The 259133-nt window shown below is 41.2% G+C and overlaps 7 protein-coding genes across 12 annotated transcripts; 5 read left to right on the top strand and 2 right to left on the bottom strand.

Annotated features, from left to right (window-relative positions):
- Nucleotides 1-49980: 49980 nt before the first annotated feature.
- CGA (glycoprotein hormones, alpha polypeptide) lies at nucleotides 49981-83250 on the bottom strand. The gene is made up of 4 exons (XM_072141997.1): nucleotides 83140-83250; nucleotides 56466-56572; nucleotides 55530-55717; nucleotides 49981-51014 (listed from the first exon to the last, which is right to left on the bottom strand). Exons 2-4 carry the CDS (start codon nucleotides 56563-56565, stop codon nucleotides 50937-50939), a joined length of 366 nt encoding a protein of 121 aa, XP_071998098.1. The 5' UTR covers nucleotides 56566-56572; nucleotides 83140-83250; the 3' UTR covers nucleotides 49981-50936.
- On the top strand, nucleotides 74321-236994 carry CFAP206 (cilia and flagella associated protein 206). Of its 2 annotated transcripts, XM_072141995.1 has the most exons (13): nucleotides 74321-74324; nucleotides 203002-203126; nucleotides 205984-206067; nucleotides 206889-206979; nucleotides 208868-209056; nucleotides 215333-215491; nucleotides 216623-216831; nucleotides 219015-219134; nucleotides 220941-221139; nucleotides 221503-221643; nucleotides 223230-223423; nucleotides 234243-234386; nucleotides 236628-236994. In XM_072141995.1, the coding sequence occupies exons 2-13, from the start codon at nucleotides 203019-203021 to the stop codon at nucleotides 236859-236861; spliced, it is 1872 nt and encodes a 623-aa protein (XP_071998096.1). In that variant the 5' UTR covers nucleotides 74321-74324; nucleotides 203002-203018; the 3' UTR covers nucleotides 236862-236994. The 2 variants fall into 2 exon arrangements, with proteins under 2 accessions (XP_071998096.1, XP_071998095.1); XM_072141994.1 differs by lacking the exon at nucleotides 74321-74324 and having other exon boundaries at nucleotides 202893-203126.
- On the top strand, nucleotides 106638-146442 carry ZNF292 (zinc finger protein 292). Its single transcript, XM_072141988.1, has 8 exons — nucleotides 106638-107013; nucleotides 118057-118211; nucleotides 121628-121706; nucleotides 124954-125089; nucleotides 132087-132289; nucleotides 135348-135484; nucleotides 135851-135992; nucleotides 136624-146442. The coding sequence occupies exons 1-8, from the start codon at nucleotides 106834-106836 to the stop codon at nucleotides 143575-143577; spliced, it is 7986 nt and encodes a 2661-aa protein (XP_071998089.1). The 5' UTR covers nucleotides 106638-106833; the 3' UTR covers nucleotides 143578-146442.
- On the bottom strand, nucleotides 156612-180451 carry GJB7 (gap junction protein beta 7). 5 transcript variants are annotated; one of them, XM_072141991.1, is made up of 6 exons: nucleotides 180310-180440; nucleotides 178690-178743; nucleotides 175843-175964; nucleotides 171314-171497; nucleotides 167688-167775; nucleotides 156612-158856 (listed from the first exon to the last, which is right to left on the bottom strand). In XM_072141991.1, exon 6 carries the CDS (start codon nucleotides 158834-158836, stop codon nucleotides 158078-158080), a length of 759 nt encoding a protein of 252 aa, XP_071998092.1. In that variant the 5' UTR covers nucleotides 158837-158856; nucleotides 167688-167775; nucleotides 171314-171497; nucleotides 175843-175964; nucleotides 178690-178743; nucleotides 180310-180440; the 3' UTR covers nucleotides 156612-158077. The 5 variants fall into 5 exon arrangements, 4 of the variants coding, with proteins under 4 accessions (XP_071998092.1, XP_071998093.1, XP_071998094.1 ...); XR_011854214.1 differs by lacking the exon at nucleotides 156612-158856 and adding an exon at nucleotides 167086-167305 and having other exon boundaries at nucleotides 180310-180451; XM_072141992.1 differs by lacking the exons at nucleotides 175843-175964; nucleotides 178690-178743; nucleotides 180310-180440 and adding an exon at nucleotides 172967-173015.
- On the top strand, nucleotides 180643-183543 carry SMIM8 (small integral membrane protein 8). The gene is made up of 3 exons (XM_072141987.1): nucleotides 180643-180771; nucleotides 181229-181433; nucleotides 183040-183543. Exons 2-3 carry the CDS (start codon nucleotides 181302-181304, stop codon nucleotides 183196-183198), a joined length of 291 nt encoding a protein of 96 aa, XP_071998088.1. The 5' UTR covers nucleotides 180643-180771; nucleotides 181229-181301; the 3' UTR covers nucleotides 183199-183543.
- LOC140121875 (uncharacterized) lies at nucleotides 190464-200578 on the top strand. The gene is made up of 8 exons (XM_072141986.1): nucleotides 190464-190486; nucleotides 190665-190729; nucleotides 191475-191561; nucleotides 191645-191742; nucleotides 194760-195272; nucleotides 196400-196457; nucleotides 197331-197393; nucleotides 199949-200578. The coding sequence occupies exons 2-8, from the start codon at nucleotides 190667-190669 to the stop codon at nucleotides 200030-200032; spliced, it is 966 nt and encodes a 321-aa protein (XP_071998087.1). The 5' UTR covers nucleotides 190464-190486; nucleotides 190665-190666; the 3' UTR covers nucleotides 200033-200578.
- Nucleotides 236995-241678: 4684 nt separating the features above from the next.
- Nucleotides 241679-254304, top strand: SLC35A1 (solute carrier family 35 member A1). The gene is made up of 8 exons (XM_072141996.1): nucleotides 241679-241948; nucleotides 242566-242743; nucleotides 245875-246034; nucleotides 246156-246308; nucleotides 251432-251498; nucleotides 252054-252230; nucleotides 252806-252940; nucleotides 253698-254304. Exons 1-8 carry the CDS (start codon nucleotides 241936-241938, stop codon nucleotides 253829-253831), a joined length of 1017 nt encoding a protein of 338 aa, XP_071998097.1. The 5' UTR covers nucleotides 241679-241935; the 3' UTR covers nucleotides 253832-254304.
- The last annotated feature ends 4829 nt before the right edge of the window (nucleotides 254305-259133 follow it).

Raw genomic sequence — 259133 nt, 5'->3', positions numbered from 1 at the left:
TCTTTTTTGAGACATTTTTGGCGCATTGCAATTTTTTAGCCTTTTTGGGGAAATTTTGAAATGTCCGCGGGACATTTGTTTTTAGTCAGTAAGACACATTTATTTTATGTTGCAAATGACATTTATCATTTCAAATTGTCTCAAATTTGCAACATTTTTTGGTGCAAAAAACTCCAGACTAAACAATAGAAAATAAAAATAAGTAACAATTCCCCATTTAACACAAGGAAAAGGGAGATTGATAAATTACCAAAGAAGGAGACAGGCAAAATGACAAATGACCCCCCATAGAGTGAGAGTCAGAGATAAGAGATGATGAGATCCGTGAGATGCATGTTACATATGACATTCTCAGCTCTGCTATCTGTCATAACATACAATGTCACCCCCACTGTACCTCCCTCCAGTGGATTAAAACCTTATCTGTTTTTAGCTTGTAGCTTTACTCTCCTCACGCTGCTTGCTGGCAGAAAGCCTCTGTGTGAGCTTGTCTTGGAATGCCAGGCTTGGGGCTGGAGGCAGAGAGGAGCTCAGTGCAACATCACACAGGAAAAGAATCTGTCCAGCCCGACCCTAGACTTCTGATTTACGGTCAGATCTTGGGGCAACCAAAATTGTATACACCAGGACTGATAGAGACAGGTTGGAATTGTATCTGTGAAATGCTGTTTTTTTGTTAATAAAAGTGAATTAGAGAATGTGTTATTTTGTTATCCTGAGTATATTTAAGAATCTTGTCTTTGTGAAAATAATCCTTTAAATGATCAAATCCCTAAATTGTAATCCATGAAGATGGGATTACCTTTCACAGACAATAATATTTTTATTTTCCGAATATGGATATCAGAATATTATTAGTGCCTTGTTTTTATTTTCATACAACTGTTCGGTGCCCAAGTAGTGCTCTTGGCAAATGTCACAATGTCCTCCTAAGAACAGCAGCTGTGGTGATGCCCATAAACCTGCAGGCTAAAAAAGTAAATCATGCAGAAAATAAGTCAGCAAATCACTTGCTATTTATATGTTCTGTCTCAAAACATCAAAGTAATAATATTAACAATGATCAATATGAATTTTCACAAATGAAATTATTGCTGTAAATTATTATTACTGGATGGCAAAATTAAAAAATAAAGCCTAAAGGATATAGTGCAAAAGTGGATGAACTATGAAAAGAACACTATAAATTCAGTATTTCCTATTTATAATTATGCATTCTTTACTCAAAGTTAAAGGAAATCAAGGATTTAGTAGTTTTAACCCACTTACACGCTGAGATGTGATTCTTAAAGAAGGATATATTCTTCACACGGCGTGTGACTTATTAGTACATCGCTCGATACAAGATGGATGTTTGCTGCATATTGTGGTAACACCCGGGGTCAGTGTTAACCCACCAATAAAAAGCTGCCATGTTCGCTTAGATCCCTGTACCTCGTGACGTCATTGGGGAGAAACAATCTCCATGACAGCCTCGGGTCTTACAAAGACTGTAAAAGGCTATATAATTCCTTTCCATTTCTGGTCAGTGGCACAATGTAATAAATGGTCAGTAAAATCCCCAAAAACTGCCGTACCGTAGTACGTTAAATAATAATTAATTAAAAAAACAGTAAGTATCCTAAACATTTTAGCTATTGCCATGTCCTAAAATGTCCGATATATCAAAATATAATAATGGTCATTTTGCAACATATTAAAAAAAAATAATAAAAAATAACACACAGCTCTGTACACTTAAATATGAAAAGGAATCTTTTTTTGTACAGGAGGTTTCCATTCTTGTAAATATATGAAAACATAATAAAACCTATATAAAGTTAGTATCCCTGTGATCGTGTCTAAAAATGCATTTTTCACAAATTTCACTGCATTTGGATATTGTTTTCTGCTTCCCAGTACAGGGAATATTAAATGTCACTATAAAGTGCAATTTGTTACACAGAAAATGAACCCTCACACAGCTCTTTACTTTGAAAAATAAAAAAGTTAAAGATTTTTGAAGGTGGGGATAGAAAAATGGAAATGCAATAACAAAAAAGGGCCTGCTCGTTAAGTACCTGTCAGGGCGATTTGGGACAGTAAACCCTCCACAAGTCGGTGGATACAGCTAATTGCATTAACCCTTTAACAGCTTTGCGCTCTTTGCGCTTAACAGCTTTTGTCTTTGTGTTTCCAGTTTTTTCTCCCCACCTTTAAAAATCTATAACTTTTTAATTTGTTCCCATTTAAAGAGCTGTATGTGAGTATTTCTTCTGCATAACAAATTGTACTTCATAGTGACTGTATTTAATATCTCATGCCGTGTACTGAAAATGATATACCTCTTTTGTGCCATTTCCTGTGGGCTCTGTTTTTACTGTGCACTCAAATTACACAGGTCCTCTATTCAATGGGTCGTTTGATCACAAGGATACCAAACTTATATAGTTTTTATTGTTTTTAATACATTTTTTAAAAAATTTAAACCTTCAGTATGACAAAAAATTCTTTGTTTCACCATCTTATGACACTAATAACTTTTTCATACTTCAGTGTAAGAAGCTGTATGAGGTGTCATTTTTGTAGGACAAGCTAACATTTTCCTTGCTACTAATTTAGGGACTGTATGATGTTTTGATCACTTTTATAAAAAAATTAGCAAAATGGCGAAAAAGTAGAATTTAGGAGATTTGAGTTACAGGGTTCAACAACAGGAAAAAACATTTTATTATATTTGATCGATTGTGACTTTTAGGACTTGGTAATATCTAACAAGTTTATGATTTTATTTATTTTTTTATCAGTCCTAAGGAAACTTTTTTTCAGACCCACTTGGGTACTTTAAGGCTGCATACACATGAACATACCTGGCGAGCACACATTCGCTGCGATGGAGAGGAAGAGATGTGACCCCCTCCCCTCTCCACAATGATGCAAGGCGCACGGCGCCGTAACATCAGGAAAGATATGACATGTCCTTTCTTTTCCCTTTGTACAAAGCGGTACGGTGCCACATGTGTGCTGAGTGTGGCCATTGCCGTCTATGGGGACGTGTGTATGGCGGCAATCTTGCAGCCATATATAAGTCCCCCTGACGGTCGTGTGAATGCAGCCTAACCCTAGGTTGTTTGATCAATTCTACCACAGTGCAATACTACTATATTGCAGTAAGGAAAAAGTACAAAAGTTCATGGAGTGGCACTGCGGTAATCAGAATTGAGATCCTAAATGGGTGCAAGCTTCATGGGATCCGACTCCAAGTCCCAATACTCAAGAATCCAAGACAGGGAAGCAGCACTCTGTAATCAACAGTGATATTTATTTCACCAGTGGAGCAAATACACAACGTTTCAGCTATCTCTATGTAGCCATTTTCAAGTACTTGAAAATGGCTACATAGAGATAGCTGAAACGTTGTGTATTTGCTCCACTGGTGAAATACTGTAAATATCACTGTTGAATATGGAGTGCTGCTTCCCTGTCTTGGATTCTTGACTATATTGCAGTATGTGGAGAAATTGCTATAGATTTGTAAAATTGGTCTGGTCTTATAAATAATCTAGGCTGTCATGGCAATTGATCGTTGCTCCCTATGACGTCATGGATATCAACAATTAAAGCCAATGCACCGCCACTTTCAGACTGACGCTGGCGGGTTTGCTGATGGAATTCAAAGGGTTAACATCCTTGTTCAGTGCAGCAATAACGGGTGTTACAAGTGGGTGTTTGCTGAAATGTGCAGCAAACACCTGTCTTGTATAGACACAAGTTCTTAAAAGGCTAAGGGATGTACTATGCCACGGGACTATAGCTGTTTGGACTACAGCAGAAACGTCAAGGACAAAATGCTAAATCCCAGCACTGTGGCTAAAACTTGTATTATTTTATTAGTTCAAATAATTGCTGCTACTGTATGATGGCAGCACATATATGGTTTGAATATGAACTAATAAAATAATGAAGTTTTATTCACTGTGCCGGGATCTTGCCTTTTACAACCAATCCCCAAGAGAGGAAAAAAATGACCCCTTTGGATTGTAAGCACTGGGTGGATGAGGGTAACAACAAACAATTGAATTTCCAATAGTCGCCCGGCTTGCGACCAAAAAAGCCCTTTAATCCACCAAGGCTAGTTAAAATATAACTTTTATTATATTAGTACTTAAGAACAGTGCAGTGAAAGGATTGAAATTACAACAGGCAGAGAGCGGACATGTAGTGTTAAGGGGTTAAGGGATGCTAACCTATAGCAACCAAATATTGGATCTCAGAGGGTTTGATCACTTCCCACCTACATAGCGAGGCATAGGATGCAGGTGAATATATCCCTTTATTAAAGATAGACCAGGAGTGATAGTGATTCTATCATTTCCTAGGGCAAATTCTATCACATAGTCCCTAGAGATTAGTGCCAAGTACGACCCACTGTCTGCTGCTCAGTTAAAATTATTGAACACATGAGCTAAGCCCACCCAACATGTTTTGCCTGAACTGACGTCATCAGGGGTTTAGGGCTGACTGCGGATCTTGCCTTTTGTGCTTGACTTTTAAAAATATGCAAAGGAGCCTCAGGGGCCCTGTCAGCTGCTAATTATTCAAGTCTTCCTTTGGCGCTTATGCACGCCTCATCACTTCCCCTGCCAGAGAGCCGGTGACGTCAACAAATCCTGCCAGAAGCCAAGAATAGGACCTGCTCTGAGTTTTGTGACTAAGACAGTAGGCTTGTGCCTATGGAAACTACAGCACTTTACTTGAACCCATGTGCAGTGGGCCTTAGACAGACAGACTTTCCATCACACCTTATCCATAACTGGCCTCTCTCCAGCTCCTCTATATACTCTTTGGCATGCTGAGATCCAAACTTGCATCCCTGTCACGGGTGCTCCAGCGACCCACGTCTCAGGTCACGGGCTCACCCATGATCCACGGTGTGCCCCAGGCTTCAGAAGAATTGAAGGGCCAGCGCACCGCTAATTGGTGCTGGCCCTTTTCAGGAAATGGATAAAGGCCGGCGTCTCCCAGCATTCCCTGACGGTTCTTTGTGCTTATGTCATTGTGAAAGTCTCCCTGCGATATTCCTGTATGTTCCTGCGATATTCCTGTGTGTTCCTGCGTTCCTGTTCCTGTGTTCCTGTTCCCGTGTTCCTGTTCCCGTGTTCCTGCGTCCCTGTTGCCTTGTTCCTGTTCCAGTGTTTCTGCGTTCCTGTTCCCATGCTCCTGTGTGTTCCTGCCTTCCTGCTCTCGTGCTTCTGTGTGTTCCAGTGTTCCCATTCCCATCTGCCTGGACTTCCCGTTGCTGACCCCGGATTGGACTTGACCTTGCATCTCTGCCACCTGCCGTGACCCTGTGCCTGAACTTTACCACAAGACTGTCTCCTGCAAAGGTACCTCAACCTTGGCTGCTATGGCAGGCTAGTCCCACCTGTGGAACGACCTGGTGGCATTCCGCCGCAGCAAGACCAACCCGCTTTGCTGCGGGCTCTGGTGAAGAACAGGTGCCACTTAGATTCTGGTCCCAGGTGTAGGCTAGTACCACCTTCCGCAGTGGTCTAGAGGATCCACAGATCCCGCATCCTGACAATCCCATATTCAAAGGTGCTGTGTACTAGGCGGTATAAAGTGATTGTGATTAGCCAGTTGTGTAGAAATGCCCTGACATGTTTCATTTAAGTCAAAATGATACCCTAAAGATTCCAATGATACAGGTAAAATAAATTACATACTTTTTTCATTTATTGAGCAATTGGCTCTATATGAAATTTCTTAGTCTTAACAACATTTAACTACTTATGTTAGGGAGACATTACTTTGACCATATCTGCATAATATGGTGATGAAAAAATAACAATGTCTTCTGTGGAATAGAATTTTGTTTCTAACATACTCTCTTGGTTTGACGACTTTGACTCTGGCTTTCCCTTTTCTCTATGCTATATATTAGTCAGTATAAGGAACCTCACTTAGTTGGGGGCTATTAATATAGCAGTCATCAAGTATGCAGGGACTTACATGCTTTTGTGTACCCCTCTGGTAGGATCTGCTCTTCTTTCAGCTCCATAGCCCCTCCTTTTTAAAAGGGTTTTTAAAAATTATGTAAATGAGCCTGAGGGGCTCCAAACTCAAGTAATAGCAATGGAGCCCATATCCTTTGAGGCTCATTTTTTTGTTTAAAACAAGGGCATAAAAAGCTAAAAGAAGAGCAGATCCTGCCAATGGGAGCGCACACCAGTATGTCAGTATGCTTAGTTTACAATCCTTCATCCTGGTGGTAGATTTCCTTTAAGGCAAACTTAATCACACCAAATATTGATTCTAGTTAGATTTACCTTAACGTCACATATTAACCCCTTCCCTCCTTCCCGGGAGGTGCGTTCCCGCAAAATGCAGTATTATTACGTCAAGCCAGAAGCTGCGGGTGTCGGCTATATATTATAGCCGACACCTGCCTCTAACACCCGCGATCGGAGATTTCTCCGATCGCGGGTGTTAACCCCTAACACGCCGCGGTCGTGTGAATCGGTCCATGCTCAGTGTCTTACATTACACAGTGCAATACATCTTGTTCAAGCTTAGATGTCAGTAACTGTAAAAAAAAAAGTAAAAAAAAATAAATAAAGGTTTTTTTAAAATAAAAATAAATAATAAAAGAAAGTGAAAGTCCCCCCAAACACCACATTTCCCTGTACACAAGTAATAAAGTATAAAAAACACTAAATCATAAAAAAAACACTTATTTGGTATCGCTGCGTCCATAACAGTCTGTAAAATAAATCCTAATCATAATTGGTCCCGAACGGTGAATGTGGTAAAAAAAAAAAAAAAAAACTTGCCAAAAATTAAAACTTTTTATCAAATTGCTTTACAAAAATTGTTCTAAAAAGTGATCCGAAAAAGTTACAAGCACCAATGAAAAGAACAACTTGTCACGCAAAAAATAAGCTTACAACCGGCTCCGTCAACCAAAAAAATACTATAGTTATGCCGCTAAAAAAATGGCAATACTAAAACAAATGCAATTTTTTCTATTCTAGTTTTCCTTCAATAAAATTGGACAAATATAAAATAAACTATATAAATGAGCTATCACCGTAATCGTAGTGATCCGTTAAATAAAGATAATATATTATTGTTAAGCTACAGTGAACACCCCCCCCAAAAAAATGCTAAAAATCCAAAACAAGAATTGATGACTTTATTTTCCCCCACACGTAAAAAGTTAATAAAATTGCTTCAATAAGCTAAAAACCCACTAAAATGAAAGTTTTTTTACAGTGCATCTCATCTTGCAAAAATAAGCCCTTATTTGTCTAAATTGCTTAAAAAATAAATAAAGATTGTATAGAACGGTGCGGCGGGTAATGACTTTCCAACGCGGTGATCGGGGCAAGATGGCGGCTGTTCCTGATAGCCATCCATCCTGCCCCATGGACCAGAAGGGTTACGTCCCCCCCACATGATTGCTGCTATTGGCTCATCAATTCAGACCAGCCAATAGCAGCGAATTTACTTATGACGTCAGTAATACCGATCACCATGTCTGTAGACACGGTGATCGGGGCAGGGTGGCGGCTGTTCCTGACAGCCACCAATTTTGCCTTGCGGTCCAGAGGGGTTTTGTTGCCCCCCTCTGTCCATGTTTGCCGCTATTGGCTGGTCAATTTGGTCCAGCCAAAAGCAGCAATATTCGTCACAATGGGCTTCGCTAGGGTGAATAAGAGCAACACTTGGCGATAATTTCCCTATGAAAAACCAAGATATTGTACAAAAGTGCTGGCCGTGCACATTGTACAGATTATGCTGTACAACTCTTACGAGCAGTTCCAATGTGCAGGTCCTGCTGTATCATTTCTCCGTTTTCAAGAGGAAGATATTAGGAAACTAATATTGGGACAAGAAGGACGGAGTCCCAGTACCTCTGGATTAGATATTGCTGTGTTTTGCCAAGACAGCATCTTCCCGGTGAATTCTGCGGCTTTTAAAGGTAGGACTCAATAAAGAGTCTGTTCCAAAAGAGGCGTTAGGATGGACACGATATACTACTAAGAGACCTGCGACAACTCCAGAGTGACAAAAGATTAGTTGGTCCCCTGGTATATTCCACCTCCTTATACGCAACACATTCACAATTCATGCCCCAACCTGTTGTGAATTCATTTTGGTAAAATGAATAATTGTAACAACTGTTATGTCCCGTTGCTCCCTATACCCCTCCATTATTTCATAAGGGGCGCCACATAACGGGCACTGAACTTTCCAGAAATAATTGCAATTTGCATCTTGGACTCCATTGCACATCATATTTGAAAACCACCTATATGTTCAAAATGCTCATTTCACCACGTGTATTACACTACACCACATATTACACCTTGCTATATTCCCCAAGGGGTGTACATTCAACAATTAGGGTCACTTTTCGGGTTTTCCTCTGTTTTGGTACCACTATGGTACCACTATGGCTCTCCAAATGTATCCTGTAGCCAAAGCCCCTCTTTCCCTTCTAAGCCCTACTGTGTACCCATACAACACTTTATATGCAAAAGTGGTGCAGTTCTGTGCTTAGGAGAAATAGTTTTACACATTTATGGGGGTTGTTTCATCTTTCATCCCTTGTGGCTTACAAAAATTTGGGGTAAAAGTGACTTTTTTGAGAAAATGTTCACCTTTTTTCTATTTTGGGGCCTAATTGAATCAAACACCTGTTGAGGCAAATACACAAATTACACCTTGCTAAACTCTCCAAGGGGTGTACTTTCCAAAATGGTGTCTCTTGTTGGGGCTTTCCTCTGTGTTGGTACCATTATGGCTCTCCAAATGCATCCTGTCACATGAAAATTTTTTAGCCATATTTGCCCTCCAAAAATGAAACAACACTCTTTCCATTCCAAGTGCCCCCATGTGCCCGTACAGCAGGGTACAGTGACAAAATGGGTATTGGCATACTCAGGAGGAATTGCCCTCAACATTGTAAAATGCATTTTCTTTTTTAACCCATTGTGAAGGTGCAAATTTTAGGGTTCAATGAATCTATAGTAAGATAAAATTACATTTCTGTAATTTCACTTTAATTTATCTTTCACCCTCATGAAACGCTCATAGGCTTAACAAAGGTTGTTTTGAATATTTTGAGGGGTGTAGTTTCTAAAATTGTGTCATTTGTGGGGGTTTTCTGTCATGTGGGCCTTATAAAGTCATTTCTAACTAAATTGACCCTCCAAAAGTAGGTTTTGATGATTTTCATGAAAATCTGAAAAATTGCACCTAAAGTTATAAGCCTCTAGTCCTAACATCCTAAAAATTGGAAAAGATGTTTGAAAAATGATGCCAAGTTAAAGCAGACATATGGAAAATGTTAGTTATCAAGTTATTTTAGTGATATGAACAACTTTTCAAAAAGTAGAACATTTTGAATTTGGAAAACATTGTTTTTTTCAAAATTTTTGCCAAATTTCCATTTATTTCATAAATAAATACTAAACATATTGATTAAATTTCTCAACCAACATGAAGTACAATGTGTCACGAAAAAACAATCTCAAAATCAACTGGATATGTTAAAGCGTTCCAAAGTTATAACCACTTAAATAGACACATGTCAGATTTTAAAAAAATGGGCCGTTTCAGGAAGGTGAAAAGTAGCTTCAGCGTTAAGGGGTTAAACTATTCACATTACTATTTGAAGGCAACAAATATGTATGTGTGTGTTTGTGTGGTTTTGAGGTGTTTTTTACATTTTGGTTTATGATGCAAAATGTGAAAAGTAAAGTATTCATGAAGGAACTCAATGCTTTGCAGTTTTTACAGAATATTTAGGTATGATATAAATTCAACACATGATTTATGCTATTCTGACCTTAGAATTGTGTTTTAAATAGAAAACGATAGAATTGTGTTTAAAAAGAAAAATATAAATATATCAAAGGAGACTGCAGCAGATTTTGAGGTTAGTCTATAATCAGTCAATTATGAGATAGCGTTGAGGGGAATTAGAGCACAAAATCAATACTATGGTGCTCTTAGATGACCTGAGCCAGAAATCCCTCTAGGCATCAGTCAGGATTTCTCAGTTCTAACAATGTTAATGTATTGTTGAAAACATTCTCACAGCTTAGACCTCCAAGACAGGAGATTATGATTCTTACACAGAAATTGAGTGCAGCTGGTTTGGTAACAAGTACACTCTTTACTGTCATATCAGAGTATCTGAAACAACTACTGTCATGCTGAAGTGACAGTTCCATGAAGATGAGACATACTACAGAGATAAGTCCTTGTAATCAAATGACTATTAATAATGAAGTAGAATTAATGTTGAAAACTGATCAAACTGGTCAAACCTACAAAAATACCTCTAGCGAATTAAAGGGCCCTTACAATGAGCTAAAACCACATAGCCACACATTCCCATAACTCAAAGGACTATGCTAAAGTAAAATATCAACATTTATTTCACTTCACAAGGGAACAACAAAGGGAAAATCTGTATCATCCAATCATAGAAATGTATTATATATTTCCCTAGTGGGACAGAGGTTATAAAATACACTCATACATGCAATAAGCACGAACCTCGCAACCACTAAGATAGATAAATCACCGGGGCCAGATGGCATACACCCCCGGGTTCTGCATGAATTATGTTCGGTGATAGACAGACCGTTATTTTTAATATTTGAAGATTTACTGAGGACTGGTTATGTTCCACAGGACTGGCGCATAGCAAATGTGGTACCAATATACAAAAAAGGAAATAGTGATCCTGGAAACTACAGACTCGTGAGTCTAACTGCTGTGGTGGGGAAAATATTTGAGGGGTTTATTAGAGATGCTATCCTGGAGTATCTCACTGTGCACAACCTTATAACCCAGCGTCAGCATGGGTTTATGAGAGATCGGTCCTGTCAGACTAATCTGATTGGTTTCTACGAGGAGGTAAGTTCAAGACTGGATTTGGGAGACGCTGTGGATGTTGTATATCTGGACTTTTCAAAGGCATTTGACACCGTGCCACATAAAAGGTTGGTATATAAAATGAGACTGCTGGGAATAGGAGAAAATCTGTGTGGTCATTAATGGCACATTCGCAGATTGGGTTGATGTTACCAGTGGAGTGCCACAGGGGTCAGTATTGGGGCCACTTCTTTTTAATATTTTTTATTAATGACCTTGTAGTGGGTTTACACAGTCAAGTTTCAATATTTGCAGATGATACTAAGCTGTGTAAAGTAATAAATACTGAGGTCGATAGTTTAGCATTACAGAGGGATTTGTGGAAGCTTGAGGAGTGGGCAGAGAAATGGTTGATGAGGTTTAATGTAGATAAATGTAAAGTTATGCACTTGGGCCACGGAAACAAAAAGTATAATTATGTTCCAAACGGTCAATTACTTAGTAAAACTGAAGCTGAAAAGGACTTGGGGGTATTGGTGGATGGTAAACTTAATTTTAGTGACCAGAGCCAGGCGGCTGCTGCTAAAGCAAATAAAATTATGGGATGTATCAAGAGAGGAATAGATTCTCATGATAAAGATATAGTTTTGCCCTTATACAAATCCCTGGTCAGACCACACATGGAATATTGTGTACAGTTTTGGGCACCAGTGTATAAAAAAGATATAGTAGAGCTGGAACGGGTGCAGAGGAGAGCAACCAGGATTATTAGGGGAATGGGGGAACTAGAATACACATAAAAAATTTGGGATTATTCAGTTTAGAAAAAAGACGACTGAGGGGAGACCTCATTACAATGTACAAATACCTGAACGGACAGTACAAGGATCTCTCCAAAGATCTTTTTATACCTAGGCCTTGCACCAGGACAAGGGGGCATCCTCTACGCCTAGAGGAGAGGCGATTTTACCATCAACATAGACAAAGGTTCTTTACTGTAAGAGCAGTGAGACTGTGGAACTCTCTGCCGCAGGAGGTTGTTATGGCGGACTCTATGTACATGTTCAAGAGAGGCCTGGATGCCCTTCTGATGAGAAAAAATATTACGGGTTATGGGGATAAAACATTTATTTAATTCTTAAAGGTTGGACTTGATGGACTTGCGTCTTCTTCCAGCCTTATATACTATGATACTACTATGATACTATGAAAAATAGTCCCACCAGATATGCATAGCTGTTACTTCCACCTGACACCCTCTAAAACAGCTCGAGGGAACATGTGGGTACATCCTATGTATACACTGGGGAACCAAATACCAACGTAGAAGAGTCTTATATCCCGCCTCAACCAATGAAACATTAATAAAGACTTTGGCAAAATGGGCAAAACCCCTCAACCTTACATTATAATCCAAAGATTTACCAAGATCTGCTTCCCAGACAGACATATGAGATAGGGTCATAAATGTAGTGATACGGTCCCTTGGAAACAAGGATGTGTCCTTCGATACAGCCACCTCTGCTGGAGGGAGTTACTACATGTCCCACAGACGTCCTGTGGTAATGATTGCTGAATCCAGGTGGCCAGGCAGTACTGAATAGTACATGTCTGGCCCCTGCTAGAGTGTGGGGTGGTTGTATCAGAGGAAGCTATCTGGTTTCTAAGGAACAGAATGGCTACATTTATGATTTATGTTGTTTTATCTAATATTAAATTTTTTGCTTATATCATCAAACCTAAATAACATACAGGCGGTCCCCTACTTAAGAATACCCGACTTACAGGCGACCCCTAGTTACAAACGGACCTAAGGATGTTGGTAATTTACTGTACTGTAGCCCCAGGCTACAATAAAAAGCTATAACAATTATCAAATGTGCTGCAATTAAGTTTTATTGTTAATCCTGTTTCTTATGACAATCCAACATTTTTTAAATCCAATTGTCACAGAAACCAAAAAATTTTTTGCTGGGGTTACAATTAAAAAATATACAGTTGCATACAAATTCAACTTAAGAACAAACCTACAGAACCTATCCTGTCCGTAACCCAGGGACTGCCAGTAATATTCTCTGGGTAAAAATTGTTTCTTTTTTAAATTACTTTCTTTTGCATGATTAAATGATTTTTTTGCGGCTGTGTGTGGCTTATTTTTTTGTGAAAACACGAGTTGATTTTATTTGTGTACATTTGGGGTTCAAAAAGATTTCTAATTGCAATGAATATACATTTTTATGTGATGTATGATTAAAAACTGTCAATTTGGGCATATTTTTTTATATATTTTCATAAATGTTTTGTTGTACAGGTTAAATACTAGTAAAGTTTTGTAGATTGGGTTGTTACGTGTGTAAACTTAAAAACTTGTTTTGACTTTTTTTTTGAAGGGTGGGCAATTTTTTTGTGTTTGCTGTTTTTTGCAACATTTATTTACACTTTATTATTTTTTTATAAAATACAAAATGTCTCATTCTATGCACCTTTGACCTTCTAACCTATAAATGCTTATTGACCACAGCTTCTCAGCACTAGTAAGAAGAGGACCTTGTGTAAATTACATCAATTACATATACATGGTATAAAATTTATTAAATACATTTTACATACTTTCTTTATACTTAAAGCAAACCTGTCACTACACTAACTCCCCTCCAAGCCTACTAACTGTACCTTCTTCTGTAATATGTACATCCCCTTAAGGTATCTTTAGCATATTTCTGGGTTGCAGCATGCATTAAATATCATCTTTTATTATTTTGTATGATGCTGACAGTCAGACAACCCCAGGCAGGCAGCTCTGCCCACTCCATGCATCTAAGTTCCCAGTCCTGCCTCCTAGTTGTGATGGCATTTTCTGGCTATCTGATGATCAAGAAGGCAGAGCTGTGCCAGTTGCATGGAGTGGTTAGAGTAGGCTGTCTGCAGGAGGGGGGTTACCTTGACTGCAGGAGGCGGGGTTACTTAACTGTAGGAGGTGGGGTTGCCTGACTGACTGCATCTGATAAAAGCATAAAAGATGATTTTTCATTCATGCAGCTACCTAGAAATATGCTATAAACACCTTTAGGGGATGTACATATTACAGAAGAAGGCACCGTTTGTAAGCTTGGGGGTGGGGCTAATGTTGTGACAGGTTTGCTTTAATCAGTATAGATAACACCTAGATGAGCCTAAATAAACTTGTGCCTGCATAAATGCAAGTGTCCTAAAAATACAAAATCTTCAACAGTATGGTGTAACAATCACACTCAAGTAACAAAAATATGTATTCAAAAAATACAAAGGTCATGTGCATGTGCGTAAATAATCTGTACATATAAAATAAGGTTATCAGACAGTATTTCAACTTAGTCCTCAAACTACTTTCATCATCTATAGCAGTGATTTTCAACCTTTTTTGAGCCGCGGCACACTTTTTATACTTAGAAAATCCTGGGGCACACCACCAACCAAAGTAGCACAAAATGACACTAAAACAGTCATATTATACATATAGTTAATAATATAGATTCTAAATTTATTTTACTCACTCAGTGTGAAACCTGGGCCTGTTTCCATAAACACAAAAGGGATATCCTGGCAGGAATGGTGGAAAGACACACACAAAGTTCTTCCTCAACAGTTCTCAGTTTCTCCCTGGTTTTAGTATATAGTGCTGATTATTATGTGGCTCATATACTGCAAAATAAAGGGGTACAATGAGAAGTACTATGGCCATGAGGCCAGAATAAAGTGCCAGCTCATATACTCAGCATATGGGCTGGTACTTTAGGACTCCAGCCTCATGACTATAGTATTTCTCATTTTACATTTCTCATTGTTATATGTAGTATACTGCTGGAGTACTAAAAGTACCAGCTCATATGCTGAGTATTCTGCCAACAGTTCATATACTCAGGCAAAAGCTCAAATAGTCAGCATTATTGGTGGGCATTACCTTGGCGGTGGGCAAATGCGAGAGTCTCTCCGCTCTCAGGATGATGCGCCGGCCTCGGTGACGTCATTTGGTTGCGCGAGTTTCAAAGCTTGCGCATGTGTTATTGTACACGTCTCCTACATTGTAAGAAGCCGTGACTGCGCATCGCTGCGCATTGCCGGGAAACAAAACACAGGGGGCACCATAGTTTGGGGAACTTTCCCCGCGGCACACCCGACCATGTGTCGCGGCACACTAGTGTGCCACGGCACACTGGTTGAAAATCACTGATCTATAGTATAGTGAAAAACATTCTATATATTTAAATCATCATTTATTTAAGTATAAAAACCCCAACTTTTTTAAATGATATGATGTAATATTATGTTTTTATAAATAATTTAAAAAGAGCCATGATATATAGAAAATTTTACCCATAGTGGCTTTGGAACAATTATGCTTGATCTCCACAGATCTCACTTCTTTCTTTGCTCCTCCTACTTTTGTTTTTCTTCAGTATTTTCAAAGGGCATCTTGAAACCTTTTCTGGGCTACATATAAATTCCCTCCTCTGCACATTCTGCAGCTTTTCCTGTGCTACATATCTACATATGAGATGCTTTAATATCCTGCTCATGATTCTAAAAAGCATTAATATAATTTGAGCTTCTCATTATTGTTTGCACCTTCATATTGATGTAGGAGCAAGGTAATTTGGGGAATGTTTCAGAACTACTACATGCAGCCTGGGATTTTAACCCCTTAAGGACGCAGGGTATTTTCGCTAATTTCTCGCTCTCCATGTTCAAAAATCCATAACTTTTTCATTTTTCTGTGTACAGAGCTGTGTGAGGGCTTATTTTATGCGTAACAAATTTTAATGTCCCGTGATTTTATTTATTATTCCCTGCCATGTAGTGGGAAACCGGAAAAAAATTCCAAATGTGGAAAAATTTTTACAACTTTCACTCTGTGCTCCAAATAACACCTCTACTTTATTCTTTGGTTCACTACGATCGCGATGATACCAAATTTATATAGCTTTTATTGCGTTTTAATACATTTTCAAAAATTAAACGAATGTGTACAAAAAAGAAAAACATTTTTTTGTCATCTTCTGATGCTAATAACTTTTTCATACTTTGGGGTACAGAGCTGTGTAAGGTGTCATTTCTTGCAAAATGAACCAACGTTTTCATTGATATCATTTAGAGGACTGTGCGACATATTGATAATTTTTTATCTCATGTAAAAAGGTGCAAAAGTCGCGTTTCGAACATTTGGTCACCATTTCCCGTCTTGGAGGTCACCGCCGTCAATAACTGTTTTTATATTTTGATAGATCGGGCATTTTGGGACACAGCAATAACTAGTGTGTCTATGATTTTTTCTGTTTATTATGTTTTATATCAGTTCTAGGGAAAGGGGGGTGATTTGAACTTTTAATATTTTATTATCTTTTAAACTTTTTTTTTTCTTTTTTTTTCACTATTTCTTAGACCATCCAGGGTACATTAACCCAAATGGTCAGATGCTTCCTACCATATACTGCAATACTACTGTATCGCAGTATATGGCATTTCTGCACACTATACATTACAATGAGCCACAGGCTCATTGTAATGGATAGGCAGAAGCCATTCAGATGAAGACCCAAGGGTACCATGGCAACCGATCGCCGCCATGCCTCCAGTGCCGCTGGAGACGTTGCCGGCGGCAAAGAAAAGGTTAACGCCCGATTTAACTGCAAAAGGGGTCTCCCTAAATAAATACTCAATAAATTCACCCTAATAAATCCACCTTCAGTTCCATTTGGGTCTCCACTGTTTTGCTTTCTAATACTGATTGACATGCAGGACATCTATGGAAAGGCCAGATCAGGTAAAATTCACCCTTAATAAATCCACCTTCAGTTCCATTTGGGTCTCCACTGTTCTTTGCTTTCTAATACTGATTGACATGCAGGACATCTATGGAAAGGCCAGATCAGGTAATCACTGGCTGTAGCAGTGACTTGCCATTGCCAGTGATTGGCTGAGACATATTTGTAGCTTCTTAAGCAGGAAAAGAAGCAGACAGTTCTGTGGCAGTAAGGAAAGACACAGCCAATAATACTTATCGGTAAACCCATCCAACTGTCCCTACCTACTACCCGATCCTATGCAAGTTCCCATGAAACACAGAGACAAAACAGGACAGAACAAAACACGGGAGGAAGTTGTACAAAGAGGACTACTCAGAGCAAGACAAAAGTGAAATAGTGTCCCGGGTGCTCCCGCGATCCATGTCGCAGATCGCGGGTGCACCCATGCTCTGCTGTATGCCTGTCCCCTTCCCCCTGCCCGTACTTACCACTCCTGGCTCCTGGCTATGCTCTGGGTCCCAGCGTGTAGGCCACACTTCTCCTTCCCTGCAGGCTGCGTGCTAAGGCGCCGCACGGACCTCTCCAGATTTAAAGGGCCAGCATCCTCCTGATTGGCACTGGCTAATCTGGTTCACCCTTTATAATCCGGCACCTCCCTACCTTCATGGCCGGATCTTCAGCATTCTAACGGAACTTTCAAGGTTACCATACCTCGCTTCCCACAGCGGTTCCTGTTGAAGTGATTGCCCACCAGTGTCCCCAGATGCTCCTGGTTTCCAGACGCCTCCGTGTTCCTCCAGCGTTTCCAGACACCTCCGTGTCTCCTGTCTACAGCTTTCCCAAACACTTCCTGCTGTGCCTTCCAGGGCTCCAGTCCAACGGTGTCTTCAGTCTGTGCCAGCATTACCAGTGTTCCTCCATGTTCCTGCTGTCACCCAGGCTTGGACTGTTTCCTGCACATCCCTGTACCTTGGCTGCCACTGCGGGTCTCATACCATCTCCTGCGGTGGTCCAGAGGGTCCACTGGTCCACAGACTCCTCCCTCCGGACTCTTCCCATAGAGACTTTTAGTTCTGTTGTCTGTGTGACCCATTACAAATAGAAGGTGAGGAGGTGAGCAAGATCAGAAAAAGCAATACAGAATACACTAGTAAGACTTATAGCAAGCACAATGGAGAGGTAGAAAAAGGAAAACAATGCCTCCTTTTGCTACCTTGAAAGGCAGCCCTTTTAACACCAAGCATGACTTACAAGAAGCCTAATAGCATGATGTGGGATTAAGCCAAACCAGTGTATCTATTCCAGAAGGAACACATTCCCAACTGTAAATATCACTGTTTCGATGTGGTTGCATGTCTTTAGTACAGTGTAAAGAACTGGTTTGGCTGAGTGAGAGACTATTGACTAGGGTCAGGAAGTAAGAGTTCTCCTTATGGAGAGTTTTGTCAATTAAGGTCGCCTTATAGGCGTGTGAAGACGTAGAGCCATTGATACTCCACTAGGGGATTTTGGGTAATATTCAAATATGTTTTCCAATTACCTGGCAGGTGATCTGCAGGTGATCACCACACAACAATAAAATTGCTAGTTCTCTAACTTTTAAATTCTAAGCTGGAGTAAAATATCTGGCTGATGGATCATGATGCCTGCTGCTTGATACAGCCAAAACTTGCTAATGATGGTGGGGCCGGTATATATCATTTACATTTTAACCTCACTATAAATGTTCTACAGGTCATAAACATTGCAAGCCAACTGTTGTAGAGATGGGTAGAGATTCACTAATTATAGGATTTTTCTATTCACGCTATATTTGACAGCACTGTGTTTCAGTTTCATAAACTAAGCAAGTTCTTTTTGATATACATGAATACTGATTTGACTTATTTTAAAACTATCTGCATCTTCAGGTCCTGTAGCCATTGTCTCCTCTGGAGTTTTGTGCAGCTGAGCAGACTACACAAATTCACCCCTGGGTAGGTCACATTGGGGGTCATTTATCTTATCTCTGTTTGTTTTGTCTAGTTTTTCTGTCTGCTACTTTGGTAATTTTTCAGTCTCACTTTTTCCTTGTGTTAAATGTTTTTTTTTTCAGATCTCTTTCTGAGACGTTTGTTACAAATGTTGCAAAAATGACACATAGTGATTTCTTTCCATGTCTAAGTTTTCCTTAAGTATGGTTTAGTCTGGAGTTTTTTGCGCCAAGAAAAGTCGCAAATATTAGACAATTTGAAACGATAAATGTCATTTACACCATTCAGCACATCTGGAATAGAAGATAAATGTGTCTTACTGACAAAAAGAAACAAATTTATGGCGGACATTTCAAAATGTCCCCAAAAAGGCTAAAAAATTGCAAAGTGCCAAAAAAAATGTCTTAAAAAAGAAAGAAAAAAACAGGAAGAAAAATAAAGATAAATTACCCCCATTGTGTTGATAAATAGGCCACTGAAATTAGAGGCTAATGTTTTAATGAGAAGTCTGCAAGGAAAGTATTCTCCAAAGGGTGCGACCACATGCTTGGAGAAGGAGGAATAGCACCTTTTAATTATCTCAACGCATTATTATCCACACCTGCTTTTGGTTCCAAAAACTGCATTTGAAAAATTTAATGTGTTGATGCACCTTTAAAAGGGGGTTTCCCACAAAAGAAAATTCTCAAATTTCAATCCCCTTAATGATATTTACACAATAAAGATGATCTTTTTACACCTTACTTTACAATTTTACTGTTTTATTGCTGTTTTTGCTTCTATCACTCATTGATGTTAGTGCAAAATCCCAGAGTGTTGATGGGGACTCTCCAAGCAGACACATTATGATACATCTAGTTCTGTGAGCTCAAAATGTGGTTAGATTATCAGGGTATAAGTTTATATACACTTTCATTTACCTTCCAAACATTGTACTAGTATCTGACACATAGAAAGAGCGATGAGACAAATGAGAGATGATGAGATGCATGAGATGCCTATTACACACTGTCAGCACTGCTACATCTCTGTTCTCGCAGATATGTGGCTATCTCCCCCTTCTCCTGTATAACTTATCTGCCAGTAGCTTGCAGATCTTTTCTCCTCACAATTCGCTGTTTGCTGAAAGGAAATGACTGAGTGTCTGTGAGCTCTGTCCTGGACTGCAGGAGGTGGAACACAGAAATCCAAGAAGGCTTCCCCGACCCTAAGTCAGAAGTTACAGGGTTGTGTCTAGGGGCGACAGTGAATTAGAGAATGCGTTATTTGTTATCCTTAGTATATTTAAGAAACTTTTTTTTCTTTGTGGAAATACCGCTTTAATTTCCAATTACTTTTGCAGGCCACATTTGTAAAGAGTCTAACCCTAGGCAGTCCATAGAAGGTAGCCACTTGAGGGTATTAAACTAGTTAATAGTTTAATAGTTGTAAATTAACATAGTTAAATTACAAATATAAACTACAGGTCTTACCATAAGCCCTCACACAGCTGCATTGTCAAAACATTGCTCTAAAGTTATGGCTCCTAGAAGATGACAATGCAAAAAGTTATTTACTTCCTCAAAAGTACTTCAATATGCAAATGAAAGGGTTTTTTTTAAATGTATATTTGTTATCACTATATTTGTATTGTTTTATATTATTTAGGGTCCACAATATGTTCAGATAATTTTTTATAGAAATAACAGAATTGTCGTCCTTTCATTTATTTTTTGTAAGTTTGTCTTGTTTCGCGTCACACATTGGCATAGAGAGGGACTGCTGTGGTTGTCCTGTTTGGCTTAGGATACACAGAGTTTAGGGCTTTGTCTATTTGTTTGAAAGGCGTAGACGTTTAGACTTTATTGCAACCTGGATGTCAGTACCTGTCCAGCAACCGCACAACCACAACCAGGCTTGGCACTAGCTGTTAGACTAGGTAAGTGGTGGTGAACTCATCCTGCGATGTCCCTGTGGGCTAAGGCCCTGCCTAAAGCAGATAAACCACCCTGGCAAGGGCGAACCCACTATCAGGAACCTAACTGACGGTCCCTTAGTGACCCTACACGGTGATAGGGAAGACTTACTTTGTCTGACAGCTGCTGGATGGTGGAGAAGACAGGTAACCGGAATACAGATATTGGTCAGTGTTTACAGAACCCGCACAAGACTGAAACAGGAAGGTGGGGTCACACTAGGAGATAAACGATACTGAGGGACAAACAACAGATACTGACAGACAAGCGGAGTCAAACAAACCGAGTCAAAACCAAGATGGCGGCAAATTTACAGAATCTAATAGAAATAGAATGGTAGGTAGGCAAAGCAGAAGTCAATACACAGAATTTCAAGAAACGCAATGGCAAGAGAACAAGATACACAGGTAGACTGCAATAACCAGCACCATATGAAGGGCTGGGCAGAATATAAGGCACTAATGGACACTACCTCTAGCACTGATTGGCTCAGCTGTCCACCACTCAAACTGCAGCTGCAGGCAAAACGATTACAGAGACAAAACCAGCTTTCCCAGGATCAGAAATGGAGCTGCCAATCACAAGCAGCTCTGGGTGTGGTTTCCAGCAAGAAGCTTGAAACCAGATCCCATCGGAGCAATTTGCGAGTTCTGACACTGGATGTGTAAATATGTGCCAATAAAAAAAGATTCAAAGTTTCCCATTGGAATTTGTTCATGTTTATGGCTTAGGGCTTACTGTCCTGTCTTGTGTGTCCTTCTTCGATCAGCTTCCGTCCCATTAAATTACCTCTACGGTATATTCTTCCATCTACATCTGAAGACACCCAGACGAAATCACATGTTATTCTTCATAGAAGGTACATAGAAATCACTTACTTTATATTTGCACTTAGAATGATCTATAAATCAATATCTTTAGTCATCCATTGCAAGTCCTTACTTTTTCTTCAAGCAACATATTTCTTGAACCAAAATGTTTTGTCCAGTGAAAAGCAATATAGGACATGTTTGGACAGGGTCTGTAATACATTCGCTTACCTCTTATTGTTTGATTTATTTTTTACCAGCATTTTGATAAGGAAGCACTATGCTTATTACAAACCATCTATTATATATATTTCTTTTGTGTTGGGTCTTTTGTATCTCTATCTTTTATACTTTTGTAGCAACAGTTGAATCTGTAGATTCAATACGTAAGAAATATGTAGAAAAAATAATCTGCATCCATGACTGTGGTATTGTACTCTTTCTGTGAGCTTGTGTCTATGTCCTTGACAGCATTTGGCTAATGTACTTTCCATCCTTAATAGTACATTGTACGATTTGCTTTATAGGACTAGTTGTTCATTGCAGAGCAAGGTCGACTCCCTTGCTGTTGCTAGGATGTGGAGCTTCAATTGTTTATATCCTATTTATGTTTAAAAAGATTTACGAGTTCTGTCTCTGCAATATATATCTATCAGTCTTCAAGCTATTGTAGCCACATCAATATGGTTTATAGCTCCACTGAGCACAACATCCTTCAGTATGTCATCTCTGTTTGTTCCCGAGTCCTTATCAATTGCAGCCTAGGTAACCAGTGTGTAATGGCACATGAATAAATATGTAATTTTTGATGAGGTGTCAAAATAGAAATGACTGTTAGGGGCATTGTATGTTGTCCTACTGAGCATAAAGTCTAGTGATAAAAATAGAACATGAGCATCACTAGGTAGATAATACTTCATTCCAAAGCAAACAACCACAATCTTTTATTTTTGTTTGTGTTCCAAAAAACTAAACTAAAATTATATGGAAAGAAAGAATGTACCAGTTTAAAAAAATTAATTACTTTTTTGTTATTAAATACAATACTGAAACTAAGCAACAGGTTATACATTGGTTACCAGGCCTTAAGGTTATACATTTTTTAAAAGTGTTTAGAAAAGAGACATTTTTTTTTTCTCCATCAAAAACAAATAAACACAAAAGGCTTCTGGTAAAAGAGCTATAAGGAACATACGAAGTCCTGGTGGGAATTACAATCTCTCAATAATTATATAAAAAATCAAATAGTACCAAAAGGATTTCGTATAAAAATCCCCCCTGCAGAAAGAATTCGGTCCCCTGAGTTGGTATCCAAGTGGGAGACCCTGGCTACCGATTGCTCTCTTATTTTTATGCAACTGTTAGTAGACAAAGAAAAGAAAAAGTTAACTGAAACTGACAAAATATTAAACAAACAATTTAAGATCGTACAATAGTTTAAAGAACATCCAGACTTTGATAAAAAAAAACAACAAGAAATCATTTGCAACATAGATAGATATAAAAGTCTATTAAAGGAAAGGAAACATAACCAGTTGAGGGGTCTGATCTCGATAATACATCTAAATACAAACAAACCACCAGAGGGGGTAGAGGAGGAAGAGGAAGGGGTAGAGGGAAACGGGGGAACCGGGGTGCATCTAGTTAGGGCAGTAATAGATCAAGACAGAACACCTCAGCATGGCCCTCAAATATGGTACAGACTTTGACATCTCCGGACGGCAAAATACAATTACCTACATCCTTATTACCATACTCTGTGCCCTCTTCTCAAACTACCCCCCATATGACTTCACTAGAACACAGACCCATGTCAGGACCAATAAACACAGGCCCTTCAATATCTGTAGCAACCCCGTGTACATCTTCCCAAGAACAACATTTTTCACAGGAAGGTCTCTCCCAGATCGTGTACACTCTCAGGGAGCGTCACAATTTGGGAAAGTAGTGGATAATGAAGAACAACCTCCACAAATCATTAATCTTTCGACACATAACCTAACAGAAGCAGAAAGATTCATTCTTGAAAAAGGTTTATCATTTGTTCCAACTACAAAATTTAAATGCTTTGACTAGGTTAAGGATTTACATTTATTTGTCCGAAAAGTAAGATGGAAGAAACATTTTAAACATGTAAATACACGCAGACGCCAGGAACTTGGAATAGAAATGGAGGATCTAGAAAGCCTGGAGGATTTGGAGTTTCTAGAGAGAATAGAAAACACAGAAGAAGGTATAGGCCCGTTCACCTCTTTAAGACTAAAAAGTAGAGCGCTACCGATACAAGGAGATGTAAACAACATCAACATTTTCCTTGACTGTGTCCAAAAAGAATTGGAGCGACATCCTAGAACTCAGGAGACACATAATTATACAGCAGATGAGATGCAGGCACTACTAGACTTAGAAAGTCCTAAAACCTTAGGACCTTAGATGGTCCTAAAACCATCTGACAAGGGGGGTAATATCGTTCTAATGAACACCCCTGAATATCAGACTACGTGTTTAAAAATCTTACAGGACAGGGAATACTATGAAATCTTGAGAGAAGATCCAACTAGTAACTACAAAAATACATTGGAAATATTACTTAAACAAGCAAGGAAGGACCGTTTAATAGATGAAAAGGAGTACAAATTTTTGTTACCAGAATACCCCCAAGTGGCTACCTTCTATGGACTGCCTAAAGTCCATAAAGGGTACCCACCTCTGAAATGTAGATCCATTGTCTCCGGGGTCGACAGTCTCTCACAAAATATAAGTATCTACATCGATCAGATTTTACGAGGATTTGTGTCAGCCCTGCCGTCGTTCACTCGAGATACTACAGATCTCCTTAATAAGATAGAAGACATACAAATAGGGGAACAAATGTGGCTAGCTAGCATTGATGTGGAAGCCCTGTATAGTTCAATACCGCATACTGTAGGCTTACAGGCTGTCTCCTCCTTCCTAGATACCCGTTCGAGATTCTATATAAAACATAACCAGTTCGTCTTGGACTTAATGGAATTTATATTAACACATAACTTTTTCGTCTTTGATTCCATGTTCGACCACCAGCTCAGGGGCACGGCGATGGGGAGCCCCTGTGCTCCCACGTATGCCAATTTGCTCCTGGGCTGGTAGGAGGACAAGATCGTGTTTTCTGAAAATACTGCACAATGGTCTGAATGTATTGTTTTTTGGACACGTTATATAGACGATGTCTTCTTAATTTGGTCTGGTACATGTGAGGAGTTCACAAGCTTTATGAATCACCTCAACGTGAATGAAATCGGACTAAGGTTTACTTCAGAGATCCACAAGACAAGTATTCCCTTTTTAGACATTCTGATCAGTAGAACCGAAAAAAACACAATCTCTACGACGTTATTTCGTAAAAAAAACGGCGGGCAAAAGTCTCCTACATTGGAAGAGCTTTCAACCGCTATCCCTTCACCGGGGAATACCAAAGGGTCAATTTTTAAGGACTAGACAAAATTGTTCGTATGATGCTACTTATATTGAGGAATCAAACAAACTGAGTAGGAGATTTGCAGTACGAGGTTATCCTCGCAGCATTATCCTGAAAGCACAGGATGAGGGATACAAAACCCCTACATTACCACTACTGACCCCAAAACCTAAGAAAGAGGATCAAACCATGAGAATTATCGGTACCTTCGATATGGAACATGAGGAGATAAGACATATCTTTGAAAAATATTGGGTCCTACTGTCAACTGACCCGGACCTAAAAGATATAATCCCTGCAAGACCCACGATTACATATCGCAGAGGTAGAAATATTCGAGATAGAATTATTAAGAGCCATTTTACTCCGCCTACGGTACATAATACCTGGCTCACGAATAGACAAGTGGGTACCTTCAAATGTGGGAAATGTAAAGCCTGTAAATGGGTAAGGAGATGCTCCACTTTTCAAGCCAATTCTAGCATATTTGCTGCCTGAGGCAAATATAAAATGCTTCCCCCCCCCCCCCCCGGCTCCCTGTTAAGTAAATGCTGAAAACGTTACTAACAAGTAACATCCCTACAGACAGCTCCCTGACACTGTGTGACTGACTACAGGTTCTGGGAGTCATTAGTGGCATCTAGTACCTTATAGATGACAATCTCTTCCATCAGGAGGACTTTATTCCAGGTCCTCCAATACATGACGTATCACGGCTGAGTTCACGGTCAGATATCTTCAGCTCCGTGCAGCATCTCCACCCGGCGTCCCTAAAAATACCACAGTCACTTACAGTATAAAGTCTCCTGGATAACAACACTGTGCTCCTAAATAATATATACCCCTCACAGCAAAACTGACCGCACTCTCCCCACATATAAAACATCCCTTCATTATATATATATTTCTACTGGAATTATAGCAGGTACAGCTATATACAACACCCCCAATTTATTAATACAGACCCCCTAACATATGGTTTAAATGATGCAAAGTAATCTATTGTATCCTATAACTAATATATCCCACCCTGTTATTATGTTACATGATTTTATATACAGTGCTAACCTGACCAATGTAAATATATAGACCCCCCAGCTTAGTAATATACTGTATCTCATATACAGCCCCCCAGCTCAGTAATATACTGTATCCCATATACAGCCCCCCAGCTTAGTAATATACTGAATCCCATATACAGCCCCCCAGCTTAGTAATATACTGTATCCCATATACAGCCCCCAGCTTAGTAATATATTGTATCCCATATACAGCCCCCCAGCTTAGTAATATACTGTATCCCATATACAGCCCCCCAGCTTAGTAATATACTGTATCCCATATACAGTCCCCTCCCAGCTTAGTAATATACTGTATCCCATATACAGCCCCAGCTTAGTAATATACTGTATCCCATATACAGCTCCCAGATTAGTAATATACTGTATCCCATATACAGCCCCCTCCCAGCTTAGTAATATACTGTACCCTATATACAGCCCCCCAGCTTAGTAATATAGCGTATCCCATATACAGCCCCAGCTTAGTAATATACTGTATCCATATACAGCCCCCCAGCTTAGTAATATACTGTATCCCATATACAGCCCCCCAGCCTAGTAATATACTGTATCCCATATACAGCCCCCTCAGCTTAGTAATATACCGTACCTCATATACAGCCCCCCAGCCTAGTAATATACTATACCCCATATAGAGCCCCCCAGCTTAATAATATACTGTATCTCATATACAGCCCCCCAGTTTAGTAATATACTGTATCTCATATACAGCCCCCCAGCTTAGTAATATACTGTATCCCATATACAGCCCCCCAGCTTAGTAATATACTGTATGCCATATACAGCCCCAGCTTAGTAATAGACTGTATCCCATATACAGCCCCAGCTTAGTAATATACTGTATCCTATATACTGCCCCCCAGCTTAGTAATATACTGTGTCCCATATACAGCCCCAGCTTAGTAATATACTGAATCCCATATACAGCCCCAGCTTAGTAATATACTGTACCCTATATACTGCCTCCAAGCTTAGTAATATACTGTGTCCCATATACAGCCCCAGCTTAGTAATATACTGTTTACACCCCAGCTGAAATCTGGCCCCATATAAATATATAACCCCCTCAGAAAAAGAAGAATCTGGCCTCATATAATATATACAGCCCCCAGTATAAAATTATTCTGGCCCCATATAATATATAGAGCACCCCCTGCCCCTGTATAAATGACTCTGGCCCCGTATAATATATACTGCATCCCCCCCAGTATAAAACAATTCTGGCCCCATAAAATATATACAGTACCCCCCCCCCCCCCAGTAGAAAACAATTCTGGCCCCATAAAATATATACAGTACCTCCCCCCAGTATAAAACAATTCTGGCCCCATATAATATATACAGTACCCCCCCCCCCCCCAGTATAAAATATGATGGCCTCATATAATGTATACCGCATCCCCCCACCACAGTATACAACAATTATGGCACCATATAATATAAACAGCACCCCCCCACACACAGTATACAACAATTATGGCCCCATATAATATATACACCCCCCAGTATACAATAATTAATATAATATATAGCATTCCTCCCCCCAGTATAAAACAATTAAGGCCCCATATAATATATACAGCACCCCCCCCTCTCCACAGTATAAAACAATTATGGCCCCATATAATGTATACCGCACCCCCACCACCGTATACAACAATTATGGCCCCATATGATATAAACAGCAGCACCCCCCCCCCACAGTATAAAACAATTATGGCCCCATATAATATATATAGCATTCCACCCCCCAGTATAAAATAATTCCTCCCCCCAGTATAAAATAACCATGGCCCCCATATAATACATAGTCCCATATAATACATACAGTAACCCCCCCCCCCTCCCCAGTATAACATGAAACCTCCCCACACACTTACTAGCCGCATAGAATTAATGAGAGTCCATGAAAAATAATAAAAATCATACTCACCTGCAGGCAGCTGCTCCCTCGGCGCGCGGGTCCCGTCTTCATGTGGCTCTTCTGTGAGCTGCGGCTCCGCACAGTGACACAGGCAGCGTGACGTCATGACGCCTGTGTCACTGATTACAACGGAATGGCGCAGCAGCCGGAAAGGCGCTTCGTCGCTCCGCATATAAATCGCGCCTGTGTCTTAAAGAGAAAGGCGCGATTTATTTAGCTGGAGCATGTGGGGGACATCCTCAACACACGCAATAAGCCACTTGCAAGACATGTCACTGAAGCCCATATGGGGAACAGCAAATGTATTGATTTTCTGGTATTGGAGGTAGTGCCAACTTCCATACGCAGAGGAGACTGTGACAAGAAATTACTACAAAAAGAAACGGAATGGATTTACCGCTTAAAAACTGTATCACCTCTAGGCCTTAATGAACAATTACTGATATCCCTTTGATTTACTCCCTGGGGGGAAATGAAAAATAAACAACTAACACACCTTAAAGGTCGGGTGTTTTCCTCCCCTAAATTGCTCTCTTTTTTAAGATATTACGATATATTGATGTATTTTTGTTCTGTCCGAATGACATACCCTACTGTTTGACCTAGTGCTCGGTAGTTCCCTCTTATACCTGCCACTTCAAGTGGTAGGTTTCCTTTAAAGAATACCAACAGAGGGACTGTGAAATGATAGATATAATGTTTTTAAATAGACGTTCCCAATCACCTTTAATGCATAATTCCATTAGGGACTATGTTAACCTAGTTTAAATACATATAAGATGGTGGGTGCGCCCTCTAGGGACAGGACTGTGGATTTGCGCCCTCTGTTAAAAACGGCGCGTGCGCACAATACCTACCCAGAATGTTTGTCTGAGTTTTCCCACTCTGACGCACGCACAATAAGGGAATGCGCCAAAATTCCCTTTTTGGCGCACATGCCGTAATATATGCGCCCAAATTTCCTTTTCTGGCGCACGCGCCACTAATATCCTTTACCCTGAAGTTATTATTGTACACGGGCCGAATCGCGCTGCATTTGACTGGCGCAGGTGCGGTAATTCTGTGAGGACAGGCCACATAAAAGCACCACAGGTGATAAGAAAAGGTACGTCCATATCTAGGCTGTCTGGGCGTCATGATGGTCCTCGTACACTCAAGCTAAGTCTCCCTAAATTTGGCTGGTTATGCATTGATTGTTACAGCTCTGTGGCTTACTGTTTATTTCATCTTTCATATGATACTACTGGCTAAGGGTGATGTGCACTAATTTGCATGGTTCAGTATAAGACTTGGGCAAGTGCAATATCTCCATTGATTGATCATGCTATCTTCTACTGTATGAATTGGGTAAGCTAGGCACATGTATACCCGGTTGAACTGTATCTGTGTATCTACTGACATTGGTTGTGCATGAATTATCTATACCGACTATCATCATATAATAGTTTTGCATTTTCATGCATGACGCCACTGATTGAAGGATATGCGCATCAGCATACGGTTCAAGATGAGTCACCTATGAATTATCTGGGAAGTGCAATATATTATGAACTTTTTATGTGAAATAGGGGATGTATGCAATCTAGAATACTCCTTGTTACCATAAAATAACATAATATCGCAATTAGTTGGGCAAGTGCAATATAGATACAGTATATGTATATACCGGCTTGAGCATCTGAAATTTATCTAGAGGACAATGCATGGGGCCTACGCCCTTAAATATATCTACCAAAACAGATGAATCCTTTTGGTGACATGCTTAGTCACATTATAGGTATCCTGTCTTAATGCAAATGCGAAAAAGGTACATTGCATAAGAAAAGTAGGAACTCCTAAGACTGTAATATAACTAACCTGGTGTCTGTTGAGTATTTATATATGCATATACCATATGTGACTAGTCGGACGTCTAATTTAATTTATCATAATTATCTTCTTTGTGTACACTACCAGTTTTTGTGAGGACCCTTTTTTTGGTTCTACCTCCCCACATTTAGACCCCTGAGGAGCCGTTTTGTGAACGGCGAAACGCGTGGGATTAAGTGGATCCAGGAGTTTATGTATCCTATTGTGGTGACAATACCATAGGATACCGAAAATAGTGTATTTGAGCATTTAATGTCCTGGCATGGAGACCTTTCCATAAAAGTTAATAGGTACCAGGACTTACCATATATACTCGAGTATAAGCCTAGTTTTTCAGCACAAAAAATGTGCTGAAATCCCAAACTCGGCTTATACTCGAGTAAAAAAAATAAAGGTTTGTGGTTAAAATTAGGGGCCTCGGCTTATACTTGGGTCGGCTTATACTCGAGTATATACGGTAACTAGCGTTGTTATATATATGTTGGTTGTCTATTTGGAGACAGTCTGTCTCCTCTTTTTAAAGGGATTTATTAAAAGTTATTTTTTTAGATGTTTCTATTTTTCTGTGACTTTTTTTTTTTACAATACTGAAACTAAGCAACAGGTTATACATTGGTTACCATGCCTTAAGGTTATAAATTTTTTGAAAGTGTTTAGAAAAGAGACAATTTTTTTTTCTCCATCAAAAGCAAATAAACACAAAAGGCTTCTGGTAAAAGATTGCTGTTTCACCATGCTGGAGACAGGTAATCCCCACACCTTTGCTGTTTTGGGACTTACCATTACCATCAATGTAGCTGATGTACCTTGAATGTTTAAAGTTCAACATTTCTATGTGGGATACACATAGGGAGGACATTTGCGATCACACTATCAGTGTGGGAGACAAGAGGAAGCATTACTGTTATGGATGACAATAGGTTTTCAAGATGAGATGTGGATTAGAATATGTCATTATTATCACAGCCTGCATAGGGAATAAGGTGACTACAAAGGTGACTACAACAAGTGAAAATGTTAAATGTGAGTCACTTTATATAACCATATTATAAAATGTAAAACAAATGTTAAAATGTTAAAGTTATATCAGAATGTATTCTAGTCAGAAGACAATAGAAGGGAGTATCACTGCAGAACAGGACTATATAGAATTTGCAGTTTGTTACTATGGAGATGAATTTGTCTATAGAGACAAATGGGTAAGATAGGGTAAAAATATTCATTTGAGAACCATTGAGATGATGATTTAAAAAAAAAATTAATAATATTCAAAAAACTGTTTGCTGCTAAATACAGTACATTAGGAGAAATATGATATTGCTTAGTGTTGGTGACTGGCTACCAATAAAAGACATTCTCAAACCAATGCTTTTTAAAGTTCATATGGAGGAAGTCTGTCTGCAGGGGATGGATTGTACTTCTCCTCAGTCTACTCTGACTCAGGCCAGTCCCCAAAAGACTGGAACAAAATTGCTAATGTATGCCAAGTTGTCAAACAAACATCTCAGAGATCTGACTTCTGCTTCAATCCACTTGCATTGCCCCATGGGCACACCTGTAGATACTCTAAAATCTACACATTGCACTAGGTTGATGCCCATGGGACAAGATATGATATAAATGACGCTCCCCCTTTAGCCTCGAAAAGTCTTTTGAGATAAGGTAGGGGTGCATGTGAGTAATTTCTGAATACCACGTTAACTCACTGACATGTTAAAAGGGGTAGGGAAATTTAATTCAAGTTTTTTGTAATGTGTAAGGGGCAGGATATCAGTTATCTTACTAATAAAAATCTTTAAAGCTTTCTGCACAGCTTTCTTGAAATGTAAAGTAAAGCCGCTGGTTCAGAAAAGTGTTAAACTTCATCAGCTGCCATTCCTATCCATAAAATGGCATTAGATTGAGGGTCCTGTGACTGTCCATTACCAGTGCATGTTCTACCTTCCAAGACATTTAGATTGTATTCAGTCTCATTATTGTCACTCCTCTTTTCTGGAAACAAGAGGATTCCTGTGACGCAATCCTCTTCTCCCTTCACAATTTAACCTCCCGCTGCCCTAGTAGATTACAGGGGAGTGACAGTAAGACAAAATACAATCATAAGGTCTTGAAAGGTAGGTCTGGTTCAGGTTACAGCAAATCCTCTGTCGCCGGGTGTTTCCACTATGCACCAACCCCCTCCATGGTCTGGAACCATTCACTTCATGCCCCTCACCCGCCCACTTGCCATGGAGGTAATGTAACACATGGTATGCCCTGGCAAGGTTGCTGGTGTATGAAGAGGGCTGAGCTTTTATATTTCTCATGATATTCAAACTAGTCAATTAAGGACAAGTTTTAATGATAATTAGCAAGACCTATTATTATCTCTTATTATTTTAACAAATAATAGAATAACATCATTAAAAAAATTTGCATTTAATGGGGCTGATCCATACATAGCAGCCTAGAGGCGAAGGTGGAGCCTTCTGCCAAAACATAAAACCTGTGCCAGCCTACAGTTGCATGAAACAATGACAATGAGCGACCCTTCCCTTTCTAGCAATTTTGTTGTCATGAAACTTACTGACCATGGCATCTAAAAAGTGATCACTACTTCAGCATCCATGAGTGGTGAGGCTGCAAATGGCACTATTATGGCACAGTATGCGGTTAAATAATTGCACATAAAATCAAATTTATAATAGCCTCCCAATCCCTCTAACTTTTTATCATTCTCATAATAGCTTTCAGTATTGTTGATGATCAAAACAAATAAACATAATTCACATGGTTCTGCTTTAGCCAACACACATAGAATTTGTATGAATGTTCATAAATGGCTCATTTCTGTTCTGTACAGAAGGTTATATATGTAGTCATAAAAATTCAAAGAACAAACATAATAAATTGACGTATCCTAGCCATCTGGATTTTATACATGGGTGTTTACTTTAATGGAACTTGTAGTCAAGAACAGACACATTAAACCTTACCCCCCCCCCCCCCTCAACCCCTCCACTATGCCTTTGATGAAAAGTGCAGCGCAGGTATCCCAGCATAAATCGGCCTCCTCCCACCAGCAAAATCTCCCCAAGATTTTTCTTCCTTTGTCTGTGTTGGCTCCGCCCACTGGTGCTTGGGTTAGTGGGGTGCGTGAAATGGCGAGTAGATCTGCAGTTTCCGCACACAGTGCTCAATGCTAAGTACACCATGCAAGGAGAGGAACAGCATTCTGGTAAGGACAAGGAGAGGCTATTCAAAAGAGGGACAGGAGACATGGTTCACTAGCAGCCTGGAGAAAAAGTGAATCTTCTAGTCAGACTATGACTCGTCTGTACTCATTTGTATATCAGAAAAATGTCTGTAATTAAGGTACTGTGCCTCAGTGGCATCATTTTAGTGCCACCAAATTTAAAGAACTGTCTTTAAAGGCGTTTTAACCCTATACCAGCAGGTATTTCTGGTGTGCAGGGTAAAATTCTGGTGAAAGGTCTTCTTTAAGAGATATGGTGGGTAGAATTATTGCCTTAGCAAAATATAAATATTAGTGTTAAATGGATTCCACAAAAAGCTAAATAATTAACATTCCTAACATAAATAACATTTTATATGGTCAACTTTACTAAATAGAAATTGTTAAAAGGAACTTAAAGGACCCCTGTCATCAGGTCTCTACCACTAATTCTGTCGCCACTACCTGTTGGAGCAGCTCACAAGGATTCCATCCCAGCCTTTATCTTGTCAATTCATACATTAATCATCTTTTCTTTATTATGTAAATGAGACTGGGCACATGGTCAGAGGCAATGATGTCACCCCTGTTACCCCTCTCCTCCCCCTGCTCATGTCTGTGTGTAATGTATAGTAAAGCATTGCTAGTGTATGTGCTTTATCTGCTGACATGTTCTTTCCTCCCATACACATGTGTGAGACACAGACATTAGGTACACTTGAATATGACATATTCTGCTATCACATGGCTGCCTCTAGCTGTTGTATCACTCCTATACACACACAGGCAGCAGGGGCGTGGCTGTCAGCACCAGGAAGCACATGGAGGAGCCATTACACCATTATACCTCACATCATTATACAGGCTGTCAGTCATGTGTATAAGAGTATCTCATACACACACAGGCTGCAAGGGATGCCAGCACCAAGAAGCACATGGAGGAGCCATTACATCATTATACCTCACATCATTTTACAGGCTGTGAGTCAAGTGTATAGCATTCAGGGGGAAATTACCCACTTTGCGTGTCAAGTGTCTGGGGCAGAGCTGTGCTGGGTCACCACTTGTATTGCAATTTTACCACAAACCTTAACATTCACCATGGCTGTCTCATTATCTGCTATTGAGCTGAATTCAGGCTGTGTAAACAAGTACCGTATATACTCGAGTATAAGCCGACCCGAGTATAAGCCGAGACCCCTAATTTTACCACCAAAAACTGGGAAAACCTATTGACTCGAGTATAAGCTGAGGGTGTAGTATACAGCCAGCCCCAAGTGGTATACAGCCTGCCCCCCCTCATGTATACAGCCAGCCTGCCCCCTCATGTATACAGCCAGCCTGCTCCCTCAGGTATACAGCCAGCCTGCCCCCTCAGTTATACAGCCAGCCTGCCCCCTCAGGTATACAGCCAGCCTGCCCTCTCAGGTATACAGCCAGCCTGCCTCCTCAGGTATACAGCCAGCCTGCCCCCTCAGGTATACAGCCAGCCTGCCCCCATGTATGTTGAGCACGTTAAAACAAATAAACTTAATTCTCACCTTCCGGCGATACTCACCCCCGATCCTCTGCGGTGTAGTATACAGCCTGCCCCCCCTCATGTATACAGCCAGCCTGCCCCTTCATGTATACAATCAGCCTGCTCCCTTAGGTATACAGCCAGCCTGCCCCCTCAGGTATACAGCCAGCCTGCCCCCTCAGGTATACAGCCAGCCTGCCCTCTCAGGTATACAGCCAGCCTGCCCCCTCAGGTATACAGCCAGCCTGCCCCCTCAGGTATACAGCCAGCCTGCCCCCTCAGGTATACAGCCAGCCTGCCCCCTCAGGTATACAGCCAGCCTGCCCCCATGTATGTTGAGCACATGTTAAAAAAATAAACTTAATTCTCACCTTCTGGCGATACTCACCCCCGATCCTCTGCGGTGGCTCTCGATCCCCGGCAGCGTCTTCTGTCTTCTCTTGCCGGCGGAGGTGCGTCCATGCGATCTCCCCGGCGGCGCTCACTATGATGCGGTGGTGTCGCCGCTGATGACGTCGCACCGCCGCATCATAGTAAGCGCCGGCGGGGAGATCGCATGGACGCAACTCCGCCGGCAAAAGAAGAAAGAAGACAGCCGCAGCCGGGGATCGAGAGCCACCAACGAGGATCGGAAGCCGGCGCCGTGGATCGGTGGTGAGTATCGCCAGAAGGTGAGAGCTAAGTTTATTTATTTAATGTGCTGAACTTCGGGAGCCGCCGCCGAGTATCGGGAGCCGCCGCCGGTGGATCCGGGCACCGGAGGGTGAGTATTAACATTTATTTTTTTAAATTGACTCGTGTATAAGCCGAAGTGAGGTTTTTCAGCACATTTTTTGTGCTGAAAAACTCGGCTTATACACGAGTATATACGGTATAAGCTCTGTTTTCTTCTATACACATCTCTACACTGTTTTCTTGAATGCTTGTAAAGCCTGTCTTTTCTAATCAGTATGAATAGATATGGAATGATATAATTAAGATCTCTGATCAACCATGCTGACAGAAAGTGCTTGTTATGCCCACAGAGTTTTCTTGCTGGCAGTAAAGAGAAGTGAACCAAAAAGTGAAAAGTTTCAAGGATGTATATTCAAATGCCTGCAGGAGCCATTGTCTGTGCCAGAAAAAGCTTTCTAAAGATAACTACTAGTTACTGACATTACAAGGAATCTGCCAAGTGTATATAGTAAGCATCACATTTCTCTGCATCATGAATAAAGCCATCTCCATATTAGAAAGCATAAGAACGATTTCTAGGCTACCTAAACCAGAACCCTTGATTCATAAATGCCAACACTGGCATAAGATCATTTGATCTCTTGTATGATTTATTGCACTACTGTACTTCTACCACCCTCAGCACCTACTGATTTCCTGCAAACTTCATTTTGGGCACCACCGTAAAAATACAAGCCTCTATGGCCATTGGAAGAAATCAGTATGGCATTCGTTAAGGGATTAATAGCTTAATGAAACTGTGGTGCTCTAATGAAATGCAATCTTCATATGCTCCCTACAATATGCAAGGCTATTATTTACAAGTACATGCTTTATACAATCAAATGGTCCCCAGCCTTTGCCTTTTCCTCTCTTTCCTTCTCCATCTTGGATTTCATTGTGTATACTGCGATTTAACAAGACGAGAAGAAAAAATACTAGTGTGTAAAATTATTAAAACAAATATATATGTAAAACATTATATGTGTGATTTCCTTTTATCCAGAGGTCCCTTTTCCTACAGAGCTGCCTATGTTTGTTAAAAAAAGGTGCTTACAGAGTAAGGCTACATTCCCACAAAAATGGGGGACGTATATACGGCGACGTATATACATCCCCCATACACTTCTGTGGCCTCACGGCGCCGTACAGGAGCGGTACGGTGCTGCACACGTGAGGCACCGTACCGTTCCGTAGCCCGTGGAAAGATAGGACATGTCCTATCTTTCTAAGGAATTCGACTCAGCCCGCTGTCCTGCTATAGTATTGAATTGAAACTTATGGTATATTGGAAAATTGTAGACTTTTTCATTACACAAACAATATTAATTATTTGCTGATTCCTTTATGGAATCCCTTTATGGCCCAGCCCCATTTTTTGTAATCTGCCATGTGTTACTTTAAATAGATATATATTTAGAACACTATAACTCACAAAAGTGATTTTAAGAAAGTTTTTTTGTAACATGCTATACTTTATATCTGTGTAACTTTTGGTTGACATGTTTTGCATTTATTTTATAAAAAAAAAGTAATTTGGCAACATTCAACATTTTTTAAATTCAAAATTATTTCCTTTTCAGACAGACAGTTTTACCACCCAAATTAGTTACTAACTAACATTTCCCATATGTCAGCTTATGTTTTCATAGTTTTAAAAATGTTTTAATATTTAATTATTACTTAGATGTTGAACATCTGTTTTCCGTATTTTCAAAGAAGATTTCAGAATTTACTTTTTTGGGGATCATTTTTGTTTTAAACAAGCTTTGAACTATATAATATTAAAACACTCTATATGTCACCCCATTTCCAAATCTGGACCATTAATAAAAGCTTTTCAACCCTTTGAGAGCTTCATAGCAGTGGCGTAATTACAGCTGCTAAGTAGCCCGCGAGGACCAGGGGTCCTCGGCGCACGGGCAAGTTGCAGCTCTCTCATCTCGACTGTGCCGCTGCAGAGGATCTTCATAACAGGGGCCTTCTGCCCAATTGAGGAGGGAGTATTGATTAATATTAAGCTCCCATCTCTCTGCCCCAGGGGGGCATGCTGCTTCCTGTATTAGGCCCCTTCCACACTAGCGAGTGTGATGCGATGAACTTGCATCACACTCGCAACGCAAGCTGCCGGGAACGCACGGCCCGAACGCTGCACCGCGGGAGTGAACTCAGCATGTCAGTTCACTCCCGCGGTGCAGCGTTCGGGCCGTGCGTTCCCGGCAGCTTGCGTTGCGAGTGTGATGCGAGTTCATCGCATCACACTCGCTAGTGTGGAAGGGGCCTTACTCCCTTTCTTCCCCAGGATTAGACATGCTGCTTGCAGGTGCACGGGTCCTCCTCCTCCAGTCTCTACGCCGCCTCCAGCCACCGACAGAAGCAGATGATGATCCCCTCCAGGCTGCACATCTAGTCCCGCAGGGAGTTGCGGAGAAAACACAGGTCCAGCACTGGTTAACACAGCAGCTGCCTGGCCTGTGGAAGGTGATTAAGCCGCCGCAATCCGTGCATATAAAGTCCCCAACCCAAGCTCCCATTTTCTGGTAAGTATGCAGCTGCCTTTTCCCCTCCCTATATACATGTATAACTATATATTTTGGGAAATGGGACCCTTCAGACAAACTTGTTGTCTGGCACAAATTCACATCCAGGCAGGTTCATCCAAATAACAGTCCAAAGATGTATTTAACACAGTCCAACAAGAACTCAGCAAGATTTCTTCAGCATAAAACAAAATATAATGTCCTTAGTTTCAGAGAAGCAGTACAAAAGGAATAGTCAAATAATGGCTCTCACCGAGCTTTTCTGGCTTTTGCTCCCACTGTGTAAGTCCAGGTTCGGAACTGCACACTCTAGAACAACACACAGTAACTCTTGCCACTGTCCATTTGCTCCTTAATAATCTGAAACAAACACATGCAGCTAAAGGTTCAGGTATATAACACAGGTAATGGAGTATGGAGAGGAGCCATCAAGGCACCTTGGACCTAAAGTCTAGTCAAAAAAAAATCATGGCCCCTATAACATTGAGACCAAGAACCTTAAAGGGACATTCTGCCCACCTATTACTCTACTAAGTGATGGTTTTCAATATGTATAACCAAGGAGCACCACAGGGCACTGTACTATCTAAATCCCTGTCTACTTCATACACTATCACTCCACCTGTCACCTTCAGAAATTTTTGGATGATTCAGTCATTGTTGCCTGCATCCAGGAGGGTGACGAAGAAACCTGTAAGGAAGTCATAAACATATTTGTGGAATGGAGTGAAGGTAATAACCTCCTACTAAACATAGAAAAAACTAAAGAAATAGTCATAGATCTTTGGAGGAAAAAACAGCCCATGATCCCATAATCTTAATCAAAGGTAAAGCCTCAACCAGGTACATACAAGGATCTGAGTGTCGTAATTGATGATAAGCTAGAATGGACAGCAAACAGCGACATGGCACTCTAAAGATGTTTTACCATTGTGTACCCCGCATGTCATATGCTGTGTTTCATTCTTATTGCCGATACATATGTTTGACACCAACAGTCACAGTGCATTGTTGGTTTTCTTTGTGTAAGTTTTTTGATGTTGTAACAAAAGTTGTAATACATAAGCACTTAAAAAAACAACCAGAATGACAATGCATTACAGAATCACTAAGCAAACAGATAATCAGAGAAACAAGCAAAACGTGAAAAACACTGAAGCCAGGAAGCAAAAAAAAAAACAGTCTATGTGTCCATAAACCAAAATGGGCCAATGTGAGTTTACCCTTATCCTGCACCATATTAATCATCCAGCATCAGACACAGTGATTAACTTTTGGGGTTTTAGACCAGTACAGAGTAGAACTAGATATTTCTCTTCTATGCCAGATTAATCATTCTGTCTGACGCTGGAAGATTTCTATGGAGCAGTATAAAACTGGTGAGTCCTACTTTGCATCTCCTTTTAGATGGTATAGTTTGCTGGGCCAGAATAAGAATTTTGTGACACACAGGCTATCTTCTGGTGCACCCCCTTTTACTCAGGTAGTGCCCCTTTTCCGGACAAATCAGAAAACTGCCTAAAATGGTCTAAAACACTGAATAAATGTGGCACATGGCCACATCAGGTGCAAATTAGTCAAGTGTTCTGGCATAGACAGATTGATACATCTCCCTCCTGTGTTTTGCATTGTTTACTTGCAAAACCCTCAGGTGTACATGTATATGCCATCTGGAGTACCTCCTCACTATTGTATTTGAATTGCGTAAACTGGAAAAAGTTTTATGGTTTACATTTTTGTTCCGTACAGAAACTTTTTTCTTATAAATGGGTTGTGTTGGATTTTACAACTTATTTATATTGAAGTGAATAGAGATTAACCACAATTCCAGTCATTAAGTGCTGTTTTGGATGTATAAAAATATACCATTTTCATTCTCCCATAAAACAGCTTTTAACGTGTTATTTGTTCAGGTTTAACATTAGCAAGAAAATATTTCTTGAAAGGCAGGATAAGCTCAGAATAAAGAATAAGGTGAACAGATAAGGCAGTAGAGTCTGCTGTGAACTATGTGATTGTCTAAAGAGCCTTAGCATCAAAGTGTACACATCATGCTGCCAATATTGTAGGATTAATGTATTTGGGAAGCAGTAGAAAGCTTTGCATAAGTCTCCATAGTTACCATAGTCTGTGCCCTGTTTTTTCTTTGCCCTTAAACCATAAATATAACTGTCTTGTCATTTTAGAATGTAGTAATATATGTTTTTTTAACCATTTTTGCTCAACCCATAGATTTTATATGTCTGGGCTAACCTATATCTGTTTAACACAAAGACCAATCACAATATCTCAGGTCATGTGATTGTGAACCAAGACATGCAGTATAGTCAGAAAGGAAGAACGGAGTGCTCTGTCAGCTTCCCTGTAAAACTGCCCAAGATCAGAAAAATTCTGTTCCCCATCAATTAAGACCTCACATTTAATATTAACTATGTAATCTTATGAATATGTTCTTCTTTTGCAGTCAATCTAAGGCTAAGTTCACTGCTTGGTCCAGTAACTTCAGCTATGCCCTTCCTTTGTAAATATCAAAAAATATGGAAAAGCAGCACACTTCATTTTTCTTGCTATGAATAATTGAAGCATAAAGGAAGCTACTAGTGATAAGTGGACCCAAACTGCAAAGTTTGGGTCCGCACCAAATTTCACAGGTTTGGCATCAATAGGCCCAGAGCCCGAACATGTGCAACACCCCTGCCGATGCAAGGCAGAGGGGTTGTTGCGAATATGTCCCAATATGTAGCTCGCAACCTGTGTGGAGTCTGATCAACCCCACAGCAGGTCACTACACAACACGGGGAACACTGCAGCGGTAGATTCTGCCTGGTAAGGCAGGAGTTAATTGTTTAATGTGATGTCATTCCATCAGCCAATCACATCTGTTATCTTATTGTATTGTAAGCTGGGATGTAATTGGAGGAGTAACCACCACCTGACCAGTGGGAGTGATAAAACCCCTGGTCAGGAAACTTCTAGAGACCAGTCAGTCTAGGGAGAGCAGTTAATCAGAAGAGACTGACAAGAGTCAGTCAGTCAGATCAGTTAGTCTCTGAAGGAGTACACCAGATCAGACCAGTCTGACAGGAGTCAGTCAGACAAAGTAGTGAGACAGTAGAGCTCTGAGGAGTTAGTGAGAGTAAAGGGGTATCATCCTACCTTCAAGGGTGATATCTGAAGTGACCCAGGACATGCTGAAGCATCCTACTAGGACACAGCTATCTCCCAGCCTGCCTGTGCATCCTGGCTGGTGATCAATCCCTGTGGTTCCCTCTCCAAGTGCATCCGCAGCCTGCTACCATTGTTAAGATTTGTTGGAACTGTAAGTTGCTTTTAGACAACGTCTGCCTCTGTCTGCTTCCTGCTACTGTGGCTGTCACCATCACAGGCACCATTACACAGGGACTCATACTCCAGACCCCAATGGATTGCCCCAGGGAGAACCACTATAGCCGTCTCTCCCTCATCATTTCTTGCCAACACCACCTGCTGGAGACCTGCAAGGCTGTAGAACAGTCCTCCGGTCCCCACACCAGGAACCGTGACACTAGCGTACCTAGGCCGCAACCACCAGCCACTCCCGTATCCCGGGCCCCGGCTGTCTCCAGGCCCCAAAAGAAAAAGGCTAGGCCCCGGTGGGGGATGGTGCACATGCGCTCCTATTCGGGATCCAGGTCCTTGTTCGGGAAAAAGCAACAAGTGGCTATATTGACTGCTGAAGCAACCAATCAAGCAGCTTGCAACCAAGGGCATGTCCTCCGTAGGCATGCCAGTGATTGTCCAACTGGAAATATGACTCTGGAGTATAAGACCAGTGTCATATGTCCAAATGCCATTACACATAGCAGATAGAGATAGGGAGTGGTTACTGCTTGTCATAGGGTCAGCTAGACAGAGACATCTCAGGGCACTTAATGTATAGAGGAAGTTGCTGCTATTAGGAAATGGTGGAAATCTGAAATAATTGCCCTTATTAGGTGATTCTGAAGAGCTGTATTAGGATTCTATTAGCATTTACTGCATCATCTAGCAAGACCTTGAAGGTCCTGTCTCCATATAGTTTTCAGCTCATCATACCTTGCTTGTAAAGTTGTTCCTGTCATTGGTAGGTAGATCATAAAAGTTCTGTTGTTTGTCAATAGCATGCACTTATATGTGGAACATAAAAGTTCTTGTCACGGGTGGTCCCGCGATCCATATCGCGGGTCGCGGGCTCATCCATGCACCACTCTCTTGGCCATGCACAACTCAATGGCCCCGGCTCCTGCTCCATCCTCTTCGGCCATGCACGCGTGTTCCTGAATCCTAGGGCATGCACGCGCCGCTCTCAGGAGATTTAAAAGGCCAGCGCGCCACTCACTGGCCATTTTCAGGTATCTATTTAACCCTGCCTCTTCCTGCAAACTCTGCCGGATCTTTGTGCCTAGAGCCCTAGAGAATGTGCGTCTATGCCTTGTGCTGTTTCTGAGAATTTCCGTTGTGACCCCGGTTCCGTTTCTGACTCCGCTCCTTTGCCGCCTGCCCGGACCTGTTGCTACGTCTCCTACTCTGATCCTGTGCTGACCTCCTGCCTGTCCACGATTATGAGATTGCCTAACGCCTGTACTTCGACCTTGGCTGCCAATGCGGACAAGTCACGCCTGTGGAACGACCTGGTGGTACCACGCCGCAGCAAGTCTAACGCGTTTTGCGGTGGGCTCTGGTGAAAACCGGATGCCACTTAGACTCCGGTCCCAGGTAGTGGCTTGTTTCATCGTCCGCAGTGGTTAAGAGGATCCACAAACTCTGAGCCTGACAGTTCTGTTGTCCGTCCATATCGCACACTGGTACATAGATCATAAAAGTTCTGTTGTCTGTCAATAGCGCACACTAATACATAGATCATTAATGGTCTGTTGTCCTTAAATAGCAATCCACAAAGGTGAGAGAAATCCAGCACCACAGTAAACTGTAAAATGTGAAAAAAATCTCTCTTATTTAACAACAATTAAAATGGGCTAGTGCTGGGCCTATGCCTTTCAGTCACAGCATATACAGACTCACAAAGAAAAACTGATTAAAAGCTTTAGAAGACCAATGAAAACACTAATTGGCCCGATTCTTCATTTAAAGTACTGTTTCCATGCATTAAAGGCAAAGACCTAGTAAAATTCCTTGCCACAGATCTTAGAGAGAGTAATTGCTCATGTCATGCCCCCAATTGAAATAGCCCACTGCCTGGGAAGAGAGCAGGGAAACCATCCAGGTCACGACCGACCATTGCTAAATTCTTCCACTACTTGATTAATGAAAGCATCCTGTGGTACATTTGTAAGTACAGTATTTTTCGGACTATAAGGCGCACCGGAGTATAAGGCGCAGCATCAATAAATGCGAACCTAAAACATCTAGGTTCATATATAGGGCGCACTGGAGTATAAGGCGCACCTGATTATAAGGGTGAATGACCAGCAGGTGGCAGACCTGTGCACAGTTCAAGGCAGCTATTGTCTGTAAGTACGGTTCATATATAAGGCGCACTGGACTATAAGGCGCACCTTTGATTTCTGAGAAAATCAAAGGATTTTTAGTGCGCCTTATAGTCCGAAAAATACGGTATGAGGCCACAAAATCCCTGGATCACCTGTTGCAAGACAGAGACTGAACCATTAAGACAATGCTGCTCAATGCTGGATGACAGGACTCCATCCAGTTTACAACCTATGTGAATTCTTCCCGCTATCAGGTATTGAATGACTTCATCACAGATAATGACATCCCCCATCCTCACATCTCCATTCCCTCTAAATATTCTTACGTGGAACACCACTGGGCTTAACTGCCCCATTAAACGGAAAAAGGATTCCTGGATAGCTCAATCTATATCTGTATCATATATAAACAAATCCAGAGGTGTGGCAATTCTTCTACACAACGTCCTTACATACACCATTAACATATAAGTTTTGGATTGGGGAGGCAGGTACATATTTGGACATTTCCATACATGACAAATGGTTTTCCATCATCAATGTCTATGCACCCAGCCAACACAATGCTCCTTTTTTGTGGAATTACTCCAAGTCCTCTCAAAGTCTCTGCACACTGTGATACTGGGTCGCTATTTAAATATGACTCTAACACCTCACTTTAGACAGGTCCTCATTGACCACGCAGGATAACAGGGTGGTATGAAATATAGCGGACCATGTGCCTCAGTTCTAACTATGTGACCAGTGGCATAACAAGACTCCAGTGGGCCCCAGTGCAAATGTAGAATTAGGGCCCCATATACCTAAACACTCCCTGCTGGCCCTATCTTGCAAATTATACTTCAAAATACACTTATTTCATATATACTCTCCACAGACATAAGCATACATACATTATATATGAATAACACACATAAACACAAAAAATCTTGGGTCGCAGGCTCACCCGTGCCCTTGTGTATAGGCCAGCGCGGCGCTACATACCTTGCCCCGCTCCTGATCCCGGTCCTTGGGCTGTGCGCAGGCGTCTCCGTGTCATAGGGCGCACACACACCGGCTTCAGAAAATTTTAATGGCCAGTGCACCATTAATTGCCTCTGGCCATTTCCCAGAATTCTATATAAACCTGCAAATCTTTGCGCCGTGTGCCCTAGTGAAAGGAAAATGCCTTTTGCTGATGTTGTGATTTCCTGTTGTAACCCCGGTTATGTTTCTGACTACACTCCTCTGCTGCCTGCCTTGACCTATTGCTACATCCCCAACTCTGATCCCGTGCTGCCAGTCCTGACCTCCTGCCTGTCCCCAAACTACGATTCTGCTTGACGTCTTTGTACCTTGCCTTGGCTGCCACCGTGAAGAATGTCATACCTGTTGAACGACCTGGTGGTACCACGCTGCAGCAAGTCCAACCCATTTTGCGGCGAGCTCTAGTGAAAACCGGGTGTCACTTAGATTCCAGTCCCAGGTGTGGGCTTACCTCATCGTTCGCAGTGGTCCAGTGGGTCCACTACCCCAGAAGCCTGACACAATGTATTACATGTTCCACAAAAAACAAGCCATCAATCATCTCCGTAGACCAAAAAATAAAAGTGTTATGCCACTTGGAAGATGGCGATGTACATTTTTTTCCCCTTGTTAGGTTTTATTTTGAGAAATGTAATAAAACATAAGAAAAAATATCTAAGTATCATATTGACCCATAGAATAAAAATAAGATGTTTATTAGGCTACACAGTGAACACCAAAAAATAATAAAGTAAAAAATCTATTACATAATTGATGTTTTCAACAATAGGGGGTATCAACCCCAAAATGGTATCACTGGAAAACACACCTCATCCCGCAAAATAATTGCCCACACATACTGAAAAACAAAAATTTTATAGCCTACAAAAGGAGCGTAAATGTCTATAGGACAAAACTGGCAGCACAGGGCGCTCCTTCCCTTAAAACAAGTAAAGTCCACATGCGGGGTGTCTCTTTACTCATGAGAAAATGCATAACATATTTTAAGATGGGTTTTCTTTTTTCATCTTTTAGAAATGTGTAAATTTTGAGCTAAATGAACGTATTACTGACAAAATTAGACCATTAGGCATGTTCGGATGTTCGGGCCATATTTACTGAATTGTATATTTACAAAAAGTCGCCCGGCTTGCGACCAACAATATATTTACAAAAAGTCGCCTAGCTTGCTATATGTACTGAATGGAACCCCTGATGGCAACCTTGGGGTCTGCCAGTGCCCCAGAGCTGCGCGATCTGCTCCTTAAATCGGGTCCTGCTTCCTAGAAGGACCCAGCTGTAACACACTGAGCATGCGCAATAGCGCAGTGTGTTACATAACACAGTATAATACATCTGTATTACACTGTGTTATCGGAATAAGAGCTTGAACAAGTGTTTTAAAACAAGTTTAAAACACTTAGTATAAAAACTTTTTACTAAAAAGAATTATTTTAAATAATGTGAAAGTACCCCAAAACACCAACATTCCAAATGCATACTTAATAAAGTACAAAAAGCACAAAATCATGAAAAAACCCACATATTTGGTATCGCCGTATCCGAAACAATCTGTACAATAAATCAGTAAGATTATTGGACCCATTCTATAAACTCCATAAAAAACAAAAACTCAAAAACTTGCCAAAAATGTACAGTTTTCATAAATTCCCTTTACAAAAATGTTCAAAAAATGAATAGAAAAAAGTTATGCTAAAATGGCAACACTTAAAAAGGACAACTCAACACATAAAAAATAAGCCATTTCGAAAATCAAGAATTTTTCCAAATTTACACCAAATATCAGTTTTTTTTCATAAATAAACGCAAAACATACCACAAACATGAAGTACAAATGTCCTGAGAAAACAATATCAAAAACACTTTGATATGTTGAAGCGTTCCAAAGTTAAAACCACTTATAGTGACAAAGGGCAGATTTTAAAAAATGGGTGAAAAGTGGCTTTGGCGGTAAAACTGGCTACGTGCTTAATTCTTTGAAGCCAAAACTGCAACTTTGCAGCAAAAAGTGTTGTTAAATTACAAAATATATTATATCAAAATTCAAAATGTCTACTAAAATATGTAAAAATCCAGAATACTAAATAAAAGAAAATATATTTTCCTAAAACCAGTAAGATGTAAGGTGTTCATACATACCTTAAAGCAACAGTAACCCAAATAAAAATATATATATATACACATATGTACATAAAACAAGCTAATGAAAAAAAAAAGTCACTTTTAAATGTGCCTATGGGGCTTATTTACTAAGGGTCCGCGAATTGCACTTTCGTCAGATTTTTTACATTTTCAGGGTTTGTGTCGCTGTGACAGGTATTTAACTGGGGATTGTGTCGCATGTGATCAGATTGTGGTACAGCTGCGCTGGCTTTCATGCGACAGAAATTGGGGAGCGGGCCGTCGGGCAATACGACTGATTCGGACTGAACGCGGGATTTAAGATTCAAATTGTGTCGCAAGACATACACCGGGAAGAAGAAGGTGAACTCCGGCGGGCTTGAGCGGGGAAGCGACACATGCAGTATATCGGGTGCATGATCTTAGTGAATTGTGGCAGAGTGCATTTCAGTCGGACTATGCAATTTCAGGGATCGCGACAGGGTAGGTAAGTAAATGTTCCCAACTGTATTGGCCATGCACTAATCGAACAATCAGTAGTACCTAAGAATTTGGCTAAGAACGCCATAACATAGTTGTAAATAATGGAATATGGTGTGAAATAAAACTTTGAAAATTGCACCCAAAATTCTCACTTTAAATGTAAATATCTCTGGTTCTGGCACCTAGAAACACAATTTTAGATACATATGAAAGAGGAGATTCTTCTTTTTCAGGGTAAAAAGAAGTGAGTTTCTAGGTGTCCCAGATCCAGACTTCTAGCGCTCTGATGTTAGGACGTATCACATCCTGTGAGGCCGCTTTGACTACAATGAGGTTCGTGTTCGGGGTCAAGTCCAGTTTCCGGAACAAATTTTTTTGCAATGTTTGGACAAACTTGACAATTTGGAATTTTGACAAACCCACTCGTCACTAAAGGAGACCTATCACCAACCCCCACTGACCTCACTTCTATGGATTTCCATGGGATAATCAGGACTTTAAAAAAAAAACTCATTTTATTTTGATATAATCTGTCTCTTAATTCCTGCTGTCCTGCCCTGCGGCTAGTATGCTGTCAGAGCCCGTGTTCAGCACCACTGGTGGTGTTATCACTGACAAGAAGCTCCTCCTTTCTTCAGCCAACATGAACATCCCATCAAGAACCAAGATGAACCAAGTATGGATCTCATGCAACTTGGTTTGGCCAGTGTCTGAATAAGTCCAGCATTTCCAAAACTTCAACTTCTTAAAATTTTTAGATTTGGCATTCCTGGAACTTGAACTTGAAATTATGGCCTTTTTGTACCCAAGAAACTTCAAACTGAAATTATGATTTCTTGTTTTCTTGTAATTGAACTTGAAATAGCGACAATATGTATTCCAGATGCTTGAACTTGAAATTGTGACTTTCCATATACCTGGTACTTGACCGTGAAATTGTGCTGGAGCCTGAACTTAGAAATTTTGACAATCCATATTTTCAGAACTTGAAATTTTAACTTCTCATATCCTGGAACTTAAACTTGAAATATCAACTTTCCATAATCACAGAACTTGGACTTTTAATTTTTTGGACTTTCTATTATCATGGAACTTGAACTTCAAATTGTGAATTTCAAATGCAGTGAGAGGAAGGGTGTCTGGTTTTCCCATTGCTTCTGTGGTTTCCCACCGAAGTGGCATAATTTTTTTAAATGATTTTTACTTTGCTTATTTTTTATTATGTTATGCAATTTCATACTTTCCCTAGCTCATTGAGGTTAAAGCAACTGCCCTGTTATTCCCACCATTTTTCAGCTGTTACTACCCCTATCTTACAGGCATTTTTGGGTTTTAAAATCTGGGTCCCTATTGACTTCAGTGTGGATTGTGTTCGAAGTTCGGGTTTTGAACCAAATTTTTTTGCGAAATTCAGACAAACCCGCCAAACCCAAATTTTGACCAACCCTTTCATATCTTCAATAATTTGAAAAAAATCATACCAATCTCTTATCTAAGAGAAAATTTAAAATATGTTTACCAAAAATAAACATTACTTATAAATTCTTAGGAGATAGGTGTTGATTTAGGTGATCTAAAATAATATATCTTACTTTTTTTATACAGAGTCTATGTCAGCTTAAGCCCCAAAAGTTTTTTCATCGAACTAGATAATCTAAAATCATAAATAAATGTATTCTAGCAATATTCTTTATTTTTTTTAAAAACTCCTACTATGTTGTTATTGATCCTTTGCAGAACAATTTATTTCCATGGTAAGAAACAATTAAATAGTAGAATACAGATGGATGATAGTGTAGCTTCAGGATTTCATAAATTTTTTGTATGTTGCCATGAAAACCGGAATATTACTTACAGAGACAATTTAAAGTTTAAATAACAATGGTGAATAAAGCTGCATAATTTTTTTATTTCAGTTTCCTTGATAAAAATGGGTTTGAAACCCTCACATTGTACACCAGGTGTATCCAATTTCAGGAAATGCATCCAGCAATCAAAAAGATGATCAGTGGTTAAAAATAGTAACTTTATTTGAAGTGGCGTAAAACTGCAAATTTTTATACTTGTAGAAAAAAGTTTAAGCCAACTCCTTTTCAATAAACCTTTTACTCCTGGCTAATCTCCAAGCATGGGGTCTCACTATTAACCAATTACTACCTAGGTCATTAGATATTTTTAACCACTGATCAATCATCTTCATGATTGCTGGATAAATTTCTTAAAATGGCCATTTATTTCCATAATGCAACTAACTATACAAGTATATAACAAGTATAACAAGGCTGTATTCCTTGAAAATCTGCATTTATTAAACACAGTAAAACTGATAAAACTTCCTTCCTGGGCTTGATTGTCAACTCATTTATCTCCTCCAATGGGAAATTGACAAGGTCATGAATTATACTTTTATTTGCTGAATCTTGTCTATCAATCGATCCACATGTCTACCCCTATGTATATATCTATATGTGGCTTCTTGGACTAGCACTCTAGGGCAGTGATGGCGAACCTATGGCACGGGTGCCAGAGGTGGCACTCTGAGCCCTCTCAGTGGGCACTCAGGCTGTTGCCCCAGCACAGAATTCACCAGACAGGACTTGAGGGATCCTCCTGCAGGTCCAGGTAGCCCAGGACATGAAGCATCTGGGTCCACCTGAGACTGCAGGCAGAGAAGGTGTGGACAGGGTCAGATTATCATTGAAGCTTATCATTGAAGATTATCATTATCATTGAAGCTCCTGCTCTTGGCCCCACAATTCTTCCTGTTCAGGGAAGCTCCAATGGCAATCTGAATATTCCCACCTTCTGTCAACGATATTGGTGAAAGCTGTGGAATAACATGGATCAAGAAGATTTTAATAATTTAATGCTAGAATTGCTGTGTTGGCACTTTGTAATAAAAAAGTGGGTCTGGTTTGCATTTTGGGCACTCGGCATCTAAAATGTTCTCCATCACTGCTCTAGGGTCATTTGAATTGAGTATTTTATTAAATTGCCCAGCTTGTGCCCATCCTTTTATTCTAAGTATAATTTCCTACCACAATATAAATTTATTACGTTTCAAGTTGACAGACCAACATGTGATTAGGATCAGTGATGGAACCAGCGTAACAGAAAAACTTTGGAAAAATTGATTTTAAAACTTTGATACATACACAAAACAAGGTGATATGATTACACAGATGTTTAATGATGTACAGTTAAGACAGAATAGCATGCTTATATTAGAATAGTTTCACTAGTAAAATCTCAATTTCTCAAATGCAAAGCTGAGAACATCAGTCATCCAAAATTACACATAAATCATAATTAGAAACAAATAGAAGTAGATTTTCAGCATTTACTCTTCATACATAGACTTAGATATTCATATGGATCTTATATATGTTTCTATATTATACAAAATTGCAGATTAAATTGCTTTTATTTTTATAAAACGTTCTTCCAACTGCTGTACCAGTAATTGTCTTTTTTTCTGTCCCAAGAATATACTTTCCTTTTCCTTAGGTAAAGAAAACATTACACTTATACTACAAAATTCTTCCATGAAATACAAATCATAAAAGACAGTATAGTAATATGGTATTACAACACTATCCTTTGGTTTAATGAACTTTAAAATCTACAACATTGTATGTCTTCTTTAGACTCCGTCACATAACAGGTGTCCCATCTATATAAGTTGTCTCAAACCAGTTGATCCCTAAAGAGTTGAATGACTTGAAGAGGCGAATGACTACCACAGGTAAATGATAGACAAATGAGTTTATAACCACATGATTGCTGTGTACTCTCATTACAGAAAAGTCTATGAATCATTTTGTTTTTCTTTCAAATTTTCCAATATGCAGTTGAAGATATTGACAAGTGATGGTACTTTGCAAAAGATACATCACATGGTTATATTGCCACTTTCCCAATAAAGCCAATAAACCTAAATAAAATATGAATTCTATATTTTTTTTTATGCAGAAAGGCATTTTCAATTTTATTTTAATGCACTGACAGTAATTATAGTGAAGAACAGCACATGTACTGACGTTCATACACAGGCTTGGAACATTTTTTGATGCTAAAATAAACCAAAAGAGATATTTAAACTGAGATTTTCACTTAAGACGTAACATTTAAGATTTGTGATAGAGGCATGTACTGCAGTGACAAGCAGTATGATTCTCAATCTTCACAGTATCCATTAATGTGACCTGAAAATTAAAAAAAAGCATGTTAAAAATCTGTAATACATTGCACATACACACTAACCAAAAGAGAAGTTTAATATAGTAATATATATTTTATTTTTCTTTTGTGATTTATGCTTTTTTTTTTTTGCAATTTTGTTAAATGTAATGTTGTTCTGCGACAAATTTTATCAACTGTGCAACAGAAGAACAGCCAGACTTCTAGTATTTTTGCATCTAAAGTGCCTTGCATCAAATTTATCAAGGCGTTTTGACCTTTTTCAACTCTTTTTCCAGCTAGTCTGACTAAGGGAGTGAGCAACAAAAAAAGTGGTGTGCTTTACAGAAAAAGGGAGTGGCTGGGCTCAAAATAGTCCGTGCACTAAAAGAATGTGGTGCATACATTAGACCAACTAAAAGTAGGTCTAGAGTAGAACTTGTCAGTTTTACACAATGTGAGAATTTTCCATCACAGTGATAAATCTGGCAGATTTTTCTGAATTTTGAATAAGAAAGACTGCCCAATGAACTCTGAGGCATAGTATAGTGAGTATTTTCTTATGGAACTATATATCAGTCTGATTCGCTCCTTTGGCTCAAAAATATGCTGACTGAGAAAAAAGGTTAGAAATTAGCAACTTTCCACCTTTTATACGCAGAATAAAGTTTGTTGCTGTTTAATAATAATAATTGGTGACTGGAACGGTGAAAAGTTGGGGTTTGGCTCAACAGTCACATCAATAACACATGCAGCATCGAAATCAATGTGGCACTTACATGCACATACAAGCTGGTGACACTGCACAAAGAGAATCAACGTAGTTCCCTCCATGACGATGTGCCACATTAATTCATATGATAACACCTACAATCGGTGCAAGGGGTGTTACTGGTGGGGTTCAGATCTGAATTTGTGTTCAGGCATCGTGCCTGAGAAGAATTTTCAACTTTGGAACTTTCTGGGGTCTGCTCATAACTAATAATAATAATAATAATAGTAATAATAAAAATCTTCATACAGCAGCATAATATTCTCCAAAGCTTTATAACTCATGGAGTATGTATACACACAGAACCAAACAGTACAAAGTAATAACTTGGTCATATGTACCAATAGGGCTGAAGGACCTGCTTGTAAGAGATTACGATCTATGGGGAGGAAACGGTAACATAGGAGGTAGCTGTGCTTGTAAAATCGCCAGCCATTCTGTACGGTTTTATAACACATAAATGAGGTAATTAAAAAATAAATAATGCTGCTGCATGAACCTGTCATCAGCCATCGTATCTAGTGCTTGTGGGATTAGATACACAGAAGGAGTACACAGAGTTGGTTAGTGTAGAGTTGAAGTTACATGCAGTTAGGATATGTGATAGGTCTGACTGAATAGATGAGTTTTAAGAGCGTGTTTGAAGCTATTGTAGTTAGGTATTAGCCTAATAGTCCAGGGTAGGGCATCCCAGAAAATTGGTGCAAATTGGGATAAGTCCTGGAGACATGAGTGTGAAGGTCGAATTAAACAACATAATAACTGTGTAACTAACTTTATTGGTGATCAGAAAACTGTCTTGCTCTTTTCTATGTTTATAGGCAGTTTACATTTTATGGAGAATGGATCTGTCAAAGTGACTTTGTCCAAAATCTGTCTAAACCAGTCAGAAAAATGCTAAAATATACACTCACCGGCCACTTTATTAGGTACACCTGTCCAACTGCTCGTTAACAGCAACTCAGTGCATTTAGGCATGTAGACATGGTCAAGACAATCTCCTGCAGTTCAAACCAAGCATCACTATGTGGAAGAAAGGTGATTTGAGTGCCTTTGAACGTGGCATGGTTGTTGGTGCCAGAAGGGCTGGTCTGAGTATTTCAGAAACTGCTGATCTACTGGGATTTTCACGCACAACCATCTCTAGGGTTTACAGAGAATGGTCCGAAAAAGAAAAAACATCCAGTGAGCGGCAGTTCTGTGGGCGGAAATGCCTTGTTGATGCCAGAGGTCAGAGGAGAATGGGCAGACTGGTTCGAGCTGATAGAAAGGCAACAGTGACTCAAATCACCACCCGTTACAACCAAGGTAATCAGAAGAGCATCTCTGAACGCACAGTACGTCGAACTTTGAGGCATATGGGCTACAGCAGCAGAAGACCACTCCAGGTGCCACTCCTTTCAGCTAAGAACAGGAAACTGGGGCTACAATTTGCACAAGCTCATCGAAATTGGACAGTAGAAGATTGGTCTGATGAGTCTCGATTTCTGTTGCGACATTCGGATGGTAGGGTCAGAATTTGGCATCAACAACATGAAAGCATGGATCCATCCTGTATGTATCAACGGTTCAGGCTGCTGGTGGTGGTGTCATGGTGTGGGGAATATTTTCTTGGCACTCTTTGGGCCCCGTGGTACCAATTGAGCATCGTTGCAACGCCACAGCCTACCTGAGTATTGTTGCTGACCATGTCCATCCCTTTATGACCACAATGTACCCAACATCTGATGGCTAATTTAAGCAGGATAATGCGCCATGTCATAAAGCTGGAATCATCTCAGACTGGTTTCTTGAACATGACAATGAGTTCACTGTACTCAAATGGCCTTCACAGTCACCAGATCTCAATCCAATAGAGCATCTTTGGGATGTGGTGGAACGGGAGATTCGCATCATGGATGTGCAGCCGACAAATCTGCGGCAACTGTGTGATGCCATCATGTCAATATGGACCAAAATCTCTGAGGAATGCTTCCAGCACCTTGTTGAATCTATGCCACGAAGAATTGAGGCAGTTCTGAAGGCAAAAGGGGGTCCAACCCGTTACTAGCATGGTGTACCTAATAAAGTGGCCGGTGAGTGTACATACAATAGCGGACACTCCATTAATCCTTCCTTAAAGGTACTTGACTTTTCCAGTTGTTCCAATAAAAATAAGTAAAAGAAATTAGACTAACATTGAAAATGTTACAGAAATGCTGTTAAAGGGAACCTGTTACTACACTTTCATAAATGTGGTCTTTGTATGACCTAAGGATGTCATAGCAACAGATGGCCGCTCCCCAATGACGTTACCGGGAGCGACGATCTAAGCCAACATGGCGGTGCCCACGCTTTCCTGGGAGCCCTCTCCAAAAAGCCGACATAGGACAAACGAATATGTCAAATGTCAGAATAGAGCGTAAATGTTGAAAAACAAAGGAAAAAGGTTAACTTAACTCTTTCTCGACCAGTCAACGTAAATCCGTCTGCTGGTCATGAAGGTGTATATAGAGAGGGATCACGGATCGAGTATTGCAGTATATTGTAATTTTATTTGTAATTTGCAGTATATATGTAATTTTACTGCTGATCTCTAAAAGCTTGCCATGGCCTGCCATGGAAACCGATGCACCCTTCGATGACATCATACAGGGGCACCCACTCAGCTTTCACACCCGCACGCAGTTAGAGCTAGGTGTCAGCTGTGTTATGCAACTGACATCTGCTGTATATGGAGAGAGCTCAACCCTCGGCACCAATGACATTATATCACATTGCGGTGGGCGAAGGGGTTAAGCTTAATAATAGACTGCCACATAATTCTGTTGGGGTTTTGGTAAACAGCATTTACATGACATTTAGGATTATAATTGAAAACAATACTATAGAAAATACCTTCTACTGACAATAAATAATGTCACAGCTCATTTACACCTTCTATATACACAGTGCATGTTTAGAATATTGGGGAAAAAGTGCTCTGCCCATGTATAATGCTGGGTGTGACCGATTCATTAAGAATGTGCACCATGTCACTTTAATGCACTGGCCCGACAGAGTTCACCAACTTTTTTGTGGTGCACCTTTAACATAGGGAGTACTTCTTAAATACCTGTCTAAGCCGTTTTCACCTAAAAAAATGTGCAAAGTACATCACAAAACCGTCGCAAAGCCCTTAGTAAATGTGGCCCATTATCTATAAAGTTCCACTTTCACATACACCCTAGTTGTGACTAATTCAACAATGTCTCTCAGTTTCGTTTTCTTTGTGCCAGATTTATGATTTGTGACTTTTTTTTTAGGCACTAAATAAGTCTAAAAACTACTCCAAGATGAACCATTCCAAATGAAAGAAAACAGAATAACATGTGTCATGTAAGATAGGATAACAATAACATCATGAATCAATCACATTCAAAACTGGTCTACAACCAACGAAAGCAAACACAAGTAAAAAAAAATAAAACACATAATAAATCCCCCCACAGAGTATGCTGAAAACTATTGCTGTCTGTTCCCATGAGGTTGCTTAAAGGTATATCACTAATAATCATGGACTGAAAAGAAAAAACATTCCAAAAGAAAAAAAAAGATTAGAAAAGGAAGTAGGGACATATGTCCCTAAGTATTAAAACATGCAGCCATAAGTTCTGATTCCATGAGATGAAAACACAGTATGCACCAAAAGATGTAACACCCATGCAGACACCTGCATATACAACTCTTTTAAGAACTATAAATATGCAGTTTTTTTTGGACATAATGGACCAGTCTACAGTCTACGTACCCTATATTGTGTTTTTGCAACACAGCATTTGGCTTCAGATGTGATGTTCTTTGGCACCAGCATTGTCTTCTTTGATCTCATAGGGGTAGGGTAGGCTCTAGAGAAGCAGCATCCACTGCACTGAAATATTGGTCCTTTTCCCATCTTAGAAAAATAGGAGTTTTCCTTCAGTCTGCATTCTGGACAACCTGGTACAGAGAAATATATGGATTTGCTGAAAACGGGAGCTAAGTCTGCCTTAAATGTTCATATTACTAAATCAGTAGGGATGTAGTATGAATTAAAAATCATATCATATTCATACTCATATTAATGTTCCCTGAGTAAAGGCATTTTCTTCAAAATATCTTACAATTCAGAAGTAGCCTGGCAGAGGAACTTGAACCGAGATTCACCTTTTCACATTAATTCTTTTATTAAATTATTCTTCACTCGGCAATCTCCATCAGCTCCATAGAGATGAATGAAGCAGAACAGACACGTGCAGCAGTCTGTTCGGCTCATCTCAAGGAGCAATAAGAAGTCCGACGAAGGTACCTCAGACCCCATCGGACCGCGATTTGTGGGAATCTCATCACTCAGACCCCCAGCGATAGCAAGTTAACTTGTTTTGTGGGAATTTATTTGTTTATTAGCCACCTCCTCATTTATTGCCAATTTGCCCAATTGCCCAACATATCTCCTGCTTCTGTTAAAGTTGTAAAGAATGTTTTCCCCCCACAATACAAAACATAGCTCTTCTGCTGAATACTATGATGTTCTCTTATACAAATACATGAACAATATGACGGTTTCCTTCAAGCAGTTATACATGTCAGGAATAGAAAATTAATCTGACATTTATATTTTTCTCAAAAATCAGATGGATGATGTTTTCTTTTTGTATCCACTTACATATCACTAATTATATGACTAGTAAATTGTAGATTCCATTACCTGGAGCCAGCAGATTTTCCTCAGGAAAAGAATGCATTACATGCATACAGACTGAGAAAAACACCAAAGCAACTGCTATGTATTTTCCATAACAATCCATAATGTTCCTTAAAATAAACAATAAGTAATTAGTTTTATATCATAAAACAAAATACACAAATACATAATAAAGGCAATTGGATTTCAATCATACAAAGAATGACCCAGCTACTAAAGTTGGACTTCTTTTTTGTGAAAGAACCCTTCTCTTAATTTATCTTATTCTCAACTGATATTGACCTGTTTTTTGTATAGACCCTTTTATATAAACAAAGTTTTACTGACTTTTCTTAACTACATACAGATCCAAGACTGAGCTAAGTTGACACATCTGAACAGTCCTGAAGAAATGTTCATAAGCATAGGAAACTGATTATATGGCTTTGTAGATTAATGTATCCTTATAACAATATTTTTTTCATGAATTGATAGCTGTTGTCACATAGGACAACTTTGCCTTTTATTTGCATTATACATATTCAACACCATCCCCAGCTTAGCCGGTCACAAACAACTTTTAACCTTTTAAAGACCTTGGACTAAAATGTACCTCCAATTCAGGTGCATGTTCATGCACCAGGACATACATTTTTATACTCCACACAAATGGTCAACATGCGTAAACACATAGTGACAACATTATGACATTAGCTGTCACAGACAGTTTGTTACTTTGCTGTCATCCACTACAGCGATATTGCTATACAACCTTACACTATGCACAAGCGAACACAAATCGTCTCCAGGTTTTAAGACTGTGTACACTAGTAAGTAGGTAAGCTCTTGTTAATGAATATTATTTAGTAGTTGCCTGTGGCACCATCAGACGAACACAAAAGCCAGGGAATCTCAAAAGCCAGGGAATGCAGAGCTCTTTTCAATGAGCATTGATTTCTCATAAAATACGGATACAAATAAGATAAAAAGATGTGCATGTGCTAACCACCATCCATGCTATTGAGAGCAGCCATGTTCCTGTCCGTGGAACAAATGCCAGAATAATAAGAAGTGTAGATCTTGTGATAATAAGAGGTGTAGATCTTGTGGGTCAAATGCTGCAGCCCTACAGCGCAGTTAGAATGTCTAGGGTCTGCTATAAAATCTGCTGCAAATGGCCCTCTACAATTCATTCATCATTTAAAAAAGTCTGGACACCAGTGATCTTACCTGGAAAATTACATTTTTGGATACCATGGTGGCAAAGCAAGGGTTACAACATCAAGTGATGCCAGCAGGATAATTGCACAACAACAATTCCCATTGTTGTTCCCATTTTTGCCACCAACTGCAAAAAAGGATCATCCTCCAAAAAAATGCTGTGTCTGCTATAAAAATGCAATAAGGAAGGACACTGGTTTTCAGTGCATGACATGCCATGACCAATCAGGGCTATGCATTCAGACCCAGGTGTCAGCTTATGTCATTGTCCACGGTGGTCCATTGGGTCCAGACCCAATGTGTGGACTGGGACTCTAAGCAGACACATTATGATCCCTCTAATGCTATGTGAGATACTGTGAGCTGGCATTGTGGTTAGATTATCAGAGTCCAGTTTTATATACACATGACATTCTCTGCTCTAGTAAATCTCAGCCACATACACTAGCAGATCTACTGTGCTACCCCACCTCGCCAGGATAAAGGACTTATGTGTCTGTAGCTTGTAGCTTTACTCTCTTCACACTGTTGCGTGAGTGAGCCTTTTTTGGGATTCTAGGGTGGGGGATGGAGTGCAGAGAGGAGCTCAGTGCAGCATCAGACAGAAGAACAATGGGGCAGATTTACTTACCCGGTCCATTCGCGATCCAGCGTCGCGTTCTCTGCACTGGATTCGGGTCCGGCCGGGATTCATTAAGGTAGTTCCTCCACTGTCCACCAGGTGGCGCTGCTGCGCTGAAAAGCATCGGAACGCGCTGGAGTTCACCGGGCCGGGCTGAGTGAAGGTAAGTGCAAGCTCCGCAACAGTTTTTTTTTTTAAATGCGGCGGTTTTTCCGAATCCGTCGGGTTTTCGTTCGGCCACGCCCCCCGATTTCCGTCGCGTGCATGCCGGCGCCGATGCGCCACAATCCAATCACGTGCGCCAAAATCCCGGGGCAATTCAGGGGAAATCGGCGCAAATCGGAAATATTCGGGTAATACGTCGGGAAACCGCGAATCGGGCCCTTAGTAAATGACCTCCAATATGTCTTCCTGAACCTAAAGTCAGAAGAGTAACGGTCGGACCTGGGGCAACCGAAATTGTGTAAACCAGGAATTATTTCTGTCAAATGCTGTATTTTTGTTAATAACATTGAATTAGAGAATGTGTTATTTTTGTCTGTGTGGGAATAACCCTTTAATGCTGAAAAAAGGTTGTAAGGTCTAAATACATAATAATCCCATATATATAGACCAATAAGGGTGTAGTATCCAAAATGGAATTACATCTGGGGGATTTCTGTGATCTTTTGAATTTCTCTATTAATGGTGGATAGGGTCTAGAATTGGTTGCAGCCTGAATTGTGCCCAGAAAAGCCGAAATGCACTATTCATTGTAGGCCGCTGTGTGGCTGCTGCTTACTCTGAAAGCAGAGGGATACCATGTAATGTTGCTCTCTGTGTAGCTTCCAGGAGGACCTTGTGTCTGTGCAACTGTGTGGATGCAAAGGATATTAGTGGCAGAGGGTCTCTCTTGGTTCATATCAGTATCTCCATTACAGCATGTGACCTTATACAAACCTCTATGTCTCTCTCTCAACTTTGGGCTTTAACCGACAACTTCTCTCATGGGCTGCCAACTTCTCCAGATATTTTATCTACACAGCATTGAAACTGCGCTCAGACAAAACAGAATATACACTGTTTTACTGCTGCTTTCTACTACCAATGCCATGGTCAACCATGTAATAAAGGCTTCTAGGTTAGCTCACTGGAGGCTAGACCTAGTACAAATGCATAACTTGAAACAAACATGAGAACAAAAATGTTTCTCATACCCTGGCTTCACTGGAGAAGCAGAAGCAATCTGAATCGGAGTGCACAATGGCATCTGGCTTCAGATACATCCAACAACATCAAGATTGTATAATATAGGAAAATAAGAAAATCCAACAATAGAACGCTGCACATTGATAAGGTTGGAAGTAGTTCACACCTGTACCAGATTTTCACTAATAAGCCTAATAACAAGTTCCCATAGCACTATGCTAACTTCTAACCACATTGCTTTTCCTTTTTCCTATCCCCATAAAATGAAGTTTTTAAGCCTACCAAGCACCCTGCCTGAATGAGCAGGGTGTTCTAAGGGCATGTGCTGTTCTCACCTCATGTCTGCTTCCCCCCCCCCCCCATCCTGCAGTGCACACAAGAGGGTGATTCACCAGTCCAAGGTAGGGAGAGGAGGAAATTTCCAGCAACCATGAGGCAGATATGAAGTGGGAGACACACTACCATGCATGAATAGTCACACCCTTGGGGCACCCTGCTCCCTCAGATGCTCCCTGCTCCAGGATGCCAGACAAACTTCATTTTCTGGGGATAGGAACTGTGCATTTGTTAGCTAAAACCAGTGTGGTTACAAGTAAGTATAGTTATATGGAAAACTGTTATTAGGCTTATTGGTGAATTTGGTGACAGGTTCCCTTTAAGCATATAATAGGCTATACTGTGTATAGCAAGCATTTTCATGACTGATCACACAATCCTGTCTGTTTTATCAGAGATACTACATCTATTTGACTATACCTATATAATAAAACATCATAATTCCCGGTAACAGAGCTTATATGAACACAGCAAAGATGCAATTTTATTTAAGCCCATCTGACTCAATGTGGGAGATTCATTATGGCTTCTATGCCATTTTTCTGGCGGAAAACCCGCCATTTTCTGGCACTATGGGGGTGTCTGGGTGCAGAGTGGGCAGGAGGCAGAGGTGGGCCACCAGAAAAACAGTGGAGACTATATTTGAAAACTATAAAACAGTGGAGACAGTGGAGACTATAGTTGAAAACTAGTTTACAGGTCGGAACTAGCTGAGTTAGCGCCCATATTCAATAAGACTTCTCTTGCAACAACTTTGATCTTAGAACAGATCTTTTAATCTGTTCTACATCACTCCCATCAACTTCCTCCAGTACACATTATTTATAGGGGTATTCCAGGAATGTGCATAATTCACATAGAAATGGGTTCTTAAAATATAAGCTAACATGTAATTAGTTGTTATTTAAAATTTTGCTCCCCTTAGAACAAAAATGTTGAGGACATATATTATGATGGAGAATTAAAATTCTACTGGTCCTTTAATCAGTCCTGTGACTTTGTCCCTGAGAAGCAGGCACAGGACAGAAGATGACATGTCCACATCACATGTGCTGCACCTGCCTGGGCAGGTAATGTGATCATCACTACATTTGGCTGTATTCAGTTGGTTGCAGTGCATCCAGTATGGCCAGTGTTTTGGTGAGACATCATCTCAGTGATGTAATGTGCAGTGATGGCAGTTACACATCATTACTATGGTAACATAACGAGACAGTCTGTTAAATGATCACTGGGAGCAGAGCATAGGAAAGAGGAGGAGTTACTGATAACAGAAGGCTCATAAGACTTGTAGTTTCCAGTGGTGGATATCTTGCTGATAATACTGCCTACTTTAGAAAGCCCATAACTAGAGATGGGCGAATCGATTCTAATGATTCTAACTTCGGTTAGAATTTCAGGAAAAATTCGATTCGCCACGAAGCCGAAGTTTATGCTGATTCGCGGGAACGAAGTTGTTTTTTTACCCCTCATGTTTCTGCTAAATGGGCACGAGAACAACGTGTTACATGGGGCAGAGAACTCTGGGAAGGAGAAAGGAACACCCCCCGATGACATCTGCAGACCTGTAAGCCAATCAGCGACCGTCAGGCTTATGTGATGTCACACAGCCCTATAAAACCCAGCCATTTTCTATCTCAGCACTTCACACTTCATGTTGTAGCGTCCAGATGCTGCTATTGTACTGTGCGATTCTTGCTGCAATCCCTCGCTTTTCTCTAAGGGGGATCTCTATACCTCAAATAGCAGTTCTATTTAGTGACAAAATCGAATAGGAAGAAATCTGTTTGACTTTTATGCATCTGCAGTAGCGATTGGTGGACTAATCCCTCGCTGTTCTCTAAGGGGGTTCTATATACCCCAAATAGCAGTTCTACTTAGTGACAAAATCGAATAGGAAGAAATCTGTTTGACTTTCATGCATCTGCAGTAGCGATTGGTGGACCAATCCCTGGTTGTTCTTTAAGGGGGATCTGTATACCCCAAATAGCAGTTCTATTTAGTGACAGACGAAGGCTTTCCACAAGCCGAAACGCGCGTCGGGGTAGCAGTCATCCCCGGTCATTGGAAGCCGCACCTGTTTACTACCTGGTAAGGATTGGCTTTGAATGTGTCCACTATTGATCGATGTATTGGTACGAAAAGTTCATCGTGCCAGCTTCTTTTGCACATATATACTGAACAAACTTTAGAGCCTTACACCATACCAGCATTTCCTTAATATTTAAGATATGTATACTTCCTTTGTTATGCCCGGGTATTGACTGCCTTTTGCCGCTGTACACCACCAGTTCTAATCCTGTCTTTCAGCAATCTTCAATTTTTAAAAAACAGTTTTTTGTATATTTTGTCTGCTTAAAATAAAGATTGTGATATTTTTACTTTATAACCATTGCTCTTTTATTGCCTCATTTTCTTCCCCACTTTCTCGTGAGGGATTCAATAGGTTTGGTTAGTGACAAAATCGAATAGGAAGAAATCTGTTTGACATTCATGCATCTGCAGTAGTGAGCTGTCAGTTGTGGGTTATCTGTATAACGCGCATTGCCATACCTTTTGGGAGCACTAGTTTACAGCCAGATTTACGTGTCAAATCCATGTAGTTTATACAGTGATTTTCGCTGAAATTACACTGTTAGTTGTGGGGTATCTGTATAACGCACATTGCAATACCTTTTGGGGGCTCTAGTTTACAGCCAGATTCACGTGTCAAATCCACATAGTTTATAAACCACTATGTCAGACCGAAAGGTGGCAGGTGGAGCAGGCAGAGGTGGCAGCACAGTGAGGGGATGTCGCAGCAGGGGTGACTCTGTGAGGAAAGAACTGCCGTCATCTAGTGGCAGTGTGTTGATCAACAACCCAAAGGTTGTTGAATGGTTGACTAGGTCATCCAATTTCTCAAATATAACATCTGACAACCCCAGCCAAGAGTCCGTAGGTTCCTCTGATACAACAATTAGTTGGCATGGCCCAGGAGCAGGTCAGCGGCCCTCACCTGTCCTCAACCAGGCTCTGTCCTGTTCCTTTACCGCAGCCAGAGAGCTACTAGGTGGTCAGCGGTGTGGCAGTTTTTTGTAAAGACACCAGAGGAGCCGATCGTGGGTATATGTCGTATCTGCAGGCAGAAAGTGAAGCGTGGCCAGGGAGCTAACCTTGGCACCACGGCCCTGCGCCAACACATGCAGCGTCACCATCCAATGGCCTGGGAGAAACGGGTGTCAGATGCGGTCCATCCTACAGGCGCAGCAACAGCAGCAGCAGCACCTAGTGGCACACATGCTGTTTCAGCAAGTCAAGGCTCCAGCACCTCTGCCGCAGAAAGCTGTTTGTCTTTGACATGATCTCCCGGTCCAGATGCTCCTTCTCCTCGCTACGCATGGCGCCAGCAGTCGCTGAGCGAGGCGATTACAAAAAGACAACTCTATGCGTCCAGCCATCCTAAGGTGCAGAAGCTGACCGTGCTCTTGTTGAAGTTGTTGGTACTGCAGTCTCTCCCTTTCCAAATTGTGGACTCTGCACCCTTCAGAGAACTAATGGCTTGTGCCGAACTGAGATGGAGAGTTCCAAGCCGCAATTTTTTTTCCAAAAAGGCTGTGCCAGCCCTTCACTAATATGTACAACAGAAGGTGGGCCAGTCCTTGAGCTTATCAGTTTCTTCCAAGGTGCACAGCAGCGCGGACGTGTGGAGCTGTAATTATGGTCAGGGCCAGTATATGTCCTTTATGGCCCACTGGATGAATGTGCTTCCTGGCCAGCCACACCAACAACTTCCACAAGAGCCGGCGCTTTCTCCTCCACATTGTCAAACTGCTGCTCCTGCGCCAGTGTCCGCCTCCTCCTTCTCCACCACCACCTCAGCCTCCACAAGTGCTGCTCCATCATACCACATATGCAGGGCACAGCGGTGTCATGCAGTTCTACACCTGGTTTGCCTGGACGAACGAAGTCACACAGGGGAGGAACTGCTCCGCGTTTCGCAAGAAGAAATCAATGTGTGGCTTTCTCCGCGACAACTAAAAATTGGAACCATGGTGACAGACAATGGGAGGAACATGGTGTCCGCACTGAACCAAGGAGGGATGGTCCATGCGCCCTGCATGGTGCACGTGTTCAATCTGGTAGTCAACAAGTTCCTGAAGTCTTACACCCATCTGCAAGACATTCTAAAAATGGCCAGGACACTGTGCACGCACTTCAGCCATTCTTACAAAGCCAAGCACACCCTCCTCGAGTTGCAGTGCCAGAACGGCCTACCCCAACATAGTCTGATATGCGATGTTTCCACCCGTTGGAATTCCAGCCTCTATATGTTAGACCGCCTGTATAAACAGAGAAAAGCCATTATTTTTTTTGATGATGCAAGCGGACCGTAGTACTCCCCTGTGTAACTTTGATGTCAGCCACTGGCAGCTCATGCGTGACACCTGCCGTTTGCTCATGCCTTTTGAAGAGACCACGTTATTTGTCAGTCGTCAGGACTGCGGGATGAATAACGTCATTCCACTGCTTCATGTCCTGGAACTCATGCAGCAAAATCTGTCTGGTGAGGGCACTGGAGAAGTGGAGACTACATCTCATGGCCACATGAGTCCGGTGGGGGCTGAACTGAAGGAGGAGGAGGAGGACATTAGAGCATAAACAGAGTCTGGTGCAACTTATGGTTTTTCTACTCAGGTGACAGGAGAGGAGGAGCAGGAGCATCCGGAGGAGGTAGAAGACGAGGCAGATGACCCAGAAGCACCTTGGCAGTATAATGTGGATATGGAGGCCGGGAGTCCCTCAGAGTCACTTGCGCAGATGGCCTGCAGTATGCTGCTTTGCCTAACTAGTGACAGCCGAATAGTCAACATCCGGCATAGTGATGACTTTTGGCTCTCCACCCTCTTGGACCCTCGCTACTGGTCCAAAATGGGTGACTTTTTCCTGCTGCTGAGAGGAAGGAACAACTGGCATACTATAGAGAAATACTGAGCACACAGTTGTCCACTGCCTATGTGTGCCATTGTCCATCCTCTGTCAGGTCTGACCGGGGGATTCCTGGCAGTCAATGCTCACGTACTACTACCATGGCTGCTGTGGGGAGCCGGGGGGGTAGGAGCAGTAGCAGTTCCATCAACAGTGGCTTAAGTCTGGATTCCTAATTAAGCAATTTCCTTCACCCGCCTAGTGAGGAGAGTAGCCGCCACTAGCAGCAGCAGGACACGAAGCAGACCCTGCACCAGCAGGTGGTGGCCTACTTGGACAGCACTTTACCACCTGAGGTAGAGGATCCCATGGACTACTGGGCAGCCAAACTTGATGCGTGGCCGCAACTTGTGGAGTTTGCAGTAGAGAAGCTGTCCTGCCCGGCCAGTAGTGTGGCATCAGAGTGGGTGTTCAGTGCGGCGGGGGCCATCGTTACCCCCAGGAGAACCCGCTTGTCCACCCTTAATGTGGAGAGACTGACCTTTGTCAAGATGAATCAGGATTGGATCGGCCAGGATTTCAACTCACCAATGCCTAATGCATCAGATTAGATCAGCCATGATGCCTCCTCCAAATGTTGAGAAATGAGTCGGGGTTCTAACTAGCTGTCTCAGCTACTATTCTGATGCTGCCACCCGCCTGATGCCACACATCTGCTGCTAGTTGCACCATCTGCCTCCTACCATCTTTACCAAGGACTGGAATTGTACGCCACCTCCACACTATATCATGGTGCCACTCTGCGGGCTCCTGCTGCTTCTAATGCTGCCTTCACACTATATCATTGTGCCACTCTGTAGGCTCCTGCTGCTGCTGCTTCTGATGCCGCCTTCACACTATATCATTGTGCCACTCTGCGGGCTCCTGCTGCTGCTTCTGATGCCACCTTCACACTATATCATTGTGCCACTCTGCGGGCTCCTGCTGCTTCTGATGCCACCAACACACTATATCATTGTGCCACCCTGTGGGCTCCTCCTGCTGCTGCTGCTTCTGATGCCACCTTCACACTATATGATTGTGCCACTCTGACACTCTTGCTGCTTCTGATGCCACCTTCACACTATATCATTGTGCCACTCTGCGGACTTCTCCTGCTGCTACTGCTACTGATGCCACCTTCACACTATATAATTGTGCTACTCTGCGGGCTCCTGCTGCTGCTGCTGCTACTGATGCCACCAATGCACAATATCATTGTGCCACTCTGCAGGTTCCTGCTGCTTCTGATGCCACCTTCACACTATATCATTGTGCCACCCTGCGGGCTCCTCCTGCTGCTGCTGCTTCTGATGCCACCTTCACACTATATCATCGTGCCACTCTGCAGGCTCCTGCTGCTTCTGATGCCACCTTCACACTAAATCTTTGTGCCACTCTGCAGGCAACCGCTTCTTCTGATGCCACCTTCACACTATATCATTGTGCCACTCTGTGGATTTCCCTGTTGCTGCCACCTGTGGACTCCTGCTGCTGCTGCTGCTTCTTCTGTCGCCACCGACACACTCTTATCATTGGGCCACTTTGTGGCCTCCTGTTGCTGCTGATGATGATGCCACCTCCACACTATGTAATTGTGCCACTCTGTGGCTTTTCCTGTTGCTGCCACCTGTGGGATCCTGCTGCTTATGCCACCTCCACACTAAATCATTGTGCCACTCTGTGGCTATCCCTGTTGCTGCCACCATGTCACCATGTGCCACCTGTGGGCCCCTGCTGCTGCTTCTGCTGCCGCCACCTCCACACTCTTATCATTGTGCCACTTTGTGGCCTATCACCTCCATAATTTGTCATTGTGCCACTCTGCAGCCTACTCATGCTGCTGCCAATTGACTGCTGTCTCCCTGGAACACCCAGTGATTTCCATAATGCTGTTTTCACCCTCCATCACTCTATGATGTTGCCACTATGTTTGGTTTTCCCCTTCATTTCATCTGTCAGAAGGATAAAAAGCTTCAGGATTGATAGCCAAAAGCAGGAGTGGATACAGAACACAGAGGACATGCAAGTATCCCATTTGCTGCCCATCTCTATTCTGGATCAACTCCTGTTTGTTTTTGGCTTTAGCAATACTGATGGATTATTGACAGATTGAAAGAGGACACTGACGCGTGAAAAGAAGGGCAAAATGATCAGTGACGTCTTTGCAAAATTACTGCCGACATCCTCTGCACTCTTTTGGGGGGCTTTTTACATGTACCCGCGTTTAACAGAACAGGTTCTGTCGTAATCTATGGAATCATCTGATGTCAGTGTAAAAAGAGTGCACTCTTTGATGTTATAGTGGGATCTTGGCCCTCAGCTCAGTCCTTTAGAGCTGGCACAGACGTTACCTTGTCAGGCTGCGTTTCCGCTTTGCTTATTTGGGGAGGTTGGAATATGTAAGTGCACATGGAAGTGAAGAGTGAAGCAATTCTAAGAGCCGTGGCTGTCATGTGTGTGTCATACTAAAACACAGCATTGTTTGAAGACCAAACCAAGCTCCCTATGCATATTTAAGCATGGCACAACGTTCTACAACTCCCTACACACTCTCTGCAGCCAGGAAATGCCTGTTTAACATTTTGATTCGATTCGGGTCGAATCAAATTTTTTCTAAAAATTTGGTGAATTCCGCTGCCTGCCAGTCCCCGTCTCCCTGCCCTCACTTACCTCTCCTGGCTCCTGTCTGTGCTCCGGCTCCCGGCGTGTAGGCCGCACGCCTCCTTGCCTGCAGTCGCACGCTCTCACCACTAGAGGGCGCGCGCGCGGACTTCTCAAGCCTTAAAGGGCCAGCGTCCTCCTGATTGGCTCCTGCTAATCCGGCTTGCCCTTTTAATCCGGCACCTCCCTTCTCTCCCTGCCGGATCTTCTTCTAGGTTCTTCTATGGTTTCCATGCCAGGCTTCCCTAAGCCGTTCCTGTGGAAGAGAAAGCCCATTAGCGTTTCCAGACGCTTTCCTGTGTTCTCCAGCGTTTCCAGACGCCTCTGTGTCTCCTGTCTCCAGCGTTCCCATACGCTCCTGGTGTGTCCTGTCTTCCAGCGTTTCCAGACGCCTCCATGTCTCCCGTCTCCAGCGTTTCCATACGCTTCCTGCTGTGCCTCCCAGAGTTCCAGTCCAGCGGTGTCTGCAGTCCGTGCCAGTGTCACCAGTGTTCCTCTGTGTTGCTTCTGTCATCCCAGGCTTGGACTGTTTCCTGCACATCCCTGTACCTTGGCTGCCACCGTGGGCCTCATACCATCTCCTGCGGTGGTCCAGAGGGTCCACTGGTCCACAGACTCCTCCCACCGGACTCTTCCCATAGAGACTTTTAGTTCCGTTGTCTGTGTGACCCGTTACAGCAAGATCCGGCCATGGACCCCGCCAAGGCCATGGATCCTGTCAAGGACATGGACTGTTCTAATGACTCAGACCAATTGCTGGCAGAGGTCCTCACCCAGCAGTCTTAACTGATTTTTTCCTGGAGAAAGGATCTGAGCGGGGTTACCACCCTGCTCCGACAGCTGCTAGACTCTCGGCTACCGCAGACTCTACTTCCGCAGCTTCCCAGTGCTGCTCCAGCTTTCCAAGAGCCACTCCAGCCTGCCTCCATGCCTCTGCAGCTGTTTGAATGCCAGCAACCACAAGTCCGACTTCCATGTCGGCTTCGCTTGGCTCCGGTGTTCCAAAAGCCTGCCGCCGTGCTTCCTCAGCTTCCAAGCTCTAATCCGGTTTTCCAAGAACCACTCCAGTCGGCCGCCATGCTTCCACCGCTGCCAAGTTCTCCACCGGCCTTCCCAGAGGTCGCTCCAGTGTCTCCACCGGCCTTCCCAGAGGTCGCTCCAGTGTCTCCACCGGCCTTCCCAGAGGTCGCTCCAGTGTCTCCACCGGCCTTCCCAGAGGTCGCTCCTGTATCTCCGCCGGCCTTCCCAGAGGTCGCTCCAGTGTCTCCACCGGTCTTCCCTGTGACCTCTCCAGATTCTCCGGCTTTCCTAGAAGCCACTCCGGCCTCCGGCTTCCAAGAGCCGCTCCTGCCTCCGCAGCTTCCCAGTGCTGCTCCGGTCTCCCAAGAGCCACTTCAGCCTCTGGTTGTACTGCTTGCAGAGGAGTCTATGCAAGTTTGTCCTGTCTCTGCTTTTCTCCTTAGGTGTTCCATCACCGAGATGAATTGGAGGAGGCGAAAGAAGAGGCTGAAGAAGAAGAGAAGAGGGGAACTAAAGGGGGGGGGGTACTGTCACGGGTGCACCCGCGATCCATGTCGCGGATCGCGGGTACACCCATGCTCCGCTGCCTGCCAGTCTCCGTCTCCCTGCCCTCACTTACCTCTCCTGGCTCCTGTCTGTGCTCCAGCTCCCGGCATGTAGGCCGCACGCCTCCTTGCCTGCAGTCGCACGCTCTCACCACTAGAGGGCGCGCGCGGACTTCTCAAGCCTTAAAGGGCCAGCGTCCTCCTGATTGGCTCCTGCTAATCCGGCTTGCCCTTATAATCCGGCACCTCCCTTCTCTCCCTGCCGGATCTTCTTCTAGGTTCTTCTATGGTTTCCATGCCAGGCTTCCCTAAGCCGTTCCTGTGGAAGAGAAAGCCCATTAGCGTTTCCAGACGCTTTCCTGTGTTCTCCAGCGTTTCCAGACGCCTCTGTGTCTCCTGTCTCCAGCGTTCCCATACGCTCCTGGTGTGTCCTGTCTTCCAGCGTTTCCAGACGCCTCCATGTCTCCCGTCTCCAGCGTTTCCATACGCTTCCTGCTGTGCCTCCCAGAGTTCCAGTCCAGCGGTGTCTGCAGTCCGTGCCAGTGTCACCAGTGTTCCTCTGTGTTGCTGCTGTCATCCCAGGCTTGGACTGTTTCCTGCACATCCCTGTACCTTGGCTGCCACCGTGGGCCTCATACCATCTCCAGCGGTGGTCCAGAGGGTCCACTGGTCCACAGACTCCTCCCACCGGACTCTTCCCATAGAGACTTTTAGTTCCGTTGTCTGTGTGACCCGTTACAATGTTCATAATCCCGGAATACCCCTTTAAGTTCAAAACCTTTGTGCTTAAAGGACAGGTGTCATCAGGTATCTGTTACTAATTCTGTCACCACTACTTGTGAGCAGCTCACAAGGACCCCATCCCAGCCTTTATCTAGTTAATTCATACATTTATCATTCTGGGTAGATGCTTAAGTCTATGCAGAATTGTGAGGTAGAAGGGGAGAGCGTAACGGCATGACGTAGTCATGCTGCACGCCGGTTTCTCGCCCGCTCTCTCGACTTCCCTGATGGCCATGACAGGGGTTACAAGGGAAGGAGTTACTTCGGTCGGGGAAGATACTCCGATCAGCTGATAACCGCTAGTCGGCTGTATGCGGTACCTGCGGCGGATGACGAGGCGGAGGTTGATCCGGATGCCGGTGTGTGTGGTGCTGGCTCACTTTGTCTGGTGAGGAGGCCCAAGTGAGGAGCTAGGAGAAGTGGTGGCGGCCCTGAGGCGGGGAGGTCCGTTCGTCCGTGGGAACACTACCACTTGTGGAGGATTCTCGGGTTCGGAGCGGGAGCGACGCGACCAGAGGAGGCTTCTACGAGGATGGTGTGACCGGACTGCTGGGCTGTATTTGTCCTTGCCTACAATTGCTGTTTGCCTACAGTGAAGATTTGGAACATCTTGGAAGTGGTGTATACACAGAGTGGTGAGATGAGCTGGCTTATTACTTTCTTACCCTGTGGTTTCCACTAATTCAGGATAATGGACTCTGGATGGGGCTCCTCTTATCTATGTGTTGAAGTCTAACCGGCATCAGAAACTAATTAATTAACGTTTTTGGGACGTTAACTACTAACTAACTTTTTCTCCTGTGTGGATATTCCGCCTCGACACTTAACCATGAGACCGCTATAGGCACTTATGTAGCAGTGCTACTAAATCTTTAACCACAAACCCGTTTACTACTAACTACTACTAACTACTAACTGCTCAGCTTTTGCTTTATACCTCTAATGTGGCAATGCTATTAATTTACTGAACAGATTGAATAAGATTTATAGTTTGTCATCAACCCATACCAACTATTATATGCTGCATTTAATAACTTGTCTTTTGCAATATATTGTGCGCTAAAGTACGCTAAAGTGTTTAACGGACCTTTATTAAGTGATACTGTCTAACATTGCTCAAGGTCTAATAACGGGCTTAGTGCAACAAGCGCCAACTAAAGAGCTTAATAGGCGGTTTTTGTTTGTGGTATTTATATTATCTAGGTTGGCTATAATCTGTTTTGTTAAGTGTTGTTCCTGTAATAATTTGTTGCTACGTCATCTGTAATGGGTAAATCTGATTGTGACTTTACAGATTTATAGGTTTATATATGATTATTCGGTGATCTAAATTCACGAATTAACGGGTCTCCATATATAGAAATATATATAGAAATATTTAATACAGTCTGTATATGGTATTGGGGTTATAGGCGGCTCTGTGATTTAGGCTATTCTACTCAATAATCGATCATATACCCTACAAATTGTGAGGTTGTTATCCCTCGGAGTCTCCCAGGTAGGGGTTTACAATGGGCCCCAAAAACGCATCAAGAAAATCTCTGGGGTCATCCTCCCCGAAAGAGAAGGGGGGTTCAAATAAAGCTGATAATTCAGCAAAAATAGACAAATTATGGAAGAACACTGGTTAAAAATCAGGGAGCAGAGGGTCAAGACCCTAAGAATAAGTCTCAGGGCTCGAGATTTGGGGTATTAGAGGGTGAAGAACAAGGAGAAGAGGAGATAGAGGTTGGCGGGGAAAATGCGATGTTAAAGGAAATATTAGCCTCGATCAAGGTCTGCAGTAACGCAATTGGAGAACTAACAGAACAGGTGGGGGCCCTAAGAGGAGACGTGTCTTTGCTGAGAGAGGACCTTAACAAGGTTAGAGAGAAACAAAAGTTGTCAGAAGAGAAAATATCCAAAATGGAAAAAGAGGTTAATGTTATAAAGAAAAATATGTGCTCCATGGAAAAAGAGAACACCTCTCTTAAAAATAGATTGACAGAGTTAGAGGACAGGTCCAGGAGGGCTAACTTAAGAATGGTAGGGGTCCCGGAGCGATCAGAAGGGGAGAACACGGTTAAATTTGTCAGGGACTGGCTCATTGAGAAAATAGGCAAAGAGAATCTACCACCCAATTTTGATATAGAGCGAGCACATAGGATCCCGACGGTATTGAAAATTCCCGGGAATACGCCACGAACAATTATATGTAAAGTTCTTCTCTCCAGAGATAGGGACACGATACTCAGACGAGCACGCGACCATAAAGAGCTTACAGTCCATGGCGTCAAAGTTGAGTTGTACCCTGACTTTTCTAGGGACACCTTACAAAAAAGGAAAAGTTTCTCTGAAGTAAAAAGAAGGTTAAGAGAAAAAGATATCATTTATTCCCTTTTACACCCGGTGAAATTAAAAATTCTATATCAAGATCAGTCCCATTTTTTCAGTACTCCTGAACAAGCCTCTGAGTGGATGGATTCAAAAGGGCTGTGATATAGACAGGAATATGTTTTGATAAGGCCATCACCATGGGGGGGATGGGGAGCGGGTGGGAACGGGTTAGTGGCTCAAGTAGGTAGAGTTCTACAATTGTAGGACAGGTAGTAGGGAAGGGGGGGGGTAGGGGGGAGGGAGGGTTGCTGGAGGTAGAAAGGAGAGGGGGTTTTTTTTTTTTTTTTTTCCTCCCTCCTTTTACTCGTGATAAAAAATGGGAATTATTAGGCTTATCTCATGGAATATAAGAGGGTTGAAGGACCGGTTGAAACGGTGTATCATTTTTGATTATATTAGTAAACAATTGCCTGCTATTGTTATTCTGTTGGAAACACATCTTAATAAAGACACTACATATTTAATAGAAAGAAGATGGGCAAGCCAATGCTATAGCTCGGTTTTTTCATCCTTTTCTAGGGGAGTTTCAATTTTGATCCATCGGGCTATCGAATTTAAAGTAATCGATTCCCAATGTGACATGGATGGGAGATATGTTTTCCTCCATGGTATATTGGAAGGTACTAGATGTGTTGTTGCAGGGATTTATATACCTCCCCCTTTTAGATATGCGGTCTTATTGAGTTTATTACGGTTTATGGAGAAAGTGGGAGAATGTCCTATATTGGCGTTAGGGGATTTTAATTCAGTATTCTCTGATAGGGAAGATAGAATGGGGAAAAGTCAGTCTGCAAAACTGATGGTTAGGGATTCCCCCTTTTCTAGATTTTGCCACGAAATAGGGATGCTAGATGTATGGAGGCTGTTATATGGCGATAAGCCAGCCTATTCTTGTTTTAATCGCTCTCACGACTCTCTGTCTAGAATAGATCTCGCACTTGTGAATGAAGCCGCAGGCGCTTGGATAAAAAAAATGAGATATGATAATCGTTTGATCTCAGATCACTCCCCGATAGTTCTGGAGCTATTTGGCTCTATTGAACCACCTTGTCGATTTTGGAAACTTAATCCACATTGGTTATCTTTGACAACGAATGAAGATAAAATTAAGAAAGATATAGGGCACTTTATTGAAGTGAGTAAAAATGGTAATAATTTGGCCCTGTTATGGGACTCATTAAAATCCTATTTGAGGGGCATCCTTAATTCGGAGGTGATTTTCCTCCGAAAGCAGTATGCAAAGCAGGAAAGACTGCTGAAGGAGGAGGTCAGAAAGAGTGAGAAGGATTTCCAGGGGAATAGATCACAAAATTCTTTAGATAAGTTTAAACAGGCACAAGAGCGGTATAACAAATTTATTTCTAATAAAGCAATGCAAAAACTTCTTTTTTTGGACCAGACAGCACACTGCGAGAGCGGGTTATCATCTAAAAGGCTTTTACAGAAAGTTAAAAAGCAACAGGAGGTAAATAGAATACAGACAATCAAGAATAACGCTGGGGAAATAGTATACAGTCAAAGTGAGATTAAGGAGGCATTTTTACAGTTTTTTCAAAGTGTGTACACCTCTGATTTAGAGGTGTCAAGGGCTAATATAAAGACATACTTAGATAGTATTGATATACCTAAACTTCAAGCGAACAAGAAAGATCAACTCTTCTCCCCAATTACGATTAAAGAGATAGAACAGACAATTTCCTCTACAAGACGTAATGCCTCACCCGGCTTAGATGGATTACCTTTAGAGATATATGAAAGATTTGGGGCTATACTCCTCCCTCTCTTGGTAGAGGTTTGGGAGAATGCACAGGTTGTGGGACGACTCCCCGAGTCTTGGTATGAGGCAGGTATTGCTCTGATCGGGAAAAAGAATAAAGATCTGGCTGAAAGAGAATCCCAATCTCGCTCTTGAATGTAGATGCAAAATTAATGGCCAAATTGCTGTCTAATAGATTGAAAATGGTGGTTCCATTCTTAGTACATCAAGATCAGTGTGGCTTTGTGGGAGGGCGCCACATTGGAACTAATATTAGGCGGCTTTTTATGAGCTTGCAGATGGGACGGGGGGGGGTCCCGCACCATCCTGTCGTTGGACGCTTCGAAAGCCTTCGACAGGGTGGAGTGGGACTTCCTCTGGGAAGTATTGGATAGGTTCGGACTGGGAGATGGATTCGTGAAGTGGATTAAACTTTTTTATGTTGATCCTAGAGCCTGTATTAAGATAAATAGGGATTTTTCTTCCTTTTTCTCTTTAACAAGGGGCACTAGACAGGGGTGTCCCCTGTCCCCTCTTCTATTCGCCATGTTCATTGAACCTCTGGCAATTAAGATTAGGGCTAGTAGAGGGATTGGAGGGGCAGGGGTTGGAGGCCCAGATGATAAGATTATGCTTTATGCCGACGATATTCTCCTCTGTCTTAAAGATTCGGGAGAGTCAGTTCCGGCTGCATTGAGATTGATCAATGAGTTTGGTAGGTATTCCGGCTTTGAGATCAATGTTCAAAAATCAATATTGATGCCCTTAGATGATGATTCACTGATTAATCTAGGACAAGTAGATCTGAAAGTCTCCTCAACCGTGGAGTACTTAGGTTTAAAGATCGGTACCAGGGTAGGCGATTACATAGCACTGAATCTGGTCCCTTTATTGACCAAGTTGAAATGCAAGGTTAATACTTGGAGTTCCCTGCCTCTGAATAGAGCAGAGAGGGTTACCCTAATAAAAAGTATACTATTACCACAACTGCTATATGTGCTGTGTAACTGTCCATGTTGGATTGATAAGAAATGGTACGCCTTTATTCGGGCCATCATTAATAAACTATTATGGGGGAGGAAAAAAGTACGTATCAAACAAGAATACCTGATGAGGGATAAGTGTAAAGGAGGTCTCTCTCTCCCGTCTTTTTATCATTATTTTTTAGCCGCTCAGATCCAGTTCCTAATTGAAAATAAGCATAGCACGCTGTTTGGGACACTTTCTGATATGGTGGGGAGGAGATTTAAATCTATTTTTGCCTTGCTGGAGTCAGGTCAACTAAAGACTCTCTATAGGAAAGAATTTCCAATAGCAGCATTGTTGATAAATACATGGAAAGAGGTGAAGGGGTTTCTAGGGATTCAAGGGGGTTTTAATTTTACACCTTTATGGGGTAATCTCAATATTCCAGAGTTCTATAAAATGGAAGAAGTTGTATTCTGGGAAAAAAGGAATATTACCTGTTTGGAGCACTTGGGGAGGAACGGGGAATTGCCTCCCTTCCAACACTGGGTGGATAAGGGTATCCTTAAAAAAGGGGAGTTATTTAGATACTGGCAGTTTGCCCACGCATATAGAAGTGAAAAAAATCAAGACATATTTAAGGTAGAGGGAAGTAGTAAGTTCACATCATTGATAGAGTTAGGAGTAATGCCAAAAAATTTAGCTAGGATATATCGTTTTCTTCGGAATAATATTGATATGGTAATGGGACATACTAGTCAATCTAAATGGTCCAACCAGATTGGAATGATTACTGAAACACAATGGGGGGAGATTTATAAGAATGTCATTAGGTCCACGATAAATCTAAATCATAGATGTACACAATTAAATATATTATATAGGACACTTTTTTCTCCACAACTTATGTTTAAGACTGGGTTAAAGGATAACTCAAATTGTATGAGATGTATGACAAACAATGCTGATGTTCTCCATGTCCTATGGGAATGCCCGAGGATTGGGAATTTTTGGAATGAAATCTTTGAGTGTGTTGAGGCTCAGGCAGGTTGCTCTTTACCACGCATAGCTGCTCTCGGTATCCTGGGACTAATTCCAACTGATATAGGTTCGAGATGTAAAAGAGACCTGGTATTAAAAGTGCTATTTTTGGCAAGATTGGTTCTGATTAGACATTGGAAAGACGCTAAGGCTCCAGTAGTAAAGGAATGGCATCATTTAGTAGAACGTATAAAGATATATGAATGTGCATATGAAAAACGCTATAGAAAGGGGAGAGGTCTTAATGAACTTTGGGACCAATGGAATTTATGAGGAGGGAGAGGAATATGGGTTAATGAAATAGAGGAATTGAACTTCGTCTTTGTTTTCTTTTTTTTTTTTTTTTTGTTGTGTTTTTCCCGACTATCTCCAGCATGGGTGGTTTGGGTGGGAGAGGGCGGTATGGTAAAATTGGGTGTAATGATAGATATGCGGTTAATTCTAATTATGATCTTATCTGATAATGGATTAGTAAGTAGGGCAAAGGGAAGTGTACGAGTCACAAATTGGTCGGACTATCTGTCTGTTTGTTTCAGAAGTTTATTAAAAAGTACTATGAGGACTGTATAACTAATAAGGGTGGGGGAGGGTGTTACAATAATAATCCTGTTTATATACTCTACTGTTTTTAAAGAAATGTTTGTAGAATATATCTTTTGTATTATGAACTTGGAAAAATAAAAAAGTTATAAAAAAAAAAAAAAAACATTTATCATTCTGAAATCATATTTACTTTATTATGCAAATGAGTCTGGGCACATAAAGTGATGTCACCCCTATTACCCCTCTCCTCTTCTCCCCCTGCTCATGTCTGACATCTGTCTTCTCCCATACACATGTGAGAGACATAGGCATCATTTAGATGTCAGCTAGAGACACAGATAAGCACCTGCCATGCTCCCATCTCCCATACACATGGCTGCATCCTGAAGTGGTTGTATCTCTCATACACACACAGACTACAGCGGGTGTGGCCTCCAGCATCAGGAAGCACGTAGAGGAGCAAACACCAGGAGTGTCACATCATTACACAGACTGTCAGTCAAGCACTGGGGGAGTGGCTGTGAATCCCACTCATAAGCTGGACTGCTGAATATGAAAATGGCTCATTTAACTCATCTGAAGTAATTTGCATACAGCTTTAGGACCGGATTTTTTGGGGTTACAAGCATGTAGAAGAACAATGTAGGGAGCGGGGCAAAGCTTTCTAATGGTTTATGAAAATATGTTTAGTTTTGGGGGTTAATTTGCCTGAAAAGTTCTCATTAGCTTTTTTACTTCGTTTTCCATCCTGTATCTTTTTTGTCTCTTCTTACATTTTATTTTACCAACTGTTTAATTGCTGACCTGTGATCGTTCAATCTGATTGTTATACATCTTGTGGTTAATCCACGTAGGCTTTGCACCAAGGTAATTTTTAGTATTTTAAGTAAAAAAGCCTTTAATGTTAATATCATGACCTATTAATAGGTGTACAATACTTTTCCCTTTGATCTGCTATTTTGGCAATTCATAGAAAGTGCCACATTTTTTCTTATTGCACCAAAGAATTAATAAGTATAAGAAGAATATCTCTGGCACTAACCACTCAGTATACACCTTCATAATTAATAATATTAATAATTCCTTTATTTATGTAGCGCACACAGATAAGGCAGCCCTGCACAGAGCTTGCCAATTTAGTCCCTGTCCCCATGGGGCTCACAATCTATTCAACCTACCAGTATGTTTTGGAGTTAATTCTTAATTTTATTTATTGATGTAATCTTATAAAAATATCTAAAAAAGGATGATCAAATTTCTGGGTGTCTTAGTTGTCTTTATATTATAGTGAAGTATTTCACCTTGTGTCTCCATTTACCCTTCCATATAGATTGTGAGTCCTCACGGACAGGGTCCTCCTCCCACTTGTTTCATATCACTTTAGTTTGTATGTGATTCCCTTACTGATTGTACAGTACCATGGAATAAAAAATGCTCTATGAAAAATAATAATAAAGTGAAGAAAGGAAATAAAAGCCTTATTCCAAAGTGATATAATTTTGCATATGTATGGACATATCTATATTATGACACACTTCTCATAATACCTCTGTTTACAATGTGCCTACAGGCGGTCCCCTACTTAAGAACACCCGACTTACAGACAACTCCTAGTTACAAACGGACCTCTGGATATTGGTAATTTACTGTACTTTAGCCTTAGGCTACAATAAACAGCTATAACAGTTATCAAAGGTGTCTGCAATTAAGCTTTGGTTCTAACGACAACACAACATTTTTAAAATCCAATTGTCGCAGAGACCAAAAAATATTTACCTGGGTATACAATTATAAAATATACAGTTCTGATTTACTTACAAATTCAACTTAAGTACAAACCTACAGAACCTATGTTGTACGTAACCCGGGGACTGCCTGTATATGATCCATATGTCAATAGTGTATGCTTTACTATAGTCCCAGATTGCAATAATCAGCTGTAAAGTGTCTGTAATGAAGCTTTATTGATAATCCTTGGCCCAATTACAACAAAAAAATGTTTAAAATCCAATTGTCACTGGGGCCAAATTTTTTTTCATCTGGATCTACAATGATAAAATATACAGTTTCTACTTACATACAAATTCAACATAAGAACAAACCTCCGGACCCTATCTTGTACGTAGCCCGGGGACTGACTGTAATTCACAATTTTACACTAGCCCAGCCTCTTGTGCCTTTTAATACCTTAATCCAAGGGAACAATTCTGTGAGTGTGATATAGGGGCACCGGCAGTATTAGGGAAAATATTTGAGGGGTTTGTTAGAGATGCTATCCTGGAGTATCTCACTGTACATAACCTTATAACCCAGTATCAGCATGGGTTTATGAGGGATCGGTCCTGTCAGACTAATCTGATTGGTTTCTACAAGGAAGTCTGGATGACTGGATGACTTTCTGGACAGAAAAAATATCATAGGTTATGGGGATAAAAGATTTATTTCATTCTTAAATTTGCGTCTTGCGTCTTTTTCCTGCCTTGTATACTATAATAACAAAAAAGCTTACAAAGTTATCAAATTCATTCTATTCCCCCAGACATAACAGGTTGTGTACACAAATAAATCAGCTTCTGTAGCAAGGAGGCCTGTGACTTACAAACTCCCTATCAAATTTTACTACAGGCCTTTATACAGTCACTATAAATTGGCGCCAAGAGAGTAATGCTCCTTGTGCACGGTTACCCTCTGTGTCTGCACAGGGGCCTCAGTTCTCTCAGTGACCCATCTGGCAAACACGTGGTCTCACTGACGCTGTCACTTGTCCTCTCAGCAGGGTTCCTGAAGCCAATCCTCTCCTTCAGATCTGGAATCCTGCCACACTTCCACAGTCTGTGATCTAGTTCTCCTTGCAGTGCTTTTGTCCCTTAAGGAATGCTCTCACACATGGATTACACTGGAACAATCAGTCAATAGTCCTCCTTCTTCCAGGCCTCTGCACCACACTCCTAAGATGGTTGCCCCACACTGTATCTGCCATGAGCTCCACCTCTCAAGAAAAGGGTCTCTATGTCACTACCAAAGGGGCTTTGGTTTGCCTGTGTATGGTTCATGGTGTGCCAAATTCAGGATTCTGGTACCCTCTGCACTGCTCCGACAAAGTGCACCATTTCTTTGGTGCACCTTTAACATGGGATGTGTGACACACTTCTGTCAAAATTTTCTTCAAAAATGTGGAGCATGGTCCGACTGAGCACCAGAACGCACATTTCAGTGCAGAAATTTGTGTTGCATGAAGAATAGTGCAGCCGCATGGTCATGTGTGACACAAAAGTGCAACTTAAATACCTGTACAAGCAGTTTGCACTGAAAAGAACATGCGCTGAAAAGAAAGTCGGCCAGAAAACTAGTACAAGCACCTTATTAAATATGGGTCATTAATTTCAATGGGCTTAAATGAAAATTTTCTGTGTTCATATCATGTGCTGCATTCTTTTGTTAGATTTTCCTATGTTCCCAAGTTAATTGTCGTTTAATGAATATTAATGGACTTTAATGATATTTCAGGAGAGGGCAGATGTACCCTACTGTATGTTGCTTGAATTGCAAATACAATTTGGAAAATATACATGCTTGCATCGCTGTTTGGTGTACCTAATACAAATGCACCATAATAACAATTTACTGCAATACAGTTTTATTGCAATATAATGTATGAACAATCAGAACCCCTAGGGCCAAATACACCCTAGAAAAAAGTTTTTAAAAATTTTTCAAGATCAGTGAAACCATCATCTCGTGTCACAAAAAATTACACTTTACTTAGTTTGGTCCACCAAATTATAAAAAATAAGGATATAAGACTCTTTTTTGAAAAGATTCCAATTTTTTGAAAGGTATTAAAACTAGATCAATTTGGCAACACTGTGATTGTACTCATGACTTCAGACGGCTATATCTCCTGAACCCTGGCATTTAGAAACACAATCTAGGTCATATTAAAATGGAGAATCTCTCCTTTAATATTATTATAAGATATACACATTTAAAGTTGCAGTAAAAAAAATTTGATTTTATATAGAGCTTTCTATTTCTGAGATTAACAGTGGATATCTCTGTTTCTGTTAACATTCAAACACATCTTAACATCCATTCTTGGAGATTCTCCTGTTTACTCAGAAACCAGATTTTTGATTCTAGGTGCTAGAGTTCTGGAAATATTGGCCCCCTCAACCCTGTCAGCTGAAGGCAGAATGTAGAAGAAGCTGCAGGAAAGACTTAGCCTATAGTATGGAGAAGTATATGCACCCTCTGCATCTGCAGCTGAACTTGGGGAAGGTGATGGAACAATGCTGTACATATTTATAACATATTTTGGTAAAAGTTTATTCAGTTTTACTTTATAAAAAGAAGCTTTTTTATAATTAATTTTTTTTAATAAGAGAGATAGGTAATTAATAAAACTATCCTATCAAGTTAAAGTCTCACATCTCACTAGAAAACACAAACTAAAAGTTTATGATATGTAAAGCTTTTCCAAAGGTATAATAATTTAAAGAAGTGCATAACATAACTGGAAAAATTTACCTGGACATTCAGGTATCAATGACCCTCAGTCACGAAGGGGTTAAGAATAAAGGGGGTCCCACTTTGGCCACATGTTGAAAACCATAAAAACAAAGGCCACAAGAAAATATTAATGTATTTTTTTGTAAATTGTAATGTATTTGAAATGACTTTCCAGTTTCCCTGTACATTGCATGGAGTCACGGTCAGGGCCAACTTATCATGCATAAAGCTTTTGTGCGATGTGATGGCAACATCGAGCATTCCGGCTTCAGAGAAGTGGTGTGGTTATAAGGGAATGAAGAGAGAAAAGTACATGCTTTTCATTTTATTAAATAAGGCAAAAATTAGTGATAAGGGGAGCAAAGGCATACTAGAAAGATGAGCTACCTTAATGGTGACATAAGGTTGGAGGACTACCTTAAGGGCACATATGTTGGGGACACTACATAAATATGGACACAAGTTGGGGAGGAAAGTTACAGAAAGGGGACCATAATTTGGGGGCTACAGAAATGACAACATAAATTATGGGGATTAAGATAATGCTGCGTAATTTTTTTCTAGAGGGCTAAAAGAGCCAAAAGTTTGCTTTGCGGTCCAATAATTTCTAGCTATGCCCAGCACGGAATATTAAATACTTCTGCTAGTACAATTTGTCCCAGATAACAAAGGTTTTCTGACAAAGCTTTCCCAGATAGGAGGACAGAAAAAAACTAGATGATCATGAAAATAATAGCTTCCATATTCATGGTGCTTGCATTGCACTGCAAATAATAGACTGTTTCTCCAGAATAACACATTATTCCATTGAAAATATATACAGTGGAAATAAGCATTCCTGGCTGCAGGCATCCTTAAGAGAGAGACACCAACATGTGGTGATAGATCCCCTTCAAACTAGAGATTCATGTCAGTGACTGTAATGTTAAAAATGAACGCTGGTGTAGAGACTTTCCTGAACACTCAATAAGGGATTGACTGCCACCTACTGCTAAAAACCTGAATACACAAAAAATTAAACAGATCAGAATCTTGAAATCTTTGATCATTGTAGGCAGGTGTTTCTTTAACTTCTTACCCAGTACACAACCAACACATAAAGAAGTTGACAGAATTTTCACAAGCAACTCTCAAAAGAGTATTTGCTAAAATATAGTTCTGATTCAAAAGAAAAAGTATATGGAAGACAATTTAAACTTCTCTCTTCTTGGTTTCACAAACAGATGAGTGACTGTAACCTGAATTTACAATTTTCACTAGTTTCTTCAATTCTATATCCTCCATTCACATTAGGACCTACATACACAATGGTCACATAGCTCCTGAGGTGGCTAGGGATATAGCCAAGAGGCCTCCTGTATATGTCTGTAACACCCATAGAAGTGACAGGGACTTATTTAAACAGTTTAGCAAATAAGCTACAAAGCTGTTAGAAGTTACAAAAATTAACATATATGGTTATTATGCTGCATTACCTCTAAAGACGTTATGGTTGTGGTATTGTTGATGCTGCGATGGGTATTCTCATCGAAACCATGAATGGCTCAGACAGAAATACTGCTTTAAAATGACTTTCACTACTTCCTGAAAGATGGGCAACCCTGGGCTAAAGGAGACAAGCTGGTACCACCCACCTGACAGAATAGAGCGTAAATAGCATATTGGGGGCGAAGTACAAATGATTGCTCTGGAATGGTGGGAGTAAAAAGTAGTTTTTAAAAAAAGATCCAAGCTATGAGTTATGGTTGGTAGAAAAGGTTAAATGGTTCTCTTGCATGTTGCATGATTATTGAAAAAAAGCAAGGATAATATTGCTGTAGTTTACAACATTACCGTTACAATTGCAGAAAAGAAAGCAGCACATATAAATATACTTATTAAGATCTAGGAATTCAAGTAGCATTATTTTTTTACCCTTCTTGATATATTCAAATCAGTCAATCATATCTATAGTCTATTATCTATTGGTAAAATAGACACCATGGGATTTAAGTTGTTTCATTGTGCTAAGAGGACAATACAGTCTCCCGGCAGTACCATTGGGTCCATGCCAGTCCACCTGGCTGATGCATATATCTGTTAAAGTGTGGAACCCACATATAGTAAAAATAAAAATTATTTACAATGATTATTAACTCTTTACTAAATAATGTTCAGAAGAGCAAAAAAGTTCTCTTGTACCTGAATCCTATGAGGAAGGAATAAGCGTGTAGTCAGATTTTCTCTAGCTTTCAGACTGAGCTTCTCTTGCAGTTACTGAATACTGAATTCTGCTCTCTCCTTTTATATCAGTCTGCTCCTATAACAGTGAATATACCAGATAAGCCAGGGATCAAAATCCCGTCTGTCCGCTGACGACTAACTCTTGATGTAATTACTTTTATATCCACTTAATCGTCTTGTGTTTTTTAGATTCATATTAAATTAACCTCCTATCACACTGCTGTCGGTGTCAGATTAACATCAAGATGTACAGTCATAGAATTAATTTCAACTCTCATCGTGTCTTTCCTGAAACATGTTACCTGTAGCAGGTTTAGGATTAACAATTTATGCTGGTGCAGGGATTGATTTGGAAGAGAAACTATTATTATAGGACATTTGTTATTTCATTTTTTTAAGATAGGGTATTTATGCTGTACATTTGCCAACCTGCCCACTAAGAGAAAATAGAAAAAGGAAAAATAAAACACTCATACACTACTGTTCAGAACAGTAAAGGGGTATAGAAAAATCAGGGGTGTAACTTGAGGGGAATGTGCAACACCCCTGCCGATGTATGGGATGGGTGGCCAAACTGCCCTTCTCTATGCCAGTAGCTACCTAGTGAGATTGATCACCTCATTAGGAGGTCTGTAACATGGGAAACTTTGTAATTGCAGCTCGGAGCCAGTTCCTGTTAAGGCAAGAGTTAATATGTGAAATGTTATTAAACAATGAAATCCTTTGTACTATTGTAAAGCAAGCTGGGAGCTGATTGGAGAGTGCTGCCACCTGACCAGGGGAGTATAAAAACCCTGGTGGGCAAAGCACATAGTCAGACTCAGTTAGAGTCAGTGAGTGCATAGTCAGACCTCATGGTCTGAAGTTCTAGTACATTCCAGGAGCAGAGTGAGAAGCAGGTCCAGTGTGCAGCTCCTGCAGAGCTGCCATCCAGACATACTACAAGGAAGCAGAGCTGCCTGACACCCTGGGAAAGTCAGGAGACTAAGCCCCAGAGCAGAGGTCCACCATTTGGACTCAGCTCCATCTTTACCACCCCAGCCTGAAGCTATTGCCATAGCGTGCCCAAGGCCACATAAGCCAGCCACTCGCCAGACATGGTATTCTGGGCCCCAGCTGTCTACAACCACTGAAGAAAGGCTAGGCCCTGGTGGGGAATGCTGTAGTTGACCCAGTGCTATGCAGCCTTAGGAGGTACATGAGCTGTCTCACATACGAGACCAACATTACACATAGGACAGAATGAGGGGCAGTCTGTGTAAGTTTTTTTGGGAGAGAGGAGTGATGTGGAGTAGTATAGGAACTGGGAACCCTGGAAAGTTGTCTGAGGGAGAGCTATGGGGTACAACTTGTGTGACAGATGGTAGCATGGGGAACAGTCTATGAGAAAGAAAGCAGCACGGAGAATTGTCTATGTGAGAAAGAGGGCAAAATGGAGAGAACTTTGTGGGGGAAAGCAGGCAGTATGGTGAGTATTCTCTTCTGTGTTTGTTGTCAGTGTTTCAGTGGTGCATTGGTGGCATATGTGGAGCTGTCAGATGCATTATAAGGGTGTGTGCAATGTACCTGCTAGGGCTTATGAGGGAATATGCAATAATGGTCCAGTGGACAAGTGGCATAAGAGCTAGGCCTAGCTGGTAGCTTCCTTTTGGTAGATGACTTTCCTACACACAGGGACAAAGCAAGAAGGAGGGATGCACAGTGGTAAGGCTCCCCCTAGGGCACTACCGGGTGGTAACGGTGCAGCGGTCAAACTTACAGTTTGTTTATAGTCAAAACAAACAGTGGTAACAGTAGAGTAGGATCCTTCACTGGCAGCAGGCTAGGTTTGAGTAATATTGCCATTCAAATTCGGCTATGGTTCTGGCCTGTAAGACTTCCACAAGCTGGTGGCTGTAAGGCTCAGACAATTTCCTTAATTCTTTGGCTGAAACACTCTGCTTCAGCTCTGCAACAATAGTCTGCAGGCTGGGACTCTGCTCAGGCTCTTCACTCCAACTCCTCTCTACTTCAACCCCAGAACCGGAGAAGAACATCTTGGAATGTTCTGGGCTGCCAGCCAATAAGACTATCTTCCTACCACCAGGTGACATTTAACAAAAAAAAATAATGAATAATAAAATATGATAATGCAAAGTCATGAGACAAAAATAGCACTATAGGTCAGTAGGTGGCTGTGATGTAGGGAGCCTGCAGCAAATAAAGGGTTTGCACATGACAGAAAGTCTTCAAATCCTAGTCCCCTAGTCATCCTAACATGATAAGGATAACTTTTAGTCACTAAGTTTGCTATTTAACTATATATATTTTTTTCTTTTACAACTATCACTGCCCAGCTTCCTAGTGTAACATTCAGATCGGTACTAGTCACACAAAATGCATAGATCAAATCCAAATCTAGGCCATAGTTACCGTACCAATGTTTGGGCGTACCCTGTGAGACCATACACTGGGGTCTCACAGTGTACGCCTGAACATTGGTATGGTAACTATGGCCTAGATTTGGATTTGATTTATGCATTTTTGTGCTATATTATTTTGTTTCCATTTAGCCTGTCTTAATATTGTTCCATACTTTTTATGTACTATGCCCTTAGTAGGCACATTATTCTGATATTGGCTGAGATACAGTTTTTTTTATCATATGTTCCTGTCTATTGCTATGATACTGTCGCGGCTCGGATGGGCGAACCGTCAGAAAGTCTCTGTGGGAAGAGTCACGGATGCGACTAGGCCCCGGTGGCAGCCAAGGTGGGGAAGCAGGAAACCGGACACAGGGAAGGCAGGACCTCGGGATGGCCGGACCTCAGGTAGGCAGGACCTCAGAGTAGGCAGAACCTCTGGATGGCAGGAGCTCAGGATTTCAGGACCTCAGGATGACCACCAGGATACAGGGCTGCCAAGGAACACAGGACCGCAACAGGAACACAGGACCGCCACAGGAACATGGAAATGCCACAGGAACACGGAAATGCCACAGAGACAGGGGAACTCGGAGGAACACTGGAGAATAGACACACAGAGGAAACCTGCAACGTGGGAGCCCAAGTGTGTATATGGAAGAAATAGGTGCCGGCGCTCGTGGATGGTCCATCCATGAGCACCGGCACCTATTTCTTCCATATACACACTTGGGCTCCCACGTTGCATCAATACAGCGTCCTCTGAGCGATTGGAACAGACGGCCGCGAAGAAGGAGGAGCCGGCAGCCACTAAGGACAAATCTACATAAAGCGCTCTAATTAAGCGCTATAAGGTGAGCGCACTAACTTTGTTTCTAGCACATTTAATGGCACCATACTTACTACACTAGGAGAGCGCTTGTTTTGTCTCCTCTTTTCTTCCCTTCTCTTCCCGACATTGCCCCCATCTCGAGGAACCACCACCTCGAGGGGATTCTATAGAGGGACCCCATATTTTGATTGTTACAGAGGAAACCTGGGAACACTAGGAAACACAGGAGGGCTTTCACTTCAGGGAATAACTTGAAGATCCGGCAGAGAGTGAAAATCCTGCATGTAATTTATATTAACAGAGAGTGAAAATCCTGCATGTAATTTATATTAGCAGTAACATTAAGGAAGAAAGCAATAGCAAGCAGTCTCGTATTCATAGTGCAACATTGTTCTTAATTGTATTGTAGTGCGATGCATGTATATGACATATCATATACACTCACCGGCCACTTTATTAGGTACACCTGTCCAACTGCTCGTTAACACTTAATTTCTAATCAGCCAATCACATGGCGGCAACTCAGTGCATTTAGGCATGTAGACATGGTCAAGACAATCTCCTGCAGTTCAAACCGAGCATCAGTATGTGGAAGAAAGGTGATTTGAGTGCCTTTGAATGTGGCATTGTTGTTGGTGCCAGAAGGGCTGGTCTGAGTATTTCAGAAACTGCTGATCTACTGGGATTTTCACGCACAACCATCTCTAGGGTTTACAGAGAATGGTCCGAAAAAGAAAAAACATCCAGTGAGCGGCAGTTCTGTGGGCGGAAATGCCTTGTTGATGCCATAGGTCAGAGGAGAATGGGCAGACTGGTTCAAGCTGATAGAAAAGCAACAGTGACTCAAATCGCCACCCGTTACAACCAAGGTAGGCAGATGATCATCTCTGAACGCACAGTACGTCGAACTTTGAGGCAGATGGGCTACAGCAGCAGAAGACCACACCGGGTGCCACTCCTTTCAGCTGAGAACAGGAAACTGAGGCTACAATTTGCACAAGCTCATCGACATTGGACAGTAGAAGATTGGAAAAACGTTGCCTGGTCTGATGAGTCTCGATTTCTGCTGCGACATTCGGATGGTAGGGTCAGAATTTGGCATCAACAACATGAAAGCATGGATCCATCCTGCCTTGTATCAACGGTTCAGGCTGGTGGTGGTGGTGTCATGGTGTGGGGAATATTTTCTTGGCACTCTTTGGGCCCCTTGATACCAATTGAGCATCGTTGCAACGCCACAGCCTACCTGAGTATTGTTGCTGACCATGTCCATCCCTTTATGACCACAATGTACCCAACATCTGATGGCTACTTTCAGCAGGATAATGCGCCATGTCATAAAGCTGGAATCATCTCAGACTGGTTTCTTGAACATGACAATGAGTTCACTGTACTCAAATGGCCTCCAAAGTCACCAGATCTCAATCCAATAGAGCATCTTTGGGATGTGGTGGAACGGGAGATTCGCATCATGGATGTGCAGCCGACAACTCTGCGGCAACTGTGTGATGCCATCATGTCAATATGGACCAAAATCTCTGAGGAATGCTTCCAGCACCTTGTTGAATCTATGCCACGAAGAAATGAGGCAGTTCTGAATGCAAAAGGGGGTCCAACCCGTTACTAGCATGGTGTACGTAATAAAGTGGCCGGTGAGTGTATATATGTAACCAAATCTGTATTAATAGGAGTATGCCCGATTTTTCCCTTGGGAACAATAAAGTAGTATCATATTGTGATATGTAATATGTACCAGTGGTTAATTATTTGTATGTAAAAGCCAGATGCAAGCTAGTACCCAACCATCCGTATATTGGTCAAGAATTAAGGAAGGCTGCATGCTGGTATAATTTGGTTGGAAAAGCTCAAAGCTGTCAGGCTGCTGCTATTTTATCTAGTCTAGTTATCTGTATGGTTAAGTTATCGGGAAAGAAAAATTTAACAAAGTCTATAGTGAGCCCCCCTCTTTATCTATAACCAGCCACACACAGTAAAGCAGCAGCCTTATATTACTGGGATTGGAGTGTCCATGGTTTTGCGCTTCACCATCCCAATAATACCAATTTGTAACCCATTTGCAAATCTATAGATTGTAATCAGCTCTTCTTGGCCCCCCTGGTGGTGGTGGATACTGGGGTAATTGTAAGGGGGTGAGTATTAACCCCTTCCCGACATTTGACGTAATAGTACTGCATGGCGGGAGGAGCGTTCCCGCAAAATGCAGTACTATTACGTCAAGCTTCTGGCCCCAGCTCCTGAACCGACCCGGGGCCAGAAGCTGCGGGTGTCGGCTATATATTATAGCTGACACCCGCCTCTAACACCCGCGATCGGAGATTTTTCCGATCGCGGGTGTTAACCGCGGCGTGCAAGGGGCATTTGAGAAGAATTGGACCCTCCCCCGCAGTGCTTACCGGGGGGTCCGTGGTTCCGTTCTCAGCCCCGGGACTGCCGGTGCCCGGGGCTTCGCGATCCTCCTTCCGTGAGCCGGGTCCTGCCTTCTGGCAGGACCCGGCTGTAACGCACTGAGCATGCGCAGCATGCTCAGTGTGTTACATTACACAGTGTAATACATCTGTATTACACTGTGTAAGGTGAAGAATAGCTTGAACAAGTGATCAGTGGATTGCATGTTCAAGCTTACCTGTAAAAGTGATAAAACACAGTTAAAAACATTTAATAAAAACATTTTTTAATAAAAAGAATTAAATACAGTTAAAGTCCCCTAAACACAAATATTCCCTATACTCATGCAATAAAGTGAAAAAAACACAAAATCGCCAAAAAAACCCACATATATGGTATTGTCGCGTCCGTAACAATCCGTACAATAACTCAGAAATATTATTGGGCCGGCTCGGTGAATGCCGTAAAAATAAAACCCGAAAAAAAGGAAAAATTTTCATAAAATCTCTTCACAAAAATGTTGTGTGCGCCAAAATGGTATCAATTGAAAGGACAACTCAACACATAAAAAATAAGCCCTAAACTAGCTCTGTCAACAAAAAAATATTAAAGTTACGTCTCCGAAAAGATGGCAATGCAAAAACAAATTAGATTTCCTCTATATTAGTTTTTTTCCAGTAAAATTGTAAAAATAAATGAAAAACTATATAAATGAGGTATCACCGTAATCGTAGTGACCTATAGAATAAAGATAATATAGTATTTTTAGTGTACGGTGTACGACCCCCAAAAAATACAAAAGGAAAGGAAACCAAAATTGACAATTTTCTTTTCACCCATGCATTCAAGAGTTAATATAATCTCATCAATAAGCTAATCACCCACTAAAATAAAGTATTTGTAAAGTGCATCTCATGTCGCAAAAAATAAGCCCTTATATGTCCAAATTGGCAAAAATATAAAGATTATATAGCCAATAAAAAGTGACAATGCATAATCTGCTCTGAATGGCGTAGCTTCCCTTTGATGCCCTGGCGTGTGCCCATACAGCAAGTTACCACCACATATGGGGTATTTTAATACGCGGGAGGGATTGGGTATCAAATTTTGTGGAGCGTTTTGGTATTTTATCCACTGAGAATTTGTACATTTTTTGAAAAACACATTAATTTAGCCAAAAAAAAAATGTACTTTCAAAATTGTATCCGATTTTGTTTTAACCCCTGTAAAACAATAAAAGGGTTAACAAACTTCATAAAAGTTGTTTTATGTACGTTGAGGGGTGTAGTTTCTATAATGGGGTAATTTATGGGGTTTTTTATTTATGCCTCTCAAAGTGATTTGAAATCTGAGCAGGTCCTTCAATTGCAGGATTTTGCGGTTTTTATGAAAATGTGAAAAATCGCACCCAACGTTAAAAGGCCCATAACATCTTACAAAAATAAGAGTATGCATAAAAAACAAAGTAGACATTCGGTGAATGTTAGTTATTAAGTTTTTTTGCGGTTATGACTATGTGTGCAAAAAGTAGAACATTTTGAAGCTCAAAAATCGAGAATTTTTCCAAATTTTCACCAAATATCTGATTTTTTCATAAATAAATGCAAAACATACCACCAAAATGTGTCAACTTACATGAAGTACAATGTGTCACGAGAAAACAATTCTAAAATCACTTGGATATGTTAAAGCGTTTCAAAGTTATAACCATTTATAGTGACACAGGGCAGATTTGAAAAAATGGGCCGTGTCAGGAAGGTGAAAAGTGGCTTTGGCGTTAAGGGGTTAATACTCACTAACATTAAGCCAGTAGACGCCACCTTTAAAGAGGTACATTTAAAAAAAATGTATTTTATACACTAAATACCAAAGATAGTGGGCACAACTACAGAGTATTAAATGTGATTAAATAAAAAATTAATAAAGATAAACTAGGATTCTAAATTATGCATATAATTCTATATTTATATTTTATAATTCTATATTATGAATAAAGTTGAAATATTGTTATACTAAAATGGATGCAAACTTGATGGGCTGGATGGTGTCTGTGATCTTGTTATCACGTGATCCCATTGGGTACACATTCCTGCTTCTCTCTCTAGTATCCTGAAAGTTTTACTTTGCATGATCAGATCTCGGTTGACGTGGGGTGCTTTACAGCCTTTGTACCGCTATGTATTTTCGTTGAGAGAGTGATGATTTTTTACTATCTGATTAAGCTTTCACCGGCTAATTTAATCCATTAGTAACGTATGTATTTGTTTACTATGAGCAAGACCTAGATAGCTTGAAATGCGTCTATGACGATTTATCTCTATTGAGATTTTATCTGCTCCGAATAAAGAATTGATTTTTTATCAAAGAAACACTGTGCCGGAGTATTTCTTCTTTCTTGTTCCTTTGTATTTGTTTAGTTGCAATAGATTGTAAGTTTATATGGTCGAAGACCTGAAAGTATAAATCCAGCTAAAAGAGTTTGAGAACTGCTTGACTATTTCATCTGTAGAATTGTTGTGCATTGTATAGGACAAACCCTTCCTCCTTTTATATTATTTATGGAAATATGTATGTATAAGTTTTGTCTTTCAAGTAAATATGTACTGTAGTCCTTGTTTATTCTCTGAACACACAGTGCACAGCTTGCCCAGGGTCCAAAAAATACTTTGTCTGGAGTCACACTTACCAAATATATGTGTACCGACTAACACACAAATTAAACTCAGTAACAAAGGTACAGAACCCGGGGACTCATTATATATATCGGAAAGAGTTCCTTATAGTTACTATGGATTTTTAAGACAAATTATTAACCCTTTTTAAGTAATCTAAAAATTAATTTTGGCCACAACAGTTTTGTTGGAGTTATATTGGGACTTCTGGAGGTTAAATGTTGATGAAGGGATTATTTTAATTGCCACATATAGCTGATAACAGGTTCATAGCCTATGCTATGCTAAATGCCTTTGTTGGTATTTTGAATAATTTTAGTATATACAAGTTTATACAAGTTAAATTCACATTATTATTATTCTTCCTGCCTGCAGCATGTACTGATTCCCTGGGGAGGGGGCAGCTGAAGCCTGTGTGTGGCTGTGCCAGTCTCCACTCCTTCACACTCATTTACAGGCGGTCCCCTACTTAGGAACACATGACTTAGGCTGCATTCACACACATGTATGGGGGACTTATATACGGGCGACGTATATACGGCCGATATACGTCCCCCATACACTTCTATGGGCTCACGGCATAGGCTACAATGATTATGTGTAACAGGTATCAGAGGTGTCTGCAATTAAACTTTAGTGTTAATCCAAACCCAAGTTTCACAGAGACGAAAAAAAAATTTGGATTGGGTTACAATCCAAAAAATATACATACATACATACAAATTCAACTTAAGAACAAACCTACAGAGCCTATCCTGTATGTAACCCGTGGACTGCCTGTAGTTCCCTCACCACTTTCTGTCATGTGCATTGAGCACAGGAAGGGTATGCTGGGAGGAGGACTCGACACATGCTGCTGGCAAGGAAACAGGTACTGTAAAATAAACCATTATTATTATAAACTTCTTATATTATTCAGAATACTGGTAAAGACATTTTTAAAATCAGCATAGCACAGGCTTTTGGAAACTGTAACCAGTTTGTTTAAGGTCATAATTTATGCTTAGCAAAAGTACACTAATCCGGTGGCATTTGAAAGATAAAAGTATCTGACATGTCTAGTAAGTTACACCAATTTTTCTGCACTGGTAAAATTTCAAGAAAAGTAATATGAAAAAAATAAAAATAAAATATCATATATCTTTCTTGGAACAATTCAAAGTGCTGAACAATTTTATTTATGAAAAGGGTAATAACGTCAGAATAAGATAAGGCAGCACAGGTAATGTGACAGATTTAGTAAATTGTCATATGCTCTACATATTCATTCTGTTGCTTTTGAAGTGAGATACACATTTATAACAGTCTGTGGTATTGGCCATGCTGGTTAAAAATCTCATCTCTATCTTTCTGGTTGTTATGAACATGGCCCTAACAACCGGTTTATTAGAAATTACAGTCTGCGCCAGCACTGAGCAGAGGGAAAGCTGCTAAGAAACACTTAGGCTGCTTCCTTAAGCATGTCAGCTCAGTGATAATATTGAATATGCTTTATGCTTCGCGATAGGTCTGATTGCATACTCAACCAATGGATTGGATAGATTGTGGCATTATTTATAGAACAAATGTAAATAAAACAAAACATTCAATAGAATGGTGGTATGTCACAAAAGAACTCAAACGTTACTTTATACTAACTCAAAATCTCCTTAATGACATAAATGTCTCCATGTATCAAAAAGAGAAAAACTTGAAAGATCCAGATAAGTATCAATACTTTGCCTCAAAACAAAATAGATACATATAATGCCATGACCCACTTCAGATGCATGAATAATATCCTACCTACATGCACCACAGCTTTCAGTTCTGTTGGCTCTATATCGGTATTTACATGTGTCCACTTTATTCATATTGATTCTGGTGAATAAAATGCCTTCTTTTTAAAACCACCTCTTGTGGTATTGTTTGTGAAAATCTTTCGAATCTTATGTTTTGTTATCTGCCATAAATCTGTTATATATAGATCATCTTTCTTTTTCTGTTTTTGCCCTTTGAAGTCTCATTTAGATCACCATATTACGCTCTATGTTTCATATATTTATTCTCTTCAACTGGAATCATCTGCAGCAGAGGAATGTATAAAAACCCATTACAATTTTCTGTCTTCCTACTCCCATTTTCCCCAAAAATATATGGGTAGATGATGGACCAAATATACTGTACTGTACAACCATGTAAACATTTCGAGTTTATATTCCTTCCTGGATGTTGATGTTAAAATAATTGTACCCTAAACACTTGTAAGCATTACTGTATTAATAAAGCTGTGTTTGCATATGTTTTATGTTGAAGTCTGCTCCACTTAGCATATAGGAAGGTTGGAATCAGTTGTAAATTGTGGAATATAGGAAAGGTGAATGTTTAGAACTCAAAATTTTCAGCACTATTAACTTTGAAGGAAGTAGTGATTCCATTCCCTCTTAACTTTTTGGGCCCAAACTCTACCCATGGAGTGTTTTCCCACTGTGTACATGCAGCCCCTCCTTTTCTACAGTGTAGCCACTCCTCTATTTACAGCTCAGCTCTTTTACTTCATTACTCTCTGCCTACTCTGCAGTCCTCTGTCTCTCCTCTCTCTAGCCTCAAAATAACTCCCTCACAGCAGTAGATTCACATCTTGAAGCCTTTTTCTCTGAGCATTGCACTGGGAAGATCTGGAAAATTTACTGTAAAGTGGAAAGACTGCTGTTCACCCCTGTAGACAAAGAAATCCTCCTGCTCTTCCTTGCATTGCAATCTCTCAGCTCTTCTCTCAGACCTTGCCTTGCTTCCAGTTTCCCCAGCTATCATGTTCTTCTGCCATTCAGGTTGTCATTCTTTCCAGTCTTGTCTGTAATGGAAACAGCTGAAGACCAGAAATATGTGGCCCCACCTCTCTCTGACACAGTATCAGGAGATCAGGAAACAGAAGAGGATAGACACGCTTGCTTCATACGTATGGTGCCTGCTCCTAGGAAGTAATTGAAGAGGAGGGAAAAGTATGCATTTGTATATACCAACAGCAATAAATTGGAATCCATTAATAATGAAGGTTATCCTTTGGGTTGCTGAAACTACAATGGCTTGGCCGTCTTTGGAAAGAAAATCCAAAATAAGATCATTTTGAGAATGTTGCTGCATAAACTAAAAATACAGGAAGCGAAAATGTACATCTGGGGACTAGATGGCCTCAAGAATTGTGAATGGAGTCCGGCAGAACAAGGAAGAAAAAATATAATAGGATTTGGTTTGAGAGCGTTTTTATGCCCAGCCTGCATTATACTGCTGCTGTCTGTTCTTCAGATAAGAAAAATCTACAGCCTTTCCTTCTTGTTATTTCTTATTGAAGCAAAACTGGATGTAATGGGACAAGCAGCTGCCATACCTGATCCTGCACAGTAAACATGTGGCTGATGGAACCAGTGGGCCCGACTCGAGCAAGAGTTTCTCAAGGACCTATACCTTAAAGTACTTAAGCTGTCTGCTGTTCCATTGCTACAGGTACTAAACTATAGAAAAAATTTTTTCAAAAATTAGGTTTTCTTACATCTTAAGGCATCTGTGGCCTGTAATAATATGCTACTTTACATGAGGTCTATGGAAAATCTAAACCTTGTAAAGATGCTGTTCTTGGTTATAGTATATGGAATTTCATGGCCTGGCTATTATACAGAAACTATTACTTGTTCTAGGCTGGTATGCATGCTTCAAACTGTTTTATTAAAGGTACATATTGTAACCAGGGGCATAAATTGAGGGGGTACCCAGGTGCCTTTGGAGAGTCTATAAATTCCTGCTTCTCAAAGAAACCAGTACTATAAGCATTTCATACTGGTTTTAGGGCCATTTCTACAGATATGTAGATATTTTTTCTAATTTATCACATGTTCATAAGTATTCAGACCCTTTGCATAGTATTGAGTAGAAGAACCTTTTGAGCTTGTACAGCCATGAGTGTTCTTGAGAATGAAGAAACAAGTTTTTAACACCTGGATTTGGGAATCCTCTGCCATTCTTCCTTGTAGATCCTCCCCAGTTCCCTCAGGTTGGATGGTGAACATTGGTGGACAGCCATTTTCCAGTCTCTCCAGAGATGCTCAATTGGGTTGAGGTCAGGGCTCTGTCTGGGCCAGTCAGAAATTATCACAGAGTTGTTCTAAAGCCACTGCATTATTTTAGCAGTGTGCTTGGGGTCATTGTCTTGTTGGAAGGTGAATCTTTGGCCCAGAGCACTTTGGAAGAGGTTTTCACCCTGGATAGCTCTGTACTTGGTTGCATTCATCTTTCCTTTAATTGCAAGCACCCATCCGATACCTGCAGCTGAAAAACACCCCCATAGCATGATGCTGCCACCATCTTGTTTTACTGTTGGGATTGTATTTGGAAGGTGATGAGCAGTGCCTGGTTTTCTCCACATATACCACTTAGAATGAACACCAAAAAGTTCAATCATGTCTCATCAAACCAAATAATCTTATTTCTCATAGCCTGGGAGTCCTTTATGTGTTTTTAAACTGTAGGCGGCTTTCATATATCGTGCACTGAGGAGAGGCTTCTGCCGGCAAACTCTGCCGTAATGCCATAAGGGGCTGCAGTGATAGTTTACTTTGTCGAACACTCTCCCATCTTCCTACTGCATTGCTTAGTTTGGCAGGACTGCCAGGTCGAGGGAGAGTTGTGGTCATCCGAAACTTCTTCCATTTAAGGATTATAGAGGCCACTGTGCTCTTAGAAACCTTGAGTGCCGAAGAAATTCCTTTGTAACCTGTCCTGATCTATGCCTTGCCACAATTATGAGGAAGAGAGGAAAAAATTGTGAGGGATTTGTCTAGAGCCAGGCGCCAAAAGTATGCACAAAATGGGGGAGAGAGATAATGGAGTGGAGTTGCAGCGTCAAACCCCGGGGCTGGATGTGGATCCAGATGTGTTGTGTAGAAATAGAGAAAAAACGGGGTCAAAGAGTTAGACGCGCTACATCCGAGGTGTATTATTGATTATTTTTATTGGAAATGTGACTACGCGTTTCAACGCCGTAATGGCGTCTTCATCAGGTCAAACACTGCAGTGAGTCCTGCGGTGTCTTAAGGCAGATGCTGTGCTGCCTAAAGGTCCAATCCGCTGCGTTCAGTGTGGCGGGGAAGAGGGCTGCGTGCTGTCCCTGGCGCGGGATGGACTCAATATAAATGCAAAGTCGCCGGCAGCAGCAAGAGCCCAGGAGTGTGTCCACTCCTGGAACACTGCTCAATATGCCCCATTGTGTGCACTTCTCAGCTTTTTATAGGGCAAGAAGGTGAAATTTTTTTTTTGCTTTATAAGTAAATGGCTAATTTTGAGTTTCAACAAAGCTATATTCAAGAAAATGCCTTACAATCGAACAGGCTGAACAGAGACCCCTCGCAGGGGGAACATAACAAGTCAGTTTTGTTGGATACATAGGCAAATACAGTGTCATATGTGGGGAATTGCTCTGGTAGATGCTTTGTAGCAGTGCAGGAAGCAGGGACAAACGCAGGGTTAAAATCCAAAAATCAAGTGTTTATTCACACTTCCTTGACAAAACACAAATTCAGCCTTGGCTTAGGCACATACAAAATACCAAAAATAAACCCTGCCCGGCTGGGCAATGCCTAATACAATAACAGCACCTAACTACATAGGTACAAGGCTGCCTGGCACACGCTCTTGGCCAGCAGAATATCAGGAGGCACTCACTTACCTTTGCTGTGTGAACACGGTCCAGCCTTCAGCTCTCCAGGTAGTGCCTCTCCTACTGCTTCTGGCCTGCAGACTAAATCAGGCCCTAACGAGCCCTGTGACCCGCACCTGTGGGCTATACAGAAACCCAGGACCGAAGCCCGGGTAGAGAAGGAGTCCCACTACCAGCCTACCCCTACATAATAAGCAGGCCCAGTACGGACATTACAAAGGTGTCTATTTTAGCTAGGCCAACACAGACCAAACAGACTTCTCATGCGTACCACATGTCTGCATTAACCCTTGGGTTACTGCAGACAAATCCAGGGCTTTTACCACACACTCTTCATCTGCCTGTGTGAGATAGTGGTTTTCCCAAATGACACCTCTCACTTTCTCACACATAATAAACAGTAATATATAGGGGAAAGGAAGGAAAAGAAAACAAGGGGGAAGGGAGAATTGTATAAAAATGCGTCATAATATTGGTATTGCTCTAGTAATTATAGAGATCAGTTGTAATTAAATGTCAGAGAGGTCCCCTTCACCTCAAAAATATGCAATTTTTAAATGGTAACTAAACTTTGAACCTAATTGTATAATGGTACATGGTAATAGTAAACTGTATACTTTAAGGACCACATTTTATTTTTGGCATTTCCATTTTTCACTCCCAATATTTAAAAATCTGCTTTTATTTTTCTGTTTACATTGCTGTAGGAAGGATTGAGGAATACCGAGAAGCTGTAAAAAAAATTCTGATGCCATGAAATTGTAAAAAAAAACAACTTGAGCCACAGTTTTTACGGTTTTCCTTGTACACTCCAAATAACATCTCAAAGTCTTTCCTTGAGTCAGTACAATCACGGGGATACCAAATTAATTAAATAAAAAACATATGTTGACGTTTGAGATTAGCCATTTTTATATTTTGATAGCTTGGGACTATTGGGACTTGGCAATACCTAACATGTTTATGAGTTTATGTGTTTATTTTATATCAGTTCTAGGGAAAGGAGGGGTGATTTGAATTTTTTTTTGTTAGTATTTTTATTTTTACTTTTTTATTTACTACTGTGTTTCCCTGAAAATACCAATGTGCATTTTTGCTTCTAAAGGGGCACTAGGTCTTATTTCCAGGGGATATCTTATTTTTCCATGAACAAGAATTCACATTTGTTAAACAAAAAAATCATTTATTAACAAACTGCAGTAATGCCTTCATATGCATCATCATAACCATCTGAATTCCAGCAAAATGTCTTGTGTACATTTCTATGTGCAAAAATCAATGGTACATTTAACAATCCTGGTATTTATGAACAAAAAGCAGCATCTTTTATTTAAAGACATTGGGGCAGATTTACTTACCCGGTCCATTCGTGATCCAGTGGCGCGTTCTCTGCGGTGGATTCGGGTCCGGCCGGGATTCATTAAGGTAGTTCCTCCGACGTCCACCAGGTGGCGCTGATGTGCTGAAGAGCATCGGAACGCGCTCATGTTCATTGGCCTATTCCTAGTGAAGGTAAGTGCAACCTCCGCGACACATTTTTTGTTTTAAATGCGGCGGTTTTTCCGAATCCGTCGGGTTTTCGTTCGGCCACGCCCCCGATTTACGTCACGTGCATGCCAGCGCCAAAGCACCACAATCCGATCGCGTGTGCCAAAATCCCGGGGCAATTCAGGGGACATCGGCGCAAATCGAAAATATTCGGGTAACACGTCGGGAAAACGCGAATCGGGCCCTTAGTAAATGACCCCCATTGCGTCAACAACTTCTCTAATCTACTCTAACCCCAGTATTGAAGCATATGGAGAATTTTCCATGGATCTACAACCCTACAGATCCTGCCCCTGTTACAGATCCTGGCCAATGACAGGTCCTGGAGTCTCATGCAGATACCAGGCTGCCATGGGGATGGATCGTCGCTCCCCGATGATGCAGCTGTAGCTCCTGCATAATGTAGACAACACCCACCATGTATGAAAAGCCTGTGATCCCTCTTCATACATCCTTAATTGCATTATGATGTACATGTACATTATAATGTGTTAAGGGGTTAAAGAAAAAGGTTTGTGTTTGTTTTTTTAGCTTCCTTTGTTTCTACCTTTTGTAGTAAGAATAAGCTTTCCTTTCCGCATTCACACAGAACTAAAGGATACAAAGCTGATGAATTTTGTTTTAAATTTTAAAGGAGTTATCCAGATGATGAAAAACATGCCTGCTTTCTTTCAAAAAGTGCCCCTCGCTCTCCGCTGGTGCAGCGCCACATACCTGTCTCCGCTCCCGAGTCCCGGCCTCGTTCCGTGAGTGCCCGTCCCCTAGGGTGCGCGTGCCAGTCTGAGAAAATTTAAAGGGCCAGCGCACCATTAATTGGCGCTGGCCCTTTTCCCATAAGGTTATTTAAACCTGCCTCTCCCATCACACCCTGCCGGATCTTTGTGCCTTGAGCCTTGGAGTATTTCCGTAGTATTGGAGCTGAGTATTTCCGTTGTGACCCTGGTTCCGTTTCTGACTTCGCTGCCATTGCAGAAAGTCACGCCTGTGGAATGATCTGGTGGTACCACGCTGCAGCAAGTCCAACCCGCTTTGCGGCAGGCTCTGGTGAAAACCGGGTGCTACTTAGACTCTGGGCCCAGGTAGTGGCTGGTGTCATCGTCCGCATTGGTTCAGAGGATCCACAACCTCTAAGCCTGACAGTAAGATCCGGCCATGGATCCCACCGAGGTTCCGCTTCCCACTCGGCTGACTCTGGCTTCCATCGTGGTCCAGCAATCCCGAGAGATTGCCACTAAACGCGAACAGCTGGAACAGGTTACCGCCATGCTGCAGCAGCTGCTAGCCACCCAGCAATAACACCAGGTTCCTGAGGCTGTTCCTGCGGCTCCCGCTACCCCGGCTTGTCTTCCTGCTGCTGAACCTAGGCTATGGCTGTCTATGCCCAGCAAGTATGATGGCGATCCAAAGATGTGCATGGGCTTTATATACCAGTGCTCCCTGCACATAGAATTCATGCCGTCTCAATTTGTCACAGAGCGATCCAAGGTGGCATTCGTCAGCCTCCTCTCTGGGAAAGCCCTGGCCTGGGCTACTCCTCTTTGGGAGAGAGACAACCCAGTCACGGCTAATCTCACAGCATTTCTGGCAGAGTTCCGGTCAGTCTTTGAAGAACCTGCACGAGCCTCTTCTGCTGAGACTGCGCTGTTGAACCTATGCCAGGGGAACTCAGTCGTGGGAGAATATGCTGTCCAATTCCATACCCTGGCCTCGGAACTCTCCTGGAATGACGCGGCCCTGTACGCAGCTTTCAAAAAGGGTCTTGTTACGGCCGCTCTGGCTGCTCGTGATTTGTTGTCTACTCTGAGTGATCTCATCACCTTGGCCACTTGGATAGACATGCGGTTTAGGGAGCGTGCTTAGGAGTCACGCCTCGAGCAACCCCAAGTCCGTCCACAACGCCTCCCTCGCCTGGCTCCGGCCTTCCATAGACCACTCCAGCCTCTGGTGGTACCATCTGCAGAGGAGCCTATGGAGGTGGACAGAGCCAGACTCTCTTCCCAGGAACGCATCAGAAGACATCAGGGTAACCTCTGCCTTTATTGTGCCAGTCCGGAGCACTTCATCGGATCTTGTCCAGTCCAACCCCAGCATCCGGGAAGTGCCAGCTTCTTCGGAGAAGCGTCCCGAGGTGTAAGCAAAGCTTCTCCATGCCTGATGATTCCAGTGCTTCTCAGCATTGCATCGGCCCCCAGATCCAAGTCTCTGCTTTCTTGGACTCCGGTTCCGCAGGGAACTTTGTGGATGCCGCTCTGGTCTCAAGGCATCACATGCCAGTGGTTCGCTCGAGAAGCCGTTGGTCATCTCCTCAGTAAGTGGCCAAATCCTCTCTGACCCAGTCCGGTACCGCACCAAGCCTGTGTCCGTGCAGGTCGGTGTGTTGCACAAGGAGAGACTGTCCTTTTATGTGCTACCTGGGTCCACGTCCTCTATCCTGTTGGGTCTTCCATGGCTGCAGCTCCATGCACCAGTACTCAACTGGATGACAGGGGAATTCCTTCATTGGGGTCCAGAGTGCCAGTCCAACTGTATGGTGGCGTCTCTACCGGTACCTGTATTGGTCTCCTCTATGTCTCCCAAGCCCTTGGAAGGTTTACCAACCTGCACCCGGGACTTCTCTGACGTGTTCTCCAAGAAGCAGGCTGAGACTTTGTCGCTGCATCGTCCCTGCAATTGCCCTATTGACTTGTTGCCGGGTACCTCTCCTTCCTTGGCTGCAGCTCAATGCACTAGTACTCAACTGGATGACAGGGGAAATCCTTCATTGGGGTCCAAAGTGCCAGTGACACTGTATGGTGGCGTCTCTACCGGTACCTGTATTGGTCTCCTCCGTGTCTCCCAAGCCCTTGGAAGGTTTACCAACTTGCTACCGGGACTTCTCTGACGTGGTCTCCAAGATGCAGGCTGAGACTTTGCCGCTGCATTGTCCCTACAATTGCCCTATTGAGTTGTTGCCGGGTACCTCTCCTCCCCGAGGTCGGGTGTATCCGCTCTCCGTTCCTGAGACCACAGCCATGTCAGAGTATATGAAGGAGAACCTGCAAAGAGGCTTCATACGGAAGTCCTCCTCCCCTGCGAGTGGAGGATTCTCCTTTGCTACCAAGAAGGACGGCTCCTTGCATTAATTATCGCAGACTTAACAAGATCACGGTTAAAAACCGGTACCCTCTGCCATTGATCACTAAGCTGTTTGACCGCCTGCCCGGTTCCAAGATTTTCTCTAAGCTGGACCTTCGTGGCCTCATTCGGATCCGCAAGGGAGACGAATGGAAGACAGCATTTAACACCTGAGGTGGACATTTCGAGTACTTTGTGATGCCATTTGGACTGTGTAATGCTCCAGCTGTCTTCAAGGAGTTCGTCAATGACATCTTCAGAAATCTGCTGTATACATGTGCCATGGTCTACCTAGATGACATCTTGGTGTTCTCTCCACACCTCGAGACCCACCAGTCTCACGTACGGCAAGTCCTTGGCCACCTTCGTGCTAATCGTCTCTATGCCAAGCTCGAGAAGTGTCTGTCTTACCAACGGAGTCTACCATTTTTGGCTGCATCATCTACGGCAAAGGTCTCCAGATGGATCCTGCTATACTATCTGCAGTTCTGCGGTGGCCATGTCCAGAAGGTCTTCAAGCCATTCGGAGGTTCCTGGGCTTCGTGAACTACTACCGGCAGTTTGTGCCACATTTTTCTACTCTAGCCGCTCCTATCACCACGATAGGAAGGGCGCTAACCCACGGCTTTGGCCCTCAGCAGCTGAAGAAGCCTTTGCAAAGTTAAAGTCCGCCTTTGTCAAGGTTCCAGTTCTCTCTAGACCCAATACGGAGAAGCCTTTTATCCTGGAGGTGGACGCATCTTCTGTTGATGCAGGGCTGTGCTCACCCAGAAGGGTCCAGGGGGCAGAACGCTCACGTGCGGCTTCTTTTCCAAAACTTTTCTCTCGCAGAGAAGAAATATTCTATTGGAGAACTTTTGGCTATAAAACTTGCCTTGGAAGAATGGCAATATCTTTTGGAGGGAGCTCATTATCCAGTCTGTGTTTATATACACTCACCGGCCACTTTATTAGGTACACCATGCTAGTAACGGGTTGGACCCCCTTTTGCCTTCAGAACTGCCTCAATTCTTCGTGGCATAGATTCAACAAGGTGCTGGAAGCATTCCTCAGAGATTTTGGTCCAGTTGCCGCAGATTTGTCGGCTGCACATCCATGATGCGAATCTCCCGTTCCACCACATCCCAAAGATGCTCTATTGGATTGAGATTTGGTGACTGTGGAGGCCATTTGAGTACAGTGAACTCATTGTCATGTTCAAGAAACCAGTCTGAGATGATTCCAGCTTTATGACAGCATTATCCTGCTGAAAGTATCCATCAGATGTTTGGTACATTGTGGTCATAAAGGGATGGACATGGTCAGCAACAATACTCAGGTAGGCTGTGGCGTTGCAACGATGCTCAATTGGTACCAAGGGGCCCAAAGAGTGCCAAGAAAATATTCCCCACACCATGACACCACCACCACCAGCCTGAACCGTTGATACAAGGCAGGATGGATCCATGCTTTCATGTTGTTGACGCCAAATTCTGACCCTACCATCCGAATGTCGCAACAGAAATCGAGACTCATCAGACCAGGAAACGTTTTTCCAATCTTCTACTGTCCAATTTTGATGAGCTTGTGCAAATTGTAGCCTCAGTTTCCTGTTCTTAGCTGAAAGGAGAGGCACCCGGTGTGATCTTCTGCTGCGGTAGCCCATGTGCCTCAAAGTTCGACGTACTGTGCGTTCAGAGATGCTCTTCTGCCTACCTTGGTTGTAACGGGTGGCGATTTGAGTCACTGTTGCCTTTCTATCAGCTCGAACCAGTCTGCCCATTCTCCTCTGACCTCTGGCATCAACAAGGCCAACAGAACTGCCGCTCACTGGATGTTTTTTCTTTTTCCGACCATTCTCTGTAAAGCCTAGAGATGGTTGTGCGTGAAAATCCCAGTAGATCAGCAGTTTCTGAAATACTCAGACCAGCCCTTCTGGCACCAACAACCATGCCACGTTCAAAGGCACTCAAATCACCTTTCTTCCCCATACTGATGCTCGGTTTGAACTGCAGGAGATTGTCTTGACCATGTCTACATGCCTAAATGCACTGAGTTGCCGCCATGTGATTGGCTGATTAGAAATTAAGTGTTAACGAGCAGTTGGACAGGTGTACCTAATAAAGTGGCCGGTGAGTGTAGATCATAAGAACCTCTCATACCTCCAGACAGCTCAAAGTTTTAATCCCAGGCAAGCCGCTTTGCGGGCTCTGGTGAAAACCGGGTGCCACTTAGACTCCGGTCCCAGGTAGTGGCTTGTGTCATCGTCCGCAGTGGTTCAGAGGATCCACAACATGTAAACCTGACACACGTCTGACGATAGTTTTGGCAGTATTAAAACCCTGCTTTAGTGAGATTTATGGAGCTTAGTTGCAAAACTGGTACCAAAAATGGTCAGGACAAAAATTAGCACCTAATGTTCAAATAACTACTTTTGTACCATTTCACAACAAATAATAATTTGAAAAGTGATCAAAGGGTTATACAGACCCCAAAATGGTAGCATTGAAATCAGCTCACCCCACAAAAAGTGACATTGAAGACAGATCTGTGCACTGATATTAAAGACAGAATAGGGCAAAACTTTGTCAAAAGGTTTTAATTTTGAAAAATATATTAAAGCCTGATAAAACCTTTATAAATTTGGTAATTCTGCAATCATAACGACCAATAACGAATAAGGGGAGGTGTCTTTCGGAGTGCGCAGTGAAAGCTTTAAAACAGACAAGAAAAATGGGTAAATGCGCTTTCATTTTTCTCCAGCTTCTCAGTACATGGCATGGAATATACAAATGCTGACACTAGAAAGGACAATTTGGTACCCAGAAAACTATTCCTCATATATCTCTGTACATGGAAATTTTTTTTATGTTATACATTTTTTTAAATTCAGATCATATTTATTACATTTTGCCAACGCATTTCCTATTAACAACACTGAAGGCAGCGAGCAATCCCCATCTCGCCTCCCCCCAACTCACCAACCTCGCCCATTCCCATTCCAGAAGTCCTTATTTTGGCAAGTTGATGAAGTGATGATTCCATTAATGTTATGAATTTTTAAAGATGGGGGATGTAAGATAGAAAAAGCAAAAAATGAAAATGGCCCAGTCCTTAAAAGGTTTAGGTTATTCACACATCCATTTTTTTTCCTCAGTAAGCTATATGTGATTTACAGTTACAACATGCTGACCCTATTCATTATTTTATAGCCATAAATTTCTTATAATTCCTCTGATTTGGCCACTAGAGGTCAAATTGAAACTGTGGAATTTAAAATCAGAGCATAGTCAGTATCACCCATAATGGTGAGGATGGATTGAAGGGTTTTTCGGTGATAGCAAGTAACTTGCTGATCAATGGGGGTCTCAGTGAGGGACCATGCATGAGCAGGCCGCTTCGTTCATCTCTATGGCACTGACAGTGATAACTGAGCGCCATAGTCGTCTATCTTCGTTAGTTCCATAGAGATTAACGGAGCAGTGGACCATGCACAACTGGCTGCTCCAGTTATCTTGGGTGCAATGGGGGTACAACTGGTCTCCTTTCTCATGATCCATGGTCCAATCACTGACGGTGCAAACAGGTACAAACAAAAAAGTTTTTAACAATGTTAAAAATAGGATGGAAAGGATTCTTCTGTTACTTCAGATGAAAAAAATAGTGCAACATCCAACTAGCTACTTAAATAACGCAAGGCCTAACAGAAGCTCTAAAAAGGTAAAAAAAAAAAAGCATAAACGCAGGTGAGAATTGGCCCTAATTAATGTCAAACCACGATTTTTTCTTTATTGTGACATGAAAAAAAAGGATCGACAAATGCGACATGGATATGAAAAATAACAGATGTGGATATTTATAAATATTGCACAGACACACAGCAGACATGTCTGAATAAGTCCTTATTTAGGTCCATCCACATTCAGTGAAAAAAATCCTGAAGTATAAAATTATTTACATCTGCGGAATTCATCCTGTTCTGGCTCTTTTTGGCCAGGGCTGTAAACATTCTAGAGTTGCATGATACATCAAAATCTCGATACTTGTGCAATACTTTCACTCAGAGAGGTTCAATTCCGGGAAGGGAATCCTTTGAATAGATGTGTAGGGCAGAGCAGGGACCAGGTCATCAGGGAAATATCATGAACTGTCCATATATGATGTCTCTGCATCTCCCAGGGCTTCCCCTGACATTTATCAGGGCTCTTGCCACCTTCAAGCAGGGAGTTCCTGTCCCCACACCTGCGCACTCACCGGCTGCATTTATTACTGGCCTACAGATAATTCCTGTGCAGGCCCCGGTAGGATACATCAAGACGCCAAAGCCTCTTGATGTACCCAGCTGCGCCAGAGCCATCATACGCCAGCGTATGAGAAATAACCCCCATGTCACCTAAACATTGAATCCACATAATGCTTTTTTTTTCTTGAACGTATCATATCTATCGATTATCTTGATACTTTTGCGGGTATCGCAGTCAAATGCTCCTTATTTATTTGTTAACTTTTTCATCTTTGCATTTTTATTTAGCTGCCAAATGCTTATAAATTTTTTTTTTCTATAGCGCCATCATATTCCACAGTGCTGTACAAATCATGGGGCATGGGCAGATGAAAAAAGGCAGTGATGGCCGGCGGGGAGCTGTACATGTATAGGGGGCATCTCTAATCACTGGAGTCCCCAGCTACTGGGCTAATGAGGTCCCATATGGCACTAACCCGCCCCCACTAGTGAGAGATACACAGCTTACACTGTGTACTCCAATCCCACCGGCAACACAGCCCCCGTGCGGAACGGGTAACCAGGGTCACAGCCCCCGTGCTCCCGGCTTCTCCTCGCAGGCCGCGGCCTGAATGCGAAAGGAAAGCAAGCTGGGTCACGTGAGCGCTGGCGGAGCACGTGACCCCCCCACGTCAGACCTAGCAGGCGCAACTCCATTCTAGAGACGACCGCCGAGTGGCGGTGTGTGAGAGCGAGTTTGTGTGTACGAGGCCGAGCGGGGTGTGAATATGGCGGACGGGGAGGCCGAGAGGGAGCGCGGCCTCAGCTCCGGCCCCGACGTCTCCGCAGAACTCCCTCACCTGGAGAAGAGGCTGCAGGAGCTGGAGAGCCACCTGCGGCTGGTAGGAGGCGCGGGAGAGGACGAGGCCTTGCAGGCAGCCAGCGACTACTGCCAGCGCTTCTGTCAGGTGAGTGAGGAGCTGAGGCTGAATGGCCTGTGCAGGCGGAGACTCTGCTACAGCATTGCCACCCGCTGCAGCCGGTACCCGCGGCTGAGGGGAGAGTGGGCTCCCGCAGCTGTAATGGTGGCTACTGTACTGGGCGGGATCACAGGCTCCTTTGTGTGTTTACATGCTACATGCATGTGCGGGCCTGTCACCCTCCGCAGCCTGTGCCCGCTGCATGCACCGTGCCCATGCATGTAGTGTGCGGCTGGCACGGTGCAGGGAAGGCCGCTATGGAGCCCCGGGCTTGCGGAGCAGGGGCAGGCCGTGAGCATTGTATGTGCAGGCTGCCTGACCTCCCTGGCCCCAGTGCCCCTCTATGTGTGACAGACAACATCCTCCATGGCTCTCCACGCCCCTCCTGCTGTGATCCGCAGCCGCCCGCCTTCTGTCTGGTTATGTAGCATGGACGGTAGTGGTCTCTACTTTCACCTCCCAGCTGAGGGCTCAGTTTTGGGGGGTCTGCAGAGATGGGGCCGCCACCCGCTCTGTTCTGTTGCATTGTGAGGCTCACCCCCTCCCTTCTCCATTCAAGTTTGATCCAGTTGCTGCTGCTGCACAGCCTCTGAGGGGATTATGTTAACCCCCTAAATGCCACCTGCACAATGCTTCCCACAGCACAGACATGCCACCTGTCAGGGGCACATAGATTGGTGGTGCTACTTTCCAGGAGTAGGATGTGTCCCCTTCTGACATGTGTTATAGTAAATACTCAAATTCTGCAGAATATGTTCCTGTAACCCCTTGTGGGTTTCCTACTACAACTACATCAATTTCCAACCGGATGTCACTATACCAAGCAGTCAGAGAAGTGTCCCCGGCAGCACTGATTGGAATCTGTTAGACATTACTTAAAGGGGTTGTCTTGGATTACTTTTTGCTATTAGCTATGAGGGATACAAAAGTAACAATATACTCGCCTCTCTGTGGCTCTCTACTTCAGCATGACACTATACCGAGGGCCATCGATATATTGACAGCTGTACTGTCAATAAACAAAGGCTGGCAGTGTCGCAATGTACTTGAGTATTTACTGCTTGTTTTCATACCACTCAAGGTCCATAGTAAAAAGATGCGTAATCCCAAAAAACCCCTTCAGCGTCCAATACTTGCTGACAAGAACACTACCTGGCGATTGATATATTCGTAGCAGGAACAACGCAAGATTGGAGCAGTGTCGGAGCAGGGTGAGCATATGCTGTTTGATTGGCAAGTTCACACCACCATTCGTGGTGTCCATCATGGAAAAAATAGCGAACACTTAAAGGGGTATTCCGGGAATATGAACGTCTGACACAAAAACCCATGATGATATAAATAAATGAATACAACAATACTCAATGTCATTGGTAACAAAACGGAGCTTAAATTATTTGATTTTATGATTTACAAAATTTATGTCCTCTCTAAAGTAGGTGGAGTTATCACTAAGATGGCCGCCACTGGAAACTACAAGTTCCATGATCCTTTAGTTCTCAGTAACTCCTCCTACCACTTATGCTCTGCTCCCAGTGATGATATAACAAACTTTCTTGCTCTGTTACCATAGTAATGATGTGTAACTGGCATCACCACAACACTGGTCATACTGAATGCACTGCAACCAACCGACTACAGCCAAGCGTAGTGGTGATCACATGACCTGCCCAGGCAGGTGCAGGACATGTGATGTAGACATGTGACCAGTGGCCATCTTCTGTCCTGCAACGGACCGCGCGGAGGAAATTAACGGACTGATTAAAGGGCCAGTAGCATTTTAATTCTTCATTACAGTCTATGGCACCAGCATTTTCTGCTAAGGGGAGCAAAATTTTAAATAACAACTAATTACACATTAGCTTATATTTTGAGTGCCCACTTGTATATGAATTATGCTGATTCCTGGAATACCCCTTTAAGACTTCCTGGCTACTGTCTGTTCCCATTGGCTTGTATGTATGCAAGGTTACCATCCGAAATGTATGACTGCAGATATAGTGCTGCATCCAGGCGGGAGGTTGCACAATGGTACAGCTAGCAAGTGACGGGCTTCAGCCTCCTGGTAAATAATAGTGGATGGCAGCGCTGCACCACTTCTACGCCAGGCCAAATCTGTATGGGTGCAGGCTATAGGTGGTGCGCAGGTGTTCATGCCCCACAGTGGCCCACTGCAATCGGCATAGAATTGCGACTAAATCACAGCTTTTGCACCCGTGTTGTGTATTTTTTTATTTTTTTACATACAATACACAGGTTGCTCTTTAACCCCTTCAGGACGCTACCAGGTTGTACGTTAAGGCTCAGCCTCCTTTTTTTTTTTTTTTTTTTTTTTTAAATCTGGCATGTGTCTCTTTATATGGTTGCATAGGGGGAGTATGAAGCGGGCACATGGGTTGAGCCCTCCTCATTCTCACCAGGTGTTTGCTGCACAATGAAGCCGGTAAAATTGCCGGCGGTATCAAAGAGCCTCTTGGATCGTTGCTCCCTGTGACATCATGAGGGAGTGGCAGTCCGTCGCCATGACAGCCTCGGGACCAACAAATATCCGAGGTTGTCATGTTTTAGGCTATTACAGTGTGCGATCTGCACATTGTAAAAGATGATGTGCAAAATCCCCATATACTGCCATACTGTAGTAGGATCAATCAGACAACCTAGGGTTAAAGTACCCTATTGGGTCTAAAAAAAAGTAAAAGAAAATGAACCAAAAAAAAAAAAAAAATTGAAATAACCCCTTTTTTCCCTAGAACTGATATAAATATAAATTAAACAGTAAAAATCATAAACATATTAGATCACACATTTTGGGACGCGGCGATATATATCAAAATATAACTTTTTTTTTCCCCCATCGTTAAACCCTCTAATGGAAAATAGCACCCAAAATTGAAAATGTCACTTTTTTTGCCATTTTGCTAAATCTAAGAAATTCAATAAAAAGGCTGTACAGTTCTGAAATGGTAACATTGAAAAAGTCATCAGTCGCAACAATGACACCTTCCGTACACCGAAGTATAAAAAAAAAGTTATTAGTGCCAGACGATGGCAAAATGAATTTTTTATTTTTTTTGTACAGGAGGTTTTAATATTTGTAAATGTATGAAAACATTATAAAACCTATACAAATTTGTTATCTGCATGATTGTACTGCCCCAATAATAATAAATAATAAGAATAAAGTACGCATGTCATTTGGGACCCACAAGAGAATGGCGCAAATGCGGTTTTTCATTATTTTCTATGCATTCCAAATTTTTTTTTCCGCTTCCTAGTACAGGCAGTCCCCGGGCTGCATACAAGATAGGTTCTGTAGGTTTGTTCTTAAGTTGAATTTGTATGTAAGTCAGAACTGTATATTTTATACCCAGCCAGATTTTGGTCTTTGTGATAATTCGGATTTTAAAAATGTTAGATTGTCATAAGAACCAGAATTAATATTAACCCCTTAAGGACCAGGCCCTTTTTCGTTTTTTGAGTTTTTATTTTTCACTCCCCACCTTCTATAACTTTTTTATTTTTCCATGTAAAGAGCTGTGTGATGGCTTATTTTCTGCGTAACAAATAGCACTTCGTAGTGGTAGTATTCAATATTCCATGCCATGTACTGGGAACCGGGAAAAAAATTCTAAATGCAGTGAAAATGATGAAAAAACACATTTGCGCCATTTCTTATGGGCTTGGTTTTTACAGCTTTCACTGTGCGCCCCAAATGACATGTCTATTTCATTAATTGGGTCAATACGATCACGGGAATACCAAATTTGTATAGGTTTTAAAATGTTTTCATACATTTACAAAAATTAAAACCTGTACAGAAAAAAAAAATCTTCATTTTGCCATCTTCTTGCGCTAATAACTTTTTCATACTTTAGTGTACAGAGCTGTGGGTGGTGTAATTTTTTGCAACTTTTGATGACGTTTTCAATGCTTTTATTTTTAGAATTGTACGACCTTTTGATCACTTTTTATAGAATTTTTTTCTATTTTTCATAATGGCAAAAAAATGTCGTTTGCGACTTCGGGCGCTATTTTCCGTTACTGGGTTAAACGCAGTGAAAAAACATTATTATATTTTGATAGATCAGGCATTTATTTTGATAGATGGCGGCGCACATGTGCCAGCAGCTTTGAGGCGATCGGGGGGGATAGCACCCGCAATCGGTGCAAGCACCAATTGCGGGTGTTACCTGTAAGTCTTTGCTGCAATATACAGCAAAGACTTATTGGCTATGGAGAGGGCTTAGCCCGTGAGCCCTTTCCTTGCACCCAACGCACACCGTACTATTACGGCACGCGTCTGCAAGGGGTTAACTGTTATTGTAAATGTTCTTTATAGAATGTTCTCTATTCTATGTGTGGTCGTGGAGGCAGTATTATGCAATATATGTGGGGTTTGTGTTATGACTTTCACATTATGTCTCTTTAGAGACCCCCGAGCAGGCAATTTAAATGCTGAGGTCGTCTGGACTCAGACTGCGCTGTTACACCGGGGTGTCAGCTGTTTGTTACCGCTGACATCCGGTGTATACTCATCCCGTCCCAGCTCCGATTTTGGGCTGAACCGTCAACGGATATATCCGCCGCTGTAGTGGCAAGATGTTAATGATTACATTTTTAGTGGAAACGTATATAATCAAGCCCAGTTGATGCATTTGAGCTTTATAACGCCAGTAGAGTCTTGGCCTCTATAAAGCAATTTTGTTACTTCTACACCTATAGGAAACCATGCTGGACAACTACAAAAATTTAAGGAAAAACAATGGCCAAATCAAACTAAAAATTATATTTAATGGGGTTGTCTGAGAGAGAGTAAAAAATGGTGAGCTGGCCAGGGAGGGCCTGCTAAAAAAAATACTCGCCTCTTCCATCGCTCCTAGTGTCTCATGTCAATGACTCTCTGGGCCGTTGCCCTGTTTGTTTACAGGGGCATGGGACCTTCGCTCAGACAGCGCTGGGTTGGCTTTAAGTGGCCAGAAGGAAGCAGTCTGAGCGCAACAAACGTGCACGGCCCAGAGAGACTGAGACCACTCTTCACTGCAGATCCGTGAAATAGTTTTTTCAGGCCAGGTACATACAGGGCTAAATCATTGTGGCTTAGCAGTAGTGGAATTGCTGGCAGCTAACCAGCAGCAATCTGTAATGGTATATGGGATGGGTTTTGCACTCTTCCAAAGACTCGAGGCTCTCGTTTTAACACTTTCACTACAATGTGCTTTCACACTGTAATGGCAGTATTTGATGGGATCGATCAGACAACCTATGGTTTTAAGTACCTTAGGGAGTCTGAAAAATAGTAAAAATAAAAGTTAAAAAAGTTTAAAAAAAATTGTAATCTTAAAAATTAAAATCCCCTCCTTTCCCTAGAACTGATATAAATATAACACATTAGGTATTGCCGCATCTGTAAATGCCTGATCTATCATAATATAATAACGTTTTTTTACCTTCGTTTTACCCTGTAATGGAAAAAAAGCACCCAAAGTTGAAAATGGCACTTTTTTGCCTTTTTAAAAAATTCTATGAAAAGTGATCAGAAGGTCGTGCAGTCCTAAAAATGGCAGCATTGTAAACGTCATCAAAAGTCGCAAAAAATGACACCACCCACAGCTCCATAAACCGTAGTATGAAAAAGATTGCAAAATAAACTTTTTTTATTGTAAGTGTATGAAAACATTATAAAACCTATACAAATTTGGTATCTCCGTGATCGCACCGACCTAAAGAATAAAGACGTAAAAGCCAAGCCCACAAAAAAACGTTGCAAATGCATTTTTTTGACCATTTTCACTGTATTTTGAATTTCTTTTCATGCTTCCCGGTACACAACATGGAAAATTAAATACCATCCCTATAAAGTGTAAATTGCTACACAAAACAAACCATCACAAAGCTCTTTACATGGAAAAATAAAAAAGTTTTGTTTTTGAAGGTGGGGAGTGAAAAATGGAAGTGAAAAAATTTAAAAAGGGCCCGGTCGTTAAGGGGTTAAAGCAGAGATCTCAGAACACAGCAGTTTTAGGAGACTCCACCAGTACTTCAAGTCCAGCTACAGTCCTGTAAAATAAACCCATTTAGACAGTCCTGCTACTAGAAATACACACAAGTATTGTTACACAGATCTCTAAACACGTGGTTGGCAACATTTTATTGTCAAAATTCTGACTTCCTTCAAACAATAAAACTCATAGGTCTCATAAATCAGCAGATGTTCAAAGCAGGAATCGCTGTTTCCTCTAACAAACAACTAATGGTGACATTTAATTTCTCTACAGTTTATTTTTACCTATGTATACTTTGATTGGTATGATGTAAATCTGACTGTACAGGTACAATCCCAGCAGAAGACTGACTGACAGCCAGGTTTTGCTGTAGTCTGAGAACACGCCATCATGCTATGTGATTCATTGCCATGGAAGCCAGAGGTCAATAAGGATGCCAGGGTCTTGTACTGACAATCGTCTGTAAAGTCCTGCCCGAGGCTGGCAATCCATGATATGTCAAAAGCTATAGTACAAAGAAATACATTAGTTTTGTACCTGCCTGTCAGCCAAACTGCATAGCCAACATTATAACAACTGTTCCATGACACCCTGGCTCTCTGGAAGCATATGGGTAACTGCATATGTTAAAGGAAACCTACCACTCACCCTGAGCTGGTGCCATGTATCTGTGGGTTAGAACTTCCACTTTTAAGTAGTAGGTTTCCTTCAAGTATTACCTGCAGGTTTGCCGCACAATGACAATCCCATACTTGCACAGCAATCTTTTTCCCACATTTTCAGTTTTCTGCCTTTAATAACCCATATAAAATATCACCATAGAAGTATAAAGTTAAATGGCTTTTCCCACAGAAGAAAATTCTCACATCTCAATCCCCTAGTGATTGTTACACAATAAAGATCATTTTAACCCCTTAATTTGCAATTTTACTCAGGAGCTAAAACGGCAATAAATCTATCACTCTCTATGGTGCTCAGTACAAAATCCCAGGGTGTGGGCAGGGCCTCTTTGGCAGTCACATTGTGACCCATCTAGTTTTGTGGGGTGGCAATGTGGTTAAATTATCAGGGTACAGGTGTATATACACATTCATTTGACATTGCACGAACACAGAGAGATGAGATAGATCAGAGATGATTAGATCCATTAGATGCCTATTACAGAGTCAGCTCTGCTACATCTCAGATCTGAGAGACTGAGAACAGTGTCTGCATTCCCTTTCCCTCAGATCACTTATCTCCTTGTAGCTTGTAGTTTGCAGCTCACAATACCCTACCAGGAAGTGAATTGGTGTCTCCATGTAATCTCCATGCTAGAAGTGCAGGGGCATGGCTACAGGCACAAGACACAAAAATCTCAGCTCCACAATCTAACACAGAAATCAAGATGGGTGCCGACCCTGAGTATGAGGTTACAGGGGTTGGATCTAGGGGCAACTGAAATTATGTATAGCAGGACTGATAGTGACAGGATGGACTTATATCTGTGAAATGCTGCATTTTTGTTAATAACAGTGAATTAGTGAATGTGTTATTTTGATGTTCTGAGTACAATAAGACTCTCGTCTTTGTGGGAATACCCCTTTAAAGGGGTTTGTCCATTAAAAAAAAGTTCTCATATTTTAACCCCCTACCGATGTTTACACAATAAATATCATTTTTACCCCCTTACTTTTACAATTTTACTCAGTTTTAGCTCCCATAACTCAGTAGTGGTCAGTGTAAAATTCCAGAGTGTGGACGGTTCACTTGGTTCTTGCGCCAGAAATCCACAATTTGAAAGTTAAATACAGCGTGCAGTCTGAATAAGTCGGACCATCCAACGACATGTCCCCTGATTGTGGGAATGTGTGTTGTTATCGTGATATATTTTAAGAATCTTGACTTCTACTGCATAAGAGTCTGATGCTGGGGGACAAATCTATCTTGTACCTCATGTACACGACAGAATGGTCTTTTCTGTTCTGTATATACGTCTGTATTCTGGACGAAAATATGGTTGCATATGGCAAAGTTTTGGACCATTTCTGTACTGTGCCATACGATACGGCCCATTGCCGATTGACACCATTGCTTGGGGATGCAAATTTGCAGCTGCATATACATGCCCCACCGATGGGTGTTTGAATGTACCCCCAGGCTGCATTCACATGAACATGTGATTTCTCCAGTCCTGTTTCTCCATTCTGTATATACGTCACTGTATCCGTAACATATCCGTATAAAATACGGTGGGCTGGTAAATGATGGGTGGCTGAAGGAATGCACCTCTTACTGGTTCTGGATACTGCACCATAGCGATATATGGCCGCGGCACCATATTACGGGAGAAATATAGGCCTTGTCCTATCTTTCTCTGGCTATGGAACGGTACCCCTCCTGCAGGGCACTTTGCGCCCAATGCTATGTATGGGGGATGTATACGGGAGCGGTACGGTGAAGCAAAGTGCAGCACCGTACCGTTCCATAGCCCGTAGATCTATCCACCGAAAACGGCGCTGGGCCCTATGTAACTCTATGAAGAGGGGTGGGATGAGCAGCGCTCATCCCCTGCTCCTCTCCCCGGCGCCAATGTATGCCCGCCGTACTACAGGACTGCGGGCATACATTGTGTAATTTCTTGTGTTGTATTTCCGTGCTATATGAATCCATTCATACGTGACGATTTCCATCCGTATGTGCACATATGTCATAGTATCCGTATAAAATACGGTGGGCAGGCAAATGATGGATGATTTACTATTAGTTTGCTGGCAAAAAACACCTCCCACTGGTTCTGGATACTGCACGTATATATGGTAGCGTATGGTGTACAACTGTATGCAGCTTGTATGCAACCTGTATTTTATACTTTCTCATAGATTTCTAAGGGGCATACAGAATGGAAATGCATGATAAAATGTGACATGCGTCTCTCTTACGGTTGGAAATTAATGGGGCCGTATAGACGGTTATTTTTAAACATTTGTGTGAACGATGGCTTAGGCTACATTCACAAGAAGGAATGGCTGGCCGTAGCCCTGCAGACGTAAGACGCTGACCCTTCATCTCTCTATAAGAAAAGACGGATATACGTTGAGGTCCGATATATCTGTTGCCCCAATGGCCGCGTGAATGGGGTCTTCGTTCGAGACTGTCTGGTCGTACTTTGCACCTCCTATTATTTGTCTTATTTTATGCCAGAAGTCTGGGACAAAATTCTGTCGGGTTAGCATTATTTTTGGTACATGTACTATGAAGCCACGTCCCCTTTTCACGGGTCTTACCCTTGGTGAGTGTCACAGCGAGGATGCTTCTGCCTCGTCACGTGCCTTGGGGTGCGACTGTACAGGTTAATTTAGCCTACTCAAACTTGTGCTCACCTTTCACTCAGGACACAATGGAGCATAAATCACACCTCATACAGTTCTTGCACTTTTATGAACATATTCTGGCCCCAGTTATTGCATTTACCCTGGGACCAATAAGTATCCCACTCTACATCCGCTCTTGCTTCTCAAGCAGTCGCCTTCTTACACCACTGGAAATGCAAACTCAGATAGGTCACTTCGCTCAGCATCTGACATATTGGACGCTGAGTTGATGCTGGTTCAGCTCGAGATCTGAGCCACATCGGCATCAGAATACACAGGGTGCAGGCTGTAGTTCCGATCACAGGTGTTTAACCCATTAAATGCCGTGGTACATCAGTATTTCAGAATATTATCATAAACAAGCAGTCCGATGATTGCTTGTTCATGTCCCATGGTGGAAGTAATAAAAAAGTGTAATAAAGTTATTCAATAAAAATTAAATTAATAAATCAATAAAAATGTCTGTTAGCCCCATAACAAATAAAATGACATTATAATGCGCAAAAAAAAATCATAACACAAACGTCACATATATAGTATCACAACGTCCGTATGACAACAACCCTTAGAATAAAAGTTAATAATTATTGAACCCACACGATGGACGCTGTAAAAAAAAAAATCTACCAAAACTTATGATTTTTACCTATTGACTGGCAGCTGCAGGGGGCTCCTTCCCTTCTGCGCCCCGCTCTGCACCGATAAAACAAGTAGCGGCCACATTTGTGGGGGGGGGGGGGTCTCCGCACTCGGGAGAAATTGCATAACAAATTGTATGGTGGGTTTTCTCTTTTTATCTTTTGGACATGTGTAAATTTTAGGGCTAAATGAACGTATAACCAACACAATTTGACCATTCTAAATTTCACTTCCATTTTGATTTAATTACTATGAAGATCTCAAGGGGTTAACAATCTTCCTAAAAGCTGTTTCTGATAGTTTGAGGGGTGCAGATTGAAAATGGGTTGATTATATAGGGTTTTTTTAATTTAATTCAAAACAGTATTTATCCCCAAAATAGTAAATCCGGAAAATGGATATTCTATTTATAAGCAGTGTGAGGTCAAAATAAATTATCCAGACATTTCAAAAATTATGAAAATGTAAAGTAGACATATGGGAAATGTTATTCAGCAACTTATTTAGGTGGTAAATCTGCCTGAAAACATAATAATTTAGAATTTCGAAAATGGCAATTTTTTTTTTTTTTTTTTTTATTATATGATTATTATTTTTTTAAATAAATGCAAAACTTATGAGCCAACAAGTACTTCAATTTAGTGGTAAAATGTGAGAAAAAACTAACAGTGTTCAAAAGTTATAACCATATAAAGCAACACAAGTCAGAATATAAAAAATGGGGCTTTAAGGGGTTAAAGCATGTACATGTTTTTGTTTTGCTCTTTGTTTTGTTTTTTTACACAAATCCTTTTGGAAAACTATAGCAACCAATAATGATTATTTTTCAAGTGATTTAAAATAAACAGATGGGAAAAAAATGTATCATGTTAAATATTGGTAAGAATTTTATTTTAGTTTTTTTTTTTGTGTTGCATAAAGCCTTCTGTTAAATGTTTACTGTCTGATTACCCAACCATAAACTGAACAGACATGTGGTGGCGAGATATGTATTGTTTAGATCTGTCAACCTAAAGGGTGCTTTTCTTTTCAAACAGACTCTCCTCGAGTATGCGGAAAAATGGAAAGCTTCTGAAGATTCTCTGCCCTTATTGGAAGTGTATACAGTGGCCATCCAAAGCTACTCTAATGCCAGACAATACCTCTCCTCACAGTGTGAAAATGTCAGCTTAGTGCTGGAACGGCTAGCTCTGTAAGTATACCTATTTAAAAAAAAAAAAAAAAACTGGTGCCTTCACTATATATATATATTTTTTTTTCAGATCTGTTTTTTTTTCTCTAGAATTACCTCACCTTTTTAACCCCTTCCCGCACCTTGACGTGATACTACGTCATAGGATGCGGGTCGTTCCCGCACCTTGACGTAGTATCACGTCATGGCGATCACCAGGGCTCAGAAGCTGAGCCCTGGCGATCGCCGCGGGATCCCAGCGGTACGCGGTAGCTGGGATCCCGCAGTAACAGCCGGGATCGCGACTATCGCGATCCCGACTGTTTAACCCTATAGATGCCGCGGTCATAGTGACCGCGGCGTCTATGGTGCATCGGTGCGACGATCGGCACCCTCCGTGCAGGACACGGAGGTGCTGATCGTTGCCATGGCAACCATGAGGCCCGATCAGGTCCCCTGGGCTGCCTATGGCAGCTGCCTGCTAGGATCGTGCACTGTGCACGATCTAACAGTGCAGCTGTCAGCCTATGCAGAATGCATAGGCTGACTATGTAATATGCTGCAATACATTAGTATTGCAGCATATTACAATGAACAAGTGATCAAATGATCACTTGTTCATGTCCCACCCTGGGACAAAATAAAACAGTAAAAAAAAAATTAAAAAAAAAGGTGCAACTAAAAAAAAATTATTTAAAAAGAATAAAAGTCCCCTTAAGTCCCGTCCCATGCAGTAATCAAATAAAACATTAAAAAAAATGAAAATCACCAAAAAAACACAACATATTGGGTATCACAACGTCCGTAACAACCCGTACAATAAAATAAAATGGTCACTGAACCCGTACGGTGAACGCCGTAAAAAAACACACAAAAAAACCTCACAAAAATTATTACATTTTCACATCTGACCGCATAAAAACTGCATAAAAAGTGATAAAAAAGTAAAATGTTCCCCAACATGATACCAAGAAAAAGTACAGCTTGTCCCGCAAAAAATAAGCTCTAAACCAGCGCTGTAAACAAAAAAATATAAATGTTCTGCCCATTGTTACATGGCGATACAAAAACAAGCAAATTTCTCACAAAATGAGTTCTATATTCTGCAAAACAAGTTAACCATAAAAAAGCCATATAAATGGGGTATCGCCGTAATCGTGATGACCCGTAGAATAAAGATAACACATTATTTTTATGGTATGGTGAACGTCGGGGGGGAAAAATGCTAAAAACCATAAACAAGAATGATTTTTTTAACCACCACCAAGAAAGAGTTAATAAAATCTGATTATTAGCTATTCGGCCCCCCCGTAAATTATGTACCTGAAAAGTGGATCTCATCCACAAAAAAATAATCCCCCATATGTCCAAATTACAAAAAAATAAACATTTTATAGCCTGTAAGATGTGACATTGCAGATCTGCTCTGAATGGCGCCTCCTTCCGTTCTATGCCCGGCCGTGCGGCCGTACCGCAGTCACCACCACATATGGGGCATCCTCTGACTCGGGAGACGTTGGGTATCAAACTTTGTGGAGTTTTTTGTCATTTAATACTTTGTGACGGTTTAATTTTTGGCCAAAATTAATATATTGTCTAAAAAAATGACAGCTTGTAAATTAGACCTCCATTTTGTTTTAACCACTGTGAAGCATCTAAAGGGTTAACATACTTCTTAAAGTTGATTTTTTTTACACATTGAGGGGTGTAGTTTCTAAAATGGCGTGATACATGGGGTTTTACTGCTGTTTAGGCCTCTCAAAGTCAGTTAAAGCTGAGCATGTGCCTCTAAATAAGGGTTTTGGCGTTTTTTTCTTAAAAATGAGAAAAATTGCTCCCAAAATTCTGAACCTCCTAACAACCTAGAAAAGAGAGAAGATGCATAAAACCCTGTCCCGATATAAAGCAGACATTCGGGAAATGTTAGTTATAAAGTTACTTGGGTGCTATGACTATCTGCCTGAAAAGCAGAACATTTTGAACTATGAAAATGAAGAATTTTTAGAAATTTTTGCCAAATTTCAATTTTTTTCATAACTTAACACAAAAGATATCATCAAAATTTTAATATTACTTTGAAGTACAATGTGTGACGGTAAAACAATCTCAAAATCCCCTGGATATGTTAAAGTGTCAAAAAGTTATAACCTCCTATAATGACATAGGGCAAATTTTAAAAATCAGGCCTGGTCCTAAAGGTCTAAAATGGCATAGACACAAAGGGGTTAAAGAGGACCTGTCTCAACCCCCCCCACCACCACCACTAACAAATATACTCCCATAATCCTCTCCCCAGCAGCTTTCTAGTTATGCCATTTATTAAAAAATTTGTCGCGAAAGTTTGCTTAAAACGATTCATTTGGTAAGAGGTTGTATCCTCGTAGCTTGTGAGCAACAGTCGGCCGTATTCATGAGGGCCAACACACCCCCTCACCCCGTCAGTGGGGACCTTTAATATATTGCGCAATCGCTGCCGGCTCTCTGTGATGCGGCCGCAGAGGGGCTTATTCACAGCACCGGCCGAATGTAATATATATTCGGCCGGCACTGTGAATAAGCCCCTCTGGATCTGTGGCGGATAAACATGCACACTCATGGTGGCAGGAAGACTTCCTGACCTCCAACATTTACCCCTAAATGTGAAGAATGAAAAACCTGTTACCTGCACGTTGCTATGAGAATCTGTTTACTACCTTGAATAATTGAACCGAAATCGGCATGTCTGTTCAATTAATTGATTCTTTGTTTGGTCAGGTAATGCCACAAGGACAGGGAGCAAGCTCACTTGTGGGTAACAGCCTTAATCGGCATACTGAGAGTTATAAAACACTGCAGTGCAGATGTATTGCAATGCATTATATGTGATGAAAGTATCATTTATGCAAGATTCATAGTAGAACAGAACAAAAAAAGAATTTTATAAAATAACTGATTGTGATACAAAATAAAAAAAAAACTAAAAAAAAAAATGATGACGCATAAACTGATTCTTTTTTTTTTTTTAAGTCACTGAAGTAGTAAAACATTAGAAAACTTGTACGTATTTGGTGTCTCCCTAATAGCACCAACCTACACAATATTGTAGCATGTTTTGTATACTGTATGTTCAACTATGTAAACTTGCTTAAAAAGCAAGTGTCCTAATAGCCCTTTTATATATTTTTGTCATTGTTATTATCACCTGAAAATGCCAGCTATTGGAAATTACAATTGTTACTATAAAAAGGCCTTCAGATGTCTGTCAGATGAAAAATAAAATTGTTGTATCTTGTGGAAGTTGAGTATGGAATAACAAATAAGGCTTATCCAGAAAATCCAAATGGGCCTTGTCCTCAGGGTGTTAAAATTTATTGATTTAGAAACTGAATACATAGTGTGTCCACCGCACACAAGTAAATCACATTTAATAAACTTGTTCTTTCTAATTTGCTTTGTAGAAGCTGTGTTGAACTCCTGCTGTGTTTGCCTCAAGAGTTACCCAGTGAGCACTGGCAAAGATTTCAAGGCGCAATAAAGGTAACATTTTACAAGCCTTGTTTTTGAATGAACACTAACTTGGTACAACACTGTAATATATCTGATCTTTGTCTGCTTTTCTCAAGCCAGTTCCCTTCATGATAAAATTTGGATCTTCTATACATTTGGCTTGTGTTGATAAATTAAAAGGCAAACCCCCGTGAGCAGTGCTCTGCCTGATTGCATATGTGTTTCTATGGAAACACATTGGTAACGAGCACCTGCTGTTTTGCATAACAGCGAGTGTTGTTACAGATTGCCTGCATTTCTATGGAAACGTTCCCGGTCCAAGCACCGCCCACGAGGTGGTATATTTGGATAGAATTTTTACATCTTAACCCCTTACCTACGTGTGACATAATAGTAAGCCACACGTCGGATGCGGGTGAATGGAGAGTGCTCACGGGCTGAGCCCTCTCCATAGCTGGCAAGTCTTTGCTGCATATTGCAGCAAACACTTACCGGTAACGCCTGCAATTGGTGCAAGCCCATCTAAGTGAAGATAGTCTTCCAAAGACCCAAGGCTGTCTCTTTTTAACCCATTCATTACAATGTGCGATTAGGACAGTGTAATGAATGAGGAGGAAAATCCCCATATTCTGCCAATTGGACAACCTAGGGTAAAAATACTGAAAAATGGTAAAAAAAAAATTTCAAATCCCCCCCCCCCCCTTTCATAAAAGTCATATAAATAAACAGTAAAAATCATAAACGCACACAGTTTTTCACTGTGTTTAACCCCATAACGGAAAATAGTACTCAAAGTCGAAAATGGCAGTTTTTTGCCATTTTGAAAAATATTAAAAAAATTTATAAAAAGTTGTTAAAAGGTTGTACAGTTCTAAAAATGGCAGCATTGAAAAGCTCATCAAAAGTCACAAAAAAACACATCACCCACGGCTCTGGACATCGAAGTATGACAAAGTTATTAGCGCCAGAAGATGGAAAGGAAGAATAAAACAGCCTCGTCACCTGATCGCCTCATGGCTCTGCCGTTCCCTAATTATTTATGCCCCATGGATGGTCATTATCTCCCTTTATCCCGCCTGCTATGCTCAGGCAGCTGGTGACATCAGTTGGCTGTCAGGAAATCTTGTGCACACACGAGAACTCGCACAAGTAACCTGCGGGCTCTGCAAGATTTCCGGACAGCCGTCTGACGTCATATTGATGATGTATAAGGAGTCCCTTCTAGGATCACCAAACCTGTGTTTACATCATTGCACTGCAGCAAGGAAGAAGCTTTTTTTTTTTTTTTTTTTTTTTTTTTTTTATGTAAGCTCTATGACAGCTTGTTTTCTGCATAACAAATTGCACTTCATAGTGATGGTATTTAATATTCCATGTCGTGTACTGGGAAGCGGGAAAAAAATTCCAAATAAGTGAAATTGGTGGGAAAAAAAAACGCATCTGCGGCATTTTCTTGAGGGTTTGGTTTTCACTCCTTTCACTTTGCACCCCAAATGACAGGTCTACTGTATTCATTGGGTCGGTACGATCACGGGGACGAGAAATTTGTATAGATTTTAGAATGTTTTCATACATTTACAAAATGTAAAACCTCCTGTACAAATTTTTTTTTTTCTTGTCTTCCTATTTTGCCATATTTTGGTGCTAATAACTTTTTCATGCTTTGATGTACGGAGTTGTGGGTGGTGTAATTTTTTTTGCGATTTTTGATGTAGTTTTCAAAGCTTCTGTTTTTAGGGCTGTACGACCTTCTGATCAATTTTTATAGAATTTTTTTTATATTTTTCAAAATGGCAAAAATGTGCAATTTTCAATTTCGGGCACTATTTTCTGTTACAAGGTTAAATGCAGTGAAAAACCGTTATTATATTTTGATCCGGCATTTTCCGACTTGGCAATACCTAATGTGTTTATTATTTTTACTGTTTATTTATATTAGTTCTAGGGAAAGGGAGAGGTGATTTGAATTTTTAGGGTTTATTTAATATAATGTTTTAAAACTTTTTTTAAATTTTATACTATTTTTCAGACCCATACTACAGTATGGCAGTATATGGGGATTTTCCTCCTCGTTCATTACAACGTGCGAATCGCACATTGTAATCAATGGGTTAAAAGAGACTGTCACCCTGTCATATCAATCAACAATTCCCCATGATGTCCGTAGAATCTTACAGATCTCCCTTCAAAAAAGTTTGACCCAGTTTCCCATCTAACACGGTGGCTAGCCAGGGGTCTTCCCTACATGGTAGACTCAAGATACTTTTTGGAGAAATGTTGATATTTGTACTTTTATATCCGTGGGGTTTTTTTTTGTTTAATGTTTTCGTGGGCCTGATTCCATAACCCACATGAGTATAGTAAAGTATCATTTTCATCAAAAGAATAGTTGGCACAATTATTTTATCAAATCTGATGGAAATATTTGCAGTACTTAATATGCCTTAAAGGGAACCTGTCACCAGGAGACCCATTTTTAGGACTCCCCCAGTCCCCACAGCGCATAGTACATACACTGCCAAAGTGTTTTTGTATAAAAAATTGGTTTTACAGAAAAAAAGATATGTTACATTGTACCTTTCATTAGCATCTGCTGTGTGACTAGGCAGTTGCCAAAAGGGAGGGTCTGGAAAGGAGCAGTTCCCTCCCCCACCCTTGCGGAACAGCTTCTCCATGTGACCTTTTCAAATATATGAAAACACCCATCACTGGGCTTAGCGACGCCCCCTGCTACTCTACAGCCAATCCCGATTGTGGGTAGTTATTCATATATTTGAAAAGGTCACATGTTTCCCAAGGGTGGGGGGGAACTGCTCCTTTCCAGACCCTCCCTTTTGGCAACTGCCTAGTCACACACCAGATGCTAATGAATGGGTCTCCTGGTGACAGGTTCCCTTTAAGGCTCCCTAGACACAAATGAGGGAGGAGGCGTGGACACTCCTCACACCTCTCTATTGAAATGTCATATTTTTCTGTGCACATCCGTGTGCATGAGATTCGAGTCATATTTTCCAGGAGTTTTCCACCAATTCGGTTTTGACACTTTTCCCACCTGGTTTCAGTTTAGCCGTGTAGCCATTATACCTTGACATGGGCATGTGACTGAATTTCACTTGTAAGAAGCCTGGCATTATTGATAGCTGGGTAGGTAGAATAGATATTTCATATAAATGTGTCTGCAGCTCTTTGTAATGTATTGTTTTTAACTAATTGACCTTTTCATAGGTATTTTACATTTCTCCCTTAGAGCACCTGTTAAATTTGTTTACTCTCTCAGGCCGCACATATAAGATTGACAGAAAATGGCAGCCACGAGCTTGTGCTCTTGTACAACATGTCCCAAGAGGATGGTGTGTGGAGGGATCCAGTTTTGGATGAAATTCTTAATGAGCAAATCCTGGATCCTTATCGGGGTAAGCAGTGCTATCTGAACTTTACAGAAACATGGAAAATATGTTCATACAAAATGTAATGTATATGGTGTTTTTCTTTAGAGCCTGTTATCTGTCCATGGTTGTTCTAAAAGTCTAGATTTTTAAGCTGCTGCAGATCATTTCCTTGATCTGTCTGCGTGGGATACAAGGTCGTAAATATTAGGCAGTCAAACGGCCTCTCAATTAAAATGATTGCACTTCCAGGCGTAAAACATGGCTTTCCGTTGATGTAATCTTATAGTATTGTGTTTCATACATTTGCTTTAAGTTGATATTTGGCTTTGCATATTCACAAACATGCAAGGTTACAGGCAGTAATGAAGTAGATATTATATTTAATGAATAAAGCATAAGAATGAGATGTCTTGGTTTGCAGAACACCAGCTATAGCTTATTGAAACAAGATGTTGTGTTCCTATTCTATCCATCAGATTAAAAAAACAAATCCAGCCCTAGTCCTGTTATGCGGGTGATTCATTTTAATATAACCTAATTAATTTATTATTTTTCAGTTATATATCTCGTCAGTTTTACCTTCTCGTCACCTTTTACCTCTTGATTCTTTAATTCTTTTCACTTTTGTAGCTGACCTATGGGTACAAGAGCATGGAGCTATGAGGTAGTGACCCATCTGGCTTGTGTGGCAGAGGCAGGATCATTCACATTCTGCTCTGATTACTAGAGGAAAACTACTCTAAAACACTCTGGTTACTTCGGCTCCTGTTCAACTGTTGTGGCTTCTACACTAATTCCATGTCTCTCTTAAAGCATGCCTTAATCTCTGAAACATAGATATGTATGGTGCAGTTGTTAATATTAACTTTTATAATCTTATTTAGGAAATTGTCTCCTTTGTGTCTTTTTTATTTTTCTTTCTGATCCTTCTTTCTCCTGTAGTGTGTCTGAATTCCCATACAAAGCATAACTAATGATCTACTCTTTCTATATCTAGATAATAATATTTCCTTTAACCTCTTGTCGGACATCAATTGTATCTTGTCGGCATGCGGCAAGGGGTGTGTGGAGAGGGCTCACAGGCGGAGGTCTCCATTGGTCTCCACTTGGTGTTTGCTGAGTAATGATGGCATCGAACTCAAGTGTTATCCTTTTACATGCCACTAGCGGCACATTGGGCACCACCATCGTGTGCTCGTCGATCCCCATGACATTATTGGGAGTGATAATCCATGGCCATGACATCCTGCAGTCTGTATAAAAATCCAGGCTACGTCCTTTCTGGTGATCTTTTGCAATGTGTCAGTGGCACATTGCAGCAGGTTGTCAGTAAATCCACCGTATAATGCAATACAGCTGTATATGGTAGGAATGATTAGATCCTTTAGGGTTAAAGTGTCCCAGGTGGTCTAAAAACTGAGGTAGTTAAAAAAACAAATTGAAAAAACCTATAAGCTCAAATCGCTCCCCTTTCCCTAGAACTTGTGTAAAAATAAGTAAACCATAGAATCAGAAACATGTTAGATATTGCATCGTACAGTCCCACAAACGGTATCAATGTAAACATCATCAGGCCCAATGTAATTTCTTTCTATTCTGACAACCAAATAAAAGAATAATTGGAGGTGGTTGTCATTTGGAGCAAACAGAGAAAGCTGAATAAACAGGGCCCACAAGAAAATGGTACAAAAGCACAGGGGAAAGTTGAGGTTGACAAGTTTACTACATTCAATTTATATTTTTCCTGCTTCCTTGTACACGGGATTGAAAATTAAATGGGTAATACAATTTGTTACGCACAAAACAAGGACGTACATGGAGAAATAAAAAAAAATACATATGGATTTTTAAAGAAGGGGAGCAAAGAATGGAAATGCGAAAAAGGGCATCTGTGGGAAGGGATTTACCACCTTCTGATCTAAGCCATTTTAGGGCATAAGGACCAGGCCTAAAAATTTTAAAATTTGCTCTGTGTCATTATAGGAGGTTGTACCTTTTGTAACGCTTTTGTAACAAAGGTACCATTTAGCTGTTTACCCTTTAGATGTTTCAAGGGGGTTAAAACTAAATACAGGCGGTCCCCTACTTAAGGACACCCGACTTACAGACAACCCATAGTTACAGACGGACCCCTCTGCCCACTGTGACCTCTGGTGAAGCTCTCTGGATGCTTTACTATAGTCCCAGACTGCAATGATCAGCTGTAAGGTGTCTGTAATGAAGCTTTATTGATAATTCTTGGTCCAATTACACCAAAAATTTTGAAACTCCAATTGTCACTGGGGCAAAAGAAAAAAAATTGTCTAGAACTTCCATTATAAAATATACAGTTTCGACTTACATACAAATTCAACTTAAGAACAAACCTCCAGACCCTATCTTGTATGTAACCCGGGGACTGCCTGTAGTGGTGTAATTTACAAGCTGTAAATGTTTTATACAATACATTAATTTTGGCCACAAAGTGTTATATGCCGAAAAACTCCACAAAGTTTGATGTAATTTGGACATATGTGAGATTTATTTATTTTCGATGAGATCCACTTTTCAGGTACATCCTTTACTTGGGGTTCAATAGCTAATAATCAGATTTTATGAACTCTTTGGTGGTGGTTAAAAAAATCATTATTTCTTGTTTATAGTTTTTAGCATTTTTTTTTTCCCCGAACATTCACCGTACCATAAAAATAATATGCTATCTTTATTCTATGGGTTTTGCAGAATATAACTCCTTTTATGAGAAATTTGCTTGTTTTTGCATCACCATGTAACAATGGGCATAACATTTTATATATTTTTTTTTTTTGTTTACAGAGATGTTTTAGAGTATTTCTTTTTGCGGGACAAGCTGTACTTTTTCTTGGTATCGTGTTGGAGTAAATGTTACTTTTGAATCACCTTTATGCTGTTTTTATGAGGTCATATGTAAAAATTTCATAATTTTCGTGGTTTTTTTTTTTTGCATTTTCTTTACGGTGTTCGCCGTACGGGTACAGTGACAATTTAATTTTATCGTACAGGTTGTTACGGATGTGGTGATGCCCAATATGTTGTGGGATCTTTGGGTGATTTTCACTTTGTTGTATTTGATTTTTATATGCGATGGTACTTTAGGGGACTTTTATTTATTTATTTTTTTAATACATTTTTTTCTTTGCACTTTTTTAAAAAACTAATAATTTTTTTTACTGCTTTATTTTGTACCAGGGTGGGACATGAACAAGTGATCATTTGATCACTTGTTCATTGGAATATACTGCAATACTAATGTATTGCAGCATATTAAATAGTCAGCCTATGCATTCTGCATAGGCTGACGGCTACACTGTTAGATTGTGCATTCAGCAGGATCCTAACGGGCCTCTTCGGAAGGTAGCCCTGGGGTAATGCGGCAATTCACTATAGACGCCACGGTCACTATGACCACAGCGTCTATGGCAGGGGTCCCAAAACTACAACCCGTGGGCTGTTTTTTTTATCCGCCCCCCCCCCCCCCCCACCTTGCCTTCGGCAGCCGTTACGCGGGCTGCCGCCATTAATGGAGGAGTGGCAGCATAGGAAATCATTTAATGGTGGAGGTCAACCAAAAGCATACTTCAAATTGAGATGCTTAGTTATGCTTTTAAGTGAACCTGTCACCAGGAGACCCATTTTTAGCACTCCCCTAGTCCCCACAGAGCATAGTATACACTCACCGGCCACTTTATTAGGTACACCATGCTAGTAACGGGTTGGACCCCCTTTTGCCTTCAGAACTGCCTCAATTCTTTGTGGCATAGATTCAACAAGGTGCTGGAAGCTCCTCAGAGATTTTGGTCCATATTGACATGATGGCATCACACAGTTGCCGCAGGTTTGTTGGCTGCACATCCATGATGCGAATCTCCCGTTCCACCACATCCCAAAGATGCTCTATTGGATTGAGATCTGGTGACTGTGGAGGCCATTTGAGCACAGTGAACTCATTGTCATGTTCAAGAAACCAGTCTGAGATGATTCCAGCTTTATGACATGGCGCATTATCCTGCTGAAAGTAGCCATCAGATGTTGGGTATATTGTGGTCATAAAGGGATGGACATGGTCAGCAACAATACTCAGGTAGGCTGTGGCGTTGTAACGATGCTCAATTGGTACCAAGGGGCCCAAAGAGAGCCAAGAAAATATTCCCCACACCATGACACCACCACTACCAGCCTGAACCGTTGATACAAGGCAGGATGGATCCATGCTTTCATGTTGTTGACGCCAAATTCTGACCCTACCATCCGAATGTCGCAGCAGAAATCGAGACTCGTCAGACCAGGCAACGTTTTTCCAATCTTCTACTGTCCAATTTCGATGAGCTTGTGCAAATTGTAGCCTCAGTTTCCTGTTCTTAGCTGAAAGGAGTGGCACCCGGTGTGGTCTTCTGCTGCTGTTGCCCATCTGCCTCAAAGTTCGACGTACTGTGCGTTCAGAGATGCTCTTCTGCCTACCTTGCCTACCTTGGTTGTAACGGGTGGCGATTTGAGTCACTGTTGCCTTTCTATCAGCTCGAACCAGTCTGCCCATTCTCCTCTGACCTCTGGCATCAACAAGGCATTTCCGCCCACAGAACTGCCGCTCACTGTTTTTTTTTTTTCTTTTTCGGACCATTCTCTGTAAACCCTAGAGATGGTTGTGCGTGAAAATCCCAGTAGATCAGCAGTTTCTGAAATACCCAGACCAGCCCTTCTGGCACCAACAACCATGCCACGTTCAAAGGCACTCAAATCACCTTTCTTCCCCATACTGATGCTCGGTTTGAACTGCAGGAGATTGTCTTGACCATGTCTACATGCCTAAATGCACTGAGTTGCCGCCATGTGATTGGCTGATTAGAAATTAAGTGTTAACAAGCAGTTGGACAGGTGTACCTAATAAAGTGGCCGGTGAGTGTATATGCTGTATGTACTATGTTTTTGTACAAAAAATTGTTTTTGCAGAAAAAAAGATGGGGACACATGGAAGTGCTCTATAGCCACTCCCAGGGGACAAGTGCCTAGTAAGAGAGCACATGGTATTGAAAGGTGCTATATAACATTTCTTTTATTTCTGTAAAACCTATTTTTTTTTTTTTTACTACAAAAACTCAGTGTATGTACTATGCTCTGTGAGGACTGGGGGAGCGCTAAAAATTGGTCTCCTGGTGACGGGATCCCTTTAATGTAGAATGTGCAATTTTCTACCTTTTTTATAAATAAAGTAAATATAATGGTTAGATAGGTATGTGCTTGCAAAATCTACTATCATTTATACTTCCATGTACCATCACTGTTATCTTCCATAAGAGGGGTAAACAACTGAAAGTGCTGGTGTGATTTCAGTGTTAAACAAAGGATTTTAAAGAAAATTTATGGATTTAAGAAACGTATCCTTTGCAGCAGTTTGACTGCTGTCTACCACGTTCTCTGTTCATATACAAAAGTCTTGTAATGTCAGTGGTACATGACTCCTATAAGCCCATCTCGTGTTCATCAAAGATTGGCGGAGACATGAGTCAAAGTTGATTTACTATTTCACAGCCTATTACAGCCTTTGCTACTAGTGGCTAGAAATTATTTTATGTTTTATTTGCCTTAAACAGAACCAGTCACAGGGCAATTTGGGACACTAAACTATGGGCCGGTTATTTAGTGTCACAAATCGCCCTTTAATTTTTTACTTGTATACAGGCAGTCCCCGGGTTACATACAAGATAGGGTCTGTAGGTTTGTACTTAAGTTGAATTTGTATGTAAGTAGAAACTGTATATTTTATAATGGTAGACAAAAAAATTTTTGCCCCAGTGACAATTGGAGTTCCAAAATTTTTTGCTGTAATAGGACCAAGGATTATCAATAAAGCTTCATTACAGACACCTTACAGCTGATCATTGCAGTCTGGGACTATACTAAAGCACCCAGAGAGCTTCACCAGAGGTCACAGTGGGCAGAGGGGTCAGTCTTTTAACTATGGATAGTCTGTAAGTCGGGTGTCCTTAAGTAGGGGACCGCCTGTACTTACCTCGTCACATAGCTCCCTGTGCTGTCACACAATGACCCACCTTCACTGTGCATATGTTGTTGGTACTGCATTGACTTTATTGAAGTAGTGCACAGGCGCAGGGAGCACCAGAGGTTAGTCCAATGCGTCTCATCAGACCCATCTTTAGGAAAGTATGTTTATTTATTTGTAGATCGCACTTGAGATACTTGAGACCTCAAACCCTGAGATTTGGGACGTTAAACAATTGGGTGGTTTAGTGTCCCAAATCTCCCTGTCCTCTGTATGCACTTTTTGCGACAGATTAAAATAAAAATGTTTGAACATACCCTAATGGTAGAAAAGACTACAAAAACTGCTAAGAATATGTCTACAATTGATTTTAGTCTGAAGGTTTTAGTTTTTATCTATTAGCTGAAAAATAACAAAGGGATGCCCTTTCTTGCCACGCTTTCAGAGACTAAATCACCACTAGTATTGCAGTAGGTGTCTACATAGGGAAAAGCCCCATTATACTGTATAGGGCTAACGCACTTGCAGAGCCTTGTTATAATTTGCATTATGCCACAGTTACCAGAGGCTCTTTTGGCTCTGATATTGAGGCAGATGACTAATAAAAACTAAAAAAAAATGTGATTCACACCCAATCAATGCATACATATAAGGCCACATGCGCACAAATGACATAAAGTTGAGCGGCTGCCTGGCCGTTTCGCAATGCAGTCAGACAGTGCTCATCGCAGCATGATCCGATGCCATAGACCTTAATGGGGGCCATATGGGCCCTGTATGGTCTGGCCGCCAATTTTGATCGTGTGCATGAGGCCCTACGCTGCTTATAGTATCTGACCAACTTTCTGTATTGAGGAATTTTGGGGCATGGAGATTTCTTACAAAGTGAATAATTATATTCTGTTTTAGCTTTAAATAAGAAAAATAAATTGAGATTGTCACACTGTGAAACTATCTGCATTCTCATCCTATCTTCTCTAATATTTGCTTGCCTTTTTTTCACAGCTGATGAGTTTCTTAATTCTGAGGGTCCATTGTTACTGGAAATGCGAATTAAGCGTCTTCTCAAACTTGGCAGAGTGGCAGCTGCAACATGCCTGGCAAAGATATGTTCTGACCACCAAGAAATGAGCAAGAAAGGGCACTTCAAACAGCTGTACTTAAAATGTCTCTGTGCTGCCTCACCAAATATAAAGCTTATAGAGGAGGTTGGTTATTCTTAAACTTTACTAAGTTCTTTGACATAAAGGGGGACATTTTTCAGGACCATTATTGGTCCCACCACACCAATGGGGGAGTGGACAATCTACGCACTATCTAGGCCATGCAAACTTTCACTTTGAACCTTTGCATGGTTTTTGTGCAAAACTAGGTGGCCTAAGCCTCTAGATGTATCTGGAAGGATGGGGCTTCCATCATGTTTCATAGTTTATACGGTTGAAAAAAGACACTTGTCCATCAAGTTCAACCAAGGAAGGGTAGGGATTGGATGAGGAGGAGATTTAGGGGAAACACACAATAAATGCACAATAAATCTCCACCATTGTTTCTAACCTAAGTATTTAAGCCTATAGCTATAATGCAATTGTGTTTTCTTGATGCAGTAATGATTGGCAAAATGTTGTTTATAAAATTTAAGCAAACCATTAATCTCCCCCCCCCCCCCCCCCCCAAAAAAAAAAAAAAAAAACATGCACACAATGACACACACACTTTAAAGTAGAAATAATTATAAGAGCTCGAATTTGGTAACTACTGTATCTCCTCATTTATTCCACTTATATGTATGTGAGGATACCACAAGCAGTTGGTGTGGTGTCCCTGCATAGCCAAAAACTGTCCAGTCATTCACCAAATTCATTTGTGCCACATGGGCTGCAGATACATTTTTTTTGTGTGACTGTCATTGGTACTAATCTTGTCTTGTCCCAAGGTCTGTCTGCTGGACATTACCAATGAGCTGATCCAAACTCCTATATTCTTTCGCTTTTTGTGGCCGCAAAATTGAAGTCGGGCACAGGAAAACCGCTGGATGGCCTCAAATGGCCTCATCTGGTCCCCTGTACCAATTATAGAAATGAAGAAAATATTTAATGTTTTAAAAGTGTTTTATATTTTTTTTATAATAAGAAACTTACCTTTTTAAGTTGTCTAGTTTGTTGCTCGACAATATTGCATTTTCTGGTGCACAGGCTACTTTCTGTGCGTTCACGCCCTGGCCTAGGTATAAAAAGATTCTTGGAGAGAACCTTGTACTGCCCATTCAAGTAATGAGGTCTCCCATCAACAGTCTTTTCTTCTAGGCTTAATAACCCCAAGTTTAGTAATCTGTCGTTGTATTCTAGTCCCCCAAATTCCCCTAATAATCTTGGTTGCTCTCCTCTGCACCCGTTCCAGTTCTATGTCCTTTTTATACACTGGTGCCCAAAACTGTACACAATATTCCATGTGTGGTCTACCAGGGATTTGTATGAGCGCAGAACTATTCCTCTCTTGATACATCCCATAATTCTGTTTGCCTTATGAGCAGCTGCCTGACTCTGGTCAAAATTTAGTTTCCCGTCCACCAATACCTTTTTCAGCTACAGTTTTTCTGAATAATTGACTGTTTAGAACATAATTGTACTTTTTTGTTTCCATAAACAAAAGTGCATAACCTTTCATTTATCTACATTCAACCTCGCCAAGCATTTCTCTGCGCATTCCTCAAGCTTCCACAAATCACTCTGTATTATTATAGTCCTTTAATAGAACAATGATGGTGACTACTCCCAGTTATGTTAGTGACCATAGATCTAATACCACATGACCTGGACTGCCAGGTGTATTGTTCCTAAAACGACGTGAGGGTTGCTCAATCCCCACAAGGAAACCTCCAAAACATATGCAATAGTAGGAGGTTGGGAGAACACATTCCTTTATTAATACAAAGTTGTTACATACCAGAGGAGAGGGAGTGCTGCTGTCAGCTCTTGGTATAAGCGATGGCTGTTACGCGCCCTCGGCGCTTCTTCTGTAATATTGTACTATCGGCCTCTGTATTAATTACTTTATACATTAATGGTCTAAAAACAAATGTGGTGTTTGGTCCCCCAGTGAACTGAAATGGGACAAATAGGAATATAGCAAACCCCAGGGCAAGTAACTAAAGAGATAGATGGCTTGCATTACCAGGCTGCTGACTGATCATAATCCACACCTCCTAAAATGTATAGGTATATTTCCTTTACCTATGTTTTTACCATTCATGACTACAGTTTTGCAGGCACATAGGCGCAATGTAAAAGAATGCAGAAGTTTGGACCAGTTCATTAATAATGCCCAGCAGACGGACCTCGGGACGAGACCATTCAAAGTGTCTACTGGTACTGCTGACAGTCAGTCACGCACAGGTGGCACAGTTTACAGGAGTATAATAAATCACTCTGTGAAGATTAGAGTACAAAAGTCCTGGTTCCGTTCGGCAGTTCCACATAACCAACTTGGCATGGCTGTAATTGGCCAGGCGTGTCTACCTCTGATACTTGGAGAGGCCGAGGTCCCCAGCAGGTTCTTCAGCTTGGGAACCCTGCTAGCCCATAAACCGCCTTTAAGCCAAGGTGTTACGGGAATAAAATTCAGCAGGCCCTGAAATCGCTGGTTGCCCATGTAAGTCATGGAAATACAGAAAACACTCTCTTTCCTGGTGAAATGAGGAAGTCAGGTGATACACGAGGCGGGGGTTCTGGTTGTGAACCGGCAATTTCCCGAAGGCCCAAAGTATGTGCCTTCCAGAGTATGAGCTCTACAGAACTAGCTGCATAGACTTATAGACTAAATATGAAAATACATGTTGGGTGTTTACATACCTTCCTGCAACTTGGAAGCCTCAAAATATGCTAGACTGAATCTAGAAGGGCCCACCTACAAATAAAAGAAATGCATGATGCAATCTACAGTAAAACAACTTAGTAGGGAGCAAAGCATTCACATTCAGGCTACAGTAGTCTAGAATATGCCTAAAGAGGAACTATCCTCCACAAAATATACAATCTGCATTATGGATTTATGCCATTTTATTAAAAGTTCAGTTATGCTTGAAGTTTTTCTTTGGGTGTACTGGGTGTGGTTAACAAAGTGCATAGATAGTAGATTTTTGGATCTAATAATGGCATAATTGGATGCATTAACAGTAATTTAGACTCTTCATGTTTTTAAGTGTATTTTTTGTAAAGTGACCATTAATGTGTAAATTGTTTAATGATAATTTTCACTGCTTTATTTTAGATTGCCAAAGTAGATTGCAAGGATGCATTAGAAATGATCTGCAACTTGGAGTCTGAAGGGGATGAAAAAACATCACTTATACTGTGTGCAGCCTTTCTATCCCGCCAACTCCAGTTTGGGGAAATGTATTGCGCCTGGTGAGTAGAGAAAACGTACAGAAAAAGATTTGGACTTTGCAGACAAATCAAAATTCACTTATTGCATTGGAGGGCTATACATCTTTAGTAGATTTAAAAAGAAGGTATGGTACAGTGCACCCTTGACTAGTGTGGTAGGTAGTAAGAGGGCACGGGCTGTTGGTGCTGAAGATCATGCTAGGATGCAATGAGTTTTATCCACACACCACATGAAGCCCAGTGAGGGCTTGGCACTGGGTTTTATATATTAACACACCAGGTAACTGCAATATGTACTGCGCCTCTGGAGTACCTATAATTTCTAATAACAGTAACACTATACCCATACCTGTTCAAGGCTCTAAATATATATTTATTTCTTCTTAGGGAGTTGACGCTGTTCTGGAGCAAGCTGCAGAGAAGAGTTGAACCTTCTATACAAGTGTATTTAGAAATATGTCGCCAGCTATCACAGTTAACAAAAACGGTGTATCACATTTTCTTCCTCATCAAGGTCATCCAATCTGAGGTAATCCTAATTATTTGCAATGAATACTATACCACCATTTTTTATTGAATACATTGCAGCCTCATTTAAAAAATGTGCTGTTTTGGTACATTTTCTAGGATTCTTAATGCATAGTGATTGGTGTTTGATAAAAGCTCATTTTCAACTACTTCCCAACAGCTGAGAAGGATTTAAAGAGAACCTGTCGGGTGCAATTTGGGAAACCGCAGGACCTTATGGACCACTGGTTTAGTCTCCCATATATATCGCCCTGTTTGAGCGCTCTTGATGGCCACTATTTTAAAAAAAACAAAAAACACTTTATGCTCATCTAGAGCTGGGTCCAAAGGGCCCTATCTCTGGTGCTCCCCATGCCTGCACAGTAATTCATTGAAATCGGAGCGGTTACCCCGCTCCGACTTCATTGTACTCCCAGCACATGTGCAATGTGAGCTCCGGACCGAGGCAAGTACATAAGTTTCCTTGTCCGTATTTGTAAGCAAACGGTAATTCTTCTGATTTTACAGTTCCATAATTCTGTATATTTTAAATATATACTGATATTTCAGACTAACTTTGCAGCCTTTTTCAAGATTACAACAATTGTTTTTACTTCCACCACCTACTATGAATTTTTCTTTTGTGATTTCAGACTGAGGCCGCAGGACTTCCAACTTGTATTGAGCTATGTGTACGAGCCCTTCGCTTGGAGTCAAGTGACAATGCCAAGGTGAAAATTTCCATCTGCAAAACAATCTCTTGTTTATTGCCTGATGACTTGGAGGTCAAAAGAGCTTGCCAGCTAACAGAATTCCTGTTGGAGCCCACTGTGGATGCATATTATGCTGTTGAAATGCTTTATAACCAGCCAGACCAAAAATATGATGAAGAAAGTCTTCCTGTACCAAACTCCTTGCGCTGTGAATTGTTGCTGGTCTTGAAAACCCGATGGCCGTTTGATCCAGAGTTTTGGGACTGGAAAACTTTGAAAAGACAGTGTCTGGCACTAATGGGAGAAGAGGCATCGATTGTCTCTTCAATTGATGAGTTAAATGATAATGAAGAATATGATCATGTAGATGATTTCCAAGAGTTGACTAAAGACACTACAGAAAATGGTCTTGATTGCTTTAATGACCTGGCTCCTGCCCCAGATGTCGGTGAACAAAAGAAAAAAAAGAAGCGCATCAAGAAAATGCAAGAGGGTGGATCTATATCTGCAAGATTTCGAAACTGGCAAGCATATATGCAGTATTGTGTGTTGTGTGACAAAGAGTTTCTTGGCCACAGAATAATTCGACATGCTCAAAAACACTGCATAGATGGCATCTATAGTTGTCCAATCTGTGCAAAACAACATACCACTAAAGAAACCTTAATTCCTCATGTAACCTTACATGTCAAACAATCCTGCAAAGAGAGACTAGAAACAATGCAACCTACCAAGAAACTGGTGAACTTGCCTAAAAAACCTCAAACTTGTAAAAATAAGAAAACTGTGACTGTTACTAAACAAGAGCGACAAGTTAAGAAAAATACACTTTATTCTGATGATTTCATAGTTTTCAATGATAATGACAACTCCGATGAAAACGATGACAAAGGTAATCAATCTGAGAATTTACAAACTGATAAGACAGCTCCTGTCAATGAGTTCCCTTGTCCTGTCCAGTTCTGCAGCAAAGGTTTCAAGTATTTCAAAAATCTGATTGCACATGTGAAAGGTCATAAAGACAGCGAAGAAGCCACTCGCTTCCTTGAGATACAGAGCAAGAAGGTTGTTTGCCAGTATTGTCGGAGGCAGTTTGTCAGTCATACCCATTTAAATGATCACTTGCAAATGCACTGTGGAAGTCAACCATACATTTGTATACAAATGAAGTGTAAGGCAAGCTTTGACACATATGCAGATTTGTTAACACACAGAAAGGCACATCAGGAATTCAAAGCAAAATGCATGTTTCCAAAGTGTGGAAGAATATTCTCTGCAGCTTACATGCTGTTTGACCATGAAGCACAACACTACAACACATTCACTTGCAAAATCCCTGGCTGTGGAAAAATATATCATTCTGAACTTCAACTACAACAGCACTTATCAGAGCATTCATCGGACTCTCTAGTTCCAGAAGATATAAAGCCGGTGGATCTGCCAAAACTTACAGAAACTGATGCTGAAAGTAAAAGTGTAAAAGGAAAATCACTACAAAAATCCATTGCAAACAAAAATTCTAATGCAGATGTTGCCAGTTCTGCCATAGCTAAAAATCCCACTGCATTACTGCAGGATCAGAAAGCAGACCAAGAAAGTAGAGGTTCTCTTGAGAATTCTGTACATATGTTCAGTAAACTACTTCCATCTTCTAGTGATGCTCTCCATACTTCTGATTTGCTAAATCAGGTTTTACCAACGACCTCTGTGGCTCAGAATATAGTCCCTAAGGCAGAAATGCTGGTTCATTCTTCATACCCACCTGAATCAAATGTTAAATTGCCACCCCTTGTTGAAGGGTTTCATGATCTTTTGAGTGAAAATAAACTACTTACCAGTGAAGCTGTGGCACAAAATATAGCCACGTCAGGTATGCATGAACAGTGCCTCGCATCGTTTCAAGAGGAAAAAAATTGCAGCCAAGGTCAGCTGAGTAGATCTCAATCTAATGCAATAAGATCTACAGAATGCAAGATGGAAGCTGAGCAGCAGATGAGTAGCATCATGCCATTTAATGCTGCTACACAAATTGCCCCATTATGCGAAAATAATCTTGAGTTGTCTGGGTATCAAGCCAGTGCTAAGACAGGAAATCTTTTGCCTCTGTCACTTGAAACAAGTAATGCACTCTCAAATGTGTTGCCACCCATCAGTAATGCCACTGTGACCCCGGTACCTTCAGCTCCGTTAGAAAGATTTAAATGCAAGGTAGAAGGATGCACACGAATATATAATTCAATACAGAGCATTGGCAAACACATGAAAAGTACTCACCCTGACCATTATCTATCTTTTAAAACTGAGCGAAAGAACAGGAAGAAACATAAGCCATCAGCACCTGACGAAAAACCTACCTATTGCATACTTCCTGGGTCAGGAAGTCAAACTAATTGTAGTTTCCAGTCACCTGTACAGAATTCAGTGAATCCAAGTTTCTGTAACCAGTTGCAACATCTACCAAATCCAGTCTTCCCTACACACCTTGGAAACATAGTTAATCCTTTATTGAGTCCTGTAGAAACTGTTATGTCTCAAGGAATTCCTAAAAAAATGTCAGAAACCCTTTTGGGGCCTGAAGTTGGAAATTTGAGTAATACTACCTTGTCATCACAAATTGATGATTTAGCAAAAGTTTTGCCAATGAAATTTGAAAACGGTTCAGACCCATTTCTTCCAATGCCAACAGAAAATGACCCTCTGCCAGTGATGTCATCTTTGAGTGGAAGTGCAGTGTTCTCTCAGCTTGGAGGCAGCTCAGATCATGTTCTAGCTGGTAATGAGGCTAATAATTTTTTGAAAGTAGATCCTGAAACTCCATATTCCAAACAGGTTGATGGAACTGAAATGGATGGCAATTTTAATCTAGATAAATCATCTGCCATGCTGTCGAATTCTGCAGATAAAAAGAGTGATGTTGAAAAGGCAAAAATTAAAGAGCGAAGATCAAAGCATAGCCCTCGTGCTAAATGCCCTGCAATTATTAGAGATGGTAAGTTTATCTGCAGTAGATGTTTCAGGGTGTTTGATAATCCTCGATCTTTGGGTGGCCATTTGTCTAAAAGGGCTGTGTGTAAGCCCCATAATGAGTATGACCTTCCTCCAGTAGTTTCACAGAAAGATGGACAGCCCTCTGTTTTGGCAAGTATGATTCTTTCATCCAGTCCAACACACAATGCTCAGTCACTTGCACATGCTTTTACCCCTGAAATAGCAGTTAAAGATGAGCCATTTATGACACCTGTTCAGTCTGACAATGAGAGTACTCAATATTTGCATAGTGGCTTTATACATCCTAGCATATCTAGCTATTCGTCATCTGTGAACAAACTGATAAGTCCAGTTAAGCAGAGTTTTGAAGAAAGTTCAAGTACCAGAGCACTGCCTCCCACAACAACTTCAGATGATTGCATTACCAAAACTTCTCATATTAGCACAGCCGAACCACCAATTGCTGTCCTCACACAAGTTATGCAGACAAGCTGCAGTGCTGAGAGCGGACACCGTCTGGAAAACCTCAATCTAAATAACAGTGCTAATGGATCTGAGCTTCTTAAAGTGGAACAAGTGAAGACAAGTAATGTCTCTTGTCCTAATCTAGAGGCAAATTCTGTTGAGAGAGACCATTGCATACCCCAACCAGTATGTAGTACCAGAGTGTCTGTTATCAGCGGACCTCAGAGTTCTTCTACCCCTTCTAGAAAAAAGAGCAGCAGTTCTAAAAGGAAGAAAAAAGCAGACACACCTGTAGAGGCTTCACATGAACTCGCAAAAAATATTTTGGCTGCTGTGGGAGGAAACCTCCAAATGTCAGCAGAGTTGCAACCAAACTTTATGACTTATGGTTCAGATTTATTGGAAAATCTAGCAAAACATTTGAGCAGTGCGGACAAAGAGTTGTTTATGTCTTGCATCAATGAAAGTCTTAAGGCTAGCTCAGAAACGCAAGCCATATGCCAGCATGCTGCAAAACAAGAAAAAAGTGACGAACTACAGTATCCTGCATTCACTTCTGATCATAAAGGCACAGAAAAAATAACTGTTCACGCTGACTTCAGGGAGAAGACTTTTGGAACTATGCATTCTGACTCCACTGCAGTTTACTCCGTTAATGGGAACATTCAGAATATTTCCTCTGCTATGCCACCAAGTCAGTGTAGTGTTTCTAGCAGTATAGATGAGGATATAACTGTCATGCACAGCATAATAAATTCTAATACAGCTACCAGTCCTACAAGCAAAATGAACATACCAATCTGCTCAGTGTCTCCTACCCAGGAAACTAGTGTAAAGTATGACGAACAGGTGTTAGAGATTATGGGCTTGGTGCAGAGGCTTCAGCTTGTAGATAGTGTGATTTGTGAGGGCCTAGAAACAGAAGTGAAATTTCCACCTTGTGAAAAGTTGCCTATAATGTCTAGTGTCATAGTCCCAAATCCAAGTGTTAATCTATCCTCTGAACATACACTTGATGCATCTTCACAGTTAGGTGACAAGTGTACTGATAAACCTTTTATTTGTCAGGAGGAGGGCTGTAACTATTGTGCAATGACTAAAGATGCATTGTTCAAGCATTATACTAAGGTACATTATTACACAGAAGAGAAATTAGGAGAGATAAAGAAACATCAGCTCAAGTTTGCTCCTTTCAGATGTGTTGTACCTTCATGTACAAAAACCTTCACTAGAAACTCAAATCTCCGCGCGCACTGTCAGTCAATGCATCGTTTTACCTCAGAACAAATGGTACAGTTAAAAATAAAAAGGCCTTATGGTAGAAAATCTGCCAGTGAAAGTAATGAATTGTCTCCTGAAATGCCTTGTGGAAGTCCAGAAGTGAAGAAAAGCATTGAACCTTATGAAGTTACTTTAGGAATGACAAAACCAGAACCTATCAACCAGAACCCAGAGATATATCAAGAATTACCTTCTGTGAAACCAGTAGAAGCCCTCAAGGTGGAGGAAATTGGAGAGCCTCTTGATTTGCCTTCTGCAGAGTTGCATTCTTTTGCAGTTGATCAAAAAAGCAAAAAAAGACCTAAAATACGGAGGAAACCTAAAGACGGTGAACAAAGGAATAAAAAGAACTTTGAAAGAGACAGACAGCCTACCCCAAGCTCAAATACATATAAACCCTACAAATGTGTTCATGAGGGCTGCACAGCAGCTTTTACTATTCAGCAGAACCTTATACTTCATTATCAAGCTTTCCACAAATCTGATGCCTCCAAATTCTCTCTAGAAGAAGACCTAAGAGAGGATAGCAATGGACCACCCATCAAAGAGTTCAGGTGTACAGAGACTGACTGCTCTCGAATATTTGCCAGTTTTGCAACTTTAATACAACATTATGTAAAGCTTCATGAAATGATTGCAGAAGAGGTTGAAAATGTGGTTGCCACTTGTAATATAGGACAGTTCAGTTGTGATCAAAGTCAATGCGAGTCTACTTTTACCACTTGCTCACATTATATTGAACACCTTGAGGAAGTTCATAACTTAAAAATGAAAAATGTTAAAATAGAAGGAGAAGAAATGTACAAGTGTGATTGTGAGGGCTGTGATCGGGTTTATGCCACAAGGTCTAATTTACTTCGACATATTTATCTGAAGCACAAAGATAAACACAAAGAACATTTAATCAGGCCAAGGAAAATGAGTGCAAATGATCAAGAAACTGTAGATGATAAAACTCCTAAGGAAAAACACAAGGTACAGAGACAAAAGTGTGAAAATGATATTGATGGTCCTAAAACAAAAAAAAGCAAAGTCAATGGAGAAAAGGGCAAAATTAACCGAAATGACAGTGGACCATCAACACTTAAATATGGCAGACATACATACTCCTTGAAAGATAAAGAATCTGCTTTGGCTGAATGTGAGAACACACACACAAAGCAGTATCCTTGCATGGTACGTGGGTGTACATCTATTGTTGCCAATGAAAACAATATGATCAGGCATTATAAGTCCCACAAGCTCTCTAGGCCATTCATCAAAAAGCACAAAAAAACACTAATTGTATTTAAAAGAAGTGGACGCACCAAGACTAAAGAAGTACCTCAGCCACCCAAATTCCAGTCAGAAGAAGACATTGAAAAGTCAGAGAGTAATGAGGGCCCCAGTGGAACAGCATTGCCTCCCCAAAAACAACTAACCTCCACTTCACTTGAAAGTAGTGATGAGTCAACAATTTCCACGTCACAACAAAGTGAAACTGAAAAGGATGAGATGGATGAGCTAACAGAACTTTTTATTTCTAAACTAAGCAATGAGGAGAGCACAAGCTCAGAGAGCCAGGCAAGGACTTCACCCATTGTAGGCAGTGACTTCCAGGATTCAAGTTCCTGTCCATCTGAGCCACAGAGGCCTCCAAATGTTTTAAAAAGAACCAATAAGCAAAAGCATGGGACTCTACATAAAAAAAGAAAAAATGATGGACCTGAGGAAATGTCTGCTGACACTAGTAGCACTCTTAGCTGTGAGGAACAGTTAATTTCTGATGGTAGTGATGAGACGCCAGCATTTGATTTAAGTTCCTTCAAACCTATGGGATTTGAAGTCTCATTCCTTAAATTCATTGAAGAGTCTGTTGTCAAGGAGAAGAAAACTGTAGAAAAGGAGAATCCTGAGACCGAGGCAGTAACACAGCCGACCGAAAAGAGACCAAGGCTTTCTGTTGATGAGGACTTTGACACGGATATATACTTACTATTTTCTAACCCATCACGTATACCCAACATGGACAATATAAAAATAGTTTTAAATGAAGCATTTAATGATTACATCGAACTTGTCCTTAAGCAGCTAAATGAACTAAAACCTGTTGTGGTTCTTCAACGGGACATTATACCCAATGAACTTCCTAATGTTGCAAAGGAACAAAATCTAGACTGAAGCCACGCTATAGAATGGTCCTAGAATATTCAAAGCCTGTACATTTATTGTGATCTAGAAATTCTCAAGCATGCCAATAAATGTATTTTTATTAGGGTTTTTGTGAAGGTGACTTAAATTGGCCAAAATAACCATGGCTTAAGTCATGTAATTTTTTTATTCCATGTTTATCCCTATGGGACTAAAGGAAAAAAATTTTATTCAGTTCTGTAAATATTTTTCGAAACGCTTTTGTTTCTATTGATAAATTGTCATTTCCACAAATTAACAATTTGTGTATTATGTGTGAAATTTTAATTGCTTTTACCAGGCTCACTTCTCATGTTTTACAGAATATTTGTATATATTTTTGGAGGGGCGTGCATTGTTCAGTTATTTTAAATTTTCCCCTTTTTTGTAAATATCAATGTAACACATTGCTGCCTAAGTCTAAACTATTAAATTACACATTTATATTCGGATTTTAATTTGTTAATCTAGCAATCATGTTTTTTAAGGAAAATTTGTATTGGAATTATTTTGGGTTGCACATTTTATGTAATTACTGAATCAGAGCATCTATTGAAGGTTTTTACTATGTAAATACATGAATATTTGGTTGCATTAAACATGTACAAAGTTTATTGCTCCAAACCAGTCTGAACACATGGTGGGCACATATACAATCAATACATTGGAATTTTTTTTTCTTTTCAGGAGAATAGATATTATGGGTGCTCTGTTACTTAACAGCATCCCAAGGCCTCTAAATAAAATTGCATCCGTTTTCTTAGCCTCCATCTCGCTATGTCAAGTGTGTTCAAATTTGCAATACCGAAGTATACGTTAAAGTTATTGTCCTATAAGGGTCATGTTATTCGGGCTACCTCTTTCACCTTGTAAAACATTTGGTTTTTTGTAATAATTAAATGGTGATGGTTCTCTTATGGAATCAACAGTTGGAAAAGCCTACACTTCTTTACCCGTGAAACTTCCACAGGGTTCCATTGTTGGGTAATTGCTACACTTTAGAAGGGTTTATTTCATAGTCTTGCATACTTTAAGTCATTAGGAACTGCAGACACAATGGGGGAGAAGTATTAATGTGTCTGTTTTTAGACCGTTCTCTGCTGCAACAAATTAATCTGATTAGTCCAGTGATTTTCAACCTTTTTTGAGCCGCGGCACACTTTTTATACTTAGAAAATCCTGGGGCACACCACCAACCAAAATAGCACAAAATGACACAAAAACAGTCATATTATACATATAGTTAATAATATAGATTTTAAATTTATTTTACGCAGTGTGAAACCTGGGCCTGTTTCTATGAACACAAAAGGGATATCCTGGCAGGAATGGTGGAAAGACGCACACGAAGCTCTTCCTCAACAGTTCTCAATTTCTCCCTGTTTTTAGTATATGGTGCTGATTATTTTGTGGCTCATATACTGCAAAATAAAGGGGTACAATGAGAAGTACTACGGCCATGAGGCCAGAGTACAAGTGCCAGCTCATATACTCAGCATATGGGCTGGTACTTGTAGTACTCCAGCCTCATGACTATAGTATTTCTCATGTTACATTTCTCATTATTATATGCAGTATACTGCTGGAGTACTAAAAGTACCAGCTCATATGCTGAGTATTCTGCCAACAGTTCATATACTCAGGCAAAAGCTCATATAGTCAGCATTATTGGTGGGCATTACCTTGGTGGCGGGCAAATGCGAGAGTCTCTCTGCTCTCAGGATGATGCGCCGGCCTCGGTGATGTTATTTTGTCGCACTCAAAGCTTGTGCATGTGTTATTGTACACGTCTCCTACATTGTAAGAAGCCGTGACCGCACATCGCTGCGCATTGCCGGGAAACAAAACACAGGGGGCACCATAGTTTGGGGAACTTTCCCCGCGGCACACCCAACCATGTGTCACGGCACACTGGTTATAAATCACTGGATTAGTCTGCTGCTGGATGATTAATCCGGTGCAGTACAAGACCAGGGAGTAGTACTGTGCACATTCTATCGTTCTACTTTGTTGCACCACAATATTACATTTTCTGTAGTAGTAGTAAATGTGGCGCAGTGTATTTCAGGTGCAAATTACTTCAGTTTTGTGGTGTAGATTGATACATCTCCCCCATTGAGAGTTTACAAAAGCAAACTCAGGACTTGTGCCACAAGTTTGCAACTGTCAAATGTAAGCTAGGTACAGTGTGCTTATCTATGGCTTTTAGCATTGAATTCACTGTAATAATTGACATTCTGCAGGTTAGAAAACCATTGTGTTGCTTAATTTCCTTTCTTTTTTTTTTTTTTTTTTTTTTTGAGAAGTAAAATAGATACAGCAGAAGTGCTGTGAATTCTGTTTAGGCACCGAATTTTCTCAAAATCTTCAATATAAAAAATTTACTAAAGAAATTAAGCAATCTAAAATATTTATTGAGAAAGTTAAAAATCTATATTTTGTAGTCAGGTAAACTTCTAAACTAGTCTCTTCCACTGGATTTGTGTTATATCTGTGGATGTCCATTATTAACAGTGCACTTTACTAAACTTGCTTTTTAACAGTGTTTTACTAAAGTGGCAACCGTTATTAATCTTTCAGACTGGATTATTAAGGTTACCCGGTTGTAACCAGTTTATGGATTATGGATAAATTAGTGATTCCCAGTAGTGGTTTTGTCAGATAATGTCAGGTTTCAAGAACATAATTTTCCCATGAAATGAGAGTATGCAGTACAACCTTTATGTGCCACTGTATTAAGGGAATCTTATGTGAATGTCCTGGAAAATTTATAGTTGTGTGGAGCAATGTATATATTTCAGGTGATTTGTGAAGTAGCCCAGTGTTGCCTTAAATAAAAGCTACATTTTTTATAGACTTACTTTCTCATTCAGTTTTGCCTGCATACATGTATCTATATCAACATTGCTATACTAATAGTGGTATTATCATGTGCTTGTGAAGTCTGAACAGAGCCTTAAGCTCAATTTGGAATTGAACATGCAGACATTTTTTTCCATAAAGTGTGTGAATTTTAAAGGGTACATTTTTTTCTAATTTCTATGACTACTTTTTTATCATATATGTAAGATAGAACTAACACTAGATGTATAAATGCCGCATATTAGAATATACAAAAATGGTTCCATCTATACATCACTTGACTTTGACATTTTATTTGACATCCCATATAGAAAACTGGTTTGATTTTCAGTGGCCCTTGGATACTTCCCCTGAACACTAACATGCATAGATAATTCTGCACACACACACACACACTAAAATTGTCACGTGGAATTTTAAGAAAAGATTTGCTATAAATTCATCAATTATATCTTTTCCAACATTTTAACTATTTCTTTTCTATTGCTTTTCCTGTACATGCGATTTTTTTCACCATTTTATATAAGCACTGCCTTTTATATCAATTTTTGATGAGGCTTATTCAGCTATCTATCTTTCACACACAGTCTTTGGGGTGCGGAGTTTAGGAACGCAACAACTCCTACATCAGTCAGCATAACACTGCCAAACACATCTTTTGATGTTTTATCTACCTTTTGGAGTTGAAGTTTGGACACCTCTCCCTGTAACGAAGATGCAGCTAATAAATGTAGTAGTAACACATCAGGTCAGAAGAGATAAACAACCTGTCCCATACCAACTGCAATACAGAAATTACATATGAAAACCAATTGCCTTCTGAATGGATTCTTGATACAACAAACACATCCCTTTAAAAGAATTCCCTTTAAAAATCTATGACAAATTATGTCACAAATATTGTGTAATATACCTGAATTATGGGAGTGTACTACATACATGGGGGAAAAGAAATGGAAGAAAACTCTGCTGAAAGTTATTGTTGCTCCACAGGCTGTTACACTGTGTAGTAGAACTTTTCCACCTCTCACTATGTGTAAAAACTCCCTGCTGCCATCAGATTACAGGGGGTGGGAGATGTGCTCCAGTAACAATTTGTGAAGCCTGAGCACAGAGGCTCTGGTAATCCACCTAGCTCATTAGCATAATTTCAAAATATATTTTTGATTTTAGGAAGGAGGCCATGGATAACAAATATATTATTACCACAGTCTGAATCTGTGCCTGAATCTGATCAACTGTCCCTGGTTTATCATAATGGATTTTGATGGTAGATTTCCTTTAATGGTATGTTTTTGGTCTGGTTCCTGATTCCCAAGTGCCTCTGCTGTATGATGTCATTACTGCTATGATTGGTCGAGAGGCAGACAAAAGTCTGCTTCCACAATTCATTGAAAGTAAACATCCTGCCACATACAGCCCCTTTCTTCAATGGTGGAGAACCATTGATGGCGTGAAGAATGACAGTGAAGTCCCAGGGCTGAGGTGAGGAGGGAAAAAAGTATAGTGAGCAGCCGGAGGGGTGATCCGAGTAAAATCGGTGCAAGGAATAAAGAAACAGGGCATCACTGTCTGACTTCTTATAACCTCTATGTCAGGGGATTTGTGTAATGTTCTCTCTACAGAGCTACAAGGAATGTGACCCCCGAATAATAGGAAAATAAGTTGTTGAATTTTTCTATGATTTGCTTACATATCACAGTGTTGTTTATAGGTTGCTCATTATGTTGTTTTTACCTTTAAAAATAAGTTGAAATTTACAACTCCTGCAAAAAAAAAAGCCTCATATTACTACGTCTGACAAAAAAACCCAATCCCTTTTATAAAGGCTACATCCCTTATGCCTAAACATTATTCATTATATGAAGTTATATGAAGGCTCACTCATTGATTAAATAGTATAAAAATGAAACCAAAAAGTTTGGGATGGTGAAATATCTCACTTTTTTTTATTATTTCAAATAATTCTTTATTTATTTTCGAAAAAGAACTTTACAAAAATTCTTCTTATCAAAGATCCTTGTACATCGCAAAAGGAGAAATTACATAAATCATCCCAATACATCTGATAATACATAATAAAAATCCCCTCTATTCCAAAATCCATTTTCCCAATACATCAATTTTCCCCATTCCCTACCGAACCCCCCCCCCCTTATACACAATTCTTCTTTATCACAGATCGTTATGCATTACATAAAGACTTTACATATTCTTTGCATACAACATACAATGCATCTAATAATACTGAGTACGATACTCCTCTGTCCCAGAATACGTTTTACCAATACCAGATACGATACAATTACATTTCATTACACTTCAAATATCCGTTAACCACCTAACCTCCCTATCGCCCCTCCCCCCCCCAAATCCGGTCCTCCCAGAGGAGAAGGTGCAAGAGCAAAAACATAACCTATTTCCATTTCTCCTTGGTTACTCAGTCGGATTATTTCATATTGTTTTATCTTTGTAGTTAACTGTAGCCATTGCTCAATTGTTGGTACCACCTTCTCGCAATACACAAGCGATATGCATAACTTTCCTAACAATATTTCCAACCCTGCGATCCATATTTAATTCCCCTAGTAACCCAAACATAACTCCTTGTTCAACATAGATACAAACTCTTTTCCAAAAAGACTTGATCCTGGGACATGATATGTAAATGTAGGTGCAAAGTCCGTATCTGGACTTTCACATTTCATACTGCAAGCATTATCATCTTCATCTTAAACAACTCCCTTGGTAAAAAAAATAGAGCCTATGAACTATATTATACTGTATGATCTTGTCGTTCCAATTACAGACAGTCCCCGGGTTATGTACAAGATAGGGTCCGGAGGTTTGTTCTTAAGTTGAATTTGTATGTAAGTCGACAATTGGAGTTTAAACATTTTTTGCTGTAATGGGACCAAGGATTATCAATAAAGCTTCATTACAGACACCTTACAGCTGGTCAGAGGGGTCTGTCTGTAACTATGGGTTGTCTGTAAGTCGGGTGTCCTTAAGTAGGGGACCACCTGTATAGGAACATGGTGATTATTCTTTAGTGTCTGTATCCACATTACCTCCTGTATAAACCCTAAAATAGCGGTAGGTTCCCATTTCCCCTTTGCTCCATGTCTAATCTTCCCATTACTTTCCAACTTCAAACATCTTTCCATTCTGACAGCTGCAAATGCATGTGCAATCTGAAAATATCTTAAATAATCCCTATTACTAACTCAAAAAATTCCCTCCATTTCAGAAAGTGATTTCATCTTGCCAGTCTCCCAGACTTGAGTAATCAAAAAAACGGGGTCTGGCAGGTCCCAGAGGCCCTGGAGATACCTATTATACCATATAACTGTGTCAACCATAACCCCTGATATATTCAATATCTTCTTAATTGTGTCCCAAGATTTCTGCAGCATATCACACATTATTTAATCCTTGCTTTGTGTTTGGGTAAAGTATCCACCTTGTAGTACCTCAAAAATCAATTCCATTCTCCCTTCTGTGCGGTCTAGGAAATATACCAAAAAGTTATTTTCCCTCCAACAAACCAACTTACTTATTTATGCTGAAATGAAATAGCCCAGGAAGAACGGGAGTGCAAGTTCCCCTTCCCCCATTGGCTTATACAAATGCTTTATCTTAATCCTGACCTTTTTGCGTCCCCATATTAAGTCGTTCAAGATCACATGTGTCACAAACCCCACTCACCGGAGTCCACACACGGGGTGCACCTACTCTATGGAGTCCCAGAATTTAGCCCTTAAGCTCCACCCACTTCCACAAAATGGCGTCTTAACCCTAAATTTACTCTACACAATCTCGGCACCCAGTCAATTCGCTGCCACCACCCACGAGTTCCTTAGGCAGAGAAGGCAGTAGGCACCTCAACCACACAGACACTAATGATTATTTACACAGCACATGCACTCACTACTTATAGTATATTAAAATGATGAATTCACACAGCATTCAATTCAGCACAACCCTACATAGACTACGCTTAAAATGACTGATGGTAATGGAGACTAAGATTCTTTAAGGCTACAAGCAGAGACTTGCTAAAGTAACACTTTAATATACATAAATACAGTACACTCAAAAAATAAAATTGACAGATAAAATGAAGTTAAAAACAATACACATACGATACTTACAAACAGGGAAAACGGAAACATACTCTTGCTATTGAAATAGGTAGAAGTTCTTTAGCCCAAGGACAGGGCACAGACAGCAATCCAGTCTTCTAATAGAGTCCTCAAACTGAACCAAAGCCATGTGGCTGCTTAACTAATTTAAACCCAGGGGATTTTTGACCCCCACCCCTGGCTGTGATGTTACCGTGAGGGGGAGTTTTTCTATCCCCCTCAAATCAGAGAGAGACACTTTCTGGGTCTGGGGTTTTATTAAAACCCCATAACTTTTGAATGAAGGATGGCACAATTTTGCCATTGCTTCCAATCAACTGGGTACCGTATAACCATTTACGCCATATCAAACTCTGGGTGTCTTAGCCTAATATCAGGGGTGTTCTACTATTGGCTGACTTCTCCTGCAGCTGGGCTTTTGAAACTCGGTACAAGCGTGTGTCTAGACCCCATAACTGTCCTGTGTAACTGGGAACCCATAATTATGAATTATGCCCCAGTTATGGACAGCTATGATATTACCATTGTCTCATTCTTGGAGGGAAAAAATCCACACAGTCTGCTGTTTCTTTCATCCACCTTCCTAAACCACACTCTGGCCTAAGGTGTCCATTTCCCACTTAGTGAAGAGACTCCATGGGGTTTCTGGACACACTGCCCAGCACCTCTTCCTGGCTGGTTGTAAAGCAATGTGCCCCTTCAGCCATTTGCTCTGACCAAATGGAGCCTCAGGACAGGACATGATCGACACAACACAAAGAAAGACCAGAAAGAAAATTTAAAAAACAAACTGTAAAGTAGTAATTTTAACACAGAATCTATTAAATTAAAAAAAAGAGCTGGAAATCCACATAGGGCAAGCAACCAATACAAACAGAATTTTGGGGAGTAGGACCATATTTATGAGGCTGATTCTGCCGGCTTTTGACAAGAGCAATTTACACCACACGTATACTTCATCTCTGAACTAGGGGAAGCAAATTCAACCGTACAAAATCATCCAATTGAGCAGAGACCTGAATCACTAAATATTCTAGATTTGCATAACAGATTTTAAACCTATTCTGATCTATATATCTCACCACCTCTGCATGCAACAGTAGAAGCTGGGTCTTCTCCCAGTTTATCTCCAAACCCGACCATCTCCCATTCTCTTCAACCACTTCTCTAACTCTCGGGATAGAACTGGGTGAATTCCTAAGATACAAGGCCACATCGTCCGCATACAAACACAGCTTATCATTTTCTCCTCCACACCCTCCTTCCATTATATCCTTCCGAATTTTAGCAGCTAGCTGCTCGATAAATAAGGCAAACAACAGGGGAGACAGTGGGCACCTCTCGACAGCCCAAACAAACTAGATCTTTCTCCAGAGTAATCCTAGCCTTCGGGGATTCGTTTAAGCATTTGATCCAATGTATAGTTAGTAATAGGTTAGTGAAGGAATCGGTTATTTCCATCTTCATTATGTCCTATCTCATAATTTCCAAACCTGGTACCGGATTCATTTTTTCCCATAAAAGTCAATTAGGTAAACCGAGCTTATCAGCCCCTAAAAATACAATTAGTATACCTTATTAAAGTAGGCATAACCACTGCTGATGCTTAGCTCTTAAGTGATTTAGATCTCCGATGAAAAAGGCAGCGCCATACTGTTTGGTCCTCTCACAACCGCAGCGTCGCTATCGCCTCTCCGATCCTCCTTGTGACCAACTCCTCCCTCCGGTCAGCCGGCCACAGCATGCCGACGACCCAAACAAAAAAGTCACAAATTTCTTAAAACAGTTGACACTGTATTTTCATTTAATTTTTTTTTTTGTAGAAACTACATTTGAGCGTAACATGAACCACAACATGGCTGTAAATACCTTATCTTCATGTTGCTGTAGTTATGAACTTGGCACATAGCCTGCCATCTTCAGAATCTAGAACTACTCCACCATAGTTAATATATTACCTAAAAAGAAACGGAGTTACAACGTTCATTAAAATCAATACATATAAATCTTTATTTTTGACACAAGACAACACAAAATTGTACTGTCATTCAAAATGATGTAATTAATGAATTTTATGCAAAGGAAATCCAATACAAAAGGTCCAGTGAGACAGAAATCTCATGGCCACATGCCAGGGTATATTGCTAGGTTCTATAATAGATACATCAATAGAAAGTAATAGACAAGTGTCCTAGCCATTGTATGTCGTCTGTGGCTGCCTCCTGAACTCCCCAATGCGCGTTTAGCCCACGCTTCTTCAAGGGGTACGAAACTGACGCTGGGAGGCCGGTTTTTATACATACGGACAGGTGGAATTGGGGCACGGGCCGTGAGAAGAAAAGAAAAAAGAAAAAAAGAGAAAGAAGAAAGAAAAAAAGAAAAGAAAAAGTGGCAAGTAAATATATTAAAATAGGTTGCGGTCCATTACATGCCTACAACATCCATGGACAGAGGTGCACACGCGCACTGAGTGGTGCGGCTCCGCTACTGTCCCGGCCGGCGGCATTGTGGCGCACTGCGCATGACCGGGTATCCGATAGCGCTGTCGGACCCGGCGCATGCGCGCCAGTGCCGTGCTGCCGCAAGTGGGGCATGAGTCGGACCCGGAAGCTGATCACGGCGCGTGCGCCAATTCCACCTGTCCGTATGTATAAAAACCGGCCTTCCAGTGTCAGTTTCGTATCCCCTGAAGAAGCGTGGGCGAAACGCGCGTTGGGGAGTTCAGGAGGCAGCCACAGACGACATACAATGGCTAGGACACTTGTCTATTACTTTCTATTGATGTATCTATTATAGAACCTAGCAATATACCCTGGCATGTGGTCATGAGGTTTCTGTCTCACTGGACCTTTTGTATTGGATTTCCTTTGCATAAAATTCATTAATTACATCATTTTGAATGACAGTACAATTTTGTGTTGTCTTGTGTCAAAAATAAAGATTTATATGTATTGATTTTAATGAACGTTGTAACTCCGTTTCTTTTTTGGCAACACAACATGGCTGTAGTAGTTTTCTGTTCTCTTTGGGGTGCTCCATTAAAGGGGTTATCCGGGTTTAAAAAATTTTTTATGGCCGGGCTGGGGAGGGCTATTTAAACATAATAAACATGTACTTACCTCCTCCGGTGCTGCCGATGTCCCGTGCCGCGGCCCGTCTTCTCCGTGCGCCGGTTTCAGTACAAGGGCGCACAGGGAGCTTCCGGCCGGCCGGAAGCTCCCATGCGCACCATCTCCCAGCGCTTACAACGCTGAGAGATAGGGACGGATGGGAGGAGCCGTCCACAACGCGGACCGGAAGCTCCCTGTGCGCGGCTTCCGTGCCCCTGTTTGTTTACAGGGGCACGGATCGAAGTGACTGCAGCGTGGGACATCGGCGGCGCCGGAGGAGGTAAGTCCATGTTTATTATGTTTAACTATCCCTCCCCAGCCCGGCCATAAAAAATTTTTTAAACCCGGATAACCCCTTTAATGTGAGTCCCCTTGTCTCTCGTACATTATAGAATTTGATTAAACCAAATCTACCACCAGGGTCAATGATTTTAAACCATACACACTAACATACTTCTGTGTCTCCCCTCTGGCAGCATACACTTTACTTCAAGATTCTTATGCCCTTGTTTTAACAATAAAAGGCTTTAAAACCGATGGAGCCTGGAGCTCATTTGCATAATTTTATGTAATCCTTTTCTTTTTAAACCAGAAGCTCAAACAAGAGCAGATCCTTCTTGAGGGGGCACACACCTGCTTAGCAGTGGGCTTGGTTAACAATCCTTGATCCGATAGTTTTTTGTTTTTTTTTTCATTTTTCACTACGTGTTGTGTAGTTGTGTTTATTTCTTTATGCATCAAGTTACCTGTTTTAACCCCTTCACGCTCCGCGGCGGATATATCCGCCACGGAGCGCAGTGACTTAGCGCTCAGTGGCGGATATATCCGCCACGGCGCTTATGCCGGCTCGGCTCTGGATCAGAGCCGAACCGGCATCGGGAAACACGGGGTGCCGGCTGTAACTAATAGCCGGCACCCCAGTGTAACACCCGCGATCGGAGTTGTCTCCGATCGCGGGTGCTTAACCCGTTAGATGCCGCGGTCAGCGCGACCGCGGCATCTAACAAGTATCTGGGGGGTCTTTCCCCCACGATCGGCCCCCCCGAACCGTTTTCGGGGGGCGCCGATCGTTGCTATAGTAACTCTGGGGTCCGATCTGGACCCCAGAGTTACTAGCAAGAATTGCCAGTAAGATGGCGTCTGTGACGTCATCTTACTGGCAAAGTGCCAGCCTATGCAAGTGCATAGGCTGACACTGATAATACTCTGCAATACATCAGTATTGCAGAATATTATCATGAACAAGCAATCAGATGATTGCTTGTTCATATCCCATGGTATAAAAGTGAAAAAGTAAAAAAAAAAAGTTATTCAATAAAAAAATAAAGTCATAAATCACTAAAAATGCCCCAAACCCCCAAAACATATAAAGAGACATATAACTCAAAAAAAAAGTCTAAATCATAACACAAACCCCACATATATAGTATCACCGCGTCCGTAACAACCCGTAGAATAAAAGTAAATCATTATTGAACCCCCACGATAAACGCCGTAAAAAAAAAACTGTTATAAACCCTCCAAAAATTATGATTTTTACCTTTTCAATCCCACAAAAAATGCTATAAAATGCGACCAAAAAACCATATGTACTCAGACATGATACTGGTGCAAAGTACAACATGTCCCGCAAAAAACAAGCCATCAACCAGCTCCGTAGCCAAAAACGTAACAAAGTTATGCCACTTGGAAGATGGCAATACAAAAATTATAGATTTTTCCCCACATTAGGGTTTTGTTTGACAAATTTAGTAAAACGTAAGAAAATATATTCATGTCTGGTATCCCCGTAATCGTATCAACCCATAGAATAAAGCTAACATGATTATTAGTCTATACGGTGAACACCAAAAAAAAAAAAAGTCAAAAATCCAGTACAGAATTGGTGCTTTTCTACTCCTGCCCTCAAAAAAAGTTCCTAAATTTTCAACAATAGGTGATACCAACCCCAAAATGGTAACAATGGAAAAAGCATCTCATTCCGCAAAAAAAATGCCGTCACATGGCCCCAATAACGAAAAAGCGAAAATTTTATAGCCTTCAAAAGGGGCCAATGAGGAAACTAAAATCCTGGCAGCTGCAGCGCCCTCCTTCCCTTCTGCGCCTTGCTGTGCGCCCATAAAACAAGTCACAGCCACATGTGGGGGGTCTTTGTACTCAGGAGAAATTGCAGAACAAATTGTATGGTGGGTTTTCTCTTTTTATATTTTGGAAATGTGTAAATTTTAGTGCTAAATGAACGTATAAGGGAACAATTTGACCATTTTAAATTTCACCTCCATTTTGATTCAATTACTATGAAGATCTCAAGGGGTTAACAATCTTCGTAAAAGCTGTTTCTGATAGTTTGAGGGGTGCAGATTTGAAAATGGGTAGATTATATAGGGGGTTTTGATGCTAAATATGTAACATTTCATTCAAAACTGTATTTATCCCCAAAATAGTCAATTCTGAAAATCCGGAAAAGCGATATTCTATTTGTAAGCTGCGTGACGTCAAAATAAATTATCCAGACATTTCAGAAATTATGAAAATGTAAAGTAGACAAATGGGAAATGTTATTCAGCAACTTATTTAGCTGGTAAATCGATCTGCCTGAAAACGCAATGATTTAGAATTTCGAAAATGGCAAATTTTTCAAAAAATTTATCATATTTTCTTTTTTTTGTAAATAAACGCAAAACTTATCAGCCAAAATTTACCACTAAAATGAAGTACAACATGTGGGGAAAAAACAATCTCAGAATCGTTTTGATAAGTAACAGTGTTCAAAAGTTATAACCATATAAAGCGAAGCAAGTCAGAATCCAAAAAATCGGGCTGAGCCTTAAGCTGTAAAATGGCTGCGTCCTTAAGGGGTTAAGGATGCTGAGAATGCTGAGCTATGCTAGTTGCCTGGCATAAATAATGAAAAACAGGAATGAATTATAGGGAGGTCTCCTGAGGTGCGCGCCCCAGGGCCTCCACCAGAACTACAGATTCTGAATAATTGTGCCAAACCTGCAGCAGCCAGGGATCTGCAGCTGATATTGTCCCTAATACAGCAGAACGGAGCGGATGATTACAGTCTGATCTTTTCTGCTGTTTGTAGGTTCTGAGGAAGAAGCTGTAGCTGATGGAACACCGATATTTATCCCCCATTTTGGAGGGGAGGTAATTATTCTGTCCTGTAGGTGGCATCATTACTCAGTGATGCTACTTCCTGCTTGGACTGGAGAGTGTCAATTGCAAGGCAGCTCTGGACGGAGATGGAGAGGAGGAGGATGAAGAGAGAAATCAGTGCTGTACCAGAAGCTGCGGGGGTCAGCAGTATGTTACAGCTGGCACCCGTCTCTTGCACTTCCGATCAAGGCTTTAAACCCTTACACGCTGCAGTCACACATGCAGTCATACTTTACGCATGTAGGTGCAAAGTGTTTTTCATTGATCAATCACCATAAAATATATAGACCGCAGTCTTTCACACGCATTTGCGGGAAAAGCATTGAAACACAAGAAACAATTAGCATTAAAAAACGCAAAAAGCTGATGAAGCAAATAAAAAACTAATGAAAATTGCATGCAAGAACGATAATTTTTTCAAAGTCACCGGGGTAAGTTAAGGCGTTATAAACTTATTACTAGATTCAATGACACATGGCAGTTAAGAAAAATAGGCCTTGCCTATGAAAAACAGGATTGCCTATGAAAGAAAGTTCTTAAATTTTAATCCCCTGATGATGTTTACAAAATAAAGATAATTTTTGACCCCTTACTTCTCAATATTCCTCACAGCAATTTTATTGCTGCTTTATCTCCTATCACTCTTTAAGAAGACACTTTATGATCCCAATGTGCTATTAAATGCTGCGTGCTTACAATGTGCTTAGATTATCAGGCTACAGGTTTATCTACACTTTCACTTAGCTTCTGAACAGTCAGTCTACTAGTATCTGAGAGAGAGAGATGAGACAGATCAGAGTCATGAGATAAATATATGACACAATGACACTTGGCTCTGCTCCCTCCCTTTATCCCTTTGTAGAGCAGCTGCTGCTTTGTCCTCTCCACACTGCTAGAAGCGCGTCTGAACCAGTATGTGCCTCTGTCTGTAGTGTCTGCCTCCTATCCCTCTGCATTCTGCAATGCAAGATAAGCTAGAGGGAATTGTCCAACCATATTCAGAAGATTTCTGGTTGGAACCCGGCATAACCAAATTTTTTAAACACCGGGACTGATAGAGACAGGTTCGAATCATATCTGTGAAATGTTGTATTTGTTTATAACGGTGAATTATAGAATTCTGCAGACTGAACATTTTTACACAATAATATATATTATAGTACATATGCAATATAAAGAAAAGCCTTATGTAGAAAAACTGTTCATGATTTCTTAAGAGTTTGTAGCATATTCAATGGAATTGCTGGCAGCTTGTTGTAATGTAATATCCCGGTCCATGCTCCGATGTTGGTTCTTACAGCCACACTGTGCTGAGCTTAGTTTTTCTGCATAACGTTTTAAAAAACATTTGGAAAAATATTTGGAAACTAGGTAGACCAGCTCACATAAGTTTAGTAAGATACAGAGGGCTGATGTAATTACTACAAAGTACAAGAAAATCTTCTTCTCTGTAGGCTTAGAAATATAGCAATCTACAAGGTTTGGGCAAGGATCAATGTCACACTTCACTAAACGTGGTACACTGAATCCCCCATATAATTTATAAAAGAGCATGAGAAAACCAAATTCAAACATTGTTTTGAATATGAGGCTTATGACATATGTGCAGAATAGACCGCCATCCATGCTTCCGGTGTTCTCATATAGCTTTTTGTTGTATCTCTTCTCCCTACTTTCACGATAGGCCACATGGAGCACCACAAGCAGAGAAGGTGTAGACACCATTATCAGCTGTAAAGCCCAAAGACGGACTTGTGAAATAGGGAAGTAGTGGTCAAAGCAGACATTTTCACAACCGGGTTGTTTGATGTTGCACTCAAACTCCTTCTGTTCATCTTTCCAGACGTTTTCCGCTGCAACAACATATACTAGAAGTCGGAATATGAAGACCACTGACAACCAGATTCTTCCAATACCAGTTGAATATTTGTTAACACCACTTAGTATGTCTCGTAAAAAAGACCAGCTCATTTCTTTCCCGGGAAAGCTTCCTGTGGAGAGAAAATTATTTTATAGTTAGATTTGGATATACAAATGTTAATCTTTATAGTTAATTCATTATATAAGAAATCTATTATTTATAATAGACCGATATCAATTTGAACACCATTGGTGTTCATTCTCATGCACTCTATTATCAATCCATGTTGTATGTAAATCTAGTGCACTCCCTATAGCTTTCTAGAGGCTAATTTTTTACCTCTTTACTCTCCCTTTTCAAATTGAATGCTGTAAACGGTAACTTCTAGCTCCCAATGCATAATAGTTCTATACTAAGGCATAATATAGCAGCTGATGGATGTATTTTTTCATGCTCTATTCCATTTTATGACATTGCCAAACATAAATCATGTTGTCGATTAGTAAACTTACACGTTTTTCCTGTAATATGTAATTTCAGCCAGGTTGCAATAGGAAATACACTGAGACTTGTGTTATTGATGGCTAAAGAGTTTGCGTCTGAACTCTCTGCATTGTTTCTGTTGTTATGTTAGGTTGAGGTGGTATCCATTTTCTAGACTAAAGATACTACAGCATGGAAATTTCATTCAAATGTGAAAGCCTCTGACATAATGAAACAAAGTATTGAGCAAAATATGTAAAGTATTGTAACCAAGTAGGTTACTGATGGAAACTGTGTGTTTGTGTGTATTTATATATGAAAGACTTAACACAATTAGTTAAATAAAATGGAAAAATGTTTGTTGGATGATCAGATTAAAGCCTAGGCAGGGAGTCTCTTCCACAGCTCCTTAAGATAGCTCCGCCTACAGCGTCTTAAGAAAAGTTTTGTGGCCTAGGTCAAAGGATCAAATTGGATGTGGAGCTTTTCAGTCTTCTGCTCCAATAGACTGGGTAATGCCAGGAGCCATACTGGTTCTTATACCCTATTTCTAGCGGACTGGGCTTTCAGAATGGAGATTTGTGAATGACTATACATGGAAATACTAAGGATGGGTAGAAGTGAAGGCAAATGGTGTAAGAGAAGGTGGGAGCTAAGCATGGGGAGGGGTGTCCCCATCCAGCCCTGTCCACAATTTCTTGCGTCTCCTGCAGTCCCAGGAAGCTTTAAGATAGTGCTGAACTCGGCACATCCTGGGTTACATGACGGAACATACAGGTGTAATTGGGACACTGGTCTTTAAAAAAAATTAAACCACAAGTAGTGTAGAAGTAGCACATACAATAGAGCTAGCAAAGAGACTTTTACCCCCTATATAACCGATGGTCATTGATGCCTGAATGTCCAGGTCAATTTTTGCAGTTCTATTATGCGCTTATTTAAATGACGATATCTTTGGGAAAGCTTTTAATCAAAAAAATATTACTTTTGTTTTCTTTTCATGACATGTGGGACTTAAAATTGATAGGATATTTTTATTAGTTATATATTTTCTCTTTATAAAATGGGGCTACAAATGTAAAAATCATTCCAATGCCCCTTTTACAAGTTCAGCTACACATGCTGAGGGTCCATGTACTTCTGCAAACTGTAAGCTAAGTATTTCCTGCAGCTTCTTCTATGTTCTGCCTTCAGCTGGAGGGGATCACATTTCAAACACCTATATCTCCTGAACCCTGGCCTAGAAACGAAAAATCTGGTGTCATATTAAACAGGAGAATCTCCCGTTTAATATGATATCTGGAATGTGTATGGAGGCTTTACAGAACTGGTCATATCCACTCTTTTTTTACTACAATTTTAAGAGTGGATATATCTGGCTCCGTGAAGCATCCATACACAATACAGATATCAAAGGAGAGGTTTCTTGTTTAATATGACACCAGAATTGTGTTTCTAGGCAGAAGAGTTCAGGAGATATAGGTGTTTGAAGTTGGCCACTGTTATGACGTGCAAATAGGAAGCATGTAGCTGTATAACCGTTGTGAAGTGGTAAACCAGCAATAAGGATAGCATACATAGGGTATTTATCTGAGACTGAAGTCTGCTCCAGGTGAAAGAGACAGAGCTCTTGAGAGTCTGAGCGTATTAACCATTGCCAGTTCAGAGCAAAGCTTGCAGAGAGCCTGGAGTGGTAGTTTCAATCAGCAATCCAAGTACTAAAACACTGTTCAGACTGCCGACAGAAGTGACCAGATAGGTATTTCGTGTGCAATAAAAACGATTATCCCTGGCAGTGAACCATGTAATGGAAAACAGTGGCCAAATGTCCGAAACTGCCATTTTGCAACACATAAAAGAATTTAATAAAAAGTGATCAAACGGTCAAACAGTCCCTAAAAAGATATTAAACAGCTCCGTGGACTAAAATATGAAAAAGGTATTGGTATCAGAATAGGGCAAAATTAAGAAAATAATTTTTGTGTTCAAAAGGTTTTTGTTAAAATTTTTTGAAATAATTTTGAATTTTTTTCCAGCTTTCCAGGAACTGACATGGAATATGAAATGCTATCACTAGAAAGTCCAATTTGTTAGGCAGGAAAAAAGGCTTCATACAGCTCTAATCAGAAAAAAATAAGGATTTTTAAACACTTTAATTGCCTGTTTATGTCATACTGTAAATGTACCCCTAATTCTAAGAATATATTTTAACTATTCCTAGTTTTCATTGTGGTGATGTTGAAACATCATTTGTCCAGTCTACCCACATTTCAGCAAATAAGGTTCTATAAACTTCATTGCTTACAACTAGAAATTATGACTAAAACTTTCTTAAAATCTAGTAGGAAAGCCGCTTCTGGAACCCTGCAGTTCAGCTGTTAATAACAGATGCCACAGCTTTTTTTTACATGACAGTCAACCAGGTAAACCAGCTATATTATGTATTAACCAGCGGGCTCCACCACAGCACAATCCACTCTTGCGAAACATTCCCACTCATAAGGGGAATCAGTTGCAGGATATTTGTGGCATGATGGTCAAAAAAGGGGTGATAAGTCAGGAAAAAGAGTGAAGAATTTCATCAGTTATAACCAAAGCTGAACAAATCTACATCAGGGGTGTCAAACTCATTTTCTCCGGAGGCCATCTCATGAGGCCACAGCCTCATTGTTGCGTTAAAAGGGCTTAATGTAATTTTATCACTGTATAAATGTAACTCGGACTGTTAAGTACTTACATTTATACAGCATTACTATTACAATAAGCCACTTGAGGGAAACCACAAAGCTGAACGGGTTGTTAAATAACCTGAGACACCAGCATGGCAAGTACGTGCCCCCCCACAGTAGCCAGGGTGACCCCTTGTTTGTAGAATTCCCTAACCCTCCACCCATGTATAATTCATTTATAAAACATGAAATAATAAATGTATAAAACATGAATTCACCTTTCTCCTGAAACATTAGCAAACTCCTTTCTCCTCTTTGTGGTGACTGTATAAGCCTGCTGCTGCTTCAGGGAAGCTAGGTGTATCGTAGTCACCCAAGCCCCTATGCTGCACTCGTGAATAGCACAGTATAGGGGCAGGGAGACTGGCCAGAATTGACCTGGTGTTGACACCATGCAGTACATGCAACACATTATTTACTAAGGGTCCGCAGATTGCATTTCCGTCGAACTGTTCATAGTATTCAGGATTTCAGCTGATGGGACAGGTATTTAGATGGGGATTGTGTTGCACATGATCGAATTTGGGTGCAGCGGTACGCCGGCTTTCATGCGACAGAAATCGGGGGGGGGGGTGTTGGGTCAGGCTTTTGGACGATCCAACTGATTCGGACTGAGCACGAAATTTAAGATTAACTGGTTCCACGCCGTGTATTCCTGGCGGCGGTCAGGTCCCGGTGCATGGAGAGGGCTCACCGGCTGAGTCCTCTCCATAGCCGGTAAGTCTTTGCTGCATATTGCAGCAAAGACTTACCGGTAACACCCGAGATTGGTGCTAGCACCGCGATCGCTGCCCCGGCAGCTTCAAAAAGATGGCGGCGCATGGGCCATCTTGCCAAGGATCGTCGCTCCCCGTGACCTTCCGAAGACCCGAGGCTACTTCGTTTTAACCCCTTCATTACAATGTGCTGATAGTACATTGGAATGAATGAGGAAAATAACCCATATACTGCCATACTGTAGTATAAAAGTACCCTTGGGAGTCTGAAAAATAGTAAAACGAAAAATAAAAAAAGGTAAAAAAAAAATGATAATAAAAAAAAATAAAAATTCAAATCACCCCCCCTTTCTCTAGAACTGATATAAATATAAATAAACAGTAAAAACCATAAACACGTTAGTTACTTTTCTTTACTGCGTTTAACCCCGTAAGGGAAAATAGCACCCAAAGTCGAAAATGGCACTTTTTTTGCCATTTTGAAAAATATAAAAAAATCTATAAAAAGTGATCAAAAGGTCGTACAGTCCTAAAAATGATATCATTGAAAATATTATCAAATGTCGGAAAAAATGACACCACCCACAGCTCCGTACAACAAAGTAAAAAAAGTTATTAGCGCCAGAAGATGGCAAAATAAAAAAAAAAATTTGTACAGGAGGTTTTAATTTTTGTAAATGTATGAAAACATTATAAAACCTATACAAATTTGGTATCACCGTGACCGTACCGACCCAGTGAATAAAGTAGACATTTTCACTGCATTTGGAATTTGTTTCCCAGTACATGGCATGGAATATTCAATACCATCACTAAGTGCAATTTGTTACGCAGAAAACAAGCCGTCACAAGCTCTTTACGTGTAAATATAAAAAAGTTATCAATTTTTGAAGGTGGGGAGTGAAAAATGGAAATGAAAAAACAGGAAAGGGCCCGGTCCTTAACCTTTTAAAATTGTGTCGGAAGCGACAGATGCAGGATATCGGGTGCACGATGTTAGTGAATCCAGTCATAGTGCATTGTCGTCGGACAATGCACTTTCGGAAACTCCTCTGGATGGGTAAGTAAATGTGCCCCATTGTGGCAGCCCCTTTTCAAATCCTTTTGTTGTGCTGTGTGATCTATTTGGCAATTGGTGTCAATTTAAATTTATGCTACATCTTTATGGGGAACTTTTACATACTGCATTATAACTGCCGCCAACAAGACCAATAATTTTATACTGAAATAATTGTCTTGCTTATCATTACATCTTATTTATAGTGGTTTTTCACACCTACTTTAATACATACAAAGTAGAGAGATGTCTACTGGAAAACTGTACTCGTGAGACTGTTTTTGGCAGAATCGAAATTCTCATAGTAACAAGGCAGTAAATTATTACTAGTAACTACCAGGAGAATATTTTTATCATCTGTATTCATTCCACTTTGTAATGTACTGGTGTGAAATGTACACACTGCCTTCTGTGCTATGCTATGCATAAAATTGCCTACATAATAATAATAAAAATAATAATAATACCTTTATTTATATAGCACACACAGATTACGCAGTGCTGCACAGAGCTTGCCAAATCAGTCCCTGTCCCCAATGGGGCTCACAATCTAATCAACCTACATGTATGTTTTGGAGTGTGGGAGGAAACCGGTGGAGCCCAACGTAAACATGGAGAGAACATACAAACTCTTTGCAGATGTTGACCCTGGGACATGAACTCAGGTCCCCAGTGCTGCAAGGTTGTAATGCTAAGCCACCGTACCACCCCCATATTATAAGCAAACATATACAGAAAGGAATAAAATGTGGAAATTATATTGGAACGCTATTAGGGAGAGTAACAGCGATCTATTGAAATGCTTCCTCTAGAAAATATGCAGCTAATTCTATAGCAATAAAACTGTTAGTGGTAAGTCCTTATAGCATACAATATAATGATGAGGATCCTGCACTACCCTTGGTAATGTTTTAACACAATATTTTTGTTGACAGAATCCACATTCTTATATTTTTAGGCTGTAAATACTCGTATTGATATAGAAAAGTGTATTGATTACTCATTGATAAACTTACTGATACAATATATTGAATGCAAAGTAATAAACATAAATTGTTTAAAGCAGCCCACAGATGTCCTGTATGATCATTGGGATATCTGCCTTTCATGGTCACACACTAAACACAGAGCTCAGCTCCATCCTCTTGTTATCTCTGTGTTGCCTGGCAATATCTCGCTCACATAGCAGACAGAAATGTGAAAATACTGATAAAATGATAAAAGGAGACCTACCTTATATGTGAGTAAAATGAAGAGCCTACAGCACGCTCAGCACATTAAACATTCATACCAATGCCATTTCCTCAGTCTGTTATAGAGCACCAACACTGTCACCAAGCGATGGTGAAGAAGTGTAACCTGATCATCTGTTGTGTGTACTAGTCAGGAGGGAACACCTCACTGTTGCGAAAGAGCAGCGCAGAACCAGAAAAGGTTGTTCTCTGCATCATTTATTTACTATACAAATAAATACAGCACAGCATAACCACAGCCCATACCTGGCCCATACAAACTTGGATATCATGTAAGGTGTATTCACACACTTTGTGTTTCTTTGAAATACTTTTAATATTTGAACAAAAAAACAGGTAAATAAAGAAGCGGAATAAATGTATTCCTCCAACCTACCTGGATGGTTAAAGTGTTTTGTTTTTGTTTTGTAAAAAAGTAATTGTAATGTTACAGATTTGTTTTATAAAAAATGGTAACTGACGCAATGCAATATGTTATGTTAATGTATGTCATTTTTGCAGCCACTTTTTGTTAAAGGGGTATTCTCAGGAAGACTAGTTTTCTTATATGTATTTAGGATAACAAAATAACACATTCTGTAATTCACTCAACAAATATACAGCATTTCACAGATACAATTGCAGCCTTTCTCTATCAGTCCTGGTGTACATCATTTTGGATGCCCCGGGATCCGACCCTAAATCAGAAGTCTAGGATCAGACTGGACATATTGTTCTCCTGTCTGATGCTGCACTGAGCTCCTCTGTGCACTCCAGCCCCCAACCTTGCATTCCAAGATGAGCTCACACACAGACACAGAAACTTCCTGCCAGCAAGCAGCATGAGGGAAGTAAGTCTACAAGCTATAGACAGGTAAGGTCCAGGGGAGGGGAGGCACAGCAGAGCTAACAGTGTATGTTATGGCTGTGATAGCAAAGCTGAGAATGTCATGTGTTATATGTATGCCATGGATCTCATTATCTCTCATCTCTGATCTGTCTAATCTCTCGTTCTATGTGTCAGATACTAGTGAATGATCACAATCTAACTGAAAGTGTATATAACCCTGATAATCTAAGCACATTGTCAGCACACAGCATCTCACAGCACTAGAGGGGTCAAATTGTGTCTGCTTACAGAGTCCCACCCACACTCTGGAATCTTACACTGACCAGCCTAGGGAGTAATAGGAGCTAAAACCCCAATCAAACAGAGTATAATTGTAAAGCTAGGAGGTTAAAAATCATTTTATTGTGTTATCACTAGGGGATTGAAATTTGAGAATTTTCTTTCATGGGCAAACCGCTTTAAGTAAAATGCACATGTAATATATTGATGTACACACAACAAGTTGGAATCTTGGCTGTAGGGTGTCTGGGTCACATTAGGACTAAGGACTCTTGGACTACTCTGTATATTGTAGAAGGCCCAATACTGACTTCAAGGGCAACTAGTAGTTGACATTCCTCCTAATGCCAGTTTTCGCGTACTAAATACCAATCAAAAACCTTGAAAAGTTCAGGTACGGAAGATTCACAGGCTCTCTCAGGTCCAGTGTGAAACTTACCTCTCCACGAGGCTTCCTATAACTACATGTGAAACCCTTTCTACAACTACTACACTTGCTGCATTCACTTGAGAAAACCTCCACAGAATCCTCCACCTGTTGTATATACATGATTCCTTGGGCCAATGGGGCCTCAAATAAAACTTTCACTAAGCCAAAGATCCTGGTAAAGTCTGACACCTTAAAGATTCTTCACATTTTTCCACCTTTTTCAGTTTTCTTTTTGACCACTTATAGTTTGGTCTTAAACCACTAAAGGAAAAGTTATACAATTTTCCAATATGCTTTCTGTATCAATTCCTCATGGTTTTCTAGATCTTTGTTTCTTGTACTTCTATAAAAGTTTCTATTTTTACTTCCAGGGGATAGAAATCTGTCGATGTGATGGACTGGCAGGTGCACAAGTCCTTATTATCACAAAGCTCCTATTTCTACATGGACAGATTTCTATCCACTGGAAGTAAGCAAAGAAGCTTTCTATATCTGGACAGCAAGCAGAGATTTAGAAAACCGTGGGGAATTGATACAGAAAGTGTATTGGAAAATTGTTTAACTTTTCCTTACACAAACCATATTAAAGATTTGCTGAAAGTGGATAACCCCTTTAACTTCTCTAGCTATATACATCTGTTTGTGGCTTGTAAGATGTGTCCTTCTGTATCTATTCCTTTGTTCTAGGAAAGCTAGCGGTTTTCAGCATAATTTATTTGAAGATAATCCTCAAATCTTCTTCTCCAGCCTTCATCCTAGTTGCCTGGAGTGACCATCTGTCAATTTCATTTCCAATGATTTCCCTATACTCAGCATAGACAAAAACAATATATTAAAGATTTTCAGATTCAAAAGAAATAATTCAAAATAGCTCTTGTTTTGGAACAAAAGATAAACTTGATGACTTGATTTAAAACACTTGTACACTCCCAGATAAAATCTCAGTTTGTAACACTGAGATGTATATGGCCGTCAGGGTCCTTACTCCTCTTTCGGGCCCACCCTAGCTCCCAGATGTGGCTCTTGTGGGTTTTGCAAACACTTGCTAGCATAGAAAAGGCCAGTGTGTCCATTCCTAAAGTGTCTCCGGCCAATCCCAGCATAGGAATGTCCCAGAGCATCATAGGTTCAATGTATACAGTTATTTATAGAAGTTTATATTACTAGAAAGTTAAATGTGCTTACATTTTTGGACATAGTGGAGGGTTTATAGTGTTCATAGTCAGAGTTATGATTTGCATATTGTGTTTCTGTAGACTGGAAAGACAGGTTCCTGCAAAGTATAAAAAAGCATTTCCCATCATACAACAATGGAAACTTTTCAAGTGTAAGCTTATGTCACAACTCTACACAACTCTACTCTGTGACAATGGAATTCTATGTTCTGTAAAGTTAACTGTAATTTCCTCAACTGCACACATTTAAAAGTTGATTCTATGTCACTTCATGAAATTGCAATTGAAAATTGAAAAGTAAGGGCAAGATCTCTTGCGAGTGGCAGGGACGAATCTGCCATGAGGCAATATGAAAATCTCACCTCAGGCTGCAGATGCCTGAGCCCCGAGGGAAGCGGCAAAATTTTGTGGTTGTAACATGGGCGATTCGAGTAGCCATTGCCGCCTGAATCGCCCACATGAAAAATCTATTGCACCTGTATCTTTATGGTACAGACGCAAATGATGTACAGAGCAGCACAGATCCTCCTGCTCTGGAGAACTCAGGCAGCATGGGATAATGTCACGCTGCCTGCGTCCCTGCACAGAGCACAAGGCAGCAGAGGAGTTGGGAAGAAGCAGAAAACGTAAGTGGCGGCAGGGGAGCGTTACTGGAGTCGAGTTGAGTAAGTGCTTTATTTTTATAAAAAATGGGGGCTGTATTTAATAGACTCCTAGTATTTAACCGACTCCTCGTCACTCCATGAGAGTAATGGAGCCGACTGCCGCGCATGACCGTTCTGCTCCATTAATCTCTATGAAGCTGACGTAGATCAAAAGGGCGGCACGCGGCAATTTCCGTCAGCTCCATAGAGATTAATGGAGCAGAACAGTCATGCACAGCCATCTGCTCCATTAGTTTGAGGATCTGCGATCTGTGCGGGTCTCAGTACTGAGACCCCCCACTGATGAGCAAGTTAGGCCCTATCCCGTGGATAGGGTTCAACTTGTCTTCGTGGGAAAACCCCTTTAAATTTGATTCTTTATTCCAGTATAAAACACATGCAAACAATACAGCTTAAGGCTGCATTCACACACGTCCCCCATACACTTCTATGGGCTCACGGCATGGTCCGGGAGCAGTACGGTGCAGCACACGTGCTGCACCGTACCGCTCCGTAGCCCGGGAAAAGATAGGACATGTCCTGTCTTTTCCCGTATTACGGCGCCGTGGCCCATATGTTCCTATGGAGAGGGGCGGGGGTGAGCGGCGCTCACCTCCTCCTCCTCTCCCCACGCTGCCATGTGCCCGCCGTGCTACGGTGCGGTGGGCACACGGCAGTGTTCATGTAGCCTAAGAATAATCAACGCGTTTCAAAGCTCTGCATCTTAGTCATCATTTCTGACTAGGGTGCAGAGAGTTGAAATGTTTTGATTATTCTTTTGCTGTGTTTGCACGTGTTTTATAGTGTGTTGTAATGAAGCATCAAACTTGAAGATTTCCTGAAGTCTGCAGTGAGTGTCTTCTTTTTTTCCTTTACAAAAATGAAGTGGTACAATCATTCTATTCTTCTATTTTGAGTCTCATTTTGCTGAATAAAAATACAGCTGCCTTCAGTACTTTTGTGTTTGTGATTTTGGTACCAATCTTAACAGAGCCTCCAAAACAGATGAGGTTAACCTCAGATTACAACCATAAAGCATTTTGATTAGCTGTAGTACACAACGTCTCAGTCACCACAGAAAAGGTAACTGTTACGGGTGCCTCTGCAACCCATATTCCGGGTCGCAGGCGCACTCGTGTACCTTCCTGTGCCCCCGGAGCCTGCCTGGACGTTCACTCACCTCTCCCAGCTCCAACGGAGGTCTCCATGCTTCCCGTGGTCCTGCGCCCGCGTTCCCATCTCCTAGGGTGCACACGCCAGCTCTATAAGATTTAAAGGACCAGCACACTGGCTAATTGCCACTGGCTGGCCACTTGCCAAGATAAATTCCTGCCCCTTCCTGTGTCCCCTGCCGGATCTTCGTTCCTTGTGCCTTAGAGAAAGCTTTGTTCCTATGCCCTGCACTGTTATTGTGATTTCCTGTTGTGACCTCGGTTCCGTTGACTTCGATCACATGTCCTGACCTTCTGCTACGTCCCGACTGTGATCCTGTGCAGCCTGTCTCTGACCATGAGTTTGCTTTACTATTCTCTACTTCGCCTTGACTACCACCGAGGACAAAGTCGCGCCTGTGGAACGACCTGGAGATACCACACCGCAGCAAACCGGGTACCACTTAGACTCCGGGTACCACTTAGACTCCGGGTACCACTTAGACTCGGCTTATGTCATCGTCTGTGATGGTCCAGTGGGTCCACTACCCCTGGTGCCTGACAGTAACAGCCTTAGGTCCCTTCCACACTTGCGCTGCAGATCACATCAGGGTGCAATGCTTGAAAAACTGAAGTTTTTTGCTGCGTTTTTGGTCCTTTGTTCCTTGGGGTCATTAGAGTTTTTGCGTTTATCACGCACGTGTTTTTGCGTTTTTCTTGCGTTTTCAGTGTGTTTTTCATGCAGGTTTTTTAAATCACACGATTCTTAAATTGGTACTTTCTGACTTTTTTTTCACATCACCTAGCAACCCATTCATTTAAAATGCATTGCACTTGCATTATACTCGCAATGCTCGCAAGTGCAATGCATTTTTGATGCGTCTCCATAGACTTGAATGGAGCATGAAAAAAACGCAAGTAAGGACAAGCCCACTGGAAACAATGGGACAGAGTGCAATGCAAGTTATTTGCGTCAAAAGCATGCACAGAAAACGCGCATGAAAAACGCTAGTGTGGAAGGGGCCTTACAATAGTTTTTCACTAAAAAGAAAAAAATGGAACACCCATGAAGGATAATTTTAGCAACATAGTAAGTAAAGCCTTTACGTTACAAAAGTAGTTTGAACCGAACATCTTATCCCAATAATGCTAGGATCACATCTGCAAAATGATGGACACTGGAATTGAAGCTCAGTGGGATCTCTTGGGCTCCATTGATGACTGTTATTTTAAACATAATGCACTTAATGTACTTAAAGGGGTATTCTCGTCTGGGCATTCACATTCAGTTTGATAAATCTGCCATATATAAACATTTCTTCAATTAGATGTTATTAAATAATATGTTCCTGTGTGAAGATAATTTCTCATAAATGTAGTCATTTTGTCCCTTAGAAACGAGATGGCTTCCTCGGATACGGCCACGTCTGCTGTAGTGAGTGCACAAAGAAACAAAAGGTTTTTGTGTATGAAATGTCCGGGATTTATTACATGACCCTCAGCCGTCCTGTGGCAATGATTGCTGAATCCAGGAGGTCAGACAGGACTCAATAGCGCATGTCTGGCCACTGCTGCCAGAGTGTGATGTGGTCGTATCCGAGGAAGCTATCTCGTTTCTAAGGGACAACATGACTACATTTATGAGAAATTATCTTCACACAGGAACATTTTTTTTAATAACATCCAATTGAAGAAATGTTTATAAATGGAAGATTAGTGAAACTGAATGTGAATGCCGAGACGAGAATACCCCTTTAATGTTAGTTTTCATTGTTCTGCTCCTGTAACTAACTGAAACAACAGAAGATTCTGCATAGATTTGAATAAGCTCCAATACTCACATTTTCTTCCATTCAATATTTAATGTCAAAATTAACCATTTATTCATTTTGTTTTGTAAATGGTTTAAAACCAGGACACACCAACATACAAGGGATGACAGACCACCACTCCGCCCCAGAGCACCACTGTCTGTGGCATCCATTATCTTGTAGACACCTGCCGTGCAAGGCATGTGCATAAGTTCTGTAATAAACAAGTAGGTAGAAATTCAGAATATTAATTACATTAACAAGATAATACACTTTTTAGAAAGTTAGAAATCGGTTAGAAATACACTTCCATCTGTTAGCAGCCCCGGAAACCTGGCAAAATACAATAGAGTAGCGACAAGTTGCCACATTCAGCGACACTATAGGCTGTGTGAAGAGATGACCCCTTTAGTATCGCCTCACTCAGCTACCGGGTTACTAGCGAACTTCTCAATCGTGTTAGTTAAGTTCTGAGAGGATATTGCATGTCGTATCTAAATAACTGATAGAAGCATGAATGAGGTAAAGAAAACTCTACTTGTAGTTGGTCAAACATTTTTAAAGATGAAACATCCAATATGTGTATTAAATTAGTAATGCCGTTATACATCCATTGTGTAAATGGTGGCATTTTGTTCGTTCGGAATAAAGAACATTCGGCCGCACAGGGGTATGAGTTGTATATCCCTACATACCAAGAATAGGGTTACTCACCACCCACCATACTTTGTCTACCGCCCTCATTGTCACTAACTGCCTGTCGGATTTTCAAAACATTCCTGTCTTAAGGCCCCCTAATAAATTACCGTAGTTGTCCCCACCAATACTTTCAAAATAGCAGAGGAAGGTGATCAGATAGAGGGATCCCCCCCAACCTCTTAGATGTCGTCCCTTCCCTATTGTTGTTATGTCTCCTGTATGTGAGAATGTTTTTTACACCGAATAAAGCAAGAACATAATCAGAAGATTGGTGAGTGCCATCCATTTGTTGACTGTACAGGCGGTCCCCTACTTAAGAACACTCGACTTCACTTTACTTAATGTAGAAGATAGTTGTAACAGTTGTGGAGATACGTCCGTTATATGTTATAATAAAAGAAATATTGGGAAAAAAGGTAGTTCCGCTTTCACTTATATCATTTTCTTTTGAATACTTTATGTACCCACTATAATTAAGATGTAGCATGGATTACTATTTTTTACACAATACTACTGTTTGCTGTGCATCTTTAGCATAGACATTGTTAACATTTTGTTCTCCATTATTTTCAAGGCCAATGACTAAGAAGGGTTACAGGTTGTACATTAGAGACTGTTTTACAGTGCTGTAAGTTGAAAAGCATTTTTAATGTGTTGCTGCTTGACATCATGGAACCTCAGCCAAACAAAAAAACGTGTAGCAATTAAAAAAGCATGGCCTTGAGGGCAAACATGATGAATAAATAAGACTGCTGTTTAAACATACATTCAATATTCAAAGGATCTGGCAGGTGTGCAGAGTTAACTATGGCAACGAAACCTCCTGCAACAAGCAAACAGCTCGACATAATGTTATTAGTGCTCTGTGATATTTTTGTGCTACTCTAAGAGGCAAAAGAAAAAAGACAAAAATACAACTGGTACACATGAAATCCCCTTATCGACTGTCGATAAGTCTGTCAAGGGAGTAAGGAGAGGGCTCACATGAGTGCTGCTATATTGGCTTTGATCGTCGCTTCTGACATCATCGGGGAGCAACAATCAGTTGTCATGACAGTCTGGAATCTTTATAAGACTAATAATAGTAAAATAACACTTTTACAGATCTATAGCAAATTCTCTATATGCTGGAATACAATAGTATTGCAGGATATGGTAGGACCAAACAGACTCCATAGGGTTAGGGCTACCTAGGGTGTCTAAAAAATAGTTAACATTTTTTAAGTTTCCCTAGAACTGATATAAAAATAAACAAATAATATCGTAAACCTGTTAGGATTGGGGTGTCTCAAATGTCCCGATCTACATAATATAAAAACAGTTTGTAAGAAGGGTGGCAAGAGGGCGCAGGGTGACAGACAGGACAATGAGCTGGGCCCTCTAGGATGTCACCTACCTACTTACTGGCCGTACCCTAAGGGTGATGCCACACATGGCGTTTTGAGCCTGTTTTTGGTCCATTTTTAAGCTGTCCGTTAAAAAATGCATGCGTTAAAAAACGCATCTGTTTTTTTAAAAAGGAATGCGTTTTTTGAAAATGCATCCGTTTTTGACCATTTTTAATTAAGATAATTGCTAAAACCTGTCAAAAATGGATGCATGTTCAAAAAACGCATGCCTTTTTAAAAAATGGATGCGTTTTTTAATGGACTGATTAAAAACGTACCAAAAACGGGTTCAAAACGCCATGAGTGGCACATGTGGTGTTTTGAGCCCGATTTTATTCCGTTTTTAAGCAGTCTGTAAAAAAAAACGCATGCGTATTTAAAAATGCATGTGTTTTTTTAAAACGTTTTCGTTTTAATTAAGATAATTGGAAAACTCTTGCTAGCCAGGTAACCATGGTCTCAAGGACCCAGACCACTATACTTAACTAATGCATGCATGCTGTTTATTTTGGCGCTACTACACTGTATCTGAACGATGATTGTTTTTTGTGGTCTGGATGGGCATAGTTAGCAATGGTTGGTTACCCTATTATGCCTATACTAATTATTGATCCTGAGTACCATGGCTGCTGTTTATGTGAACTCTGGTCTCTCCTGAAGCCATATTTTTAATGTATGTATTTTTTACTATGAATTTTGACTAATAAAATGTGTTTATTAAAGAGTATGTAGCCTTTCAACAAACTGCAGAAATCAGTAGTCCATCTTAGAAAATTGCGCTATATTCCGTTATTAACTTGTGTTGTTAATTTTTAAGGGCAGTTTCTAGGTAATATAGGTAACCAGCTGATCACAGGCCCCCCTAGTATATAGGGAGCCAGCACACTGTAGTGTACCCCCCTAGTATACTGGGAGCCCCAGCACAATGCAGCCCCCCAGTATATAGGTAGCTCAAGCACAATGCAGCCACCCCACCCCCAGTAATATATATATATATATATATATATGTAGCCCCAGCACATTGCAGCCACCACACCCTTAAGTATATAGGTTACCCCAGCACACTGCAATCATCCCACCCTCCTTTCATTATATAGGCAGCCTATGCGCACTGCCCCCAGCACATTAAAAAAAAAACAACTAAGTACTCACTTTTCAGCGCAATCCGCGGCTCCTCTTCTGCAGCATGAGGTGCACATGGGATGAGAGCACGAAGTTGGGTCCGATACCACAGAAGATAGAAGAGGAGACAAGTGTCGCTTGACACACAATTACATGCACCAGGAATAGGATGGTGAACTCCAGCGAACCTTGACGCAGTGGACATCGGGCGCACGACCTTAGTGAGTTGCCAGAAGACCCGAATACTTGTTGGAGAACGCGCCGCTGGATCGCGACAGGACCGGGTAAGTAAATGAGCCTCATTGTGTTGTTAAGGATGCTTGAGGGCCTAGAGGCTAAGCACTCCTCAAACATACCAGATGTTTGCTGCATTATGAAAAAAGCAAACACCCGCCTGAAAAAAACAGCAATTGGTGCTCGCACCGATCGCTGGTGTTAACCTGTTAAATGCTCGCAATAAAGCATTAAAATCTCTGGTGTTGCTTAGGCGCTGCCATCTTAAAAGGGTTGTCGCTTCCTGTGATGTCATCAGGCAGTGATGATCTCTCTCCATGACAGCCTGGAGTCTGTACAAGACTCCAGGCATTGTTATTTGTAAAGCACATTGTAACAGATCATCAGCAAAAACATCTGGATTGCAGTAGATGGTAGGAACAATTAGAACCCATAGGGTTAAAATACCTTCGGGAGACGGCAATTACAGTAAAAATATTTAAAAAATCAAAAAATTCAAATCATCCCCGTTTCCCTAGAACTGATATAAAAATAATTTAAAAAAACCTTAAATATGTTCGATATTGCCATGTCTCGATAAATCAAAATATAAAAACAGAAAATAGTGGCCAAATGTCCGATTTGTCACTCTTTTGCCATTTAGCAACTAAAAATTTTAATAGAAAATTATCAAAAGGTTGTGAAGTCCAAAAAATCTTAGAAATGAAAATGTCATCATGACCCGCAAAAAGTTACAAATAACTTTTTCACACTTACAGCGTTGTGTTATTAGCTTTGGAATATTACACCACAAATAATTTTTTTTTTTTTTAGTAGAAAAGGTTTACATTTTTAAAAACCTATTAAAACCTAATAACACCTATAACATGTTGATATACCTTTGATCTTACCAATAAGGAGTTATCATTTAGAGCAACAATAAAAGCTGTAAAAACAGTGCCCTATGGAGCAAGAACTGTAGCAAATTAGTTTTATGTCCACTATATGGAATATTCAATACTGCCACTAGGAAGTACAATCTGTTACTCAGAAAACAAGCCCTAATAAAGCTCCATACATGTAAAAATAAAATGTTATGTATTATTAAAGAAGGGGAAAAGGGTTAAAAGCAGTTACCTTTTTACACAGTTTATGGTAGTTCCATTCCAAATCCTTTATATATCCGGTGTTTGTGCTGCTGCTTGCTGCATAGAAGTTGATCTTGGTTCTCTGATCTGCTCCTGTCCTGATGTGCTTGGCTTTGCACAGTTGTTTAGTAAGGCATTTTTAGTAAAGGCGATATAGGAGCCATATTTGAAGCATTTTATGATTTTAGTAACTGTATATCACTTATTGATAAACTTTATATTACTCAACTTATACTTTACAAAATAAATCTTAAAAATATAGTGCTATGCTATAAAAACAAGTATAAAAGGAACATGGATTCATTATACATGTACTTCCTTTTATGGTGCTAAGAATGTGTCCTTCCTTTTAAGTAACTTATGTTTAGCCAAAAATAAGGAGAGCAGTATATAAAACATGAACACAATATTTACTGAAAACATACCGTATATACTCGAGTATAAGCAGAGACCCCTAATTTTACCACCGAAAACTGGGAAAACCTATTGACTCGAGTATAAGCCGAGGGTGTAGTATACAGCCAGCCCCCATGTAGTATACAGCCAACCAGTCCCCTTGTAGTATACAGCCAGCCCCCAGTAGTATACAGCTTGCCCCCAGTAGTATACAGCCTGCCCCCCAGTAGTATACAGCCTGCCCCCCAGTAGTATACAGCCTGCCCCCAGTAGTATACAGCTTGTCCCCTTGCAGTATACAGCCTGCCCCCAGTAGTATACAGCTTGCCCCCAGTAGTATACAGCTTGCCCCCCGTAGTATACAGCCTGCACCCAGTAGTATACAGCCTGCCCCCAGTAGTATACAGCTTGCCCCCAGTAGTATACACCCTGCCCCCAGTAGTATACAGCCTGCCCTCAGTAGTATACAGCAGCCCCTATACAGATAAAGAAATAAACTTAATACTCACCCTCCATCGCACACTGTGATGCCGCACTGTCGCCACTGATGACGTCATCCGCGGCGACAGCGTCGCATCACAGTGTGCGACGGCCAGTGTGATCTCCCGGCCAGTGAAGAGTGAAGAAGCCGCCGGGAGCTGCGACAGGGATCGGGAGCCGCCGGGAGCCGCGAGGAACATCGGGGACACCGGAGGGTGAGTATTAATGTATTTATTTTTTATCATTGACGATATAAGCCGAGACCCCTAATTTTACCACCGAAAACTGGGAAAACCTATTGACTCGAGTATAAGCCGAGGGTGTAGTATACAGCCAGCCCCCATGTAGTATACAGCCAACCAGTCCCCTTGTAGTATACAGCCAGCCCCCAGTAGTATACAGCTTGCCCCCAGTAGTATACAGCCTGCCCCCCAGTAGTATACAGCCTGCCCCCCAGTAGTATACAGCTTGTCCCCTTGCAGTATACAGCCTGCCCCCAGTAGTATACAGCTTGCCCCCAGTAGTATACAGCTTGCCCCCCGTAGTATACAGCCTGCACCCAGTAGTATACAGCCTGCCCCCAGTAGTATACAGCTTGCCCCCAGTAGTATACAGCTTGCCCCCAGTAGTATACAGCCTGCCCCCAGTAGTATTCAGCCTGCCCCCCAGTAGTATACAGCCTGCCCCCAGTAGTATACAGCTTGTCCCCTTGCAGTATACAGCCTGCCCCCATCAGTATACAGTCTGCCCTCAGTAGTATACAGCAGCCCCTATACAGATAAAGAAATAAACTTAATACTCACCCTCCGTCGTACACTGTGATGCCGCACTGTCGCCACTGATGAAGTCATCACAGTGTGCGACGGCCAGCGCGATCTCCCGGCCAGTGAAGAGTGAAGAAGCCGCCAGGAGCTGCGACAGGGATCGGGAGCCGCCGGGAGCCGCAAGGAACATCGGGGACACCGGAGGGTGAGTATTAATGTATTTATTTTTTATCATTGACTCGTGTATAAGCCGAGGCGAGGTTTTTCAGCACATTTTTTGTGCTGAAAATCTCGGCTTATACACGAGTATTTACTGAAATAATCTTAACGTAATATATGCAGGAAAAAAAAAATTAGAGTACCAAGTTTCATGCCATAAACTAGCGAGGTTGTCTTAGGGGCTAAAACATAGTGTTGGTGTTTTGACGCCAAAAAACCTCAGACTTCCATTCTTTTAGCTTTTGTAACCAAAAGTTTCCACATAAAATTGCTCATCTTGACTTCAGCCCTTCCCGTCACTGGTAATTGGTGCCTGGATGTCCAGGTCCATTTTTGTCGTTCTATATTGCTCTTCTTTAAATGATCACATCTCTGGAACAGCATTATATATCATAACAATTGAATAAAAATTAGAAAAAATATGCATTACTTAAGTAATTTCACATTTCCCATAATTTTTTTTATTTTTTAAATAAACGGAAAGTGGCCCTATTTCAAACACTTCTAGCTTCTGTACCCTGGCACCTAAAAACACAGTACTGGTGACAACAGGAGGATAGAGCACCAAGATTGTTTTTTTAGATGCCAAATTACCAGAGATATCTACAGTAAAAGTTGGGAGTGGGATCTGTATATAAAAATCACACTCATCAAAATATCTTAGCCCAGCAGATGTGTAATCATTTTTCTGGTCTCTGGAGATGTGCCTGCTCTGCCTGCAATTGACTTCAAATAACATAAATGTATTGTAAAAGGAGTCTATGACCCCTCTGGCTTCAAGGCCAGTTGCAACTAAGAATTTTGTAATCCCTATAGCTTCACCACTGTCCCAAAAAATGTCATTATAAAAATCCTTCAGCTTCACGCTTTTGCAGATGTTATTCTTTATAAATCTTGCATACTTCCAAACAGTCTCATACAGGGTCGCCATCAGAGCAAAGATACTGGGAATACTTCAGTATTCCCTGAACCACTACCTTCTAAAATGATGTCTCAGGTGGCGAAAGTTACGTCCCAGGCTGCAACTCCATCTGAATTAATGAAAAGATGATATAGAGAGCCATCAGTGCCTGCATAATCATTAAAGGACACCTGTCATCAGGTCTGTGTCACTTGTCCTGTCACTACTACCTGTCGGAGCAGCTCACAAGGATCCCATCCCAGCCATTATCTAGTTATTTCGTACATTAATCATTATAAAATCATCTATTCTTTATAATGTAAATGAGGCTAGTCACATGGTCAGAGGCAGTGATGTCACCCCTGTTCACTCCCCTTTCCTCTCCTCCCCCTGCTCATGTCTGTGTGTAATGTATAGTAAAGCATTGCTAGTGTGTGTGCTGCATCTGCTGACATGTTGCATCCTCCTAATACACAGAGACACAGACATCAGCTACACAAGTACCTGACATGTTCTGCTATAACATGGCTGCAGCCTGGAGCTGTTGTATCTCTCCTATACACACACAGACTGCAGGGGCTGCCAGCACCGGGAAGCACATCATTATACAGCCTCACATCATTATACAGGCTGTCAGTCAAGCACTGGGGGTGTGGCTGTGCCTCCCACTCATGAATAAGGTGGACATCTTGAACATGCTAATGCTTCATTGGACATTTCACAGGTCATTTGCATACAGCTTTAGGACCTCATTGCTTAAGTTTACAGGCATGTAGAGGAACAATGAAGGGATAGAGGCAATGCTCTCTAATGGCAGTTTGTGAAAATATATTTAGTTTAGGGGGGTTATTTTGCCTGACAGGTTCTCTTTAAGCCTCTGCTCCGTACACAACATTAAGAGGACGAAAACTATGGAGAATCAGGGGGGCCACAATATATGGACGTTCAGGTGGGTTACAATATGAGAATGAAGGGGCTACAATGTATGGAGGAGCAGTAGAGCAACAATGTTATCAGGAGGGGAACTATTTTAGAAGAAGGAGCAGTCCACAATGTATGGAGAAACAAGAGAGCCGCCATGTGAGAAGGAGGGAACTACAAAGTGAGAAGTAAGAGATCAAAATGGGAGGAGAAGACAATGTGATAAGGAGTGGACCACCATTACTATTTTGGCTACAGTAAGTGGGACCTGTTACTATATTGGCTACTGTAGTGGGGCATTAAAGTTGTGCCCCTGTGACTAAATTGGTTACTGTGAAACCCTTGAAATGAAATTGGCTACTGTGGGGGCCTGTGACAATAGTGGCTACTCTTTGGGGCACCATTACTATGATGGCTACTGAGGGGTATTTTTACTATATTGCAGTAGACTTGCACTGTGATTATATTAGCCCCTGTGATTATGCTGGCTATATTTGGAGGGGACTTTGACAATCATGGCTGCTGTGGGTGTTCACATTATGTGTATGCATAGCGTTTTAAAATACTTTGCAAACATAATTGAGAAAAACGCATCTCAAAATACATGCATGATTTTACTATCTTTAATACTGATGTGTTTTGGATGCATATTACTTGATGAATTTGCTGTCCCTCTCAAAATGCAAGAAAATGCATTTTATAAATGCGGTCTTAGAAAATACAGGAAACATTTCCATGTAACAGTAGGTGGGCCCCCAAAGCCCCCCAGTCCTACCCTGATCATCAACACGATCCTCATCTGGAGACTTGAATACTTGAGAGATGAATTCAGTTATGATGCAGAGAATACACAACTATCTTGGTCAATTCATATAGACTTATCAGAGGTCTGTATTTTGACACGTTGCTAGTAAATGTTCCCTATGGTATAAGAATGAAAAAGAACTGTATATGGGAAATACATGTATAGTTTCTTTTAGCATTGTATAGCTTTCCATTAGACTGGATGCAATGTAATGGAGCATTGATGTTTTATTTTATGTATCTAGCAGTGTGATGATGAACAGCGATGCACTTCAAACTCCCGCCACTAGATGTAGCTGTGAACTTCATAAAGATAGAAACTTGCCCAGCTTCCAGGACTTCCGGTGTAGCTGTGCATGACCTTAGAGTCCAGGAAGACGGAGGTGTGGGCACGTGACTGGCAGCGTGACCTCCGGAGCCCTGTGCTGCCGCTGTAAGTGTGTGTGATGACAGAAGCAGTATGACTGGTCTGCACGTTATATGATGTGTGCATTATACTGTATGGACGTGGTGCACATTGCTGTGATGTGGAATAAAGCGTTACTGCAAAGTTTTCAAAAAATATTCTGTAGCTGCAATAGCTGAAAATGTTCATTTTTCTAATATACATTCATTAGCTTATTAAGCGGTTTCTCTGATAGTTCTTCCTTGCTCAGCCTAACCAACCTTTTTGTCAAGCATTTTGGTTGCTAAGGACATTATGGCGCAGAGGTACAGGGGTGTAAGATGGATGAGACTTCTTCATACACAGGTGGGGTTAACTGCATATTACAGCAAACACCCACCGCTAATACTGTTGGCACTGGTCGCTGTTCCATCTTTTTGTTTCTATATTGTGTTTTTGTTCCAGTAATGAATTCCTTCTGATGCTTAATTTTTATGATTTCTAGGCTATGATGTCAGAAAGCAACTTAACTAGATGTCAGAAATAACACATCACTGCAGCTGTTTCCATCTTTGAAGATGTCATCCTCTGAGCCATCTGGAATTAAAAGTGATGCCCCCAAAGAGAAGGACTATCGGACACCTGGATTTAGAGGGGTGAAGACAACCACCCTGTTTCGAGCCGTTAACCCGGAATTATTTATCAAACCTGTAAGGGATTTGTCTATCTGTTCTGCAGTAGTGGTTTAGGTCTACACCATAGCTATTGGCGTTGTGACTAGAGATGAGCGGATCTGAACTTTAGCACTTTGGCAAGGCAAAGTGTCACAATTAGTTTTGCAATTTATAGAAGTATATGTAACGTGACCCACAAGAAGCTTTTGGTAATAGTTTTTTCAGGGACACTGCACCTTTTAACCTGAACACCTGTGTGATATCAACCAAGCCATAATGTGTTCTGAAATAGTAAAACTACATCACACCTCCTGGTTAACACATTAAACGTTTTTATTGGGGGGGGGGGGGAGGGTTAATTACTGGTTTTTCTACAACCAGACATGACTCTTGGGGCCCATATGTATTAACAAATGCAGTTTTTACAGAACAATTATCCACAACCCTTGGCAGGATGTATTACTTCTACAATAATACAAGATATTCTAGTAGAAGTGATGATATATAGGAGTTCAAGAGTACAAGAAGGTTACAGATTACAACACCTTGTTCTGTCACATTGGATCTTGGTCATTTGTGAGGGCAGAGCCTGGATTTGTAAAAAGGTTTTCCTTCTGCTGCTCCCATCATGACAGTGCCCCCTCCCCCCTGTTGTATCAGATTGGTTAAAAATGACATAATCCTGGGGTGCGGTATGAAGATTGAGTGCCAGTGATGGTATCTGGCATGGACACATATACAGGCTTGACACTGCACATACTAGCATAGCTAGGCCAGGCCCCTTACCTCCGCTCCTGTTACTCTACAAACTACAGTGATAACATTACTACAGGAAAATGCCAGACTTGGTTCACATGATACATTTGTGTTGTATTTTACACATTTCAGGTGCATTGGGTGCTGTAAAATCTAAAAATAAAACTAAAAGCGTGTCTATACCCTAAATGGTAATGAAAAATACATTTCTCCAAGATGGCGCAAATAAATAATAATAAAAATCCTCTATAAATGTGGTATAATTGCTCTATAATATCAGCCTAGAGAATGAAATTATCATGTTAGTTAAATGGGTTTTCCCACAAGCTAAAGTTAGGCCCTATCCATGGGATAGGGCCTAATTTGCTGATCATTGGGGATCTCAGGGCTGAGACCCCCACAGATTGTGAAAACTAGGGGTCCGTCAGACTAATGGAGCGCTCACAATCTCCATTGGCTCCATTAGTCTGACAGAGCGATGAGAGCCGCTTTCCTGATCTGTGAGGGTCTCCGCACTGAGACCCCAATGATCAGCAAGTCGGGCCCTATCCCGTGGATAGGGCTTAACTTTAGTTTGTGGAAAAACCCTTTTAAGCCTTTGTAAAAGTGAAAATTTTAGTGAAGATTTTTTTCTTTGCCCTCTCAAAATGTACACCAAAATGAATCCATTAACATTGTCCTGCAAAAATCAAGCATCATATGATCACATTAAAGGCCAAGACTTTTAGTAAGGGGCAGTGGAAAACACAAAACATGGCATAGTCATAGTGAGATTGCAGTATTAAGTAGGTCAAATCCATTACTTGTACTTAACTACTAGGGGGTGACTGTGTGTATGTGTACAGGATATCACTACATTTCTATAAACATTTTTTTTTCTCTCCAGAACAAGCCAGTTATGGCATTTGGACTTTTCTCGATTACAATGTGTGTTGCCTATATTGCTTATTTACATGCAACAGAGGAGAATAAGAGAGACGTCTATGAAGCAGTTGATGGAGAGGGAAACAGATACACAAGAAGAAAAACCTCAAAATGGGATTGAGCTGCTAAGAGTCCTTCTGGCTCCCTTTGGACTATGTATTGAAAGTTTGTCACCAAGAGCAACAAATAATCAAATAAACTATATTTACACAAATGAAACCTGGAATTATGATCTAGAAATAAAATCTTTATAGGAGTATCTGTATAACATATATATGAATGCCCAAACGTCCTAAGACCCGTCAGTTCTATTTGATTCTTAAATTCAGCTGCAGTGCATCAGTCTGGTGGTCCTCCTGAATTATCCACCACATTATTAAAAAGATACTTTGTCAGTTCACTAAACGCTTTAGTTTAAGATAAATGATTGTAAATTTCAAAAAATAAATGCATTTATAAACTGTGATTCACATGTTTACACGATACACTGCGTCAGCTGTATGTGCATTTATGTCTGGTGTACCATTAAAAAACTTAAAACTAGAATTGGTCAACACATCACCAGCATTCTGTGGCCGCGGGCCTGCGTTCTGCCGGCTTCTCGGACGAGGGTGCGCAGCTATCTTAAGTTTTATCTTCAAGTTATTTTTTCAGTTTTTTTTTTTTTTTACTGCCATGTCTTATGTTTTTCTGTGTCTGTCTGGTCCGGACATGACGTGTCTAATTAGCCAGGTGTATGTAGGCATATTAGGAGGGCTTCATTTTTTTTTAACCCCTCAATGCTCTGCACCGTAGCTCTATGGCGTAAAGGTGCGGGGGATGAGTGGTACCGATGCTTGCACCGATCACGGCTATTAACCCTTTTGATGCCGCATGGCCGCCGCCATCTTTCTTGAGAACGTCATCGGGGGGGCGATCGTTTGCCATGACAGCCTCAGGTCTTTCTTAGACCCGTGGCTGCATGGATTCTAAAGATTCGTTACAATGAGCCAGTGGCTCATTGTAATGAATCCTATCCAAAAACACCTTATACTGCAATACAGTAGTATTGCAGTATATGGTAGGAACAATCAGACCATCTAGGGTTAAAGTACCCAAGATGGTCTAAGAAATAGTGAAAAAATAAAAAAAGTTTAAAAAAATAAAAATATTAAAAATTCAAATCACCCCCCTTTCCCTAGAACTGAAAACATAATAAACAGTAAAAATCACAAACATCAGTTATCACCGCTCCCCAAAATTCCCAATATATCAAAATATAAAAACGGTTATTGGCAACGGTGGCCGCCATAACGGGAAATGGCACCCAAATATCCAAAATGTGACTTTTACACCATTCTACATGACATAACAAATGGAATAAAAGTGATCAAAATGTCGCACAGACCTCAAAATGGTAGCAATGAAAACTTCGGCTCATTTTCTAAAAAATTATTAGCGTTTTTTTTTTTTGTATACATTTGTTTAATTTTTGAAAATGTATTAAACCCAATAAAACCTGTATAAATTTGGTATCACCGCGATCGTACCAATCCAAAGAATAAAGTAGAGGTGTTATTTGGAGTGCAGAGTGAAAGTCGTAAAAACTGAGCCCACAAGAACGTGACGCACATGCACTTTATATCAGTTTTTCCACATTTTGATTTTTTTCCAGCTTCCCAGTACATGGCATGGAATAATAAATAACATCAAAGCAGTAATGCTTTGAATACAGCCGAAACGCGTAGGTTTTGTTACCTACATGTACACTGTTGTACTTTTTTAAATGGATGAATAAATAAAGTATTACAAATTTTACATGGATGTGCTACGACAAACTTTTTGGAATCGTCTTTACATAAAGCCAGCGACACGTGTGCTCTACGTTCATACAAGCCTCCACATTGTTTCAGGACAAGCCAGGGTATGTGAGACATTTCTTCTCGTATTTACTTTATTTTTTTTTATTTCTGATTTCTAAATGTTATCCTCATCATACAGTTAGTCTAACCTCCCAAATAGGCTACTAACTAACATTAACCAAATGTCTGCTTTATGTTGACCTAATTTTTTATTGTTATGCAATTACGCTATAAGGAGCCTTGCAAATCGATCAGGAATTTTCACGAAAATATAAGATTCAATTATTTTAAAGGCCTATTCATGTTCATAGGGGTCTTAAAAGTTCTATTTCTTAGAAACTCCTTGCAAAGTACCACATTTTTAAATTGCACCCCTTAAACTATTCAAAACAGCCCTTGTTAAGCTTGTTAACCGTTCAAGCATCAAACATGAAATAAAACAAAATGGAGGTTCTAAACGGAATTTTCAAATCTTGACAAAATGTTCATTTAGCCCTAAAATGTACATGTTCACCTTAAAAAACAACAATAAAACTTGTAAAAGTAAAATTGTAAAGTAAGGTGGTTATAAATGATCTTTATTGTGTGAACATCAATAGGGCATTAAATGTGAGAAATTTCATTCATGGACAAACCCCTTTAATGGTTTGGCTATTATGCCAGTTTATGTTTAAAGGCTTCTTGAAAGTCAGATACAGATGCAGAGGTGGCTGCCTTGAAAGATAGAAGTGAGGTAAGCTTTCCTTTTACCACCCAGGAAAAAGTATTTGTATATTTATATACCAGAATCCCTGGTGGAACCTGCATGGCCGTTTTAGACTCTATAACCCTGTAAAGATGAACTGCAAAGTAAAATCTTCTTAATAACTTTAGTTACCTTCCAGACCCATGATCATCAGGCATACCCCTTTATATCCTGTATTACACACAATATATATATAAATATGTTGCTATGTTTATTAAGTTGTTTTTCCATAATTAGAAATCACCTAATCTTGAAGTGGCAGGCTGTGTCCATCTGGGACAGCCAGGATGTTGACGACAACGAAGCGGACTAAACTCCATCCTTTATCCCCTTGTTCTATTTGTCATTTGATAAAACCTCATGTCTGTGATCTTCCCATCATACACACTTCTACCCACATCACTTGTATGTAATTCTTAATGGTCTGAAATGTGTTGAATCATGTATGCAGGAATGTTAGAGTAGTGTTTTGTGTGATGAGATTGTTACTTTGTGTTGCACTGTAATGTTATATATGCTTCTATATTTAATTTATTGTGTTCTGTATCTTAGTCTTACAAATGCAATGTGCTTCATGTACTTATTGATAATCTGTTCTTTTTTTCTTTCAGTGTGCAGGCTACATCTTTGTGTTACTGTGGAAACTAGTTTTTCACTTTATCATCAAATGATAAAGATACACAGGAGAATCAGCAGGAATTTAGTTCCATCTGGGTTTAAAGAATGAGGTCATTTTCTTCATATATTGAACAAATCTGTTGGAAACTACATCTTAATGCTGAAGTTTTTCAATATTGTACAAAAGCATCTTGCATAAAATTGCAAAAATAATAAACAGCATATTAATATTTAATATTGAATCTAGCAATATATTTCTGGATACTCACTAGCTAGAACATGTAGTAAGTACTGTTTAAAGCGTAACTGTAAAGTTATTTGACAAAAAATAGTTTTAGCGCAGCTGAGAGAGTCTGGCAACAATTCCAACAATACCTATATCATGCTTCTGGCTTCTTCCTATACTGAGATATAGCCTCATATATCTATCTGTAAAATCCTCTCTGCTTCTCCTGAAGTAGACAGGACTTTCTGTGTGTGATATCAGCTAAGAGAACTGAGGCCAGAGTAGTAAGGGTGTACATGTGGACGTGCACAAAACAGCCCAGCCAACCAGGACACAGAATCAGCTACTGCTAGAACAGAGATCAGAACAAGGCAGGGAAGATACAGAGCTGACAGCACAGAGCACAGAGATAATCAGAGATTGTCATGGACAGAAATGATTATACAGTAATCATCTACACTGCAAAGAAAAATGATGATGGCACCATCACATTATGTGTTATATATAAATATAGATTTATATATACTAGCTCTAGATCCCGCCACTGCCCAGGATAGGAAATAACTGCTCTTAGCCATAACAACATAGAATGGGGTGACAAAAAATATTTTATATGTATTTATCTTCTGTGACTCTCTGACCGTGACTGTCTGATCTTCTCTTTCAGAGACTGTGTATGACCGTCTCTTTCAGTGACTGTCTCTGTATGGGACTGTGACTGTCTCTGACTGTCCCTTTGTCTATGGGGAGATTTATCAATAGTGTCTGAGAGCAGAACTGCTCTAGTTGCCCGTGGCAACCAATTAGAGCTCAAGTTTAATTTTTGCACAACTGTTTATAAAATTACAGCTGATCTCAGATTGTTTTCCATGGGCAAATGGAACTGTACCTCAGACATTTCTGATAAATCTCCCCCTATTTCTGTATCCCTATCCATATTACCTCACACATAAGCATTTTATACTCTTTGCCTATAGTAAGCAATCAAACCTCAGAGCTCATATTAATGACCTGTGGCAGAATAGAAACCAATCACCGCTCAGCTTCTAACTGCCACAGCAGCAGCAGACAATGGCTCCTGTATATGGTGGTTAAAAAGTGTATTTTGGAAAGCACGGGGGGGGGGTAAATTTCAATTTAAAATCTAGTATGACATTCCCTAAGTAACAGAGTGGCTGTGCAAAAATTGGTGATTGTAAACGCAACGGTGCAGATTCCTTTAACCGAAATACACACACACACACAGCTTTAAATATTATATATATATATATATATATATATATATATACTGTATAAAGATGGGAACCTCTCCAGAAGACCACATCTATGAGAGGACCTCTCTCAGTTTTCATTCAATCACTGATTTTTCAAAATTTTTATTATTAAATTTTTTTTAGTGTTTATTTTACTTGGAAGCTTCCCCCTATCTGCAGACAACCCCTTTCCGATGCAGAGAGGTTTCACTGTATATATACGTACTGTGCTGTGTGAGCAGGATCTGATTGGAATCCGTTAGAATTTATTTGTGTATTCCACATGTACACAATTCTACAGCATTCAAACTTTCAAACACAACCAGCTCTGCTGGCGTTTCCATAGAAACGCCGATGCGATCAGGCCGAGGCCCGCCCCGGTGGGCGTGACTTTGTCTGCGTTTGCGTTTGCAAGCGCAGACAAAGCGCCACGTATGGCGCCGGCCTAAGGGCGCTGTCACACGGGCGGGCCGCAGCCAGATCGCATCGGCGTTTCTATGGAAACACCAGTGATCGGGACCGAGCCATTCCCAATCGCAGGCGTTTCCATAGAAATGCCGATGCGATAGGGCTGCGGCCCGCATTGATGGGCGCGCTTTGGTATGCGTTTGCAAAGTCAGTCAAAACATCCCATGTGACAGCGCCCTAAGGGCGCATTCACATGTTGCGTTGTGTCGCGGTTTCTTTATGCGTTTTTGACACATTCCACTGGCTTCAGCCTTGATCACATGCTGAGGTTACACTGCGTTTTAGCAGATGCAGTGGAAACGCAATGTAACCTTATCATGTGATCATGCAGGTTTTCTGAATTTGCGCAATAAAAAATGGACAAAAATGGATGCGTTTTAAATAAACGGATGCGTTTTTTAATGCATGCGTTATTTAGTGGAGTGCTTAAAAACGGACCAAAAACGGTTTCAAAACGCCATGTGTGGCATCGCCCTTTGGCTGGTGCCACACGTAACGCTTTGTCTGCGTTTGCGTTTGCAAACGCAGACAAAGCGTTGCGTGTGGCACCAGCCTTTGCAATGTGTTGAAAACACATCAAAATACGCGACACAACGCATCATGTGAATGCACCCTAAGGCTGGCGCCACACGTAGCGCTTTGTCTGCGCTTGCAAACACAGACAAAGTCGTGCCCACCGGGCCGGCGGCACATGTGGCGTTTTGAACCCGTTCTCGGGCCGTTTTTAAGCAGTCCGCTAAAATATAGTTTTTGAAGACGCACTCATTTTTGACCGGTCTTACCAATTTAAACGGGGCAAAAACTGATGTGGTTTTAAAAAACGAATGCGGTTTTTAACGGACTGCTTTAAAACGGCCCAAAAACGGGTTCAAAATGCCACATATGCCGCCGGCCTAACGGAATCAAAAACAAATGCGTTAATGCATTGTTAACACATCGCGTTTATGATGGGTTTTGTTAACACAAAGGTTAACAGTAATGTAATTAGGCAAATCACTTCTCTTTAGCTGTTGTAATTTCTTTCAAACGCAATGAAAACGCAACCAAAATGCAGTGTGTGAACGTGCCCTGTGGGCGCGTTCACACGTTGCGTTTTGACCTGCGTTTTCTTTGCGTTTGAAACGCATATACAACAGCTGAGGAGAGGTGATTTTCCTAATTACATCACTGTTAACGTTTCCGTTTCCAAACGCATCGTAAACGCGATGTTAACGCGTGTGTTAACAAAGCGTTAACATATGTGTTTTGTTAATGCATGCGTTAACATTACATTTACAAATGTAAACGGTAATGTAATTAGGCAAATAACCTCTCATCAGCTGTTGTAATGCGTTTCAAACGCAATGAAAACGCAACCAAAACGCAGTGTGTGAACATGCCCTCAGGTTTCTATATAGCACGTGTCTCATATTAGCTGAGCATCTGCAGGCACCTGTGTTCTATAATACTATGATTGAAAGGTCCTGTGCAGGTACAAATTCCTCTGTATACTGGCCTTGGAGGGGAAGAAAGGTGTGCAGTCTGCTCCAGGTACGTGGCTGTTTAATCTGCTAAACGCTCCAAATTTATTTGTAAAATGATGGTTTTTTTTCTTCATTGTTCAATAATGCCGTCCTGTCAGGGTGATGCTACACATGGCGTTTTGAACCTGTTTTTGGTCTGTTTTTAAGCAGTCAGTTAAAAACTGCATGCATTTTTTGAAAACTCATCCGTTTCTGACAGGTTTCACCAATTATCTTGCTTCAAACTGGTCAAAAAAAGCGTATGTTTAAAAAAAACGCATTTTTTGACTGCTTAAAAGCAGGCCAAAAAACCTGTGTTCAAAACGTCACTTGTATCGCTAGGGTACGGGGGCAGGTTTTGGCCCGATTGCTTACGCGTTCTTATGAAAACGCAAGCGATCTGTAAGCAGAACCCGGTGGTGTCCTGCATGTCTATTTGTGCAGTAAGCAATCGCATGCGGGCCAGGACAAGGCCTTTAAGTGCCCTAGGCAGACAAGTAAAACTGCGCCCCACTTAATCAAAAGTGGCCAAACTAGGACCTACCCTAACTGAAAAAATTAAATGCCCCCCCCCCCCCTTAAAATAATAAAGAAATCTAAGTGGTCAACTGCTATGGACACTTCACCGGCGCCTAAGCGATGATGTTGGCAGCCATGCACCTGGGTCATAGAGGGCATTGGCTGCGTTCAGCAACGAGCGATGCGTGTATCTTAGTGATCATTACTGGGGGCCGGGGCAGTGGCCCAGAGTGGAAGGTGAGGGTGGTGCCTAGGAGATCGCCTACCTCTCATCCCAGCCCTGGCTAGTGGTACATGTGACCATACGCTAATGGAGATGTAGACCGAGCAGTAGAAATGACTATTTTCACCAATGGATTACTGTAGTCTATGTAATCCCTACTAACATATTGTCACTTCTGCTTTATTTCTTCAGCTATGGACCATATAATAGAATCTCTGATCAGTAACATTGGCCTTTCATCAAATAAGCTACTAAAGGTAATATGGCTTTATGTACATGTTAGTTTTTCAGTGACCAAACCAAGATCACACAAGGCTATGTGTTTTTACTTTAGATCATAGTTGGGACTAGTTTTCTATCATTATAGTATTGTCCTAATATACACAATGGCTCACATTTGCTAAAAACCGTGCATACTGCACTATGTCTAGTGTGCCGAGGGCAACAGACTCATGATTTCTAATGCTTTGACGGAGTGCAACTTTTTTTTTTTTTTTTTTCCATGGGACACGCTTCTGTCCCCTTTCGCGTGTTTAATGTTGTGCGTGGTCCAACTGAGTGCCCCCTTTAGTGCAGAAATTTGTATATAGTGTAATGTGTGCCACAAATGTGTTTTGGGCACTACTTAAATACATATTACACATGAGAACGTGCAAAGTCTGACAGAAAACTGGCGCAGGGACCTTGGTAAATCTGGGCCAAAGGCTCTTTTTTTTTTATCTGTGTAAAAATTGAATATAGATTTAGGCCAAGCCCCTCTCTTGCTTGCGTTTTGACTGTTTACCATGTGTTTGGCTGCTTAGAACCTGTTTTTCTTAATCCTGTTTTTTGGTCAGTTTTAAAAATGCATGCTTTAAAATGGACCAAAAAACAGGCTGTGTGGCTTCACCCTTTGCATTGAAAAAGCTCTATAAACGCTGTGTTAAACCGCGGCCTTCATGACCTTAACCAGTTACAATCCTATGTACAACTGCAATAACCCAGTGGTCTTTTCTCTAATAGGGTGTCCTTCTGAACACTGCTATTGAGCTGTTTAGTTTTATTGTTGCTTCACCCGACCCCAGCTCGGGTTACTTGTACCATGATTGGGTAAGTGTATCTTATAAATTTTTTTTTTTTTTTTTTTTTGGGACACAGTTAAAATGTCAATATGACAAAATATCTTTCTTTAGACTATGGAAGATTTTGAGGACTTGTATAACGCAGTTCCTGATACAGGACCAATTTTGGAGAGTACAGACGTCTGGATCCCATCCTTGGCTTCAGATGGGTAGGTGTAAACAAAATGTCATGGACCTTAAATGGCAGCAATAGATGGAAAAGGCATCCGCTATAATTTAACTAGTATCAGATGAGTTAATGGATGGATTGAAGGTAATATCTTCAGCTATAGCTCCTGTTTAGGGAACTTTATTTTTATTTCAGGTGCATAAGTCCTCAATCATGGAAATGTTATGCCCACCTGGCATTAGTGTATATGCAAATCAGACTATATAATACCACCATACTAGTAACCAGCGTCTGACTGGTTACCAAGTGGCCCTGTTCCTGTGACTGCCGGGCCCCTGGATACTCAGGGCTGAGGCCTAGCCTATGCCTGAGTCAAGTTCAGGCACTAGCAGTGTCACATATGACGGCACGTCCAGCTGCCTGCCCGAACGCCAAGTTACCTAGGCCTAGACAGGCCTATGGTCTGGTGCTGACACACTGAAGTGATCACGTCCATCTGCACTTTCGATGACTTTATCACCCTTGCTGGATCAGGTGCAGAGCCACAAACAAGATCAGTGGCAGTAAAACGAACCGCCAGTTGAGCATTATCCTCTAATTTTTGTCTTTGGGGGCAGTTACAATATTGGCTAATGAGGAGGAGGGGGGGCACTGTTACTAAATTAGATAAATGGAAACGTTTAGCTCACCTGGCATGCCAAACGTAGTCCACACTGCTACAGGTGCACATTGATCACTCCGAAGTAGGAAGAGTACACTGAAGTGGAAGGAGAAGATCCCGGCACATGTGTGTAGAAATAAAAGTAAGATTCTTCTTTATTGGTATCCTTTAAAAATACACGATCCATCCACATAGTAGAAATGACCTACACATTTCGGCTATGCGCCTTTATTCATGGTCTGACCATGAAGTCTACTGCCGTCATTATTTTATGTGTATCGTAATATGCGTGTTATGCTGCACATTTGTACAGCATAATATATATTGTCCACAGCATGAATGGGCATCTCAGATAAGAGATGTCAGGGAGAGGGTGGGGACAGCAGAAAAACAAGACTATTGATCCCTCATCTCTAATTCCTGCCATGTGGTCAGCAGCTACTGGGACAGATCTGTGTAACTATATAAATAATGTAGTATTTTCTAGAGGGTAAGGGGCCCCATTCAGAAGTCTGCTATGGAGCCCTACCACTCCTAGTTACGCCCCTGATCTTGGGCTTCATATTACCTGAAACTGTTTGTGGCCTATTAACACAATAGAATAGTACATGAGGGTTATGGAGGGGACACATGGGCTGAGCCCTCTTTATATGCAATGGGCGCTAGCAGCAGGTGTCTGCTGCAAAATACAGAAATTGGGCCAGGGTTTTAGCTTTGGCGACAGGTGGGCACAATCGTAAACCTGTTGGGTATTGCTTCCTCTTTCAATCTGTAATGGAAATAAAACATCCAAATGTCTGAATTGGAACGAATTTCTTGATGGGGTTTTCATTTATTAGTATTAAAACATAAAAAACTTTTTAAATGCTTAGTTTCAAGGAATAAAAGAGTAATGTGGCCTACACAGTCATAAATACAAAGCCATCTACCAGTACTTCACTAAATGGTGTCATAAATGAATGCCGTCGGGCAGCCAAGATGTTTAAAGGACTAAGCTGTTGGTAGTTGATTATTACTCACCTCCCTGTCTGGTCCCCTGTATTCTCCATGCTCCATTTTCTCATAACTTTGTATGCTGCTTACACTTTGGAGAAAAATTATTTTATACCATATGCAAACTAGCCTGTGGTACGCCCCCGAGACCGTTCTGAGAGCTGGTAACCTCTTCAGCTCTCTTCAAATCTCCTGCTGGCAACAAGCCGGCAGATAGTCACACACATGTGCAAGATTTTCATTCAATACATGGCCGGCGTGCTACCCAGTGCAAGATTTGAAAAGCGAGCAGCTGACTTCATCGGCTCTCAAAACCGTTCCATGCCACCCACCCCAGGGCATGCATAAATTATACTCTGGAGTGAGTCTACATACAGTATAAAATGTTTTTATACAAAATGTGGGCATACAAAGTTATGGGAAATGGAGACTGTGGCAACGGGGAGGTGAGTAATAATCATGTCCTTTAATATATGTCCCCAAGCTTCCTGTTTCAGAATCTGCAAGTACATGTAGCACCAAGGGAAGCCACTGGATATGAACTACAAAAGGGGATACAAATTCTATACATTATATGAATGAGATGCCTTCATTGTAGCACATCTGCAAGCTTCCTTCTGCCAAATACAATTTCTGGAGGCCATTTCCTACACTTGTTCCGTGCTTGTTTGACATGCAGGGCTTGCAATGAACACTGACACATTTTATTCAATGTTCCTTTCCTTGTTTAAAGCATGCTGTGGAATGTCAAAGTTAGAAAAGAGCAGGAGGTCAGCTGGAGCCGCTAACTGGGTGCCCGCCTTGACCAAGGGCAAAGCAGGCAAAGGGTTAACTTGGAGAGAAGGGAGGAGAAGAGTGAAGCGGTGGGTAGGTAAGGTGGGGTCTTACCCAGTATTAAAGACCAGGGTGGTGTTTCAGACTTCCTCTTAGACCACCTGCATGAACAAAGATGCCCACCCTTGGGTAGGGTGAAGAGTTTGTCACACAGCTGCGGGATAAGGCCTCTAAGGGGGATTTTTGGGGGGAGAATAATGAGAGTTTTTAAGCTGAGCGTGTAACCAACAGGGAGATGGATGGTGGTGATGTAACACGGCAGTGGGACAGGGCTACCTACAGCATATTTGTCAGCCCTCAAGCCAACTCGGTGCATTTGGGGTAGGCAGGTAGCCAACATCTAAGAATCGTTGATTTATGTTTGTATGTTCTGTTATTAAACAGGCTGCTGTGGCTTAATTTTTCCAACTGTCATGCAGTAATAATTCCAGGCATAGATGGCTTTTCTTTTATCCCATGAGTCAGGGTTGTACATATTTTCTGTTGTTGTCAGCACTGAACTGTTCATATATATTATCTGTATATCCTTATAATTGTATATAATGAATATTCATTCACTTTATTTACAGGATGATTGATGAGGTGAAGCATATGCCATCTGTAGTTCAGGATACAAACTTTATAACTTCACAGCATGAGCAGGATACTATATATTTGCCTATGCCAGATAAGATCAGTATACAAGACGAACAAGTAAATGTTAAATTGGATAATAATCTTTTAAGCAATCTGAGCACATCTGAATCCTTCTACTATTTAGTTGGCCCAGTGAATGTGTGGTTGGAATTTCCATTTGCTTTGGATATGGAAGCCACCCCAGCTCAAACAAATGCTGATGATGAAAATTTTACTGACCATGACTTTAATTGCTATTTGGGAACAGAATTTTCATTCCTAAATGCCAGCCTAAGACATAGGAGTGAAGAAGGCATTGAAGAGCTTTTACTCCAAAGTGAAAACCACCAATTGGATTCATACTCTACATTGTTGAATTATGAAACGGAAGCTAAAGATACTATACTCTGGGACAGTTATGATTTACACTTATCAAGGAGCCCTATGCAGCATGCACATACTAACTTGTGAGTATACTCAAGCATCACTTGGCAATGTCACAGGTCGTTGCAGTTATTTACACATTTGTACATTAAAATGGGTGAAGTGGTCAATAAAACTCCATTCTCATGATTCCAAAAGTGGGATAAAACTTTTTAAATTGTCCTTAGTTCTCCGCTATCTACAGGACGGTGAATAACAAGTGAACTGCTGGACCCCAGTGAATGGATTTTCACTAATAAGTGAGGTGACGGGCCGAGCGTGTATCCTGCTGCATAATTCTATTCCATCGGAGAGAATGAGATACTGGTGCACCACTATTCAGACCTCTGTTGGTGAATGGAGCAGTAGAGTGCACACTTGTCCTGCGGATTTAAGGGTTAACTTAATAACTTGGGACAATCTTTTTAACGCCAAGCCTTTTTTTTTTTTTTTTTTAATTTGACTTCTATGAAAAGGGGGGTGGTTTAGACTTTTATTTACCACTTTTCTTTACGACCCCCAAGGTTGTCTGATCCTACCATTACAGTATTGCAGTATAGGGCAATTTTCATCCTCTTTCATTACAATGTGCGAATTGAAAAATTAGGCCCTGATGGGATCTTCACCCATGCACAGCTGACGGTGGTGATGGACGGGTTAACACTGGCTAGTGCTATCTGTAAGTGTTTGCTGCAATATGCAGCAAAAACTTGCTGGCTATGGACAGGACTCAGGCCATGAGCCCTCTCCATTCACCCACAGCCGATGCATAAGGTAAGGGGTTATAGGACATCTACCGTCAGGCCATCAGATACCTGGTAGAACCATGTTAGATTTGTATTGCTCACCTCTGTCAGTCCCTGGCAGTATGTAGCTCTTATCATAAGTCTGAATGATCACATTTCATCAAAATAGAATATTCAAAGCAGTCGGCTTTAAGGGTTTTTGAGAGTCGGTGACATCGTCAGCTCTCGGAACTCTTTAGACGGTGCCAGAAGGCACTTTAGGGTGTGACTAAATTAGACTACAGCTGACTTGATGAAATGTGGGCATTCAAAGTTGGTTGTAAAATTGCTTGCTTGCCACAGCACATGCATTGTGTACATGTTTTGTATGTACAAAATAATTCAGTTATGTGAAGTGTATAACTTTATATATTTTGTTATGCAAGATCATTTGGATGGGAAAATGAAGACCTCTCAACTATGGAAGATCTTATTACACTTATGGTAAAGTAGAACATGTTTCTGTTTCTTGCAGAAGATGTTTACATCAATAAAGTAGCACATTTATACTATTAAACAAATAAGGATGTATGGATAAGCTCACAAACTGGGCTCTCTCCATACAGAGATGTAAACTGTAACCTAGCAGCCTGTGTCACACTGCCACATCTCTTTACAGTGACTTATAAGGGTAAAGTTTATACTTCCTAGTGGCACAATTTCAAGGGGGTTTTCTTATTTGGGCATTGACATGCAATTGAATTCATCAACCATATATAAACATTTCTTTATTTAAAAATTACATTGTACAATCACTCCAGCATCAGTGGTCATATCCAAGAACAAACAAAGTCTTTGTATTTGAAATGGCTGGAAGTTACTGCATTTCTAACGTGTGTCCTGTGCTAAGGAATGCTGAATTGAGGTGATCCACTAGGGCTCAATAGTGCATGTCTGACCACCACTTCTATAGAAGAAATAGAGACCCCTTGGGAACTGATGCAAGGATGGGGAAAACTGTAGAAATGTAGAGGGGGGGGGGGAAAAATGGGTTATAAAATATTTAAGGCTCCAGGGTGTAGTAGCGAGATGCTTGGCACTCCTGGTTTGCATAATCATGCCTTCAAAGTCTTGCGCAGTTGCACAGACCTCGGCTGGCTGTGCAGATCACGAGAGCACATGCGCAGGACCTTGCAGACATCACTGGTACTCAGCTAAGGGGAGGGAGGCGTGTATAATTATGTAAATCGGGAGCTCCACAGCCTCATTTAAATACTTTTATAACTGCCTTTATTAGTAAGAAAAGGCCTAGCAGTAATTGGGCTCAGCTTAAGTGTACAAGTGGTTAATTTCCTTTAAATGTGCCTTGCCTTGCAGGAGGAAGAAATGATGCTTCTGTCTCGACAAGATAAGAATCTTCTGTCCACAGACTTGCACCCGGTATGGACAAACATTTTGTCAGTTAAACATATGTACACGTTTTAACATCGCTCAGATATCGGGATGTGTTCTAACATTCAGTTTGTCAGATGCAGTTTTTTGAAGCCAAAAATCAGATGTGGATCATTATGGTAAGAACATCTCATTTAGAGAAGCTACTCTTCTTCTCCCCCCCGCCCCCCCCCTTTTTCTTTTCTCCTTCCTGCACTCCTGGTTTGAACGTCAAACTGCATTTGAAAAACTGAATGTACGTTACAGACCAAAAGTTTGGACACTCCTTCTCATTCAAAGTTTTCTGTATTTTCATGACAAAAAACAAATTTAACACTGAAGGCATCAAAACTATGAATTAACACATGTGGAATTATATACTTAAAGGGGTATTCCAGGAATCAGCATAATTCATATAGAAATGGGTACTCAAAATAGAAGCTAATATGTAATTAGTTGTTATTTAAAACTTGCTCCCCTTAGCAGAAAAATGCTGGTGACATAGACTGTAATGGAGAATTATAATGCTACTGGCCCTTTAATCAGTCCGTTAATTTCCTCCGCGCGGTCCGTTGCGGAGCGGACACAGGACAGAAGATGGCCGCTGGTCACATGTCCACATCACATGTCCTGCACCTGCCTGGGCAGGTCATGTGATACCACTAAGTTTGGCTGTATTCGGTTGGTTGAAGTGCATCCAGTATGGCCAGTGTTGTGGTGATGGTGTTACACATCATTACTATGGTAACAGAGCAGCACAGTCTGTTACATCATCACTGGGGGCAGAGCATAAGATGGAGGAGTTACTGAGAACTAAAGGATCATGGAACTTGTAGTTTTCAGTGGCGGCCATCTTAGTGATAACTCCACCTACTTTAGAGAGGCCATAAATTTTGTAAAGCATAAAATCAAACTACTTGAGCTACGTTTTGTGACTAATGACATTGAGTATTGTTGTATTCATTTATTTATATCATCATGGGTTTTTGTGTCAGACGTTCATATTTCAGGAATACCCCTTTAAGTGAAGCAACTGAAAATATGTCTTATATTCTAGGTTCTTCAAAGTACCCACTTTTTGATTACTGCTTTGCGTTCTCTTGATGAGCTTTAAAAGGTAGTCACCAGAAAAGGTTTTCACATCACTGATGTGCCCTCAGGTTTAATAAGTGGGATTTCTTGCCTTCTAAAGGGTTAGCCATAATACAAATTCTAAGTAAAGAAAAAAAGGTGGCCATCGTTACTATAAGAAATGAAAGACGGTCTGAAAAATTTGGGAAAACCTTAAGTGTCCCCAAGCAAAAATCATCAAGCGCTACAAAGGAAACTCTCACATGAATACTGCCCCAGAAAAGGAAGACCAAGAGTCACCTCTGCTGCAGAGGATAAATTCATCCAAGTCACCAGCCTCAGAAATTGCAGGTTAACAGCAGCTCAGATTCGAGACCAGGTCGATGCCACACAGAGTTCTAGCAGCAGACAGTCTCCTCTTAATAGTTGGGGATGTGTGTGCAGCAGCCTTTATGGTAAAATATCTGCTAGGAAACCACTGCTAAGGACAGGCAACAAGCACAAGAGACTTGTTTGGGCAAGTACACAAGGAATGGACATTAGACCAGTGGAAATCTGTGCTTTGGTCTTAGTCCAAATTTGAGATCTTTGGTTCCAACCACCGACTCTTTGTGCAATGCAGAAAAGGTGAACAAATGGACTCTACATGCCTGGTTCCCACTGTGAAGCATAAAACCCTGAGGTGAACTGAACCAGCATGGTTACCACAGCATCTTGAAGCGGCATGATATTCCATCCAACTTGCGTTTAGTTGGACCGTCATTTATGTTTCAACATGACAAATAACCCCAAACGCTCATCCAGGCTGAACACCTCTGGGAACTCCTTCGAGACTATTGGAAGACCATTTCAGGTGACTACCTCTTGAAGCTCATCAAGAGCGTGCAAAGTGGTAATCAGAGCAAAAGGTGGCTATTTTGAAGAAAGTACAAAATAAGACTTGTATGAACAAACCCTCAAGATTAAGTTGCTGTGTGTAAAGGCATCTATCTTGTAAAATTGTTGCAGATCACTACATCATGGGAAATTGGGTTTTGCCTTGGGAGGATTATAAAGATGCCCGCACCCAAGGTAGCTGGGGGTTGGATGCAGTCTGGTGTAGCTCACAGCCCAGGTCCTATAGTCTGAAGGGAGACCGCAGGCTGCTGGTCTCTTGCAGGTCTTATGCTATATCTGAATGCTGGAGCAGACTGTTCTAGGTTGAACTGGACTCCAGGGATCTTTATAAGCTCACACTCAGAGGGGAAATTCAAGCTTCCAACCAATAGCGGAACAAGGATTAACATTGTATAAAACAATAAGGGCAACATGGGGATTACAGCTGCAATACCAAAAGTGAGTAATAGATGGCAGCAAATGCAAACACTTATTTGTGTGCAGGCTGCTCCTTGGATTTGACTCGTGCATTTTTTGTTAGGGGCTCCAAAACCAAGTCATAAGTCTTGAAGGAACTTCTGAGGCCAAAGTAAAACTTTTCCCTTTTATGTTTTTAGAATAAAATGCTAGCTAAGAAGCTACCAACCTCTACCCCATGTATGAAGAAAACGAGACCTAGAGGGTTTCAGACTGCATTTTAGGCTACCTGCACACGACTTTAAAACTTGTACTAGCCATTATTCTATTTGTACAGCTACTGCACATTGTAAATCACTGCTATGCATGAGATGCAAAAGGTAAAACGGGTCCTTTTCCTGCTATTTCCTATTTGTCATTGGTGCACAAGATGAAACCGTCCACAGGACACTTGTTTGAGGTGAAAACTAAGAAGCGGATGGACTTCTTTGGGGTTTTTTTTTTTTTAAATGTATAAAGCACAGATATTGGTATAAAATATGCCTCATTATTTATTTGCTATTTCTCTTATGATGGTGCACTCTTATATATGTATATTAATATATTTTGTGTATTGCCACAATGATCACGGTTTGTTGCACGTTGTGTGAATAGTTGTTATATCATTTCACTGTATGACTTGTATCTTGTCACAGTTTGATCAATGGTTTGTTTGTATTTTTCCCACAATTTTTATACAAAAGCATTTGACACTGATTTATGCACATTGATCTCCATTTTGTATGTATTTTAAAATGTTTTTAATAAATGGCCAAAAGATTATAAATGTTTCTGATGCTCCTTGACCATAATTTTTCTATAATGCAAGTAAAACTATAAAGTGTTGAATATATTTTCTTGAATTATTTATCTGTGCCATGTAACCACTTGGTTACCCTGCGCAGCCTATTAATGTCTTAATTAGATGGTCCATGGTGACACTTGGCGTTTTTGCTGCTGCGCTTTAAAATGCATTGAGGAAAGACTCATCCAATAAATCATATTTTTCCAAACAATAAATTCGCAAGAGATTCCACTTGGGGCCGCATTTACACCCTGCGACCTACATCTGTTTTTAGAGCAAATGCTAGCACTCGAACAAAACGTCCTAGTTTCCAAACTATTTGGGTCTAAATGAATCTGTGATCGGGAGAAGCGACAGAAGCGCCCCCCCCCCCCCCCCCCCGGTTGTTGTGGTTTTTTTTGTTATGGTTGGGCGTGCCAGATTGCCAGAAGCAGTTGGAGCAGTCAAATGGGCACAGGACACGGAGTGCCAATGGAGGGGCTGGGGTAAGACTGATTAAAAATTCTAGAGGTGGGGGGGGGGGGGGGGGCTGGGGGAAAGCTGTTAAAAAATATAATTTGTCCTGTGTTTAAAAATGCAAGGTGACCCCTTTGTGGGTGGTACTCGGCCCAATTGGTAACGAGCACACGCAGTTTTTTATTTGAACAATTCAAAACAATGCATTAACATAAAAACAAGAACACAATCAAGATGAGCAGTTGATGTGCCTTGGGTACCAGATCTCTAGGCATACCTTCCAACCGCCCTGGTTTTTGCGTACTGTCCCACCGTACCAGGTGGTTGCGAGATTTTCCCACACTGCCCCTCTCCCAGCATTATGCTACCTCTTCACATAATGCCTGAAAGTGTAATGTGAGGAGGTAGCTCTGCCCTTTGGCTGGCATCACCCCATCCCTGAGTGCAGGAGAAGAGAAAGTGACTGCTTGCGGGGGAACGAGGGAAGGTAAAAAAGGTGTTTAACCCCTTACATGTGACGTAATAGAAGATGCTGCTTATTACAGCAAAGGCTTACCGGTAACACCCGCTTTGGTGCTAGCACCAATCATGGGTGTAAACCCGCGGATCGCAGGCGGTCCATGCGCTGCCCTCTTCCTGAGGATCGTTGCTCCCTGTGACATTATCGGGGAATGATGATCCGTCGACATGACCGCCTCGGGTCTTCTGAAGACCCAAGGCTGTCTCGTTTTAACGCTTTCATTAGCACATTGTAATGAATAAGGAGGAAAATCCCATATCCTGCCATACTGTAGTATGGCAGTATAAGATTGATTAGATAACCTAGGGTTGAAGTACCCTAGGGAGTCTGAAAAATAGTAAAAAAAAAATTATAACAAACATTTTAGGTATCGTGCGCAACCAAAAAAAGCCTGATCTTTTAAAATATAATAACGGTTTAGCCCCCAAAGTTGTAAATGGCACTTTTTTTGCTGTTATAAAACAGTGATCAAAAGGTAGCACAGTCCTAAAAATGGTAGCATTAAACTTTATCAAGTCGCAAAAAATGACACCACCCACAGCTCCATAAACCCAAGTATGAAAAAGTTATTAGCGCCAGGAGATGGCAAAATCTAAAAAAAAATTTGTACAGGTTTAAATTTTTGTAAATATATGAAAACATTATAAAACCTATACAAATTTGATATCCCCATAATTGTACTGACCCAAACAACAAAATAGACGTAATTTGGGGCGTACAGTGAAATTCGTAAAATCAAAGCACCCAAGAAAATGCGTTGTTTTTTTTTTTTCCACCAATTTCACTGCATTTGGATTTTTTTTTTTTCCGCTTCAGAGTACACGGCATGTAATAATAAATACAATCGCCATGAAATGCAATTTGTTACGCAGAAAACAAGCCGCCACACAGCTCTGTACAATAAAGTTACAGATCTTTAAAGGTGGGAATTAAAAAATGAAATTGCATAAACGAAAAAGGGCAGCGGTGAAGAAGGGGTTAATGTAAAATTTAAAGAGGGATTTTGTTTTAAATGTTGCAGAGTTGCATTGGGAGTTTTCGGGCCTTAGGGTGGTGAGTTATTGGTGCTTTTTTTTTTTTAAGTGCACTGAAAACGCATGCTTTTAAAAACGCACCGTGTGACCACATCCTGGGGGCACGTCAATGAGCAAATCTCCTGTAAAGCTCCTTGGTGCCTACATATAAGTGACCGCTTTTATTGGCCGGTCGGCAGCGTGGTCCTCTAGCATAGTACACTACCATGTACAGACACTACTATGCACCCTTGAACCTGTACGGAAATGTTCTCTACAAAGCGCGACTTTATCACCTGTAGACGCCTTCTCCCAGCAGACGTCACCATTACCCGCCCGCCGGCCCTGTCTCTATGGAGACCGCGTTGTAAACACCCCGCGCTACACGAGCCTCTTCATCTCCGGTGCCGTGAAGCGCCGCCGCCGCTGCTTCCATCATGTCACATGCACAGGCCGAAAGTGTCATCAAGAACATCATAAGGGAAATCGCCCAAGAATGTGCCGCAAAGGGCCACAGCATATCAGAAACCATGATAGCATTTGTGGTAGGTAACCCGGGATGTATTGTATTTTGGCTACGGATGATCGCCACTGTTGTAGGGGTATATATGGTTTATTAAAAAGAATAAAAGCAGGGCAGTGTTTTTGAAAATATAACATTTTTATAACCTGGCAGAGGGAGGGAGGGTGAGGTGGGAGTGGCGTATACTAAGAGGAGGGGCATGCACTAAGGCTCAGAGCTGTAGGTATTCTGATCCCCCTATGAGGGGGTGTTCATACATTCAGTTTATCAGATGTAGTTTTCAATGTCCAAACTAGGAGGGGAGCAGCTTCTCTCAATGATATGTTCTCACCCACTGTGATCCACGCCTGCTTTTGGCTTTAAAATCTGCTCCTGATAAGCTGAACATGTGAACGTACCCTAATAAACAGCCATGTCCAACCTTACCTGTACTACTGCTATCTGAATACATTGTGTAATTGTGATGAAGTTTATCATTTTGGTATCAGCTCCTGTAATACCTAAAACACATGAGCGACTAACTCACCTCAAACTTGCATCGTGTGCTCGCAGGAATGTCTGGCCCAAAGCCACGGAGAACATCTCTGAGTGTTCGGGTTGGGCCTTCCAGCACATTCGCTCGGGGGTAAGGCCTTAAGGCCAGCGACACACGTGGCATTTTGAACCCATTTTTGGTCCGTTTTTAAGCCGTCCGTCCAAAAATGCATGTGTTAAAAACCGCATGCGTTTTTGAAAAACACATCAGTTTTTTACCAGTTTTAAGATAATTGGTTAAACCTGTCAAAAATAGATGCGTTTTCAAAAAATGCAGGGTTTTTTTAATGGACTGCTTAAAAACGGACCAAAAACAGGTTCAAAATCGCCATATGTGGCATCACCCTAAAAAACGCAAGTTAATTGGTAAAACTTGTCAAAAACGGATGCGTTTTCAAAAAACATGCATTTTTTTTAACGGACTGCTTTAAAACTAACCAAAAACGGGTACAAAACAGCATGTGTGGTATCACCCTGAGGCCGGCGGCACACGGAAAACGCTTACGGTTTGACAGGTTTTACCAATTATCTTAATTCAAACTCGTCAAAGACGGATACATTTTCAAAAAACGCTTGCGTTTTTAGACGGACTGCTTAAAAACGGGCCAAAAACTGGTTCAAAACGCCATTTGTGGCGTAAGCATGCGTTTTGCTTAAAAATGGGCCAAAAACAAATTCAAAACGGAATCAAAACGCTACGTGTGCCGCTGGCCTTAGGGTGATGCCACAAATGGCGTTTTTAGGCCGCTTTTGGGTCGTTTTTAGTAGTGCGTTTTCAGATAGGGAAAAAAAACGCATGCGGTTTTGACCAGTTTTATTTAAGATAATTGGTCAAACCTGTCAAAAACGCATACGTTTTAACGATCTAAAAAATGGGCCGTTTTTTACGCACTAAAAGCGGCCTAAAAACGCCACGTGTGTCACCACCCTAAGGCTAATTCAGACGAGTGTTTTTGAAGTCCACATGCTATCTGTTTTGTTTGGCGGATGGCATACTGACCCATTGTTTCAAATGGTCAAATGGGCGTCTGTTCACACATCCACGTTTCAGGGATGTTCAGTGATTTAAAAAAAATTCTTACATGCAGACCACGAACCTCCACAGAAGTCGATGGATCCGCCAAAAAAAAAAAAAAAACGGATGGCACATAGATGACATCTGTATATGGTCTGTTTTGTCTCAAGTGTTGCTGGGCAACCAATTAGGCAGAGCAAAAAGTCAATTAGAAATCCATCCATCCTTTTTTTTTTTTTTTTTTTGGCGGATGTAAAAAAACAGATGACATACGGACATAAAAAAACCAGGGAAGATACAATACGGACTGAACACGGACATCACTCTTCCACATTTTTTGGAGATGGAAAGTGAATACACCCATCTGTATAAGCCTTTATGCTGTGATTTTACCATGTCAGGAGGGCAGAGCTCTCTCTATGTATTGCAAAGGCTGTATTCCGTATCCAAATCTGCAGCACATAAATAACATCCTGTGGATCATAAATTGGCATCTTATGCATTTTTTTCCGCAATGTGTGCATGTGATAAATAGGATTTCAGAAATCCTTTATATTACACTGCTACTGTATTGCGCTGCAGATTTTCCACATGGAAATGGCGCTCAGAAAGTCTGTAGGTAATACACTAGATTTGATATGTTCCATAAACCCATTTCTATAGTATACCAATGCATTAAAACTGACAGGCAACCTAACAGTATGTGCCTCTATGAGGCCACTAGTTGGCTTGACAACAGACATAACCTTGCGACCACATTTAAGGGGTTAAGCGTCGGGAATATCCTTTACTCGGCAGCCATAGCACTATAGGTTCCAGACTCCTGTGCTGCTTTAGCGGACACAACTTCTGTTCCCTTTTCAGTCACAGGGGTGTAATAGTACAGGTCGTGTACCCCTGATGCCAGGGCACTGCGTGATCAGAAGTCTATTGTAGTAGTAGGATTTGGGTGCTGAATCAGGGTAAACAATTGACGGTACCTTATCTGCATTGAAACTCAACTGAAAACCAGTCGGGAACTGCATGTTATACAGAAGACTTTGCAGTACATTTTCAAAGGTTTCACAAAGAATTTTGCCTCACTCATTGACATTTTGGAAGTGTAAAATCCAGGTCATCATGTTGATTTCCATGAATTGATCACCCCTAAGTAAGCAATGACAGAAGTGTTTGTCATGTAATCCACCACCTGCTATGCTAAGGTATGTAAATCTATCTTCTTTACATGTGTAACTGAAATAATGTGTGTGAAGTCTGTTTTTGCCTCAGAAAAAGTTCTTGGTATATTTGGATAAAATGTGTATTTTTGTACTTTTTTTTTAACTCTCAGGTGAAAGCTATAGTATTAGACCCCAGAAATGGATTTAATGTGGACCGAATGTTGACAAAGGATGATGTACAGAAGCTTATTAAGGTAAGAAAGCCATGAAAAAGGTCATCAATAAGAGACTGAGAACCACTGGGACATTTTCCACATTCTGTGCCTCTGGAATCCCCCTCACCCTAATATTATTTCTCTGGCACAGGGGTTATCAAGGTCGCAGCCAAGCCACTTCAGTACTAGGCTACAAGCTGCCCTCCACCAACATCTCCATCTACAAACACATCCTGTGAGCTGCATTATATGTCAACCCAATGGCCTAGATTTATTATTAAAACTGCATCTCTTTTCAGCTGGCACTGTTTGCACCAGGGTTGTGCCTGCACTGTGACCGCCGCAACACAATGCTGTCCACTTAAAGGGTTGTTTTGGGGCGTATTCCCAGATTAATGTAAGATTGATGAGGGCCAGGCTCTAGTCATCATTAATCCGATGTACCAGAATTCAGATGAGATTTAAAAATGAAAAGCAGGAGCTGACTCTGGGGGGTTGGATGTGGGGGGGATTTTTTGTTTGTTATTGCATTTTGTTAGTTTAAATCCTCATGCTTTGGAAGATATTTTTAGGTCTGTTGTACTTCAGATTTGTTGGACAATTTAGGCCATGCTTGGCTGATTTTACGCATGTTGCCTTGTGAAGTCTACATGACTGATAGAGAGAAGGGCGGATATCACTACAACCACATACTACATTTTCTAGATGGTATTTAGTATGATGTTGGTGGCTTTTAATCTCGTCATGGCTTCCAGAAGTCTAAACCACAGAAAATCTTTGATGATTTGGAATGAATGAATACTTGAATTGCTTTATTGATGGTTTGCTTGTTATTCATACTTGTATTTTTTTCTTTCAAGCTTTGTGTGAATAGACTGCTTGACACAAAGAGTCCCTCCCTGGAAACCATAAAGATGCAAGTGTATTTTGACATGAATTATACAACCAGAGGTAAATTGGACTGGTAGTGTTGAATAGCTGAAAAAATGGATAACACATTGGGGCACATTTACTTACCCGTCCGAGTCGCAATCCCCGATGTGGACTCTCCGACGATGATGCACTGTGCCGCGATCCACGTAGATCCTGTGCCCGATATCCTGCATGTGCGGCTCCCCGCTCATGTCCGCCGGATTTCACCTTCTTCTTGGCTTGCAACACAAATTTAAATGTTAAATCCCACACTTAGTCCGAATCCGTTGGATCATCCAATGGCACGACCTCTGATTTGTATCGCGTGAAAGCCGGCACGATTGCGACACAATCTGATCGCGTGCGACACAGTCCCCAGAGGGATCCCCGAAAAGTCGGGAAACCCGACGAAAATGCGGCTGCGGGACCCTTAGTAAATAAACCCCATTGTATATGAATATAATGCTCAAAACAGAAATGATGTACTCTTCATCTAACGTGAGTCCTCTAGATATCTAATGTTGCTTTACCAAGCATAGGAGGACACCTCTAGTAGGTTTCTTTCTTTTTTAGACTAGTACCCCCTGCAGAAGATTTGATTATATCACCAGTACATCATATCTCCTTTTTATCTTGACATTTTTAACATGGAAGTAAAAGTTATATTTTAAAATCACTAGTTGTACTCTTCATCTAAATATCCAAAGTGATTCTGGGTCTAGCTCATCATTGAGCTGACTTACCCCTACATTGTTGCTTGTGATTCAATACAGAAATGATACCAACAGGCTCCCTTAGTACCCTGTTTCCCCGAAAATAAGACAGTGTCTTATATTAATTTTTGCTCCTAAAGAGGCACTAGGTATTATTTTCAGGGGATGTCTTATTTTTCCACGAACAAGAATTTACATTTATCGTTGAACAAAAAAACAACTTCTCTAACATCCTTATGACTCTCCAAACTCTGAATTTCATGCTGTATTTTTTGTGACTCCATTTCTATTAGAATCTTTGGTCCCAATCTCTCATGTTTAGTAAAAGCACTTTCTATAGATGACCTTTCTTATCCTGGTAGCTACTGATATCACATTTGCAGCACAGCAGCCAGTGATTTACTTCCATGAATTCCTCCCCATGTCACAACCTTCTGCAGCATCTAAAAGATTTACTAATACTAATGTTTTGCGTGCGGGGGGGGGGGGGGCGGTGGAGGGGAGCTGTAGCGATGGCTGCCGCTAGGTCTTATTTTCAGGGGAGGCCTTATATTTCTAAGCCTGAACAAAATTGTACTAGGTCTTATTTTCGGGGGATGTCTTATTTTAGGGGAAACAGGGTATTAGGAAAGCAATGGTCGTGGTCTTTAGGAACTGTTTTATGAGATTACAGTTGAAGCAGAATTCATTATATTAACGGAAGATTTATCAGATGTTTCTGAGAGCAAAACTTTTGTAGTTTCTCATGGCAATAATCAGAGCTCAGCTTTCATTTTCGTAATATTTCCTGATAAATCTCCCAATGGTGTTCAGTAACTGATTCCCTGGAGCCTTATTCCAAAGAGCCATGATGCCTTACATGCACGTATACTCTTCCTTTGAGAAGATTTACCCTTTAAGAGCCACACATGATAGGGTCAATAAGTGGCACTGGTACACCTCGGTGACCTCACTGGGCCCATTTAGGCCACAAGATTTTTCCTACACCTGACCTAGCCCTATGGGATTCACATAATCCCTAGTAAACACCTATCAATGGTGACTTCCATAATTGGTCTAATAATCAGTATGTAAACATGCATTAAGTTACTCCTATTACTACTACTACTACAGCTTTTACATTGGTGTTCCAGGCATTTCCCTATAGAATAGTTTGGTATAGAGAGATAAGGTAAACTATAAAGTACTAACCAGTATGAACATATACTTTGCAGGTGAATTTCTCGATGAACACCATAGTGTCCTGGAATCAAGACTTGCACCAGTGAGCAGGGAAATTACAGACAGTCGAGCACGTACAGCTGAGGAATTAGAGAGCCTTTACCGGAAGATTGTCAGCTATGTTCTACTGAGATCTGGTCTTGGGTCTCCTACTGATATCAAGGTTGTCAGAGAAGCTACAGGTCAGCAAAAACTTAATGTGAATATGTCATATTTTGACCATGCAAAATTGGAGGCAGTGTTAACTAGCAGACCTGGAAAGCTTTGTAAGTTTATATACACAGCTAAGAGCCCAGCAGTATAAGGACTTATAGAATAATATAAGAGCACTGGCAGATCAAAGAGCATGGATTGTGTGATTCACTTGGAGGAGGGAGGAGAAATAGCTCTGTGCGGTGTTGTGCAGAGCTTTGTGGATTAGGGTGATTAGTTTAAACTGCATTTAGAAGGAGACAGACAACAAGGGCAGTGATTTGCACAGATTGATGGCATCATGTAGCATCTGGATTGAAAGATGGGTCGAAAGTTTGGCTGCTGCATTAAAAGAAAACAACCATTTAGAACAGGGTCAGACTGGAGTATCTGGGGCCTACCAGATACAAGACTATGCGTAAAAAAAAATTGTAATAATCTGCTATATTTTCTTGGCCAAAAAAAACATCTTTGTGCATTAGTAACATCAATTACCGTAATGTATAAGTAGCGGGTAAAAAACGAATTCACTTAAGGACGAGTAATGTGCAAAATTAAGCATTTGTGAAATAAACTTTATTAAAAGAAATGTATAGCAGTGCATTCTCTGTGTACTTCAAGGTATTGCAAAGTCTTGGGAGATTTTGTAAACTAGTAAATAGGATCCTCCAAGATTTCAGTAATCTGTTTTTGAGGGACAGTAATGGATGTCAACTGGCTGGTAGCACCTTCAGTGTCCAAGTGTCTATATTAGGTACAATAAAGAAAACATAGAGGACATAACTGCATAATTTTCTTTAAAGCTAAGTAGCTCAACTTTAAGTTGAATAATATCAACTTCAGCCAAATCAGCTACAGTCCTCAAAGCATCTGATACAATGTCAGTATAACTTATATGGTCAAACTGCCTGGGGTCTAAATAAGGTCTTGAATCAGATTTTTATTTTGGAGAATCTGGTCTCAATACTTTGTGTTGCTTGGTCAATGACTACATAAAAAAACAGAATGTTGAAAATGTTGCAGAGGGTCAGAAGAGGGCTCGTCTATAGCTAATTCTCCAGGCATTCTCTTTTATTCTTGCTATTCTTTTAGTGGTAGTAGTTTTTCAATTACTGCATTTATGGCATGTTCCTTGAGGGTGGAGTCCAACTGTCTCAATAAATGAATTTACATTTTCAATCAGATCCAGAAATGATTCCCTAATCTGCAGTATCTGATTCTTCAAAACACAATATTAGAACAGAAAAGATGGGACCATATGGTAGTTGAACACAAGTGTGGATCCCAAGATATTGCACCTGGAATTATGGCTACATAACTAAACATAAAACCTATTGTTCTCAAATGGAAAATCCCTTTCAGGAAGAAAAAAAGCCAAACTGAAGAGTATGTAGGAATATAGAAAACTTTATTGCATACAATACATTAAAATTGTTGTAAAACATCAGGTGATGATAAAGGAGGAAAAAAGGGGGCATCACCGGACAACACATGGAGGATAATAAGTATATTTGTACAAAGGGGTATAGACAAACTTGAATGTGGGCAATCAATTTGAGGATGTCATATCTAAGGAGAGTAACTATCCAATCAGGCATACGCTCAACACAAGGTTACAATATTGTACATGTCTTACCCAAGTAATAGGAATCACACTCCACTGTCCGGGACGGCACCTTCCCCAAATGTACAAATGTATTGTACGCAATAAAGTTTTCTATATTCCTACATACTCTTCAGTATCTGATTCTTGGTATGTTTAACCATGCACCGCGCTTGTAATATGTCTAAACCACGTGTCTGCAGGTAGTCTGATACAGGGGATGCAGTCTCATAAATTTTGCTTCAGTTACTTCTTTATCATCACAGCAATACACTGCAAGCAGTACAGCAATGTAGTATACAGCTGCTTAGACGAATGAACCAAATATTATTTTTAAGACCCTTGGCTTGCTCCACCAGCGCGTGTCGCCAATCTTTTTAAGTCTGGTTAATTGATTGTGGCCTTGTGCCTGAGAAGACATGAGTTCCGTCCATATAGAAGACTGCTTATAGGATTTTGCAAAAAGAAAAAACTGCTGTTTTCTCTAAAAGACCATAGAAAGATAAATATTTAACTTAGGAGGGGACAATAAAATATAAGGGCGCCCCTACCCGAGTGTTATCCCGGGGTGTATATACACCACCCCAGTGACCTGGATAATATTTAAGCAGTTCATTATACTGCCATGAAAATCTGTTTCATATGAGCAAGAATACTCGTTTAAGATTTTTAAGCAATAAATAAAAGTTAATTTTTAAATACACTCACACCTTTTCCCTTTCCTATACTCCGTACCCTCTTTTTCCTTTTTTGCTAATACTTAACTTAATAGGTGGTGCACACCGTGAGTGTTCACAGAATTGGAACACTAAAAATTACTTCACATAGAAAGATAAGCACACTTAGGCTACATTCACACGACCGTATGGGGGATGTATATAAGGCCGGTGTGTATACGCCTTATATACGTCCCCCCCCATAGACGGCAACGGGCTCACGACTCCGTGGCTGGGAGAAAGATAGGACATGTCCTATATTTCCCCGTAATAAGGCCTCCTCTCCTGGGCGCCAATGTGTGCCCACCGTGCTATGGTACGGCGAGCACATTGTCATGTGAATGTAGCCTTAGTTTCAGTGACAATTAGCAAGTTTAGTATGTGGGCGTAGCACCATGTATATACAGAACTGCATGACATTGGGGCTCATTTACTAAGGGCTCGCACTTTTGTCGGGTTTTGCGCCGTCGCCGGTTTCGGCGCAGTCGCTTTCACACGACAGAATTGGGGGGGGGGGGGCGTGGAATTTAAAAAACGAAGTGTGTCGCAAAATCAAGCGCTCACATTCACCGAGAAGAACCAGGTGAACTCCGGCGGACCTCGGCGCAGCAGCGACACCTGGTGGACATCGGGTGCACGACCTTAGTGATTGGCCGTAAGACCTGAATCCACGTCGGAGAACGCGCCGCTGGATCACGACAGGACCGGGTAAGTAAATCTGCCCCATTGTCTTTACACGGGCCTGAACACCATTGTAGGATCCACTCATATTTGCAGCCCCATCAAAAGAACAACCAATAATATTGGCAACACTCAATGAAAATCTCTCTAGTTGCTCTTTCAAGACAAAGAAAAGCTTTTGGCTAGTTGTACTACAGACATATACTTTTTTTAAAAAAAGCCTCTCGTGGATACCTCTCGCCTTCACAGAACGCAAAATTATGCTGCATTGTTCTTGTACAGCAACGTCTTGTGTACTGTCCATTTCCACACTAAATTTAAAGGGGTTGTCCCATTTCAGCAAATTAATGTTATTGTTTGTATTATAAACAGTTATACAACTTTCCAATATTCTTCTGTATCAATTCCTCATGGTTTTCTAGATCTCTGCTTGCTGTCATTATATGGAAAGCTTCTGCGTCTACTTCCAGTGGACAGAAATATGACCATATAAATGTGTGTGTATGTTTATAACTTCCGTATGCATTCAAATATGTATAGTATATTTTTAAGGGTGAAGGGGACCCCATTCAGAAGGCTGCTATGGGGCCCAGTCTCACTTAGTGATGCCCTTGCTCCTGGTATTGTAGTGATATATGATGCATTATAGTCTGGTGCTACTTTTCTGTGGGGAAACAGGGACTCCTTGCATCACATATCACTATGATACATGGAGTCAACAGGACAGTGCATAGCCCATAATTGACGGAATGACCACAGCAATGTGAAACTGACCTTCAATAAGTTTTAACTCTTTTTCTGCAAGTCTTTTTAAAAACTGCTTCATTACTTTATTGTAAAGAACTGCACTCAATTTTGAGGCTTGTTTTGGAGAACATTATTTATTTTGAAGGCGAAACCTGATTAAGAAATTGTTTCTTGAACTTTGTCCAACTAAATACAGTTCTTCTGATGCAGTTGTGATGTAGTTCTCACTACAATGGGCCACATTTATCAAAACTAGTGCAGTTTGTACTATATTCAGTTTGCCTGTGTAGTGTGCAGGATGCGGCAGATTCATCAAAACTGGTGTCTGGTCTTTATTAATCTGGCACCCATTGTACGAATATGCACCAACTTTTTTTCTGGTGCTCCTATAACATAAAGCGTGCAACACAATTCTGTAGAGTCACAGTAATAAATATGGTGCGTGGTCCGACTGCAGAATTTTGTGACGCGGCAGACACAGGGCAGATAGCGACACAAAACTGGCGCAGACACTTTATATATACATGTACAAGCAGTTTGCACATTATTTCTAGTGAAAAGTCAGACAGAAAACTGGTACAAACACTTTAATAAATGTGGGCCTTGTGTGAACACAGTAATTAAACATAGTGATAAAACGTCTCATCAGTCTTACTGGTCCCTCTGAGGGCATGGGAGGGGTGACGTGGCAGACTTACTATTAATACTTTGCACTGGGAAGTCAGAGACTGGTGATCCTGTAAAAAACATGAAGTGAAGAAACAGTATTTGTATGTTTAGTCAAACTTTTACTTTACACTGTTAGATTGCGTAAAGAATTATTAATATTTTAACTTTACATTAAAATAATTAAATATTTAAAAAAGCACTAGTACTACATTCAGAAATGTTACTTTGTGATGCCGCCTGCCTCCTCTGATTCTCTGTTTATTCTGTCTCTTGTAAGCCTCTTGCACACGATTGGCCATAATGGCCATATGTCGGTCCAGCACCACGGACTTATCGCCTGCTGCCCGAACTGCAGCGCTGGCACTGTATTTATTCACACGATGATGTGCCCGCCGCACCGTAGCATGGCGGGCACACATCGATGCCCGGGAGAGGACGAGGGGGTGAGCGCCCCTCTCAATATATTCAAATACTGCAGTGGTTTTTTGACACCAGCTCTGTTTCAATATATTGTGATTACATGTATACTCCTGTTGGCCCATATATATGGGACTAGTCGATGGACTCACTAATATAGTGTGAAGCACACACCAGCATGTTACAATCCTTCATCCTGCTGGTAGATGTCCTTTAAAGGAAACCTACCACTTACAAGTGGTAGGTTTAGACACATATACATGGCACCAGCTCAGGGTGAGCTGGTGCCAGAGCATATTTTTGTTAGGGGAACAAAGCCCCTATCGCTGTTTTATAAGTTATATTAACTTATAACTCGGCGCACCGCACTTGGGCACGGCGCACCATGCGCGTGCCCGTGCGTGCGCCGGATTCTAAAGTGCTGGAGAGCCGGGGATGTCACCGATCTCTCCGGCACACGCGCACCTGCGCAACTTAGCACGGGGAAACACATGTATATGTGTCTAAACCTACCACTAAACCTAGTCATAGAAGATATTGTGATTTTACAATGTGTTTTTATAATGCCGTGATGAGTATTGTGTTTTCACAATGGGGCTATGTTATGTCATAGTGGGCTTTGTGATGTTATAATGGTTTTGTGGTTTCACAATGAGTATTGTGATGTCACATTGGGGCATTGTGAAGTTATAGAGGCTCATTTTCATGTCATAGAGAGCATTGTTCATTGTTTTCTCCTTGTAGGGCATTGCAATGTCATATTGGGGCGATGATGTCATAGCGGGTATTGTGATGCGACACTGAAATGTTATGTCATAAGGGTATTGTATTCTGATGTCATACTCCTGCGTTATTTTGTCATATAGGGTCATTGTAATGTCATAAGGTCCATTTTGTTTTCACAATAAGGGTTTTTTAGAGGGCGATAGTGATGTCATAGAGGATATTGTGATGTCTCAGCCATTGTGATATAATAAAGGGTAATGTGATTTCACAGTGGGGCATTGCATTGTCATATAGAGGGAATATGATGTCAGGTGGTCATTGTGATGTCATAGATGGCATTGTGATGTTTAAATGTACCATTGTAAAGTTATATAAGGGCATTTTGACGTCACTATTGGGCATTGTGATGTTAAAAATGGTATTGTGATATCACAATTGTCTGTTGTGATGTCATACAGGGCCATTCTGATGCCAGAGAGGGCATTTTATCACAATACTCTAACATTATAATATGTTAGAGCCAGCGCCCATCAGAGGATAGTGCTGACTGCACGTGTGTACAGCTTAGTAATTATTAGTCTGGTAATTTAGATGATTGAATACAGACAAAACTAGTTAAAAGTTATTAGAACATCTCCAACTTGTACTATTAATAAATTTGTGTGATCATAAAATAAAAAGTTTAAGTTTGCTGTGTTTTTTTCTAGCTGCCCTTCAAAGTGTCTTCCCACACACAGAACTTGGAACCTTTCTATCCCTTGTTAAAAAAGACAAAGAACGACAGCTGAAAGAGCTCACCATGATTGTAACTGGGATCCGACTGTTCAACAAAGACTGTGGAAAAGGCGGAGAGGGCATTGATGACTGTAAGTACCTTATATACTCGAGTATAAGCCTAGTTTTTCAGAACAAAAAATGTGCTGAAAAACCCAAACTCGGCTTATACTCGAGTCAAAAAAATAAATAAATCAAAACTCGCCTTTCTGGCGGCACCCGCAGATCTTCTGTGCGATCCATCCGGTATTGTTGTGCTGCACGATGGGGAAGGGGGGGGGGCTATATAAACTGGGGCAGAGGCTGGCAGGTTATATAAACTGGGGCAGAGGCTGGCAGGTTATATACACTGGGGCAGGGGCTGGCAGGCTATATACACAGGGGCAGGGGCTGGCAAGCTATATACACTGGGGCAGGGGCTGGCTGGCTATATACACTGGGGCAGGGGCTGGCTGGCTATATACACTGGGGCAGGGGCTGGCTGGCTATATACACTGGGGCAGAGCCTGGCTGGCTATATACACTGGGGCAGGGGCTGGCTGGCTACATACACTGGGGCAGGGGCTGGCTGGCTATATACACTGGGGCAGGGACTGGCAGGCTATATACACTGGGGCAGGGGCTGGCAAGCTATATACACTGATGCAGGGACTGCATACTTGCTACATACTGGAGAGGCTGTGACCAATGCATTTCCCACCCTCGGCTTATACTCGAGTCAATAGGTTTTCCCAGTTTTTTTATGGTAAAATTAGGGGCCTCGGGTCGGCTTATACTCGAGTATATACGGTATGTGTCAAGGGATTATCTCAATGGGTGGATAGGAGATCAGTTATACATGATTCGGCAGGATTGTAACTATTATATTTAAGATGTTAAAGAAAATCAGAATTTCTAAAGCATATACAAAACTGCCTTTCGTTTCCTTACATTACTTCTTAGGCTGTGTTCACACATGCAGACATTTCCCTGAACAGTGGCTCTCCTGTCAACCTGTCTGTGAAGGAAGCTCTTGGTCCCATTTTCATGAAAGGGGCTGCTCTGTATCTCCATGCACAATTAATGGCCGGGAATCACTTTGCAAGGGAAAAACAGAAACATAACATTAAACCAATGATAACTATCCTTAATACTAGGAATGGAGGAAGTACCACTTCAAGTTATATGCCATCAGTTTACAAGATTTTGCAAATTTTTCAACAAAACTGTTCTTCTCTTGGCAGTGCCAACTATCTTAAAAGAGGCGATACCAGCCACCACAAAGCATATTGATTCAGAACTTCAGTCATCTCAGGATATGATATACAAGTACACTGCTCTCATAGAAGATATGGATGTTAAACAACAGAAAGCTGGTGTGCTCAACCCCAACCAGCTAAGAGAAGCACTGTACAATGCAAGGCAACATGAGGCTCTTCTAAATGTTATTCTGGTAAGTTAAAGCTTGGTAACAGGTAAGCAGGGGCTACAGGGCCTGCATTGTCAGGGGGCCCATCTACCTGAGCTGCCATATTAAGCCCGAAGCATGTTCTATGTTAGATACATATAATGCTGCACATTGTACACTTTATGTATGTGTATATATGGTGTGTATAAACTGTATGCCTAAGTATATGATGAATATCTATACTGTGTGTGTATATACTATACAGTATGTATATGTATGTGATGCATATACACTGTATGTGTGTATAAATGTGTGGATGTGTACATACTTTAACGATAAAATTGATTGCATTCGCCAGGAAATAATTGCTCAATCCACTCACCCCTCCAATCCCCTTCCCTCTGGTACCTTATCTTGTTCACTCTCTTCCTTTGAGCCAGTCACAGAGGAAGAAGTGTCTCCTCTCCTCTGCTCGCCCCACTACCTGCATCAGTGACCCCATCCCCTCACATCTGGTACAGTCTCTCTCCCCAGCAGTCACTTCTCATCTCACTAAAATCTTCAACCCCTCTCTCTCTCTCTTCTGGTGACGTCCCCTCTTCTTTCAAGCATGATGTTGTTACCCCTTTACTAAAGAAACCTTCACTGGACCCATCCAGTGCTACTAACTACAGACCAGTTTCTAACCTCCCTTTCATCTCCAAACTCCTGGCACGCCTGGTCGATTCTCGACTTTTCACATTTTTCTCTCAGCTAACTCGCTCCTTGATCCCCTGCAATCTGGTTTCCGCTCTATGTATTCCACTGAAACTGCTCTTTCTAAAGTCTCCAATGATCTCCTCACTGCAAAATCCAAAGGTGACTATTCGCTCCTCATTCTCCTGGATCTCTCGGCAGCGTTCGATACTGTGGACCACCAGCTCCTCCTTAGGATGCTTCACTCCATTGGCCTAAAGGACACTGCACTCTCTTGGTTTTCTTCCTATCTCTCTGACCACACTTTCAGTGTCTCCTTTTCTGGAACTTTCTCTTCTCATCTTCCTCTCAGTGTCGGGGTTCCTCAGGGTTCAGTCCTAGGTCCTCTTCTCTTCTCCCTCTATACTGCCCCCATCGGACAAACCATCAGCAGATTTGGTTTCCAGTATCATCTCTATGCTGATGGCACCCAGTTATATACTTCTGCACGTAACATCACCCCTGCCTTAATCCAGAACACTAGTGAATGTCTCTCTGCTGTCTCTAACATCATGTCCTCTCTCTTCTTTAAACTTAATCTTTCTAAGACTGAGCTTATTGTCTTTCCACCATCTACTAACCAACCCCGACCTGTCCATCTCGGTCTGTGGCATCACTATAGCACCGAGGCAGCAGGCCCGCTGTCTTGGGGTTGTGCTGGATTCTGACCTCTCCTTTTCACCATATATTCAATCTCTTGCTCGCTCTTGCCGTACGCATCTCAGAAACATCTCCAGAATCCGTCCATTTCTGACATTTGAAACTTCTAAAATGCTAATTGTCGCACTAATTCACTCTCGACTAGAATACTGTAACTCCCTACTAATCGGCCTTCCACTGACTAAACTCTCTCCTCTTCAATCTATTCTTAATGCAGCAGCCAGTCTCGTCTTTCAGGCCAAACGCTATACGGATGCCTCCAGTTTGTGCCAATCACTGCATTGGCTGCCCGTCTCCTTCCGTATTCACTTTAAAATAATAACCCTCATCCACAAAACTCTGAATAATGCTGCACCTCCCTATCTCTCTTCTCTCATCTCAGTCTATCGCCCTTCCCGTACACTTCGATCTGCCAGTGACATTAGATCAATCTCTACCTTAATTTGAACCTCTCATGCACATCTCCAGGACTTCTCCCGAGTTGCTCCAATTCTCTGGAATTTTTTTTTTTGCCAATATGGTCTTCACAGGATGGGGTAATTATATTTATTGCTGGGAATTTTGGATGTGATGACATCTAATGTGTTTATGTTTTTATTGTGCTCTAATGAAAGGGGAGTTTACTTTTTTCATGCTTTTTGATGCATGCTTCCTATGATTTAGGACTTTGGAGCATTTAGTATGTCTTCTTACTATTGAACATTTTATTGTAAAGCATATTTGTTTAATCTTTATGAAAATATACATAAAGATTTTTGTATCTTGTGATATCTGTAATATACTTATGTGTATTTCTTCTACTAGTAAAGCATAAACTCATCTACTGTTTGTAGTCAGATGCCCTCACGTGTGCACAACAGCTGGAAGTCCTGGATAAACAGTACATAGCACTTATGGAACAACTAAAAGCCACAGTCCAGTCAAAGACTGCAATCCCCACTGCACAGGTCTATGTAAGTATTGATAAGTCAGGAAATTTATATGGGCTTGTGTGCTGCTTTTCTGGCTTACAAGCCCTGAAATACAAGCTCCTGATATATCTGATGAGGCAGAGGGTTTTGATGATATGCGGGCAGACCTAGTACCAGCTTAAGATAAATTTTCCCCATCTAGTTGAAATTTGTACTTTCTGACTTTCAGGCAATTCTAAAAAGTGTCATTATTTTATTCAGATGACTACAATTATATAACATTCCTCACATTTATGTTATGTACAGAATCTGACTTGTATAATGTAGTGTTTATCATATTACATACATTATTTTAGTGATTCTAGCACTATAGCAAATGAAAAGAAATGTGGTCCATGTCAAGTTGCAATGACCAAGAGACAACAAGCACTGGAATTGTAGACCTTTTGGATTTCTGGTGGCTGTCATGTCGCATTTGTCACTCCACAATTACTTTCATTAGCTGTAATGCAGACAGCTCTGCGCTATTATCTTTGGCCCTGTGACATGTCACAAATGAAGTTGTCATGTAACTCTGGCCTCCCCGGACATGTAGGGAAAATTTATAAAGAGAATTTTGTGTCAAATGGTAGTCTCATGACAGGGTTGGCTCCAGTTTTCAGGAGGTCCCTGGGCGACAGAACCTCTGCAGGCCCCTTTGCCGTGAACTCACGTGATGGCATTAAAAATTCAGAAACAAAAACAGTCTCCTGTTCCCTTGTTTCTCATACTAAACATCCCCCTCATGGTTATTTTATATAAGCCCTCAACATACCCTATGGATTCATTAGAAACAGCCCCCTTACCGTCATGGATTCATTATGTACAGCCTTATGTGGGCCCCCCAGCAGCTCTGGGCCCCGGCACCCAGAGCTGGTGCCGGCCCTGTCTCATGATGTCAAAGTATTTGTACATCATATGGTGGGCCAGCCATATCTTCCCTGGCAACAGAAAAATGATCAACTGGATTTGATGTCCCCACTGTGTGATATTCACGTGATGACGGAACAGATGTCATTTAAGCAAACTTGCCTAAATAAAACATTCCCTTAAAGGGGGTTTCCCATGAAAGAAAATTCTTAAATCTCAACTTCCTAGTGATGTTAACACAATAAAGATTATTTTTAACCCCTTTCTTTACAATTTTACAGTTTTATTGCTGTGATGGTCAGTGTAATATTCCAGAGTGTGGGCAGAGACTCTCTAAGCAGACACTTTATGATCCCTGTAGTGCTGTGAGATACAGTGTGCTGACAATCTAGTTAGATTATCAGGGTACATGTTTATAAACACTTTCATTCACTTCTGAACATTGTACTGGTATCTGACACATAGAAAGAGAGATAAGGCAGATCAGAGATGAGATGACACAATGACACAGTCAGCTCTCCTACATCTCTGCTATTCCCTGTGCCTTCCTGCTGTGCCTCCCCAGATAAAGAATCTGTCTGCAGTTCTCCTCATGCTGCTGCCAGCGGTAAGGATCTGTGTCCTGTACTGCAGGAGGGTGGGGCTAGAGCGCAGGGAGCGGAGAGAGGAATAAGCCGGCCCTAAGTCAGAAGTTACAGGGTCTTGTTTAGGGGCAACTGAAATTGTGTAAACCAGGACTGATAGAGACAGGTTGGACTTATATCTGTGAAATGCTTTATTTTTTTAATAACATTGAATTATAGAATGTGTTATTTTATTATTCTGAGTACATATAAGAAACTTGTCTTTGTGGGAAAACCTCTTTAAAGGTTTACTATTTCTAGTACTGTACAGTGATTTTTGTTAACAATTATGCACTCAAGTTTTCATCTCTTTCAGCCGCTTTTTATCTCATTATCTAAGCTGTGGAACAGCTTCCAAGATGAAATTGTACTGTTAAGTGTCCTGAGTAATATGATTGCAAACCTGCAACCGTTTCTGGGAGTCCATGAAGAGCTTTTTCCTGCACATGTCATCCAGCCACTTCTCAGTGATCTTACAGTGAAATCTGATGAAGAAAGGATTACAGAAAGTTCAGGTAACTTCAGAGATACAGGAGGCCAAGCACTTGTGAAATAGGATCTTGAAAAGCAGCGCTCTTTATTCAGTCAACCTGGAAAGGAGGGACAGGGGTATATGTGGCCACCACTCCATTTACACGACTCACACCCAGCACTTCCATTTTTGTAGTTATCCAGATTTATTTTCCATCTCTCCTGTGGATAGAAGTATTTTGTGATGTAACCCTGTTAAGAATAAAAGCGATGTATCAGTGGAAAGGAAAACAAAGAGCAGGTGCATCCACTGGCTTTGCTCATAAAAAACCTGACATAAATAGTACTTAGAGCACATTTCAATCGGGAAGTTTCTAACTTTGTAAAATACTTTCTCATTTATTTAGGAATAAGTATGAATCCCTTAGATTTTGGTAATCAGGAGTGGTATTTCCCAGAAACTACTGCTAATTATGATCGACTCCCCATTCAGTACCATGGATTTTGTGGATTCACAATTGCTACCAGAGACGGGCTACTCTTACCAGGTACTTCTAAAGAATGATCTGAAATACATGACTAGCAATTCATAAAAAGGTCCAGTTACTGCGCCTCGACATTACTATGGGGGCCAGGCAGGGGACATTACAATGGGGGCCGGGCAGGGGACATTACAATGGGGGCCGGGCAGGGGTCATTGCAATGGGGGCCGGGCAGGGGTCATTGCAATGGTGGCCGGGCAGGGGTCATTGCAACGGGGGCCAGGCAGGGGACATTACTATGGTGGCCGGGCAGGGGTCATTACTATGGGGGCCGGACAGGGGTCATTACTATGGGGGCCGGACAGGGGTCATTACTAAAGGGGATGGGCAGGGGTCATTACTATGGGGGCCGAGCACGGGTCATTACTATAGGGACCGGCCAGGGGACATTACTATGGGTGCAGGGGACATTACTATGGGGGCCGGGCAGGGGACATTACTGTGGGGGCTGAGCAGGGGTCATTACTACAGGGGCTGTGCATTTTTGAAGGGGCCCTACTTTGGACATTTTATTCATGAAGGAAGGCTGCATTCTCCATCCTAGGCTTATACTGAAGTCAGTAAGTTTGCAAGTTTATTTTGTGGTAAAATTAGGTACCTCATCTTATACTGGTGTCAAATTATACTTGAGTACATGTGGTACAAAAAGGAGGATATTGAAAAAGGAGAACTGTCAGGTGGGAGCTAGAAAAAAGGGAGGGGCATACAAAAAAGGGACACTATAAAGCGAGGTACAGTAACAAGAGAGGGTTACATGAAAAAGAGCACTATGAAGGGAAGGCTACAGAAAAGGGAGGGGGCACTATGAAGGTGGGCTACAGAAAAGGGGGTATTTTAGATTAGGAGCTGCAGGAAATTATACATCATATAGGTTGGGGTTAGATATGGGATATTTGCTGGGCACAATATTTTTTTTTTCCAGAGACGATGGTTCCGGTCCCCGAATACAAAAAGGTTGGGCACCACTGGTTTAGTGTGTAAAATCCAAGTGACAAGTTTGCTTCCCTTTATATAAGGGGGTTATCCACTACATGGTTACTTATCCTGTGGTAAGTGTCTGATTGCTAGGGATCCAGCTGCTGGAATGCCCTAACTATAAAAAGCCTGGTAGTCAAGGATCCATAGAAGTCTATGCGAATAGATTGCAGCGGGGACATTTATCATACAACATTGTATCGTGTGCCGGAATATGATATAAGCCCCACCTCGCCATCACGCTGGATACATCAGGAGGCTCCAGCATTGGCGTTACGAGTACATGCCACCTATAAGGCTTGGACACACACAGGCTATTGTGAGGCACGTAGAAGGAAAACCCCACACTGGCCCATTCCACCAGCACCTGCAACCCCTTCATGCCCACTTGGTGTGGAAGTGGTGTTAAAGAGTTGCAATTCCTGGTAGTTCACAAGAAATTGCAATTATTTTAGGGCTTTTATGCCAGAAATCTGTCATAAAAGCCCTGATAAATACCCCTCAGAGGACTTTTGGCTTTCTGTTCTTGTGATCAATGGGGTTCTCAATGGTCAGCTCTCAGCAATCAGACACAATGGAACAGTGTATAATGGCTTCATTTTGTTCTATCTAACCAGGTAACCCAAGTATTGGTATTCTAAAGCACAGAGAAAGATATTATGTGTTCAGCTCTAAAGAAGCTGCCTATAAATTTGCTCAGGATCCAGATCACTACGTTACCTTAATTGGAGAAAAAGCAAAACAGTGTGCAGAGCTCATACAGTTATTGGAGCTCCACCAACAGTTTTCATCTGTCACACCTTATTCTCAGGTATGTGCTATATGTGTGCTATGTCTTACAGTTTATATGGGAAGGTAACAGTGTAAGAGTTATCGTGGGGCGCTATAACAAACACGACCACTTGAGCCCTTGTATGCAGGAGACCTCTAGTGGGGTCATACAAACCACGGTCCAGCCGATATAATAAAAAAGGTAAATTTATTTTAGATCATACCGATCAATATTGAGTGAAATGGTACAGATTAATGGTCCCTTTAACGCGTTTCGGGTCATAGACCCTTTCTCAAAAAACGGACAAGTATATACACATAAATGCTCTGCCAGAGCCCTTAAATACACTTCTAGGTTGGTGGACTTCATGGCGCCAACAGGAGGAATTGCACTTGCGCACTGCCAAAGGCAGTACGCCGAGTGAGCTTATGGTCCACCGCGCATGCGCCAAGTTCGGCTCGCCGGAAGTGGCGTCTCCGTTGTCATGGTGACGCGTCCTCACCAGATCGCCCGCCTCAAACCTGTGCAGCGCCGCTGATGGGTTTCATACAGTGCGGATCGATCACCCAGGGAGTTAGTGTTGTCATAGTAGCACAAATAGCAATGTGTATTTAACTGGTGATATAGCACAAATAGCGATGCGCATTTAAATGGTGGTATAAAATTGGCATTTATGGACTAATGCTTAGCGCCAGATATGATATATCACCTTTACATCAGAATATAGTTATTACACAGCATACATAAAATTTTACATATAGTAAATTTGCATAAATAATCTTTCTCTTGATGGTTGTATCGTGCGCCCAATATATTGGAATTTACATGTGCACTCTATTAAATAAACAACATACTTGGAGCTACAATTGAGGAAGGTCTTGATTTGACATGAAAAAGAATTCAAGTTCACCTAAATGTTTTTTTATGAACCATGTAAAGAGTATCAGACAATACTCTACTACAAATCTGAGCTGTATTTCCACAAACAAACTGTGCACAAGACTTGTGTTGTTTCTGAAACAAAGCAGCCATGTTTTTCTAGTATGTTGGAAACCATAAATGGTTTCAAGTTCCTCTTAGGTTACTTAAAGAGAACCTGTCATCAGCAACCCCCCTCCCACAAAACAGTAACTGTTTGATGCCTTTATACATGTTTCATTGTTGCCTCTATCCATGAGACACCATTCTTCTAAAAGAGACTTTAATGGTTGTCCCATTCTGTTCTGTTCTAGTCGTGGAGGTGAGCTCCAGAATACTGTCAAACTACCACCTCCTCACTGAAAACCACCATAATATATAATTCAGTTAACCCCTTAACGACGTGTGACATACTAGTGTCACACGTTGCCTAGCAATGTTTGGAGCTGAGCCCTCTTCATACCTGAAAGGTGTTACGCACCGAAAACACCCGCGATAGGTACTAGCACCAATCATGGGTGTTTGGACTGCCATCGCCGCCAGCCATACGGCATGGGTGCCCCCTTCTTGGTGAAGATCGTCGCTCCCCGTGACGACATCAAAGAGTGGTGATCTGGTCACATGACAGCTTCGGGTCATACGAAGACTCAAGGCTGTTTTTAACCCTTCAATTACATGTCCCTTGTAGTATGGTAGGATCAATCAGATGACCTAGGGTTAAAGTACCCTATTGAGTATGGAAAACTGTAAAAAAAAAATAAAAATGGAAAAAAAACAAAACTAAAAATTTAAATCACCCCCTAGAACAGATATAAATATAAATAAACAGTAAAAATTATAAACATGTTAGGACATTTTGGGACCCGGCAATACCTATCTATCAAAATATAAAAATGTTTTTTTCTGGGGTTTAGACCCGTTTCAGAAAATATCAGCCAAGTCGAAAATGCTACTTTCCATATCGTCCCCCATAACGGCCCCCTGGAGGTTGCTTCTCCTTCCTCTGTAGGGACAGGAAATTGAGAGTATTATATGCCCCACCCTCAACCTCCCACCAGTGTTTTTCCTGTCCCTACAGGGATAGGATTGAGAGTGAAACCTCTCTCTCCTCCAGGGAGGGGGGGGGAGGTGGAATCTCGTACCCCTCGTGGGTGCCTGTTCCCCCGGGGCTTCCCTCGTCCGGCCTCTTTAGGGAGTCCTACTTGGGGTCCTCAGGCTCCGGTTGCCATCGGGCAGGTGCCGGCAGCTCTACGACTCGGTGGCGGGTCCGCGGCAGCCGGCACGTAGCGCTTCCTCGTTGCGCGACGTCACTTCCGGTTTTGCCGGAACTGACGTCCGAGGCCTCAGCGTCACGGCCTGGGGACGGGCCGCGGAAGATGACGTCAGGCGCCGGCAGCATGTATAAGACCGTGGTGTAGTCGCTGTCTGCTGAGGTCTATGGGAACAAAATGGCAGAGGAGGCTGAAAATATCCCTGGGTTCTGTGAGTAGGACGTTTGGCTGAACGCCAATGTTGCTGGCACTATATGCTGTGTTTGGGAGTCTGCTTTTTGTTAAGCATCTCTCCTGTGTTTTTATAATTAGGAGAAGGACATGTTTGTCAAGGAGAAAGTTAAGGAATGTGATAACGAGAAACCAAAAAAGGCACCGTCTAAACGCTGCCAGATATGTAATACAAAACTTGTGTCATATAAAAAGAGCTTATGCAAGCATTGTTTGGACAAGATATTAATAAAAGAGAAGTCTTTATTTATGGATGAATTAAGGGTTGTTATGCGTGAGGAGATTAAAGCTTCTAGAAGTCCACCGACGATACTGACGATGAGCAACCTTCATGTTCATATGAAATGGATATTGAGGAGTCTGATATCATGCAACAATCCGTACCTAATGACCCTAAATATCTTTTTCCAAATGAAGATATGGACGGGCTTATTAAGGCATTAAGAGATACCTTAAATATGGAGGACACAATAGAAGAAAGGTCAGTGGTTGACGAATTGTTTGGTGGATTAAGAAGGAAGAAAGTGAGAGTTTTTCCAATCATTGAAAATTTGAAACATCTTGTTTTGGATGAATGGAAAGACCCAGAAAGACGTCTAACTATTCCCAAAGAATTTAAGAACCGTTTATTATTTGACCCAGAGGAGACAAGGATTTGGGATAATGGGGCAGATTTACTTACCCGGTCCATTCGCAAACCAGCGGCATGTTCTCTGCGGTGGATTCGGATCCGGCCGGGATTCATTAAGGCAGTTCCTCCGACGTCCACCAGGTGGCTGGTGCGCTGAAGTCCGCTGAAATGCACTCAAGTACACTGACCTATTCCTGGTGAAGGTAAGTGCAAGCTCCGCGACACTTTTTGTTTTTTCCTTTTTTTTTTTTTTTTTTTTTTTTTTTATAAATATTTTATTGTATAAATTCAATTATTACAGGTTAATTGACGAATAGTGGGATAAGGAACACATAGGTACCCTCTCTAAACATCAAACGACTATTATACACATGAATAAATATAAAGTCATCAAAAAATGCCAACCTGCAATACAGACCACCTTTTTTTTTTTTTTTTTTTTTTTTTTATTTTATATAATGCGATGATCGAAATACAACCTTTATAGCGGGAGGGTCGACTAAGACAATACACAACCAGATATCTAAATCCAACATGTAAGCGAAAACCACATGCCCCCTGGCCCCCCCCCCCCCCCGAGCCCCCTAACCCTACCCCCCACCCTCTGCCCGTGCTGGAGATGTGAAAGGAGACACCAAAAAAATAGAGAATTTTAGCTAATTTATCCCTAACCTCCCATCCAGTGCGCACCCTGGGTCAAAGGAAACCTCTTTTCTCAATTTCTCCACTGGTCCCATATCAGATTCAGTCTTCTACCATTCCCATAACGTTTCTCATAGGCGCATTCATACGCCTTAGTGCGTACTACAAGATTACTCCATTGTTTCACCACTGGGGCTTTATCATCTTTCCAATGCCTTACTAATATTAGTCTGGCCAGGAAAAAAAGCTTCAACACTAGGTCGCTTTTTACTTTGGAATCCATGGGAATCGGAATCAGGCCCAATAGGCCGAGAGTTGCAACTCGTGGCAGGGGATATTGAAGCTGACTCTCTATTATCTTAAATACTTCCTCCCAATATAGACTAATCTTCGGGCAATCCCATAGAACGTGTAAGATGTCAGCTTGGCTATTTTTGCACCTATTACAATTGGAGTTTTCTCTTAAACCGATTTTGAACATCACAAGTGGGGAAAAATAAATTCTATATAAAATATTAAGTTGAGTGCATCTATGATTTAAGTTAATGGTGGATCTAACCACATTTTTATAAATATCTCGCCATTGTGCTACTGTGATGAAACCAACCTGATTTATCCATTTTACTTGACTTATATGACTAAAGTTCTGATCTATGTCGGATCTCATCAAACGATAGATCCTAGACATTTTCAGAAGTGACGTCTCTAACCCTAAAATTTCCAAGCAATTACTCCCTTCGTGTATCGTGAACTTATCGTGGTCTAATTCTTTCCTAAATGCGTGTGCAAATTGACAATACCTAAAATAATCCTTCTCCTCCAAAATCCCCTTCATACACCAGAGCTGGAAGGAGGGTAACCCCCCCTGTTCCCCCAGATGCTTCAAGGAGTGAATCCCTTTTATTCTCCAAAAACCGACATCATCCATTTTATATAGTTCTACAAAATTAAGATTGCCCCATAGGGGGGTAAATTTAAATCCCCCCTTAATCCCATATAGCCTCTTGAAGTCTGTCCAAGTATTCTCCATTAACACAACCAGTGGAAGTTTTTTGATAGCATGACCTTTCAGTTGTCCGGACTCCAGTAGGGCGAGAATAGATTCAAATCTACGCCCCACACATGTACTGAACACCTGAAATAAAATGGAGCATTTATTTTCAAGAATGTACAGAATCTGTGCTGACAAAAAATAGTGGTACAAGGAGGGGAGAGAAAGTCCACCTCTCTCCTTGTTAACCATTAATGTTTCCTGTTTAATACGAACCCTTTTCCTCCCCCATAATAATTTATTTATAATCGCTCGAATAAACCCAAACCATTTCTTGCCAATCCAACAGGGAGAGTTGGATAATACATATAACATTTGGGGAAGCAATATAGTCTTAGTAAGAACAACTCTCTCTGCCCGATTTAAAGGTAAAGTGTTCCATGTATTCACTTTATTTTTCAATTTTGCTAGTAGTGGAGCCAGATTCAGAGATATATAATCGTCCACATTTGGTGTGATCTTTAAACCCAAATATTCACATGACGATGCAATCTTTAGATCCAGCTGGGTCAAATTAAGCTGAGAGTCACTATCAAGAGGGACCAAAATAGATTTGTGGGTATTGATCTGAAAACCTGAAAACCTTCCATACTCCCGAATCACCTTCAGGGCTTTTGGAACCGATGTATTAGAGTCTTTTAAACAGAGAAGGACATCGTCGGCGTACAACATAATCTTATCCATTGGTCCAGCTAGTCCTCCTCCCCCAATCTCCCCATCAGCCCTGAGTTTTATTGCCAATGGTTCTATAAAAAAGGCAAATAATAGGGGAGAAAGGGGGCAACCCTGCCTAGTACCCCTAGACAGGGTAAAGAAGGGAGAGTAATCTCCATTTATTCTAATACAGACCTTAGGGGCCTGGTAGAAGAGTCTCACCCATTCCACGAATCTGTCACCGAGCCCAAATCTGTACAAGACCTCCCAGAGGAAGTCCCACTCCACCCTGTCAAAGGCTTTAGAAGCGTCCAATGACAGGATGGAGCGCGACCCCCCCGGTCCCAGCTGAAGGCCCGCAAACAGACGTCTTATGTTGTTTTTACCCTGGCGACCCGCCACAAAGCCACATTGGTCCTCATGTATAAGTGTTGACGCACATTCTTTTAATCTATTGGAAAGCAATTTAGCCACCAATTTAGCATCAGTATTAAGAATGGAAATCGGGCGATAAGATTCTGCCTCCAGAGGGTCCTTATTTTTTTTCGGTAGCAAAACTATACATGCCTCGTACCAAGACTCGGGTAGTCTCCCCACTCTCTGTGCCATCTCCCAAATCTCGACTATAAGGGGAAGGAGAATAGAACCGAATCTGTTGTAAATTTCTAGAGGCAGGCCATCCAACCCTGGTGAGGAATTACGTCTAGAGGATGATAGAGCCTCCTCGAGTTCCAAGATGGATAATGGACGGGATAACCTATCCGCTCTTTCTATCAATAACCTAGGAAACTGGATATTATCTAAATAATGACCTATATCTTCCACTGACACCTCCAGATCTGAGGAATAAATATTTTGAAAAAATTGTAGAAAAATATCGCTGATCTCCCGCGCATCGCCGATTGCATCCCCAGAGGAATTTTTAATCATAGCTATTCTATTTGATTCCTGTTGTTTTTTAACTTTGTACAATAGCCCTTTTGAGGGGGAACCACTCTCACAATGTGTCTTCTGGTCGAGGAAGAATAATTTCTGCAGAGCCTTATTAGCAATGCATCTATTATATTCCTCTTGAGCTTTATTAAATTTATCAAATGAGTCTGGCGATCTATTTGCCTGATATTCTCTTTCTCTTTTTTCCACTACCTCTTTTAAACTCCGCTCTTGTCTAGCCCATTGTTTACGGAGAAATATGATTTCTGAATTTATTATCCCTCTAAGGAAGGATTTCAGCGCGTCCCAGATCAATCCCACATTATCCGAATTCCTGTTAGCGGATATGAAACTACATATATCTCTCTTAATTTTGTCTTCGTCTGTTAGCAGGGACAGCCAGTGTGCATTAAGTTTCCAAAACCTACGGGCAGGTTTAATTGAGGCAGTCAACTCGAGAACCAGTGGGGAGTGGTCAGAAATGGACCGATTATCATATCGGATTTTACGCACCCTCCCTATGGCATAGTCATTGGCCAGAGCCAAGTCGATCCTAGAAAATGAATTATGAGAGCGATTATAACATGAAAATGCTGGGGAGTCCCCGTTTAGGGACCTCCACACATCCACCAAACCCACTTCCTGACAGAACCTGGAGAAGGGGGTGTCCACCGTGCTTGTGCCAACCCGCCTGCTTTTCCCCATTCGATCCTTCTTCTCTGACATAACAGAGTTGAAGTCTCCTAGAGCCAGTACGGGACATTCTCCTACCCTCTCCAGGAACCGCATCAAACTAATCAGAACCTCATATCTAAAGGGAGGTGGAATATATATTCCTGCTACCACGCATTTAATGCCTTCTAAAATACCAAACAAAAATACAAATCTCCCCTCTGTATCACACAAGGAGTCCAAGACTTGAAAACAGATTGACCTATGGACCAAAATGGATACCCCTCTAGAAAATGATGAGAAGACTGAGTTATAAACCTGGCTGGCCCACCTTCGATCTACTAGGGCTAAGGAGTCTTTGTCAAGATGTGTCTCCAGCAAAATCACGATTGCAGGAAGTTGCTTGGTAATATAATCATAGATGATACAACGCTTCAAACGGTCTTTCAACCCTCTTATATTCCATGATATGAACCTAGTGCCCATTGGATAAGGTAAGCGATAAAACTAGCACCCCATCAACATCTCCAGCAACGAAGCTTCCCTCCCCCCTAATCCCCCTCCACTGTCCTACCGTGGTAGAACTCTTCCTGCTTAGGCCACTTACCCGCCCCCGACCAACCCCTGCTCCCCCGAAACTGACCTAGAAAAAAGTACAGAATGACCATCTGTGTCGTACAGTTCATAGTCCCTTAAGATCTAACCAGTCAGAGGCTTGATCTGGCGTGCTGAAAAATTGGGACTGACCTTGAAAAATAATTTTTAATTTTGCCGGGAACATTAGTGAATAGATAATACCCTTATCTCTCAACCTTTTTTTCACCTCCAAAAAACTTTTCCTTTTTTGAAGGGTATCCCTAGAGAAGTCCGGATAAAGCGATACTTTTGAACCTTGAATTGATAAATCTGTAAGGTCACGTGCTCTTCGTAATATCATATCACGATCTCTAGAAAGTAATGTTTTACAAATAAAGGTCCGGGGGTTATTACCAGGGACGTGAGATACTGATGAGATTCTGTGGGCACGTTCTATTTCAAAATTAGAGGAGAGGTGCTCCTTCCCTATTCTCTCCAACAGCCACTCTTTAATAAAAGTTACAGGGTCCTCTCCTTCAGCCTTTTCTGGTATCCCTATAACCCTCAAGTTGGCTCTCCTAGAACGATCCTCCATTTCGGCCAATTTCCCTTTAAGAGTCTTATTTTCACTTTCCCATGAAGAGGTCACTTTTTTTAAATTACATATCTCCTTCTCCATATTAACCATTTTATCCTCCACAATTTTCTGCTTATCTCTAACCTTATTCAAATCCTCTCTCAAGAGCAAAACATCCCCTCTCAAAGCACCCACTTGGTCTGTGAGGTCGTGTATGGCAGAGTTGCAGGATTTTATCGAGTCAAGGATCTCTCTAAGAATAGCTTTTTCTCCCCCAGCTCCTGCCTCTTCCTCCTCCTGTTCTTCAGTCTCTAGCACTGCAAATCTCGACCCCTGTACTCTATATTTGGGGTCCTGACCCTCAGATTCTAGATTTTTCTGTGTTGTCAAGCCAGTACGAGTTTTCACTGAGGGGGATTTCCATAATTTATCTAATTTCGCAGAGTTATCCCCTTTAGCCCCTCCTTTCTCTTTCTCCCTAGGAGATGTTGTACCGAGGGATTTTCTTGATGTATTCTTAGGTGGCATCCTAACAGGTCTATAACCAACAACCAGAACTGCCAACCCCTTGAAGGAAAAATCACAGCAGATATTTACAAATAAACAATATATAAGACCAGACTGATGAGGGTAAACTTATAACTCTTATGTAACTCAAAAGGTGGAGCCCCCTCAAAGCAACATACAGACTCGATAATATCTCATATGCATAAGCCCTATGACGGTAAATTCTGTACAGTATCTACTAAAGTCCAATCAATCCATAGGAGGGAGTTAATATTAAAATGAAGTCCAAATGTTGCAAGCTGGTTAGTAGCAGATGGATGCTGACGGAAAGGCAGTTCCTCGTAGATAAAGTTAATTTAGAAGAAAAACAGTTTTTTTTAAGGCTAGTATTTAGCAAAGCGGGCAGACTCAGTTAGTACCATTTAGTACCATTTAGTAGCACATGTTAGTAACAGATAAAGGGAGGCAGAGGAAATAATGGTAAGCCGATACATCTCACCCATCCTGTAGAATGGCTCCAAAAGACTCCAGCGATCAGCAGACACATAGCCAGGAAAAGAAAAAACCAGGCATAGGAGACATAGAAGGAATAAGAGGGCCACCGGATCCAACTCCTGACCACGCCGACACCATGGGGGGCACCCAGGACACACCGCCTCAGCAGCGATCCCTGAGACCACTTCACACCTGGCAGCGCTTCATCCAAGACGACGATCCAGCCCAGGCTCCAGCCTGCTTAATGAAACTCCAGCTCTCCACTTTCATGCGCACGGAGCCAGGAGCAAAGAGCCCCACAAAATCAGTGGCAGCAAATGGGTGCAGTGAAGCGGATCCCCGGGCAGCCGACCAGCGGAGAGACAGTGGCGCCGGAAAACGGGGGCCTCCGAGCACCGGAGAGCCACTGCCACCGTGTCCACCCGACCAGGCAAGGGAACCGTGGAGGCCGCGGAGTCAAGGTCCAGGATCCACCATCATCGGCGTCCGACACGCGGCGACGCGGTCAGCGGGGGAGAGCAGGTGAGGTTGGCGGGTCAGCTGTGCAGCGTGACGTCTCTACGTCATGCCGTTACGCCTCCCTCAACTCAGAATGACTTTTTGTTTTTTAAATGCGGCGGTTTTTCCGAATCCGTCTGGTTTTCATTCGGCCACGGCCCCCATTTCCGTTGTGTGCATGCCAGCGCTGATGCGCCAAAATCTGATCGCGTGCGCCAAAATCCCGGGGCAATACAGGGAAAATCTGCGCAAATCGGAAATATTCGCGTAACACGTCGGGAAAACGCGAATTGGGCCCTTAGTAAATGACCCCCAATGTGCCCAAGGTTGATGTCCCCATTTCCAAAGTAGTCAAAAAAACGTATTTACCTTTCGAGGATTCTACCCAGTTAAAGGATGCTATGGATCGGAAGTCAGACTGTCTTAAAGGGAACCTACCACCACAAATCTACCTATAAAGGTAGAACGGGTGGTAGGTGGATCAATGGGGCGTGAGGATTAGCCCTTTTAAGGGCTAATCCTCACGTCCCCGCACTTCTTTAGTAACTTTTATTTTACTTTTATGGTAATTTTATTATGCGGCTACTGGGGCGTGGAGTAGCCGCATCTGAGTTTACACGAGGCGGCTACTCCACGCCCCGGTAGCCACTTTACCCCTCCTACTCACCATCTTCGGCGCGCAGCTGCTCGTAGCTGCGCGCCCTCGTCCGACGATCCTGCAGGCGTGGGCCTGCTGTTCTGCGCATGCGCAGATGGCAGGATCGTTGGACGGACCTTCACTATAAAGTGCAATTTGTTAGCAAAAAACAAACCATCACGCCACTCTTTATATGGAAAAATAAAAAGGTTATTGATTTTTAAAGGTGGGGAGTGAAAAATGGAAAGGCAAAAACAAAAAGGGACTGGTGGTTAAGGGGTTAATTTTTCATATAAAAAATCCATCCAAAATTCTGACCACATGCATTCGCCCTTTTTCAACATTTTTTGTAAAGTTTTTGTAATGTTTTCAGTCCAGTCTAGACTCGAGAGAAGACACTTTTAGATATTATAATTTCACAACAAGACTACAAATGGTGTGCTTACTTTAAGGCTACATTCACACAGATGTGTGCCCGCCATACCGTAGCACGGCGGCGCGGGGAGAGTAAGAGGGGTGAGTGTCTGGTATCTGGTTTACCATTTAAATTTCATTTTTCTTCAAGGCTCAAACTTCTGAAAAACTACTAATGAAACCAATTACGAAGTGTAATAGCAGCACACAAACAGATACGCACATTCTGGAAACCAACATTGTGAAGTCATATGAGTGGAATGAATGGGAATTACGGAGAAAAGCAATAAAACTGGTATGTAAAAAATGAAAGGAGACATTTATCATATATTTTACACAAGTTTATGATATAAATTATGAGAGTTAAATTGCAAGGTAGATTCAACGCCTAAGGGTGCATTGACACACCTGTATGCCCGCCGTGTGCTGGAGAGGAGGTGGCCCCTCCTCCCTCCATAGGAAACAGCGGTGCATGGCCGCACACCAGGGAAAAGATAGAGCATGTTCTATCTTTTCCTGGTGTGCGGCACGGTACCCCCGCCATTGCCGTCTATGGGGACGTATATGCGGCTGCAGAGTTGCGGCCACACGTACATCCCCGAAGATGGCCGTGTAAATGAACCCTAACTGTGTGATTTTTGCAACATCTGAGCCCCAAATACTACTTTTCATCTTAAGTGACACCCCCCTGCATCCTCTAAACTTGACCCATCTCAGGAAATATGACTCTTCTCTGCAGATTTGCATATAATTTTATCTTTATTTATAGATAAACGTGTGGGATTTCACATAAAAGAAGAAATTCTAGATAGGACATTTCATACTCTACCTAAGGGTGCTTGTAGGTTAATGGGGTAAAATCTGGTTCCCTTTAACCCCTTGCAGCAAATCTCCGGCTATATCGGGAGGGCTCCCAGGCTGTGCTCTCTACATACAGATCGAGTATTTTCTGCATATTGCAGCAAACACCCACTGTTAATACCCACGATTTATACCAATAAAAAGTCAACTTGGCAATGCAAAATCAGGGGATTTATCTCTCCAAATGAGTTTTTATTCTGTAGAACAAGGCGAACATAAAAAAATATATATAAATGGTATATTGCCATAACCATACTGATCCATAGACCACAAGTAGCATGTTATCTATGCTATTGGGTGAATGAGTTCATTATTATAATTTATTTTTGTGCATCCCCCCCCCCCAAAAAAAACAAGCTACTAAAGGTTAAACAATGGGGTTACTGTAATGCGGTCTAATATTTAAAATGGGTCCACTTTTTGGAGGTTTTTATTGCCCTACTTTCTTAGGGACTCAGCACCTGAAATCTGTTCCAACAAGATCACCCTCCAAAACCCCATAGATGCTCCTGCCCTCCTGAGCCGTACTGGGTGCTCCTACAGCAGTTTGTGCCCATGTGTGGGATATTATTGCATTCTAGAGAAACTGGGTAACAAACTAAGTGATACTTTTTCTTCTTTAATTCCTTTGAAAAAAAATTACATTTAGAGCCCAAAGCAAGTTTTATTGGGAAAAAAATTTCACTTGTACAAGCCGTAGTTTATACTTTCTATAAAACATGTATGGTAACAATAAAAAAGGCTTCACTGTTCTGGTGCCTCAGAAACTTTTCAAATGCATAATGTCACCTAAAAGCAACATTCTCATTTTATCCTGCATTAACGTGTACATTTTAGGGCAAAAATGTTTTAATTTTATTGACAAAATTTAAAAATTCCTAATAGCAATTTTATGATATTTTAATTCTTGTGAGATGCTTATAGGCATAGAATAGTTTGAGAGGTGCAGCTTTAAAAATGGGGTGATTTGTCAGGGGTGGGGGGTCTAATAAATAGAACTTTTAAAACCCCTGATAAGATGAATTGTTCTCTATAATAATTTAGGGTAAACTGAAATTTACTTAAAAGGTCCTAATAAAATAAAATAACCTATAAAAAAAATTATGTTAACATAAAGCAGACATATGGTTTAAGTTAGTTAGCAACCAAATTGGGCTAACTGTATAATGAGCATAACATTCAGAATTTAGAAATTCAATGAGGTGGCGGTCTAAGGCGCAGCCTCTTCCCCGGTCCCCCCCCCACGCCATAGGTCAGCGGTGACTGCCAAGCTTCATGCGGCTGTCAACGCCCCTAGCCCTGCCCCCTCATGAATACGCCGGACTGCTTTGAGCTCTGTCCGTCGTGTCTATTGTACAGTGTGACTGCTAGTGTTATCGGAGGGTTCCGATAGCTGTGTAACAATATTGCACCGGAGATCGCGCTAGGAGCTGCTTACTTTAGTTTTTATGGGTGACAGGTCCACTTTAAAGGAATAAAAATGTATGTACATATATTTTGAGGTATCCCCAGCTATAAAAAGCACAGTGGACTATACATCTCTGTACAGTGAAATGTGCTGCAATTTACATTGCACTTCACAAATGTTTACAGGTGAAAATGCATTTTAAAGAATGGATAGAAATGATATGTAAAATGGAATAATATAAAAGTACCTGTTGTTGTTTTTTTACAGACAAATTTGCGACAGAAAGTGACTCATTCTATGCAAACACATGGCAGCCACATGAGACGGGAAAATTTCAGTCAGGTTTATCTTCCAAAACAAGTGGGCACCCAAACAAAACGGGATAGCGCTACCAATGTCCCAAAGCCACAGATCTTTCTATCGGGGCTTCGTGGATGCGGTTTATCAAAACCTACCAATATGGTTAAAGTGAATCTAACAAGAGATGTAGAGGAATCCTAAATTCATGGCACGTACATTTATAAGCGATCATCTTGGGTCTTGCAAAAATACTGATGTTTGTTGTGTGTTCTACATAATTGTTCTGCTTTATTATACAAAAATACAAAATAAAGCCTATAACTGTACAATACACAATCTAGTTCATAGAGTTAAAGGAAATCTACCATTTAAAAAACAACTACACATACTTACATACGCTCCTTTTGATGTTGATACCGGTTGTGTTCTTCACTAGGCTTGACATCCCAGGACCACCTAGAAAAGAAACTTATAATTAGCAGGCTGGAGCACGGGGACAAGGTGTCCTGAGCTCCGGGATGCTAATTATGCACACCCTTTTTGTGACATCTCACATCTCCCAGGCTGGGAGAGGGAGGTGTGGGGTGTTCATAATTAGCAGCTAATTAGAAGTTTCTTGTGTAGGTGATCATCCCGGCGTGTCAAGCTTATCGAAGACCACCACTGGGATCAAGATGAAGAGGAGACCATTTATACTTGCCTAGAGATGGGTCCAATGAGGCGCAGTACTTCGATGAACACGGAGTAGTACAGCACCGTCTTCACTGTGCAGGCAGCAGTGGAGTAGGTAACTAAATTTTTTTTATTTTAATAGAGGGCAAATGAGGCTTGCTAAAGGGTGATTTGGGACACTAAATGCCTGAGACTAACTTGCATATTTTTAAAACACTTTTTTTGCCAAAATGACAGTTTTAGGGCTAATTAAGAAATGATCATGTATCAGTATGAAAATGACGACCAGTAAAAGTCTTGGTTAAAAAGATGACCATCCAAGTATCTACCATCAAAATCAAGCATGATAAACCAGGAACACTTACTTATAGATCCAGGCACCATGACTGTGGTAATCTTCTTATGTGCTAATGAGCCAGAAGGACTCTGATGGTTGTTATTAGAGACTCTTTGTGTTGTAGTTTCACAGGCTGTTACACTGTTCAAGGGGCATTTCTCCCTCCAACTGTGTGCTGAAACATTCTGTTCTGTCGTGAGATGACATCAGGCAGAGGGAAAAGGGAGGTGTCGAGGATCTATATAGAAGAGGGGGCGTGCATAAATTATGTTGTGACTGAGCCAGGAGGCTCTTGACTAGCCTAACGGTGAGCGCCTCCGGCTCATTTGCATAAAGTTTATAACTGCATATTTTGGTATAGAAGACAGCCCGGAGCATGCCAGCAGGAGGTCTCCATCACCCCTAAGGTGACAAGCATAGGTGTGGGGACAGTCTACCACCCCTAAATGTGGTGGTAGATATCCTTTAAAGCAGCATGGGAACATGGCTCAGTTGAGATAGATGGCTCTGAAGTACATATGTTCCCTGATGTATCTAGCAGAACCTGCAAATGAAATATGTTCTTCAACCTGTTTTGATAAAAAGCAGCAAAATGGGAGCTTTTTACCGTTAGGGCCAACCCTTCCATCTTATTGTCAGGAAGCATTCCTCTATTTATTATCTATGTAAACCTAAATACTTTGAAGGCATATTTGATTTCCTGGGCATTGTATCCTTTACCTTTCCTAACTGGCATTCGATGGACAGACATTTACTATTTCCTCAACACCAAAGGCGATAAAGTCAAGCTACCCTTGGGCAGGTGATAGGCGATTCTGTAGTTTTTAAAAGAACCTCTACGTCTTCTCCATCATTATGAAATGTCTGCACGAAGATACAAAAAATTGCTGTTCTGTTTTTTGATCATAGTGGCAAGAGACACTGGGGGCTGGTTAACAATCGCATGCGTTTTACTGGAAACAAAATGCAATGTGGCCAAGTCCCTCTTCAACACTAGTGGCAAATGTGACCACGACCTTATTCTGCTTTTCCCTTGTTAAGTCATTACAAAACCAAAAGTTTATTAGAGAACGTGTTTTGTTTTCTCACACAGAACTCTTCTAGTATGGTCGTTAAAGCATTAAGCGTTATTGTGTTCTATATTTACTAATGGGAATTTCCAAGTTCTCTAGTAGTAAATTGGTCAAGCATGACACCTCTAGTACAGGGGTAAGGTCAGAGAAGAAACTGTTGACAAAGCTTCCACTTACTAGCACAATAACACAATTGAAGTCAAATAATGGGGCACATTTACTGAGATCCTTGCGCCAGTTTTCTGGAGTACTTTGCACATTCTTTTTAGTGCAAACTGCTTGCACAGGTATTTAAGAAGTGCCTGCACCACATTTGTGTCACACGGAGCCGTTTTGTGGCGTAGCTGCACTATGCTTAACACGTTAGCGACCGAGGAGCTGAGCTTTCTCCATACACAGAGGGTGACGGCTGTATAATACAGCCAACTCCCGCCTCTTACTACCGCAGACGGTGCTGGCACCGATCGCGGCAGTAAACCTGTTAATTGACGCAGTCGAACTCGCACCTAACTTAAATGCCGGCCGCCATCTTGGATGGCCGATTGCCGCCCCCTGTAACGTCATCGGAGGGCGGCGATCGGTTGCTATGGCAGCCGAGTCTCATTGAGACTCGTAGGCTTGCCATGTGCAACGATTTCTAATAGCCAGCAGAGGGCAGGCTATTAGAAATCATTAAAATATTGGTATTTACTGCAATACAGTAGTACTGCAGTATATAATATTAGCAATCGGACCCTGCAGGGTTAAATTACCCTGGAGGATCTAAAATAATGGTAAAAAAAAAAAAAATTTTAATTTAAAAAAATAGTGAAAAAAAGTAAAAGTTAAAATCACCCCCCTTTCCCTAGAACTGAAATAAATATAAATAAACAGTAAACATCACCAACACATTAGGTATCACTGCGTCCCAAAATGTCCGATCTATCAAAATATATTAGCGATTTTTACCGGCGTTTAACCCCGTAACGGAAATTGCCGCCCAAAGTCGAAAAATGCCACTTTTTTCCCATTTTGAAAAATATAAAAAATTCTATAAAAAGTGATCAAATGCCAATACAGTCCTCAAAATGGTAGCATTAAAACATCATCAAAAGTCGCAAAAAATGACACCACCCGCAGCTCCGTGCACTGAAGTATGAAAAAGTTCTTATTGCCAGAACATGGCAAAATTAAAAAAACATTTTTGTACAGAAGGTTTTAATTTTTTTAAATGTATGAAAACATTATAAAACCTACACAAATTTATTATCCTTGTAATCGTACCGAACCAAAAATAGACATGTAATTTGGGGCGCTCAGTGAAAGCTGTAAAATCCAAGCCCACAAGAAAACGGCGCAAATGCGTTTTTTCATCATTTTCACTGCATTCTGAATTTTTCCCGCTTCCCAGTACACGGCATGGAATAATAAATACCATCACTATGAAGTTTTTTGGTTCTGAGTTCTAATAATGGAGCGAGATGCGGTGGCGCTTATCACGGAATGAACTCCCCGGTACGGTCTTTAAAATTGCATAAGTTTATTGCAATAAACTTATGCAATTTTAAAGACCGTACCGGGGAGTTCATTCCGTGATAAGCGCCACCGCATCTCGCTCCATTATTGGAACTCAGAACCAAAAAGCTGCAAATACCTACTGGCCTCCACCTGGGCAAATATAGGTAAAGAAGGTCGGCGCCTGGAACCTCCCTTTATACTCTACATGCACATTTAATTGTGCTTCAAGGTGAGCACCTATTTACTGACTTTTTAGATCTGAAAATTTTTTATCCCACTACACAAGGAGAGTGCTCTTGTCCCCTTTTTGTTTCCCTCTACCCTGAGACTTCTGGGTCAGAGCAATCCCTGCTCACCCAGCTTCAGTCTCTCCCTCCAGGTTTCCATTTTCGCATCACTATGAAGTGCAATTTGTTACGCAGAAAACAAGCCCAAACAGAGCTCTTTACATGGAAAAATAAAGTTACAGATTTTTGAAGGAGGGGAGTGAAAAATGAAAATGCAAAAACGTGCCTAAGGGGTGAATGCAACACAAATTTCTGCACCAAAGCGGGTGTTCCGGTTCTTACATTTATCATGAAAAGTCACACACAGAAGTGTGTCACACACCCTATGTTCAAGGTGCACCCCAAAAAAATAGTGGTGTGGCAGGTTTTATTATTTTTAATAGATTTGATGTTTGATTTGATGCGGTTTACATTGCTACCATTCTCGACACTGTATGACCGTTTGATAACTTTTTATAACACTTTTTATTTGTTGCAAAATGGTGAAAAAGTGGCGTTTCAGACATTTGGGCACAATTTTTCAAACAGCATGAAGGTAAAAAGAGCTTTCAGCAGTGTGTACATGTTGGGTTGCTCTCAGCCAGATATTGATACTTCATCTACACAGGCTATAAAAAGAAGAATATAGGCAGCACTAAACCAATAAAATCTTGTTATTTTTTATTTGGCACACATAAGAGGACGCCAAGCAAGCCACAGGGTGACGGCCCATTTTGTGCTCCTGCACTTTGTCAAAGCCTGTGCTGAATAGAGAATGACAGAAATATGATGCAAGGACTCCCTAACAGTTTTTACAGTACCAGCACTACAGTTCAGCCAGCGAACCGTGTGTTCTTGCATGATATATCTGTATGATGCGAGGACTCCCATCACAAAGTGTGCAGTCCATGTGATCGGACCAATATATGGGTGCCTTTCCGCATTTGTATGTAGATGGCCTCAATCAGCCCTCAAGGTATGTCCATGAAGAACATCAAAAGGACAGATATGGACCTCCTGCATGTTCTGTGGTAACTGCTTATACCCCCCCCCCCCCCCATTATACCCTTTTTCACCATAACAGACAGTTACTTGTTATTTAATTGTTTATGATGTACAATACTTTCCAATTTTCCAGCGTGGCACACAGCACCCAGTATGACGGCCATGTAACCCCTCTGCCTGGGCACACCTGACTTACTGTTATGCATAGTGTACCCCACCCAGTCTCTGTACACAGCCGTACTACAGGCATACAGATCCCGCACACACTCATTACATCGCTGGGGCGCAGAGAGTCACCGCCAGGACGCTGTCTAGTTGTCATAGTTTCCTGTGAGCTGCTGCGGGGACAGGCGCACAGCCCGTGACGTCACTTCCGTTTTGTTGGATAGAGTGTGGAGAAGCGGAGCAGCTGACGAGTAGGCACCATGGCTGCTAGGGGTAAGTGTCTTCTCTGTATAGGGCAGAGCAATGCGCATACCGGGAGGCTCGGAGCTTGTGTCCTCTATCGGGTCACATTGTATTACTGAGGGCTGGGACCTCCGCACTCCAGGCTTTGGATCTGACCTCTTCCATATCAACCTCCCTTTTCTCCCAAATCTTGGAACCTTATTTGTGTTTCGTCTGTGGGCAGGGTGTGATTCGCTAGTGAATGGGGCAGGTGTACATGTACCTGCTGCTCAAAACTGCCCATGGATGAGAGCGGGCACCTGTGCCTGTCAGGGCACTAATGAGTCAAACTCTGCCCATGCACAAGAGCGGGCACAGCCATCACATGAGGTTGGTGAAACAAACTGCATGCCCTGCAATCCCTCCTGAAGGCTCTGTTCATCCTGGTGGCCCATTCACTTTCCATAATTCATCAGTTATAACAGGTCCTATCCTCTTCATTGTACTGTAGTGCCCTGTCCCTAGTGCCCAGCATAGTAATCCAGGGCAGGTAGGCATCTGTTGGTTTCTGTTGGCATAGATGTTTACAGGCTTGTGTCCATCCCTATATGTGATATTTATTACTATATTTGGTTTTATAAACTAACATTGTCTCTATATATTTTAAGAAAATGTCAGCTTGGTGTTCAAGCTTTACTGCTTGCTGGTGATGACCCTGGTGGCTGCTGCGTATACAGTGCTCTTGCGGTACACAAGGACAGTGACGACGGAGATGTATTTTTCTACTACAGCTGTCTGTGTGGCCGAGGTTATTAAATTACTGCTGAGTGTCGTCATCCTGGCAAAGTAAGTTTGTTTTTTCTTATTAGTTTTGCAATGTTTAGTTTAGTATTTCATTTGTTTTCAGAGATTGGGAGTTGGATAATGACTTGTCTTTGGGATAGGTCACTAATATCAAATAGGCAGGACTGCAGTGTTCGGACAAGCCCTGACTGCTTGCGGTCTCTTAACTGCTTACCATGCAAATCATCATACATCAACTGGGATTGGTATGGAAGCCCAGGCACATTCACTTGACCATGTGTCTAATGGACATGATGTTAAAGGGAATCTAGCATTTGTTTTCATGCATTATGAACCAAACATACATTGACAATGCTGTAGCTAAACTGATGCAGAAACATATCTTGTTTAACATATCTTGCTTACACCCTGAAGTGAGTGGACCTTGGGAAAGCTGGGTTGCGTTCAGACTGCTGTTCATAAACACATGACACAAAGCTTCCTGAACTGTCCAGGAAGGACTAATCATCCTGAGCTGGATCACTCATATACAGCGGCTGCGGGATGGGGCAGGAATTGATTACTTCTGCCTGTCAGGGACAACACGGTGATTACATCGCTCTCTGAAGCAGTGCATAGTTAGGGGAAGAAAAGAAGCGTCGAGCCAGCCACCAGAGCGACAGAGCCTCATCATAACTTTATAATTGTTTTTTTTCAGCAAAACCACTCGGTTCAGGGATTAAACAAGATATGTTTCTGCATTAGTGTAGCTACAGCATTCTCTAAGTAACTTCATAATTCATAAAAGCAAATGGTAGATTTCCTTTAAAGGGGTATTCAGGAAATATGAACGACTGATACAAAAACCCATAATGCTATAAATAAATGAATACAACAAAACTCAATGTCACAAAATGGAGCTTAAAGCGGACCTGTCACCCCCAAAAAGACCCCCACCAAATATGCCCCCTATAATCCTCTCCCCAGCCCCTTTCTATTTATGGCATTTTTTTTTTCATTTATGTTGGGTAAGTTGGTTTCAATCAATCTGACCGCTGCAGACTGCCTTATTCATGAAGGGGCCGGCCGACACTCCACCTCCACGCCTCTGTCAGCGGGGACCTGTAAGAACAGCCAGCAGCACAGCGTATATTGGGCAATCGCTGCCGGATTTCTGCGATGTGGCCGCGACGTGCTTATTGACAGCGCTGGCCAAATGTTATATATAGTCACTATGAACAAGGAGCCGCAACTGCTGTCAGTGCGGCGCGGCCGCATCGCAGTGAGCCGGCACCGATTACGCAATATATGCAATGCTGCTGGCTTCTCCTTCAGGTCCCCACTGACAGAGGCATGGTGGGGGGGTGTCGGTCTGCCCCTTCATAAATAAACTCAACTTTAAGCACAGAGGATACAAGGATCCAACCTCTTATTTGGTAAAAGCATGAACAAAGCATGAAAAATTCTGACTCTACTGGTGAGAATATGACTGGGAGATGGACTGATTTGGCTCTGTGCAGCGCTGCACAATCTGTGTGCACTATATAAAGAAAGGAATTATTATTATTAAAGGAGGCTGAGATAACTGGGTTTTAATTTAATTCTTTTTAAACAAAATGGTCTAAAATACAGAATGGTGGCTCTAAGGTCCTCCCAGTCTCTGTTCACCTACAGAATATTGGTGCATTCACTGGTCCCATAGTCTATTAGTGGCATGGCTGAGCTACAATTTAATTTGTATCAAGACGTCATGAGTCTGTGTACATTTTTCAGCATGTAGCGGGACAGAATATACAGTGTATAGACATAGAGAGGTATGTTTTAACTATCGAATTCAGTACTTACTGTGAGTGGTCCAGTGTATTGAAAATCCCGGTTTGAGGAACTGTCCGGTGCTGTTGGTAAAATGCTATCCTGATGAATTCCTCCCTGACAGGGGCAATGCATATCTAAGAGGGGCAGCTACTTCTACATTCTCATAATATATAGATTCTACTTTACAAAGTGCAATTAACAAATCTTTGGTCTGATTAGGCCTATTGGGTGGGGTAACTTTTAAGAAGGATTATAGAACCTTTTCAGAGGGATTGCTAAAGCTCAGATAAGTTCAGCTAAAGTCCAGTGACGTCAGTCGGTGCAGATCCAGTAGTTCCTGTGAAGTGTTTCTGCCTTCTAGTGTCTGCAATAAAGGCATAAAAGTGTAGATAGTACAAGCAGATGCTATTCAGAGAAGATATTTCCACGATATGAGAAAACATTACAGAATGATGACATAAAATGTTACATGCTATCATCCTACTGACTGCACTGACCCAATGTGTGGCTTTCTTTTGAGTTCCGAATGCTACATTTTGGAGAAGGATGATGACACGTCTCCTAGATGTGTTACTAACCAGCGCCAATTTAGGTGTTGTCCAATAAGTACCTCATCAATCAGATCAATGGTAGCATTCAGGTTCATACAAGGACAGTGAAAAAAGAGAGAGATAAAGCCCCACCTAGCAGCTTACTGTACTCTTGTTGGATTTTCTACAGTGTTAGTCTACATTCTGACGGCCCTATGGGGGACGTATATATGGCCGATATATATATCCCCCATAGATGGTGCGGCACCATATTGCTCCATACCCCCTGCAAAGATAGGACATGTCCTATCTTTTCACGGCATACGGCGCAGTTTGCCATATATCCCTATGGAGAGGCACCAATGAGATAAGTGTTTGTCTGATTCCCATCTATTTTGTACTGGCAGGATGGTTGTTGAAGCTGTTTTTAGCAAGAGGGTTTATTTTGATGAAAACTGCAACGCCTTGTATCTCCTTCTAAAATAGTATGCAACTCCAAATTGTAGCTCCTTTATGGCCTGGCCAGAGTCAGATTTATCCATAATATGCCTCTACTTAGAGATCAGAAAACCCCACACTAACATCTTTACGACACATATATAGGTTCAAGCTATGAGAAGGTATCAATAGACTTCTTGCTATGCATTTGAGAAACTCTGACCAAACTTTGCTTGGGACCCTAGAAATATACCAATTCCACCAGCTATGGATGTTATTCTGAGAACATTGATATGTGTCTGCCAAATCAATCATAATGTGATAATCTGTACCCTGAATTCATGTATATTGAGTTTTATCTCCTAAGCCGTTTATTGGAGCTGAAATAAATTTATTTTATTGTTGACACAGGGAAACCGGAAATCTCAGCAGGCTCTTTACCTCTTTAAAAGAAAATGTCTTGGGGAGTCCAGTGGAGATGCTTAAGCTGGCGGTGCCATCCTTGGTGTATGCATTGCAAAATAACATGGCCTTTGTGGCGCTGAGTAATCTTGATGCGGCTGTTTACCAGGTAGCAATTACTTTACATTATTTATAGAGAACCATTAATACCATGCTGCTGTATATTCAAAAAGTTGGAATTATGTATAATTGCCTTTACTACCTGCTTGTTATTATTCTTTTCTTTATAGGTGACTTACCAGCTAAAAATCCCATGTACCGCTCTATGCACTGTACTCATGCTGAACCGATCCCTCAGTAAACTCCAGTGGCTTTCCGTATTCATTTTATGTGGTGGAGTCACACTTGTGCAATATAGCCCTGCTGAGGCAACGCGGGTCCAGGTAAGTTGTGTGCCTAATTGGAACGGTATTATGTCCTAATGCTTCTTTCAAGCAGTAGTGTCTTTTACTTATCGACTTTATTTTTACAGCTTTGCACTCCAAAATACACATCTTCTTTATTCTATGGGTCATTAAAATTACAAGATAATCCAAGCAGCACAGAAATAGAAAAAGAAAAACTGGGTGCACACTAACCAGGCAGTCCCCGGGTTACATACAAGATAGGGTCTGGAGGTTTGTTCTTAAGTTGAATTTGTATGTAAGTCGAAACTGTATATTTTATAATTGGAGATCCAGACAAAAAAATTTTTGGCCCCAGTGACAATTGGAGTTTAAACATTTTTTGTTGTAATGGGACCAAGGATTATCAATAAAGCTTCATTACAGACACATTACAGCTGATCTTTGCAATCTGGGACTATAGTAAAGTATTCAGAAAGCTTCACCAGAGATCAGAGGGGTCTGTCTGTAACTATGGGTTGTCTGTAAGTCGGGTGTCCTTAAGTAGGGGACCGCCTGTATGTATGTGTATATATATATATATATACCTGGCGCTGCCTTCCTAGCCATTCATTCAACTTATTGCACAGAATCTGTGTTTGAAAACGTCACTGACTGATTCTGTTTGATCGCACTTGACATCTGACTAAAGGAGTGCTTGGATTACTCTTTATTGGACTTAACTTGTGGTGGGAACCTTAGTCCCGAAGAGCACCCATTACAATTTTAAAATAGATGAAATGGCGTGTATTTGGTCATTTTTTTTCCCTCGTGCATTCACTACATGGGACAATTATATTCTTATTTTAATCCAAATTTTTTTGTAAAAACACCAATAAAGAGGTAGTGTGTATGAGGATAGGTCACCTTTACAAATATTGCCACCATGTAATATTATGTGGTCTACTTTTTAGTGGCCTGAGCTGTTGTTACTCCCCAACAATATCACTAGTAAAATCCCCAGATCTTGAAAAAAAAAATCACAAATTCATGGCAGTGGTACAGTTAAAGGGAATCTTCCATTTCAATTAACCAACCCAAAATAAATACTAGATTAAAATAAAACTAGAATTAAAAAGCATTGCCCTTATCCCTAAATGGTTCCTTTCTATTGCTGCAGTGTTAAATCAGTTTGTAAACTTATATGCAACTAACCTCGGGTGAGTCCAATGATATTAAAGTAGTCCTTTATATTACATTTGCCTCCTTGTTCCTGATTGACAGGTCGCACTGCTAGGACATTCTTCTGCATGTTCTTCTTAGGGTGATGTAATTTAAGGACCTTTAACCAGTAACATTAACATCTACCTCACGTGTGTATCTGAGCACATGAAATCACTGCATACCTCCATCCTCCCCATCCTCCATGGAGGCTGCTTTGATTTAATTTGATCAGATACATACATGAGGTAGATGTTGGTGTAACTGGGTAAAGGACCTTAGATGACATCACCCTACTCGCATGACATGAATTGCAATGATGTAACAGAATGCTCTATCAATGTTTTAGCAAGGCACTGTGTAAAACTTTTGAAATAGGTTTTTTTAACCTCTAATAATAAGTAAACAGAGCTGCATATATCTGTAGTTAAATATTGGTAAACAGTCCCTAAGTACTTGTTCCATACAGCAGCATGCCCTAGCAGTGAAGCCTGACAATCAGGAAGAAGGTATGAGGGGGCATATGGCATAGGGAGGAGTAGATCGGAGGGGTCGGCAAAGCAGGGCAAGACCCCTCTGCTGCCAGGTAGGATAACATAAAGTTGATTTTGTGTGGTGTGAGGGAAACTATGTTTAGCTAAAAGGGTGTCATTTACTTATTAGGGCTCTATGGAAACCTACCACTAGCTGTACTTGTGAGAAATGTAGTGACAAGTTCCTTTTAAGGGCAGAAATCAGTATATAATCCATAATTGTGAGTGCCTAAACTCAATAACTGGAGTGGTGCCATATAGTGTACGATGTGTAACAATGCATGTTCCTTTCCCTTCTAATGATTTATATTTCTTTCTTAACTTGACCTGAGAATGTTTGTGAATAAGGTGTGGTATTTGTACGGAGACGGCTTCTATAAAGAGATTATAGGCGGAGGCCTGGGTTATAATAACCGATGATGTTTTTCTTTCAGGTGGCAGCAGATATCCTTCATTAACCCTTTGTGTCACTATGTTCATTACCAGTTTATTGTTTTATACATCGTATTCAGGGCATATTATACTTTACAGGGCAATTGATGGAATTGGCGGAGAGACAAAATGTTATTGGTGTTTGCATGGGGGGAGTAATATTTTCATCCTCAGTATAAACACATTTAGTTATTTCTGTCATGATTTGGCAGCTGTCCTGTTGTGTTCTATGAACGGTAGTATACAATCCACATATTCAGATAATTCGGAAAAGAATTATCTAATGTTTTCATTATTATGTTTATTGAATATCAGTGTCACCATTGTGACTGTAGAAAACTGACAACTGTAACTTAGCATTCAGCATCTGATATATCGGACGCAGAGGTGATGCCGGCATCGGTATACACGGGGTGTAACTAACAGTTGACACCCGTGCTCAGAGAGAGTTTTGATTGCGGTTGTTTAACAAGTGAAATGACACGATGACGTCCCCCATAGGTCCTCTTCTGCTTTCGATGCTCCGGTGCCTCCTTCCGTAGAGGAGTGGAAGAACCAAGGAGGCACCGAAACATCGGAAGCAGAAGAGGACCTACGGGGGACATCGTGAGCGTTTTATTTTTTTTACTTCTGGGGGGCTGGCAGGCTATACACTATGGGGGGGAGGGCTGGCAGGCTATACACTATGGGGGGGAGGGCTGGCAGGCTATACACTATGGGGGGGAGGGCTGGCAGGCTATACACTATGGGGGGGAGGGCTGGCAGGCTATACACTATGGGGGGGAGGGCTGGCAGGCTATACACTATGGGGGGGAGGGCTGGCAGGCTATACACTATGGGGGGGAGGGCTGGCAGGCTATACACTATGGGGGGGAGGGCTGGCAGGCTATACACTATGGGGGGGAGGGCTGGCAGGCTATACACTATGGGGGGGAGGGCTGGCAGGCTATACACTATGGGGGGGAGGGCTGGCAGGCTATACACTATGGGGGGGGGGGCTGGCAGGCTATACACTATGGGGGGGAGGGCTGGCAGGCTATACACTATGGGGGGGAGGGCTGGCAGGCTATACACTACGGGGGGGGGGGCTGGCAGGCTATACACTACGGGGGGGGGGGCTGACAGGCTATACACTACGGGGGGGGGCGCGCTGGCAGGCTATACACTACGGGGGGGGGGCGCGCTGGCAGGCTATACACTACGGGGGGGACCTCGCTGGCAGGCTATACACTACGGGGGGGGGGGGGCGCGCTGGCAGGCTATACACTACGGGGGGGGACCTCGCTGGCAGGCTATACACTACGGGGGGGGGGCGCGCTGGCAGGCTATACACTACGGGGGGGGACCTCACACCAGACGAGGGTGCAACATTGATCGTGGGTACGTGCAGTACTTTCCCTTTAGCTTTCATGCATTAAGATATTGTAACAATGTCAATGGCTATGTGCAATATGTTTCTATGTACCATTATGCAATAGGATTACCTGTCCTTGTTTACAGGCAATATAGTAAGGAGTGTGCCTTTGGAGGACTTTATTTGGGAGTCATATGTTTTGTGCACTTTACAGCACCTGACACTTTCTCTTTGAAAACAGCAATAGTGTTATCCTTTATATTTGTCCTTATACGCACCATGCACTTTAGTAACATGTGATTATCGCCCCTTACTAGGAGCCTAATTGTTACTTATTTGCATTCCAGCTTTCATTGTTTTGCATATAATTTTTTTTTTACATTTTAAGCAAGAATCAGTCTAATAGATGACCCTGCATCATCTGGTGGCATTTTTGTAGTGTCCTTGTTTCCCTCAATCAGATCAACCTGTTTTTAAATGCTTGTTTGTTATCTATTATCCAATAAAGATGCATTTTTTTCATATATTTCGGCTCAGCTTATACTCGAGTCAATAGGTTTTCCCAGTTGCTGTGTTAAAATAAGGTACCTTGGCTTATACTCGAGTCAGGTTATACTCGAGTATATAAGGTATATATATATTTATTGACCATCATACCAACATGAGACTGAATCCATACTGTTATTTTTAATATCATTACTGATTGTGTCTTTTATATCCATATAACTATATGACTACTACTCCACTGTTTTTTATTCATATTGTCCTGCAGTGTATTGTATTATTTTTATGTCTTGGAGAAATTCCACTTGAAAAGGGGTATTTGTTGTTCCCCGAAACGCGTTATGGTCACTTTGTTTGTCATCTATGTTCAATAAATTGGTCTTAGATAATGAGCAATATCCATCCTATGGAATCCTAATCATCGGTGTGCGCCCGCCCATCTCCCCATTTTGCCTAGAGAAAGTAGAAAGGTATATTTGTACTGTAGATGTGATGGGCTTCTGTAACCTGTCTTTAGTGAAAACCTGGTGATAGGTTCCCTTTAATTCTTCATTCTTCTATGTTTACTTTCTGTGGATAGAAATCTGTCCATGGTTATGTGATGTCACACAGGTGCACAGCCAGTTACAGTAATCAGAGCTGTGTGTTATAACGAGCCGTGCACCTGTGTGACTTCACATGACCATGGGCAGATTTCTATCCACAGAAAGTGCAGAGCAAGCAGAGATCTAGAAACCGTGAGGAATTGATAAAGTATATTGGAAAGTTGTCTAACTTTTGTTCAAATGGGAATGCCCCTTTAAGCATTTGTCAGATTCTCTGTATAGACATCCCTTTTGTACTATGCTTTTCCTTGCGGTCCCGTAGAGAATGAATTCAGGGCAGTGAATGCACAACCAGCAGCTCCATTCATTTAGGTGTACAAGGGATAAGTGGGGACCCCAACAACCAGCTAGTTAGGCCACCTGACAGAGGTGAAGGGGTATGTGCACCTTGATCAATGTATTGATGGTTACAAGTAGTAAAACGGAACAGAGACTTTTTACACGTAGGTCATAAAAAAACATTTAATAACTTTATACTATAGTGATGAAGGGAAACTATTTGTACAGTGAATCTTACATTTTATTACTTCACAGATTGAACAAAATCATTGGCTGGGATTTGGTGCTGTGGCAGTGGCTGTGCTGTGCTCTGGATTTGCTGGTATATGCGATTTGAGATTGTCATGTTAACATTGTCATACATTTAGTAAGTAAAGCTGTCAGACTCCTTTGTGCTGTAATGTTCATGATCTAGCGGGTGGTCATTCTATACATGCAAGGAGAGCTAGCAGGATTCACCATAGCCATACAGTTTATTCCATGCCTATAGGTGAACAGTAAAGTATAAACACAATAAATTGGATTCTCCAGCCATAAAATTGGCCTTCCATATAAGAAGGCACCACAACTGCTCAGCAGTTCTCGGCACTATATACACAGAGAATAGATTTACTGTGCAGTGGTCAGACCCACCAATATGATCGATTGATTGATATTTTTGACTATTGTTAAAGTGGACTGTTCTAGTAAATACCCATGAATTCTGGAGCATCTTTTCTTACTCCAGATACAGACTGTAACACAAGATCACTACAGGTAATGCAATATATTTATTAGGATTGTGTGTGTAGATCTGTAATAATTGAGGTCAAAGCTTAACATAACCTTTAAGCACCGCATGCCCATCTTACTTGCTCACATTTGTTTCTTCTTGCAGGAGTGTATTTTGAGAAAGTCTTGAAGAGTTCTGATACTTCCTTGTGGGTGAGGAACATCCAGATGTACATCTCTGGTATCATAGTGACATTAGCTGGCGTCTTTCTTACTGATGGAGAAGGTGTCCTGGAAAAAGGATTTTTCTATGGTTACAATTACCTTGTCTGGATCGTAGTATGTAAGTATAGCTATATGTACACTTCCCTGCTTTTCATAGCTTGTATATACTACTGGGAGTTTATGATATATCTTCCACTTTGTGTATTATTTGATTTGCAGTTCTGACATTTTTCTGATGTGTTTGTATTAGAACAATTCTAACTTTTCTCAGACTTGTGCATTGTGCTGTTTCTGCTCCTATACATTGAACAAGTCCAGTTAACACTTAAATGTTCACACAAGGAGAAATTTAACTAGTTGTCACTATATTTATGAATGTGGAGGAACAGTACTATCCGGTTATAAGGAAATATACTTCAGAATGGGTTCAGCACTTCCTGAAGCACTTGTAGCAGTCACAACCTATATAAAGCAAGCACTTGTATTCTCTATAATTCAATAATTCTGTAGTATCTTATTAGAATTCACGGTTTATAAATTAATTAACATCTAGGTGTTAAACTCATTGCGGAGTGTCTGATGAGCAATAACAGAGGACAGGGTGCTCCAAAGATACATAATATCCCCAGCAAATGAAAGTGTGCTGTCCTCTGCACTATTCTGTTTTATTGTAAAGTGACTCTTCTCTTGTAGTGCTGGCTAGTGTTGGTGGTCTCTACACATCGGTTGTAGTGAAATATACAGATAATATAATGAAAGGCTTCTCTGCAGCCGCAGCGATCGTCATCTCCACCATAGCGTCTGTTCTACTCTTTGGATTGCAGATAAGTATGTTGCAATTCTCATACATTTCTTGTATATTGCTGTTTTTAAATGATACACAAGTGTGATCCAGTTATTGCGGCACAACAAACTTCTTTCTTTCTTTTTTTGTTTTTTTAGATTTATTTTTAAAGTACTGAAAATTCTTTTCATTCCAAATTTTTTTTTTTTTTTTTTATAGTAGCTAAAGTTTGGAGGTTATGATTTATTGTTCATATATATCACTGCTGCTGTAAATTGTAATATTGGCAATAAGTTATACATTTTGTCTTCATAGCTTCATGTTGTAAACATTCTTTTTAGAGAGCAAATATTTCCCACTGTGTAGAGGTTGCAACAAGGCTATACTCATTTCTCCTTTTTAGCCCTCCGTTGTAAGGATACATTGGGCAGATTCCTGACATTTCCTTACAACGGAGGGCTAGAATGAATCCTACTGTATGCAGATACAGGGAGAGGTCTCCCTGTTCTACCCCTCCCCCCTGAAAGCAAGACTGGCTGCAGACGATGTGACATCACATACATTCAGTAGAGGCCAGGGATGGATGCTTGTAAGTTGGCCATGCCATTCTTTATAACCAAGTTGATACTCTTTGTAATTCTTATTGATTTAAAATACTCCTCAAAAGATGCAGAGAAGAGTGATTTTTTTTTTTCCCCAAAAAAAAAATTGTAGTGGGACCTCTACCACTTTGACAGCAGGAATGTGATTATTGTCTGTCTTGCAAATGCTAAAAATAACAGCTTTTTATTTCTATTCTAGCGTTAACCTTCACTGTGGGAGCACTTCTGGTATGTGTTTCCATATATACCTATGGATTACCAATAAAAGACACAACAAAGCTTGAAATTAAGGACACTAGCGGCAACCTCAGTGAAAAACTTATCCATGTTTGATGGATCATGATGTGATGAACTAATTGTAAATATACATTGTAGTTATTAGTTATTCAATAATTTTTTTTCAATCCAAAAGGTCTTCGGTGACCACTGCAGTAGCTGGTACTGCACAACTTTGGAGAGCACATCCATGACTGAATGTGGCATACACAGAGCAATTTTACATTAAGATCTATCAGTATTGTTTTAATTATTTTGTGGCTATGTGTGTATATATATATTTTTTTATGAGGATCAACATGCAATCATTATGGTCATATCCTTTTGCACCTGAAGACAAATTGTACAGATTAGAGAAGTCCTCTAAGGGCACATATGTGATGAACTTCGCTAAGACATTGCTCACAAGTCTCCAGTTTACTGTCCAAAATCTTTACTACTTTTATTCTTATTGTCAATGTTTTACTACCCTTGTAACATATCATGTTATTTTGCACATTTTTTTTTCTTTTATGATTAAACTTTTTTTTTTTTTTAATAAAATGATTAAAAAAAATGTTGTTATGATTACCTTCAGGATACTTAGAAAAAGGGTTGCACAATGTATCGAAACCTCAATACTTGTTCAATACTTACTCAGAACGCTTTGGGTTTCTGTAATTTTAGGTACTGAGTGACTTCTGCCGTTGTATAGTAGCTCCTAGAAGCTGTTTGCATTGGAAGCGGATCCTTTGAATAGATCGGGCAGCAGCAGGGCCCCCAGTCATCAGGGAAATATCATGCTCTGTCCATGTATGGTATTTCTACATCTCCTAGAGCTTCCCCTGATACAAGGTCTTTAAATTTATTTCATGTCATTCAATTAAACTTTATTTTTGCCCAGAGGGAATTTGAACTCACAACCTCCATAGAGATACAGCACCTCTAGCCACTAGACTATGGGGTTTAATGGTTACACAAGCTCAATGCACTGGTATATAGAGATCTCTCCATATATCACTCGATATATCCTTTTTTTAACATACATTTTTAGCATTTCAATTCAACTGAATTAAGTATGACACAATAAATTATACATTTTATATTAACATCACTAGGACAACCTTCACAATACATATATTAAACTGTCATCTAAAAGAAAGCTCTCCTCCCAAAACACTGATTTATATATATACATATATATATATATATATATATATTTTTATTTTTTTTTAAATTATATAAATACTCTTTCAATAAAAATACAACAAAAAAATAATATCCACAGAGTGTACAATCAGATATAAGCTTACACAAACCAGCTTAACACGTTGAAGTCAACAGGCATATGACATTATATACAGTAAAGTACAAAAATAACAAATGCAGATCAAAAGTCGAGAGCTGAGCATTGCTTTTTTAAACACTCTATGTTGAATTAAGATACTTTTTTTTTTCTGTTCTTGAAAGTATTGTATCGAGTAGTGTGATTCTTCTCTGGGTATCGATATTGCACTCAAAATTCTAGTATTGGTGCAAGACCTGTCCCAGATGGGCAGCACGGTGGCTGAGTGAGTAGCACTTCTGCCTCCCACCCAGGTCAACATCTGCAAAGAGTTTGTATGTTCTCTCCGTGTTTGCGTGGGTTTCCTCCGGGTACTCCGGTTTCCTCCCACACTCCAAAACATACTGTTAGGTTGTTTAGATTGTGAGCCCCATGGGGACAGGGACCAATTTGAAATGCTTTGTGCAGTGCTGCGTAATCTGTGTGCGCTATATAAATAAAGAATTATTATTATGTGCACAATCAGATTCAGGTCCAGGAAACGAGCGGGTTAGTCCATAGCTTCATCTGCAGAACACACACACACTCACACACTCACTCACTCTTACTTGCAGGCAGCCAATCACTCTCCACAGCATCTCCAGAATCCTAGTGTCCCCCTGGCAGATGTCAAGTGTCCTGCACGGTGTTGGACTGTGAGCACAACCCCTGTCTGTGGATGTCTAGCCCTCATAACATCCTCATGGAGTCAGTTTCTAACCATTTGTGCAGACACATACACATTTGTGACTGCTGGAGGTCATTTTGTAGAGCTCTGGCAGTGCTCCTCCTGTACCTCCGTGCACAAAGGTGGAGGTAAAGGTCCTGCTGCTGGGTTGTTGTCCTCCTACGGCCCCCTTCACATCTCCTGGTGTACTTGCCTGTCTCCTTATTTTTTAAAGAAAATCACATTTTCATTCAATGAAGCTAACATTAAATTAATCATATACTCTATACCAGTGGTGGCACTCGGAGCCATTTCTGTGGGCACTCAGACCATCACCCCAGGAGGTCTCCAAATAGGACCAAATCCACCAAATCTTCCTGCAGTCCCTGCCAACTTAAGAGATGCTGCTCTTAGCGCTATTTTAAAGAGACACTTCATTGGCTGTTTGGAACTGCGGGAAAAGTGAGAAGGTGTGGACGGAACTGCATTATCTTTGGAGGTCATCCTGCTGGACCAACCATTCTTCCTCTACAGAGAGACCCTGGAGAGAAGCTATAACGAGAGTCTGTATTTTCCCGCCTTCTTTCTACTGTATTGGTGACCTCAGGGGGTCGATATGATTGAAAGATGTGGATGAACAGATAACAATAAGTTACTGCCTAAAATGCCATGTTGGCACTTCCCGGTAAATACGTGGTTTTTGGTTGTAGTTTGGGCACTCGGTCTAAAAAAGGTTCTCCATCACTGCTCTATACATTGTTAATGTGTTAAATGACTATTCTATCTGCAAACATGTTTTAATGCAATATCTACACAGGTGTACATTTCCAACAACCACCACTCCAGTGGTTTAACCCCTTAGTGACCACCCCATATATATTTCTCCATCGATCACTAAGGGGCCTTAGGTTAGGCCAATGGGTTTCTAGCCTAAGGAATGCACAGCCATCTCCCCCTGGTGCTTGGAAGGACTCAGAAGGTGACAGAGGTGGCAAGCTTCTCTTCAGTGGTCCGATCAAGCACACCCCTAGGACCACAGCGTCATCAGAAAACGCCAAGACGTACCTGAAATGAATTGAACTTTATGCTTTATTGGCAGAGGAAATGCTAAAGCAGCTCTTGGGTACCAGAGGAGGTAGACTGTATGTAATTATTTTCCTTCCCGGTTTTCTTTTCCATTAATAGCTGTGAGGCAAGCCCAGAATAACTAATGATCCTTTCTCTAAGGACTCTGTAGTTCCTCGGTATGGAGGAAAATGAGGAAGTCCATCATTGGAATGAAGCTATACCACCATTGATATTAGCCTAACACTAGCAGCCTACTTGTCCTACATGAGTTTGTTGTAGGAAGCCATTATTATTTTACGAAGATGAGAAGACAGGTTTTGTGGGTTGAGGAATTAGAAATCTCCATGAGAGTAGTGGAATGCTAAGGGCCTATAGTCACCCCAAAAACGTGCTCTGGTTCTACACCACCTGAAGCGGCATAAAGCACTTATTCAAGAAGCCCTTTTACAGCTAAGGAACGTCCGTGAATTTTGAGTGGCAGAAGTACTTGGGGATTCAGAATCCCAAAGAAGGGGAGGAACGCTCCCCCTTATAAGCAAAAATGTTTCTATACAAGTACACTATCGGGAGGTTTCAGCCGATAAGCGTGTAACTCATGCAATACTAGATACTCCAGTAGCTTAAAATGTATATAAAATGTATATGCCCCTTATGTTGACCAGTGCCAGTTTTACACCTTACTCAAGGCGACTCTAGGTAATGACTCTTCTCCTGCTATTTTGATAGCAGGAGATTTTAATCAAGTAATATGCGCAGTGGAGTCAGACTCATGCCATATCGTAAGGGATTTCGGACTGGTTGACTTACGGAGACCTTTGCATCCATCAGGTCCATCAGTCCTGATCCCGACTCGATAATATTTTTGTATTTTCGTCACCCTCTGCATTGTACAATCTCGTTAGATATAGCACCACTGCTTATTCCCCACTCCCCAATTGCCATAGCCGATATATCCACCCCCTGGGCACAGACTACATCTGGCAGCTCATCTGGCATGGGATTACCAATTTGTGCAACTTCTCAAAAGATGGCGGGTAGAGCTTGAGGCCCAAAACACTACCATCCATGACAATCTGAAAATGTATCGGGAGAGGGCTAAAATGACTATGAGAAGCAGGATCATGTAGCGAAACAGAAGAAGTTATCTCAGAAGCGTTTTGATGCTAACGGTAGGGTTCTGCACTTTGCTTAGACTTCATATCTAGCATCAAATTCGCATAGTCGTGCCTGCATCAATCATGAGCTTCTGTGCAGAGCTTCCCCTGCTGCCGGCGCACCGCAGTGGGAAAGTTGCTACTGCATTTCCACAGAGAAGGAGGAATTAGCTGTTGCTTCCCTGATCTTCTTGGAACATGAAATATTGAGGGCCATAGATTTTGTAGTGTTTATTTTGAAGTTGGATAGATAATGAAAGTGTTGGAAGAAATTGGAATGTGATTTGAACGATTCCTGTGGGTTAGTGGTTATGATGAATAGGTCGTCCGCGAAAGTGGTGTGACTTCTAGACCTGATATTTGTGGGTCTTGCCTGATTTGTTGCATTAGAGTTTCCATTATCAGCACAAATAAGAGGGAGGAAAGTGGGCAGCCCTGTCGAGTCCCATTTAAAATATTGAAGAAAGGTGAGAGGGTCGCATTGATCTTTAGTTCTGCTGAGGGAGTAGTGTATAGTGCCATAATATTTTTGGCTGCTTTGGGTGGGAAGCCAAACATTTTAAGGTTAATTGCATGTATGTCCAGTCCACCCGGTCAAAGGCCTTCTCGGTGTCTGTAAATAAGAATGTTAGGGGAATATTCGTTGACCGGGCGAACTGGATCAGGTTAAGAACATGTAAGGTATTGTCTTCCCCCTCCCTACCAGGCACAAAACCTGCTTGTTCAGGGTGAGAGTGTTTTGATCATATTGGCTAATAATTTGGCAAATATCTTTAAGTCAATGTTCAATAAAGATATGGGGCGGTAACTCCCGCATTATGTGATATGTTTGCCTTCCTTGGGAAGGATGGTACTGTGAGCTTGCAGGGTCTTTTTGGGGAATTGTATTGAATTTGAAAGAGTTAAAGGTGTCCAACATGTGCAGCAGGAGGTGGTCTTTGAAGGTTTTGTAGTAGGCCGCCTGAAAGCCATCGGCCCTGGGGGTCATTAAGTGCTTTTTCTAATTCCACAAGTGTGAAAGGTTTGGTCAGGGTGTTAGCTTGCTGTGGAGTTAGATTGGGAGGTTGTTGAGGAATTTAGAGATGGCTTCTACTCTGAGGTCTGTATCTTTATCTTTATTGATGTTGTAGAGACTCATAGAAAGTTTTGAATTCTTGGGCGATAGTG

The sequence above is a fragment of the Engystomops pustulosus genome, chromosome 3 (genome assembly GCF_040894005.1).
Source record: "Engystomops pustulosus chromosome 3, aEngPut4.maternal, whole genome shotgun sequence".
Taxonomy (NCBI): domain Eukaryota; kingdom Metazoa; phylum Chordata; class Amphibia; order Anura; family Leptodactylidae; genus Engystomops; species Engystomops pustulosus.
The sequence above is the reverse complement of the archived record's forward strand: the minus strand, read 5'-3'. Positions and strand labels throughout refer to the sequence as shown.

What these genes read in the sequence shown, in the direction of transcription:
- SMIM8 (XM_072141987.1), top strand. Translation starts at nt 181,302, where the DNA reads ATGTCATCCTCTGAGCCATCTGGAATTAAAAGTGATGCCCCCAAAGAG. An exon ending in CGGAATTATTTATCAAACCT is followed by an intron (nt 181,434 to 183,039) that starts GTAAGGGATTTG and finishes TTTTCTCTCCAG; the next exon opens with AACAAGCCAGTTATGGCATT.
- GJB7 (XM_072141991.1), bottom strand. Translation starts at nt 158,836, where the DNA reads ATGAGCTGGTCTTTTTTACGAGACATACTAAGTGGTGTTAACAAATAT.
- SLC35A1 (XM_072141996.1), top strand. An exon ending in CTGAGGCAACGCGGGTCCAG is followed by an intron (nt 246,309 to 251,431) that starts GTAAGTTGTGTG and finishes ATTACTTCACAG; the next exon opens with ATTGAACAAAATCATTGGCT. An exon ending in CCTTGTCTGGATCGTAGTAT is followed by an intron (nt 252,231 to 252,805) that starts GTAAGTATAGCT and finishes CTTCTCTTGTAG; the next exon opens with TGCTGGCTAGTGTTGGTGGT.
- CFAP206 (XM_072141995.1), top strand. Translation starts at nt 203,019, where the DNA reads ATGTCACATGCACAGGCCGAAAGTGTCATCAAGAACATCATAAGGGAA. An exon ending in AGACGGGCTACTCTTACCAG is followed by an intron (nt 221,644 to 223,229) that starts GTACTTCTAAAG and finishes CTATCTAACCAG; the next exon opens with GTAACCCAAGTATTGGTATT. An exon ending in CTGTCACACCTTATTCTCAG is followed by an intron (nt 223,424 to 234,242) that starts GTATGTGCTATA and finishes TTTTTCTTCAAG; the next exon opens with GCTCAAACTTCTGAAAAACT.
- CGA (XM_072141997.1), bottom strand. Translation starts at nt 56,565, where the DNA reads ATGGATTGTTATGGAAAATACATAGCAGTTGCTTTGGTGTTTTTCTCA. An exon ending in GGAAAATCTGCTGGCTCCAG is followed by an intron (nt 55,718 to 56,465) that starts GTAATGGAATCT and finishes TCTCTGTACCAG; the next exon opens with GTTGTCCAGAATGCAGACTG. An exon ending in TTGCAAAAACACAATATAGG is followed by an intron (nt 51,015 to 55,529) that starts GTACGTAGACTG and finishes TTTAATTTTCAG; the next exon opens with GTCACATTAATGGATACTGT.
- ZNF292 (XM_072141988.1), top strand. Translation starts at nt 106,834, where the DNA reads ATGGCGGACGGGGAGGCCGAGAGGGAGCGCGGCCTCAGCTCCGGCCCC. An exon ending in GATTTCAAGGCGCAATAAAG is followed by an intron (nt 121,707 to 124,953) that starts GTAACATTTTAC and finishes TTACTCTCTCAG; the next exon opens with GCCGCACATATAAGATTGAC. An exon ending in TCAAGGTCATCCAATCTGAG is followed by an intron (nt 135,993 to 136,623) that starts GTAATCCTAATT and finishes TTGTGATTTCAG; the next exon opens with ACTGAGGCCGCAGGACTTCC.
- LOC140121875 (XM_072141986.1), top strand. Translation starts at nt 190,667, where the DNA reads ATGGACCATATAATAGAATCTCTGATCAGTAACATTGGCCTTTCATCA. An exon ending in GTTACTTGTACCATGATTGG is followed by an intron (nt 191,562 to 191,644) that starts GTAAGTGTATCT and finishes ATCTTTCTTTAG; the next exon opens with ACTATGGAAGATTTTGAGGA. An exon ending in TGTCCACAGACTTGCACCCG is followed by an intron (nt 197,394 to 199,948) that starts GTATGGACAAAC and finishes TTATGTTTTTAG; the next exon opens with AATAAAATGCTAGCTAAGAA.